Source organism: Monodelphis domestica, chromosome 2, assembly GCF_027887165.1.
Source record: "Monodelphis domestica isolate mMonDom1 chromosome 2, mMonDom1.pri, whole genome shotgun sequence".
Classification (NCBI taxonomy): Eukaryota; Metazoa; Chordata; class Mammalia; order Didelphimorphia; family Didelphidae; genus Monodelphis; species Monodelphis domestica.
The window spans coordinates 47,017,265-47,305,622 of NC_077228.1; the positions used below are offsets into that span (position 1 = coordinate 47,017,265).

The 288,358-nt window shown below is 37.5% G+C and overlaps 1 protein-coding gene and 2 long non-coding RNA genes across 15 annotated transcripts in view; 1 reads left to right on the top strand and 2 right to left on the bottom strand.

Moving 5' to 3' along the window:
• Positions 1–13,015: 13,015 nt before the first annotated feature.
• Positions 13,016–241,915, top strand: TTLL7 (tubulin tyrosine ligase like 7). 10 transcript variants are annotated; one of them, XM_056815426.1, is made up of 22 exons: positions 13,016–13,153; positions 87,875–88,076; positions 88,236–88,367; positions 92,880–93,001; positions 94,943–95,010; positions 103,004–103,162; positions 106,873–107,089; positions 111,496–111,660; positions 115,227–115,385; positions 129,655–129,749; positions 134,737–134,884; positions 134,978–135,051; positions 146,395–146,530; positions 149,771–149,857; positions 156,902–157,088; positions 159,679–159,884; positions 161,094–161,228; positions 165,531–165,611; positions 177,306–177,466; positions 190,267–190,440; positions 237,638–237,787; positions 240,254–241,915. In XM_056815426.1, exons 2-21 carry the CDS (start codon positions 88,052–88,054, stop codon positions 237,744–237,746), a joined length of 2,640 nt encoding a protein of 879 aa, XP_056671404.1. In that variant the 5' UTR covers positions 13,016–13,153; positions 87,875–88,051; the 3' UTR covers positions 237,747–237,787; positions 240,254–241,915. The 10 variants fall into 10 exon arrangements, with proteins under 10 accessions (XP_056671404.1, XP_056671403.1, XP_056671406.1 ...); XM_056815425.1 differs by having other exon boundaries at positions 237,638–237,780; XM_056815428.1 differs by lacking the exon at positions 237,638–237,787.
• On the bottom strand, positions 204,414–228,797 carry LOC103096741 (uncharacterized). Of its 4 annotated transcripts, none has more exons than XR_008916082.1 (7): positions 228,696–228,797; positions 227,749–227,821; positions 226,906–227,025; positions 225,566–225,655; positions 221,528–221,579; positions 206,047–206,107; positions 204,414–204,557 (listed from the first exon to the last, which is right to left on the bottom strand). It is a non-coding gene; the product is annotated as an uncharacterized LOC103096741 (long non-coding RNA). The 4 variants fall into 4 exon arrangements; XR_001627645.2 differs by having other exon boundaries at positions 228,203–228,783; XR_008916081.1 differs by lacking the exon at positions 226,906–227,025 and having other exon boundaries at positions 228,203–228,777.
• Positions 241,916–283,049: 41,134 nt separating the features above from the next.
• The window catches only part of LOC130456984 (uncharacterized), a 5,843-nt gene continuing 534 nt past the window's right edge, over positions 283,050–288,358 (bottom strand). Inside the window, exons 1-3 of the long non-coding RNA XR_008915932.1 lie at positions 287,901–288,358; positions 285,523–285,642; positions 283,050–283,299 (exon numbers count right to left, since the gene is read on the bottom strand). The exon at positions 287,901–288,358 is cut by the window's right edge and continues 534 nt beyond it. This is a non-coding gene — a long non-coding RNA (uncharacterized LOC130456984). The remainder of the gene's footprint in view (positions 283,300–285,522; positions 285,643–287,900) is intronic.

Consider the following 288,358-nt stretch of genomic DNA (forward strand, 5'->3'; position numbering starts at 1 on the left):
AGTCAAACTCGGTATTACAATCCTTCTCTGAAGTCCTGCCACCTGAGGTCCAGCCTAGTATAGGTCAGAATGACTCATAACTGGAAGGTTCGCCACTGAGTGATTATTTTTGCCAGTGTAACTACTGTAGCCACAGCTGCGGGATTCCTTCCTTCCCTTTCCTCATACTGTATCATTCTGTATCTCCCAAAAAAGGATTGTGGGAAACACAGAGTGGAATCTTATAGACATGGTCATGGTAGAATGGGTTCCCATGATAATGAACTAGAAACCGTGGGACATATTTCACAATTAAAATTCCCAATGGACCTTATTTTATATACTTCTTGGGCTTGAATCCTTCTCTGAAAGTAATACAAGTAAAAAACATGTCTTACTTATATCCCTTTGGGATGTCTTGTGTGACTGTGGAGTGCCAAAATTGTGGTGATAAGTCACTCTGACCTTTCCTAGGCTTGTCCTCGGGTGGCAGGACTTCAGGGGAGGATTCTGATACTTAGTTTTATTACACATAATTCTTATGTGTTCCAAAGTAACCTAGGAATTTATTTCAAGGAAATAGGGAATTCTAGTCTTACACAATTCATTTATTAAGAGCCTAGTGCATGCAGAGTGCTGTGGGCAGGTGATGAGGTGCACCAGTTGGGAATGGTTTGTACTGAGTTTCCTCCCACTATTAAGATTGCTTGGTAGAATTAAAAGCAAACATATAGTGCTACTAAGGCTTGCAAAGTGCTAGGTGTCACCTCATTTTATTTTATCTTCATAATGTCCATATGAATCGGGTGTGGTTATTATTATTATCATTTTTAAGAGAGAAAACTTGGGCAAAAAGAAGTTAAGTGACTTGGTCTGGGTAAGTATCTGAGGCAGCTAATTCTAGCCCAGGGCTTTCTGACCCCAGGTCTTGTCCTCTCTCCATTCATGGCAATAAGTTTGCAAGGTACAAGTATACTGATGTATGTTCTGTATATAATAGCATCAGTCCATGAATTAATTATAAATTCCTCTAAGGCAGATATGGTGTTGGATGTTTAGCATTTCATTAAAAAGCTTTTCATTTAATAATTTTTAATAAATATCATTAGGCTACAGGCTAGACAGTTATGTTAAAAATAGACCAAGTGCCTATAATCTAGGAGTTAGGTACAGATATTAAAATATTAATAATTTTAATTGCATGGAAACTCAATTAGAGTTAATAATTATTTGTTTATTACTTATTTACTTATGAAGAAACTAAAAACCATTACTTGGCACTGAAGAAGCACTGAAAGGGCCCTTTAGAAAGGTGTAGCTCTCTAGTAAGACTTTATAATTGTGTGCTTAATTAATTTGTGTAGGCTGGATTGCAGAACATTCAATGATCTCAATGGCTCCATGCCACCAAAATTCTCTGTTATATCACTAGGAAAATACTGATTGTGATTCTCTAAAGATCATGATATTCCATGATTTTATATAGCTGAGAATCTTGAAATACCATGATCTCTGGAAAAGCAAAACTGCAAATGAACCAAAGAGCCATGGAAAGAGGTGTGGTGGGTTTAAATAGCACATTACCAGCCATAGCCAGTGCATGAAAAATGGTAAAAACAAAAATATATCATTCCTGGTAAATAGTGCTGTAAAAGGTGCAAAAGTCATTAATGAGAGCTAGAGAGGAAACAGGAAGATAGGCAGTCAGCCAATAAATAAGCATTTATTGTTTACTCTGGACTAGGCACTGTCCTATGTACATGGGGTATAAAGAAAGGTAAAAAAATATGTTCCCTTCCCTCAAGGAGCTTGCATTCTAATGGAAGGAGACAACATGCAAACGATTATGTACACACAAGGTATATGCAAAGCAAATGGGACAACATCTCAGAGGGAAGGCATGAAGAGTAGGGTATTGGGGACTCCAGATTGAGAAAACATGGATAGTTTGAGTGTTGCACTGGTATGAAAAGAAATATCCAGAAAAACTCTCCAACCCATAGAGCATATCCCCTGTAGAGGAACACGGACAAGAATAGTGTAAAATGAGATGGCCAGGACGGGTTGCCATCTCTACCAGTGGAGGGAGTACCTAGACTGATGATATTATGGATTCATTAAGGCTTCAAAACACCAGACTTTACATTTAACATTTGCCTGGAAATTTCAGACAGGATGATTCACTTAGGGACAAAATGGATTTGTGATGTTTTCTCTTGCTCAAATAAGAGTGAGAACATTGTGTTTATTCTCTACAGATTAAAGGTAGAACCACAATAATAAGGCTGTGATTAAAATAACAGCACTGGAATGAAAGGTTCATACATCATCCTCATTCAGATGCCTGACTTTGTGACAATCCACACTTCTTAAGTTATAAACTCCAAAGATTTATAAAAGTAGCTCTGCGATGCCTTGTTATAACCTGGAATTAACTCTGGGTTCTTGAGGGTGATGTCAGCAACTAACATGGTCCAGCAGGTTGTACCAAGCCAGAAAAGCTTGGAGTACTGGCCTGGTGATTAGACCGTGCATCTCATGTCCAAGGATCAAGCCCAGCTAAGTTCCGAGAGGCTTGTCACTCACGAGGTGATGAATTTTTGGGGTCACAAAAAACTCATTAAGATAGTCTACTAAGAGATAGAAGGGCTTTGCTCTGCATCAGTGGAGAAAGCGTCAACATGGATGAGATTAGGAATCCCTGAAGTACTGAAATAAGGAAAAGTTCTCATATTGAACATTTGTAATGTTCCAAGGATCTATGGAAGATTACTATTCTCATGTGATTTATGGGTATTACTGATGACGCACGGGCATATCTATAATTTTAATCCAACAATAAAAATGTATACAAATAAGTACATGGACATATAACTCCTGAAGCATGGGGATCTGTCGTTTTGTTAGTAAGACCAACTTCTTCACTCTTGCAGAATATTATCCCTTCATACCCTCTCTCGTGCTAAGGAGAAAGGCTAAAATATGGTTCTGTCTAGGTTTTCTTCATATTAACTCATAAAATAACAAATGTATATTGTATTAAAAATTAAAATTAAAAAAATTTAAAAGTGGAGCTTGTGACATGAGTGAAATTAAAGCTATATGCAGGGTATGAATAATCTATAACATAGAATTACTGAAAAAAACTAAAAGAATAAGAGTAAAGGATGTTATAAAAAATTATACAACAGTTAGGGAAGATAAAATGGTCACCTAAGATTTAGGGATGGCAGATGGATGGCCAGAGGGCTCCAATGGTACCTCTGAGATACTGAGGGAAAGAGGAAGGTCTCTAACATGTGGAGCAGACTACTTGTGGTGACATAAAAGAACATGGACAGGATTTACAAAGGATGGGCAGGTATGGATGGGAAGTCATCTACAACACTGAAAGGAACATCCACATCAATAATATAAAAACTCCATTTCTTGATGAAGTTACTTTTGCCAATTTGCTGGAAGCATGGTTAAGCCTCAGAGCTGTTTTGATTTGGGTTTATCTCGATAGTGATTAGGAACAATTTTTTTAATGATTTTTAAAAATAGTTGGTAATTTGTTTGTATAATTTGACTTCTTACCTATTGAGAATGGCTCTTGAACATGGGTTTCTATGTTAATTCCCAATATACCTTGGCTTTCTCACCCTTATCAGAGAATTGCACACAAAGATTTCCCTCCCTTCTATAATGGAGCCTTTCCCTTCTTATCCTTGTTGCATTCAGATACATGTTAAAATAGGGACTATAGCCATTCTTCATCCATTTGGCTTTTCTAGTGTGGATAAATAGGTGATTAATTCTTCTGAATTAATGTTCACCTCTTCTAGTAATCTGCATGACCTTGGGACTTGATCCCACTGACATATTTTCATATGCGCATGTGCGTGTATATATATATATATATATGTATATATGAGAATCTGTAGGACCTTGCCATCCATAGGTTTAGCCCTTTCAAGCTGAATTCTATGCTGGATTGCCTCCAGAAGAGTTGTGAATACTTCTGTCAACCATACATCTCTCTGTTTTATGCCTTGCTTGAGGTTTTTCAAGCATTCCCCCCCCCCCACTAAGAATAGTAGAATTAGACTCCAATATCACATTCCGTGAAAAGTGGAAGTACCTTAGTGGGATCACTAACAACATACTTACTCCCTGAGGTACAGAGGAAGTAGAAATAACACTAAAGAAAACAAAGACCAAAAAAGCAGCCATATTGTATCATATATGTATAGAGATGAAAAAATATGGAAACAGTCAATAATGAAAGGTTATGACTTTTGACCCAGAGATTCCACTGCTACACAAATATCTATAAAGATGTCAAAGATGAAAAGGTGCCAAATATATAAAAATTTGCAAAGAAGCACTTTTTGTGGAAGCAAAGAACTTTAAACAAAGTAGATTCTACTCATTAGGAAGTGACTAAACAAATTGTGGTATGTGACTAAATGAAATATTATCGTACATAAGAAGTTGTGAATATGGACAATCCAAAGAAGCATGGGAAGTCTTATTTGAACTAATATAGAATGATATAAGCAGAACCAAGGAGAAATTATTAAAATGACTATAATGACATGAAAAGAAAGAACAACAGTCAAAACCAAAACTGAACATTGGGTTATAAAAAGAAAGAACAACAACAATCAAAAACAGAACTGAACATTGGGTTATAATGACCAAGGTTGGCCTGGGGGAAGAGATGAGAAAAGACATCCTTTGCAGAGGTGAATTGTGAGTACTGCATATACTGTTGGACATAAGTGATATATTGGTTGATTTTGTTGCTTTTTTCTTTCCTCTTTCTAATTCTTTGCTACAATGAATGGCTCGCTGAGTAGGGATGGGGGAAGGATGCATTTGGAAGCAAAGGTGATATAAAGTAAATGATACCAACCATCTTTTTAATGAAAGAAAAAAGCATTGTTTTGCTTGTATATTCAACATTTCTAGTGAACCAGTGTTTAGAATAAGGTCCAAGAAAGCTCTAATAAGGTTTCAGTTTAGAATTTCTAATACATGTACCTTTCTTTTATTTCTCTGTTTTCCATTGCGACCAGGCATAGGTTTGACAAAAGGGAGAAGAGTTCCTCAACCAATGTTAGTGCTTGGGACTACCAACAAAGAAGCATGGCTTTGTCTTTACAAATAAAACAAACACAATTTCTTATCCAGAGTATGCAGTGCATCTCTTATAGCAGTGGCAAAATTACTGTTTACATGTGTCTGTTCTTTATTTCAAAAAGACTTCTAATAGTGGCTATGAATGGACAGAGCAAGTCTACCACTATGTATGTATGGGAATAATGCTACAAATGATATAAAACTGCACTTTGTCTTCCCTTTCCTAGATGCAAGGAAGAAGGGGGAGAACACATTTCCAACTAGAGAGGGATCTCAGGAAGGTTAGCAGTAAAATCTAACCTGACCTGGGTAGAAAGTACTCATCTAGTTTCTGTTACTAAGTGATTGAGACAAGAAGGAGAGAGAGACCCACTACTTTAGATGAAGCTGTTACAAAGTTTTTGTCAACAGCAAGACTAATTATGTTTCTTTGCTTCTATCATTTCCTTCTATCATTTCCATATCTATTTCCTTCTATCCATCTTTCCTTGGCTCCACCTTATGGGACCAAGAAGGACAAGTCTAATCCCTCTTCCACATGATGGCGCTTGAAACACCTCAACACTGTTATTCTCTCTTGAAGACTTTCCAAGGATAACTATCCCTAGTTGCTTCAAGTCATCCTTGTATAGTATATTTTCAGGATCTTCATCATACTGGTTGCCCTCCTATGGACCTGCTCAAGCTTGTCAGTAGAATTCCTACAACGTGGCCCCCAGAAAGAAATGAATACAATCCTCCAGATGTGGTCTAAGTTGAGTACATACTTTTATTAATGCAGCCTAAGATTACATTACTTTTCTGGTTGCCATGTCAACACTATTGACTCATATTGAGCTCTCAGTTCACTAAAACCCCCAGGTCTTTTTGAACACTCACTGTTGTCTGATCATGTTTCCCCCATCCTGTACTTGTACAGTTGATTTTTTTTTTCTAGCTAGCCTAACTGTAGTACTTTACCTGTATATCTATTAAATTTAATCTTACTGGCTTTGATTATTTTTTTCTCTCCTTCCAAGATCTTCTTGGCTCCTCACTTTACCCAACATGCAGTTTTTTCTAGTTTTGTGCAATATCAGCTACACCTTCAAGTCAGACAAAAATTTGTTGAACAGAATAGAGCCAAGAAGAGAATCCTGTGGCACTCCAATAGAGATCTCTCTTATCCCTGAATCACAACTCTTTGTGTCCAGTCATCCAAACAGTTATGAATTCATCTTAACTTTTTAAGCATCCAAACCATTGGTCTCTATATCTCATTCACAAAGATAACATGAAAGACTCTTATTTGCATCAAGTGAATTCATTGTACAATATGTCTGCTTATGACCAAGTTATTATGTCCATCTATTTTTAAAGTGAAGTCCTATCTCACTTCTTTAAAAAGAAGTAAAGGGGTTTCAGGAATGTTCCTCCACTTTTAGGTTATTGGGAAAAAATGAAGTGTACATTTAAAAAGCAAAAGAGGGGATTCAAAGAAGAAAAGGGATTTGAAGGACCAAAGGGGAAACTTGATCTATGCCTAGGAGTTGGAGAAATGGAAAGGTAGAAAAGTGATGGCCATGAATATAAACCTGAGGTTCTTCCCGAAAAGGAGAGACCTAGTTTCTCTGAGGACAAAGTAACTGCTTGCATGTTCTTTGAGGAATAATACATTAGATTCACAGGTGCTGCCAGCTAAGAGAACATCCAGGATAGGTCAGAGAAGGAAACTAAGAGTAGGAATGGTTGGTATCTCCAAGCTGAGAGGCACTGAGGCATGTAACCAATAAATAGTAGAGAACTTCCCCAAGTCTTGGATTAACATGGGTACAAATGGCACTGCCCAAAGAACCTTAAAATCATGTTGCCAGAGACTGCAATGTTAGGCAAGAAACTGAAGATGATAGGAACACAGGTGGTGTTCTTTAATCATTGCTGCATAGAGAAGGAAAGTGATGCTGAAAGGAAAAGCTGATTTGGGTATCAAACAGATGGTTAAGAAGATCATGTCTGAGATTATGATTTAGATTTCTGGATGAAGGCTTAAAATATAAGTATAAAACTTTGTTCCTGGTCAGGGATAGAGTGTCCTTGATGAAGAGAAGTAAAAATGAATTTTCCTGGCATTATATAGATTTAACCAAAAAGGGCTTTAAAACTAAAAAGACTGAGAGAAGTTTAAAACTATTTTTTTTACATACACTAGCTAGATACAATGAAGAATGGCTAAAATGATTAACATAGTTCAAGATTACACTACATTGTGGCAGAACAAATTTCAGATAGTTTGAAGGACAGATTGGTAGTACCTTCCATTTGTTAATGATCTCTGAAGTATCCTGTATGTAAATTGCTTTGTGTATATTTGTTTGCATATTGTCTCCCCCATTAGATTGTTAGCTTCTTGAGGGTAGGGACTAACCTTTGCTTCTTTCTTTATTCTTAGTACTTGGCACCTAGTAGGTACTTACTAAATCTTTCTTGATTGATTGGTAAGATTCCATGGGAGACATTTATATATGGGACATTAGTCCAGGAAGGCTAAGAAACTATCACAAATGAAATCATCAAATTTAAATATATATGTATATATATTTCTGTGTGCACATATATGTATAGATAAATATAATTTTTTATACAAAATAGGTCAGGTAATAGGTAAAAAATGAATGTGTGGTCCAAACCTATAAGCATAGTATCTAAGAATGCTAAAATGCATAAGTAGCAGCATTTTAGGTGAAGAAAGTTAAGGACAACAAATAGGATTTTGGTGGTGGGTACTATATTTTATAACCTATAGAGAGAGAGGAAAGAAAAAAGAATCAAAGGTTTATGAAATCTGCATAGTGTGGAAAGGAGATGTTAACCGGTAGCAAAAAGAGAGGCTAATTCTGTTTTCTTTGAGAGCACATAAAGGGGGATATATAAATGATCTCTGTACTAGAAATAACAGAAGGAAAAAATGGCTTATAAGAAGTGCTACTAAAGATAAGTAGGAAGTTAATAAGGAACTACCAATGTTGAATTCAAAGTCACATCACCCAGAAAAAAGTCATTCTATGATATTCAAATAATGGGCAGGCATAATAGCTAAGCCACTGTTTGTGATATATGAAAGATTATGGAGAAAGAGAGATGGGGAATAGCACTGAAGATAGGCAAATAAATAAGGTACTGGTGTCCCAAACAGTAAAGAGAATAATGTATGTAAAGGATAGGCCAGTAAGCTTTGCTTTCAGTTCCTAGCAAAATTCTTCCATTGGTTCAAATGAAATTGACAAATATTTACTAAGCACCTATCATGTATGAATAAGTTACCGAACTACAGTCTGAGAAAAAAAAGTCAATAACAAAACCATCCCTGCCCTCAAGAAGCTTATTTTTTTATGAGATGATCAATGAAATGGACAGAATAAATACTAAATGTAAAGTGATACACCAAATAGTCTCAGGAGGAAGGGAGGACATTGGAAAATGGGTGGATCAGGAAAGATTCTGGTCAAAGAGAGTCATAAGCTGTGCTTTCATGCAGTTTAGAATTTTTATAGAGCAGAGGCAGAAATGCTCCAGAAGAAGAGGATTCTAGACATGGGTAAAGATAGAGACAGGAGATAGAGGGAAATGGCAGGTCAATAAAACTTGAAGAGAGAGTACGCAAAGAGGCATAATACTTAAATGGGAAATGGTGGATTGGAATCATATTATGGAAGACTTTCTGAGAATCTTGTTTTTTTCAAATATAAAACAGGGAATTAGTGAAAAAATTTTTGAGTAGGGGAGTAGTGTGGTGAGATCTATGTTTTATGAATATCAATTTGGCAGCAGTGTAGGGGATGGGTTAAAGAGGAAAGAGATTGTAAAGAAAGGCGTTACATTAGGAGGCTACTACAATAGTTCATGTTAGAGTTGATGAGAATCTGAAACATAATAGAAGATATCTAAGTGAAAAGAAAGCACCAGATACAAAAATGTTTTGGAGGTAGGTAGGATTAACAAGACTTGAAACTGATTGGATGTGAAGGAAAGAGAAGAGTCAAGCACAACTGTAAAGTTACTAGTCTTGGTATATATTTGTTTGCATGCTGTCTCCCCCATTAGAGTGCAAGATCCTTGAGGGTAGAGATTGTCTTTTGATTCTTTGTATCCCCAGCACTGAGCACTGTGCCTGATAGGAAGTAGACATTAATGCTTATTAATTGATTGTGTGACTGGAAAGGCCAGTAGTACCTTCAACAAAACCAGGAATGTTTGGAAGAATGGACTTGGGTAGAAATACAATAAACTTTGTTTTCAACTTATTGAGTGCCTTTTTGGCTTGGAAGACAGTCAGTATAAAGGTATGAGATGGAGAATAGAGTATTACCCTGTGGCTAATCCAGAATAAGCTAGTTTTACTCAACATAGAGAGGGAAATAATGCACCTTATTAATAAGGTTGGAGAAAGGTTGTAGAATTTTATAAAATAGAGAAGCTACTTGTTAGATACTAGAGGCAAAAGGAGACTTTTGGAGTTTACTTAGTACTTGACAAACATATTCAAACCTATACTTTAAGAAAATCAGTTTGGCAGCTGGGTGTAGTAGTTTGGAACTCTCCCCTTTCAAGGTAGGAAGGCCAACTAGATGGCTATTGTAGTAGTTTAGGCAAAAGATAATAAGGGCCTCAGCTAGAGTTGTAGCCATGAAAGTACGGAAAAAAAGGAAAATGGAAATGATACTTAGGAAATATAAAGGATGAGATCTGGCAACCAATAGGATGTGCAGTATGAGAGAGAGAAGTGTCAGCGTAAATGCCGAAATTTCCAACCTGGGTGATTGGAAGGATGCTGGTGGTCTCCACAGACATCTCTTGCTACCAGTTTGATAGTGCTTTAAACCTTCCAATTAAATTCCTTTAAGTGAATGTTTTTGTCTGGAACTCTGACTTTTTTGATGTGGGGAATTCCCCAGTAAGGAAAGTCCTTCTTCTAATGGAGATTGTCAACTATTCTGCAGTTTACAGGCTGAGTTATCTGGGGGCACTGAAGGATTAGGTGATGAACTAATATATACAAGGATGTGAGGGTACAGATGAGTTGGTGTCTGCATTGTTAAAGGGAGGTCCTATATCAATGAATCAAGGAGATCAGAGATTTATCTATGAGTAAGTATAAAAAAAATCAACAAGATTACCATGGAGCAAGAGGAAAGAAGAAAGAAGATATCAGAAGACTTGAAGGATAACAAGAATGATGATCCTTGAAAGAGACCAACCAAAGGAGGTTTCAGCTAAACTGGATCCCCTAACTATTCTCTGACTTTATCTTGACTCCTCATGTCTCTTTATTTTTGCCCTTATAGTTTCCCATCTCTGAAACAGATGATTTACACATCTTCTCTTATAATTCTTTCCTCTTGAAAAGGATCAGCTCAGACTTTCTTTCTGTGAGGCTTTCACTGGTACTTCAAAAAGAGAAAAGATGGCTGCTTCTCAATCCCTCATGCCTCTCTAAGTTCTTCTATCAATATTTCTCATTTTAATTTGTACCACATATATATGTATATGCTCATCTCCCCTACTAAATTTTAAATTAATTTAAGGCAGAAGTTGTCTTTGTATTCCCAGTTTCTCGTATAATGTCTTGAAAAATTGTAGGCACTGAAGAAATAGTTGCTGAATCGTTATAATCCTACATTTTTTGTATCATCTTGACCACCTCAACTTCATACAAGTTGTTGACCATCAAAAAAGTATTAACAAATAGCTGAGACTCTTGTATATCAACATATGATGAGCAAGGGTGGCTTCAGCTCATGAATATTTTAGCTTAATGCCATAGACAAAAATCATAGTAATCTAAATTGGTCATTGGTGCTTCTCCTTTTCTCTTTTTATATCTTATCTATCAGGGGCAGCCTTCACCCATAGGTACTCTCTGTTCTCATTCTCTCTTCTCTCAAAAGATGTTTCCAGAAAACAATAGGGTAAATTAATGTATATGAGGATGAGAAGTCATGGGTAGGTTGATAGCTGCTTTTTTGGAGGGAATCCCCACATCACTGAATTAATGAGATATCACAGATACATGTAAATACAAATAAGAAAGTCCAGCATTGTATCTTTTGCAGAGGTATAAAACTTATTGGGGCAGAATGATTTGGTGGCTTCAGTACCATCCTCAAAGTCTTCAAAACTTGGTTATTAAATCCTGCCTCCGACAAAGATTGGCTCTATGACCCTAAGTAAGTCACCTCTCAATGCTTTCAGGCAATTTCCAAACTGTAAACAGCAGAATAATTGTCAGTTTGCATTGGCAGAAGGGGTTTCTTCCCAGGGAAAGTATTCCCTAAACCACTGGAATCACAATGGCTGTTGAACAAAAATAATCAAAACCTCAATTCAAAGGTCCGAACCTCAAAAAGGAGAACTCAAGTTGGGGGTAATCAATCACTCAATGTTAGCTGCCTACTCTGTTTTTTTAGATGTCCTTGCCACAATTCAAGAAATATTGACTGATTACCATAGGCAAAACCCATGCTAGGGTATCGAAGGAAATAATAAAGAAAATCGAGGCATTCTCGCTTGCCGAAAATAAGCATATTGTAGTGTCTAGGGTCCACTGAGTACCGGGGCTGATCTTGAAGAAAGCTTAGTTAAAGAGAGCAGGACAAATTGTGATATAAGCTTCAACACGAATATGGGAAATGCCATTTCGATTAATTTATCCAAGCCAAAATTCAGTCTTCGATGTTACTAAGGGGAATTCTGTGGGAGGGCACACATGGTTGCCTTTCCCACCCTTCTCATTCTGCTTCTCCTCTCTCTCCTCCCAAGGCCATTAACATGGTACAATGGAAAGAGTGCTGGATTTGAAGCCTCCCTGGCTCTGTCACTTACTGTTCGATCTTCAACAGGTCTCTTAACTTCTCTGGGCCTCCCTTTCCTTAACTTTGAAGTGAGGGGGTGAGATTGACCTAACTGATATCTACCTTTCCTTTGAACTGCAGCTCCTCCACCTGAGGGGTGGGTGCAGCATCCTCAGTCCTAGACTCTGGCCTTCAAGGCTGCATGACCTCTGAATGTGTAGACTCAATGAAGGGGATGGGGAGTCCCACCTGAGAGTCTCTTGCGATGTCCAGCTGGGCTTGGATGGCCTCTCCTCTTCTTCCTCAGGGCAAATGCTGGATGAGAGACTAGAGGATGCTTTTCATCGGCTCAGCCCGGGGCTTCTGCCAAGGCTCTGGGTGGCTGGCACCCAGCGGCCGTGGCCACTCTTGGGAAGGAGCGCATCGTCCCATGCCCAGCAGTCAGGAAATCTGTCGCAGGGCCCAAGGTGAAGCGCTGTGCACTCAAGCTCTCTGTGGGCGGCTGGGCGCTTCGTCTGCAGCATCTCCAAGCGCAAGACCCCGCCCAGCGCTCTCCGTTGCTAGGTCCACTGTTTGCCGCGTTCTAGAGGAGCCGCGAGCCTGGGCCAACGTACACAGAACGCGTGGGGAGGGGTGGAAGGCGAGAAGGGGCTAAGCCAAGGCATCCTTTTCGCTCCGCCAGTGAAGAGGTGACTTTGGGTTGTGATTTTCTCCAGTGCATCCTTCTCCTAGAAGAGCTCGAACAGGAGATCCACCTTCGAATTTGGCCTCTCCTCTTTGGCCCCTTTCCCCCGAGGATTCCCTCTTCTCCTGCAGGCCTCTCCTCATGCACCCCACCCCTTTACGAACCTGGAATGGTCTGGTCCGTCGGTAGTCCCCGCCCCTTGTTCGGGCAGCAGCTGCTCCAGCTGCTGCAGGGACTGGGCTCGCGGTGGAACCCGGAGCCGTAGCCCGAAACAGTGGCTGCCGCGGGCGGCGGGACTGCCGGGCGGCGGGCTGGACGGGGAGGACCGGACGGGACGCGACGAGACCGGCGCGGGAGGGGGCGGAGCAGCGTAGCATCCTCACCAGCCAGAGGCTCAGCGTGCCCTGGGTGGGGAGTGACCCCCCGAAAACAGACGTACTCCGCCCCAGAAAGTGGGGCGAGGCCCCGCAGGCTCCCCAGGGAGGAGGCGGCCTGGCTGGTGGCATCCATTCTTCTCCCTGGGCCGGCCTCTTCGGTGAGTGATGGCCCATCTCCAAGCGAGGCGTCGCCTCTTCTGCTCCATCCTCGCGTAGCTGCCAAGCCTGGGCCCAGTGCTCGACCCCGCCCTCAACGGGGACGTCGTGGGGCGGCCCATTGCGTCTTCAGCACTGAGGCTCTGGCCACATTGTCCTGGGTGGGAGAGAGTGGCCCAGAGCCGGCCCTGTGGGGGAGAGGGGTGGGCATCTGGCAGGTGCTTCCTCCCCCCCCCCCCCCACCTGGCCTGCTTTGGTCGGGGCTGGGTTGGGCGGGGCCGAATAGGTAAGTAAGGAGGTAAGTAAGGGAAGGAGGGAGGGAGAGGGGGAGCCTGACTTTCTTTCAGCATCACTTGGCCTCTTCTTCGGCCCTCACCTTGTATCAGGGTACTTCAAGATGCTCAGCGTTCCATAAGGATCAGGTTCGTTGCTTCTTCTCTGTTGGCAGCCTCTGGCAACACAGCTCTTATTTCCTTTCTCTTCCCTCTTTCTGTGTCATGGATAGGAAATCTCCTGGTACCTTCTTTATCTTTCTTGGTCGGCCATTTCTTTTTGGCCCGAAGTATCAAATGTGCTAGCCTTGAGTTATATTCTATTCAGGGCTAAGACCCTGTTGTCCCTTGATTTAGAGGACAGTTTCTTTGCTGGAATGGACCAAATGAAGACCAGGCTTGAGGTGGGATGTCACATAATGGGAAGTGTAACAATCGACTTTGCATAAAAGAGGCAAACCATTTTCTGGACAACAACAAATCTTTAAGGACATGTATTTCAAAAGAATGATTTTTCTTTTAGAATGATCTCGAAATCTAATTTAGAGCTGGAAGGTCATCCAAGCCAGCCCCTCCTCCTCTTGCGGAAAAGGAAAGAGACTCAGATTGTGACTTGCTCAAGGTCATACAGATAGTAATCAACAGAATTGGAACACAAACCCATTTCCTCCAACACCAGAAACATTGCCTTTCCCACTACACCAGATGATCTTTTCAGATGAAAAAGTCTATTTTCTTATATTGCCTTTGCAAAAAAAAAAAAATCTACCTACCCAACTCTACCAAAGAAAACTAGGTACTGAAGTGTAGGAAAAATTACTGTAGAAGCTTAAAAAAAGAAAACCTCTAAAAATAGGCTTGGCTTTTTGAAGTTTTGAACTTAGAATATGGAGAACAGTGACCTAATTGTAAGTGGTGTTCATGGAGTTGGTGGGACTGCCTTTGGAAAACCAGCTAAACATAGGAAAAGCCATAAACAGTGTTCCATAGTTAAAAGAGGTATCTTGGATGACTCATGAAGCATCATCTTCATACCCCATGGGAGTAGGATTGATTTGTTTTGGCCATATGTCTACAGTGAAGAACTCCATTGGCCCCAACTGCTTCTATGTTACAAAGTCATGTATTTTTCTTTGCCCATTATTCTTATATTTATACATTTTCTTTTAGTTTTTCATAGTCTTAGTATTCTGCTAGAGTAACTAGAAATCCTTACTTCTGAAAAAGTGCTTACGGGTATGGAGGTGGCTGCTTCTAACTATATTGAATAAATTCTTTGTTGAAATATACTTTTAAATTGAAGGACATATTGATATGCTAAAACTCATTACTGAAATAAGGACTTATATTGTAGGACAAACTTCTTCCCTATGTTATTTGGATGGGCAGCTCTGCTTAGTTTTTTTAAATTTAGTCCATAGAACTGATGGATCATAGGTTTGATTCCCACTATACTGGTCATTTAATTTGGTTCAGTTCCATGGTCATAGAGGATAGTACCATCTGTTGTCACATTTGGCCCTGCCACGGAATGCTCTGGAGCTGATGTGTATGTTTTGTAATGATACCTTGAGGAGTGGAAATGTCCCTCCCCTTAATACAGACATACTTACACGCAGTATTACCTCTGCTATACATTCCTCATGCTCACCCCTCCTATCTCCCAAGCAAGAACTACTTCTCTTCAGGATCATGCTAATTTCTGACCTAGGAAATTAGGTTGATCATCTTAAAATATCTTTATTCTGGCTATATTCTGGCTATATTAGACCTACCTTACTTCCTTCTTGGATGATAATCCATTGAAAATCCTTTCACACTGTTGATATACTGAACAAATATTCTTTGAATAATGAATGTCAAGAGTATCTGAGCCACAATGACCTTGGGAATCAAGAGTTGTGCTTTATTATTATTGCCTCAATAAGTGCCTGAGAAGATAAGCTCCCTGAGAGTAGGAACTATATTCTTTTCATCTTTGTATCCTCAGTGTTTAGCACAGGACCTTCCTTCTTTCTTTGAACATAATCATCACTTAAATAGTTTGATATTTTTTATAACCTTGGGAAAGTTACAAGATTATTTTTAATCTTCATTTTCCTATTTGTAAAACGATATTTCATTTGGCTACGTCTTGAGGTCTTTGTGAGGATTTAGTAAGATCTTTCTTTATAGTTCTGTATACTGTTAATGGACATATAAGTTTAAGCTATTTTTAACAACAAATATTTGTTGATGAGCATTTATTGAGTATTTATTAGTTGGAAGGTAATATGTTATAAAGGAGTTAAGCATCTCTGATCTCAAGTAAATTAGTACAGTTGGGGGATAAAATGTTTAACAATCATGAAAAGTAATGAATAACTTGGGCCAAAACAGAACCAGAAGTGCCAAATGAGGGTATAAACAAGAATTGCTATAGGGGTTAAAAAGTGGAGAATTTATTATAGTGTAGAGTAGTTATGGAGCTGGGAGAAATCTACCCCATTCTTTAGTCTTCAACATGACTTAAGAGAAAATAGAAGAGTAAAACCAAGTAAGTTTGGAGGCAGGTTTTCTAAAGGTATAATATGGCAGGGGGTTGGGGGAGAATTTTCTGGAAGGCCCTGAAGATCAGGTTGAAGAATTTGCATTTGATCTAATACTGTTTTAGATTCCTAATTAGTAATAGAATCTTAAAGTAGGTAAAATTTGTTTTTTTCCTCTCTTGCCCCAAGTCTTCCCCTCCTCCAAATTGTCTTAGATCTTAGATAATTCCCAATAAGGGATGTTACAGATATCTGATCAAATAATTCTTCATTACCTCAATGTAATTGAATATTTCCTATAATACTTTTATATAAGTATATATATACATATTTACACACATATCTGTGCCCTTCCACATACACCATATATTATTATACATGAGAGTAAGCTTAGTGGAATGGATAGAGAATCAGCCTCAAGAGTAAGGAGAACTTGAGTTTAGATCTTGCTTCTGATACATATTGTCTGTGACCTGGTCAGACAAATGACTTAGCCTCTTAGTAACTCAGTTATAAAGCAGTCATCCATGTGTATCGATCAAGGGAGTTTCTTTATCAATAGTTTCCTATGCCAAAGACATTATACCCAATAAGTGCATTTTAATAGCAGACTGGGTTGAGAAATAAGATTAAAACTATCAATATGGTACAGTAGAGGGTACCAGAAGTGATTAGAGAGGTGGATTATATAAATTGGGATCTCACCATAGTTTTTTGCTCTTTGATTGTGTTCCAACTCTTGCTTCTTTGCCTAAAAATTTTCTTCCTAGTACATCCTTTTTCTCTATACGAGGTCTCTAGACTAGATCTACTGAATTCTAGCCTAGGTTCCTGCCCTCATGGCTCTAACTCCCTGGGACTTAGGCATGAATCGGACCTAATGACTCCTGAGATCAGGCATACATGGACAGCTATCCAGAAATAAACTCATAGAGGGACAAGGCATGGACACTACAAGGGGTAGAAATGGAGGGGTGTGGCCTAGAGGGGCTAGGTCTATGATTTAGCCCCGCCTTCTCCTCTACCTAACCCAGTGGAGGGGGGAGGGGAATGTCTCAGGGAGGGAGGTGGGGCCATTTTGGCTCCCAGGCAGTTAAACTGCTCTGGGGATGGTACGACAATGTTGGGAAGGGAGGACTAATATCAAAGGGCACAAAGTTACCTAAAAATGCCCCCACCGTAGTGTAATTTACCCATGGTAATGAACAGAAAAAAACCATGAAGCAGGGCAAATCGGTTTTACACATCGGACAGCTTTAACAAGATTATCCCAGATTTAGTACACTGAATATGCAGGTAGAAAAGGGATTTTAAAAGGGGTGGAAGGGAGGGGGATGGTTTAGTTATGACCCCTTATACAAAAAGATACGTTTTTTTTTTTTAATCTGCCCTTTTTATTTAAGCTGGCGTTCCATTTATTTATTGTTGGCGATCTCTTTTCCAGATAAGTTTATCCCCTACCCAACGTACGACCTTACGGTGTTTTAGTGGGGGGGGGGGGGTGATAAGTGTAGGTACTTTCCAGTGTCCCCAATTTTGCATTTGCTATTATTTTTTTGCACACGGAGCCTTGGCTTCTCCAAAACTTCTGTTTGACAAGTTGAATTTGATGAGGCACCCATGATGACTGTCTACCAGTGTTTGACTGTGCCATTGTGGGGCCGTACAGGATCACAGGATTTGAACCTTGAAATGGAAACCTTAGACATCACCTTGATCAGCTCCCTTCATTTTATAATTGGAGAAAAAAAACAAAAACAGCATAACCAGGACTTACAGAGAAAGATCCATAGGCTAGGAGCAGAATTAGGATAGGAGTCTTATCTTTCTGGCTTCAAATTCATCATTCTTTGTACTGCACCACAGAGATTGCAAAAACAACAGAGGCTCTTCTCTTGGATACTCCGTCTTATAAAGAGTGAATAAGATTATAAAGAGTGAATAAGAAGAGATACAAAACAAATGCTTGGATTTTCATTCTTGGCTCCTTAGGATTGATCCATGAATCCTTCTCTTCTCAGAGACAGATTGAAACTCCCCTTGTGTCTACTAAGATTAACCCTACTTCAAAAATTCCTGGAAGCTTTCTTCATGGAGAATTGAATAACGTTGTGTCTGTGTAGGGTGGTCTACCATGGAGAATATATTGCCTTTTCGTGCTCCTATTAGTGTCCCCTCTCACTGCTTGCACCTTTCTTCAGAGACTCTCTTCCATTTATCTTGTATATACATATATCTTATGTCTATCTGTATATACATATACCCAATTGTTTCTAACAGCCACCTGAACTGAAGTGATAAAATAGAATTATTTGACAGAGGATTATTTGAATTATTATTTAGCAACATTTTATTTAGCAACTTTTGTTTAAACTTTTAATTTTATGGCCCAACATCTATAGTTTTGTCTGAGGACTATACTATAAAAATGAATGTCTCAAAGGGGTGCACTTTTTTTGGTAACAATATCAACATTTTGTCAGAGGTCTTTAAGTAAATAAGATATTTGAAAGACAACTCGGTAGCAACAATGTTGATTTTCACTTTTTTTATCTTTTCACCTTCCTACTCCATCAGGGTGTTCTCCAGCTTGTTAGCAACTTTCCTAAAATGTGGTAACTAGAAAAGAATACATTTTTCCAGATGTGATCTGATCAGTGCAAAAGATAGCCACAATTTTATCTCCCAGTCATTGCATTTTATGTGTTATTATTATTATTATGTATATTATTATATAAAACACCTCTTTTAATGCAAGTGAAAATATTATTTGTTTTTGTTTGGGGCTATCTATTTTGGCTATCACATTAAACTGGTGATGCATTTAGCTTGCAATCCACCAAAACTTCCCAATCTTTTCCAGATGAAGGATTTTTTAGCCATACCTTTCCCATCTTATACTTCTGAAATTGTTTTTTTAGATCCATGTAGGAACTTATATTTGTCTTTATTAAATTTAATCTTATTAGATTTAGACCATAATTCCATACTTTTTGGGTAATTTGGGGCTTTGATTTTGAAAGCCAGTTTCACCAGTAAATTTGATGAGCTTCCTATACCTTTAAGTCATTAATAAATCAAGCACTGATCCCTAGGCCATCATCTAGAAACCTTATAAAAGGCATTAAATCTTTTAACAATTATTTCGAATCCAGCATAACATGGTTTTCTAAGCCACCTAAGTAAAATATTGCCCATAGACTATATCCCTATCTATTCTATTAAAAAATCAACCAATGGTTGACCGTGGTTATGTGTCATGCAGCAAGCTAGGTGCTGGAGATAACTAGGACAAAAGAACGAAGTGGCCCTTTCTTTCAGAAGATCATAATAAATGCTTTGCTTTGGATAAACTACATAGTAGAACTTGATCTACCAGTCTCATAAACTTGTCAAAAAAGGAAAAGACATTAGCTTGGCATCATCTGTTGTTGATTAAGTCAGGCTGACTGCACTCAGTACTTTGTTTTCTAGCTGTAACTTGTCCCTTTAATAAAATAGATAGGACTCTGTCAGTTATCAGAGTTAAGGGAACTCTCTCTTTTGGAAACCGATAAAACATTTGCCTTTCTCCATGCAGATCTGGAAGGGACCACCAAAGCCATCTAGTCTTGCAGCTCTTCTCTGCTATTTTCCTGAGAACCTCAGATCAGCAATATCCCATTCTTCTAATGCTTTGGGATATAACTCAGATGAGTCATTTGTGTTTTTTAAAGACAGATAGATGCTCTTTTGCTGTATCTTTGATAATTTTGGTTTTCTCTTTCCAACTTGATCCTTTTGCTGTGTTCTTTCTAGCTGGCTAGTTCTTTTCTAGAGAAAACAAATGCAAAATGGGGAGTTCTACTTTGTCTTTCTTGTCTGTTATTTTTGCCTCATCCATCTTCAGTAGCAATCCTGGCCTTCTTTGAGCCCCCTTTTCTTCTATGCAAGTACAGCTCTCCCTCTGCCTATTTTTTTTTAAATTACCCTTTCCTTTTCCCTCCAATTTCAGACCATTCTGATTATTGGTGCTTCTGAAAGAAGTCTATGCCACATTTTTGCATCCATCCTCCATTTATATATACATATATATATATATACATATATGTTTGATGGTCTTCTGCTCTTTATAATCTGGTTAGTTGTTGAGTTTTCTGGTTTTCTGTGGTGTTCCCTTTGGAAAATTCCATTTTTACCCTTCTCATGGAAATAGTTTTCTTTGTGTTTTTTGAATTTCATTATTGAGAATTATCTCATCTCTTCTGAGCCAACTTCCTACATAGTTTCCTAGTCTAGGATCTCCTATTTATCCTTCTCTGAATTGGATAAAATTTGTCCTTCTAAAACTTAGGATGGATGAAAGACTTATTTCTCACTTTTCTCTATTTTACCACAAATTTAAAGGTCTAACAGTCTCTTTCTGTTAAGGTTCCCTTTATCATTATTGGAGCTACCCATTCCTCTTTGTGAGTGAGAATCAGATTCAGAAACATTTTCTTGTTTATTTTTTTTATCTTTCGAAATATCAAATTATCATTAAAGTCAGTCGATATTCTTAGCCTTTGTGCTTTGGGCAGAGAGATATCTTATAAATATGGTTCAATAATTAAATCTTCATAGAAGCATAGATATACTGAAGCATGCTAGACTTGTGGTATTTTCTTGTACTTAGCTTTATATCTTCTTTGTATCCCAGTGTTTTGAAGAGTGCTTACATAGTATCCCTTCAATAACTCGTAGCCAAAATGATCTCCATCATGGGTTTTATTTAAATTTTTAAATTTATTTTTCTTAACCTTTTTCCTCTCCTTATTTTACATATAGGCATATGCATAAACAGTTATTATATGCTATATTTGCAGTAATATATTATATGATATATGCATATTTCATAATATGAATATGTTTTCTTAATCTATAATGCCCTTCTCCCCTCCTTCCCTTTTTTATCTACCCTGTTCATTTTAAGAAAGAGTATCTTTGTTCAGAGGCATAGAAATGCTTCCCATTGAGTCTTAAAATATATATTTCTGGGTCAGTAATTTTTTTCCTTACCTTAGAGTTCTAGTTTACCTTCCTTGTTTCCTATACTATGCACATTTAGGTATAATTTCTATATAACTTAACAAATGCTTGTTGAATAAAAAATTGAAATTGGTGTTGTCCTGGTTCCAAAGGTAACAGTAGTTTTGTGATGTGGATTTTATATGTATGTATGTGTGGACTTACATATATATATACACACATACATATATATGTATATGTGGGTTTAGAGAGATACATATATTTGGACTTGGAAAATGAAACCGATGATTTATTTGCCTCTCGAAGAAAAAGAAGTCAGTTAACAAAAAGATACTTGATGTATTGATTTATAGACAGCTCACTAGAGATGAAGAAATCCAGACTTAAGTATAATTATTGTCATTTTTATACTTTATTTCAAAATTTTGTTTTATCTTATGAAAATGAGTTGTTTCCGAAATGTATCTAATGAGCTGCTTGATATATATATATATTTATATCAAATGTTAGCATTTTAGAATGAAGTGTTTCTGTCCTTTATACCTATATACTTGGAGCACATATCCTGACTCTTCTGGAAAAATTTCCTGGACTCCCTCATCATTATGGACTCTATCCTTTGACTTATCTTCTTTGGGGACATACTTGCTGGCTTCCCATTCACTCACTGAATACTTTTTCTTGCTTCCTTTCAATTGGACAGTTTTTGACTTTCACAAATCCATGGATTGACCTTCTGAACTGTTCTCTTGAGTCTTTTTTTTTTTAAACTTTGCCCATCTAGGTCTCATAGTATATTTCATCTTTGGTACACAGCTTTTAAGATCACAATTTTTATTAACTTGAAAGTGTCCAGATAATCTTAAAATGCCATTTAACACTGACAAGGAATCAGAGCTGTTTTCATTGGAAGATGAAGTGGGAGAGGGTTGTTTGAGCCACAAACTAGCTGAGACCTGTAAAGGAAGCAGATGGGAATAGTGGGCTTGGGAAGACTTTACTAGAATGGCTAGAAGGCAAAAGCCTGGGGGAGAGCAAGTGGGAATTGCTAGAGATTGAGTAGTCAGAGTCAGAAGTACAGTGCGTTAGACCTGCTATAAGCCTCCTGAGAATGATGGTTGTATATTACTACAGAATCTCCCCAGCAACAATTTCCCACTGGATGTCTGTTTATCTTGTTATGTTTTCCCTAAAGGTTCTCTTCTCAACCTTTTCCCTGGCAAATATAGAGTTTTCTCCATATCTAGTTACTTTCTGACTGTACCTCTTTATCTTTACCCACATCAAAAAACCAATGATATTCTCTATATGGCTCACTCCTTTTTAGACTCCAGATACTATATAGATTTCGTATAGGAGAACCTAAATAGAATAAACCCCTGTACAATAAGTAGGGGTATGATAAGGTTCACATATTAGGTGAGAACAGTATTTTATAAATGCATCCTGTACAGCTTTGCTTTTATGCAACATTTGGTCATGATGTCCAGTAGCCCAAGTGACAGTTCTGTAGTGAGAGACAGCCAGGTTTGGAGTCAGGGTACCTGGATTCAGATCCTGGGTCTCATATATTAGGCTATGCAAGTCATCTTTTTGGAAATATTCCTTTGCTAAATTTCTATATGATGACTAAGGCCCAATAACCTCCAGGAAGCTCAATTTTCTGCATTTGTGAATAAGTTATGGAAAAAGTTCTTGACTAACCTTAAGAGGATACAGAGATATAACTTAGAAGCTGATGTTTTTATAGCACTTATAAAGCACTTGGTAGACTTTCTCTCACCCAAGCCTCAGGACAACCAGTTTATGGATGAGGAAATAGAAACTTAGAAAGATTAAATAACTTTTCCGTGGTTGCACAGTTAGTGTCAGAGGTAGAATTTGAACTCATGTCTCTCCAGGATTTGTATCTCATACTTGTAACCTTGATTGTTGTAGAACCGTGTTGGGGTTTGGGTCTTTTGTATAATGGCCTTTTCTGGTCTTACTCTTTAGTGAGACTTTGTAAAACAAAAATGAAGTGACACAGTAATTGTCTACGATAGGGTATAGTCAGCCTTATCTAGTCGTGGTTCCTTTGTCCTCACTCCCCCCGGGGAAGCTACATTTCTCCCTGTTTTCTTTGGGACCACAATAGGTCATTATAATTTCTCAGAATTCAAATTCATCCTGTTGTTCATTTTGTTTATTACATGGATAGTATTTTCCTGGTTCTACTTAGTTCACTCTATGTTAGGTAATGGCAGTGTATCTTTAAATTCTTCACATTGTTTCTTATGGAATAATAATATTCTATTATGTCCAAATACTATAATGTCTTCAGCCATTATTAAGTGATAGGCACCTACTTTGTTTCTAATGTTACTCTTTTTTGTTAGTAAGCATATTTTTTCATGACATTTTCATAAAGGTAGGAATGTATGCTTTTGACTACCTGGAGGTTATATGCCTCCATATATATATGGTTATATATTAAGTTGGAACAACTTAATAACTTTTCTCATATAATTGCAATTTCCCCCCAAGAATGTTGGACAAATTGACAGTTTCACTATGAGTGTATTAGTGTATGTGTCTTCATAACCCTTCAGAAACTGACTCTTTTAAGTCTTTTGTCATCTATGCCATTCTGTTGAGTGTGAGATAAAAAAGTATTATTTTAATTTGCTTTTCTCTTATTATTAGTGATTTATCCATTTTTTGGTGTTGATAATTTGGAATTTGACAATTATTTCCATCCGTGTTAATATCCTATATCTCATAGTTATCAGACACATTTTATTAGTGATATTTAGGGAAATGATTTATCTTTCCACAGTTGACAATTTCCCTTCCAATTCTAGCTACATTATTTTGTTTACATGAACAAAAATCTCTTTCCCATTTCACCATAATTCCTTGTTTGACTAAGAATTTATCCATCAGACATAGTTGTAAAAGATATCTACTTCAATTCTCTGTAATTAAAAAATATATTTATGTATGGTTTTTATATTTATTTATATGTTTTATATATATATAGTTATTTATATATATATATGAGTTCCAAAAGATTACTATATATATATATATATATATATATATATACACACACACACCATGAGTCATTGTGATCTAAACTGATTTTCTCCTAAAAATCTTTAAAGTTTTATCATCATTTTTTGTCAGATATGGAGTATTTTCTCATGTAGATTGTGTTTTTAGGTGTTAAATTTTATTGTTTCTAATACTTCCTTATCTAGAATAGTCCACTCCCAAATTTTCCATTTTTAAACCAGTACCAAATAATTTTAAAATCTGTTTTAGAGTGTAGCTAGAGGTCTTGCAGTATTATTCTCTGTTCTTCCTATATTTTTAAATTTTTTAAATGAAATTCAAGACATTTTGATCTTCCAAATAAATTTTGGACATTTATTTGTCAAGGCCTGTAAATGTAACTCTAGGTGGTTTATTTAGTATCACTAAATCTTTAAATTAATTGAGGTAATGGCATTGTAGTCTAATCATGAGTTAGAGGTTATTTGAATCTTCCTTTATTTTTTTAAATATGCTTTTAGAGTATCTTGACAGGCATCTTGATCATGTATAATGTATTTTAATAGTTATTTTAAATGGGATTTCTTATGTTTTTATTTATCTTGATTTTTACTATTGCAGTGTACAGATACTGATTTTTATGGTCTTATTTTATGTCCTAAAATATTGTCTACTTTTTTCTTTTTTTTGGTTTTCTAAGCAGAATATCATGTCATCTACAAATTGGGATTATTCTGCCTCATCAATGTTTCTACCTTTAATTTCTATTTTAATTACTAATTTTAGGCTTTCTAGAAGTATGCCAGATAATAGTGGAGAAAATTCAGTGTCCTTGCTTTACCCCTGTAACTATTGGGAAAGCTTCTAGTATTTCACTATTTGGTTTTAGGTTTATAATTTATATAAATTAAAAAGATTCCTTCAAGGCCTATATTTTAAGGGTTTATTAGCATAAAGAATACTGTATTTTAAAAGTCTTTCTGCACATCAATAATTTATGTGGGTTTTTTGTTTTTATTTTTAATGTTGTTATTATTTTGTATTATATTTTTCATCAAAATATTCATAAACATACATGGCCTGAGATAACTTTTATTAATAAGACTATCCTCATCCTCTTTCCCAAATGGAACCTTATTTATACTTGAGTATCAGTTGTCATTAATCTTGTCTCAATGTGACAAAATGAAAAGAAGCCCATGTTTGGAATTGGAGACCTGGGTTCAAATTCTTGGCTCTCCTCAGTATTAGCATTGTGGACTTGAGCAAATCTGAACTTCTTTGTACTTGACTGTACGTAATGATGGTGGAGAGGTTCAATCAGATAACTTATATGTATCTTTCAGTTCTGTGCACATTTAGCAAACATGTATTAAATGTCTACTATTTGTAGAGCTTTGTGGTAAATGTGAAAGGAAATAAAAAAAATTAGTTAAGACCAATGGCCTATCCTCATGGAGCTTATAGCACAGAAGAGAGATGAGATACAATTAAGATGAAAGGAAAATTGCAGACATTTGGTTGGTCAAAAAGGATTTTCCATTTCATTTCCATTCTAGGACTTTTGTTTTCAATATTCAGATGATGATAAACAATGTCTATATTAGGAACCTAAGTAAGTTACTCAGTCTTGTTTGACTTGATTTGCTTGTCTCCTCATTTTTTGTGGGTCTGATCCCCTATTGAAAGTACTACTTTGAGATTAAAAAAAGTGGAACAAAAAATGTCACTGGCCTTCAAGATGGTTTAACTGAAGGTTAGCTATCTAATTATGTGGGCATTAGCAGAAATCTGTTTTCTTTTGTGTATTTCAAGCCCTAAAAAATGGGTTCTCAACAAATGCTGTTGATTTAATTCTTAATTATGGAAGGAGAAATCTTTGCCTCCAGAGTGTTTCCTAAAGTTGAAGATATACCGATATAGATATACAGAGGAACCATCACAGCATGGCACATTGGATAGAGTGCTGGCCAGGAATTGGGAAGACTTGGGTTCTTGCCTTTAATGTTTATTGGCTGTGTGACTCTAGATAAGTCACTTAACCTTTGGGTCTTATCTGTAAAATGAGGAGATATGACTCAGAAGTAACTAAGGAGTCTTCTAGTTCTAAATCTCGAATTTTAAAGTCCTTTACCCCTTTGGTGTCCCCAGGCAACTTTCTTATTAGGGTCTACCTTCTATGGCAAGTACCAACCTGCCTTACTATATAGGTTTCCTTATCTAGAGTTTGTTACACTAATGAAATATCACAGGTATGGCCCAATGAATATTGGTGAAGAAACTCTTGTTCCAACTGCCATTGTGGCACCTACTTTGCCACTTGGAATCTTAGAGAATTGCCTGACCTGTCCAGGATCACACAACCAGGATGGATCAGAGATGGGTCTTCCTGAGTTTCTGCCAGACTCAGGAATGGTTTTCTGTGTTCTGTACCACATTCTGGCCTAAGAATATTCTTGTAGCTTCTAGAAGTGACTCCCCATGTAATCAGGGCTTAAAATGCAGTCTAGGAAGATGGAGAAGAAAATTCAACGGGGACTCAGGGTAATATTTATCTCCCCTCCAAAAATGCGAATTCAATTATGAAACTACAGAATTGAATCCAATGAGCACTGAAGGGTTATAAAGATTAGAGATGAGTCCTGGATATTTTTGCTGGTGTTCCAATAGCCTATGGTTATTTGTCCTTCAGATCTGAGTCTTTTAAGACAGAGACATTTTATTTTGTATTTGGGATCAATGAGTAGCTGATCCACAAATATTCAGTAAGAGGTTACTATGTTCTGTGTATCAGGAGGGCATTTTGTTAACTTGTAATCAAGTTAATTTTATGGTGTTGTGCCTAGTGCCCCTGTGGCCAGGTGTGGGGCACTTTGATTTGGGTTTACTATATATGTACATGTATTTGTGTGTATAAATAAGCACATACATTCTGATGAGCTAATGAGGCTCTACTGGGAAAGACATGTGAGTAACGGTAAGGGCTTAGGTCAGAAGCTAGAAATGAACATGAAAGGGAGGGGGGAGATGTTGGAGAAGAACCCTAGGACTTCGCCTGCTGGCTCCACAGTGACCCTGCCTGGTGCCCTTTTCCTAGATTTTCCCCTTTAACTTGATTTTATATCTCTAAAGTGAAGTAAATAGTACTTTCCAAACCTCTGAGATCCCCAATTGAAAGCAGCTATGCAAAGTAATGTTACACCTTACATAATTTATGTAATAATTTATGTATTATGTAATTATCTACCCAATATACTTGGCAGTTACTAAATACTTATGAATTGATTCCAAATATAAATTATATTTTATGTATTAATATTATGTGTATATATATATCTACATAAACATGTATAATAAAATTTTATTTTTATCTTTGCCCAGCAGCTTTCAATTTGGGATTTCAGAGGGTTACAAAATCCTATTTACTCCACTTTAGAGATGTGAAAATCAGGTTGATGGGGAAAATCTAGAAAAAAGGCACAGAGTGGGTTCACCGTGGAGTTTGTAATATTAGTGCTAGGTCTTTCTCCAATGTCTCCTTCCCTTTGATCTTAACTTCAAAGTTAGGACCTAAGTATTTGTCACATGCCTTTTACATTGGAACCTTATTAGCTCATCAGAATGTTTCTTTGGCTTTGCTTACTTTGCCAATTTGAGACCCCCTCTACCCTTAAGAAGAGATCTATTAAATGTCAAAGAAAAAAACAGGGCAAGGTAGTTATTTTTAATACATGCATAGTATCTCTCCTTTAAACAGTATTTCAACTTTATTTTTATCTAAGATGTAAATAAATTATTCCTGAAATTTTAAAGCATAATATTATAATTGGTGAAAAATGGAAGGGTTAATAATGTGTACCAGAAATTTCCATGACATAGATTACAATATAACAAAGGTGCTTTCTTGTAGTATTACATATTCTTAGTTTTGATACAGAATACAATTTATCATCACAATAGTTACCCACAACAGTGGTTCCCTTTGATGCCAAATGTAAGGATTAAAAAAATACTATTATAACTGAATTGGTATATTTCACCACATTGACCAGATATTTTGGTATTCTGTACACAAAACATGAAAAAAAGCACAAGTCAAAGTCAACCCACAAATAGTTCGACCTTATTGCAGCTTTTGAGTTATCCCAACTTTCTGGTCTCTCCAATTCAATGTATTCAGGGAATAAGCATTATTTATAATTTTTTACTATTAAATACTATTCCCTGAATAAATCACTAACCTTTTTTTAAAGATTCATTTAAAGATACTGTGCCCTTTGTCTCAGTAGCCTACGGTGCTCTCTCTTGTCAATCAGGACTCTGGGCTACGTGCGCCAGTGACTTTGACCCCATATGGCATTTGTTATATTATATATTGAAACTGCTGTTGAGGCTCTTCACACTCTTTGCTGTCAACTGAGATATCACTGTGACATTGATACTATGGAGAGTTATGGATGGAAGTTGCAGAGAGGCAGATTTGGGCTCCATGTAAGGAAAAACTTCCTAACAATTAGAGCTATCCCAAAGTGGAATGACCTGCTTAGGAGGTACTGGTTTCCCCTTCACTGGAGGTAGTCCAAGAGGAGGTTAGATGACTACTAGTCAGATATGTTGCTGAGGGGTTAGGACTTGATATAGATAGCCTTTGAGGTCCTTCCAACTCAGATCCTAGGATTCTGGTGCCAGTTGTGTGGAAATTCATTAGATTTCAGCACTCTTCCTTTGTATTTCACCAAATAAATATCTATTTTGGGAGAGGAATGCTTTTAAACAAAAGAGAAGGGCCTGATGAGTATCTTTTCATATTAAAATGTATTAACTTTTTATTTTAAAATGGCAGATTTAATTAACTGAAATGGAAATTTCAAAGATATATTGTATTTAGAACCACATTAGCATTATAGTACAGGCTATGGGCAAATCACTCAGATCTTTGGTTTTCTTTGTAAAATTTTAAGAATACTTTTCCTGTCAGTTTCATAGGGTTGTTGAGAGGATCAAATGGGAGTTGTAAACATGAATTTTGTAAATTTTAATGAACTACATGATGATAAGAGTATTACTTGAGAACTATAAATCATTGAACTTCATGTTCCAATTGAAATGATCCTTAAGTCCATGGATAGAGGGGGAAAGCTCTTATGCATTTAAAGGGCTATCATAATTCTTTGGAGTTGTTCTTAGGAAAGAGGAATTTTTTTTTTTGCAGTATCATCTCTAATTGGTTTTTAAAAAAGAGGGGGAAAAAGTTCTCCTTCAATCTTTGTTCCCTTTGTGATGGCAAAGTGATATCTGTTATTTTCAGAGACTAGAGAAATATAGTGTTCTCCATATAGGCAAGAAGCCTCATTTGTATAGAGGGAAACATACTCTTAAGATATTGATGTACCTAATGTATAGTGTCTATGTTGAAAACACGTTCTTCTGAGTTGAAGCAAATGTCCTCTATTGGGTGTCCCAAGACTGATGGAAAAACCACAAAGTGGACTCTTTGGTGTTCCTCAGAGTTGGTGATAGGCAGGGGTAGTCTTTGACTAAGCCTAAATGAGAATCATTTTCAGCAGAAAGGAATTTTAACTGCTCCCTATGTTACAATATTAGAGCTACATGATAGGAGCCTTCATTTTTTCCTCCTTTGCAAATGGAGCTTGTTTGTATAGTGTAGTGTGTTGAGAGTTATTTTCAGCCTTGACTGAGAAGCAGAAAGCTAAATATATTCTTCTTTAGTTACATTACTGCATATTTTTCTCCATTATTGTCCTTGACTTGACATTTGTAGACTTTATTTTTAAAACCTGAAAATAATCATCATAACATATGTATGGGATGCAATGAAGAACCTGGAATGTTGCTTGTGCTTCAAATTTAATACTGATCTCATATATAGAATTGATTTGGTGGTAGTGTTTTAGATCAACAAGTAAAATGGGCTAAAGTCACCAATGTTTTAAAACATTTTCTTTTCCCCAAAAGAACATATTGAATAAAGTAAAACTGTTGCCTTGCACAACTCCCTGGCTATTTTTTCCACAGGGATAGGATGTCAAACTCTTTAGGATTTCTATAATTTTTCTTCTGGTTGATTTTTTTAAAAAGTATTTCTCCAATGCAGTTATTACCCCATCATTTTATTTGTTTAAGTGTGCATTTGCTTTGTGTTAACATGACAATTGTACCAATTCCATTTCAGCTTCAACTTAATTTACAAAGACCATAAGTACGTGTAATTATAACTTATGGCATAATTATTTATTGTTTAACATGTATGTTGTGTTCTGGATTTGTCAGTGGGAGAGAGCCATTTTAACTAGCTACAAAATGTAGAGATGTGTAGAATTTTAATACCAGTGATTGTGTTTACTAAAAAGACAAGAAAAAGTTTTTCTTAATGTAAAATTTATTAATTTTAAGCCTTATTAATTTATTATTTTTTAGCTCTTAAGTATAATCATCAAAATTTTCTTTTCCCTGTGTTGGTCGGGAAAATCAAAGTAATTAGAAGTTTTTAGGGGGGGTTTCTCCTTTCAAAGGAACAGTGAAGCATGGGAAAGAAGCAGTTATTAGGCCTAAGCTAGCTTTTGTCTAATGCATTTTTATAATTGATGCCAAATGGTTTTGTTTTCCTAGTTATACAAATACTATAATTGTGTTATTTTCCATGTAACTGGAAGTGAGGTATGGACTCCTAATCACAATGAACCAAACTAATTCATATCTCTAAAAGAAAAAAAAAATCACCCATAGAAAATATGGCAGATTTTTTGGTAGGGGGTTAAAATTTTTTCCATCCTATTACATATTATTCTATATTCTATATTATAATGTATATTATCAAGACTATACTCAAAGGACCTTACAATTGATTTTATAGGTTTGTGGAGATGTAGAAACACTGGCTTCATTGTCTATTAACTAACTTGTCTCCTTCATTAGAGTATAAGCTCCTTGAAGGTAGTGACTTTGCCTGGGACATAGAAAGCACTTAATAAATGTTTGTTGACTATCTTTATTTGGTACTTGGTCTAGTCAAATTACTTCAACCAGCATTTTAAATTTAATTTATAATGTTCACATTAATCATCAATAATTATAGAATAAGGCATGAATATAACATAAGCATTGCATAAAAATAGGATATTGTTTTATGTTTCAGGATTAAAAAGACATAAAAAGGAGAATTCTATAATGAGTTTATAATTTAGTAGAAGAAATAAGGACTTTACTGAAGAAACAGTAATACAGGTCAAATTATACACATAAAGAATGAGACTAAACAAAGTGCTTTCATGGAGGAGGGTGCTATATGGACCTTTTAAAAAAAGGCATTTCACTTTGCAGTAGAGGACTTTAGGGAGGTCATTTCAGGTATGGGATGGGAGGTATGGTTGGAGGTCATATAAATGCAGATGTTGAGATGGAAGAGGGCAGAACAGAACTAGAAACTAAAGAAATATCTGGATTTGCTGCAATATAGAGCAAGTAGCAACAAGAGGTGGGAACCCTGTCCTCTGAGGATCACCCCAAAGGGCAGCATTGGGGATCTTGGCTGCTGGCTGTAACATATACACCAGCCAGGAATTCCAGAGAAGAATGGGAATCAAAGATAGTACATTATTTAAAAATTTAATGAAAGGAATAGAAGATGGGCTATTAACAAGAGAGATTAGGAAAGATGGACTGACATTAGTACTCCACTTATACTTTAAAAAAATTATTTAATTGATTAATTTAGAATATTTTTACATGGTTACATGATTCATGTTCTTTCCCTTCTCTTTTCCTACCCCCCCTCCCATAGCCAATGAGCAATTCTACTGGGTTTTACATAGGTCATTGATCAAGACCTATTTCCATATTATTAATATTTGTAGTAGATGGTCATTTAAAGAAAACATCCCCAATCATATGTACCTTTTTTTTTAAACCCTTCCCTTTTGTCTTAGAATCTATACTGAGCATTGGTTCCAAGGCAGAAGAACAGTAAGAGCTAGGCAATGGGATTAAGTAACTTGCCCAGGGTCATGTAGGTAGGAAATCTCTGAGATCAGATTTGAACTCAGGCCATTGCACCTCCAGGCATGGCCCTTTAATCAACTGAGCCATCTAGCTGCCCTTCCACTGATATACCTTTTGGATATGAGGAGAAATTGAAGAAAGCCTGTAGAATGGGATGAGGATGGACCCTATTTGGAGAATTTGGTGGGGAGTATAAGAGAGAGTTGCATAGAATTGACACATATGGAAGGGTTATAATCTATATCATTGGAAGGAACTTTGGAAGTTTTGATCATTTGGGAGTTTTTGAAAAAGGACTGTGTAAAAGGAAGTGGTATTAAGCTTAGTAGAAAAAGGTAGAAGAGTTAGTTTATGGGGAGATTTTGAATAAGGTAAAACAAGTATTCAATAAGTCAGCAAAATTTAGAAATCATTAAAAATTTAGCTAAGGTATGGCGCATGTAATAAGGTTAAAAAGAGTTAAGCTAAAATTGCATAGATTCAGACAAAATTACAATATATAGAACACAAATGCCACCTATAGTCAGATCTCTTGTCCATATAGCCCAATATTCTGTTTTTGAGGGCATACTGGGGGATATTTTATCAGACATCATAGATACCCTCTGTGATATTGACTCTTCTCAAAACGTGATAGTTATGTCTTGTGTATAACTTCCTTCAAATGATTTTTATAAAAACATTCAGCTCAGTAAGTGAGCTTTTTGTATATTACATGTAAAGCATTGCTAGGTGACAGGGCTACAGAGACAAAAGTATGGCACAGCCCTTGCCTGTATAAAGCTTATATTATATCTAGGACAAGATATATGTTGAATTATGAATAGTATAGAGTGGGATGTGAGCAAAGGAGAGAAAGTGCTTTAGTAACTTTGGAGTAGGAAGAGAACACTTATCTGGGATAAGCTGGGAAGGCTTTTTGTGATGATTAAAAGTCATGAGAGGCAGTATTTCTTAATTTAAAAATAATTTATTAATTGATTTTTAAGGACATAATAATATGATCAGTTGATTCTCTCAACAACCAAAATACCCCTTTTCTCCTCAGGTACCAATATACACTTGAGGGAGTTCATTGTTCAGCCCCTCCCTCAAATATCCCAAGATACTTTTAATTGGTAAACAGCTGCTTAGGAGGTGATCCATCAAATATCCTCATCCCCATGAGATGAAGGACATGTAGGCAGGCAGAGAATCTTTGCCTCACTTTTCTGTTAATCAAATTTCTTTTGAAGGAAGGCATTCATTGAGATTCCTAAGGACAAAGAAAATGTAGAAAGCACAGTCTCTGACCTAGAACCTAGACACTGGAATGCACAAAAATTCTCTCTAATCCATGACCCTTAAATAGAATCTAACATAGCATATAAAAATAAATTCTCACAATTCTCCCTGTTTCTTGAGAAAACTGGGCTTCAGTTTCTCCAAAGAAGCACCGCAGATATGATGACTATGCATTACATGGAGGGTCTAATTGATGCTTGGGTGTTCCTTAACATGATGTCAAAAATGATTGCTAGTTATGTTGACAGTCATTAGGGGGCATTCTCTTATAGCACTAGGGTTTTATAATGAACGAAATCCTGGTTCTTAGAGAAGGATGGACTGAAGGGGACAGGTAACAACCCCCACCTCCCCCCAGCTCCTGTTAAATTCTTTCTGCCCAAGAGTTCAGTCTTTTTATGGAGAATCTGATTTATGGTATCACCTTCTATCGCTGTTATCTTCTTAGGCTATGTGAACCCATTCTGGTCCTCAGAACTGTTTCTCTCTCTTGGTTCAGAGCATTCATAGCATCTTTCCCCAAAATTCCTTGGAAAATAGTTCCCAATACAATGACTTTCTGAGGGGTTCACCTTTTGGCTCAGTTTCTTGATTAAAATTTTTATATTTACCTAATCCTACAACTTTGTAGTAGAATATGCTCAATACTTTTGTATCCCATTCACTATTTAGTAGGTGTGACAATGGACTGAATTTTGAAGGAAGAGAGACTCTTAAAAAGGCAGAGAAATGAGAAGGAAAAGGGTACATACTAGGTGTGTGGAGTAACCTACATTAAGGCAAATGGGCAATTAGTAGATGTTAGGTGTAGGGAGTACCTCTTAGTTTAGTTTAAATGAAATTCAGAATGAGAGAAGTGCCTATAAAGCAGCGGTTCTCAACCTCTCAATTTGTAGCAATGAGAATACATAATGCATATCAGGTATTTACATTCCGAATCATAACTGTAGCAAAATTACAGTTTTGAAGTAGCCACCAAAATAATTTTTTGGGGTCACCGCAACATGAGGAACTGTATCGCGGGGTCAGGCATTAGAAAGGTCGAGAACCACTGCTATAAAGGTAGGTTGGAGTGAGATTCTGAAAGACCTTTAATGCCAAAGTGAGTAAGATGCTGTCTCATTCTGTAGTCATTTTGAAGTCACTAGACAGTGACTGACCTAATCAGAGCCCCATATCCTGTTATTTAGAAACTAGGATGAAGGGAGAGGTCAGACACAGGGAGATCAAGGAGTTAATATAATAATCCAGGTGAGAGATGAGGTGGACTTGAGTTAGAAGCTGTGGCAATCTGAGTGGAGAGAAAGATGATGGATGTGAACTATATGTTGGAAGTAGAACCAAGAGAATTTGGCTGCAGGTTATAGATGTTGAGAGGAAGAGTGAAGTCCAGAATGATTCTGAGATTTAGTGCCTTGGTGGCTCTGAAGATGGAATGACATCAACAAATAGAAGGGACATCAGAGGGAGGAATAAAGTGTAGGGTTAGATGATCCAGGGATTGGGTGTGTGGAGTTTGAGATGCAGATGGCATATCCATGTAGAGCTGGCCAGTCACCAGGTAGAGATGTGAAATAGGAGGTCAGGGAAGAGTGAAGGGCTCAGTAGATATAGAAATCTCTTAACCAGTTCTTAGAGGTGATCATTAAAACCTTGGGAGTGAATGAGATCACTAAAGAAGAGTGTGTATAGAAAAAAGGATAAACTTAAGGTCTAGGATAAGAATTCTGGGGCTACATCCACTTTTAGGGAATGAGAGAAGAGTAAAATAGTGGAGAAGTTAGTCCAGAGCAAAAAGTGTCGTGGGAGTCATGTGGAGAGAATAAGGCCAGGGATGGAGTTTGGTGACTAGTGTCATGATCTGGAAAGTTTAAAGAAAATAGGGCCTGAGAAAAGGTCATTGGAGTTGTGGATTAAGAAGTTACTGGATCACTGCATTGCCACTAATGGAGGGATCTATGAGAAAAACCACTATCCACATTCAGAGGAAAAACTGGGAGCAGAAACACAGAAGAAAAACAACTGCTTGATCACCTGGGTTGATGGGGATATGATTGGGGATGTAGACTCTCAACAATCACCCTAGTGCAAATATCAATAATATGGAAATAGGTTTTGATCAAGGACACATCTAAAACCCAATGGAATTGCATGTCGACTACAGGAAGGGGTAGGGGAGGGGAGGGAAAGAATATGATTCTTGTAACCAAGGAAAAATGTTCTAAATCAGGGGCAGCTGGGTAACTCACCAGGCCTAGAGATGGGAGGTCCTAGGTTCAAATCTGACCTCAGACACTTCCCAGCTGTGTGACCTTGGGCAAGTCACTTGATCCCCATTGCCTAACCCTTACCACTCTTCTGCCTTGGAGCCAATACATAGTATTGACTCCAAGATGGAAGGAAAGGGTTTAAAAAAAAAAAGAAAATGTTCTAAATGGACTAATCAAATAAAATTTAAAAAAGAAGTTATTGGTGGGGGCAGTTAGGTGGCTCAGTGGTGAGAGATCCAGGTCTAGAGATGGGAGGTCCTTAGTTTAAATCTGACCTCAGACACTTCCCAGCTGTGTGACCCTGGGCAAGTCACTTAACCCTCTTTGTCTAGCCCTTACCACTCTTCTGCCTTGGAACTGTTATACAGAATTGATTCTAAGATGGAACATATAAAGGTTAAAAAAAAGGCATTATTGACCTTTGAGAATGCCCTTCAGGATGGTGGGATTGAAACAAAATCAGAAGAGACTAAGATGTAAAAGGGTGTTTAAGAAATAAAAATACTGAGTGTAAAATAGTATCTGGGAGTTCAGTAGTGAAGGGAAGATGAAAGCTTCAATAACTGGCAGGGTCATAGGGAGGTTGTTGGTCTTTTTTAGGATGGGGAGACATGAGCATGCTTGTCATGTGTGAATTATTTGAATACTTGCAACACTGATATATATATATATATATATATGTATATAAAATTATTTGTGTATATAGACACATATTTTCAGCCTGTACTCTAATCTTTCTGTGTAATGCAATTCATAGGTTTGCTCTTGGCTATGTCAAGCAGTTCTTTTATTAGTCTCTTGACTCAAGGCTTCATTGGGGTCCTTGTTCGTTTTGGTCTGAGATTTAGAGAATAACACCCTTCTTGACTGTATCCATGGCCTTCATAATTAATATAGATTTTAATTGTGTCCTCTATTCCTCCATCTTTTCAAGCCTAAAGAATCTTAATTTCTTTCTTTCTTCAGATTGAAGTGCCTCCACCCCCTTCATCATTTTAATCATAGTTTTCTGGCTCTTTTTGGAAATTTATTTTTCCTTTTTATTGAGTTACTAGTAACTAGAACTGCAGGGAGCCTCCCAGGTGCTTGTACACCTGCTTTTTCATCACCATTAAGGATGTTTTAAAATTTTCGTAGTTTAGCAGATTTTCTGGGCAACTTGCAGTTTGGCAATAGGATGGTAGGAGTGGAAGAAAAGAGACTTTGGGAGGGATACTTTTCAGGATTTGAAGAGACCTTGGCTCAAAATCTCATTTTTTAAAAACTTTTCAAATTTTTTAATGTCTATGTTTGTGTCTGCTTCCAAAATTAATATTTTCAAGGGCTTTTAATTTTAAAAGAAAAAGGACCAATATATAAAATTATTTTTCTGATGTGTGCTTACAATCTCAGGTAAATTGATTGTCTTTTAAATATTGGCAATTTTAATCTGCATTACTAAAATATAGTGATTGTAACTTGTCAATGTATAGTAGAGTCTCATTAATTCAGATTGTAATAATTTGAAATGTAATAGGATTTGTATATAATCATGATTCTAATTGAATTGTAAAATCTTTACTACTCTGTTTAGCAAGCCTTGATGGGAAGACCCTATTGTATTCATTGTCTATTATTATCAAGGTGGGCTTTTTGGCTCAACATTGCCTCTCCTGGTAAGAGTAGGGAGAGTCCCATTTTGAACATTTTGAAGCAGTTGCCATTTTGCAGAATCCTTTTGTGTTTAGTTCTTTCTGTGACCTGAGTAGATGAAATCAAACCCCATCTTGCTCCTATAACCCTCCCCAGAAATGTCACCAAAGAGTTGCCTGCCTTTTTTATCCCTGTTTCTCACAACATAAATCCATAGGACATATCTTCTAGGCTCCAGGGAATTCAACCACTTAGATACAAGATGAGGAAAGAACAAAACTTTTAGACCTCTCAGGATTCTAGCCAAATGGGCAGCTCTCTCATGCCTGAGTATATTCTGAGCTCTCCTGCTTTTATGCCTTTACCTACATCTGACTCCTTCTCATGCTTTTCTTTGATTATCTGTTGAATTCCTAGCTAGCCTCTAAAGTGAGCCATGCTAGCTATCCAAATAGTCAAACCTCTTCCATGAATGGTACCTGTCCTTGGTTGTATGCATCTCCCCCAATTCCCACGATCTTCTATAGCATTACATATTGTAATTCTCTAAATGACCCTTATTGTGTATTATTCTGATATCTTAGCCCCTTTATGCCCTCTCAGTTCTAGGAGGTCAGGGACTTTGTATTATTAAATGAATGAATAATGCATCTTTTAAGCACTTATAATGTGCAAAGTCCTTTGGGTAAAAATGAAAAAAAAAATAAGCCCACAATCTAATGGGGAAGGCAGACCCTAGGGAAGGTTTCAGCTGCAAGTCAGCTGGAAAAGGCCCATGGTCCTTGGGGTCTGCTGGTGAAGCAGATGGCAATTCATCTTCGGGGTCATACCGGTTTCTGATGTGGAGCTCTGGTATTCTAGGCTTTGGAGGCAAGAACTGTCCATTCTGGGTCTCCAGGAGCTAAGGTTGCAGTCCCTGTAGGATGAGTTCCCAGACTGCATCTCCACCAGTGTTGCTTTCCAGGATGATGGTGTTGCTCGTCCCATGGTTTGGGGCTTTAGGGTCCCAGGCTGCCTTCATTAGATTCTGAAGGGAGATGGTGGTCCAGGTGGTGGTGGTTTGACTTGCCAAGCCCATTATGCTTCCTGCCTCTAGGCTTCAGCCAGACTGACTTGGCTTAGCAATTTATCTTCAAGGCACCCAGAACCACTCTCTGGATACAAGGCCTACTCAGATCAATCCATATTTGATGTATATACCATATGGAAATTTTTACTAAATGAAGTTGTCTACGTTTTTGCCTAATCTGTCCAATTAAATTGTAAATTACTTGAATTTTAGAAATTTAGAACTGTTTCTTAGTCTTTAAAAACAGTCTCTCATATAGGAGGTACTCAATAAATTCTTATCATATTAAATTACTAATGTCATCCATCTTTCATCAGAATTACTGAATTTTTTAATTATAAAAGGTTTATGTTAAAGAAAACACATTGGAAGAATACCTGGGCCCTCCTTATATAGAGTAGAAAGGAAAAAAAATGGCTTGAGCAACATAATTTTTAAGGATGGAGGATAGAATTATAATAGGACCTAGCTGGGAGGTAGGATAGGAAAAGAGGCAGACCCAGGTTTCTTTGATAGTGACAGAGATGTTGCTAAAACATTAAAGGACTAAATAAAGTACTAAAATGGAGTAAAACCCAATTGGAACAATGCCTTAAAATATAAAGTTGCCCTAAAAAAATTCAAGTTGGTAAATATCCTGAATATAGCTGGGAGTCCGCTATCTGTGGGGTGGTGGAAAGATTGCTGGGAGTTGGATTCAGGCGAGACCTGGCCATTCTCCACCTCGCCAAGCCTTAACCCTTTCCAGCTGGGGACCCCAAGCCAGGCACTTGACTCCCAAGAGATGGGTGCTTTAATTTCCTTTTTGGTAAAATTAGGGTAATTTCCCTCAAGGGGCTGCCTCTCAAGAGAGCTCTGAATTCAAACTAGGTAAGGTAATATATGTAAAATGTTTTACAAACCTTAATATTATTATTTTATATAAATTCTGAGCCTTCATTTCTGGGGTGGAGGGACATCAGAGCCCTGGTTTCTATGTCCCCTCTTATGATGAAATGAAGAGGTGATTAGGGAGTAAAAAAAATTCATCTTCTGAAGCATTTTAGCACCCCCAGGCTAGTCTGGTTCTCTGTTTTTGGGACGGTTGTGTAGATTCTAAACAAATTAAGAGTGCCCAAATCATGTTAGCATTAAAAAATACAGTGGTGGTCATTCAGTCTAAATAAAGGCTAATATGACTTAGAGGGACTTAATACCTACATGAGCTGACAGTTCCTGAATTGCACTTTAAAATATTTGGTTATTAATGATGGCTTAGCCCTTCCGACCATATTTTAAAGGAAAGTGATAGTTCAAATCCAAGGAATAACAATCAACAAGGATTTATTAATCACCTCCTATAGGCCAGACAGTGTGCTCGACACTAATTGAATATATTGTTGATCCAAGTGACAAAAAAGTATTCCAGAAAGCTTCCTCGAGAGATGACTTGAAATGCTCAGTAAAAGGGGGCCAGAGCCCCTCTGTCTCGGCGGATTGTAAATGCTTACGTTTTGAGTACTGAATTATTTTTCCTACATTAGAGCTCATAATTTTATGTTTAGCACTATCCATTTGTGCTTAGATATGTAACTGTCTAGACGACCTCCAGCACCCTCTTTGGGGAAATGTCATTTTTCGTTGATAAAAGTCTCTCTCCTGGAGGACTTGAGGGATCTTTTAGCTTCACTCAAGTCTGTAGCCGGGGAAAGTCTAACACAGCTGTCGGGCTTTGGTATGTTGCCCCTTAGTAAAAGTGGCAACTGAGAGAGGCCCTGGGATTTGATGTACTTTTACAGCTGAGCAGAGAGGGGCAAAAGTAGCCACTGGTAATTGTACAGGCATCCCAGAATGTTGGCTGGGTTCCCTGAGCTCTCTTGCAAGCTATCTAGCAGAACATTATTATATTTAGTTTGATTCTTCGATATCTTTAAATTTCTTACTAGAGTAGAATTTGCTTTCATTAATTGCTTTTCTAGAAATTTCCTTTAAAGGAACCTGTTTTTACTGCAGTGTGTTTTAATCTTTCTCTCTCAACGAACCACATTCCCTATTTAATTCCTTTTTTTTTTCCCTTTAGGAGACACAAGTTGCAGATTCAGCTGGGCAAAGTGTAGATTCACTTCTAATTTGGAGGAGGGATCATCCAAGTCCCTGAACTCAAATTCAAAACTGAATTCATTATCTTCCCTTTTAAACCTGCCCTACCTCCATACTCCCCTATTTCTTTGGAGGAGGACACCATTCATTTTTCTAGGTTGGCCATCTTGGAGATATACTTACCTCTTCCCTCTCCTTCTGTTAATTTGACAATGAAAAAAAAATTCTCCTTCTCCATCCTTTCAGGTCTCCTCTCCTTTGTACTCATCCTCCAACCACTGTTCAAGTCTTCATCACCTCTCATCTGTAATACTGCCATGGTCTTCTCATTGGCTTCTCTGTATCCAGCCTCCCACTTCTCTAATTCATCATCATCCACCCACATGTCAAATTAATATTTCTAAACACAGGTCTGACCATGTCACTCCTGTGCTCAGGAAGCCTAAGTAACTCCTTATTACCTTTAGTAGAAAATACAAAGCTCTTTGTTTGGCATTTAAAGCTGTTCAAAACTGATTTCATGTTCCTCCTCACATTCTGTGTTCTCACTTACTGTTGCTCATATACTGTGTTCTGCCTCCTGTTTCCTTCCTTTTGCATGAATAGCACCTCAATCCTGAAATCAGTCCCTCCTCACTTTTCCTGATGTCTTTTCAGTTAATTATCCCTCCTGAAATGGTTTTCATATAATACCCAGTTAGCAATTATTCCTTTATTTTGAAAAAAAATGCTTGGCATTGGTGCTGTAAAGTGCATATAATATATAATATATTAATATACAAACACATATTATATATAGATAAAAATATAATAATAATGTATCCTCCAAGGAGAAACCAAGATCCCACAAAATAAAAATGTGCTGCTTCTTCCGCCATACATATGCAAATAATTTGATAGTAATAGTAGACTTTTAAAATGTTTATTTCACAGCCTATGTATATTAGCAATAAAATGATTTAAAAACCCAAGTGGTTTCACCTTAAAATTTGGTGTACTTAAAGTCTTCTTCTAGTCCTTAAATTTTGTAAGGGCAGGGGGAGGATTCTGGGATCTTGAAAGGCTACGCTCATTAGTGGAGGATAGTACAAGTCCTGGAAGGTCCTCCTGAATTGGAAATGCCTAGAGTGTTGGATGCTTGTTGTTTGAGGATCAGCCTGTTAAATCTGGAAAGTCTCATCCTTCGTTAGTTTGGCCATGGAGTCCATATCTTAAACAATTAGCAAACCTTTTTTTTTAACTCCCTTCTCCTCATATACCACCCCTTTGGCCCCCACAAAGTGCTAGATTTTTGAGATACAAAGGCAAAAAAGTCTGAATACAGGTTGTATCTCAGTAGAATGTAAGGTCATTGAGGGCAGTCACTGTCTCTCAGAAACCAGCATGACGGGGTTGTGATCTGTGCTGATAAGCACTTTTGAAGTCATATAAATCATGAACAGCTTAGGTTTTGAAGTATGGATCAGAGGTTAGTAATTTCTGTTTTCACCACTGGCAGAAAAATATTTACTTCTAACCTAGAAACAATGACAACAGTAACAAGTAAAAGTAGACACTAACCACTGAGTAAAATTTATAAATAAAAGCAAAACTTGTACCAAACTACCTTTTCTTTTTTAGGAGAAAGCCCTATAAAAAACTTCTTAGTTGTTTCAAACATCTATTATCATAGATTAAAGATTATATGTTGTTGGTGAAAATTATGGAGTTAGTAATTTAAAAAAATCAGCCTACAGGAATTAAAAGTTTAAATTCTTAAAGCTCTTCATGCTTCTTTGAATGGCTTCAGCTTTCTTTATTGGCAGGTTTAATTTCTCAGCTCAGAAAACTGGGCTGTCAAGTGTTCTATATTTGATTTCAAGAGAGGACAGGGCTCACATATTTTCCATAATATATGATCTCTATAATGCTTGTCAAAGTGCTAGGCATCCAGCTGGGTGCCCAATAAATGTTACTTGCTCATAGTGATGATTCTGGTTTCTGGTTGCTTTGGTCAGTGACTAAAAATCATTAGTTAGATTTTGAATTTCCAAAAGGTCCAGGATAAAGGTCTCTTTGTTTGGGTGTGTCTCCCAGTTTGTGGTTTCTAGTCCATTTGTCAGGAGCCAGTTGAGTGGACTGTGAAGTAGAGAAAAATAGGGTTTCTCTGATTCATTTAGTCCCTTGGGCACATTTGTAACACAATCTCCTCTTCTGGTTGGTGTCTGCATCATTTTTATTCTTGCAGTCTACTTAAGCAGCTGCCTTGAATTCTGTAATGGATGGTCATTATTTTATCTCTGTGAAGTATAGTGATATATTTGGTTGGAAAGATAGATCCTTTAGGAAGAGCCAACCTATAAGATACTATCTGTGCAGCAAAGGAGAGGTTCATTGTGGTCACAAATAAGTAAGTGACCCTGATTCTTGATGGCCATTTACTGTGCAAAAATTAAATATGAGGATGAGATTTTGTGGGACCACCTATATGACCCTTATTATTATCAATGAATATATGAGGGAAATGTTGTATGTACTTTGCATCTAAAATGTGCCTTGTGTGGTCTAGTCTTTAATATGGGTTTTAGAACAACCACATAATTTTAAACTCCCATCTCTTGTACATAGGTGCCCTGAGTGAACTAGTTTTTTGGTCTGAAGAGAATTGTTCCTATTCAATAGATCTCACTAGTCAGCCCATCCCTAGTTTTGTCTACATTAAGTCCTCCAACCCTGTCTTGGGAAGTCTTTGGGTTTAAGGTTGGTTTCTAGCTCTGTTTAGAAATTGTCAGAGCTGTTGAAACCCTAGAAGTCTGAATTAGAGCAGTACTGTCTGCTTCTGTGTGTGTGTGTGTGTGTGTGTGTGTGTGTGTGTGTGTGTATGAGAGACAAACATCCAGACAGACACAGAGAAAGCCAGAGACAGACACTTGAGTTGTTTAGCCTGGCTATAGACACTACAACATCAAGCAAAATAAATTAAGAAGAGTTTAAAATCATTTCACTTTTAATTGGACTTTTTATATTAAAAACCACATTGTTATTTAATTCCCACACAATTTCATAAAACATATACCCTTGGAACAAATTTTGAGCACATATAATAAGATGGAATTTAGTTGTCTGGCTTTGAAGGGTTGTTGATGGGATTTTTATATTACTTCCTTAGATTGTATAGAGGAAAGAACATTACCCCAAGAGTCCCATTTCCTGCATTCTGTTCTGGTCCTGATTTGTCACACCTCTCCAAGCCTCAGCTTCTCCTAATATAAACGGAGGTAATTGACCTAGATGATTCCTGAAGCCCCATTTATTTCAGAAGAATTCTAGGGAAACGTCAGTCAACAAACATTTAAGTGCCTACTATGTGTTAAATGCTGTAACTCTGAAAACCATAGTAGAGGGGAAAGAGCTCTGGCTCTGAAGTCAGAGAACTTGGATGGATTCCATGATGTGATCTTGGGTAGGTCCTTAAATTTCCTAAACCTCAGTTTGCTCAATTAGAAAATGAAAGAGTTAGACTCATTGCTCTCTTAGTTCCCAAACTGTATGTATGATCCCATGGCTTCCACCAAAATCCTACTCTGTGAAAAGAGAAGCTTGTAAAGAAAAGGTTGGCCATCAGTTGAGCTCCCCCCTACCCCCCAGCCTTAGACATGTACAAAGTCTGCCTGCTAGGCTGCAGAATGGTTGTGACATTGTTGGAATGAATGTGTCTGCTGATGAAATCACACATCTTTGAAGTTTTAAGTGAAACAAAGAAAATGGGCAGGGAATGGATTTTGTCTTGATGTTGACAGTGATTGTGTTTCCATTGCCAAAGGGCAATGGAAAGATGCTTGGTGGGTGTGAGCAGGCATAGTAGTTGTTTTCATAATTATGTGCATTCAGGAAGTGGTATAAAAGGCATCTTCAAGCACATGTATGATGAGAAAGCCAAGGGGAGGGAGAGTAATTTATTAAGAAAAGGGGTTTAATGTAGACAGTTTGACTGCTGTAGTGCTATCCATGAAATATTAAGTCACCAGGAAGAATTCCAGAGTAGATCCTCTTCAGGGTTTTCAAAAAACCATTAGACAGAAAATCCTGGACTAGTAGTGATCTGTGTTAGTGTCAGTGAAATCACTGATTTGTCAAAGTCTATGGATGATGATAGTGGAGGAAAAAAGGTGGAGAGAGATGTGGAAGAGGATGGGAAGACTTAGGGAATTATTCAGGATAGTTATGCCAAAGATGCCCAAGCTTTAATTTACAGGCTGACATCTTTTTTAAATTCCCTTTCCATATAAAATCAAAACACAGTGTAAGTGAAGAACAGGTATGTTGGGAAAGTGGGAGGCCAGGTGGTTGAATCACATAGGCTCATAGATGGCAGGTAAACAAAAACCATCTGGCCAAACTGTTTTCAAAGTTCTTTCCCCCTCTACTATGACAGGACCCTAAGGAAAGGAAGAAAGGGTTCCCTGCACATCCATAGCCTAGTTATTTTAAGTTTAGTTGGAGGCAGCTCTCAGCTCCCTAATTTTGAAGTAGCTATAGGATCAACTAGTGTTTTTCTTTCAAGAGATTGGAGGAAGACAGGATCCTTATTTATGTTGTGTACTTTACAGTTAAATACTGGAGGCAGATTTCAATCCCATAATAACTGATTTTTTCCTCCCATTTGCCATGTCCAATAAAGATCATTATCTCTAGCCCACTTTCTCTTGATAAGACTTGGGGTTCAGATGGCTTAATTTACATGCATACTTATGGGGAAGAATGTCATTCTCTAATCATACTGAATAATGGAGAATCATCTGTACAGTGAAAGATATCAGCCCACCAAAAGTTCTTGTTCTTTCCCCAAATTATGGCTCTTTGGTTATTTCTGAGCAGGTTGCTAAGCTTGTTAAGAGGCCATTGCTTGGAGAGACTTTTTTCATGTGGCCATATTTGCATTTCAGCCCACATCTCTCTTCTCCTTTGCATTTCAGATTCTTGCGCCAGACAGACAACATGGATTTCTTTCAGTTGTCATAGTTGTTTTCATCTATAGGGATCAGGATAAGATAGAGGTGAACCTGAGAGAAGCAGACGAAGCTAAAGGTTGGGTTGTTGGAAAGAAAGGGGAAATGGTTGTTTGTGGTTACAAAATGAATTGCTTATTGAGCCTTTTTATGAATTATGGATTGACCTTGCTTGAAATGCCCCCCAAAGATACCTTGATTTGCTTTACTGAAATATTTCAGACTTGGGCTCACTGATTGATATAGGTTTGTTTGTTTGTTTAAATGAAATTTGGACCATGAATAATGTCTTGCAGGGCAAGATATCTGATCTATTTGATTAAATAGTCGTCCAGCTCATAATCACAATCTCACAGTTTGTCTTGTGGATGATGCATGGGTTTTTATATAAGTAACATTCCCCCCACAACCTTCCCCCATTCTGACATGCATTTCAGATGATCCATCCTTTACACTGAGATCTGTTGGACATAATGTTCAGAGGAACAGATCACAGAGGTAGATTTCATTTCTTTGTACTAATTAGGTTTGTAGATTTTCAGTCAGACAGCTAGATCACTGCATTGGGGAAGCAGTATATTTAACAAAAAAAACTGAAACTATTGTTTATAGTCCTTTAAGGCAGTGTTCTCAGAATGCTTTTTTTTTTAATCATTGGGAAGTTTTTCTATTTGGTTTGCCCACGATAATTTTGAAAATGTTATTTTTTGACTTAGGACAATTCATATATATAGTTTGACAGCATCCCTTTCCTCTTCTTACTAAAGTGAATATTTGGACTTTAAAAAATTATTTCCTTTTGTTTAGCTCTTAGGATTTAGTGTCGCTTCTGGACATAGTGACTAAAAATTTTCATATAGTATAGAGAAGTAGCCATAACAAATTGTGTAGAATGAGATTGATGGGGAGAGAGAGAGAGAGAGAGAGAGAGAGAGAGAGAGAGAGAGAGAGAGAGAGAGAGAGAGAGAGAGAGAGAGAGAGAGATTGCTTTGGTAAATGGAATTGCAAGTTGTGGCATCTGCTTTAAGTGCATTTTATAGTTTATCTCTCTGCATATTTTCTTTCCACCTCTTTTACCTTCCTAAGCATTTGTATGGTGTCTCTGCACCTGGATTTCATGTGGTAAAGAGATAACAAAATGTATAGGTATAGACAGAGAAAATAAACTGCTATAAATCCATGCAGTTTTCCTGAGTGGAGTTAGTTCACCTAGGTAATGTAGGCAAGAGCCTTTGGGGCTACAGTTTTCAGAACACATGTGGCTATATAAAAACAAGTTAGTATTTTAAGGTTGATTTAGATAAATTTTAAAAATGGTGGGAAGTAACATTTTGTCTTCTGAGGGCTTCTTGAAAATTCATAGGCTAGATGGAATAGTAGGAAATCACTGGATAGTAATCTATTTAGACAAGGAGCCTAATGGAGTGGAGAGAGAGTGGGAATTAAGGCAAATTCAGTTGAAGGAGAAGAGAGGAGGATCATAGACTCTTCTAGGCAATGGTTAAGCAGGCTTATGTGATCCTGTTCTTAATCTTGTGTGATGTTCACAGGGCAGACCCTTGGTAGCATGGCATTCCAAAGCACCTTCATTGAGTGTAGTCACACTGGTGACAGGGTCAGGGAGGAGTGATGGAGAGGGGAGTTAGGTTTATTCTGCATGTCATATTGGTTGTCATAGACCCAAAAGAGGACTGAGAGGAACTGACGACCACTCATACACAAACACACACTCAATGTCCCTCCAAAAAAGCCCTTGTCACTCTATTCTAGTTACAAGTCTCACTTTCTTCTTTGTTTCTAGTTCTGCCCTTCAGGGAGAAGCAGCATAAGCCTTCTATATAATGGTCCATCAGGATGCTTGTAAATAGCTGCTCTAATATCGACCCCACAGCCTCAAGTATTCCATTTTCTGGGGCAATCATTCCTATTTTGTTCAACTGATCTTTAGGTCCCTTGGTCTCCAGTTTTTTATAGTGCTGGTTGTCTTTCTTGGGATGTTTAGTGGCTTGTTATTATCCTTCATAAAATGTGATGTCCAGAACTGCATAAAATATTCCAGATTGTGGAGTCCTGGAGGGACAATCATCATCTTCTTTTGGAAACTCTTTATTCAGTAGAATATCACATTAATGATCTTGCCTGCCATGCCATGCTGTTGACTCATTCATTGAGTTTACAATTCACTACAATACTCAGATCTTTTTTACAAGACTTGTTGGTGGGCCAACTAGGTGCCTTAGTGGATAGAGACTCAGGTTCAAATGTGACCTTACAAACTTTCTACCTATGTGACCCAGGGCAAGTCAGTTAATCCCAATTGCCTATCTCTTACCCTGCTTATGCCTTGGAATTATATTTGGATACTTATATTGATAATGGATACTTATATTGATTCTAAGACAGAAGATAAGGGTTAAAAAAAGACTTTTTTTCTAGCCGTGTCTCTCACAATTTTTGTATTTGTGAATTTGAATTTTTAAATGCCAAGGGTAGTTCTTTTCATTCTTCTCTAGTCAGTATTACTTTATTAGATTAAGCCCTATGCTTTATTGTATCTTTTTGGATGCTAATTCTATCATTCAGTATTTTAGCTACCCCTACCAGCTTAGATCATCTGCAAGTTTTGGATAATTATGATATCTTTGTTTTCATCCAAGTAAAGGATAAAGATGCTGAACATTATGGGGCCAGTGTAAGATGTCTTGTCTGGAGACCCTCTTCTAAGTTGACATTGAGTCATTAGTGTTACTCTTTGAGTCACTGAACCATTTCTGAATCTTCCTAATTTTATGTCATTAAGGTTTCTGAACTTTTTTTTTTTGTTTTGGAACCCCTTTGTCAGACTTGTAAAGCCTATGGACCCTTTCTCAGAATAATATTTTTAATTGCATAAAATACATAGAATTACAAAGGAAACCGATTTTATTGAAATAAAGATGTATTTTTTCCATCTATTTTCAATTATTCCCCAAATCAAGGGGTCAGTATGCTCCAACTTAAAAACTTTTAATCTAGACCATTTATCTAGATTAGGATCTTGTTACAAGGATTACTTAAGAGAGAATTTGAAATGTTTTGATGAAATTTAGGTAATATCATGGTCCTTAAACCTATATGTACTGAATGGAGGAACTGATCAAGAGACCCCTTACCAACTGATTTCTTCCCAAGCCAAATTAAGGAAATTATAGAATGTGAAGTGGGTAGACAACAAGAGACAATGGTGTGTTAGTGTAAAGAAATATTTACAATGGAGGGCCTTCAGTCAAGCTTTATGGAATTAGAGGGCCACTAGACACTGGCTGCTGAATGATAGACCACACACCCTTGGTGACCCTTTTGTAAAACAAAATCTAGGAAATTAAGGTAGAACATAGCTCTTGGGAGCTTGAGTTCTCATAGTATGAGGAGAACTATGTTTGGTAATAGAAACCAGTCCTTCCTTGAAAGGGCATCCTTTTTCACTTCTGTGGTAAGGAAGGGATTGCTTTCTCTACTTGCCCAGTGGGAAGAAACAAGCTCAGGTTGGGGCAGACTCAGTCAATCAAGGCATGAGATAGGAGCCTGGTATCCAAGAAAGCTCTTGCTATGGGTGATTAAGTAGAGAGGACCAGGCCCAGGAGCATACCTGCCTTACCTGCTCAGCAGAGACACTGGATCTAAGCAAGAGAGTGCAGCTTGAAAACCTAACATGGGCAGAAAGACATCAAGACCCAGGAACCTGTGAATTGCCTAGTTATGGGGTCCTCCCTACTGGTATACTCCATATCTATACCCATTTTCCTCCCATTTGAGGTGGGTTTAGTGGTAGAAGGACACATTCCAAGTTTGTTGGGAATATTTTTCTACTATGGTTCCTACAATGTCATAAAGTCCTTTGCTTTGTCCCTACTAAAAGTGGGGGTGAGAGTGGGGGAGGAAAATTGGGAATGATAGCTTTAGGACTATGGACCCACACAGCACTTTGAATCTGAAATCTTAGGTAGTTGCCTTCTTGGGGACCCACTTTGCAACCTCTGAAGGGGGGATGGAAAGAAATCCCATAGAATCTACTCCATGAGGAAAGGGCCTTGTATCTTTTGATTTTTTTTTGTCCCATTAAGCTCAACTCATAAGAGTATATATTTAATAACTCGAATAAATGATTGTTTTTTAAGTTGATCCTGATAATTAAATTCATAAAAGCTCCTTATTAAGGGAAGAGGAGCCATAATTGTTTGATTCTTTACTTCACTTAGACCAACACCTGGTTAAATGAATTGACTTTTGCATTTTTTAAACATTGTTCGGTTGTAAGATGACTTTAGAGGAAAGAATAATCATAATAGAACCCAGAATAAGATTGACTGCAAGCTAAAGATAAAAGGCTAAACTTTAGATGAATGTGCAGGAGACTAAAGGGTCCTTTCAGCATAGTTGTATTCTCAAGTGATTCAAAGTGGTTGACAACTAAGACAGGAGTAACCTGCTTTGTTTGGATTATGGAATTTGTAAGCAATATCTGTATTTGTGAGCAATAGCCCAGGAATATGGACACTATGTCAGAACACCATTATTATCTGCCATGGGGCCTTATTTTTGCTTTGAATTCTCATTTTCCTCCCCTCTGACTTTTTCAAATAATTGTAAAATCAGCTTAAGCACTAGTGATAGACAGCTTAAGTCCAGAGCCTGGCATACAAGATAGGTGTTGGGGCACCATTGTCAAAGCCTGTCAGTGTGATGTTATTTTGTGCTGCCAGTGACTAAGCACATTTTATAAGAGTTAATGAAATCATACTTTCCCATGTAATTTGGGAAAAAATGCCATGGTTTGATTTTGTTGCTAAGAAGATTTAAACTAATTTTCATTCAAGAATTTTTCTCAACATTTTTTGACAATCTCTTTTTTAGAAACTGATCACATTCCATTGGTAATGTTTTTTTGTGTAGACCTAGTGGACTTGGTACCTCAGTTAATTTGAGCTCTTTAATTCCTTTTCATGGAAAGAATGGAGACCTGTGGAAAATGGTAGTGGTGAAAGATGAACCATAGACCAATTTGTCTCTGGCATGTAGCCCAGTGCTTCATGAGGTGCTGGTGTCCACAGACAAATTGTAAAGACAACAGGTGATGGTGGATCAAAGGATTAAGAGTTGGGAAGGGAACTTAGAAATCATCTAGTCTGATGCCTTCATTTATAGATGAAACCAAGACTGAGGAAAAACTAAGAGATTTGTTCAGGGCTACCTGTCTAGTAAACAACAGAATCAGAAATGATTTAAAATCTTTTAACTATAAATCTAATGTACTATCTTCCATACCATGGTTCCTTTTCATTGAAATTTAGAGAACCCAAGAAAGCCTCAAAATATAACCCTAAGAGCTCAGGGATTCACTTGAGTAATGGCCAAGGTATATCCCTCTCTTCTTCCCTGTTATAATCCTCTTTTTTTTTATCATCTTCTAGTTTACTCATTTTCTCTTTACCCATTTTTTCTAATGAATTACAACATTTTTCAGAGTTTTCTCAATGGCCATCTAGTTCAAGTCAAACTAGGAAAGAATCCTCTCAGAAACTCACTAGGAAAGTGGTCATCCAGGCTCAGCTCGGGATCTTGGAAGAAGGAGGAACCTTCCACAGCAGTCCATTTACTTTGGAACAGCTCACATTGGTGGGAAGTTTTTCCCTAAGGTCAATTCTAAATGTCTTTTCTTTGCAACTCCCCCCCCCCACACACACACCATTTGTTCTACCCTTTAAAGTCCAAATGGAGTACATTGGCATGTAGCTTAATTGGGTCAAGGTAAAAATAATTATTTTCATTGACATAACAAATCTTACAGATTTTAACAACTTAAAAAAAAGTTTGATGTGCAACATGCCCTACCTTTGCTACAGTCATTTGGCATTGAGTTCACAAAATTTTTTTTTTACATATATCCTTTAATTCTTCCATTTGAAGCCACACTTTTATTATTTGGGATAGCAAATCTTTGATAAAACAGCCAATTTTTCCAAGGTTGACCTTTATTATGTCCCATAAGTTTTCAGTGGGGTTTAAATGATTGGCAATTTTCCTAGTCTATTGAATAAATTTCGCTATGTGTGGCATGTATAAGGTCATGTTGCAGTATTCCATCTTCATTTGACAATTTCTAAAATTTTGGAACATTATGCTCATTCTGTCAATGCATTTATCAAAATTCAGCATTCCTCCCTGATTGAGACAACACTTATAGGTTGACTGGAAGTAAAACAGCTTCAGAATATTTGTGGAAGGGGGGGTTAAGATATTTTACATGTAGAGTGATGAAGATTCTCAGATCTTATGCTCATTTGGATTTCTTCTGAAAATGGATTTTGTTTGTATAGCCTTGAATTAAAAGGTGATTTTCATCTATTAAAAAAATACCTTTTCTCAGTCTTCAGTAATCCATTATTTGTAAATGTCTTGCTTATAGTGAGCTTTCCCCCTTCTTTTAAAGCTAAGGTTATTTGCTATTTAAAAAAAATTGTCTTCTCACTGTTCTTCCAACTTTAGAAGCCTATGCCACCCTACATAGAGAAATAAGTTACAGCCCTTCCAGCTTTCAAGTCCCTTTGAAAGTCTTTGCTTTTTTTTTTTTGGTCTGAGAATTTCTTTCCACTTTTTTGAAAGTAAGACAATATTCTTCCACCTCCAGTCTCTTAGAGCCTTTCTTATTTTGCATGATCTTTTAAGTCGTACGGCACTGACAAGAGCTCAGCAGTCATAGCCTACAGATTTTTTCTGTACTCACAGATGATTCTTCTGAGCCAGGTAACTTAATTTATCCAGGAGAGTTAGGTGGTACTCTTGTACTATCTCCTCATTTGTATTGGGCTATCTACTCTCTCTTAGCCTTTTAAAAATTCTGTCCTTTCCATCTAAAGGACCATTTACTTGATAGAATAAAAAGAAGTTCACTAAAAACCAAGCATTTTGCCTTCTTTTTGTTTTCCAGTATTATCATCTCATCCACTCAAGCATTCTCTTCTTTGATCCTTTCTCCTACAAATCAATTTAAACAAAAACAAAAACAGTGTTGTCTTTGACTTTTCTTTGTAATCTTAGCTGATTCTAAACTTTAGCACATTTGACACTGTTCATCCAGGAATTTTTATATTCACTGTCTTTTACTTGACTTTGCTGTCATCATCTGTGCCTAGCATTTAAAATTTTGAGTCAGTTGGCCAGTTTTTTGAGCATTCTTTTTTGGTCTCTCCAGACAATTCTAATTTTACCCTCCTTATCAGAATGTTTATCCTTTGTTTCTTTATAATTTCATTTTTAAGAGTTTCCCATACTTCCTGTGCTTGATTGTCCATTTAGTATTTTAATCTATGGAATCTTGCCTGTTTTACCTCTTAAATCTGGGGTATGTGTTAGATTATGTCCAACTTTTTACTCCCAACACAGATTTAAAGATGGTGTAGTAAGTCACTCCTCTACATTATTACCATCCTAGCAGCAACAATAACAATAAGAATTAGCATTTATATAGGGCTTTAGGATTTGCAAATGCTTTGCAAATATTATCTCATTTTTATCCTCACAACAATTCTAGAGGGAGATTTATTATACCAATTTTACAGATGAGGAAACTAAGGCAGACAGAAGCCTATTCTTTATTCTAATTGAAGGAAGAGAGTAAAAACAATTAGGAAGGTTATGAACAAGAGATGAAAATTAGAAAGTGGGAACAGATGACTAACTTCAAAAGCCTCTTCCAGTTCTCTTAGGATCTTAAGGCTGATGGACTAAAACTTACAAAATGCAACTTAATAGAGTTGAATGTAAAGTGCCACATTTAGACTTGGAGAAATGTCATCTCTAAAGTACAAGGACAAATGAGTGAGATAGGGCTTAATAGCAGTTTATGAGGCAAAGTTAGATATTTTTGTTGCTTCTATGCTCCATATGAGTCAGCAATGTGACATGGCGGTGAAAAAACATTAATGCAATCTTAGGCGGCTAGAGAAAGGAAGATTTGTCATAATTATTATGTACTCATTGATTTTAGGTAGGGAGTATTTTATTCAGTTCTGGTCTTCATATGTTAGGAAGAATACTGGAAAAGTGAGGTATTCCCAAAGGAGGAAAACTGAAGGATCTGAAAGCATGTCATATGATGAAACTGTTGGGAAAAAAAAACCCCAAAACCTCTCAACCACAAAAACAAAAGACTTTGGATGTTTAGCTGGAAGAAGAGAAAACTTAGGAAGGAAGTTCAGAATTGTCTTCAGTTTATCCAAAGCTTTGACAAATTCCTATGTGAAAGAGGAATCAGACTTCTTTTTTATATGTACCAATAAGGAGATAAATGTGAGGGCAATGCATATTGGGCTTGATATAAACTAAAACTTTCTAACACATAGCAGCAGTTTCAAAATGGAATTGAGATCCTTGTGAAGTGTTGAGCCCTTCTTTACTCATGTTAGAGGCTGGATATTCAGCCTTAGAAAGGTGATTCCTATATTAGAGAGAAGAATAGATTAATTAGTTAACCTTTAAAGCCTTCTTTCTCCTATGACATTCTGCAATTCTAAGCAAAAAAAGGGGCCAGAGAATCTACCTGCTAGTGAAAGAATAGGTTGTTTTTGTTTTGTTTTGTTTTTTGCCATGTGGTCTCTTTTCAGTTAATGCTATGACAGTGCTTCTTGACAGTATAAGGGCAGTCCCTAAAGCTACAGAAGTAGTCATATTCCCTTCCTTTTTCACTTAGAGAAAAAAAAAAAACCTGTACCCCAGGATAATTTCTCCTCCAGGTGAAAGATCTTTGATTTAATTCTAATGTAAGCTTTGTGTCTGGAGATCCTTCCTTACACTGAGGAGCCATTTGCATTATGGGGCACTTCTCTAGTCCATTGTCTTGCCAGGATGACCTGGGAACTAAAGTATCTGACACATTGCCATGAGTAGTAATCATAGATTCTCCTTTCAAGGCTCAAAATATGAATAGTTAAAAGAAAACTGTTGTGTCTAAGTACATTTATCCTTTTAAGTGAGTTGCCTTTCTTTTCGAGATCTCTGTAAACTATGACTTTTGGTACCTCCTTAGGTATAGTCCTCCAGGTTTGTGTGCTTGGTATTTGTTCTTTCCCATTGCTCCCAGCCCCTCAGTTATTGTCTGTGTCATTGATCTTGTCTTCTGAATTCAGCAAGTTTTTGCTAATTTCTGCTTCCTTTTGTTGCACTTCAAAACTCCTTTAAAGTCCTTCTTACCTTATAGCAGTGGTCATTTTGTGGCCATCCCATTGGTCTCCTGCATTTCTTGCTTTGGTGGTTCACCTTAGCTCCTTTGGCTCCCAACAGATGGTTCTTTCATTAACAGTCCCCTGAAGTTCTGCCTTCTTAATCTTAAGCAGAAGGTGATTGTTTCTTTTCTATGGTACCAATTCTCTAACGACTTGTTTGTATGGAAAAAAACTTAACAAATGAGTCTGTTTCCTGCCCTATTTAGACTCATATTTGGCTTCTTTGATCTTCCAGTAGGTGTATCCCTCATTAGCATCAATATTCTATTGAGTCCAGGGATGCCAGAGGAAGGACTTTATCTTCACTCTAATTCTCATTATCCTCTGGTGAAGCTGGACTCAGTTATTCACATTACTCTGGGCTTGTTTCCTTAAATATCAAGGAAAAGGGAATGAAGGTTAGTGTTGGATCCTTTTGGGAAAGGGAGGGCTGTTTGTAGGCTCTGCTACAGTAGTCTTGTGGAGACCTATTGTTCACCTTACCTTAGTTTCCTCATCTGTAAAATAAGTCACTTGGATTGGATGATTTAAAAAGATTTATTCCAGTTATGACTTCCTAAATAGTCTGTGTAGCAGAGTTACAACCTGATTTTGTAAGATACATACTGGATTTTATTGACAGATTCTCATTCCAGTGTGATTCATAAGGAACTAAACTGAAAATAGGATAGCTTTGCTTTTCAATAACTTTCATAGGTCTATCTGCCTCTTGCATATTATTTTATTTTCTTTAAAATATTATTTCTGTTACATTCTTTACCCATAGGGCTTTATATTTTCTTTGTCTTACATAACATTTCTAAAAATGTTAAAGCTTTTTCTTTAGTTTTGCTTCCCTTACTTAAACAGGTCCTCAGTTCTCTTCTTATATCTATAAACAGAACTTATCATGTATTCATTTTATTTACAGTTTTAAACCCAATGGATAATTATTGGGTCTTCAAGTTGGCTTTTTGCCACCTCTTATATTGCATTCATAATATTAGATTGATGACCTAAGGAAAAAACAGTGGGAAAAATCTGACTTTCTCTCCTGTTTTCAGTGTATCCCAGTGCCCAAAGAATGAGCTCTTCTCTGCTATAATCTCCACTAGGAGTGGAGTTTGAAATTAAGGGTGGAAAGTTGAGAGGCAGGCGGAACTGAAGATCAGAACTGTTCCTTCCCAGATTTACATCTTCTGTGGTTCAAAAGCATGTGTTCTTGGAAGACCTTCCTAAGGTCTACATATGGAATTCTGTGGTTGTAAGGTCCCAGGTGACTGCAGAAGGCCAACTTCCCAGCTGAATACAATATTAAGGATTGTCTACTTGCCGAATTAGCTGGATCAAAAAATGCAAGAGTAAACTTGTAAAATGTTACTCTTCAGATGTTATGGAACTTTGGCAAATTTGACAAATCAAGTTCAAATAAAGGGTGAAGGTTTGAAGGGGCTGGAAGACATTAAGTTCCATTTATAAAATTTCCCAGTTCTTCTTTTCCAACATAAATAAGCTAACTTTTGCATCATTGACCTGCAAATGAGAATGTGCAATATTTAAGGAATAGTTCTCACCTTTTCTCAGCTGATTTTTTCCACCTTCACTTTGCTTCACATTGTTAGTTGTGTGGTGTTTGCTTTCTATTTTACTGTTCAAAACTGAATTGTTTGTACATTCCATGAATGAACAGTAATGCCACCATTGCCAATGTTACTCTTGAATCTCTTAGTGCCAATTTTTATTTTTTCTTCAACCAGTGGACTTTTCTTCTTAGGTTTATGTGAGGTAATTCTTGCTGACTGGTTTAAGAATTGGCTCCTGTCTTATTTAAAAGTTGGTGTTCTGTAGATAACTTTTCACTAGGGTAATACTTAATAATCTCCAAATGCCTGCCTACTCAGTAGGAAACAAACACTTGCGCCATATTGTTTCTAGTTCTTGTGTCCACTGCATGGTGTTAATATATGATTTAACATTCTGTATAGGTATAGTAGAGTCTTATTTTATTGATGTACAGTAGAGCTCTGTTTTTATTGACAAAGATAACACCAGTAATTAGATTTAAATGTGAGATATTGTTAATATTATTAATTTTCTATGTTATATTGGGGAAGATTTGCTATCATTGTGTACCCAGAGGAATTATTTTGACCCATAGTGTTATAAAATTTGTGGTAATAGTGAGTCTTGATAAAATAGGATTTTATTGTGGTGTAAAATCTAGTAGCCATGTTTCATAATTACTTAAAGATATTTAACTGGTTTAAGTATAATAGAAGTGGAAGAAAAGCTCTATTCCAGTGCCTTATTGTATCATCCCAGCTATGTATGCTGCCTGCCTTCTGAGGATCAACCTAACAAAGTATGGAGAGACTCACCACCTATAGACTGGTTGTTTGGTAATGAATTCTTTGACCATGGCGATTCATGAAAAAAAAAACCAACAACAAACAAACCCCAAACAGTTACCAAAACAGTAATGATACCACAAATGAACTGGCGTGGTCCTTTTCCAATTCTATAGTGACATTGGAGAGGAAAGCAGAATAATAAAAAGGTTGCTGGTAGCATTTCAGTAATTATTTTTATTAATTATAGGCAGTGATGGAACATTAAGAATCATTGAACAGGAGGTGTTGAATAGGTATTAGATTTTGTTTTCATAGATTCTTCATTAAAATTATGTTTAAAACTTGTGACCAGTAGTAAACTGAATTCATGGAGTAGATTATAGTTCAGGCCATCCCCAAATAATGGGCCCTTGCCTTAAAATGATATATACCAAGCTAAGGCTAGCTGCATAGAATTGGGAATTATAATTGCAGGAGAGTCACAGAGGGCTTTTGGGGGGGGATGGATTCAGGAAGCTAATGTCCATTTGGGGGCCTTGGAAGAAGAGCAGAAGGAAATGAGAAAGGGGTACAAATGGGAAGAATGTAATGGTGCCAGGGGTAAATTTCATCTCTCATGAACTCTTCTGCCACATGGTCCCATTCTATTAAGACCCAGAACTTAGCAAGAACTGTTGGTTCTAACTTTATTATTGATTTAAGTAGTTTTCTGCAGTCTAGCCTAGGAAGCTAACCACTATTTATAAGATTGTTTCTAATAGCACACACATGTTTCCCTTCCAACAAATAATTCATGAATCATTTTTTTTTGTCAGACCATTTGTTCATTTGCTGGGGTTCATCTGGAATTGTGTGGAGTTATTGGTCTTTTGGAAGCCTTTATCAACTTGAAGTTCTTTTTGTTTCTAATTTGAAAATGCATATCGAATACTACTCACTCTTCCTGATATTTATAGAAACCTATTTATACAAGTACAATGTTTTGTTGTGGTATCATATCATCATTTGTCTGGTTTTGGCTACACTCATTTATCAGCTGGGAACAAAGAGAAAGGACCCTGGAGTATCTTTTCCCACTCCCAAGAATAGCTTTCAGGGAAAATGAAGTATGAATTTCATCCCTCAAAGTGAGAGGAAGCCGCTCTGCTCCCACACTTGTTAGGAGGGAGATCTATTGCCTCTGACCAACCATCTCTTTGTGAATTTAGCTACCCTTTGGTCATTTTTTAAAGGGCAGATTCCTTTTTTTTAATAAACCTGTTACTTATCTGATTTCCTCCCTCTACCCTTTTCTCTGATTTTGCGAGGTGGATAGCATTCACTCTAAATCTGGATATAAGCTTTTTGAATTATTTCATAGCTGTATGGCCAGCATGAGTATTTCATTTATTGCTTTAGGATTGAAGTCCTAGTCAGTATCCTAGAATCTGCCAGTTTGTATTGCAATTTGCTTTGGGATTGTTAGCTTCAAAAGTAGTATAGGAAACATTGCAAATGCCAGAAGAAATACACAGCTGATGTAATGTACAATCATAATATGAGGAGTTATAGTCTGCATTCACAAATAGAAGATTTTTTATAAAACACTTAAAGGTGTTTGTGTTCATACTATGCACAGTGATATATCAAAGAATGAGATTTATATCTATTTGGGGTTTTTCCATCCAAAGTGTAACTGAGATTTTCTCAACTTTGGGGAAGAAAAAAAATGGAATATGACAGAGCAGATATAAGGTACATAGAATAGCCCAATTAAAGTTCATTATTCTGAGTTGAGTCAGTGATAGCAGCAGTCTTGCTCAGAGCGAAAATGAGAGAATTATAGACTGTCTAATGCTTCTAGACAGATGTAAGTACTAGACACTGGATTGTTTTCTTACTGATCACTGGTCTAAGACCTGCCTTTCAAAGAGCTGAGCAGAATTTAGGAGTATTTTTATTAGTTTAATGGAAACATTCAGATCCTGGACACATTTGACAGAGGAATCTTTTTAATACAAGGTATTATATAATTTGCAAAGAAAAAATTTTGCATTTATTTTGCTGCTCTTTAACATTCATTTTTTATAAAACCTCTCTATAGTTCCAGGATAATCAGTTGGAACATTTTTGCTCCTGCTTTCCTGTGTGCTTCCCATAAAATCTAAGAGATAGCCATAGACTCCACTGTTTTAAAGGTATATCCTTATCACATTTTCTAAAACATAATGAAAAATGAATTGGAGGAACTTGCAGAGGAACCTCCAGAGGTAAAAGCTTAAATTCTAGAAACCTTCTATCTTCTTTCTTTGTTATTAGCTTCCCTGATCTTCAGAATAATATCTTGAGTTGCCCGAGGGATTTCTTTAGCTGAATATATTATCAGCATCACACACTCACCATTTCCAAAACCTCATTATCTCCTTCCAACTTCCTTACTTCAATACCTGTTGATCACAACAACTATTTTTCTCAATCACCCAGGTTCCAAACCTATTTTTTTCTACTTCTTTTTCCTTTGCTTCTATCCAGTCAGTTCTATTTTCACAGTATAGTTTGGATTATTATTCCAAAGTCCTCCTACCTGATCTCTTGCTCCATTCTTTAATCCATCTTTAACAGCACTATAAGAAATAACGATCACTATGCATGTGCCTGACCATATCAATAATCTATTAAAAATCTTCAGTAGTTTCCTACCATCAGTGAGATAAAATACAACCTCCTTGACCTGTCATTTAAGGCTTTCTACATTTGAGCTACAGTATCTCCAAACTTGTTTCATTTTCAGAGTATCGGTGGACCAATACACAATGTAATGTAGCAGAAGAAGAGGAAGATACAAACTCTATGAAAAATTATTGCACATTATTTATTCTAAAACTAGACAGGCAGAGAACATCAGTATCAACTAACCTATATGCCTACTCAACTCTCTCATATATTAAAAAAATTTATAAAGCACATATACAAGAATCAAACCCATCAACTTGATTTGTACTTGGAAAGATATTACCCGATGACTTCATGGTAGTAAGAGTCCTCATCATTATAATTCTTCAAGCAGAGTTGGTGATTGTCTGCTGGGGTTACTGGAGATGTGTTAAAACTTACATGACTCCTAAGGTCCCTTGACAGAATTACCAGGAACTGATTTAAAAGAGAGTTTGGAGCATTTTAGTCCAACACATACCTGAATGAAAAGGAACTGTGTAAAAATATTGAGCACTACAAATCACATTTGACAAATTACTACCAACCATTGTCCAAAGGCCTCTACTGAGTGTGAGCCTGCCACCTCCCAAGACAATCTGCTTCTCTTGTGCATGATGCTAATCATTAAGATACTTTCTTTAAATCAAGCCCATATTTGCCTCCCTGAAGCTTCTTCCCAGTGCTCATCCTTTTTTCTCTAGGGCTAAGCAAAAAATTCCTCTTCTATATGACAGCCTTTCAAAGACTTGGAACACAGTGATCATGGCCCATAGAAGACTTTTTCCTTCAGATTCAACAAGATTGCTCCTTTTGGTTAGACCTCATTGTTTTCTGATCTCAAAGTTTTTGTTGTTGTTGTTGTTTTGTTGTTGTTGTTGTTGTTTGCTGTTTTGGTTACTCTGGAAGATCTTCAGTTTTATAAGTACCCTTTTCTGCAAGTGGTATATATTTGAACATAAATCTGCAAACAGATTTTGTATGACAGGACAATCACCTCCCCAGTCCTCAAAACCATGATCCCCTTAATATAGCCTCAGACTGCATTTACCTCTTTCACCTACCATTTCATATTATTTACTTGTACCCAGACAATGTTTTAGACTATATGATTATTATTACATACTATATATTATATACTATATAATTAAAACTAAATGATTTGCAAATGTTGAAATGCTTTATAAAAGTTAGCTTATCATCATTATTTTGAACTTGTGACATTAATTTTTGAACCCAAATATAAGACATTCTATTTATTCCTGATAAGCTCTTTTAATAGCACTGACTGTCAATTTCTTTCTTTGTATCTCCATTGCCTGGCACCTAGTAGGTGTTTAATAAATCCTGGTTGACTGGCTAAGTTTCCTCTTAATAGATTTGGCCTTTTGGAATTTGATGCTGTCATCCAACCTATTGTGGCACATATTATCCATAAGGCGTTTCTTTCTTCTTCAGTGTTTTTAAATGCCTTTTGATTATATTTGTGAGACTTTAGCTCAATACATTTTAAATAGCCAAAGGATAATTCATCCTTGGCTAAGAATTTATCATTCCTGTATTTTAAACTGTGTTTTGGAAATCTATAATCTGAAGGTCTTTTAGTAGTTATCATCTTAATCTAATCTTCCAAAATTTCTTGTTTATATGTATGTGAAGCCCTTGCTTTTTGATAAATAGTGATGAAAGCACCACCTGTGTCTCTAAGACCTTCAGTTATCAAATATTCTTTAATGATGACTCATATCTATATACCTGTAACTGACCTGAGAAATTAGCAAACAAGAGGCACAGAAGGTTGAATGAGTCTTCAGTATCACTTCGATTGTTAGTGGCTAAATTGGAATTTGAACTCTGGAACTCTGATTTTACTACTCTTTCTGAGTTTAGTGATAGCTTTCTAAACTTCTCCTTTGGCACTTTTTTCTTTCTCAAATGGGCAGGAAAGGACTTCCTTGCTCACATTTTTTCCCTTCCAGTTGAACTTCTCTTCAGAAGGTACTTTCTTCTGCTGGCAATGAGGAACTACTATTTAAAAGTCTTTTTCTCACTCCTTATTAAAGAGTTGGGAAGTCCTTTTAACCTCATGTCAGGATAGGCTAGACTAATTGCAAGAGAAAGAATACATTGCAATTTGTCTCTTTAGAATTTTCCCCTCTTGATCCAATTTTCACTTTGTAGTTTTTTTATATTTTTGCATATTTGTCTTGAGCTAGAAATTGTACCTTTAATTTTATTTAATTATTTAGGGTTAATTAAAATAAATTTAATTTAATTTTAAATGACTAATTATCTCTGTCTCTGTTTCTCTGTCTCTCTGTTTCTCTGTCTCTCTCTCTCTGTCTCTCTCTCTCTGTCTCTCTCTCTCTGTCTCTCTCTCTCTCTCTCTCTCTCTCTCTCTCTCTCTCTCTCTCTCTCCTTCTCTGTCTCCCTCCCCATGTGTCTCACTCTCCATTTCTCTGTTTGTCTACCTGTCTCTGATTCTGTCTCTCTTTCATTTATATTCTAGAATTCAGCCCTTCAGACATTCTACTGGTTATTGCCCAAGAATCCTGAGATTTTAATAAATAAATAAATTAGTTAATTAATTTAGGGTGTAGCAATTTGGTTAATACAAAAAGTGGATAATAGTTATCAGTTTTGATAATTCCTAGGAGGTTCTCCCCTCCAGACTTGGACCTTGAGAAACAGGAGACCTCTCTTTTTGATGTCAGGTTGGCATTCAAATGCCTCAATGTCATTTGTCCGGGAGTCACTTTCTCTCACCTGATGGACCCTGCGTGTCTGGATTATCATTTTCTTGGAAGGGGAAAATAGTTGCTTTTTTACTTAGGGAGTTTGGCTCTTTCATCAAGAAAAGATTTATATCTGTTTTTTAGCAAATATTATAGTGGTCCTTTTTATGGGTCACATTTTGTTTCTCTTTAGCCTTCTCATATAGGTCAGGCTTTTAAAACTCTGCCTTTTCATATCCTTTTTCATTTCTGTTTTTTTACTTAGAAGCTTGTCTTCTTTTTAAGAAACAATTAATTTCCCCTGATATCATGTGCAGTCGAGACATATTCCTCAAACATTTTTTTTACCATCTGTCATAAGAGAGAGACCAGTTTGCACTTTGGACTTAGATAAGCCACTTGTCCATTTAAGAGCGATCAATATTATCCAATTCACACAAAGCTGTCAAAGAATCCTTTCTGCTCTTCATATTTTCTAGAAGTGAGATCCTCACTTATTTGTCATTCTTGTTAGTTTTTCTTGTGGCTAACTCCTCTGAATTGAACCTAAAATTTGGATTTTATGATCCTGTGACTAGGAAGGAAAACAGAATTCTATAACACGGAAACAACTTTTAAAGGTAGAAGTGATTTTCTAGCAAGAAGTAGTCAAACTGATCATCAAGTTTTTTCGTTTCATGTCAAACCAGGGATACTTGTTTAAGTCACTGTAAAATGAATGACTTGCAGTTTAAACTTATTACTGTTTGTGGTTGTTTGCATATTTGTCTATTTAGAACAGGTATTTAATAATGTTCATTAAAAACTTGTTATTAATGTGAAAGTGTATACTCTTAAGCCAAAGTCTTGTTGAGATTAATGTTTTGTGTAGTATTAAATTTTATAAATAAAATGCTAAATCATATTGTTTTTCTAATTAGTATACTATTGAGTGGCTAGTACATAGAAAGCATTCAATAAATATTTTTATTATTGAATTAAGTTGAAGAGGCAATTTGAGCTTAGTAAGTAGAACTTTGGACTGAGGGCCATTGTCCTCTTCAGTTTGAACAAATAAGAGAGCTCGAGAAGGGGGCTTCTGGTTAATCAGATACTCTGCAACAAGTTACCTTATCACATGTGGAATTACAGTTTTCAGAGAATTACAATACAGACCAATACACATGTAATAAAAATCAAATGAGATAATGTGCTTAAAGCGTTTGGCAAAATATTAAAGTGCTATATGAAGTCAGCTATTATATCATAATTCATTTTTGAATGATTAAGAATGTACTTAAGGATTTTGGTGCCTTGGGTCATTGTTAATAGAAGTTGTCATTCAATTTCAGGGACAAAGGAGTACCATTTAATAGAAGATTCTGGTTATTAGGCCATTGAATAACAGGCACTCAGTTCATGTTTATGTTTTGTGTTAAATGTGGATGCTTACCTTTGAAAAAATATCAATAGCAGGGAAATAATGACAGAGAGAGAGAGAGAGAGAGAGAGAGAGAGAGAGAGAGAGAGAGAGAGAGAGAGAGAGAGAGAGAGAGAGAGAGAGAGAGAGAGAGAGAGAAGGGAATAGTAGCTAGAGAGTTGGTATTGAAGTCCTGACTCCAACTAACAAAGACTTTGGGTCCTTGACTGAGCAAGTGACTTAACCAAGTCTTACTTCTCAAGGCAGCTAAGATGACTATTTGCAGAAAAAGTGTCAAATATTTTTGTGAGAGGGGTTTCCTCACATGGGAATTCCTTATGCCAGTGAAATAGGGCAGGTCTTATTTGCATCCCTTTCCTTTATAACAGCTGATTTATATGCCCAGCACATAGTAAGTACTTAATAAATGTGGTTGTTTATTAAATTATTTGTTTGCGTTTTGCAAAGTACTCTGCATACATTTTATCACTTGGTCCTTAGAAGAGTCCTAGGAGAGAAAGATACTGCTTGTTAGTATTATCTCCATATTTCAGATGAGGGAATGGAGGCTTAGAGAGGTCAGTGTCCCCAGAGATGGTGGTGAAAGCTGGCCTGAATACAGGTATCTCCTGCCTTCCACTTCCAGGCCCAGTAATCCCACACAGCCAAGCATAGAGTATCAAGCATCCCTCCTCCCCAAGATGGAAGCATTTCTGAATTGGTTACATATTTCCCAAGTAGTTATCTGTTTCACATCCTATATAGACAGCCTTAAGGCAATGAAACAGAGATTCACAAGTGGTTTTTTTAAAAATTGAAACAAAGTTTTTATTTATAATTTCATTATGTTACTCATTTGTGTTAAATAGAAAGTAAAAATACAAAAATGAAAGAAAAAAAGCTCAAATTATAATGCAACTTTTTTTCCCTCCTGGCTCTTCTCATTAAGTAGGACCCTCTAACATAGAGCTAAGATGACACAAAATATGTAATGAATCCTGGTGTACTGGCAGCCAATTCAGATAATTCAGGCCCCAAACAGTCATTTATTCTTTCCCTTGTGAACCCATCATCCCTAAGAGCAGGACATTGAGATTTATTCAGTCAAGTGAAAGCCATCTGGGTAGATAATAGCTGTAAGGCAGAGCTTGTGCTGCTCAGTGGCACCAAGGCAGAGTGGCAGAGTGTTTTAAAAGCTGCCATTACAGGGATGAGACAGGGAGATACCTGCTTCATTGGGGCTAGGGACAGAGCTCTTTCATGCAGGTGGCAGAGTGCTTTGGACTCCCCTGGAAAAGCTTCAGAGTGAATATAAACATCATTACAACACAATGTATGTATGTTTTCTGAATTTTAAATCATTGCTCCACAACTGGTACCATAATCCAGAATGATTTGTCTCTATGCCAGCCTTACTAAACAAGCAAGATTTTGTTCAAAGAATAAAGAGCTACATTTTTGCCATTTGTGTTCATGTGTAATTTCTGTTAATTTTCCTGGATAATCAATGACTATCAATTCTTGGATATATTGACATATTGATTTGTATATTATATTTTTCTTCCTCTTCCCCCCTTCCCCTTCTATAAATGTTTCATGTTTATAAAAGTTGTATGGGCATCTCTGAAAAGAGCTCATTTCCTAATTTGGGGATCTAGTTTTATATGGTACAGTGATGTGAAAAGACATTTATATCTTCACTTACTAATCAACAACCATTTTTAATGGCCTGCTATGTGTCAGGTGCTGTATTAGGTGGTAGGTGGCATAGCATTGGATGTAATAGATGGAAAGCCAGCTTTAGAATCTAGATGACCACGATTCAAGTAGCCTTTCTTGACTGAGGCAAATCACTTAACCTTTAAGTTCCTGAGACAGTTTTGAACTATAAAAGTTACTAAACAGGTACTAATACAGTTGCTTGGTAGAGGAAGTTGCTTATTAGGGAGCCTCCTACAGTGATCAAAGCAGAAATAAACAGATCATTCCTTATCCTTACCCCCTTTCTACCTTCCTTCTCCCCAAAAGTCATCTTTAATCAAATAGAGGAATAGGATCTGTACCATATAAATAAATGCAATTCACAGAAGGCTGGATGAGGACATAAGAAAAGCACAAACACCTTGAACTTTTAGAGGATAAGAAAAGAAAGAAAAAGCATTTTTAAACTATTATATGCCAGTCACTATGCTAAGCACTGATGACAAATACCAAAAGCTAGAGGTACTTTCCTGTTCTTGAGAGGGGATCAGAGAGGGCTTTTATGAAAGAATATTTGAAGCTAGGCTTTAGATTTTGTAGAATTTTTAACTTGCAGAAATGATGGAAAAGGAAGAAATTGTGGATTTTGTGAGCAAATGGGGAAGAACTAAGGTAAGGAAGCCTGGAATGTAGCTGGGAAGTGATAAGAAGTAGACTAGTTTAGTTAGAATTTGGAGGGCCTAAGGAGAATTAGAGTGATAAGGCTGGAAAGACTAGTTGAAGCCAGATTGTCCCCTCTCTCTCCTATTAGGTTAGAGGTTCCTTGAGGGTACAGACATGTCTTATTTAAATTCCAGCTTCCTTCTCTGGCTGCCCTCATTCCCAAGGGGGGGAAAAGCATATTGAATATAAGGTTTATGGAGCTTGTAAGAAATGGGAAATAGTTGATATGTGTGAGACAATTTTTTTAAAATTTAAATTTAGTTTCATTAAAATTCTCAGGTAACTCCCTTCTTCCCCTCCTTTCATTAAGGAAGGCATCATTTGACAAAAAAAGTTGCTTTTTTTCTAATTATTTGTTAAGGTCATTCTTCAAATAGTATTTCTGTTGTATATAATGTTCATTTGGTTCTGCTCATTTCATTCTTTGTTATTTCATGGAGATCTTTCTGGTTTTTTTCCAAAATGTTTGTCATTTCTTATGGGACAATAGTATTCCATAACAATCATCTGCTTCAACTTGTTTAGTCATTCCCTGATTGAAGGGCTTCTCTTCAATTCCAAGTTCCTTGCCTCCACAAAGAGAATTGCTATAAAAATTTTAGAAAATATAGATTCTTTTTATTTTTCCATGATCACCGTAGGAAATAAACTTAATATTGGTATCACTGGATCCCAAGGCATGAATAATTTTATAATTGGGCATAATTCTAGATTGTTACTATAATTTTCTAACTGTTGTATGTCTATTCTGTTTTGCTCATGTACTTTTCTATTTCTTAGCCATTGCCAGATAGTTTTGGTAATTACTGCTTTATAATATAGTGTAAAATACTAGAACTCTGTCCTTTACTTTTACTTTTAAACAGTCCCCCTTGTTCTCACCCTTATTTTTACTTCCCTTTCTACCCACCTCCCTTCTTTGTCCTTAACTTTTAAAAATTAATTCCTTTTATATATTCTTGACCTTTTGCTTTTTTCAAATGAATTTAATATTTTTTTTTGTATTTTAATAAAATGATTTTCTGATAATTTAATTGATATCATGTTAAATAAGTAGATTAATATAGGCAGGATTGTTATTTTAATTAGATTGGCTCTGCCTATCCAAGAACAATTAATATTTCTCCAGTTATTTAAATCTGACTTTATTGTATAAAAAGTATTTTGGAATTATATTCATGTTGTTGCTGTATTTGTTTTGGCAGGCACACTACTTGGTATTTTATTCTATGATTACTTTAAATGGATTCTCTCACTATCTCCTTGCAGAACTTCATTAATATATAGAAATGCTGATGATTTATGTGAGTTTTTTTCATATCCTACTTTGCTACAATTATTGACAATTTCAACTAACTTTTTAGTTGAATCTCTAAGATTTTCCATATATGCCATCATATCATCTGGGAAAAGAGATAGATTTATTATCTCTTTGCCCATTTTTATTCCTTCAATTTCTTTTTTCCTCTTATTATTATTACCATAATTTCTAATACAATATTAAAAAAATGTTGGTGATAATAGGCATCCTGGTTTCACTCCAGATGTTATTGGGAAGGCTTCTATCTTTTCCTCATCAAAGATAATATTTGATGATGGTTTAAAGTACATATTTATTATTCTAAGGAAAAATCCATTTGTATCTGTACTTTCAAATGTTTTTAATAGAAATGAATGTTGTATTTTATAAAAATCTTTTTGTATCTTGATTTAATCATTACTTTTGTTCCTTTTTTATTAATGTAATCAATAATAATTTTCCTTATAGTAAACCATCCCAGCATACCTGGAATAAATCCAGTTTGGTCATCATGTAGATTCTTTGTGATATATAGTTGTAGTCTCCTAGTTATTATCTTACCTAGAGTTTTTGCATCCATATTCATTACTGAAATTGGTCTAAAATTTTTCTTCTCTGTTTTTGCTCTATCTAGTTTAGGTATTAACACTGTATTTGTTTCATAAAAATAATTTGTCAGTACTCTTTCTTTTCTAATTATTGAAATAATTTATTTAATATTGGTATTAGATGATTAAAAAAAAAAACTCTTACCTTCCATCTTGGAATCAATACTGGGTATTGGTTCCGAGGTGGAAGAATGGTAAGGGCTAGGCAATGGTTGTTAAGTGATTTGCCCAAGGTCACACAGCTAAGGGGTGTATGAGGCCAGATTTGAACCCAGGACCTCCCATCTCTGGGCCTGGCTCTCAATTCACTGAGCCACCCAGCTGTGCCCCCTAGTTGATCTTTAAAATTCACTTGTAAATACATCATGCCCTAATGCTTTCTTAGGAAGTTCTTTTATGACCTGTTTAATTTCTTTTCTAAAACAGGTTTATTTAGGTATTCTGTTTCTCTGTTAGCCTAGGAACTTTATATTTTTGTACATATTGCTCCATTTCACTTAAATTGTAAATTTGTTGCCATAGAAGAAGGCAAAATAAATACACCCTTTTCGTTTTTTATTTTTAGTGATTTTTTCTCTCTCATTTGATTTTTTTGAGCAATTCAATAATGCAATAATTAAGGAAACTGAATTCAACATCACTGTATAGACTGTACTGGAAGGGGGTGATTTTGAAAGCAAGAAGAATAATTATCAGACTCCTGGGGTAGTACACGTCAAGCCTTGAACTGAGGGAATAACTTAGTCTGAAGGAAGGAATGTGAAGAAATTGTGGTGATAGATCCAAGTGGATGTTGATTGTGAAGAGATGTGAGGAATAAGGAAAGAGAGAGCTGGCAGTGATGACTGAAGTTTTTGCCATGGGTAGATGGTTAGTAGTGCAGTTGACAGAAATGGGAGCAAAATTTTAAGGAAATTTGAATCTGGAATTTGGGAGAGAATTCAGGGGTAGAGAAGTACAGATTTGGGGGGGGAGGAGGGTTGCCATTGTGAAAGAAAATGATAAAATCACCAAGGGAGAGGGACAAAAAGAAGTAAGAAAAGCAAAGGATGGAGTCTTGGAGAGCAGGAGTCAATTAAGGGAGAAGAGGAACAGATCGAGAAATAAGGGAAGAAAACAGGAGATTGTCACAGAAGCTAAGAGAATAGAATGTATCTAGAAGGGCGAGCCAGGTGAGGCATAATATCATGTTACAGCAAGCAAGGATTATGAATACTGAGAAAAAGCCATTAATTTTGGTGTTTTGAAGGTCATTTTAATAATGTCTAACCCTCCTCTTAATTCTGGTATTGTAGAAGAGGACTAACACTTTTCTTAAAGGCTAGCTATTTTTATTAGACTTTTATTGTATTTGGTTATATTCCATTGGGTAGGATTTAATCTGAAGTGTAAATGTACCCACATGATAATAAGCTTTTGATGGGTTTCTATTGTATATAAGTGGGAGAAGTGGATTGCCACAGAACATCATCACCTATGTGCGTATTTTAACACTGAATTGAAAGATTAGATAACCAGATATTTTAATAAAGTCTCTTGAGTACAGTCTGTACCTGGAACTCAGCTGTGCTGACTGGGCAAGTAGAGAATGGTTTGATTAGGAGACCAAATTTATTCAATAGATTAATTTAATTATTATATAATCATGGCCACGAAGAAGTAAGGGATGGTCCCCACTATACATTGTACTACCCATACTCATCTGGAAAACTGAGTTCTATTCAGAACAACATTTTAGGAGGGGCATTTTATACTGAAGTTTATAAAGAGGAGAATTGACAAGGATAGTGAAAAGATATGAAACTTAGCCATATACCAATCAATTGAAGGACCTATCTAGAAAAGAGAAGAACTGAGGAGAGGTTATTGCTGTCCTAAAATATTTGAAGCTTCCGACTCCAGGGATTAGAACTAGGTGAAAATTAAAGGGAGGAAGATTTTGGCAAAATGAATTCAGAACTTACTAATAACTGAAACTTTAAGAAAATAGGCAAAAGTTGCATGACCCTTTCACAGAGATATTGTGTAGCGGATTTGTGTATTAGGATATAGTGACTACATTAGATAAATCATCTTTCCAACTTTGAGAAATCTATAAGATATCTGTTGAATGGCAAATGTTTACACAGATTTGGGTTAGCTTTTATGGTGGGTTTAAGGAAGTATATCCATAATTCCTTGACTCCAAGGGACTTACAGTAGACTTGAAGGAGATATGGCATGAATAGGAAAACTTTATAATGGTAATATCAACAAGGTAACCAAAGTGCTTTCTATCTAACTCCATGAAGATAGATTGTGTTAGTTTTCTCATCTGTAAAATGGGACCAATGCAGCATAGAAAAGTTAGATTTTATGCCAATATTTCCATAGCTAATAAATGTTAGACCCAGAATTCAAATCCATTTCTCATGACCCAAAGTCCACTATTATTTGAAGTAGGTTATGCCTCTAAGTAATAATTGCTTTAATTAAATAACTTCTTTGGTGGATCCATGATTTAATCAACCTCACTATTTTCCACAATGGTGCAAAATGTAATGCTTCTGTATCTTCTCCTCCTATTAGACTCTTGAGCAGTTCCTGCTATAATTCTCTGTAGAATATATTTGAGGCCCACTCCTTAGTCTTTTAACATTATGGCAACTTGCTTGCTCTTGCTCTGTGGCTCTTCTCCCTGTTTTTCTGGTAATTAACCTAAATAATGCCTTTTATGCTCAAGTTGTTATTGCCAAAATATTATGGCCCACTTAAATATGCCACATATCTTTCCACATTCTTTCATATCACCCATAATTTTAATTCCTTGGAGACTATGGGTGGTCCATGATTTTCAGCCATATTGTATCATCCAAAGAATGTTTGTGTTACAAAGATGGCTTTTTGTGTCACAGTATCTTGGGATCCTTGAAGATCCTGTTCAGTTTTCCAAATGCTATTCCCTCTCTTGGCATCCTCTTCTCCAAATCTGGACTCAGCCCATGTACTGAAAGCTTGATGGGACATCCTTCCAACCATGTTATAATATTATGTATAACCGGTATTCTTTATCCATTTGGTCTTTCCTGTATAAATGAGACTAAACTCTCTGAATCTTATTTTGTAGACTTCATCTCATTCTACGGTTTGGTACAATGAGCACCCTCATATCTCTAGACCAGAGGATCTGGACACTTTATACTTGTCTAAAAGAAAGATTTTCCACAGGACACTGTGTACCATGTTCCCCACCCCCCCGTTTCTTTTTAAGAGTGGCAAAAAGAGGGCATGAAGGGCTGATAATCCTACAACTCATAAATAATAATACAATACAAAAGAAAAATATTTCCTAGAACGGTATGAGAAGTGCTGCAGAACATTGTAGGATGCATTGCCAAATGAGTAGTAAATACAAACAGTGCTAAGAGGAGCTCAGAATAATTGTGTTCACCTGAATAGTTCTTTGAAAATGTAGCCTATATTTTTCATGTATATATCTTAAATTTAAAATGAGATCTGGGACTGAAATGTTTATTCCAGCCATGTTTCCTAATGCAGTCATTAACTTAAAGTGGTTACTTAATAAATATTGACTCTCAAATAGGGAAGGAAACATGGTTGAAGATCCAATAAAAGGTATTTGTATAAATGGATCCCCAAACCTTACATCTATAAGAATATATCAACATCCCCAAGATAGAATACATGAAGAATATAGAGGATAGAATATAGGTGGAGGTGGGGAAGGAAATTATACCTTTTAAATTTTGTATTGTTTAATGGTGTACTTGAAAATCTCACTATTATTTAAGATCCTCCTTACCCTTTTTAATTCCATAATTAAATTGGAGTAAAGAAAGAGAAGATTTAATTCAAGTCTCCAAAAGATAACTACTTTTTATGTCTGTAATAAAAGGAGGAGCCACATTAGATGATCTCATGTCTTATCATAGGATTGTTGATTTAGACTAGAAGGTACCTTAGAGGTCATTCATTGAATCCAACCTCTTCATTTTATCGGTGAGAGGTTAAGTGACTTGTCTACAGTTGTACCAGGACTGTGATTCCATGAAAAAATGAGACATTCTTTATGTGTTTTTTTAATAAAAGGATTTCTTTGAAATCCCTATTTCATGTTAGAAACATGCTATAAAAAAGGAACAACATGGGGGGTAGTAAAGATGCTAGGACCTGAGGTTAGGAGACTTGGTCTCAGTCTGCCAATAACAATTTATGTGATCTTAAGTAACTCACTTAAATTTGTAGACTCAAGGCATTCTGGAACTAGGAGAGACCTTAGAGGTTTCCCAGGCTAATACTGTCACTAGATAGGGGAGGGAACTGAGAGAGAAGTCTGCTTGCTTGCCCATGTTTGCACAGATAGTAAATGGTAAAACTGGGAATCCATAATTCACTATGCTTTGATTAAATATTAGGCATCAGGCTGGGGTATATTCTGCAGATTTAGAGACAAAAATGAAACAAGTCTTGTCTCCATGGAACTTATGTTCTTTGAGGGAACAACATGCCACCTGTAAGTGGGAATCATGCCTTTCCATCCCACTGAACTTCCACTTGTTCTTGGGCCTCACTTGGCTGCTCTGCCTACTGACAGTGCTATACTTCATTACCATGAAGAGCCCTTCCAGTCTTCACATTTTGTGACTATGAAAAACGACACAGTGATTTTTTTAAAATGTGAAATAAATTTTATGATGCTATGCATAGCATTCTTATAGAATGAGCTCAGTCTGTAAGAAATTAGGTCAGTTTTGGCACTAAGAGTGGGTTTTCTTTGGACAATAGATCTAGCTATTAGACAATAAAAGGTTTCAGTAATTCTTTGCAAAGATGACCTTGTGAAGTCTCTCTTTCCCCTAAGTTAATGAGCTATAATGACCTGGAAAAACACAGCAGACAGATCATTTATTCCTCCTCATGACCTTACTTTGATGTCTGCAGTCTATGGGTGCCAGTGTACTGTATAATGTGACAACTGGGCTTGGGGCTTTTTATTCCCTTTTTCTTACAACTTCTTAAGTTGAGTTTTGGTTCCTGAGCCATATTTTAATTTTATGGCTTTTCACTTGGGGTGGTTCATTGCATTTTCTTGTGACAGAATTCTCTAATCCTAGCAGTTAACAAGATTTTTATTTTTTTATTTTGACCTCCTCGGAAGAATCAAAACTTCATGTAAGACCATAGGTCAATGAAAAAGTGAATGCATAGGGCCAAGGATAAATAAGTTGTTGTAGCAAAGTGAAAAAAAGAACTAGAGTTGGAGTCAGATGAATTGGGTTCAAAAATCCTACCTCTGGCATTGCTGAGCTGATGTTGGGCAAGCCACTTAGCTTATTTCTTTATATATCAAACAAGAGGGTTCAGACGATTGCTGTGGCCCCTTATGGCATTAGGATCCTACGAACAGGGAAGATTGTTAAAGAAATACCCTAAAAAGCATTATCAAAGCCAGGGGTAAAGGATCTGATCAGGTATGTGTTACTCTGATGTGTTACCCTTTTCTGGGAAGTATTAAAAGATTGAGAGAGGGGCCTCCAGTGCATTGGGTCCATTCTTCATGAAGATTTATGGAATGGCATGGGCACGAATTAGACAGGATGAAAAGGCATAGATGAGCTTCAGTCTGTACTGATGAAGGGTGTATCTACACCTATGAGATCATGACTTCATTGAAGTGGAAGTGTTTGGAAATACAGAAGCAAGCCTCTGAGAGAATGGCAAGCTCTTCCTATCCCGGTGAAATGCATCTTTCTTTTGTTCTAGAGCCAAGAGATTTTATATATACATACATACATACATACATACATATATATATATATATATCTATATATATACACACATTTAAAAATAATTGTCTTCCAAAAAACAAAATACACCTCCCAAATGAATCCCACCAGTTAGTTGGCCATTTAGACTGTTAAACCAACTCTTTCAGGGAAAACTGAAGTAGTGTTTTGCATTGGAATAATAGTCCTCTAGTGTTTTGGATTAGCACTGGTGGGCAAGTTTGATCACCAACCCAATGAATTATGTATCTTAGAAAAAAGTGCTCCCTGTAACACTGCTGCTTGTCGTTAATCCAAATATATGAGGAGTGTATACTAAGGAAGAGGCATGGATAGGATGTCAATTAGAGTCTCATCTACTGATTTTTCTTTCCCTATCCTACTAACGGCAATACTAACTACTTAGTTATCTGGTTTAAAATAGTCTCCTAATTGGTTTGTCTTTTAAAAATTCTCCCTTTTCCAATCTAGAATTCTATGTAGGAACCAAAATAATCTTCCTATAAATCATTAGTGATTAGGCAATTTAGGACAAAATTCCAAACTCCTCACCTGGGTATTTGAAATAGGGCTGCACCCTACCTTTTTAGACTTACTTCTCCTTATTTACCTTTATACATATTGTGTCCCTCCCAAACTGGTCTACTTGCTCTTTTCTGAACCCTGCATTCCATCTTTCATCTTGATGCCTTTGTACTTCCCACTCTTTAGTTTCCTTAAGCCAGAAAGTTCTTGACCTTTTTTGTGTGACAGACCTGTTGGGCAGGATGGAGAAACCCATGGAGCTTGTGACCTCTCTTTCATTTTGTCTTTTTTCCCCCACTAGTGCCGGTTGACTATTGCCTTGCACATAGCTGACCTTTAACAAATGTCCGATCACATTACCCAGTCTCTTCTTCAGTGCCATGGTAATCACAACCTTTTGAAGTAGAACGTTCTCTTTTTGTATGAATCTGATTGTTAGCAATTTTTCCTTATGTTGAGCTGAAATCATCTCTCCTTTTCTAGATTCTACCTTCTTGTCCTAGTTCTATCTTTTGGAGCAAGAAGAATGCATCTTTGTTTTTCCTGGACATGTTGGCCTGTCAGATATTTAATGAGAGATGTTGTTCTCCATACATCTTCTCATCAAGAATTTTATACCCCCTTCAATTGCTTCTTATTTGATTTAATTTCAAGTGCCCTCACAATTCTGGTTACCTTGTAGATGTGCTTCAGCTCATCAGTGGCCCTCCTATGGTATGATCCCTAGGATCAGATATAGTACTTTATTTTGACCAGTGCACACTGGAGAAGGGGAAATTACTTTTCATATTCTGGAAAGTATATGTCTATTAATTATAGGATAGGAATAAAATTAACCTTCTTTTGGTGGCTAAGTTACTCTTATTGACTCACTAAGCTTAAAGTCAGCTGAAATCACCAAAAGGACACGTCCTCAGTCCCCCAATGAACTGTCTCCTTATGTTTTCCCTCCCTTGTACTTAGAGAATTCCTATCCTTTAGCCCAAGTATAAAATTTGAAATTAAATAGGCATAAATGTAATCAATAGATTTGACCCAGGGTTCCAGCCTGTCATCCTTTTACATCTTGATTCTGTCATCCAGTGTATTAGCTCCCACCATAGAATTCATAAGCATTCTGTATTCATCGAAGACTTTGATTAAAAATGTTGAACAGATTGGGACCATGGACAGAGCCCTGCAGCAGAATAAAATTGATTGATTAATCAATACTTGTTGGGTAAGGTTGTTCAACCTGTTCTGAATTCACCTAACAGTATTCACCTGCAGCTAACAGGTTTCCACATTGTCCATAGGGATGTAGGGAAAGATTTTTGTCAGATGTTTTAACACTCATCAGACCTGTCAGGAAGTGAGCCATGGTGATTCAGTTATTGCATTCTTTATTGGGCTGTTGATTCCTCAAGGCAGCATGATGTAGTATGGTCAAAGGACCTAGGTGAGTATTTCATCTCTGTTCCTTCTCTGAGGCTTGGTTTCTTCATCTGTAAAATGAGAGGGGTTAGACTCAATGATCATTAAGGACTTTTCATCTCTCAATCCTGTGACCTTTCTGTCCCCTTCTAAGTGCTTACTTTTTGGATCCCTTAGTGGTATAGAGCTTGTTGGGTTTTAGTTTGTGGGATTTGCCTTTTTCTTTAAAAAATAAATAGAACATTCCCCAATTTCTAGGTTTGTTAGCTGTGTTCTCCAAAGTTCCTTGAAAATTATCAACAGTTGCTCAGGGATCATACTTGTGAAGTTTTTTATTGACATTCTAGCATGTACTTTACCTCTTAGTGGGGGATTTGAACTCATTTAGAGGCTTTATTTCTTAATACGTCTTAACTTATCTTTGATTCCAGTTTCCTCTTAATTATATTGGTTTTATTCTTCCCAATATGAAGACTATTCTTGATACAATGGAAAGAAACCTGCTTTAGAAATTGGACAAGATGAGGTTCAAAGCCTGGCTCTAATATTCACTATCTCTGTGATAATTGGCAGTCAGTTTTCTTCTCTGGGCCTCAGTTGTTTATTTTGTCTAACCAGGTGTTGGAATATATGACCTTTAAGATCTCTTCAAACTCTGAATCTATGATAAGCTGATAATCCTCTTTGACAGAGGAAAATAGAATTAAAAACAAAACAAAACAAAACACATTTGCGTAGCTCTGCTTTCTCTTGGTCATCCTTTACAATTAGACCATCTGCCTCAAGCAGATCATCTTTCATCATCCTCCATCACCTAATATTTATGTACATGTTGTCTTACTAGGTGATAATGGAAAACAGGGTCCTACATGGATGATGATGCAATTGCTTTTTGGACTTTGCATTATGAATATAAGCTTTTAATAAAAGCTAAGCAATTCACAAGGCTTTGAGAAAATAACTATTTTGTGAAACCTAGCATTCAGAGATATTAACCCCTTCTTTTCTTTGGCAAAATTAATGATCTCTTGTTTATAATTAGATAATCTCCTCCTAGGCCACTAGCAGGAATTTAGAAGTGGACATTTAGATATTTCTGTTAGACCCAGAACATTATTTTGATTAGTGAGAGTTTGGGAATATCACAGGCCAGAGATATGGAGAGAAAAGTCATTGTATTTCTAAGCAACTCTTCTAACAACCCATTTGATTTGAACCCACAATGAGTGGTGCCAGTGTGTTATTGTAATCCCAATTGTTCTGGATGATGTCAGCTATTCAATATCTAAGCAGCTGTGCGTTTTGAAATCTGTTGTGGATTGCTTGGCAGAGACTACAGAAAAAAGGGCAATTTTGCTTTTGGAGAAGGCTGTTAGGAGATAACTAAAGTGATGCTATTCATCTGAATAAAGTTCTCCCTTGCCCCCATGTCTAGTCAATCACACAGTCATTTCGTGTTACAGTCATTTGAGTATATATGTTGGTATTTTTTTTATTAGACTGTGAGCTCCCTGAGGGTAGAGAACTTGTTTTATTTAATCAATTTCCACCATTATCTACCTCAATCTTTTGAAGACATTCAACATTGAGTAGATTTTTATTAAGCTTCAACAAGCTTCCCTTATTGAAGTTGGATATTCCTTCTTAATATATTTTAAAAAAATATCTAACCCTTCTTTTCTATGACCCCTCTTGTCACCATAGTCCTGACCCTTATCTCTTAACTACCTGGGAATTGAAGCAGTAGTCTCCTCACTGGTCTCCCTTTGTCTAGTCTATTTCCGCCAACCCAATAGATCTTATTAAACCACTGCTTTCATCCCACCACTACTGTGCTCAGAAACCTTCCTGGTTTTCAATCCACTATCTAAATTCTAAGAGAAGCTTATCATGTGGGCATTGGCCACTAGGGAGGAAATTCTTTGAGATCATAATAACTCATGAGCAAAGAACTGACTGGGCATGGGGATTGGTATCTGATTTGGTGGAGAGAATAAAAACTACTTTGATGAAATCATAATGCATTAAACAAGTTAGCTGTCATTAGTCAGTCTTACTTGGAATTAAAGAATTTTAGAAGGAGAGAGCATCTTAGAGATTATCTAGTCTAAATCACATTGTTTCATAGAGAAGAAAATCATGACTCCATGAGGGTAAGTGATTAGCTTCCAGTTAACAGAGGTGAAGTTAGTGTAGAGTTTGCCCTACAATCTATCTCATCACCTCCCAAGTCAGTACAGTTTCCATGACAACATGCTGCTACCCAGATAAAATTATGGCAGCAGTGGAATTCAAACTCACCCCTTCCCTCAAATTATTATCCTTCATTGCAGATCCATATAAACTCTGACCCTAGCTATTAAATGCTAATAGTGTTTTTCTTCCTGTTTTCCAACACAGCCTGTATTTGTTCTTGTTCTGTTTTTTCTCTATATTCACCATTGGACTGAGTTTATCAAAATCAGTGGCCTCTCAGGGGTGGCTCTAGTGATGGGAGCAATAATATAATTTGTGAAGTGAATTAATAATTTTCTGGCCACTCCAGTACCATTTGGAAAATTCCTTTTCCAATTTGTGAAATGGCATTTATCCCTCCCTTATTGTTCTGAGTCATCTCTGATGGCTGAATTTTCAACATTTCATCAAAAATTAGTATCTTGAAGATATCAACTCTTTTATTGTGGTACATTTCTAACTTACTGCTTATCACTTAGAAATCATTTTAGGAATATATACACACACACAAAAACTACATGAAAAAAATTTCTCAGGTTTCTACTGCGTGCCTTTATAATGCCACTATGCTTAATCACTGATAATCAGAGACAAAATCAAGTAGTCCCTGGCCTCAAAGAGCTTATACTCCATTTATGATCTTGTGACCTAAATACAGAGAAATAAATAAAAAATCCAAAAGTAAGCTCAGTGCATGGAGAACAGCATCATTGGAAGAATTAACAAGAAGGAAAGGTCATTCAGTAATTAAATATTTTGCCAAGGGCTTATTCTGTGCCAAGGACTGTATGAAGCCTTGGGGATACAAAGACAGGCAAAAACACAACCCCTACCCTCAAGCTACTCACATTCTAAGGGGTGACACAATGTGTAAACAGCTACAAACAGACTTCACAGCTGAAGTGTGAAGTAATTTCAGAGGGAAATTATTAGAAGAGGGGCACTGGGAATGCCCTAATGTAGTAAATGGGATTTGAGCTGAGCTCGAAGGAAGCTGGGAGGGACAGAGGAGATGACAGTGAAGTTACGGAATTGGAGTGTCTCATGGGAGGAAGGAGCAGCAGTTCCTCCAGTGTCACTGCCCAGAGTCATGGGCCAGTGTCACTGGACTTTGCAGTATATGGAGGTGAGCAAAGTGTAAGAAGACAGAAAAGATCGGAAAAGACTGGGTTGTGAAGAGAGAAGATGGAAATCTATAGTTGATTCTGGAGGCAATGGGGAAACCATTGGAATTTGAGGAGTCTGACGAGGACACGGTCAGGTGATGCCTCCTAAGCTGAATGATGGAAATGGGAGAGAGGCTTGGGACAGAGGGACAAAGGAGAAGGAAATTACAATAAAGGTGGTAACTGTGAGGGGAAAGAAGGGGCATATAGGAAAGGTATTGTAAAAGTATAATTGGTAGGATTTGGCATAGATTGGATATGTGGTATGAATATGAGTAAGGACTTGAGGATGACACCTAGGTTGTGAAGTCTGAATAATTTGGGACAGTGGTGGTATGAGACATAAAGGAATATTCTCACAATAACAAAATTCAGTGGAATAGACATTTATTAAGCAGGTACTGGGTTCTAGGCATTAAAGATACACAGACAACATTGAAGTAGCCCTTGCTTTTAAGAAAATTCTGTTAGTAAGTATGGGATACAATAGGAATAGAGATAAGTTAGATGTAAGGTAATTTAATGAGAGGGCAGTCAGTTGGGGATAAAGTGTTGGGCATAAATTCAGGAAGATCTGAGTTCAAGTTTGACTGTAGACATTTATTGGCTGTGTAACATTGGGCAAATCACCCTGTTTGCCTTGTTTTCCTCATCTTAAAAAGAGCCAGAGAAGGAAATGGCATATCATTCTAGGATCTTTGCCAAGAATAGGGTCATGAAGACTCAGACATGGCTTTAAAATGATCGAACAACAACCACCACAACAAAATTTGATGAACTAGGGAGCTCTCCCTATTGAGGGGATTGGGAAAGGCTTTGTAAGAAATAGAACTTAATTTGAATCTTGAGAGAAATTACCAATATTAAGAGGTTGAAGTGAGTATATGAGGAGGCATCCCAGGCAAGGGGAACGTCCTATGTGAAGGTGTGGATGGAATGCCAAGGTTAGACTACTGAGTGAATGAAAAAGAGATCAATAAGAAGTAAGTTTGGAAAAGTAGGTCAGAACCTGAATGTTTTGACTTTCACTGTCTATATCTTGAAGAGCTTTAGTTTTACCTTAGAGGTAGTAGGGAATCATCGAAACCTTGAATGCAGGGGCAGGCCATGTCCTCATGGCAGCTATACAATAAGTGTTTGGAGAAGGGGAGAGGGGAGAAACTAATTAGGGAGTGGGGAAGCTAAATAGGAGGTTCTTAGAATAGTCCAGGCATGAAGAACTGATGGACTTAATTAGGGTGAAAGCTATAGAAGTAGAGATTACACTAGTGTGAGTTATAATGTAGAGTTGGACTTATAGAAAGGATATGAGTGTGAGCTTTGATGTAGAGTTGGACTTGTCAAGATTTGGATAGGAAGGAGACTCTGATTTCAGCCTAGATGACCAGGCAGATGGTGGAAACCCCATAGACCTTCATTGCTATAATGGTACATGCAGTATTTGAGGTAAAAAAAATGGGTAAGATTCATAACAGGATGCAGTTTCCTAGAGACCATTCAACCCACTCACCTCATGTTGAATTCATTTTCAGTGCTTGTCTTAAGATGCTGCTGCTATTGATGTTATCTTAACAATGTCAACATAGCATTTTAAAGTTTGCAAAGTATTTGATCAAATGCTCTTGGGTGGCCTTTCTAGGTTATTTATTCAACTGTATGTAATAGTTGGGACAATAGGAATTTTTCATCCAATTTTATCTAATTTTCCAGAGTGGGTCCTTAGGCCAATTTCTTTTGAGTGGGTCTGGCTTTGATACAGGAGATTCTGTGCAACATGTTCTATATCAAAAGTCAGAGCTGCTGTCCTGAGACTAGAGCATTATGGTTCTAGGTATGCTAGAGTAGGTAGAATAGTGGTCCAGAACATAACAAAGATGGGGAAAGTAGCCAGACTAGGTCAAGTGTATCCTGAGGCCACTCAGTTGTGAGGTTGTTTGAGGGATTGATTCCTAGGTTATATGAGGGAAGGGAAGATAGCAAGGGAGTGGGGGAAAAGTCTTCAACTTTTCACGAAAGAAAAAAATGACCAAGAGAATATCAATTAATTATTATTCTACTTGCCTACTTTCCCCAAAATATTTATGAGAATGCACAATACATATACCCACTTAATGTTATTTATCAACATTGAGGGCAGTCTTTGGTAATTATGCTATAACTGACCTGGATGAAAATAACCTACTTCATATCACTTCTCTTCATGCATTATGCAAATTATCCTACCAAGTGTCCTTACACCAATTTGACATTGGTCTCTGGTCTTTGCCTTTGCACAGGCTCCCCTTGTTACTTGGGATGCACTTCCTCGCTTCGGGTTCAGCATTCAAAATCCACCCATTTTTTCAGGCTTCTGATGGAGTGCCATTACTGATGGATGGTCTTTGCTGACAACCTGTCCTCTCAGTTGTTAGTGTTTTTTCTCTCTCTTGAAATTACTTTGTATTTATTCATCTATGTGCATCCTCTGATAGAATGGAAGCTTTTAAAGGCAGGAACTCTTTTCCTTTTTGCCTTTTAATCCCTACCATTTGGCATCGTATCTTTTATTAGGTGTCAAAATAGATAAAGTGTCACATTGGAATTGGAAAGACCTGAGTTCAATTATGAGACACTTACTAGCTTTGTGACAATGGACAGATCTCTCTGAACATCTCTGAGCCTCGGTTTCCCCATCTGTAAAATGAGGATAATACCAGCACCCACCTCCCAAGATTATCATGAGGAATGAACTGAGGGATGTAAACCACTGGACAAACTTTTGAGTCCTCTTAAGTGCCAGCCCTTATGTTATCAGGAAGCACTTAGTATGTGTGTTGAACTGAAGGGACAGAAATGGAATGCTTATCAGTGTGGGGATGACAGGAACTTTGGAGGGACACTCTTTAAGATTTATAAAGTGCTTTTCTCACAGTAACCCTGTGAGGTAGGGAATGCTGATTTGATCCCCATTTTACTGGTTTAGTGAGGCCAAATGATTTGTCCGTGATCCCACCACGGTCAGTTAAATGTAGAAGCTGCCCTTCTAATACATTTCTTGATTCAGCATCTAGCACTCTTTCTGCTACATCAAACCCTTTAATAAGCAGGAATGATGGACCAAAGCTTAATCCTTTCCCTTAAATTAAAACACACACAAGATATAGGAATGTGACTTGAAAACTCATAGGAAAATGACCCAGAAGTTTGAGTGAACTGCAGAATTCATGTGATATGGCAGCCAAATGTATTAATGAGGTCTTAGATTGCATTAATCAAGTGTCCAGAAGGAGTCCCTGGTCTCACTGGAGTGTGTCCTAATTAGATGCCTGGAATCTTGTGTTCTGTTCTGAGAACCTTGGTTCAGCAAGGATATTAGACTCAAGTGGGTCTGGAAATGCAAAAGCAGGATGGCGAATGTCAAGGAACCACGTCAAAGGGAAAGGAAAGGCACTGGGTTGGGCAGGGATGGAGGTATGATAGCTGACTTTAGAACTTTATAGGTGTGCATATAGGTTTACACCTATACACACACACGAAAGATTGACTTGCAGAAAGTCCGTTTGTCTCTCTTCTGAGGGTAGAACCAGTGGGATGGGAAGGAAGCCTATGTTGACTTAGGAAAGAAGAATGCCCAAAGAACTTAGAAGCCCTAAAGAAACTAGTTCTCTGCCACTCTATGCCTTTGTTGAGGTACGTGTGGCTCTGATTCTAGAGAGATTTTATGTTTTGGGTAGGGGTAGGACGAGATGACCTTTAAAGGTCCCCTTTCTACCCTGATAGAGTCTATTTGTAATCTATTGGTTGGACGTTAGGAGCGTGAAGGGCCAAGGCATATGGCGTCCAGCTGCCTCCTGGTGTGAACAGGTGGGATGGATGCCCTACAGGGGCCCCTCTCCGCTACCAGGGCTAAATCCCTAGTTGAGTTACAGTCTGGCAGCATTTACCCTCCCAGCTCTCTAATGTTGGACATTTCCCCCAGAGGCCTTGGGTTGCCAGTAGACACATGATTCCATTAGTGGCCTAGCCTGAATATTGACAGTTATATCACTTCTCAGGAATCCCCCAAGGTTCTCACTTTCAGAGTCAGAGGTGGCCACCATTAAGGTAAAGACATGGCTCTGTTAGAAGGCAGAGAAGGTGCTCTTTATTCCCTAGGCTCCTCTATCTTCCTAGGTGACGTCTGGGGAAAGCTGGCTTCCTTTGGAGCTTTTCACAAGCATTCTATACTTAATAATAATAATAACATTAATAATAATAACCGACACAAACAAATGTAAGAAAGGGAAGAGTTTATGTTTAGTAGTCAAAGGAAGAATTGAAAAAAAATTAGGGTTTCCTTTAAATCACCGAGGAAGAGATGAGGCATATATTATGGTTGTAAAACTCTATTACTTTTCAAAATAAGAATTCTTGAATAATTTTAGTTTCTTCTCCAGATAAAATATCTGAGTTTTAGTCTACAAAATTGGACTGGGCAAACAGAAGAAGGCAGGGATTGGCAGAGGAGGAAGTGGTTGATTTCTGGTTTCTTGCAGCTATTGTTGATGCCTTACAATTACAAGCATTCTTTAGCACCAACCTGGCATTTGATAATTTTTTTTTAAAGATTGTGGGATTTGGTTTTAAATAAAATTTATTTTCCTTTGGGAGAAAACACACACAGCACACGTCCTTACTACACCCCTCTTTCCTACACACAACATTTGCCACCCTGACTCAAAATTCTAAAATAAGAAATCAAATTTCTTCAAAACCAAATACTCAGAAGGCAGAATTTTTTCAACTGGACAAGGTGTGAGAGTTCTTCAGAGGCCATTCCTCTCTTCTAGTTTTACCTGATTGGCCTATTTTCTGATGAAGGGAGAAATGTTGTCTCTTCCTTTTAGAAACTGAACATTGTAGAAAGCCACCTTGCTGAATAGTGGATGAGCCTGGGATTCTGGAGCACAGTCATGGTTTGCTGCTGGGTTACAGAGGAGACTGAGATTTCCTTCCTTCTCTTGGAAACTGGGTGGTTTGGTCATCTCAAATATCTTGCTTGCCTAGAACCCAGTGAAAAGAAATCAGAGATAATATAATAGTAGGTGTTTGTAGTTTTTGAAAATCTGTGCAGTTATATATGGAAATTTACTATGTAGTCATTAGAATATTAGAATATTCTTTCTGGGATCAGAGAAATATGAGAGCTTTGAAATGACAGAAAAATTAGATGTAGAATTCCTGCCTAGATTTTTAAGCCATAATTCCCCTTGCCCTACCCTCCCACCCCCAAGTCCTGAATATGATACAGAATAAAACCTTTTTCTTGTTGTTTTTGCCATCTTTTGAAAGAGTAACCTTAAAATTTAATTGATTGGAGTTCTTATAGAGAAAAACACTTTTCATTGTAGAATTACATGGGCAAATACTGCTTTCAAATACTTATTGACATCGTCACCTACTTTTACTGAATTAAGTACTTTGTTGTAATAAACAGGATCTTTGTTTTATTGCTGCCTAACTGGAGCTAGTAGAGGAGGAATACTTTCACATTAAAACAGTTATCTCCCTTGGGGAAGCTAGCAAGCTGGCTCAAAGAAACTCATCCTTTAGAGTAATGCTTTTAAAAAAAATCAGCCTATTTCCAGGGTGGAGAGACCCCAGCATAGCTACCTTAACATTATGATGTTTTGCTTTGATTTGACATATGAATGCACAGGACATTAGACATACCCCATTTTATAATGAGGTACTAAAAACCTTCTCCCCAGCAAAGTCTAACTGATTTGGGGGATTATGTGTCTGTTTGATTATCTGTGCCACTGATTTATTAAAAGTACGACTGAAAAATCATAAAGCTTTAGGATTTTGATAAATGCTGACTCTAGGGGGGTACTTTATGAGCTAGGTTGTCTCAAATTATATTTATGTGTTTGCATTGGTTAAGGGGGTGGATCTGAGCTCATGCATTTTTACAATATGCACTGCAGTGTGATTGAAAGCTCCTTAAGGGTAAGAAATGTTTTTTATTTGTTATTCCCCAGAGCAGGTAGCATATTCTGGAGGTAGAGCTCAACACATGCTTTAATTGATTTCAGAATTATGAATTTTCATAAGAACAGATTTCAGTTCATTTTATCAGTTTATTTTATTAATCTGATCTTGAAGTTTTCTGGAGAACTATACAAAAAAATGTCCTCAGACAATCCTACTCAAAAACAAATGGAGCTCTTAAGTGTCTTCAGTAATGAATCTCATCAGGGATAAAGTGCTGGAGATGTTAGGTTACATTTTAGGAGACTGCGTTTTCATTAGCATTACCATTCTGGTTTTGCAATTTGTTGGCTGTATGACCTTGGACAAGTTGCACATGTACTCTGGACCCCACTTTCCTTATCTGAAAAATGAGGGGATTGGAACAGATGATCTCCAAGTCCCATTTCAGCCGTACATCTTATTATCCTATGAACAACAAATATTGATCTGGTCACCACTAAGTACACTGCATAGTACTGGGTATGATTTGTCATTTTCAGAATGCAGCAAGAGCCTTTAATTAGATTCAACAATTTGGTTCAACAGCTAAGGAGTTCTTGCTAGTTCAAAATATTGCCTTTAGGTAGTTTCTTAAGATACTTTTAGTAAGTGAGGGAAATGTGGTCATAAATGCAAATAAAAAGTAAATACATGCATGCTGAAAGCTTCCACCTAGAACCTCAGGGGTGGGAGGTAAGTTGAAGGTCATTTTGTTCCAAACTGAACTCCTGTTAATAGTATCCTTAGCACATGGTCGTCCAACTTCTGCCTAAACTTTTCCAGTGACAAAGAGCTTGCTACCTTATGAGACTTGATTCCATTTTTGAAAGGGACCAACTGTTAGGAATATCTTCCTTAGACGGAGCCAAAAGCCACCTTCGTGTGATTTCCACCTGTTGGTTTTAGTTCGCCTCCCTGGAGCCAAGGATAATAAATCTAATTTGTCTTTCACATGACAGCCCTTCAAATATTTGAAGACCGATATCAAATCTCCCCTAAAGTCTCCGGTTCCTTCAACTGATCCTCATATGACATAGTTTCAAGGCCCTTTACCATACCCATCACCTTCTCCTGGATGGGATCCAATTTGTCAGTGATACTTTGGATTCCTGACTTTACTCATGGTGTATAGTCTCCATCTTAGCAGATAGCAACTCTTTCACAATCTCTTAGGAGATTTTAATTTTTTGTCCTTGTTTTTCTGTATCTAAAGGATCAGCTGGAATCATTTCTCCTATTTTCTGAATATCTTGTATGCACGTACCACTTGGGGCTCTCCATCTGCCATCATTCATTCTTACTGCATTTGGTCAATGGATAGATCTTTCTAATTAAAGACAATCTTGATAATATCCTGTATACCACTTCTTATGTGCATGTTGTTGTTTGTAAGCATTCCTTCCCTTCCTTGTTGCTTCCATGTATCTTTTACATGTTCTTTTGGATTGCATTTAGATTACACATTTAAAAAGTCCTTGATGTGGGCAGGATCTGTGTTAGGCATACTTAATACAAGGATGAAAAACAGCATAGTCTCAAGCTTCAGATAGTTTACATTAAGCAACTGGCTGTGGTGGGGGAGTTGCTATAATATGTATTGAAATATATATTTAAAAAAAAGTATAGTCCGTGATATGACCATAGACTAGATTCAGATGAAAAGCATTCTGGAAATAATTGAGGAGAGAATATTTGAAATATCTTTGACTATGCCATACTAATCAGTGTAGTGTAGTAGATAAGAGTTCAAGTCCTACCTCATCTAAACTCTATAAAGCAAATCACTTAACCTCCCAATGCTCTGGGTGACCAGAAGTTGCCATTACATTATCAGTTGTACAAAAGGTTCTGGCTTATTTTGATGGAGGGAGCTTCTGCACCCAGACATACAACTTAAAGACATGAAAATATAAGGACAAGTTATTTTCTTGAGTGACAGCATGGCAGAGTAGATAAAGGGACTTATGAGTACTCCCTCAGGTGATGAAGATCTTAACTCATCCATGCCTGGCCATTCTGTAAGTTTTGTTGTCTAAATGTCCTTATAAGTTCAGGTTTAGCCTGCTCCATTCTGTTCCCCATCCCACCCCCAAAATACAAAAAAAAAGGACACACACACAGCCAGGTGAGATTGGAATGATTAAGGAAATGGAGTCAGTGATGGCCAGGAGCCATTTACTGTTCATTCTGGGCAGGTGTACTAACTAGATGAGGTGAGCTTTAAGAGGTACTTCATGGTCAGTCTATGGTTGGCAGCTAGCATCTATTGAATATCTCTTGTGTCCATAACCCTTTGCCAGAATCTTGAAAGAATGAAAGGTAGAAAGAAGGTTTTGGCAGACAGGATTAGTAATTCTATTCCAGGAAAGTGAGTGACTTTTGTGAAAGGTAAGAGAAAGAGGGATGTAGTTAGTGGACTATGGGTCATCACTCTCTTTGGATCCAGCCATTTGCCTGGGTGTTGGTGAAGGATGAAGACTTGGGACAGGTAATGCAGAGTCTGGGAGCCTGATTGCAGGAGCTTGATATTATTCCTCTGGGTGACCAAAAAAAAATCAAATTTGAGCTGAAGAAAATGTTTGGCATCATTGAAGGGTTTTATGTAACTCTAGTGTTTGTCAAAATATATTTGTAGATGCTGAATTTGGAAATTATCTTCTCTTTTCTGTACAGATACCTTCCTATTCCAATATATAAGCTCTCTGGAATCTAAGGATTTTTCCACTGAGATGGTATGATAGGAGCTTTCGGTGATTTTAGGCCATATCAAAATTGGGCTGATGCAGACCATACTGTTTTCTTAAGAGCTTGGGACAACATTCACTCTACTTCTAAATCATCAGAGGCATAATGCCATCCTTGCCTCAGGAAGGAGGTAAGTTCCTTGATTGAAACCCACTATAAAGTACAGCCCTCAATATGAAATTATCCTCAAACCTTAGAGTTGGAGAAGAAATTGAGGACTACTGGTTGAATTCCCTGGGCATGACTTGATCTGTTTTTATGATGTTGGGTTATTTTCTTTCTTTCATAGACAGTCAAGGACCCTCTCAACTAGGTCTGGACTCAGAATTGTCTTTTGAAAACAAAATGAAAAGAAAAGTCAGAAAGAAGAAGAAGAATGGATCCATCACAGCAAATGTTTCTGGTACAAAATTTGAAATTGGTAGGTATATATTTTTGATTAAAAAGACTTTCATAGTTGCCATTGAGCTGAACTAAGTTGACTAATGTGGGATGTAAAGGTTAAATGAGATTAGGAAGAAAAAAAGGAATAGCTATTATTTCTAGAATGTATTTTTGTTCCCCTTTTTAAAATTTGTTGTTTTGTGAGGTATTTAATACATCAGTAAACAATTAGGCAATCAATGTAAAACTAAAAGCCTTCATTATTACTGAGTAAGGAATAAATGGCACCTGTGATTTTGTTTTTCCCTATTTAAGTTCTTATTTCTGTACAAAGTAATAACACTAAAGCTTTGTAGATATGCTTCTAATTATGAAACAAAGGGAAACTAGCATGCCCATGCATTTCTTATCTCATTTAGGACTAGAATTATTTTGAAATTTAGTTTCTCTAAAACAAAAGATCTCTCTCATCATGTATAGTGGATCCTGGGCTGATGTTAGAGTCAAGAAGACCTGGGTTTTAATCTTGCCCCTGAAACATCCTGATCATGTGACTCTAGACAAATTATTCAACATCTCCATGCCCCAGGCCACTGGCTAAGACTGAAAGTTACAGATGAAAGGCTGGATCTGCAGAGGTAGAAGAAATGTCTACAGTGGGAGTTCCTCATGCTAATAGAACAATAGGACTAGATGTTTCCAAATGGATGAACTAATGGATGATGCCAGTTCTTCGAGCAAAGTTTTTTTTTGGGGGGGGGTGTATCTGTGGCATGAAAGAGAGGTGCCCTCTGAGCTGGAAAGACTTGGGCTCTAGTCTCACCTCTGCCAATATTGACTGTATGGCCCTGACCAAGTCATTTAATTTTTCAGTGTTCAAGGCAACTTTTCTGAGACTAGTTACAGAAAAAGTTATGACCTTCATGGATAGAGTTTCCTCAGCCTGGAGTTTCTGTAGCAATGAAATCCCATAGGCAACTATCCCTAATGAGAGTTTTTATAAGGCTTAAAATGGTGTGAGTGACTTTAAAGGCTTCTCTGCTGATCCTTTATCACAGGAAAATGTGAACGTGAAAATGCTTCATCAGCTAGTTGACAACCACCTGAAGGGAAGATCTTGTACTAATGCCATTTTTCTTTTCAAGGTTTTGGGGACTTCTGGGGTGACCTGATTCTTCTTAAAGTCAGATCCTAATTTTTTTGAATGAGTGAAGAACTCCTAGGATATAGAGTTGGAAAGGGACCTGAGAAATTATTGAAATGAACCTGATCATTTGACAAAAAATGAAACAGAGATCTGCTTGGTTGCCTGGCTAGTCTGGAGCAGAGATAAAATTCAGACAGAAGCCCATTGACTAGCCAGAGCTTTGCCCACCACTAGGAGCTTCCCAATTTTTTTTCAGTCTCTAGAGCTGTGGGCTTTCAATAAACCTTCTCGTACCTTCCTATATAATATTAAAATGCAAAAAAAATCTAGAATTTACCAAGCACATAAGAAATAAAATTAAAGAGTGAATTGCATTAGCCACATACCTATATAACTCCATGTTCTAAATATTCTCTGTACCACCTAAAACATTTCTCTTAATGCCTGGGGTTACATGTACCCCTGGTCAGGAATGCCTGCGCTCATATAACACCATGCTGCCTCTTAGAGTTAGTTCCTTTAAAGTGAAATAATTTTCACTGGATCATCAGTGAGCCCTGGGGAGGAACGGTTGGCATGTATGCCTCTCATTTTTTCCAAGAATCAGAGGACATCAATACTCCAAGGGTCTAATTTCACTGCTGTGGGTACTTTCCCCATGGACAGGCATTGCAATCTCTTCATGCCTTACAAGGTGGTCTTCTGGAGTTGCTGTGGCCAAAAAATTTATCACCTTGCAGCCAACTCGGTGATGAGCCTCTCCAAACTTAGCTAGGCTGGTCTTCAAAGGATAGACAGAGAGTCTGGGTCCATTCTTTCCAGCCAGGGGTCACCTTCACACCATAATGTGGGTCTCAGAGGAGGACTTGGGTAGAGAAATGATCACAAAACTCTTTACGATTGCCATACTTATTCAAAGCACTCCTCTTTCCCCAAACTTTTCATTCCAAAACGGGTATAGAGGAGGAAAGGGAGAAGGGAGAGAGGAGAGGGTATAGTACATTATTCTAGCACCAGGGTCCTTGTTTGCCCTTACCCTCTGCACACTTCATTAATCTTTAAGATTCTTTTCCCATTTACTAGAAAACAGTGACTCATCCATACTTAATCAGCAGCCAGTGGCAAAGTTAATTGGAATTGAGGTCCCCTAATAGTTCTCAACTGTCCCAGTTGCAATCTGAAAATTGTTTCATAGAATGGAAGAGCTTTAAGAAAGACACTAGCACGTTGACTGTGGTGCTGTGTCCAAAATACTTTGTAGAACCTTCAAATGCTGTATGAATGTGAGCTGTTGTTCTAGAAAAGATGTATCAAGACATATGATTGGAGAGAAGAAAGAGATGACTTCAAAGTGATGGGAAAATAGTGTTGGTCTTTATGATTTCCTTTCCTTTCAAGTTTCAGGCTTAATCCCCTCTGTACTAGGGGAAGACAGTTAAGCAGAGTCTGAGCGCTGGTTCCAGGTCCCCATATTTCCTGGCTTTGGGGGGCTGCACTAACAGTCCTTGTGTTTCCTTGCAGAGTGAATAGCCCCAGTTACCACTGTTCATTGCTTACCCCAACCCAAGGCAGGGAGGAAGAAATAGAAAGGGAGGGAAAGGGGTTACTATTTATATGTTAAGGAGATATCTCTTGTTTATTTCTCATTTTCCTTTCCATAGCCTTAAGCAAACAACCCACTTTTGCTTCTGCTTAATTCTTTATCTGCCTTGATTAGGCAGAAGGAGCTTTTGGATTGGCTGGTGTGTTAGCTCTGCTCTAACCTTGGTCCTGTCATTAATTGGCTGAAGATTCCTCTAGGTTAAGCCCAGGTTCCCCATAGGTAAAGAGGTACAGCTGGGATTCATTGTGATCTTTCCAGAGAGAGTATGGATCTTTCAGGCAGGCCAGTCCTCTACTTTGGGATGCCAAGGTTGTTTCTATTTTTTTTTTTTTTGCTGTTACAGCTAATGCAGCTCTAAGTGTTTTTCAAACAGATAGCTCTTTTTAATGACACCCTTAGGGTATATATTAACAGTGGGGTTATTGGGTAAAAGTTTGTGATTATTTTTATAACTCGTGTATGTATACTCTTAGCCCTGACTCATAGGCAAGTCATTTAACCCCTTTCCATCTGTTTTCTCAACTGTAAAATGAGGGGGTTGAACTTGATAATCTCCGAAGTCCCTTCCAGCTCTAAAATATGAGGAGCCATTGATTCTATCACGATCCTTTTATTTAGAAGTCAGAGGTCAGAAAGAGGTTTTTTGCATTGGATGGTGGTCATCTTAATTCAGATGTCAATGTATTTCCAAACTTCTATTAAGTAGCAATTAGGTTCAAATTGCATAGTAATTATGAAGTTCTAATCCACTAACATCTTTTTTTAAAAGAAGCATCAGTTTTAAAACCATGATGTTAATGCATGAGGCTTTAATAAAGACTTGGGAAGCCTACCCTCTTTTACATGGCTGTCCTGACAACTTTGTTTTGAGACATTATAATGAGGGAAAGATTGCTAGAATCTGTCTGCCATCTTTTATTAGTCAGAAATTTACCTTTTTCTTCTAATTGAAACTCTTGGAAATTTCATCAGGAAAATGAATTCTCTTCTAATTACTGATTAGGTGTAGTACACCTACAAAAGTGAATTTAAAAAATTGCTATGTTACTATGCAAACTTGAGAATTGAAGCAAAACAAAACAAAACAAAAAAAGAAACCTAAAACTTTTAGCTTTGGTCTTCACCATTATTCTCAACTCAAACATCCAGGGAAATATAAGTGTGATATTGGGATCAGTCACTAATACACAGATAAACAGGCTTCCCCTAATACATGGGAATTTGGGCCAGAATGGTGGTTAACAGAGACGAGTGTCAGGTCAGGGGCTCCCCATTGGGACCCTTCTTCATCACTGACATGCCCTACTAGCCCAGCACAGCTGCCGTGGTGCTGAAGACTAAAAATAATCCTTAGTAGGGAGGGCAGTAGACTATGGAGTGCAAGGGTTATTTTTACCTTGGCCCTTTTGGAGCTAGCCCAAGGTCAGGGATAAGCCATAAAAGTACAGTTCCCCTAACAGAAGTGGTATATCTGGAGTCTATGGTGTTCATCAGTGATATAAATGATTTCTATGCCCTTTGGCACTTTGGTAAACGAGTTAAGTCTAAAAAGATAAGGTTTCGAGTCTATCTGGAAAGAGCTTTTGTTTCCTGCCATCCATTACTGATTAAACTTTCTCCAGAGCTGCCCACTCTTCAGACACTAAAAATATAGGCTTTTTTTCTGGACATTTTCCATTAAATAGTATCTAGGTGAAGGCCAAGTACTCAGTGATCACATAGTAAATATTTTCATGATGACTTTGTTTCTGAAATGTTTGTGTTACACTATTTGGTGTCAATTTAAACATTGTTTGTAGTTCGTTTAGTAATAGATGAGTTGGGATTTGTGAAAACTCGAGATGAAGATGAAACAAGTAATCTTATTTGGTGTGATGCTGCCGTACAGCAGGAAAAGATTGCAGAGCTACAGAACTACCAGGTGAGAAGTAAACATTGTGTGAGCTTTCAACTGGGAGCTCCTTGAGGGCAGGCAGTGTCTTATCTAAACTTTGGATCCAACTTAAGATTTGGTGCAATGCTCAGCGCATAATGAGCACTAAATCAGTGTTGATTGAATGATGAAAGAACTGCATCTTAATTTACTTTCAAGCTAGCGTAATCATATTTATGCCTATCTCTAACTGTCTCTATATAGATGTGTATAAGCATGTGTGTATCTGTCTATTTATATGTGTATATAGACTTCTGTATGTATACATGTATCTTTTTTAATATACATATTTATTTATGTGACTCTAGGCAAGCCCCTTCCCTTCTGGGGAACTCAGTTTCCTTATTTATAAAATGTGAAAGTTAGAATACATAACTCCTGATGTGCCTCCAACTTAAAATTTATAATACCTTTGATTTACTTCAAGAACACAAGGTTACTTCTAAAATATGATTTGTCATTGGAAGGGGACTTAAAAGAAGGCTTAGCAGAAATAGTAATGAGACAGTTATTTAGTATTTTAAGGTTTATGAGATTCTTTTACATACTGATCTTCAGAATACCATTATTAGTGACCATAGATGGTATTATCCCCATTTTGCAGGCAAGGAAGTTGAGGTTTAGATAGTAAAGTCATTTGCCAGTGAGCACATAGCTGAAGTATTAGAGGCAATTTATAATCCCATTTCTTTATGATTCCAAGTTTCACACTCATTCCCTTAGATGACTCTGCCTTGACAAACCTCTTTTAAGCATTTTATTTTGTTGCTATCATTTCTACCTATGGATTCTACTCAGCTGAATGACTCACTCTGTTAGGTTCTTGCTGTTTTCCCTCTTATTTTGCACACAATCCTTATGATTACAGATTGAAAATTTTTTGTAACTTTTAGGGAAGGCTTAAGAAAATAAATTTAAAAAATGTTATGCTTGAACTTTCCCTCTGTCTGAGAGATCATAAGTTTGGAGCCAGAAGCTCCAAGAATTACAGTTCTTCATGGACTAATTGTGAGACCTTTGATAGGTCATTTCTATCTTGTCTGAGCATCATATTCCTTGTCTTTAAGAAGGATAATCATGCTCTTCCAGCCTGCCGTGGCTGGATGATCAGAGACTTTAAAGTAGGTGCTTTAGAAGCTAGCAAGACTTGCACGAGTCTATCATCATTACTCAGGTGGAAGAGACCTTGCAGAGTTGTTGAACAAGGACTAGGATCTGGAAACTATAGACATTTTTTCAGATCCTCGTGAGTCATCCATTGAAATTCTGGTATAATCATTTTGTTTATAGGACATCATACCTATGCTGAAAATGACAAAAAGACATAAAAATGTATACGTGAATGATGGTCTAAAATGTTGACCTGTTGAATAATGCTTTTCATGTAGTATAGACAATTCATGGTTGACTGTAGAGACAAGTCACTGTTGGCTCTGTAACAAAATTGGCTTTCCCCATCCATGGTTCTTTAATGACTATTAGTAGTAACAGTAGTCATAGATGGGCTTTACAGTTTCAGGGATTTTAGTATTTAAATCTGGAAGGAGCCTTTAAGAGCATGAAATTCAAATCCATTTCCATTTTCCTATTTTACAAACCATGAGGAGACAGAGACCCAGAAAGGACAAGTAGCACAATAGTTAGCAGTTAGCCTGATAAGAATTTGAATCCAGACCCTAGGCTACAAATCTAGTGTTCTTTACCTTATTGATAAATTAAGATAGAGAACTAGAACTTCATCAATTGTGCAAACTCCCTGCTTTTGATTTTTTTAAATTACATTTTTTCTTTCTGCCCTGTGTGTGTTTATAAGATTCTTTACTCACATAAATATTAAAAGCTTATTTATGAAGGATATATAAGTGAACAAATAAATATATGACTGTAAACCATGAAAACACTAATGCCTCCTTATGTTTTGTTTTTCAGAGAATCAACCATTTTCCAGGAATGGGTGAGATCTGCAGGAAGGATTTCTTAGCAAGAAATATGACCAAGTAATTCTATTTTTGTTGTAATAGAGAAAAGCTATTTGGAATCTTTATTGTGAACATGATAGTACTAAATTACACCAAATCACATCAACTCTAAAAAATAATGTTTTGCTGGCAAGAAACATTTAAATTTTTTTCTTTTCCATATGTCAAACAGTGTCTGCACATTTGGTAAATACTTGTTTGAATGCCAGTCTAAAACTTCCAATGACTATGATTTGTTGGGTTATTTCAAGTACCATTCAGGACCTTGCCCATTTCCTACGAATTGCTTTTGCATGGCAGGAAAACATGGTAGAGGCTAATGATATTCATTTCTCATATTGAACTAATGTCAATGTTTCTGTAGGATCCTTGTACAGGGTATACACCAACCATTTTCACTTGCATTCTTCTAAGGTGCTTAGTCCTACATAAAGTGAAGGAATCCATTGCCAACCCCCTAAACAGAAACATTGAGTAGTTCCCTATAACCAAAAGAATAAAATGCAAGCCAGTTATTCTTTTAAGGCCTCTGCCCACTGGCTCTGCCCTGTGGGGGCATCCCCTCACCCCCAGCCTTAATTCACATTATTATTCCTTTACATCCCCTTCATTCTAGGTAAACTGGACTAGGAGCTCTTCTCAGAATTCAGCATGCATCTTCTTCACCTTTGTGCATTCCTGGAGGCTCTCTTCAGTTCCTTCCTTTTACTCTCTCTTTTTCTCCACCTGCCATTCCTTCTCTTCCTTCAAGAATCACCTCTGGGAAGCCTTTCCTGATGTTCTCCAGTTGAAAGTGTGCTCTTTGCCCTCGGGCTCTTCTAGAGCAGAGGTGTATAAAACACCACCCAGCAACATTCCTGAGTGGATCCAGAACCACATTTAAATGCAATTGGGAAATTATTTTAACAAAATAAATAAAAATGCAACAAAACAGATATCACATTTAAAAACTACATCAATATGCAGCCCCCATGGATGTTATGGACACATCAGTGGCTCCCATTTTCATTTTCACTTGAAACAACTGTTCTAGAACCAATAGTCTGGATTCCCTTTTTGCCGCATCACCTTTGCTTTACAATTAGTGTACAATTTGTGTCTCCTTAATAGATTGCAGGCTCATTGAGGGCAAAGACTGTGCTGTTTTTCATCTTTATTTCTTCAGTGACTTACAGTGGGTACCTAATAAAATTATTGAACTGAATTGAATCTCAGACTTTTTAGAATCAAAATCCAAGAAATTTCTGAATACTTAAAACATATATTTAAATAGCATTTCCTAACTTAAAAATTTTACTTAATTGTCCATTTGTTTATAATTGGGTTTTTAGACAGATAATTAGTTAGAACTGCTTAAACTTTTCAAATATTTTTGTAAAGTTTTAGTTTTAAAAGCTTGATATTTGAAAAACACTAAAATTAGCTAAACCCACAAAACTCTCAAATTTAGCATCTTTTATCTTCATCTAGGTCTAATAGAACAGTTCACTGGGATGCCTTGTGAGGAAGGTAATGAAGGCTGACCAGAAGTTAGAGGATCCCCCTTGTTGGGGGTTATCCTGAGGACTTCGTGCTTTGAGGGGAAGGTTTGGTATAGAAAACTACTAAGATCTTTTCCAACTCTAAAGTGATGTGATTCTTCTTAGTCTCATTTTCTTAGCTACTTCATACCTTGAAGAAGTAACTGTTTCCTGAGAAAACTTAAACGGGCATTCCCCCCCTCAATGAATGTAGAATGAATGTAGTAACATATTGAAATGCCTTTTTTTGGGGGGGTATGGTGAGAAAATGTTCAAGAGAACAACCTGAATAGAATATTTTACAATGTATGTTGAAACTTAAACCATTGTCTCCATTAGCTCCTTCCTTGTAGATACTTGTCCCTACCCCTTCTCTCCCACCATCCTCATGTAAGTTAATAGATCCTGAGATAAAGTGGTGACGGTCCAGTGACTCTCATAAGCAAGGAGTCTGATACCCCAGTCGTCTGGGTGCTGGGGTGGACCATGTTCCAAAGCACTGGGGAATTGTTTCTAGTATTACAGAAGGCTGATTGAAACAAGACCCAACAGTGATAGAACTAAGGGAACATATTTGAAGAACTAGGGACCATTTCCCCACAGGATGGCGAATCTGATGACTGATGAGAGGAAACAACCCGATGGTTGTGAGAGAGAGTAAAAGTGAGAGGACAGCATTCAGAGGTGATTCTTCAGAGAATCAATCAATGGGGAGACATTTATTTGTCATACACCTACTGGTACAGTGCTAAGACTTGGGGATTCAAAGACCATGAAATAGTCGCTATCATTAAGAACTTTGCATGCAATTAGGAGAGAAAAGGTGAACATGTCTATGTATGCAGAGAAGAGCTGGAAAATTAATGCCAGGTTGTTAGGTGGCGAGGGTGGTGGCAGTTATCTTTGAGAAAAGATAACAGCTTAAGAAAACAATTTTCATACGTTTCTTCAGGTTTTAGGATAAATCTCAGTTCCCTTATCTATAAAATGTGGAGGTTGGACTCTATGACCTCAAACATACCTTCGAACTTAAAACTGATAAGACCTTTGATTTACCTCTAAACTATTATGTGCCAATCGAGTCTTATCATCATGAGACATGAGAGGACAGTCCACTAAAAATCATATTGGGTTAGGTGGACTCTATTTAAATAAATAGCTTGACTTAAAGAAAAATCTGTCATTGGGACCCATGATTCACTTGGACTCTTCAACCCTCTCTTCCCCCTTGCTGTTCCTTTTTGACTCCCTAATTAATCCTTTCCTATTATACTTCTTCAACCAGCTTCTAAGAAGCATACCTTCTTTTCTCGGACATGGATCCAGAAGAACTTGATTGTAGGCACTGATACGCCATGCTAGGATCAGCGAGGCACATAAGCTCTCTAGGTCTCAGCATTCTTATCTCTAAAATGGAGAAAATACAATCTACTGTACCATAGACCATGCAGTAGTATCAGATGAGAGAATAGCATGTCAAACCCTACAATGTTAGATTATCGGTTATCTTTTCACAGTCTTCCCTGAGAACTAGTAAGACAATAGTGTAAGGTTAAAATTAATATTCAGTAACTTCAAATATTATATTTTATAAGATTTATTAATAATCATTTGAAGTAGAAAAAAGAGAAATAACCTGAGAAAAGAGCAGTTTTCCCCATCTGTGTTTGGGAGAAGAGAAGTCCTGGGATACAAAATTCTAATTACACAATAGCAAAGCTGAGAAGTAACCTTCAGGGCATGTCATTCAGAGGCTGGGCAGAGGTGAACTAGCCTGATTCTATTAATGCATTTTTTTTATACTTTCACCTCCTATCTTAGAATCAATATTGTGGTAAAGGCTAGCCAGTTGAGGTTAAGTGATTTGCCCAGAGTCACACAGCTAGGAAGTGTGTGAAGCAATATTCAAACCCAGGACCCAGTGGTCTCCAGGCCTGGCTCTCTAGCTACTTAGCCACCCAGCTGCCTCTGTTGTTACTTTTAAAAATTGTAATTCAGTACACATTTATTATGTAAAGCACTGCTTAGGTGCTAAGTATACAAAAATGAAAGGAGCTTGCCCTCAAGAGACTTAAACTTTAGTATATACCCAAATTAGTATTATATAAGGCAAAATGTGATAAACATCAAAGCAAATGTCATGATAAATTTAAGCAGGGAGAGATCACTTTACCCCAGAGAGTTCAGAAAGGAGTCTGTGAAGAAGGTAGCATTTGAGCTGGGTCTCAAAAAAGAACAAAAAAGAGGTTGAACTTCATGAGCTCCTAGATTTGAGATGGAAGCCTATGTTTAGTGATGTCTTAGAGGTGTCTTAGAGATCATCCAATAAATAGAGCCCCCTACCAGCCCACCTCTCATTATACCAATGAGGAAAATGAAACCCACTGATGTAAAGTCACTTGCTCACACTCATGTAGGTGGTAGGAGGAAGAATTTGGATTTGTATCTAGGCTTTCTGACTTCAAACCCAGCTTGATTTCCATGTACCCTTTGTGTTTCAAATACCTAATAGGACAAAATGCTAGTTTATCTGATAATTGAAGAAAATGACAATTCATCCCCTTATTTTCTATAATATCTTCTGAAAATAGATGAGGAAGATAATTCTACAGTTCTGTAATTGCTACTGAACTTCCCAAACTTTGAAAATGCACGGGAAGGGGATAGTTATAGTGGGAGACTCATTTTCCACATGATGCCTTTGAGAGCAAGTGCTTAAAAAAATCAAGTCACTCCTTGAGGGAGAGGATATCCTTCCCATTTCCTAGCAACTCATAGGTAGAAAATCCCTGAATCTCAAATTTGGAGGGGTCTTTGGAAGGTCAGGTGCCCTGATCCGTACCTTGCCTCTGAATCTCTTTTGCCATCTGCCCTGACAGAATCACCCAGCTTTGGCTTGAAGATCTTGAGGGGCAGGTGGATGGGGGAAGCTGCCACTCCATTCCATTTTGGGGCTTTGCAGAAAGTTAGGGAATTTTTCATGACCTCAAGCCTAAATCTGCCTCTTTGCAATTACCACCTGTAGTGAGGCCTCTTCAGGGCAAATAGAACAAGTCTAATCCCTTTTCCATGTGACTGCCCTTTAAATACTTTAAAGTAGCTAAGGCAGCTATCATGTCACCCTCTCCCCCTCCCCCAAGTCTATCCTCCAGGTCCTTCAACCAATCCTCATATGGCATAAGCTGGAGGCCCTTCGGTGCCATGTGGGGTAGGGGGAGAGGTCAGTGCTAGAAATAACGGTTTGAGAGTCATCTGCATCGAGGTGATACTTGAGGCTTGTCCAGCCAGGCTTCCAGGCACCCTGCATGTGGGCTTTGGAGAAGGAAAGAATGGGTTTGATATTTGAAGCTCTTCTTTGGCTTGGAGCCCACATAGAGTCTAGCTTCCATTCTACAGAGAGTCCATAGACTAGAAATGTCATAATAATAGCTTTAGGCTAGACTTACATCTCAAGCCAGGGTTTCTTCTTAGAGTTGTGCTATAAAACTACTACTACATTGCCTCTGAATTAATTTTTTAGTTTTAAACTTAATTCAAGAATTCAGCATCATAAAATGAGGCTGTGCATTTAATGTGTGCAATATCAGTCTCCCCTTACATCTTTAGTGTGTGGTGGTCTGTAAATGCATTCTCATTTAGAAGCCAGGATGAAATATTTTTATATTTAAAGCTCCTCCTGTTCACCCAGGAATATCGAACATTTAAATACTAGTCAGTCTCTCATTCAACATGACTCCATGGAATTTTCTTTGAGGATAAAATAATTCTATGTTAGACAAGCAAATAATGACCTTGTGCTACTGAAATAGAGGCAACTAAATTACTTGTTTAAGGTCACCTTCTAAATCTGTGGTGGGACTAGGGGAAAAAACAAAAACAGCAACCTTCCTCTCTGATTCGGAAATTCTCAAGTCTCATTAGGGACTGGACTGCATGCCTCCCTGAAACACTTTATGAGTCTGATTCTTGCCAGATTACCTAAATAGACCAAAGCTCTGCTATCTTTTGGGGGGTATGCATTTTTGCTTTATTATATTGAACTTGGCATTTTTAAAAATTGACACTGTACCATTCACGGTATCACCTCATGTATTTCAAAATATACTGACTTAATTATACTTTTAGGCTGATCTAATTTCAGAGTCTATATATCTTGTGAAATATGTGATGATTCATTAAAAAAATGTTTTGAGAACAGAAAGAAACCTGACGGTTGACATGACTTTAGTGCCGTCAGATGATTTTTATATAGTTGTCAGAAGAAATGTCAGTATCAGCCTATTGTACTGAATTTTTTAGCTTCTTGGCTTAGGTCTGAGTCAGAAAGATGGAGTTGGTAATTATCTTACTTCTCATAGTGGAAGCATAACCCTCGTGAGGTTCGCTCAAAGGAACACTTGGAACAACACAAAGGTACTACAAATCTCCAGTAAAGAAAGGAATAGGATTAAGCCCAGGCACAGGGATTCATGTCCTTCTTCTAGTCCCCACATTGATGCCCTTGATCACAGTATGCCTTGCTTTCCTTTCAGGTTTTTTTTTACTACTTTTCTCCATATTTAATAATAAAATAATAAATAATAAAATATGCATATAATTAATAATAAAGTTGTTTTGTTATCTTTGGATGAAAGATTCCTCGGGGATTCAGGTCAAGTCAGCAGACATTTATTAAGTTGTTACCATGTGTCATGTGGGCTGGGTAATATCTTTAACCAATAGCATTATTATTATTTTACAATTCCAATTAATAATAATGTTAATATACAATAATACCATGTTGCCTTGGCCATGGTTTAAACAGAGGGCTCAAACACTAGCAGCCTTCAAAACTCCTCTGAGTGCTCCCTACCAACCAGAGTAAAATGGAATTGGGAAATATTTAACAAAATAAAACCACACAGAGGAAATGAAAAAGTAGCCTTAGGTGGGGATGGTGTGGGGAGGTGAACTGGGAAAAATGTCTTGCAGAAGATAGCATTTGACTGAATCTTGAAAGAAGCCAGGTATTCTAAAAGGCAGAGATAAAGAGGGAGTAAATTTCAGGCATGGATGGCAATCAATGCCAGGTGTAGTGGGGGAAGGTGAAGTGTTCTAAGTAAGGAGAGCACTTTGAAGTACTTTGCAGAGAGAATTGCAATGTAAATGGAAGGGTTTACCAGGTAAGAAGAAAGGGAAGGGACAAGTTGTGAAGGGCGTTAAGTGCCAGAGGACTTTATGTTTGATTGTGGAGGTAACGGAGCTATTGGAGCTTATTTAGTAGACTGATAACCTGATCAGACTTGACTTACACTTAAGGGAAATCAAATGTTTTTTTTTTTTTTTGCAGCTGTCTGGAGGATGGATTAGAGTAGGAAGAGATTCAAGACACAGAGATCAGTTAGAAGAATATAATAATCTTGACAAGAGGTGCTGGGGTCCTAAAGTTTGCATAGTGGTCCTGGGAGTAGAGAGAAAGGGAAATATATAAGAGCTGTTAAAAATATAGAAAAAAAAGATTTAACAGTGAATTGGGTCTATGCTGTGAGTGCAAGTCAATTGAGAATGACAACAAAATCGAGTGTGTGGGTGGCCAGGAGAATCGTGATTCTCGTAAAAGTAGTAGGGAAGTTGGGAAGATCTGGTAAGAAAGAAAATGAGTTCTATTTTGCATACATTGAGTTGAAGAAGCCTACTGGACATATCTACTAGAAAAATATAATAGGTGGTAGTTGTCTGGAACTCAGTAGGGACCAGGATTGGAATAGAGGCTTTGAGAATCATCAGCATAATTTTAATGAGTATATCCATGTTTGTTGATTATACTTTTGTGAAGTTTGCAATGTTGACAAAGCACTTTTATACATTTGTTCCTTATGGAAGCACTATAAGATAGGTATTACAGGTAATATTATCCCCATTTTATAGATGGGGAATTGAGGCTCAGAGTAATTAAATGACTCCTATGATTCCACTGCTAGGAGGTATCCAAAGCAAGATTTAAACAACTTTCTCATGACTCCCAAGTCCAGGGATCTTTCCTCTATTGCCATAATAATAGCTCACATTTAAAGGGGCTAGAGATTATTGAACTCTCTCCTAATATCAGTACTGTGTAGTTATTAATACCTGGGTTAAAGTCCTGCTTTGGAACCGGACTCTTGTGCTGGTCATTTACTATCTCATTTTCTTCAGTGTCTAAAGGGAAGTTGCCTTTAATGGCCTCTGAAGTCCGTTCTAGCTCTAAATCTATGATCCTCTAATTTCCTGTTTTCATTTAAAGAAACCTAAACTCAGAGATGTTTTAAGACTTGGGTCTAGGTATACATAGCTGCTCCGTGTCTGAGCCTAGAATAAAATCCAAAGCTCTTGTAACTCTTGTTAGAATCATCTTCCCATTATACATGCCTCATCTCTTTTTTATTTCTAAGCGGTACAGCATAACCCCATAAGGAAAAGACTTTTTAAAAGTTTGTAGAAACTTTTAAGATGCTGTTTTTTTGTATTTGCAGAATGATCAAATGTAATCCTCAGGAATATACTTTTGTACCCCGAACATGGATCTTCCCATCAGAGTATACCCAGTTCCAGAACTATGTAAAAGAATTGAAGAAAAGAAGGAAACAGAAAACTTTCATTGTAAAACCAGCAAATGGTGCAATGGGTCATGGGTAGGTAAACTTGAGCCTTGACACTGAAATGACACAGCTAAACAGACATTTGGGAAAAAAAACCCAACTCTGTAAATGGTAAATTGCTCACAGTTGTAGATAGATGGAAAAAACTATTTTTAACTACTGTTATAAAGCTTTAATGTGCCATGTTTTCCATAACATTCTAATATTTTTTGTGTGTCAGTTAAAAAATTAAGTAGAATTCAGTTGAGTTCTGTACCAGAGAAAGAATTGCCTTCAGAAAATTGTTTGTTCCTCAGATACCAAAAAAAACCAAACCAGATCAAAACCTCAAAACAAAAAACAAAACAACCCCCAATAATAATAACTCAGTTTAATTTAATCTTTAAAATTAACTAAAATCATACAATTATATTATTAGATGCAGAAAAAGACTTTGCTAAATACAATGTTCATTCCTATTAAAAACACAGGAAAGCATAGGTAGACTTGGAATTTTTCTTAAAATGATACAAAGCATCTACCTACATCAGCAAGTATTATTTGTGACAAGGATAAGCTAGACACCTTCCGAATCAGAACAGAAGTGATATATAACCCATAATATTTAACATGGTATTGAAATGCTAGCAAGAGCAATTAGAAAAGAAAAAAATTGGAGGAATCAGAATGAGAAGAGGTAATACAACTATCTCTTTTGCAGATGATATGATGGTATATGTGGAAAACCCTAGAAATTCAACTAAATAGTCAAAACTATCAATTTTAGTAAAACAGCAATATGTAAAATAAACTCACATAAATCATCAGCATTTTTATATATTACTAATAAAGTCCTGCAAGAAGAGATAGAAAGAAATACTTCATTTAAAAGAACCACAGATAGAATGAAATACCTGGGAGTACACCTACCAAAACAAATCCATAAACTACATGAACATAATCATAAAATACTTTTTCCACAAAATAAAGTTAGATCTAAATAACTGGAGAAATATTAATTGCTCATGGATGGTCAGAATCGGTATAATTAAAATGATATTTCTGCCTAAACTAAACTACTTTTTCAATGCCATCCTAAACAGATTACCAAAAATTATCTTATTGAGTTAGAAAAAAATAATAATAAAAATCATTTAGAAGAATAAAAGATCAACAATACAAAAGAATTAATGAAAAATGTAAAGGATGGAGGGATAGCAGTGTCAGATTTTTAAATTGTATTATAAAGCAGTAATTATCAAATTATCTGATACTGGGAAGAAATAAGAAGATAGTTCAGTGGAACAGAATAGACATAAAACAAATAGTAGTAAAAGATTATAGTAGCCTTGTATTTGATAAAAATATAAATCCCAACTATTGGGATAAGAATTTACTATTTGGTAGAAATTATTGTGACAACTGGAAAATAGGCAGAAACAAGCTAGAGACACAGTGTCATACACCGTTCACTGAGAGCTCAAAATGCATATAGGATCTAGACATAAAAGGAGATATCATACGTAAACTGGAAGAATAGGGAAGATATTACCCATTAGATTTATGGATAAGAGAGGAATTTATTGAGTAAGTGATATATAAAATGGATAATCTTGAGTTCATTAAATTGACAAGTTCTTGTACAAATAAAACAAATGTTGCCAAGATTTGAAGGAAAGTAGAAAATGGAGAAAAAAACTTATATTGACTCAAATAAAGGTCTCATATTTAACATAGATGAGAACTTTGTCAAATTTATGGGAATAAGAACTGTCCCCCAATTGATAAATGGGCAAAAGATATGAACAGTTTTCAGATGGAGAAATCAAAACCATATATAGGTATATAAAAGAATACTCTGAATTACTACTGATTAGGGAAATGCAAACCAAGACAATTCTGAAGAATCTCACACTGTTGGTATAACTATGAATTGATCCAACCATTTTGGAGAGCTATAAAAATTGTGTATACCTTTAGATATTTCTGGGTCTCTTTCCAAAGGAGATCAAGAGAAAAAGGGAAAAAACCCTATATGTCCAAAATATTTATAGTAGCTTTCTTTGTGCTAGCAAAGAACCGTTAAATTGAGGGGATGTCCATCAGTTGAGGAATGGCTAAACAAATTGTATTATATGATTTTGATGGAATGCTACTGCTTCATAAGAAATGAAGAGCAGACTCATTTTTTAAACACCTTGAGAACTACATGAGATGACGAGTGAAACAAGTAGAACCAAGAGAACAGTATATACAACTACAGAGTTAATATTTGAAGAATAGCCTCTGAATGTTCTCTTCTAGAGAATGAACTTAAAAATGAAAACACAAGGCATAATCTTTACATACACATATCCATTTGCCAGACGATGCCTTCTATGATGTGGGGAGGGGAGGGAGGTGCTGAGATACCTGGAAATAAATTCTATTAATAAAAAAAAAACAATTCCAACTCAGAAATGAATGGAGATGTCTTATAGGTAAACAGGAGTGAGGATTCTGAAATTTGAGAAGGGGCAGAGTGCCAGTTTTTTTTTAAGCTTAGGAAGGGTAGTAGTGCAGTCTTGTTTGGAATATTTCATTCTTCATATGTTCAGCATCGTGAAGACTTAGAAGCACATGGGGAAAAAATGTTAAAGTTTCTGAAACTGGAAAAGTGATCCGAGAACTCAAAATGCAGTCAGATTTTAAAAAGCCAATTTCTTAGTTCATTCTTATTAATTTTTTAGCAATGAACTTTTAACTCATCTTTTACTTGCACAAACACACACACACACACACACACACACACACACACACACACAAGATAAGCCTTTAAAATCCTAGTCTTTTTGCCCTGTGTTGAAGTTCCATGGAAATTTTCTGCAGATCCGTGATTTAATCAATGTAGCTCCTTCCTTGAGGGAGCTAGATTGTCACTGTTAGTTGCAGGGCTGTCCTCATCTGCCCACTCAGTTTCATGCATTATCACTGGCCTTCTGAGACTGTAAGCCTTTCTGCACTTGGCTCTGTCTCCTCTGAAGAGGATAGACCCTTCCAGATGCCCAGGCCTTTCTAAGGCTTATTCTTTGCTTCTATGGCCTCCTAACGAAAGTGGCATCACTTCCACACTATGACAAGGCCTTGGAGCCTGTAGGACTTTGAAGGGGAATGTTTCGCTTATCAGTTCATAATGCCATGAAAAGAGATAATTCACAGTGTGGCTGTCATATAACCTGGAGTTCATGGTCTTTCCTTTGATTCATTTATAAAATCATCTAAGGCTTTTCATCTGAAATATTCAACTGTAGCAAATAAATAAAGAGTCCATGACACTATTACCGCTCAGAGTTTTAAGGAAATAATCATGTTCATTAGAAATGTCATAGATAGAAATATCATCCAAAGTTTTAATTCCATTGACTGCGCAGAACTGACTTCTTGTGTTGTCAGAACCAGAGGAAATATACCCTTTCTAGCAAATGGAAAGGCTCTAAGATGTTCTTGTTTTTCATGATTAGAAAATACGAGTTGATTTTAATAATGCAGAACTGCTGTCATAACCCTTTCGGGTTTTTTTTTGGGGAACAAGCAGTGATCATCTTCAAATCAGTTTTGATGATAGAGGGTGCCAAGAGAACCATAGAGAGCCTTCTGGTGCTGGTGGGCATGCAGTTTCTTTATAGATGAAGGAGACTTCTCAGCTTTTGAACATATGTGACACTTTATTTGTGAACCGCATGGGCTTTATTTCATATTATCCTATTTTTTTTTTCCAAATCCAGGATCTCTTTGGTAAGAAATGCTGAAAAACTGTCAGCCCAGGACCACTTGATTGTCCAAGAATACATTGATAAGCCTTTCCTTATGGAAGGCTACAAGTTTGATTTACGAATTTACATTCTGATAACATCCTGTGATCCATTAAAAATATTTTTATATCACGATGGGCTTGTGAGAATGGGGACCGAGAAGTATAGTCCACCTAATGATACAAATTTGGTAAGTGGCGCTGGGTGAATATATATCCTTAAGAACAAAATGTAATACTGTGTGTTCCTAAGTGGAGATGAGGCAATCATTTTCAACTGTACTTAAAGCAATTTTGGTCTGAGACAAAAAAGCATATATGTCAAAAAATCTCTCAAGTGGTACTTTATCTTGTTATGATTGTATATTGGAACTTTTAGTAACACTTATGCAAGTTGCCAATGGTAACTTACTGCTCATCTTGGAAGCAGATGGAGTTTGATTTTCAGAGAAGCCTTGCAAGAAAAGATCTCATAATCTTTTCCATTATTACGACAGCATGCCAAAAATACAGATCCTTCCCCCAAATTAATAATGTAATGATAATTAATTAGAAAAATGATTTCTATTTTTTGAGGTATTGTGGGTTCATGGAAAGAAGGCTAGAATGGAAACCAGGAAGATGTGGATTCAAAATGCCACCTCTCTCACTTTTAGCCATACACTTATATTCTCTGAGTTTTAGTTTTCCTTTATGTAAAATCAGAATAATAGGACACACCACCAAATGACCAGCTGACTGAAGGCTAGTATAGCTTGACTTTATAGCTATTTCTACTACTCCTCAAAGCCCTCCTAGATATTAAAATTATAATGTGGGACCCCATTATCCTTAATGATGAAAAGAGTGTTATAACAAGATTGGCATCCTCTTCCCCTATTTCATTTCTTGGTTTTAGTCCTTCTAGTTGTATCTTTAGATTCAGTCAGAATAGTTTTGCTTAGTTTTGTCTCTTGCCAGACTTTCTTTAAACTTATTTTCCTTCCATTACCTCTTTGCCTTATGATGTGATTCTGTTCACAACTTTCTACCATCCTTTTCCATAAGATTTTACAAATGAATTTATATCCCAAACTGATGTTGCCTTTTCTGCTGTTATTTTGCTTGGCAAGGGGATCAAGTTTTTATTTTTTATTTATATTTTAGTTTCCTCTTCTTGAGGCAGTTTTAGTTTTATTGGACTTCCTCATTATGGTCATTTAGAGTGGGGATTTGGCTCTCCTGAATCAAAATGTAATACTTTTCAACTATGCCTCACTGCCTTTCAGGGATTGTATTGGTATTTTAAATTTTGATAGTCATAACTTCATTGGCAAAGAAAATGAGCCATTATTTATCCATCCACCAAATATTTATTGACTACCTACTGTGGCCAACTCACTGTACTTATTCCTATAAAAATAGAAGATGAGTTTCCTGCCCTTCAGGGGTTTATAATTGAAGTAGAGAGTTAAAGCAAATAACTAGCATATGAAGTAGAATGTTAATATAAAAGAGGTGCAAAAAAGATTAAGAGAATTTAGAGCAGGGAAAAGTAACTTTTTTCCTGGTGGGAACAGCGAAGACTTCATGAAAGTAGAAGTAGCATTTTGAATGGAGTCTTGAAAGAAGGATAAAATTTCATTGGGCAGAAATGACTGGACAGCTTCCTAAAGTCAGATGGTGGCATGTGCAAAATTGGGTAGGCAGGGAAACATAAAGTAAGTTTTGAAGGAATTTTGAAGACTATATTTTGCTGTGAATCTAGAGACCTTGTTTGATAAAGGTGGCCAAGTTATTTAAGGGATTCTGAGCATGGGAATAACATGATTGTAGTTATATGTTAGGCACATGACTCTAGAATGAGTAGATAGGATGAATTTTATGTAGGGAGAGAGGGCCTTGATCCTTGATGGGAAGACTGGTTAAGGGATTACTACACTGCAATAGAAGAGATGTAAAAGCCTTAGGTCAGGTGATAGTAGAAGAAATGGAAGGAATATCCAGTATTATGGAGATAAGAATTAGCTCTCAAGCTCTCACTGGGGAGAAGGATGGAAGATTAGAGTTAAGATTTAGATCCTTTAATGAGGTGTTCCATAAAGAAAGAAATGTAAGTGACCATTCTAAGCTTTCAAGCTTAGCTAAGTGGGATAATGTTGTCATATTCAGAGGTTAGAAAGTCATAAAGAAGGTAAGCTTTTTTGGAATAGAATAGGATGTGAAGACTTTGTGATGCCAGTGGGAGATTCAGATGGAGATGTCTATCAGGGATTTAGAAATGTGGAACTTGAATTTGGGAAAGTGAGCAAGACTATGTATGAACTTTTTACTCTGCTTCAAGGGCTCCATGGTCCTTCTGAGTCTCATTCTTTTATCCTCTAACCCCAATGAGGGAATTGGTTTTCCTCAATTGTATATATTTATTAAAATAATTTTGTTTTTCCTTTTTTCCCCTTCCCAATGGAGTGGGGTTAGGAGGGAGAGAAATTAGATTTATTCTGATTAAAAATAAAATGTAATTTTAAAAATTGTCAGTGAAACCAAGAAGGGACAGTTTCAGAACACATCATATGATAATGGGAAATTAAAAAGAATGAAGAATAAGGAAATCATGCCTTTGGATAGAAGGGAGGTCTTGGGCGATCTATGAGAGTGAAGTTTTAGGATTATATTAGGTCAAGGATCAAATTATTAGCAATTAAGGGAAGACTAGGACATACAAAAATGTAAACTCCTTGAGAGGCAGTTTCATTTTTACCTTTGTATTCTTATATATACTACCCATAGGCACATCTAGATCAACCACAAAAAATAGACACTTAAATTTCCTTTACCTGAATTGACTACTCACTGGAGAATTTAGAAATTGAAAAGGAGAGAATTAAATAAAATATGTTAGCTGGAATGAACAGAAGAGTCAAGTAATTGTGGAGTTTCTTCTCCAAATATTGAAAGAAGATTGTACATATTTCATGGTGGAAGGAACCAGGTAGAGGGCAAGATAAAGGGACAGGCTAGAGATCGAGAGCCCTCTGGAGGCATGAAATGTTGGCTCCATAGCACAGATAGAACTCCCATTGGAGATGACTAAATCACTCTCCCTCTGTCTCTCTCTCTGACTCTCTCTGTCTCTCTCTCTCCCTCTTCCTTCCCCCCTTCTTTCCCCCCCTCTTTCCCTCTTTCCTTCTCTCCTTTCCTCCCTCCCTCCCTCCCCCTCTTCCTCTCTCTCTGACATTGTTGGGGAGAAGACCAGAATAGATAAAGAGAAAATGGTCTTGGGTTTTCCATGGAGGTGTTATAGAATTCAGAATTAATGGTGAGATCCTTGGATATGACCTAATCCAGCTTGCTGTAAGATTTCCATTAGAACTTGCTGTGTTTTTAATCAGTTCCAAGATATGTGTCTTGTTTCCACAATTAGACTATAAACTCCTTATGGATAGGAATAAGATCTTATCCTTTTTCAAATCCATGGCACCTAGCACAATGCCAGGCATATATATTTTCAATACAGATTATATATATTTTTTCCTTGAATCTGACTTAAATATTAATTTATTGATTTACTATATGACAAGTTAGTAGGATTTAAAACAATTGACATAATATCATGTCTCAATTGTAAAAACCCAGAGCTCTTATTTTAATACTCCTACCTCCCATCTTAGAATCAATACTGTGGATTGATTCCAAAGCAGAAGAGTGATAAGGGCTAATTAAGTGACTTGCTAAGGATGGCACAGCTAGGAAGTGTCTGAGGCCATGTTTGAACCCAAGACCTTCTGTCTCTAGGCTTGGTTCTCATTCCACTGAACCACCTTGCTGCCCCTGTGTCCAAGGTTTTTTTTTTTTTAATGTTGGTCTTTGTTTATACTGCTCTGATATGTGAATACCTTTGAGTTTTTAATAGCACCTTTCCTTCCAGTGCCAACAGTACTTCATGTACCTACCCTTGGTTACATGCAATCAACTGACTAAGCCTGGCTGGTCAGTTGGAAAGCCCATTGTGGAACTCAGATGGCTTCTCTTTTCAGCCTCTGTTGTTTGCATGAGACCATTGCTACAGCTCTAATTTAATTCTCATTTCTTGGAAAAAGGTTCACACAAATAATACCTTTCACAAAAGAAACCATGGTGAAGATGGGAAGACTATGTATTTCAAATGTCACCGATGGCAAAAACAAGCAAACAATCTGCAACCCCCCCCAACCCTGCAGCATCAGCAGCAACAAAACCCTTAAAACATTTTCCTGGTATAGAAATATTAACTTGGGGCATTTGTACTCAGAGTTCTGGGCAAAAGTCTCTCCTTTATAGTTAAATATATAACTCTTGGCAATACAGGTAATTGGTTTCACTGTAAAGTAGCTGCTTTCTGCAGAGCATTATATTAAGTCCCTGGAAGGTGAGCCCATCATTCTATTTATCTTGTAAATTAAGTAAATAGCTACTTGTTTGCCAGCAAAGATAATGCAAAAATTTTTAATGAATTCATTCCATCTCTTTGGATAGGCTTTTTTTGTATGTAGGGAGGGGGGCTGTTGTTTTTGCTGTGAGGCACCACAGGACAGGGCTCTATGGACATTGTGACCACTTTGATTTTCATGTGTTCCAGAGCCAACTCTTTATGCATCTGACAAACTACTCCGTGAACAAACATAATGAGCGCTTTGAACGGGATGAAACTGAAGATAAAGGCAGCAAGCGGTCCATCAAATGGTTTACCGAATTCCTACAAACAAATAAATACGATGTTGCTAAGTTTTGGAATGATATCTCAGTAAGATTATACTGTTGCATGATTACCGTTATTTCTCTGCTTTAAAAACAATACATTCTGTAAAAGCCAGGCTGCTTAATACAATGTTTCTCAGGCCCAGTTAATTAGATCAGTATCACATAGTAGTCTTACCATTTGTGCCAAGAGCATAAGTTTAAAAAGCAATTCCTGACTAGGGTAACACTTAGACTAAACTAAACTTTTCCATCAAGGTATTAGCTTGTCTCAGTGCATAGGATACAGATACTTAGTAGTGAAGTCATTTTAGTAAGATTTGGAAGAGAGTAGAACAAGTTCTAGCAGAATGGCAAACTTATATGAGACAAGGCTAATAATCATATTATTAAGCTTACTAAGGGGATTAAAACTGTCCTCAAAGTCAGGAAGCATGCTTATTGAAGATTCACAGTGACACAGAGACTGTGTAATTTGATTTAGAAGCTCTCCTTTTGGGAGGATAGGAGGTAATAAAAATATATGTCATGGGTAATGACCATCAAAGATCAGCAAATTTGTAGATTGTGCCTGCATTGACATTTGTCTCAACCTAATGGTTTGTTAAATTGATGGCTTCCATCCTGAGTAGAGACTAAACATATCCAAACTGGATTTGAGCTTGGCAGGATGATAAATGTTTGTTTGTTGAATTGAAATAAGGTCTTTATTGTTACCAAGGCTAATTGTTGTAGTTATTTTTTAAACACCCATGATATGCTAAAAAGCTCTGACAATCCTAGCATGACAGTGGTAAGAGGACTGGATTTAGAGTTATAGCATATAGGTTCAAATCTCAGATCTTTTCTTCACTACCTCTGTAACTTTAGCCAAGTCACCTGTACTTTCTGGGGCTCAGCTTCCTCATCTATTAAATGAGAGATTAAGACTAGATGATTTCTGAGGCTTCTTCCAGGTCTAAATCCTAGGAGGCATCATTAGATTGAGAACAGAGGATCAACAGGAGTACAATTGATTTAATTTGAAAAGGGACATTTTGGACATCAGCTTTTGTTGATGGACAGTAATCATGACACACACAACCCAGTAGGCTTATTGTGGCTTAATGAATAGGTGACTGGGACTAAGCAATAGTTCATCTTAATTTTCTCTGGGACTTGACAGGGGTACCTGTTCTTATCAGATTAAGCTGTTTCTCCTTCATAGTTCTCACTTCCAACCAGACTTTGCTCTTAGGGAAATTTCCTTATGGAGAGAGAAAGTAGCTACTAGACTGTCTCACCGAAAGGTGTTTGAAATGGAACTTGCTGTACAAAAAAAAAATTGTTTATTAAGCCCTCTCAAATAGCTAGTGTCATTTCTCCTATGTAAGTTTAAGAATTTAATTGGGATAAGGAATATCTATAGAATTGAGAACCAGTAGAATCAGTAATAGGGGAATTTGCTTATTTATTTAGCCAAAAGTATAGCTCCGAATGTGACTATTCTTTCAGTTATAATGTAGAGGATGCTCAGATCAAAAGATTTGTTCTGATAGATACTGATATTTTTTTAAACTCTTCTGAAAATGTATTGGGAAAATGTTTGTTGTTTGCAAATCTATAAATGCATTTAGAAAATCTGAATCTTACAAATAATATTTTATAGAATATTCTATTATAAATTTACCAAGTGGAATTATTTGCATTTTTCATAGTAATTGAACATTTCTTCTGGTATAGAGATTTTGCTGTAAATTTTCCATAAAACAATTTTAAGGGTGCACCATAGGGTATTGTTTTAAAAAAAATATTACATATCATTAAGTTGGAACTGAACATTTTCTTAATGTATCAGTTCAGAAATGCTATCCAATTTGTAAAGGATTGTCTCAGTGCCTTTTTGGGGGATCACATTCCTCTAAAATATACCCATTTTCACTGGAGACCAAGTCATAAATAACTTCTAGTAAAAACATGGCAAGGTGAAGCTGAAAAAGCTGAAAAAATTAATAAATATATCTAAATTCAGGCATTTAGGAACAGTGATTTTAGTCATTCAAAAATGTCCTGATTGAATCCTTTTTTACCTATTTAACATTTAGAATTTCATGGAACAAAGTTCAAAATCTAAAATTTGACATGTAATAGGTAAAGCCTATGAGAAAATTTTGTAACTATTATAATTTTTCCATGTATCAATAACAGCCTTGTAAGTAAAGTAAGATCCAGATCATACTAGGGCTTTTTTTTTTCTCCCTATCCTTACCTTTCATGTCCTTTCATGGATGGGCTTGCTGGGAAATTTGATTAATTTTGATTGGCAGAATACATACTAAATGACAATGAAATTGCATTTAGTGGTACATCAGTGGCTCAAAGATGCCCTAATCTATTTTAGAACCTTGAAATATGTTTACCCATAACTCAAAAAGCTGGAAATATGACTGTGTTGTTCCCGAGAGAGACATGGATAGCTAGTTGAATGAAATCAGTAGTCTCTTCTCCCTGTTCTGTGGTATAAATTGTTAGTCATTCCAGGCCCACTGCCACAGTAATATACTGGAAGATACATATAACCAGACTTTTTGTTTCTACTTGACATTTTCTGTTGTTACCATGTGGTCTTGTCATTTCTAACCCAATTGTCTGAAAACTCCATCATCGTATTTCTTCCACTCACACCGAGCTCTGTACCGAGGGGTCGGCATGCTGCAGAAATTGAAAAGGGTTAAATTCTTATGCTTTCCTCTTTTATTCTACTTTGTGGTAGTGTTTATGCTCCCTGGTGGTGGGAGATAGGGGAAGTGTGTTCAACTAGCTATAGAAAATAGTAAGCTCAAGAAAATAACACCCTTTCTATGGAAAATGAAAAACCGAAACAACCTCAATGTGATAATATTAAAAAACTCAACTGTTAAGTAATACAGATTAGTATTGCAAGAGATAACATATACAGAGCAAAAAATTGTCCAAATACAAATAATGTGATAGGCAACGATTGTAATCCTTGATCTCACTTATGTAGTCTTACCTTCTAGCTTACAGGCTCTGAAAATATTTTTGTGTCTTGGACCTCTGGAAAGATTCTGGTGAAGCCTGTGCACCCCTTCTCAGAATCACATCTTTAATTTCACAAGATGAATTATGTAGGATGGCAAAGGAAAATAAGATAAAACAAAACTGTGTGGAAATAATTACTTAAACATAAAGCAACAAGATTCCTAGACCACCCCAGGTTAAGTAACTCTGCTTTATCTAGACCTTGCTTGGTAAATTGGTCTTTTAAAAAACAAATTCTAATAACTTGCCCTCAAATTGGTTTTCTCTTGTAGAAAATCCTGAAAGCTAGTTTCTTTTCAGTTTCTGTCCTCCAAGCCCTTTCCATTTAACAGCTTTTCCCCAGTCTAGTATGAATGAATAAAGACCCTCAGGTGCCTTCTACTAGCCTTTATGTTGTATCTTTTTTTTTTTAAAGACAAGCGAGGGGGAGAATGGCAGTGTGAAGCCTTGCTTTGCCGTTAGCTGGTAGCTCATAAAAACACCGTTTATTAACTCTTTACTTTTTCAAAGCAGAGAAATCAGATGCAATCTAATATGCATTTTTCATCTGTCTTGTCATATTTAACCTAGGAACTGGTGGTAAAAACTCTGATTGTAGCAGAACCGCATGTCTTGCATGCATATCGAATGTGTAGACCTGGACAACCTCCGGGAAGTGAAAGTGTCTGCTTTGAAGTTCTGGGATTTGATATTTTGTTGGACAGAAAGCTGAAACCGTGGCTTCTGGAGGTAATGTATTCTTTGTGAAGAACGAGAAATGCCAAATCTACCTTGCGTTTTAAAATGTCTCTCTTCATACAGTGTTAATAGCCCCCTTCCACAGCTGAGTGACTTTCCTAGTTAGATCGGCAAACCATTTGAATTGGAAATAGCTAGCAAGAGCCCTGGACAGTAGCAGGCTTTATCCGTGAGGCAGTGGGCAAGGCTTCTCCGGAGCTCGGAGCTTGCATCGGGCAAATGGCATGGCTAACATGAGGGAGGGCTTGGAGTATTTAAGGACCTATATATGAGTCAACCCTGCTTTTCTCTGCAATTTTGCTGGTTTTCTCATTGCAGACAATGCAAAACTAAGTGACAGTTAGGATACAATAATATATGGGGAAGATTTCATTTCAGAGGGTAGGAAACAAGGAGGTGGGATTGAAAAGACAGAAGGAAGGAAAGAATGGAGGTAATTATCCAGATAATTTAAATAGAGTTTTCTTATGAAGGGAGAAAGTAGTGTATCTTTGGGGAGGTAAAGTGCCTGGGGAAAATAAAAGGTCCAGAGGTTAAATAAGACCAAGAAGACTTTCTATCTGTCGGCATAGGGCTTTTGAATTCCAAGTGTTTTCTTGTAGGTTTTTCTCATTTATCTGTCTTAGTCCATACAGCCCATTTTTACCAGATAATTGCTCCCTGCCTCTAGGGTGGTAAGCCCTTGAACACTGGAATGCTTTATCAATCATTTTTATTATTTGGAGGTAGAATGGAAGAAAACTGTTGAAGGGGGGAGAAGAGAAGGAGAGAAGAAAGATAATTTCAGCTTCCTTATTGGACAGCTGCCTTGGGTATCATTTTTGGGGAATATCTGATTGTCAGTATCAGAAAACAAAACTCAAAGCAAGACAGCTTTAATTTGCTTCTTGTCAGCATAAATAGGAGACTGATTTATCCACCGTCGTGCCTGGTTCACAGACAACCCATGACACAGGGAGCTTCTTCTGCATTTATAAATATATACACATGCAGACATGGCTGGCTCTCTACTGATGAGTGAACTGACATAAACCCCCTTCCCCAGGCCCCCAGCCCTAAACCCAGCACCAGGGTTTTCAGTGTTTCCCAGAGCAAAGCAGCTAATAAGTCACTGTCTTCGGGTGAGGGATCTTACTGCATTGTTACAGTGGAGAATGTTTGCATTTTAGAAAAGAACCATTGCCTTGGAGGAAAGAGCTCAAGGAATGACTCCTTGATGTTGTGGTACCAAGACAGGGGAGCTGTTTTTGGTCAGGCTCATCTTCCCTGGTATCCCTGCAGCCATCTCTCCTCGTAGAAGCCGTCCTGATTGACGGTGAAGTTTGGGGTTTCAGAGCTGAAATACACACTCAAGGGGGGCTCATTGTAAGTTTACCGGTTTTGCTGACAAATTGGTTATGGCCTCTTAGCAACAGCTACATCTAGGCTGTACTGCTTGACCAAAGCCTTAAGCTCAGTTGCCTGTGAGTGAGAAAAAGATGATGTTGATGTTGACCATTGACATGAAGCAAAATGAGTCTTTTTCAGTTAACTAAAGTCTTCCTGAGTTCAGGGCAACTGATTGATGGCAGTTGTCAATTCAATTTAGCTCAATTCAGCAGGCATTTGTACAAACCTGGGCTAGTGTGTGTGTGTGTGTGTGTGTGTGTGTGTGTGTGTGTGTGTGTGTGTGTGTGTTGGAATTGGAACAGCAAAAAGAGAGACCCTGAAAGAGTGAGATCCATAGTTTGGGGCCAGCAGCAGACATTTCTATGGGCTAGTTGTGGGAGAAGAGAGGTTAGGCTTGTATTGGTCAGTGACTTATAATTTTTCCTATAAGCGATTGCAAGGTTTTGGAGCAGAGAATTGAGGTAATAAAAGCAGCATCGAGAGAGGTTTTTTGAGCAGTTGGTATCCAGCTAGACTGGCAGGGTAGGAGAATGAAGACAAGACTTGGTGGTGAAGAGGCAGCTATTGCAGTAATCCAGCAGTTGGATGTAACACAACTGGAGATTAAGAGAGCAGTTCTTGATCACAATAATGCATTCATTAGTGACTGTTTACCAAAGGCAGATGGACACCACAAATATGTTTGATCACCTCCTTTCCTCAAGACAGCTGCCTTTTATTGCTCATTCAGGATTGGAAAGCAAGAGGGGGGAAAAAGGCAACACATTCCAAATAGAATATAAGTTATTTCGGTGCCTGCTCTACAATATAAGTACTTGACATAGCAGTCATTTACTATATTAAGAAAAATGACAAGGCAAAGAGGCTACAGCCCCCAAATTTAGGCTCTTTTTGTTGTTGCATTGTTGTTTTGCAGGAACTTTTTCTGTGGAAAATATTATTTGATTCACTTCTTCAAGCTTTATTAAATTCCTACTCTGCACTGTGTTGGCAATGCAAAGGCAAGAAAACCAAACACTAAAAATAGTCCCTGGCCTCAAGAAGCTTTTAGTCTAACTGAAGATTATAAACGGATCTATAAACAATCAATAAATATAAGATTCTTTCAGGAAAGAAAGAGCAGTGGGAGTTTTAGGGCTCTCAGTAGACTATTGGTGAGGGGGGGGTGTTGCAGCTGAGGCTTGAAGGAACCTAAAATTTATAAGAGGTGGCATTAAGGAATGAGGGAGAGGGCATTATAGCTACTTGGGTAAAGCTTTTCAAAGGGTTGCATGGAGGGAATCCCTATTTATGGGAAGGAAAGTGATCTGTCATAAAATAAGATTGTGTTTTTATTTTTTAAATTTTCAGTGTCAAATTCTCTCTCCCTTCTTCCCCCTTTCTCCCACTCATTGAGAAAACAAGAAATACAGTGCCCATGAAACAGGTGAAATCATGCAAAATATACTTCCATATTAGTCATATTGAGGGGAAAAAGAGTAAAAAAAATAAAGTGAAAAATATGCTTTATTCTGTTCTCAGAGGCGATCAGTTCTATCCTCTCATAAAATAAATTTTAAAAGGCAGACCGGAGGTCAGATTTGGAAAGGCTTTAAATGCCAAACAAAGGAGTTTGGATTTGATTCTTGAGGCACTGGGGAGCTGCTGCAGGCTTTGGTCAATTCCATGCTTGGGAAGATTAGTTGGATCTTTGAAAGGAGAGAAACTGGAAACCAAGAGTGCAATTAGGAGGCTATCCCAGTAGCCCAGGCAAGAGGCAATGAGGACTTGAATAAAGGTGGTAGCAGCTTTGCTAGTGGGAAATAGGGGACAAATACAAGGATATTGCAGAAGAAGAATAATAAAACTTGGCAACTGATTGGATTTGGCAGGGGAGGGCTAGGGAAAAGGGGTGAGGCTCAATCCTGTAACAAGCATTTATTAAGCACCTAATGTGTGCCAGACACTGTGCTAGTTGCTGGGGTGGTGGAATAATTTTTTTTATGGTAAGGTTATAAACTAGCATGCAAAGGGTTTAGATGTGAATGGGAGGTGAACTGTAGGCAGTAGCTTAGGGGTAGGGGGTAGATAGCAAGAAGGGTCATGAATACATACATCCAAATACAGGCATACATTTTTGAGGATGGAGGTGATCTGAGCATATGGGCAGGAGACAGTAGATAAGGAGAGATTGAATATAAAAGATAGATAGGGAAAGAGTTGAAATTGTAGTGGATGGGATCTGCTGCACAAGTACTTGGACTGGTCAAGGAAAAGAAGGGCCATCTGTATGTAGCAAGGGAGAAGAAAGTGATCACCACTTAACATATAATTAGCCACATCCCTTTTTTGGTAATGATACAGAAATAATAGCATCTGTCACCCTCTCCCTAGAACACCCGTCTTCTACCCCATCCCCAGCTCACAGTTTTAGACTACATAAAATTCCAGCTTGCACTTGAATGGGGGAAGGAATGAGAACATGAGATGCCAGGACATATTTATATGCCTGAAAGGTCATGCTGGAATGGAAAGACCACTGGCTTTGGAGTCTGAGCACCTGGGTGTGAATTCTGCCTTCCTTGGTGATTCTGACCACCTCCTTGGCTTTGGGCGAATGAGTGACTGATTTCTCTGTAAAAAAGAGTGACTTGGGTAGGTGTTCTCCAAGACCACTTCCATCTCTCTGATTTATTTTTTCATGAAGCCTTCCCCAGGATAAGCCATCCTTGCCATCCCATCACATGTCAGCTCCTCCTCCCCCTCCCCTGTTTGCATTTATCAGAAACACTTGACTCCTCAGGACTTCTAATCTCCCCCCTTCTCTGGTTCCAGAAACCAGGCTCATTTTGGGGCTTGCCCTTTGCGCCACTTGTGTGGGGCCCCAGCCCCTGCCTAGCATGCGACACCTTACGTCCCCTCCTGCCTCTGCTTGACATTCTCCAGTTTCACCTTTTTGCATGGAGCCCCTCCCGCGCACACCTGTCCCTGCTCTTCCCTTCTCTGCCCTAGCTGGCTTAGCTGTCCTCTCCCCAGAAGAGGTGGGCGAGGGCCTGGGGCCCTGCTTGGGGACTGGCTTTGGGAGAAGCTTCCCAGCCAGCCTCCAGGGAAAGGACTTTAGAAACCAGTTAACCAAACAAACGTGTGTGTGTGTGTGTGTGTGTGTGTGTGTGTGTGTGTGTAAGCATCCTCCCCACAGACCTCTCCATTAGCAACATAATTGAAAGTTAACTGAACCTTTTAAAGGCTCTTTAGCACTGAAATCCTGAAAATAGACCCCCCCACCCTTAGCCCCCATTAAGATTCATGACACCAAAGTTTGGAAAGATAGTGAGAGAAAGAATCTTCATTTTCTAGTCACTCTTTCTTCAGCCTTGATTAATTAAAATAACCACAAAAATATAGCCACAGCAGCTCCTAGCTCTGGCCAAATCAACATTGCTTGGATCAGTGAGAAAACTGGAGGAAAGTGGTTTTTTCCAGCAATTGCTAGCTGTGCCCTATTCAAAGACCTTTGGCGCCACCAAGTGGAAGAAAGCAGAGATTGTGGCTTCATTTCTCATTCCATTCCTTTCACCGATGGAAGTACTGAAAATACTGGAGATAACATTTCTGGAAATTTCAAAGCCCAGGGGAAAGGCCAGTCCCTTTCATGTCCTTCCCTGCCCCCTTGCAACTCCAGCAAAATGTTGGGAAAGTAGAGATAGACATAATGTTTTGCCTTGATGAAATGTTTTTAAGGCACTCAATTAATTTAGCTATCAGGTGGAATAGTAATGTTGAGACGGCCTTGATCCCAAGACAATCATATTTCATACACTGCATTTAATAGTATGGTTTATTCAAATGAAATTTGCCAATACCTTCATAAAGGCATTACGTTTTGTTACAAATGGAGCTTCAAGCTATTGGAATACAAGGATCGAAGGAAACCCTTTAGTTTTGCCAGGTTGGGAATCAGAGAAGAAAAAAAAATGAGAAGAAAAGAAACAAGAAATGATTTTGAAAAGCTGTTATCTTTCCTCAGCACAGTGTCCTTCAGTGTCAGGCAAGTAGAAGAATCTGTCCTTGGGAGGGTGAGCAAGGCTCTGGGCTGCAGAGAAAATCTCCTGAGCCCCGTCCTCTGCTCTTGGGCTCATTTCCCAAAGCCTTCCTTTGCAGGAGCTTCAACTCAGTTCTGATGTTTTCTTTTTGATCATCTCAGTAAGCTCTTCTGCAGACAGATGGTGGGCCAGGACAAACACTGGTACCTTTGAGAGTGTCCAGTGATTTCCTTGCCCACATACTGGTACTTTGGAGAGTGCAGACCCCAAAGATGTGTCAGGCTTTTGGGGGTGGGTGGGGGGAGGTGAAGTGAAGAAACCAGGGGCCAGAGAATCTCTAGTGCAGCAGCTTGCCAGAACACTTGCTTACAGACCCATCCCAGAGCCACCTCTGGCCATATTTTGGTGTGATTAAAATCAATCAAAAAGCACTTATTAAGCACCTTCTATGCTAATGGGGCAGTGAGGTGACGCCATAGTGCAAAGGGTACTGGACCTCAAGCCAGGAAGACTCACCTTCTTGAGTTCAAATCTGGCTTAGGCAAGTCACTTAACCCTGTTTGCCTCAGTTTCCACATCTGTAAAATGAACTAGAGAAAGAAAAGGCAAATTTCTCCATTGTCCTTGCCAAGAAATAACATTCTGCAAGTGCTACTTGTTTTGTGAGACAGGTATTGGATTAAAAACTAGAGGATATGGGATATGGGGTCAATTCTGACTGCCATTTTCTGTGTGATTACAGAAAAATCATTTCACATCTCTGGGTCTCATGAATACTCATCTGTAAAATGGGAGGGTGGGGTGGACTTTTCTAGTCCAAGAGCTATGATCCTAAATACTAGGAAAGTTTTCATTATTTTCATTTATCTTCTGCTTTAGATTCTTGGGTCCAAGAAATTTATACTGTCTGAACTGGCTAACAGCAAAATTCTTTCCGTTTCCTTATTAAAGTCTTGTGTTTGGAGTATTAAATGCCTATGTCTCCTATTTCTTCCAATTTGTCACTGCCTCAACTTCAAGTAGATAGTAACAAACTTTGGATTGAGGCAAATGCTGCAGAAAGCTGTCTGACCCTAAACAGCTAACCCTGTCTCAAGAATTCTATTTTCTATAGAAGGAAAAGAGCTAACCATTAATTCTTGAGGGCACAGACATTTCTGGAAATCCTTGCCAGGCTTGCTGAGAGCCTCTGGGAGAGGGTGCAGTGGGTGGGGGGGGGGGGAAGAGTGCTCTCTTTTAGTGATCTTCTATTTCTTATATACCAGGTAAATTATGGGGCTTTTAAAAAATATCTCCTTGAATGTTTGGCTACCACCATGAATATACTGATAAACTTTTTCTATGTTTGCTTTGTGGAGTAGAAAAAGCAAGAACCCTAGTTAGAGTCAAGGGAAGAAAAGATTGGTAGCTATTGAGGGATTGGAATGAAATTGGCTTGCTCCTTCCTCTAGGAATAATTTTGGAAGCCAAAGTGTAACTGGGCACTCGGAGCCAGTTTTTTCCGTCTGTGTAAGTTGATTCTCCTACTAGTATATTAAACTCCAAAAGAAGATCCATATTCCCCATTCCATTCAGTCCTGATAAACTCTATTTTTACAGAGCCTAAAATTATCAGTGTAGCCTTTGCAATTTAACTCTTAGTGACCAGTTCCCTGATGTGTCTGGGGGAAGAATTGAGAGATCGTGAGCCTAAGGAAGGTTCGAACTTATGGAGAGAAAATTGGTCACTTGTGTCTGTTAATGCAGGGGCAAGCTCTGGTAGTCGGAGCAGATGGAAAGGAGGAAATAAGTCAGTGGGAGTCTTGGAAAAGCTATGAAGCTGTGATATGAGGGTTACCTTTTAATCCAGGCTACCCCAACACTCAGCCCCAGCAGAAGGGGAAGATGGGCAAGTCGTGATGCCTTTCAATCATTGCTTTTTCACTTAACTCCCATATACAATCTTGTGGAAACTGAAATACAGTTCTGGGTGTCACAGAAGGACACTGGCAAAGTGGAGCAGGCTCAGAGGGGCCGTGAGCAGAATGCTGACAGGCATGAAAGCCATGTCACATGAGGAATGATGGGAGGATCAAGGGATCATAGATTTGGCCTGCTAAGAGACATTGGAGACCGTCTAGTCTAACCCCCCACATTTGACAAATGAAAAACCTGAGGCCCCAAGAGGGGAGGTCGCTTGTCCAAGGTCAGGAGAGGAAGGGTGAACTAATGTGAGCATTTAAATAGAGTGTTTTAAGGTCTGCAATGCATTTTACATATGTTAACTAGTAACAAAATAGGAATAGAGCGTATTTAGACTGGAGAAAGATGGGACAAAACTGGTTGTCTTCAGCTGATTAAAGGACAGTCCATCCTGTAGGGAAGAGATTGCCTAATCTGGTCCTGGCCCTTCCCTGTCTTGGGGGCTCCAGCAGGAATAAGTAGAACAGCCAGATAAAAGGGAAATTTTGGTCAAGCATAAAAACCACAAACAAGTCAAAGAAAGAAAATAAACTTCAGCTTTCTAAAGATTATCCCTGGAATCAGCTACCTTTGGAGGCAGTGAGACCTCCATCACTCTTAAGCATTCATGTAGAAGCTAGATGAATGGACATATGTCTTGAGAGGTGATAGAAGGGACCGTTCCAGGTGGCAGGTTGGAATAGATGACCACCGAGGTTCCTCCTTACCCTAAATTTTATGATTCTGTTACTTCTGCACATATGAGATGATGTGGTAGAAAAGCTAGCTTCTCGTTAGTCTCTTTCTTTGGTTACCAGGCATAACCCTTGTTGGGCTCACCCTGATATTTGTACTGCAGAAAGACCAATAATATCAACCTTCCTCCAAGACAGATAATTTCTCCTACATTCATGGCTCTTTTCATTCCTGACTCCAGGAGACATGAGCCCTATTTTTGAGGTTCAGAAAGTTTCTCTTTAAGTTCCAACTTGCTAATTAGACAAAGCCCAAATGCAAACATGTATAAGCATACCTATAACCATTCTAATTCCCTGAAAAAAGGTTGCCTCCCCCCAGTCCAGATACACACTCTCTTTATCAAACCTGCCCATTCTCCTCCTCCTCCTCCTCCTCCTCCTCCTCCCCCCCCACCACTAACCTTTTAGACAAAATTGCAATGTAAGTGTAGTTTATGTTCTTGTTCCTGCCTTCTCTTTGGTGGACCTCTTTCTCCTTGCCACAACCATAAAATCCTGAATGGCCCCAAGATCTTACGCCATGCCTCCCAAATCCCAAAGTTCATCACTTCCTCATTGGCACTTGGTCACTGTCCCAAGTTAACTAGTATAATAATTTAGTGGGGTGCTAATTCTTTAGAGTGACAGCGTGGCACAGTGACGAGAGGGCTGGACTCGGGAGTCAGGAATCTGGGAGTTCCCATCCTGCCTTTGGCACATACTGACTGAGTGAACCAGTCAGTCACCCTCTCACCTGGAGGGTAGCTTCCAGGTACCTCTGGCTGAGCAAGGACTGTAGACAGGAGAGGGAGTTTTCTATTATTGTGAATTAGAGTGAAATTACAAGTCCACTCCAAAAAACCCTAAACAAAACAAAATTAGGAGTAATAATTACTCTGGTAACTTTATTATAGAGTGATGGTCAGGATCAAATGAGATAATATATGGAAAGCATATTTTGAAATATGTAAACTTCATAAAATTTAAAACTTGAAAATGGAAGTAATAATTGTTGTTTATAGGTCTTGCTATTGATCATACTTTTCTTCCTACAGCTCCCTAACCCTGTCTGAATTCGACTTTATAAAGCCCAAGTATACTTTGTGTATCTAGGATCATTTATTTTTCAGTCTCTACATACATAGAGACTTACAAGGTGCCTTCAAAGTCTTAGTGCAGTTTTAAACTTAAAACTTGGAGGGCATCTTCGATATACACCCAGATAACACGCATTTTTTTTTCCCTTTCAAAGACATGTCGCTGAAGGGGTGGGGTCTATAAACATTCATAGGATCACCAGATCATAGATTTAAAACTCAGAAGGATTTTAGAGGTCATGTTATCCCCACCAGTCACTTTACAAATGAGGAAAATAACTCAAGAGAGTTGACGTGATCTTCTAAAGGTACCCGTTGGTAGAGGCAGATTTGAGTCCAATTTCCTCATATACAAGTACAGAATATCTTCTTCTATACTACCCTAATATATGTTCTAGAGGCAAAAGTAGTAGTATGAAATGAACTTGGACTGAAAGCGAGGAGCCTGGTTGTTTTGTCTTGGGTAAGTCATTAGTTTCTTGGGGGCTCCATTTCACAATTTTTGAAATAAGAGAATTAGAATAGATGATCTCCAGTGTTCCTTTCCCATTTCTGAAATTCACCTATAACAAAGCAGTTCTTAAGAGTAGCATCATATAAATCCACAGTATAATTTTACTCATTGCTGTTCAGGCCATCCCAAATCCCTTGCTTGTCTTTGTGCCACAGTAGGATAGTTGAGGCGTGATAACCCCTGCTGAGGTTGGAGGCTCACAGAGTTGCCTCAGTGAGCCTTGGTGAATGTCATTAGCATTCTATTGATGCTTTTCCCAGAGAAAAAACTTTTCATTCACCAGCCATTTGCAATTTTCCTCTACTTATTTCAAAATGAGAAAAGGTTACTTTAAGAAAAGGAAGAGGGACCAACTATCCTGGGATGTTGGGGCAGCATGACAGACACACTTAAGGTGCGATACTGTTTTCAGAAGGATATTCCCTTTTGGTGCATGGTAACTGGATCACTTAAATATACTTAGCCTGTCTTATAATGGCTGGATGGTACCATTTTACAGTCTTCTCTTCCCTCCTCCCACATTAAACTAATACATTTAAATTGCATTAAGATCCCAGAAGGATAGCAGAATTTTTATCTAGATTTTAAATTTTTGAGCTTAAGAAAAAAACCCTTCTGAATTTAAAATCTTGCCCTCAAGTCCTGGGAACTTAGTTCAGTAGTTCCTGTGCACAGAGACATGACCTATTAAGATGGAAAAAAAGGGAGAAACTTGAGTTTTTTTCTCCATTTGCCATTGACTAAGTATTTTAACTTTAAGAATTTCAGTTTCCCCAGTTCATGGTCAAGTTTTGCATATGGCATTTGGTTTGAGTTTGTTATTAATTTGTTGGCATCAGATAATGAATCAAGGGAAGCATGGGACCCTGGGAATAAGGAGATCTGAGGGCCAGTCTAAACTTAAAGATTTATTAGGATTCAATTCAACTTGACAGACATTTACAAAATGAAGTTAGCTATCTTTGCTGGGGAGTAGACTGAAAGATGGAACAGTACCTGACCTCAAAGTGCTTATGTTTTACTGAACAAAATCAACTGGGAGCAAATGAGATGAGTGTAAAATGCTGTGTAAACCTTAGGGGGTACACAAATATCAACTAGATATTTCTTACTCTTGTGAAAGGCAGAGTAAAACAGTAGATTGCTGCTCAGGAAGACCCAGATTCAGGTCCTATTTCTGAAACATACTGGCTATGACTTTGGGAAGTGCTCTTGGACTTTCAGGAGCAGAGAAGATGCCTACCTGTATGGATAAGATTCTACTCATATGGAGTACATATACGCTGAAATTCCCCTATCTGCTCATGGACTGTTGTGATTGTATCTATTCCCCACGTTGCAACCCCAGCCCCTCTCTTTCATCCTCTTTGTGACCTCTGACATGTCAGCTCCTCAAAACTATTAGTTCTTCCTCAGACCATATCACTCTTGCACTGACTATTTTTCTCCCCTCTCCAGTTTGACCCTCTTTAGTGAACCAGTCCAACTCCACACTGCCCTTTTCTCTTGAGTTCTTTGACCCCTTGTCTTATCTCTGATCTTGCCCTGTTAATCTTTAGCGCTGAGCTTCCTACTATTTACTGCCTGAGCTCCTGTTCTTGTATTGGGGAGATCATGAAACTGGGCTGACTGGGTCGAGGACAAATTTATGTCATGTAATCTCAACTTGGTCCTCACTGCTGCAAGGCAATCCTTTTATACTCTCCTATTTAACTCACTATCTCCCAATGGTATTACCAAAACCATTTCATTCTTCCTCAGACTTCCCTTGGCTCATCATCCCCCTATCCCATCCTCTTAGCTGAAAACTTTGCCTCATAATTCACTGAAAAAAAAATTGAGAAAACATTTTTCCCCTTCTCATCTTAACATTACCAGATACTGAACCCATCAGAACCTTCACCTCTGTCCACATAAAAAGGCAAACTCCTTCTTCTGCTGAAGTAAACTCCTCTCCCATTACAAGATCCCATTCTACCTGGCCTCATCCTGAAAAATTCCTCTTTTCTTTTTTTACTCTCATTTGTCTTCAGTTTCTCCCTTCTGTTCTGCCTAAAAATGCGTACATGCCTCCCTCATTCTCAAAACAACTTTCATTGGATCCACCTTCTCTAGTTATCAACCCATGCTTCGTCTCTTTTATGTGACTAAACTCCTTAAGAAGGCCTCTACAATTGATGATGCTTCTTGATTTCCTTTTACTCTCCCAACTCCCTCCATGCTGTCTTCTAACATCATCATTTAGCTCTCTCCAAAATTATCAATGTATTAATGCCAAACCCAATGACCCTTTCTCAGTCCTTGTATTTATCATCCTCTCTGCAGCCTTTGATACTGTCAATCACCACTTTCTCCTGAATGCTCTCTTCTCTCCAGGTGACATTATCTTTTCCTGATTCTTCTCTTAGCTTTTTGACCACTCAGTCTTCTTTGTTGGATATTTGTCCATGTTATGCCCACTGACTGAGTATCCCCTAGGTCCTTGTCCTGAGGAGTTCTCTTCTCCATCTTTATTATTTCATCTGGTGATTTCATTAGCACCAGTGGGTTCAATGATCACCTCAATGCTGATGATTCTTGCTATCTAATTTCCAGTCCTGTATCTCCAGCAGTCTATTGCACATCTTAGACTGGATGACTCTAGAGGTCTTAAATTCAGCTTGCCCCAAACTGAACTCATTATCTTTTCTCCTCTCCCTAACTTTTCCATTACTATGATTCCACTATCCTTCCAGTCACTAAGGTCCAATGCTCAACTCCTTATTCTTTCTCACTTCATATAGATCCAAGTCCTGTCACTTTAAATTTGGTGGCATCTCTTGTCTTCACCTCCTCTATCTCCTCTGATACTGCCACTGTCCCTCTATAGACCCTTTCTGCCTTAAGCTTAGAGATTTACAATAGCCTCCCTACCTCAAGTCTTTGCTGAGGTCCAGCCTTCACTCAGGTTAAATGACTATGTCCAAAGCAGAGGTCTGAGCATGTTAGCCCCTCTGCCCAATTTCATAAATTCTAGTGGCTCCTTATCAACACTAGCATTAAGTGCAGAATCTGACTTTCAAAGTTCTTCATTTCCAGTCTTCCAGTGCCTTACCCACTGCCACACACTCTGAGATCTTGTGATCCTGGCTTCCTTGTTATACCTCATTCAAGAGCAACATCCAACCAACTGTGTGTATTTTCACTGACTGTTCCCCATGCCTAGAATGCTCTTTGCCCTCATCTCCATCTCCTGGTTCCTCAGGCTTCATCCAAATCCCCCCAAACCCCACCTTCTTCTACAGGAAGCCTTTCTCATTCTCCCTTAATTCTAGAGTGTTCTCTCTGTTGATACTCTCTAATATCTCGAAGACATCTTATTTGTGGGTAGTATCTGCCAGTTTGTTATTTCTCCCATTAGGCTGTGAGTACCTGGAGAGCATAGACTGTGTATGTTGCCTTTGTTTCTAACCTTAGGACAGAGCCTGAGACCTTCTAGGTACTTATTAAATGCTTGTTGACTGACTTGAAGTCTGTTTCCTCTGCACAATCACAAGTCTCTTGTATTTTGAATTGGTTTAGCTCACCTTGCTCTTCTGAGTCTCATTCTTTTCATATGCAAAATGGAGTCAGCAACTGCCTGTGTCCTAGAAGGTTCATTCTAGCTCAAACATTTCTGTGATTGTATTACTTGGGGCAAATGACTTGACCCCTGTGTTTCTCATCTGTAAAAATGGGGAGTTGGACTTGATACTTTCGAGGGGAAGGATCCACCCGAACCAGTTTCCGTAATATCAGAAAATCAGATTGAAAGCAAAATGGCAAAAACTTATTTTAGTTTCCCACCAAGCACTTAAAAGAACTTTTGCAGGTTATCATACAATTTTCCTTTTCACCACCAGATGGTGCTCTCATATCATCATCAGGCAAATTGCTGAAAATCCAATTTTTTTGTTTTCTGAAATCTTCAAGAAATTGGAGAAAGAAAGATCTGTTTAAGGGAAAAGTGAAATCAAGAAATTTAATATTAAAGACAGCATCAAGTTAGCAGGATAACAAAAAGAGGGGATACCCTGTATGTATAATAATTAATGGTGTAGTGGGAAAAGTGTTGAAGTTGTATTCAGAAAATGGGTTGAGATTCTGTTTCTGTTATTTGGAAGCTAAGCTGTAGAATCTTGGATACATCACTTAACCTCCCCTCCCACTCAGTTACCCTCCAATCTCAGTTTCCTCTTTTAATAAAATGAGGGAGTGTAGATTAAATGTTCTTTTAAGATCCTTTCCAAATCTAAATACTCCATCTGTGAATTTTCACAATACTATATTAGTAGTTGTGGCTCCTTTCATTTAACCAAAGGTTATGTGTGTTATGAGTAAACTCTTCCACATTGTTATGAAACCCTATTCTCTGATATAATGACATTTATAGCTGTGTTCCTTTGGATTAGCTGTTCCTTGTGATGTTTCACCTAAAGTGTTTTGAAAGAACCAATTCGTTGTTGATGCTTATGCATACATATATATATATATATTCATTGATACTTAACATACAACTTCTTTCCCCTTTGCCATTTTCAGATTAATCGAGCCCCTAGCTTTGGAACTGATCAGAAAATAGATTTTGATGTGAAAAAAGGAGTGTTGCTCAATGCTCTGAAGTTACTCAACATCAGGTAAAAAGATCTCTTTCACACCAAAACTTTATTTCTTTTTCTTCATGGCACAAAAGAACATATTCACAATTGAATTCGATTTGGAGTAGCTCTTCACTTTCCTAAATCTACAATCCTTAGATTGTGGTTGTAAACTGTTTATTCCATCTCATTACCAACTTACCCTCACCTATTGCATTGTCACAGTATTTTTTCCCCACGGGATTTCAGTGCCTGTTATTGAGTGACTGATTATGTTCATACATAGAGTTATATAAAGAGAGGAGAAGAAAGTACGGATAGGGAAAAATAACTTTCTCACTTAAGTAAAACATAGAAGAATGAAGGGGACGTATGACTAATGAAGAGAACACTTGAGATGGTGGCGCATGATTGTTGTGCCTTCAAATGCTTGAAGATGTAGTGTGCAATGCTACTTTATACTGTATATGGCTTGTTTACACATATTTGCTTGTTGTCTCCCCCATTAGGCTGGTAGGAGTTTGAGGGCAGGGACTGTCATTTTCCTTTTCATCTATCCTCAGCACTTAGCACAGTGCTCATAGTAGATGCAGAATAAGTATTAATTGACAGACTTCTTCAGGTTCCCATTTTTAAAATAAGAGGCAATAATAATAATAATCCCAATGGTGGTTATCAGGATCAGTTGAGATTTATTTGTAAAGGACTTTGCAGACCTTAAAAGCCTATGAAAATGCTAGCTATTATTGTTAATGAACTTATATGACAGGATATGGCATGTAGTGATCATGAGAGGCAAATAGGTAGATATCAAGGTTGCAAATGTGAAACAGACATAGAAGAGAGTAAAGACCTCTTGGACCCAGCATAGATTCTCTATGGAGGATTTATGAAGGGGCCAAAACTGTACACGGTGAGTTAGCCCGGTGGGCAGAGGTGAAGTGAGAATGAGGTCACAAATCCCCAAAGTATCCATATAACAGTTTAGAAGATTCAGAGCATCTTTTTTTTCCTCTCAGAAAATACTTTGTTTTGTTCCATGTTTTGGTTCCTAGGCTAAAGAAGTTTTTTTTTCCTCCTTAAATGTTTACCAAAATGTCCTTTATCCTGTTAATAATTATTAAAGGGAAATCTTAGTCCAGAAAGATTGTTTCCAAACTGGTAGCTTTGTGTCTTAGGTAGATCCCTTGTGTGCTGTAAGCTTCATGAGGGGACATATCAGATATGCAGTACAAACTGATCCATTTGGATAATACAACAATGGTAGAATCATCCTGAATCTCATCTTGCCTTCTCCTGGCTCTGTACAGTTTCACAGACCAAGTCCCATTCCATTCCTGGAATAAAATTTTCCCATATTCCTTAGTATTGACATTTTCCTTCTAAGATCAGCTCAGACTCTGCCCTACCTCCCCATTCTTCCTTCCCTTCTTACCCTTCCCTCTTTGATTGACATATACTTCTCTCTTTGACTCCTTGACCTTCTGCATTTGTATTATCCTAACTTGTATTGATGCTATTCGCTCTTATCACCTTACTAGATTGCAGACTCCTTGATGTACTTTAAAAAAATCTTTGTGGATGTGTCCCCAGTATCTGGCATTTTACTATATACACAGTAGGTGCTTAATAAATATTTTGTTGAAGGAGGGAAAAAAGAATATATAAAAGGCATGTTGATCTCCTGAAGCAATGATGTAATAAGATGTTTATTCTTTTTGGTTTTGAAAGACCCATTATTGAAACATGGACTCAAATAATAAGGTCTGAGTCCTTTATTGTAATTAAGAGCAGATTGTTCCACAGTAAATATCCCATCAGCATATAGAAGAGAAGAATAGCATCTGAGATCAGAAGAGTCATTAACAAAGATCCTAACACAGGATAGGGTGGAGTAGGACATGCCTGCTAAATTAGAGAGGAAGAGGGAGAAGACCAGGAGGGTAGCTCACAAGGGAGAAGGGCAAGATGATGGATGTTGTGGACCAGAGTTAGAGAGCCCAGGAGAAGTGGTGGGAGTAGGAAGAGCATGGTGATAAATTAAAGATGTATAGAGAAGGAATTGGGAAAGACTGGGAAAGAAGATCTGGCTGAGATGATGTAGACAGAAAGCCGCTTTGGCTTACATGTAGATGTTTCTATAAACATTATGCCTACTTAATTTTCTCACTAATTGTGTGCTAGATTTGAACACTCAATGCCTGTCTGTTTTGTTTCTGCTGAGGGACTAGGAAAGGGAAAACCAGGTGTTCCCAACTTGGGAGAATTATTTCTAGGAAAATAATTCTTGGTAGAAACTTTGAGTGGTGAGAATTCACCATTGATTTAGACATTTGGGAACATAAGGAGCTGCATCTATGTCCTATATCCTGCCATACCTTACTACATAAAAATATGTGTTATTTAGGACAGTGTTGAGAAACAACCCATTTAATTTCATTTTGCTTTGTGAGCCAAATCTCAAGAGATGGTAATTATATTTGTGTCTAGAATTGCAAAAACACAACATGCTTTAAAAAGTCATTATTGACATTATTCCAGAAGCCTTTGTAGTGGGAATATTATTCTGCAGAAATTGTCCCCAGTTGTGTTCCTATATATTTCTCTTCTCTTTGCATCTCTCAGATGTCTCTCTTTCAGCATTCATATAATTTTTTTTCCCTGAGGATGCCTTTCTTTTAAAATGATGTGCTTCCACGAGTATTATCTGTGTGTATCTGATGCTCTCTGTTTGTTTTATTCTGTGGGTATGTTCTCTGTCCTGCCCCTTCCTTGCTCCCTTATGCTTCTGTGTTCCTTACCTGTCCATAAGGTGAACGAGTATTGGACTCTTGGATTCTTTAATTCTGACCTGCCCATCTTCCTACTTTAGAAGACAAATGAGTTGAACTTTTAAAATTTCTTCCTCTTTCAGGAAAAAAAAGGCATTTTTGTTTCTATGTTTTTGTTTTTGCTCATACATGGCCCTTAAATGATTTTTCCCTTTTTTTGTGAATTGGCATCTGATTAGAAAACAAATCCTGTCCTTCCACTTTAAACTTTTTAGATAAAGAAAATATATCAGGCCAAGTGGAAGTCCTGATTCAGGGGTTTAAACTGGATGGTTTTTCATTCACTCAGAGCCATCTCAACTTGATAGCACAATATGCTCACATTTTCCTTTCTGTCTGAATAACTGACCTTGATCCCCCCTCCCTCAGAGAGTTCTGCCTCTTGGTCAGCTGTTTGTAGTCCTTTGGGATGCAGGATGGGAGTGAGGCGGTCTCTATGCTCTATCCTTGCTTCATGACTAGTCCAGCATTTCTTTGCATGATAAACTGCCCTAGGTACTCTCTGCTAGCTCTGGACTGCTGCAGAATTCTTCCTTTGTCATATAATTACACAAGCAAATTCTGCACATCATCCTTACAAAGTTGTCGTGGTCAAGGAGAACCTGCCCCAGCAACATGCCCTGGGCCTCCTTTACTGCGCATCTTGGCTCTTATGTATGCTGCAGCTTTTCTTGGAGCTCAGACACAACATGGACAAACAAAGCAAAACTACTCACCACAAGGTCTCCTCACAGAACGCCATTGTGGATGTTCATTGAACACTATTCTGGGGTTCGCTTGTTTTTTTCCCCTACATCTGGGTTTTCTCTCTTTAGGGTTGTTGACACACAGAATCCCCCACACCATCCCCTTCTGTGGAGAGCATTCCCTTTCACCCTCATTTCCCATTAAATAAACACTTGTTGAGGGCCAGCTTTGTGGGGAGCACTGTGCAAGGTTCCAGATAGAGTCTGCAAAGTTCTGATGAGAAAGACATGCCGCTGGCCCTTCGTGGAGTCTACAGCAAAATAAAGGGCGATGGCAGCAGCAACAAGGAGGAACAGACAGAAAACAGATGTCAAGACTGAGTGGGAATCCCAGCTCAGATACATACTAGCTTTGCAACCCTGGGCAAGTCAGTGAACCTTTTTAGTGTCTTGGCCAATCTCTTAGACTTTAAGTTGCAGGATCTGTCCTGGGAGTGGGCTTTACCAGAACTGATTAGGTTGCAGGTGTAGATTCCCATCAATACACACACTCAGCAGCCTTTGTACAGCCCTCCAGGGTCACAAAAGGATTTTTCCTATTTGATTCTCACAACCCACAACAACCTTGTTTTGTAGGTGAGAAAGCAGAGATTCAGAGAGATTCACTTGTGTGACTAGCAAATATCTGACTCAGGATGTGAACTGGGGTCTTATCCTGCTATGATACCATAACTGTAATACAAATTAACACATAATAAATGAATGCATGAGAGAGATGTAAACAAGATGCTGAGGAGTCATTTTCCTAATAGAGAAGGCTTTCCTAGAAGAGGTTCCATTTAATGTGGGCTTTATAAAGAACTTAGAAGGACAGCTAAGTGGCTCAGTGGCTGGAGAGCCAATTCCCGAATTCAAATCTGGCCTCAGACACTTCCTAGCAGTGTGGCCCTGGGCAAGTCACTTAACTCCAGCTGCCCAGTCCTTGCCACTCTTCTGACTTGGAATCTATACACAGTATTGATTCTAAGACAGAAGGTAAGGGTTGGTTTTTTTTAAGTACTTAGAAATTAAATTAAAGGGATGGTAGAAATGAGTAGGAGAGTGACGGGCCCCTCAAGGTATAAAGGGGCAGGAAGATGGGATGCTTGACCAGAGTGTCATAGATTTGAAGCCAAAGTGAACAACAAAGTTCATTTCAGAGCTGAGGAATCCTGTCCGTACAGAGGAAAAGTGTCATGTCCAAGTTCATTCAAGCACATAGAAATCATAATATTCTTTGGCTTTTCCTTGAATATGGAGAGCATCATGATACAAAATGGTTAAAATTGGTGTTAGTGTGTATTATCCAAAAGGAGACTTTTGGAGATGATGTTCAACCAACACACTATGAAAATCAAACCACACGTTCTATTTATGCAACTCCCATTCCTTGGCAAATTCTGTATTAAGATGAAAAGACTCACACCTTCTTGAATTCTTCTAACTTGTCCACATAATTTCTTTTTTTAGGACTAGTGACAAAAGGAGAAACTTGGCTAAACAGAAAGCAGAAGCTCAGAAGAGACTTTATGGTCAAGGTTCAGTGAAAAGGCTGTCGCCAGGCTCCTCAGACTGGGAGAAACAACGGCACCGAATCGAGAGAAGGAAAGAGGAGTTGGTATGCTCAGTTTTCACAAATGCCCACCTCCCCTTAAGCTTCCTTTTGAGCCTACCATGCCAGCTTTCATTTGTGACATTTCTTAATTTCTAGAAAGAGAGACTTGCCCAGGTTCGTAGGCAGGTATCCAAAGAAGAACATGAAAATCGACACATGGGGAACTACAGGTAACATCTACCTTCTTCTTCCTTGTTTGATCCAAAAGACTCTCCAAGCTAGTCATCAGGCATTTACAAAGTGCCTGCTCTGTGCCTGGCCCTGCACACGAGGGACTTGTAGACCTTTTTGGTGGGTGTCTGCTTTTTTTTTTTCAAATTCTTATTTTGCATGGTTAATTCCAAAGTACCTATTTTTAAAATCTTATTTCTTTCAAGTGACAGGGGGACCTGAAAATATTCTTGAAGACATTTGGTGGATCTCCGGGTAGCAGTGGTTCCTGGGTTAACTTCCCCTCTGACTTACTCTTCATTTGATTAGAGTCTGTTGCATTTGGCAAGAGGCAGTATTTTCTTTAATTTGGGAAATTTTATTTAATTAATTAATTTAGAATATTTTTCCATGGTTACAAGATTCATGTTCTTTCCCTCCCCTCTCTTGGCCCCCCTCCCGTAGCCAACGCACAATTCCACTGGGTTTTACATGGGTCAAGATCTATTTCCATATTATTGATATTTGCACTAGGGTGATCATTTAAAGTCTACATCCCCAATCATATCCCCATCGACCCATGTGATCAAGCAGTTGTTTTTCTTCCGTGTTTCCACTCCCACAGTTCTTCCTCTAAATGTGGATAGCTTTCTTTCTCATAAGTCCCTCAGAATTGTCCTGGATCATTGCAATGCTGCTAGTAGAGAAGTCCATTATGTTCGATTATACCACAGTGTATCCATCTCTGTATATAATGTTCTCTTGGTTCTGCTCCTTTCACTCTGCATCAATTCCTGGACGTCATTCCAGTTCCCCTGGAATCCCTCCAGTTCATTATTCCTTTGAGCATAATAGTATTCCATCACCAACGATACCACAATTTGTTCAACTATTCCCCAAAGGGCATCCCCTCATTTTCCATTTTTTTTTACCACCACAAAGAGCACAGTTATAAATATTTTTTGTACAAGTCTTTTTCCCTATGATCTCTTTGGGGTATAAACCCCGCAATGGTATGGCTGGATCAAAGGGGAGACAGTCTTTTATCACTCTTTGGGCATAGTTCCAAATTGCCTTCCAGAATAATTGGATCAATTCACAACTCCACCAGCAATGTATTAATGTCCCAATTTTGCCACATCCCCTCCAACATTCATTACTTTCCTTTGCTGTCATGTTAGCCATGTTTTGATTTCCATTTCTCTAATTATAAGAGATTTAGAACACTTTTTCATGTGCTTATTGATTGTTTTGATTTCTTTATCTGAAAATTGCCCATTCATGTGCAAAGGGCAATATTTGAAGGGGTGGAATTCAGTCTGGTGGCCATCTACCCCAACCCCCTCATTTTTAGATGGGGAAAGTGAGACCCCAAAATGTGAAGTGCCTTACCTCTGACCCTCTCTTCGCCCACTCAGCAGTGCTGTAACTAGAATGAACAAGCATTAATGTGACCATGGGCATACATCAACTCTTGCCCTTCTTTTTTGGTTGAGGCATTTGTTTTGTAGGATGATTTTAAGCAACTATCTTCTGATTCTAAGGCCTTAGTTGTTTACTTCAGAGGACCTTTGATTATAATCACTGTACATATGGCTTCCACCTGTACTTCCCTGCCTTGCTCTTTGAGATGTTCTCTGTGTTCTCCCAAAAATCCTTCATACAGGTGGGACACCCCCAAGGCATGAGAGATCTCCCTCTAGGTTTTATCTGAATCACCTTAGAATAAGAGATGGAAAATGAAAGGAATTGCATGCCTCAAATGTCATGGCTGGGAGAATGTGTGTTACCATAGCTGACTAGCTAGGGCACCTTCCAGATCTCTACTCAGTAATTGACTTTTAGATACAAACTGTGCTTTGCCTGGGTCTTGTCCTTCCCTTTTCTGGCTTACAGAGTAGCTTAGACATTTATGGGTGCTTTTGAGAAGGACAGAAAGAATTTCTCTTTCTACTTCTTTCCCTCTCTTCCTGCAGAGACCCACCCTCTTTGAATTAGTGATATGGAAAAGTCTGCTGATCCTCAAACAGCAGATATAAATAAATAAATAAATAAAATAGAGGCATTTACCAAGGACCTTCTCTGTGGTTGGGTACTGTGCCTAGACCCTGAGGACACAAAGTTAAAAATGAAGTAGTCTTTGCCTTCATGGAGGTTACATTCCTTCATAGGATAGAAATGCCATTTAAGGGACTGTCTTCTGATTTCTAAAGCCTTGATTATTTTATTATTTCGGTTGTGTATGACATTCTGTTAGAGAAAACCACACAGATGCATAAATGTAGAAAGGAGACCTTAGATGCTGTGAAAATCCCAGAAGGCTCTAGGGTAGAACATGGTGCTTGGGTTGCGCATTGAAGGAACCTAGGGATTATAAGAGGTTGAGATGAAGAGGAAGTGCTTTCCAGACATGGGGGTCAGTGGAATATTGCCTGAGAGGAACCATAAAAAAAATAAGACTTACGATAGATAGGATGGATAATAATAAGCAACAGATTTGGAAAGGTTAGCTGGAGTCAGATTGTGAAAGGCTTCCAATGCCAGAAACAGAAACAATTGCATTGATCCAAGAGGTGATAAGGAGCCATTGAAGCCTCTTGAGCAGGGCTAGAAACATGCTCAACCCTGTGCTTTAGATATATCACAATATGGAGTGGAGAAGGAAGAACCTGGAGGCAGGAGATTGAGAGACAAATTAGAAGACAGTTGTGAGAGACAGTGAGGGCAGCCATATGAGACATGATGGTGATGGATGGGGAAAAAAAGATGTAGAAGAGATGTCCTTGACAACACTTAGCACCTGCTGGGTGAGGGGGACTGAAGGATCAAGAATGGCTCCAAAGGGAAGGTGTTTAAGTAGGATGATGGGAGAGGAGAAAGATTAGCGCGACTCCTGCAGTGATGGAAACTCTGGGAGTTTGGAATTCTTCAGCAGGACCATTTTGCACATAATTGCTGATGGTACCTACGACCATCATTTATACATGCAGGTCCTGGCAGGAATCTGCTTATTGTTGAACCTGATTTTAAAAGTGTTAAATGCGTAGGGACCAGAGCTTAGATCACCCTAGTAACAGAGTCTGTTGACAAAACAAACAGATGTCAGCTGGAAGAACAGCATCAGAAAGAACACATCCATACGTACTCTTTCAGCAGAGGGGATGGGCAGAAGGGGTGCTGGAAAATCAAGTAAATGAGGATGAAGACAAAATTGTACAAGCATTGTTAGGAAGATAAAAACCCAGAGTGAGTCATGGTTTCCAGACAATACAAAGGCAAAAAATGGGGATTTTTAACAAACATAGAATGCAATCAAGAGGTGGCATAATAAAGGGATGGGACCACTGCTTAGACATCCTGGGGCAGGAGGGAGGGGAAAGAGAAGGAGATTATGATCACAAAAAATGAAGAGTTTGGGGCTTTCCTTTTCTAAACCATGGACAGTGATTTTCAGGCTAAGATGGCTGGGTTCATGGAACTATCCTTGACTTCTTCATTCTGCCTCCAAAACCATCTGCCTTCTTGTTCTCCCAAGGCCATCACCCTCCCTCAGGCATTCACTAGTTCCCCAAGCCAGACCGTGGCAGTAGCCTTTTCATTGATCTTCCTACTTCCATTACCTTCCCTAACCAATCCATCCTTCACAAAGATGAGTCTAACAATGCCGAAGGTTCTCTGTTGATTAAAAGAAGGAAACCTCCCAGGTTGTGGCAGTCCACTTTTCCCAGCCTCTCCTCTGTCAGGCATTGTTTCAATTAAATTGGACCCTGACTATGAAATGCCATTTCCTGCCTCCATATATTCAAAAAGCTTATTAGGAATCTTATGTACCTTTCCTCACCTCAATTCTGAGAAGCTTTTGCTTCTTATAAGCATCGGTGCAAGGGCCCTTGCCTTTTCTGATCCTGCTAATTGGGAATTTTCCATTCATTTGAACAGACTGTTCTCATGGACCTACCATGTAAAGAGCACTGGGTTCTAGGAAGGATACAGAGCTTTATAATGGTCTAGGGGGCATCAAGGTGGCTCAGTGGATTGAGAGCCAAACCTAGGTACTGGGTTCAAATGTGACCTCAAACACTTCCTATCTCTGTGACTCTGGGCAAGTCACTTGATCCCCATTGCTTAGCCCTTTCCACTATTCTGCCTTAGATCCAACACACAGTATTAATTATAAGATGGAAGGTAAGAGTTTATTAAAAGAAATATGGTCTAGTGCCCACCCTTGGGGAACTGGAGGAGAAGAGATAAGATAAATATTACACAAAGTAGAGAATGATTGGACCAAGAATGGATCTAGAATAACTCTTAGGAAATTTTGAGGAGGACTTGGTGACTTCTAAATTCATGGTGAATGAAGGAAGACAGCAAGGGAGTCTTTGAGCTGAGCTTTGAAAAGAGAGGAGTAACTATAATGAGGCAGCAGTAAGGAAAGACCTACTCAAGGACATGGAGGTCTAAGAGTTTGGAATGTGAGTGGGGAACAGCAGAGTCATCTTTCTCTGTACCTGTAGATATCATTCTCTTTGAGGCTCAGCCCCGGTGACACCTCCTACACCTGGACCTTCCTTATCCTACAGCTAAAAAAAATCAATTCTCCATTTCAGGTTTCCTGAAATTGTTTGGTCTGGGACTCTTTTTTTATCCCATCACACTAGGGGTGGTCAGATGGGAGAAATCAGATTTGTTCTGCTTGGCTTCAGAGGGCAGACTTTGGACCAAAAGATATCAGGACCAAAGGATGTCAAGAGCTGTCCTGTGTAAAGTGAGCTGATGGAGGGGAGAAGAGGAGGTGGACAGTCTTTGCTTTCTTTGGAGGTCTTCAGGCAGGAGTCACGCAGGAGGAACAAATATTTACTAAGCACCTAGGATGACTCCTAGGCACTATGTGCTTTATCAATATGATCTCATTTGATCATCACAACAGCCCTGGGAATGTTTATTATTATTAATTTATTTTAATTAATGCTATTATTAACCCCACCTAGCCAAAGAGGAAACAGAGGCAGAATTGCTTAACTGAGACAAGTTAAGGAGTTGGGTCACAGCTAATAAGCATGCCTGAGGTTGGATTTGAACCAAGGTCTTCCTCACTCCACTGCGCCATTCCCCTAGAGGGAAGTCCACCCTCAGGTTACTTACCCCCAAGATCTTGGCCAACTCTGATATTCTAAGATTCCAGTCGGTAGTCTGGGTTAACTCACAAAGGTGGTTTCTATTCTCTTTTGCATAGTTTCCAGCATATAGCAGGAGGCTTGCTTGAGGACTTTTGAAGTTATTTACGGTCTGTGTTGAGTTAAAAGTTTTTTTTTCCCCTAGGTAACCATAAATATAAAAGAGCACCAGCTTCTTTTTGTCCTTGAGCATGTCTGCTGAAAATATAATGAATAAAACTGGTCTTATTATCCCTCATTCAGATGCTGGTGCTGCCACTTAATTACCCGGGTAGCCTTGGAGGGCACCTTGGTCTTGGCCTCAGTTCACTCCTTTCTAAAATGAGAGAGTTGTTGGCCTCGCTGACTCTTCCAGGTCCCTTTCTTGTTTGGAGTTTCTGATGGGGAGCCGGTTAGAGCCTGAGTGTCATAGTGGGAGAGGAGCTCCGATGGTGTGCATCTGCCATTGGGTCCTAGCATCTCTTGAGCCCTCTTTTACTCTTCAGGATGGCTAAGAGTGCCTGCATGTGTGTGTCTGCCTCACAGGGCTGTTGGGAGACACAAGCAGGATGATGGTCTGCTCAAAATACTGCATCCACATCAGCCATTCTTGTCCCCAGGCATCATCTGCCCATACCAACTCTGAGAGCCAGAGCATGTGAAGAGTCCTTAGGAGTCTCTATGGGCCATTGGACCGGCTTTGTCGCTGCCTTCCACAGCCTGGTTTGTGAACCCCGTGGAAGGCTGATCAAAGCCGCGGCAGCCTTTGTGTTGTTGCTAGGATGCCTTCTATAATTGCCATGTACCCAGTATCACACCGTGCCCTAAAGCAATTCTGGATGTGTTCAGTAAGTAGTGCTGTGCATTTACTGGCCCAGAAAGACTTCACCGAAGTCTTTGCTGCAGGTAAATCGGGGGCCCCACGTTTCTACTGAGGGCACACTTAACGAGATGCATCATGAGTCTGTGATTCTGTATCAGAAAGATCCCATTGGCTTATCGCTTTTCTTTGTTGATCTCTATTGCTTTTTTAAATTTTTGTTTACTTCTCTACTTACTCTTCTCTATTTTTTCCTTAAAACAATCAAAAACCATTTTAAATAATAATGTACTTCAATGTATATGAAAATAATACCTTCCATACTAACACATTTTTTAAAAAAAGTGACCAGTTATTCATTAAATTCAGTGTAGATTTAGTCAAGCTAGGTAATATGAATCAAACACTCTACTTTTTAAAATAATTATTGTTTATTTATCATCTAGATCCACACCTTCTTGCTCCCTGGTCTTGTTAAATTCCCTATTCATTACAGATAAACTTTTTTATCCTCAACCATTTTTTCACCTTTTTATTCCATCTCCTTCCACCTCTTTCAGTCTCTGCTTGAGATTTCCAGGGTTTTGGGGGTGGGGGCAATCCTGCTCTTCCCCAAAGCAGTCTAGTCTTCATTTCTAGAATTCTAACTATTTAGGAAGTTTTTCTTTTTCCTCCCAGCCACCATTATTATATACCTCTGTAATTTCTATCTATCACTCTTGAGTTTTACTTTCTGTTGCCACAGTAGACCTTCACATAGCTTGAAGACAGCCATCTTTTAAGGGAAGAACATAAAATCTTTAAAATAATCTTATTGTCCTTTGTGCCTTATTTCATCTTTCTCCTCAGGGCCCAGAGGCAGTGCCTTTCTTTTATAGAACTGGAGCTTCATGTTTGCTTGAATTGAATTGAATCACTAATTCATTTTTTCCCCTTTCCAATTATATTCAAACTCTTTGCAAATATGGTGTCATTTTTTGGAGGGAGGGTACCAGCAGCTTGGGAAGAATAAGGAAAGATAACATTTTAAATAACTTTTGAACGAAAGGCATTCTAAGAGGTAGAGGTAATGGAAAATGAGAAACTGACAAAGACACAGAGAAAGAGACATATCTGAGTGCCTAGAAGGATGTGAAATCCTTGATAGAGGAGGAAAAGGGAGGTAAAGATAAGGAGTTGTATCTTGGGCATGTTGAGGTTCAGGTGTCTATAGGACATTGAGTTTGAAATGTCTTTTAAGTAGAAGTGTGCCATTGGGGCCCAGGATAAAGATGAGGGTTTGCTGTATAGATCTGAGAATCATTTGCATAGAAAAATAAGGAATGGGGATAAAAGAAGACCCAGGTCAAAGCCTTGTGATATTAGGGAAGTTGAAATGGTTGCAGAACCAGCAAAGAAGGACAAGAAATAGCAGCCCACAAGATAGGAAAAGATCTGAGAGAGGGAAGTATCATAAAAACCAACTAAGAGGAGAGAATCCAGCAGGAGATTGGGGTTGGGAATCAACAGTGTCATAAGCCACACAATGGTTAAGAAGGAGGACCTTGAAGTCAAAGCTCTAAGACTTGATGATTAGGAAAATCATTGATAAATTCTGGAGAGGACAGTTTCTGTTGGATGAGATTATAATCCAGATGGCAGAAGGTTGAAAAATGAGTGAGAGGAAAGTCAAGGAAGCCATTGATGACAGCTTTTCTTTCTTTTCTTTTCTTTTCTCTTTTCTTTTCTTTTCTTTTCTTTTCTTTTCTTTTCTTTTCTTTTCTTTTCTTTTCTTTTCTTTTCTTTTCTTTTCTTTTCTTTTCTTTTCTCTTTTCTTTTCTTTTCTTTTCTTTTCTTTTCTTTTCCTTTCTTTCCTTTTCTCTTCTTGTCTTTTCTTTTCTTTTCTTTTCTTTTTTCTTTTCTCTTCTTTCCCTGAATATTGGTCATGGAAAGGGGAGATAAAGGATTATAGCTTGAAGGGATGTTAGAAACTAGTTAGGGTTTTTAGGGAGGGGGAGAGGGAGAGAGAGAGAGAGAGAGAGAGAGAGAGAGAGAGAGAGAGAGAGAGAGAGAGAGAGAGAGAGAGGGAGAGAGAGAGAGAGAGAGAGAGGGAGAGAGAGAGAGAGAGAGAGAGAGAGAGAGAGAGAGAGAGAGAGAGAGAGAGAGAGAGAGAGAGAGAGAGAGAGAGAGAGAGAGAGAGAGAGAGAGAGAGAGAGAGAGAGAGAGAGAAGGCTCATAGAATGAGTAGTGGTGTCATGGGTTCTGAAATGTAGAAGAGTTTCATCTCCTTTATTACTGCTCTAGTTATCTGTCTCCATCTCTACCTTTACACTAGACTGATTTTGGAAATTAAATGCCCTTTTTCTTAGTCTTCATTTTCTTTGATCTCTTTTTTACATATAATAGAATTGACCACCAAGCTCTTCATTCTTGAAATTATTTCCCTATTCTCCACCTCTCTAATTAATCTTTCTCTTTCCACTTTGAGCTCATCCCTAAAAAATTCATTCCTTGACATTCAAATAAACCTTCTTTGGTTTACAAATTTCTAATTCATTTACTGGTGATTTCTGTCCCTCCATAGCCTTCTCTTAGAGACCTCATCTATCCTTGTGCTTTATCTAATGATTCTGTGCTCAGAAAGTCTCGTCATTTTCTCTAATTCTGATCTCATACTTGATCTGAAATTCTGTATTTGCAGCTCCTTGTGTTGCATCTCCAACTACCTGCTTGTGAATTACCATTTTAAACAGTACTATTTGAACTGAACTTTTCATCCTCTTTCACAAATTTACACCAATTTCTGCTGTTAATTATAAATAAATAAATAAATAACTTATATGTGGAACTTGAGGGATAGCAGAGATTTAGAAGCATCATATTTTTCTCAGTTAGGAATTATTATTATCCTAATTTTGATGGAGCCAGAGGAGCCTACAGTCTAATAAGGGAAATAACATGCAGAGAAATATGTGGAAACAAACTCTATCTAGGATAAATAGGAAATAATTCAGAGTGTGAGGGCAGTAGAATTAAGAGTGGTTGGGAAAGGCTTCCTGTAAAATATGGGACATTTAGTTGAGACTTAAAGGAAGCTCAGCAGATCAGTTATCACGATAGAGAAAGGAGAGGGTTCGAGGCATAAGGGGAACAGTCAGGGAAAATACTCAAGGCCAAGAACTAGAATGTCTTGTTCTTGGAACAGCCAGAATATCAGTGGGAAAGAGTTCATACATGCTAAGTAGGAAGGCGCTAGGTTAAGAAGAATTTTGAATGGCAAATAGATCATTGTATATTTCCTCATGAGGAAACCACTGGAGTTTATTGAAAGGGAGATAGTGGGGTTGGATGTGTGTATGTGTGTGTGAGAGAGACACACACACAGATTTGCACAGCTAGAACATGTCTCAGGTTGAATTTGAACTAAGGTCTTCTTGATTCCAAGTCTCAGGGCTCTTGCCCACTGTGGTACTGATCTGACTGTGATAAAATCAAGGATGCTGTTATTTTTCTCCTTTGAACCCAATAACATGATAGCCATCTCTGACTTCTCCATGACCTCCATCACCAATAATTTGGCCATTAGTCAAACTTGAACTTTTCTGTCATAGGATCTCTTGTATTTATCTCTTCCTCTCCAATTCTCCCACTCCTGCATTAGTACAAGACCTAATCACTTCATAGTAGGATCATTGCAATAATCTGCTAATTGGTCTTTCTCCATCTAGTCTGTCACCTTCAGTCCACTTTGCATATTTCTGAGGTTAATCTCTTTCTTGTCAGGATCTCTTCTACATATTTTCTAGAACAAAAGTAACTTGGTATTACCTAGTTGGTCAAGTCAAGGACCCTAGATTTACATCTGCAATGGTCCTTACAGGTCATCCAGATCAACCATATTTATATTATGAATGAAGGTTTTGGGCACAGAGAGGTGAGTTGTCTTGCTCAGAGACAACATAGCTAGTAAGTGTTGGGGACTGGGTTTGGGAACCAGCTCTTTGGAACTCTTAAATCCAGTTCTCTATTTTTCCATGCTGCGTCCACATTCAAGGCTTTCTTTCACCAGGCTCCAGTTTGCCCAAAGAGTCTGTTTTATATTTTCCAACACAAATTATCTTACTGAAGCAAATATTTTTACTTTCCTATAATAATGTTGTGCTAGTCTTCACTTCTGTGGCTTTTCTTATGCTAATCTACTTCCTTTCTAACTCTTTTCCTTGACTCTAAATCTTGTGTCCCCTTTGAGGTCAATTTCAGGTTCCACTTTCATGTCAAAGTTTCTCTACTTAATTAGCCCATATTGGATTCGTTTGTCTCTAGATCACCTGGAATTGGATCTGGAACGTGTAGCCTGGCACAGAGAAGGAACTCACTAAATGCCTACTGGCTTGACTGTGTGATTTTGTGCTTAACCATTTACTTTCAAATTACTCTTATGTCATTTTATGTGTCTGGATTCTCTCCATTTTTTCCCCATTCCTGTCGTCATCACCCCATTGTAGACATTGCATAATTGTAGTTTCGCTCTTAATTCCCTGCCTCTAGTAGACCTTCCTCTTCTTCCTGCATGGCTAATTCTTTGGCATACTCCTAACATGGACCCCAGTTAATTGATCCCTCTTAGCACCCATTTATACAGACTGTACTGAGTGCCAGAATATCCAGGCTGCTGCAACAAGAATTATGAGCTTGGTTATAACAGAATAAAGAAGTCTTAGATGGAGCTTGCTATCTATTTTAAAAGCATGGGCTGATAGAGAGAATGAGTTATGACTCATTCTCAATGAAGCCTCCTAAAGGAGGTTGTTTTTTATTTTTTTCTGAAATTATCTGTATTTTTATCTTGAATCTCCAGTCATCTTGTCTGTGAAGAAGATCCAGGCTCAGTTTATTATTGTTATCAAGAGCTCACATCATGATATTGTGGAAAGTAATGGTGAGGACAGTGTAAAGTTACCTAAAAGAGATAGTCTCTCTTCCCTAATTGTTTAAAATGGCTTATTTCGCCCAGTTGACTCATAAACATTCATTGCCTTTGAAAGGAATGATGAACAAATCTTTTTTTTCAAAGCTCTTATTTACAGCAAAGCCAGAAAATTACAATAACAAATAGGTATCTGTATTACTTTGCTGTCATATTTTCCCCTAAACTGATACAGTCCTCATAACAGTCTGATTTTTCCTTCGTGTCTTTTGTAAATGCTTTATGATTCTCTTACATCATAAGTTGAACCAGTTGTTGAACATTTCAAACAGGTTGGGCATTTTAGTAGATCCTTTGCTAGTTAAAAATGTATTCCATTTTCCATTGAATCACAATGTTTGGTAGTAATTCTCTAGGTACTATTTCAATTGCTACATAAGAGAAGGAGGCTTCTTTTTAGCATGTCTGTCTGCTATTATTGCAGGCGAATTTATCCTCCTGAAGACAAATCATTACTTGAAAAATATGAGCATTTATTGGCCACTGCCTTTCAGACATTTCTTTCCGGAAGAGCAACTTTATTTCAACGAGAACTGAATAATCCTTTAAAAAGAATGAAGGTAAGAATGTGTCTTATTTAAATATGACTGATAAATGAAACCAAGTAAATCCCGATAAGGTAATATTATTCCGGTATATTTCTCATCTAACAAGACATCTCTCAAAACTCCTGCATTAAAAGGAAATACCTCAGAACTTTGCTTGACAACAAATTGGGGCCACATAATATTATTGCCAAAATGAAGGAATTCATACATTGCAGTCAGAACACCAAAATTATACCATGGTCTTTATTATGCTTATTAGAAGAGGTCACTGCTCATGTCATTTCCGGATCCAAACACATATACATGCATGCATAGAAATGCCAAAATGAAAACCTTGATATACTTTGATGGGACTTCATCAAGAATGCCTGCCCCCCTACCCCCCTTAGCACTAGCATCATGGAAGATGGGGCTTCCTTTTGTAACTTAGGAAGTAGTTTTTGGTATATTGCTTTCAAAGTTTTTCCTATAATCTCAACTTTAATTTTTCTCTTTTGAATGAAGAAAAGCAGAAAATGAATTTCTGTACTTATGGTGAAATTCTTATGCTTACTTGTTTTGCTTGGGATTTTTAAACTTTTTTCTACCCTCTCACCTGACCACAATGCTCTTGATTTAGGGAAACCCTCACATTTTGTTGGTAAAGCCACATTTATGTGAAAACTGGGTAATTGGCAATTATCTAGTTAAATTGTGCCCTGTAGATTGTCAGTACTTGACAAGTCAAGTCAGGATGAATACAGTGGGATAGGGAAAATTCCCTGCCCTTCAATTGGGACTACCTGGCTTTGTTTCCTGACTACTTTTATTCCTCAGAGACCTGGCCTAAGTGATCTCATTCAGAATTTTACGGCTGGAAAAGCTCCAGAGTCTACCTTCCTCTGAGGCACAGCCTGCTTATGCTTTTGAAATTCTATGAGTGTGGGCAATCTATGGTTCTCAGAAAGTTTTAATTATTTATCTTTACTCCTCAAATTTTGCCCTGAAGAATTTGTTCCATGACCCCATTTGAGGTAAAATGATTACAAAAAATGAATGAAATCACTAGATCTTAGAAATATCCAATTACTGTAATATTGGCATTTGCATCTTTGTAAGCATAAACAATGCATGCACATACACCTACCCCTCATGTTTTAATTTAAAAAGAAATTCTTAGCCTAAACTTGGCATAAATTTATTAGATTGTGAAACCTTTAAAAACAAGACTTGAGGCGCTCACAATTTGAATAAGGACAATAAATGTTATTTTTCCTTTTCAGTTTTCAGTTCATATTCTGAGTAGATCACATATACCTTAATTTTTTTATTCAGTCAGTAAAAAAATAAGACTGCATCACAAAATTCACAGAAGTACTTCTCATTTCAAAAAATTTTCAGTAGATTGAATTATGTGAAGTTGTAAAAATATTTATAAAATGAAAGAACATTTCTCCTCTACTGCTATCTGTGTGATACTGGGCAAGTCATTTAACTCACACTAGGACCCAATTTCTTTACCTATTGAATGAGAGTGCCCTTTGATGGTCTACTTCCCCTTTTGTATCTTTGATCTTATGATTTCCATTTTGCTGACCTCTAAAGAGATAGCATGGCAAACCCCTCTAAGCACTTAGATCTTTATTTTTTTTTTATCTTTTTTAAAGTGAGAGTTGTAGACTAGCGATGAGCCTGCTTCCCCTTTTCTTGGCTCATTCTTTTATAAGCAATAATTGTTACACAAGTGGCACAAGTTCAAGATAAAATAGGATGCCTTGATTGGAATTTTTCTCCATGCTAAATTCCTCTCTTGTAGAAGTTTAACATGGTCTCATCATGTTGATAATTAAAAAAAAGGAAAGTGCATTTTAAAACTGATCATCACATTGTCTTACTAAAAAATACACAATAGGGTTGATTTGGGTATGGCTAAAGGAGATGTATAACTGGTATTCATATTTGAAAATAGAGAAATAAGAGGTTATTTCAAATTTTCACCCCCATCATTGCTATCAAAGCTATTTATTTGTTTTCATATCCATCCTCCACAACTTTTTTTCTTAAATCTGGAGTAGCCAACATACACTTTGTTTTGAAACAAGAATGTCCCTTTGAGAAGAAAGTAATAAGTGAGAGAGAAAGTAGGAGATTAGTAGTACCCTTACCCATAGCCCTCTGCTGACATCTAAAGTTCATGTGTTCCCTATTTGAGAATTTGCACTAGGAAATAAAAGTTCATTTTAAAACATTTTCTCAAAAGTATTCTAGAGCCTCTTTGTATTACTATTCTTAGAATTTACCATTGGGATACTCTCATGCATGAAATTTTCTAGCAAAGTCCCCTGCACATTTCAAAAATCCAAATTTTCCTGAATGGGGTACCAAGACTCCATTGTTCTACACCAAAGCAGCTCTCTCCATTGCAAATCACTTTTTTTCCCCAATAGTGAGGTTTATTGTAATTAGTGTGGGTTAAAGAAATAACTCTCAGAACGATCAGCCTGTCTTGGTGTAGATAATTCAAAAACTATTACTGTTGCTCTGCTATGCCCAGCCTGCACCTGGTTGTATGTTCTGATAATTTTTCCTCCTGTCTTCAGAGAATATCACGTTGGAGAGCATTACAGAAGCTGGAGTATTGGACCACAGTGCGGAAGACTCTCAATCCACTTGTGGACTGGTCTTACTATCACTAAAAATGAAAATGAAGTTTCTAAAGATGCTATTGTAAAATAAAAAAAAATAAATATATATATGTAGTTCAGGTGTTCTAGTTAGTCCAGGATCCAAGGTTAGTGTGGCGTGAAGAGAAGCCAATAGACCAGCAAGAATCTGCAGGATGTTGAGGCTTATTGCCATCTGATGGGATTTCTAATGTAAAGTAGTTTATAAAAAATGTTAATTGGAAAATCGGAGTTGGACTGCCCCAGCATTTGTTTTGTGAGTTTTTTCCCCTAAAAGTTAATAATAAAATAAAAATCTATTGAGCTCATTTAATTGAAGTAAATGTATGTTTTAAAGTAGACTGTCATTTAGAATATGATATTTTTTGACTTCTTAATCCATTGCATAATGTATTTCAGGTATGTGCTGTCTCTGGGTCGAAATTTTAGCAAAAATGTTCTTCACCTGTAGGCATCCTTGGCTGTTCTGTGCCTTTTTCTTTAACATAAGTCATCAGGTTCAATAAATAATTTCAGAAATCCTTGCAGTACCCTGAATGAGGTGAGCTTCACTAATGAATTAATTAATGGATTCAATTCACCTATTCAGGAGGAAGATATTTTGGACCTTCTGGAACAGTGTGAAATAGATGATGAGAAGTTAATGGGAAAAACTGTCAGAACTCGAGGACCCAAGGTACCCTCTCTTATGTTGTGGTTAAAAGTAGATGTTGCTAAATAGTGTTACTTCTATCATGTTTGTCACAGCATGACACCATTGGACTGTGCCACAGAATGGGAAATATTGAATTGGTGGCCAATACAGAGGACAGTGACAGCTGCCAGGAATGTTGTCTTGGCCCCATGAATATGGGATGACATAAGATTTGTAGGCTTTTCCCTCCAGTTCCTGGGTTTTGCTTTAACCTCTTGTCAGGCTTAACTAGGTCAGTCAGCAGCAATGTATAAGTGGGAATCTTGGAATAAGCATTTTCTCCCTGCCATTTTTCTTTCCCATCTCAGGCCATAAGATCACCAAAATGGCATGTGGTCTAGTCAGCCTTGCACGTTGTAGGTATGACCATTCCTTTCCAGGACTCCATCAGTGCCTTCCCCACTAGGACTTTCTTGTCAGAGTTGCATTGGTAAAGTCCAGTAGAGGGATATTAATGGTAAATTGCTGTCTTCTATAGGGTAAGACTCCTTATTGTCTCTAAGGATGGAAATAGATGAACAGCAACATGTTGCTTGTAAGTAATTACCTCTTTAGATTTGAAGCAGTGTCATGAAGTTAGAGAATGTAGAAAATACAGAAAAGGAGAAGTTATTTAACCCAGAAACAGAAAGCGATTCATCACAGCACAGGCTCTCCTCTCTCTTTATACACTTATATATATGTGTGTGTGTGTGCAACAATATTGTAATATGTGTAGAGCTTTTAACATTTATTTTAAGTGCTATTCCATGGTTGTATGATTTATGTTTTCTCCTTCCCCTCTTCCCTCCCCCTCCCAGAGCTGACAAGCAATTCCACTGGGTTATATGTTTATTATCAATACGTATTTCCATATTATTCATTTTTGTAACAGAGCAATCTTTTAAAATCAAATACCCATACAAACAGGTAATAAATCATGTTTTTCTTCTGGGTTTCTATTCCCACAGTTTTTTCTCTAGATGTGGATAGCATTCTTTCACATAAGTCCTCGGGATTGTCCTAGATCATTGCATTGTTATTAGTAACAGAGTCAATCACATTTGAATGTCCCAAAATATCAGTTACTGTGTACAATGTTATCCCGGTTCTGCTCATTTCACTCCTCATCAGTTCATGGAGGTCTTCTCAGTTTTTATAGAAATCGAGCAGTTCATCATTCTTTATAGCACAATAGTATTCCATCACCAAAATATACCACAATCTGTAACCATTCCCCAATCAAGGCACAACCCCTCATTTTCCAATTTTTGCCACCACAAAAAATGCAGCTATAGATATTTTTGTATAAACAGGGCTATCTCTATTTTTTCTTATCTCTTTGGGGCAGAAACCTAGAAGTATCAAAGGACAGCTGTTCTTTTAAAGCCCTTTGGGCATAATTCCAAATTGCCTTCCAATATGGTTGGATCAATTCACAATTCTGCCAGGAATATATTAGTGTCTCAATTTGGCCACATCTCCTCCAACATTTATTATTTTCCTTTACTGTCATATCGGCCAATCTGCTAGAGGTGAGGTGGTACCTTAGGAGTTGTTTTGATTTGCATTTCTCTAATCAGGAGGAATTTAGAACACTTTTTATGTGATTATTGATAGTTTTGAGTTCATCTGAAAACTGCCTATTCATATCCGTTGACCATTTGTCAATTGGGGAATGGCTTGATTTCTTGTAAATTTGACTTAGTTCCTTATATATTTGAGTAATTAGCCTTCTGTGAGAGAATTTTGTTAAACATTTTTTACCAGTTTGTTGCTTCCCTTCTAATTTTGGTTGCCTTGGTTTTGTTTGTACAAAACCATTTTTGATTTAATATAATCAAAATTTTTCATTTTACATCTTGTAATGTTCCCTATCTCTTGCTTCATCTTAAATTCTTCCCTTTCCCATAGATCTGACAGCTATACTATTCTATGTTCACCTAATTCACTTAAAATTACATTCTTTATATTTAAGTCATTTACCCATTCTTAATTTATCTTGGTATAGGGTGTGAGATGTTGATCTAAACCTATTTTTCCCATACTGTTTTCCGATTTTTCTAGCTATAGAGCTTATTAATGGTTAAAATGCCACTAAAGATTACATTTCACAGGAGTAAATACATTATTCACTTGTTGATTTTGGAATAGAAATTCGGTTGTATAATAATCCATAGTGATCAAAATCTACCAATTCTTTAAGATTTTTTTCAAGTTTCATATTTTGTTACTGATAAATCTACTATAACATCTTCCCTTCTTCACCACTAAAGCTCTGGTTGCAATCAGTTATATTACTTTATCTTTCTACTACTTCATGTTGATATATCTTATGTCTTTGAATAAAAAGATGCAAGACAAGCAATGTATCTCCTTTCTTAACACAGTGGTAGGCAAATTCTGAGTATAAAATCCTGGGCAAAAAAAAAAAAACCAAACTTCTGAATTTGAAGTGATTTCAAAAGACATGTAAGTCAAGCCATATTAACTTCTGAGTAATTCCTGCAACTCCTAATGTGTTCATTCATCCTTCTCTTTTTTCTTAAGATTTATTTTCCATTTTCAGTTATCAAGTTTTAGCTTTCTTCTACCTTCCTCACATGTGGGGTAGAAAATCCATGTTAATAAATGGGTATTATCACATTTATAATGGCTCTCTTATGGTAGCAAAGAATTGGAAACTAAGGGAGTCCCTCTATCAGCTGGGGAATAGATGAACATTATTGTGGAAAATAAAATGAAATATTATTGTGTTTCTACACAATATTATTGTGTTTTCTCTGGAAAGGCTTTTTGATATTGATGCCAAGTGAAGTGATCAGAACCAGGAGAACAATTTATACATATATTTTTTCTCTCAAAGATATCTGGTGAGAGGAAATCTGCTGCCAAATGAAACATCCTATTCCACAGCTCTAACTCATGGGAAGCTTTTTCTTACATCCTGAAAAGGTCTCTCTGAAATTTCTATATGGTTCCTGTTTTGAACTTCCAGCTTCCCTCTGTCACATGACAGTTTTTCAAATACTTGAAGGCAACTTTCCTGCCCCTCAACTCCCTTCATGCCTAAGTCTCCTCTCTTCCTGGTTAAATATACTTTTTACTTTTAATTGATCCTCACATGGCATGATTTCTAATTCTCAAACCATTCTGATTACTTGACTGGAAATTTTCCAACTGATCAATATCATTTGTAAAATGCTATACACAAGATTAAACCCAGTTCTCTGGCATTTTTGTAACCAGGGTAGAATATAACATGAGATCATTTCTTTCTTTGGTTCAGGGTAAGACCACATTAATTATTCTGGGCAGCTCTTTCTCTTCAAGTTGGCATATACTAAGAACGTCCAGAGCGTAGCAATACCAATTTTCGTATAATGGTGAATTTTATTTACAACTAAATGATTAGGATTATTTTACTTTGATTCCTGACTCTGTCATATGATTTCCTATTACAGCTTTGTGTCATCCTCACATTTGTAAACGATATCATTTAGGTCTTTATTCAAGCCCTTGCTAATAAAAAATCTTAAATAATATAAGGTCAAACACAAAGCCCAAAGAACTCAACTGTAGGTTCCTCCCATGCTGACATGTCTATCAGAGATAGCTTTTGGGGTTCAGTCATTTACCAGTTCTGAAACTACTTCTATATAACGCAGTCATCTTCTTGCCCACTTTTCTCTCTCACTTTTTTCTATAACACCTCCATGAGTGACTTAACTGCTTTGCTAAAATTTAGTTAACTAAATCTATAGCAATCCTTTGATCTACCAGTCTAGGAACCCTGCCAGAAAAGAAAATGAGGTTCATCTGTAATGACTTGCTCTTGATGAAGCCGTGTTGGTTCTTCGTGATCACCATTCCTTTTCTAAATGTTAACTAATTGTTCCTTTACTAACTTAATGCACTTGTTAAATTAAAATGGGACAATTATTTTTGTTAATGGAAGATAGCATTTCAAGTGATTGAAATTGGTATTTCAGAAGTTTACACTTAAAGTATATTTTCAAAGTAGTTTGGTGCTCCTTATCTGTATCATTACCCATAGGCCTTGAGAGGAAGAGAGTCACAAAGCATCTTTCCTTTTGAGAGTGACTGCCATATACACCATTGAACTGTTTCTGTAGTGCTTTGAAAAGGGAAATGATCTCCTTAGGTACTTGAACTAATTTTATCAATTCAAGGTTAAATAGAGCTTTTACTAGGAGAGAGTATTTGATCAATTTCTTTGTGTTAAGAAAACTGAAAAATATCCAATAGCCAGATAGAAAATGATGTGTATGTGTGTAGTCTGGTGCATTTATTTGTTACACTGTATGTAGTTTGCGCCATTGGGATTCATTACTCAATCATTACAGTTTGAGCAATGTATTGACTATTGTCTCACTTGAATATATGGTTGGTTCATTGGGACAGATTATGCAAATGTGATCAAGGCTTAACCATCATTTTACCTTTATTTATTAAGTGTGCCATTTAACTCCATAGAGAACCTTGACATTGGTATCATATTCCAAAGACCAAGTGAAGTTTAGTTTCATTAGTAAGCCTGTCTAAAGTCTCTAGTTTTCTGGAAGAATGCTGTCAAAAAATGACTTCTCAGTAAAGTTTCCTTTCCTACTTATATTTCTTTATAGTGTCAAAATGCTTGACAAATGTTGGTATTCTTTCAGAGTCTCTTGGAATGCCTACTATGTATAAGACACATACTAGGTGCCAAGTATTAGAATTAAAATAGATTTGGGGTTAAATTTGGGGTTTACTCTAAATAGATTCATTTTTATAAATCTTCTAGTATAGGTTTACTCTAAATAGATTTGGGGTCAAATTTGGGGTTTACTCTAAATAAATTCATTTTTATGAATCTTCTAGTATAGGTTCACTCTAAATAGATTTGGGGTTAAATTTGGGGTTTTAACCCCAAATCTATTTTAATTCTAATATGATCTTCACTCTTTCATTAACCACCAAACCCCAATATTAACCTCAAATCCATTTTAATTCTAATACACGGAAGATGGCAAGACTAGATAAGAAATGACTTTTGTCCCCAAGAAGCTTACAATCTACTAAGGGAGGTAAGACACATACACCGAAATAATTCAAAGGATTATGTGATAAATGTTACAACTAAAGTATGAGAGGCTGAAGGAGACCTCCCTGCAGGTGGGGAAGGCACCAGAGAAGGCTTCATTAAGGAACCATCTTTGAGTTAACCTTGGAAAGATGTTGGATGTCGAGTAGAGGTGGTAAAAAGTTATAGAGAGTAGAAAGAACACTGAGGTATAGGAAAGCATAGTACATCTCCAAGGAATGGTGAATTCATCTGAATTGATTTGTTGTTGTTTTTTTAAAGAGAAAAGTTTTATATTGTTGGTGCTTAGTAAAATTTAAACATTTCTTATAAAAAGAATTTGATATCTCAACGTATTAGGACAATTTCCTTTTCCTTTATCCTTTTTGATAAAACTGCAGAAAGACCAGCCTTCAGATTAGCTTGTTTCCAAGTGCTTTCTTTAGATGGCATCCATATCCTAATTAGGCACAGTGCACAATCCTTATTTCAGCAGACCCTCATAATACCCAGTAATTTTTTCTAGATTATGTTATCGAGTCTTACTTTTCACTTAATATAGAATGACGACTGTTAGTATATATAGCTGTAGTAATCATTCCCATTGGTAACAGGAGACATGTGGTAGGTGTCTAGTAAACAATCCTGGAAATATTCAAGTTGCAAATGCAACTTATGGTAGGCTGGGCATGTTTTTCTGAAGTGAGGTTTTTCCCAAACCTCATTCCTCTCTTCCTTAACCTGGAACTTTGGGAAATGAGCCTTGTTGGAGGATTGGAAGCAGGTGGCCCTCAACAAAGACCTAATATGGCATGAGAGCATGGCATTTGGAGTTTGTACTAATATATCCTTCAACGCAATTCCTCCTTGCAAAAAGAATGACCAAAACCCCACAGCATGTTAACTCACACATTATATGCTTCATTTATTCTGTAGCATAAGGAAAGGGAAATAGGATTGCTTCATTATGGTAAGAGCAACTGTCTTGGAATTAGGCATCATCTGACAAGAGACCCATGAAAGATTGGATAATAATTTCTGAAGTTGTAGGTTTAGCTTTTTAAAAATAATAATAAAGCATATCAGGGATACTTGCTTGACATACATATTCTGAGAGAGAGGGATCTTGATTTTGGTCTGCCTTTTAGATATAAAACTGAGAAAATTATATTTGAGACCAAAGCCTGAGACTGCAGTTTTCTGCGCAGTTTTCTCAGCTGATTCTTTCTTAAATTCAAGGATGCATGTGTGTATGTATGTGGATGTGTTTATATATGTGTGCGTGTGTGTGTGTGTTATTGCTTAACTATTTCTAATTAATAATGTAACAGGAATGCATTTCTTGGAGCCTATAATTGAGAATTCTTTGTGTATCATGCTGAGCAGAGCTGGTCCTGTGCTTCAGACTTCTACTTTTAATCTTTTAGGCTTTTCCTTTGCCTTGGCTCTTCTCACCAAGGCTTTGGTTATTATTTGTAGATTCCATTTCATCTAAAATCTCAAACACAAAGTGATTAAAAATAACCACTTCAGCAGGGCTATCAGGTGTGAGAAGGAGGGAAAATGTGAAAGCAGTATGAACTGTTGGAACAACTGCTGACTTGGCAGTCAGAGGTTTAGAGTTCAAAACCTACTTAGATATTTATTAACTTTGATCATGCAAATTTTATTCTCTTTGCTGGCCCTCAGTTGCTTGCATCTATAAAATGAGGTAATTAGACCAGAATGATTTCTGAAGATCTACCACTTCTAGTTCTTCACAATCAGTTCCACAGCTCTAAGAACACATTTTGGAGTAAAGTTACTAGACTTTTTTTTTTTGCCAGATGATTTTTGGCCCTTGGACATCCCAAACTACTATCATTTTCAAAGAAAATGGAAAATTTAGATGGCTAGCTTGTCATGTCACAAAGCATTTGTTCTAACTTTTAATCGGTTAACACTATTATTTTCTTTTATTTTAGCCTCTACATTCCATGCCTGAAAGTGCACAAGTGAAAAAACAAAAGAACTATAGTAGTGAGAGCAGTTATGAAAGCAGTGATGAGTCCTACGAGTCTGATGAAATGGACCGAGAAGAATTCGCAGGTTCACTTGTCGATAAGAAAGTCACCTATGATTTTGAAACCTGCAAGTGGAAATATCCTCCTAGTAAGTTAATTGATTTTAACTTGAGAAAGAGCCAATGAGTTGGCACTTTTAAAGAAAGCCTCTCTTCTCCCTGTCCCAGCAAAGAACATTGGCAGATGGAAGGAGATGTGCATGCACTTGGCTTCCTTCTTTGTCAGTGAAGTTGGGGGCTCTCTAAGGTTTCTTCCTCAGGTGATGAGTTTTTTAGGTTTAAAAGTCTAACTCTTATGAGTGAGTCATTGATGCTGATAAGCCCCACTGTTTGAGACCGTTTTTGATCATGTCTGACTGATGCTCATTTCTGGCAGTTGCTTTGCTACTACTACTCATCACACTCACCACCACCCATGCATTCTCTCTGATCCCATCAGCACCTCTTCTTCCCTCTACCGCATCACTCATCTACCTTCTCTCACGTGCCAATATACATTCTCCCATTGATTCTAGATGTGTTGATCTGTGTATCCATAATGAATGCTAGCCCTCAAGAATTGAAAGATGGTAGGCAATTTGGAGTTCCTGAATCCTCTGTTTTATAACCCTTTCTTCCTTTTAGAGCCCCTTCATTGCTTGCTTTGCAACCTTGCTGCCTGTGACTTCCCTTGGATAGTTTTCCCATGTTTAGGATTTATTTCTGATCTCTTCTCTCATATCAAAAGTTGTCTACCCTGTTTCAGGGCTTGCTCATTTGAACCTCCAGAATCTATCTGCATGGCCAGTTGCACTTAGATGTAGTGCTTCTTTAAGATAATATTTTCATTAATCCAAAGGGTTGAGTAATGTGAGGATATTAAGCATCATGGCAGGATAAGTGGGGGGAATATCATGGTGAGAGATCTTTTTTGTTGGCCTTCAGATTAGTCCCAGACTACGTGAATTATTTCCTCTTCTTTCTCTGGTTAAAGCTAACTTTGTTTATGAGGTTGGGTGAGCGTATGAGCAAGGGTTGTGTGCGTTCCACTTAAGCAATTTTTTCATTCAGTAATTACTTGTGGTTTGGAGGTCATTTTAATCCTTTGATTCTTAGAGTGATCCTGGATACTTTGAATATGTCCCTATATGAGTTGTCTTTTCCAGGAAGTTTGCTTCATGCTGTTTCTTCTGTTATGTTTTGGGAGCTAAGGCTCCTCTTCCCATAACTAATCAATCTCTCCTTCCTCTGCCCCAGATATAACATTGACTGATGGGGGGAGAATGTGGATGAAGGAAGATCAGGGCAAAATTTACTGGTTCAGGAACAATCTCAGAGATAATGTGATGTTATCTCAGAATTTGTTCTCAGACCAAGGAGCTTCTAAGCTGTAGTCAGACAAATAAGTATATTAAAATATAATATGGGTATTGTTTTTCACATCTCAGTATAATTTTTCTTTTTTGAAGACTTTCCAAATATATGATTGTCTCTTCTGCTAATCATATTTTCTTTTTATGTTCCTTGGAAAATAGAGTGATGGATGGCTCCTTATTTGGTGCGTTATCTTTAATCTATCTAACCTGAAAAATACTGTAAACATGCTCTTTACTTTCTCTCAAGAATGAATGCAAATGGCTGATAAGAAGCCACCTGATTTATAGGTAACTGTATATGCCTAATGTAGCCCAGTTGAAGGAGTTTAGACCAACTATATTTACATCCTCTCTACCCCTGTGGGAATATACTGTGCATTGATATAAGAGCATCATATAAAAGAACTATTTAAGTAGTTTTTCCTTATTTTTCAATTTGCATGTACATATTCCACCTCTGGTGAGATGATTTGACCAAATATTTCTATATCTACTTAGTACAAATATGTGTGCATCTACATAAGGCATGTCTATTTCCTCTCCCCACTCCCACTTCCTCTGGCACAGGCAAATGCTGAGGTGCTGTGCCCAATGAATTTATCTAAAGAAAAACAATTGACCTTGTAGGATACATCCACAGGGTAACCGGGAGAATGTAAGGTGATTGAGAGCCAGGATTTTTTTCCCCTTTATTTTCCCAGTGCCTAGCAGTACCTTGTAGGTCGTGGATATTTAGTGATGTATTAGATGGAAGCCTCCAGGCAATTTGTCTTGAATGAAGTCTTGTTGGCAATAGCTGGTGTCACATATGAATGGAGGGTCTCTCAGTTGTAGAGCAGCCATTGTTATGCCTCTTCCCTTGCCCCTCCCCACCTTAGGTCTTCTTCTTTGCCATTGAAATGTTATTATAGATTATTAAAGTTGAAAGGGGCATCAGAAGCCATCAAGTCCACCCAAAGCTAGAATGGAATTGACACTACAGTTCACCCAAGCACCAATTACAGTCTTCCCTTGAAGACTTTGGATGTGAAATCTACTCCTTTCCAAGGCAGTCTATTCCACCATCCACTTTGGCTTTACCTTGTTTGTTAAGTTTTTCCCAACATCTGACCTAACTTTGCTTCTCAGGAGGCCTTTCATTTCAGAATGAGACTTCAATTAACACAGTTCAGTATGAGGCATGCCATCACATTGGTCGTTCATGTCATCTCTACCATTGGCTCTTTGGCCATCCCTAGTTTTCTGCCTTCTAGTTTGTCTAAGAGAAACTTCCCTTGGATATTTCTGGTGGGCTGCAGAGTTCTAAGCATGTCCTTCTCCCCAGGTTCCATCAGACGTTCTCTCAGCTGTCCTCGATCCGTCTCAGCAAATCCGTCCATGACTGACCACCGCCCTCTTTCTGCCAGACAAATGCTCTCATTCTCACGTCCAGCTTCTGGGGCCAGGTCTCAGTCTCTCAACCGTGCCTCCACTTCCTCAAGGAGTTTACCACAACCTAATAATAACATAGAGCATCATGAAACTCCAGTGGTAACTAACGACTTTATCCTTTTTAATATCATAAGAAACATAATTCTATAATCTGAATTTGTGCAGTAAAAAGGATCAATTGGAGGCAGTGCTGATCCTGAGATACTCTAGTAATAGAATGGAGCCTCCATATAACATAACCCATGACAGCTCAGAATTGGGTCTGATGCTGCTCAGTCTTGGACTTCACCCAAGTAGCCTTAGTTACTGGAAGAGCTGAAAGAACCTTCTAAAATAGTCTTGAGTCAGAGAGCCTGAGGCTTACATTGTAGTCAGGCCCTTCTTTGGTGTGTGTTGTGCTTTTCAATTGATGCTCATGCAGTAATCTTATTGTATTGAAAATTACTTGAGTTTAATGTTTTAATTTTAATAATTTCTCTGTCTCTCATAAGATTGGGAAAACACAATCCATCTCTTGCATACAGATATTACAAGATGGAATTAATTATTTAAGTCTTGAAAGATTTATCACCTGTTACTAAGCTCCTTAGAGAAATAATACGACATATAAACTGATTTGTTTTTGTTGTGCACCCTTGTATATTGAAACAGCATTTATTCTGATCCACTGCTTGGTCTCTGAATTATTGTGGAAAAGTTTCACAGAATTTATTTTGCTCACAGGCATACATTTTCCTTTGAGTTTTTCCAAATACCCTGCAATAAGCATGGTGTACCTTTGCCTCCCTGGGATTATCCTCTTCTAGAAGTGGGATCTGTCGGTTTGGGTTTTTTCTCAAAAGAAAGGCATTTTTATTGAAGGAAGAGCCAAGATATAGCAGTAATTGAATTTGGCCAGTTATCAATGAATAATCTTTTTTCAATCCAAGAAGAAATACATGCCTGAAGCTCACGTACAGAATGAAGTTGGTGAGGTAAAAATATCTGAAAGCTTTTTATTTTTTCCTTCTGGTGAGTAAGTTCAGAAAAGTTTCACTTCCTTGGTGTAGGGAATTCACTCTAACATCCTTTTTAATGTCAGGCTTGCCTTGAGTACAGACAGTATAGTACATCACCTGAGAATGTGATGTTTATAGGCTATTACTGCTAAATTCCATTTTTCCCCCACCAGGGTAAATAATTTCTCTTCCTTTTTTATTTACTTGCTGTAGGTTTTTTTCATTAAAAGTAAATCTTTTTTGCCCAGAAACATCTTTCCCATCAAAGCAAAATACAATTTCCAAATATCTGTCTTTCTTTGAATTTAAGGCTGATCCTTTTCAGCACCTGAGAACGAAAGAACAAGAGGAAGAATTTACAAGGCAGACCTTGTTAATCCTCCGAGACATGAAGATCAGGTTCCCTGGGAAAACAGATGAAGAATCAGAACGCATCATAGAAGATGTAAGTCTGTGAAATAGCAGAAGCATCCTTAGCCTCATTCCCTTTATCATTGTTCTTAGGGTTACTAATGCCCCCCACCTGCTACAGTGGGGTTCCGGTTCACAGACACAGCAACCAGAAGCAGCTGTTACCCTGTGGGCTTTGGTTCTGTGTTCCAGAGTCTTAAAGTATAAGGAACACTATTTTCTTTAAGTTCTATTCACAAAGAATTGCTAACTAGTAAAATTTTCTCCTGCATTGTGTTTATGAAAGAAAATATAAATTGGGACTTGGTGAAATAATCTCAATAAGTATGCCATGAAGATTTCCTTGACTTTTCAATCAGGTTATCAACAGGCATTTTATTAAGCTAATGCCCTGTGCCAATCACTATGTCTGTGCTGGGGATAAAAAGATAGAAAGAAAAATTAAATTCTGTTCTCAGCAAGCTTCCAGTCTGAACATCACATGCATCTATAAGCATGTATTGTACACATAAGAAATTAACAGAAGATAGGATTTTTAGTAGGGAGAACTTCAGGATCTGGTGGGGTCAAATAAAGTATTTTTGAGCTGGATCTTAAAAGTAGACAAAGGAGAAATAGCTAGGCAGCTCAGTAGCTAAGAGAGCCAGGCTGGGGATGAGAGGTTCTGGGTTCAAATCTGCATCAGATGCTTTGTAGTTGTGTGACCCTGGGCAAGTCACTTAGCCTAGCCCTTGCTGCTCTTCTGCTTTGGAATCTATACTTTGTATCAGTCCTAAGACAGAAGGTATTGAGTTTTTAAAAAGAAAGAAAGGGAAGGGACAGAGACTCCTAAGGTCCCAAAGATGCATCACTCAAGAAGTTCTGATGGTTGTATTTTGGAACATGCCGTACAGGGGAGGGAAAAGGGTGGAATTGTTCAGAATAGTGCAGGATCGGGTTTTAAAGGACTTTAAAAGCCAAACGGGAGTGAATATTGTACCAGTAAAGATAATGAAATCGGAAGGGGATGTCCTATTGAGGTCAAACTTAGCCTAGCCTTTCACTTTATACATGAGGCCCAAAGAGGTTAGTTGATAAGTTGTCCAAAGTCCCAAGAAAGTAAGTGGCAGTGGCAGGATTCAAGCCCACCATCTCTAACTTGAAATTTTTTTTTTTCACTAAACCTTACTGGGTGACTATTTTGAAGACAGAATAAGGTGTGTTTTTTTAATAGACTTAAAAATCCATGTAAAGAAACAAACTGAAAAAGAAAAAAATTCAGAATTTTTATGGGCAGGAACAAAGGGGGTGTTTGGGGCTGGGAAAGAGAGTAGTAAGGGTCAAGGGGAAAAAAAAAACAACCCTTAATGTGTAACTAATGTAGTGATTGTTGACTAAGAACTGAAAATTCCCCTTCTGTAAATACCCACATTGATTTCTGTTGATTCTAATGCCTCTCTGTCCCTTTAGTGATTGCACTCGTCTTTTGGGGAAAGTTATTAAGGCACTTTGAACACATTGAACAAAGAGTTTTATGTGAATTCTGAATTCCAAGCATTTTCTTTACACTTAATGTTGTAAAAGGAACCATCTTTAAAGCTTGCCTAATGAAACTGAAGAGTGAGTTTGAAGAATTTATTGTAAATCAAGTGCCTGTGGTTAGAAACAGAATCAGAGAAACACTCGTGTTTTTTCACTCACCCCAAGTACCCGCTTTTGCAAATACTTGATGCCCTTAAATGCCAGTAGTATCTTGGGTGATCTATACCTCGGACTGTAAGCCGAGGGACACGTTGATCTCTGAAGAATAAAACTATAAGTAATCCAAAGGATAATGATCAGTCAGTAAACACTTATTAAGCCCCTACTCTCTGCCTGGCAAGATGCTAAGCCTTGGGGATAAGAAGGCAAAAGATAAAGCTCACAGCCTCATGGGGCACATACCAGGAAAATAGCCGTATACAAACCAGATATAGAAAGGCAGGCAGTCAACAAAGAAAAGGCACTTGAATTTCAGGAGATCTCAAGTCCTATGGTTGGAAGGAGAGGGCACCAGGCATGGAACCTGAGCAAGAGACCATAGATGGGACAGCCGAAGAGGATCTAGCCATCCTCATGATATTAAGAGCATTAAGTCCTGTGGAGGATTCATGGGAAAAGATGAGAAGAAATTCTATCCCATGATTCAGGGAGTGAGTGTTAGCAATATAAAGAAAGAACCAGGTTTAATCAAGTAAAGCAGGAAGGACTTACTTAACTTCGAGGTGTTTATCTTGTTGTAAAAATAGCTGTGCTGCCAGGTAGCAGGTTTTTAAATGACACAGAACACCTGGAGGAAAACTAGCCCTCGGGATGCTTTTTTTCTTGCCCTTTCTAGAACATTGAGTCCATCAGCAGGGCTCCTGCTCCCTTTGAAAGCCAACTCGCTGCCTGCTAATAATAAAGCCAGAAGGGAGAGGGGAGCCAGAAGGTTTTAGTGAGAAATCATTTTCCCTCATCAGAGTAGTACCACTTACTGTGTAAATAAGGTACCAAAGTGTTCTTTTCAAGCCTGTACTTTTATTAACTTACTTAAGTTGTTTACTGGTAAAAAATATTTTTCCTATTTGCCTTGGAAAGATGTTCTTTTGTGGAGTAAGGGCACCACCCAGTGGTCCATATTAACCTAACAACTGCAGCAGTGTGTTGTGGATTTGGTTTTGGTTTTTGCAGTTTGTATCATTAATTCCAGCCTCTTCCCTTGAACTATCTTGTTTTTTTGAAAAGGGGGGAAAGAAAAGCTTCTGGGCTTAATTTTTCATAATAGATGCTGACATTTTAGGAACAGATGAACTTAATCTCTAATGTTTTATTCATTAAGAGCCTAATCTTTATCATTAAGTTATTAAAAAGTATTTATGAAAAATTGTAATAATTAAGATCCTAATCTTTATCAGGACAGCTAGGTGGATAGAGCACCACACCTGAAAGTCAGGAAGACCTAAATTCAGATCCAACCTCATATACTTATTAACTAAGTCACTTAATCCTGTTGGCTCAGTTTCTTCCTCTGTAAAATGACCTAGAGAAGAAAATGGCAAGCCATTCCAAGAAAACCCCAAACGGGATCACAGAGTCACATATGACCAAAATTAGTGAACAACAACAATTTCTATCATATCTAAAATTGTACTTGATTTATTAGATGAACTTTAAATTGTAATGCTAAATTTAAAACAGTGAAAATGAATCTGTTTATGAGCTCTTATTGTTACCTAAATATGGAAATATCTTTTGTAAGTGAAAGCAAGGATTCTATATGTAGATAATTAATTGCATGTATTTCTTAGGCAAATCTGCTTTCCTTGTCTAGGAAAACTGTTTTTTTGGAAGAGTGATAACTTGAAAAAAATGAAGGGATACAGTTTTGGTTTGTGGGTAAATCCGACTGTAATATATGTGCCATAAACCATAGTAACATTATTGTGCCACAGAATTATGTGCTTGTATATTGGTGTCTACATGTCTGTGTCCACATGTACTCATCTTTATCTACTTGACTTTTATTTCCATGTAGGTGTTTTAGTTCTGGACCGTGTGTTCAGAAATCAAATGTAATGATATTTTTGTCCTTAGTGGACACTGGGAAACATTCATACCTAGTTAGTTATTTACAAAATGCCTCCCTGTTTGCATTGGGAAAGCATAATGCAATTTCTAAGACAATCTGTCTCATTACTGAATAGCTTATAGCTGATATTTATATACTACTTTGAGTTTGCAAAGGGTTTTATGTAGATTGTCTTGATCTTTTCAGCACTTCTATGAAGTAGGTGGTTATTATCATTCCAGTTTTTCAGATGAAGAAAGTGAGTTTGACAGGTTAAGTGACTTTCCATGGCTAGCAAGTTAACAGGAGCCCCAGAGGTCAGATCTGAATTCAAGTCTTCCTTGACTGCAAAGTCAGCATTTTGATTTTAAAAGGTGGTGAGTCCTTCTTCTGACTGCCTTTGACAACAGCCCATGTGATGTTAGGCAAATGGCCTGACCTCTCTGGACCTTAGAGACCAGGTGATTTTTCTAAAATCCCTCCTAGCTCCAGAAAAAATCTTTTTCACTGACTCTTTTACCACATCGTCCTGTGATTTGTGATATTTTCCAGTTGCTGAAAAGAAGTTTGTGCTGTGTTACTGCTTTGTGAAGCAATAGAGATTGGGGATTCTTAATATTACAAATAGAGGGATAGACCTTCATTACTCCATGATAATACTGAGTTTTCAACTAAAAAAATAGTGTTGATCTCAGAATATACTTTTGGGGATTGTTTGTGGGTGGAATGACAGAGTGTACTTGATTTTGTTTTTCCTCCCAAATACAGATCATGGAAAACTGGAAGTATCATAAACCCAAAGTGGCTTCATATTGGCTCATAAAATTGGATTCTGCAAAACAACGGAAGGTGAGTAATGTACAGTATGTTCTTCTCCTTCAGATTTTTCTTGACAAAGAAGAAATGAGAACCCTTCAGCTAGCATCTCCAATTTGCCATGTCCATGACCAATGCATGCGTTGCAGCCTCTACGTTTTGTCCTGTGATGGCTTTCTGATGGGATCTGTGCTGTGCACCATCCAGACAGGCCATTTCCTCTTCTTCAATTCCTCTTAATACATTGGATTTTGACACGGCTCCTGTAATAAGGTGTAGCTCAGGTTCTGAGGTACCACTTGAGTCTTAGTGGGGCCCGAGTACTCATGATGCACCTAGAGGGAAAAGGTGGTACAAAGCAGTTGATAGCACCATTTCAGTACCAAAGACCTGGCAGGTGCTCATTAAATGTTGACAACCAATTTACCCATTCATTGACAAACATAAGGTGTATCTAGAGGGACAGTCATTCCTTTGTGATCATCTCTTGAATGTGATTGTTGGAACCTGAAAGATGGGTGAAGAGATAGAGCTAGACCAGTAGGATTCGAGTAGTCAGGGATGTGGATGAAGTCAGCCTCATCTGAAAGAGGTCCTTGAGGATGCAGAAGAAGAGGAAGGAGGGGGCAGTTTAGGTCAGATCAGGGAACAGAACGTGATCAGATTTGGCCAGGAAGAGTTTGTTAAGTGTGACATAGTAGAGTAGAAAAGCTGGTCTGGAACTTTGAACAGAGTTGATGCCCAGTCATTGTTGGTTAATTTGAATTTTGGCATGTCCCAATTTTTTAAAAAAGAGACAATAAAGTGGATTTCTCAAATAATATAATGGGGAGTTTGGCTGATGAGTGGGAAAGTTTTAGAATGTTTTAGGGTTGAGCAGTAGATACCAGGTTTTATAATTCAGTTACAAAGAAGGCATACAAGGCACAGTTTATTTTGATAGAATGATTAGTCTGATGAAGGACATATCATAAACTTAGTATAACTGGATTTTGCCAAGGAATTTCACCACATCTCTCTGGAACAAAGTGGGGATATTCAATCACATGGCTTCAGAACTAGATGAATAATTAGATCCCAGGCATGGTGACCTTGATCTAGAAACCCAAGGACATGAGCATTGCTGACATGAACCGGTTGAGAAGCACCTACTGACCAAATTGAAGCTGTGGAAGGACATGCCTTATGCAGAAGGAGCAGAGTAGATCAAGGGGATACCTAAGTAATATTGTCTACAAAGAATAATCGTGTGTTTTTGTATATTTATGAAAAAATTTAGGAACCACAGAGGAGAACCGTGATGGAGAATATTTGAATAAAGATCGGTGGAGAAAAAATGAGTAATGATGTACAGAAAACTTTTAGAGAAGAACTAGACTATGAATTGTGGAAACACTACTCAAGCTTGGCATGGAATCCATCATTAATGTTAGTTAGTGATGAGGAAACATTAACTGTCTGGGCAAAAGAAATACTCTCTTTGTTGGAATTATCCATTTCCTTAGTTATTTATTCTTCTAAAGGTGAAGGAAGGAACTATGGGAGCTAACATTCTTGACCTGGCTAACCAATTCCTGAAGTACAACTGCTAGGAACCTTGGGAGAAGCAACCATTCTGTTGTTAACTTTTTGAAGGAGAAAAACTGGGTATAGTCTAATGTACTCTGGATTTTGAAAGAGTGAGCTGAACTCCTTCTCCACTCTTAGATTGCTTCTGTGTTCATTGCCAAGGAGAATAATAATTTGGATTCTAAGAGGATTAGAATAAAAATGAATAATAGAAAGGTAACACAAGCTAAGTAGGCTAATAGTAAGCGAGCACAGAACTATTACTTGAATCTGAATTGTCACCAGACCTGTACAATCTGTTTCCCAGGCAACTAAGAGAACCTACAGATATAGATTTTTCAATTTTCTGAGCAATTATTGATGGTCTTTAGGGGACAATGGATTATAGGAGAGGTACCCCAAAAGAGGAAAAGGGTAGATATTTTCCCCATTAAAATATTGATTGTCAAGTTTAGAAAATTGGGCTTAGAATCCTGGCAAAATGACTCCAAAAGACAGAACTAGGAACAAGAAGGGATAGAGGATGAAGAGAGAAGTTAAATGATTGCCCAAGCTCACATAGGCAGGAGATGATAAAGCTGCAACCTGGATCATGGGCTTCCTGCTTCTGAAGTCTGTCATGCTGCCTCTCAAGGATATGAGATGAAGTACGAGATAATGAACCTCTGCTTTATGCCACCGGGAAGACTTGGCTCAGTTCCTTTGATGTTAGAGTTACTAGACTCCATACCACACTGCTCCTGTATGTGGGCTTAGCATGCTAACTACCTGTGTGAGGAACATATGTTTGGACCATAGTTTATATGAATACAAATAGGAAATTTTAATGGAGTTCAAGTTCTATATGTGTCAGTAGTATGACAGCATCTAAGAAAACCAGTAGGATCACAGACTACCTTAAGAAAAGATGCATGCATGCCCATATAAAATGATGGTACCTTTGTCTTCAGCTCTAACCAGAATGCATCAGGAATTTTGTTCTTAGTACAAAATATGAACCATGAACCTGTCTTTAGGAAGGGAGGTGACCAGTGGAAGAGCACACCATGTGGGGTACCATGGATAATGAAAATACTATCATCAGACCAAACTAAAATCAGGAGACGGAACTGAGAAAGTTAACTTAGCAAAGAGGGAGAGACCTAGGAAAAGGAGCATCTATAGTTGCTACCATCAAATATATGAAGAGTAATGATAAAAGAAAGGCTAGACCAAGGGTCATAGAACTGGAAGAAACGTCAAAGGTCATAGTGACTAATCCTCCTATTTTACAGATGTAGAAACTGAGGCCCAGAGAAATGAAGCAACCCATGTAGTAAATGGACTTGACTCTGGATTGGACCCCAGGTCTTCTGACTCCAAATGGAACACTTTCCACTCTCCCGTCTTGTCTGTAACATGCTTTATTCTGTATTCCACATGACTCCAGAGGATAGTACGAGGAAGATGACTGGGCAGAAGATGGAGAGAGATGGATTTAGACTCAATGTGAGGAAAGACTAACTAGCAGTGAGGTTTGTCCCAAACACATATGGGTGGGCTACCTCAGGAGGGAACAAGTTCCCTCTTGATGGTGGCCTTTTTGCAGAGTCTAGATAACCAGTTATCAAGGATCCTTGTTTAACTAGGGACTAGACTAAATGGTTTCAGAAATCCATCTCAATCCTAAAACACTGGTATCCTCTCATCAGGGATCATAAGCAACCTGGAGGGAGGAAGTGTCTGTGCAGCTATGCTCTTGGTGACTTATTGGGCAATAAGCAAAGAAGTTGTAGCACAGAGGCAGTTCATCTGCTGAGGGAGGAAGTAGTAACCTTACTTCTTTGCATGGGATTTATATGGAATTTGTATGGGATTGTTTTACAAGCCAGAGTGGGATCAAATCTAATGAGGAGATGGGGCCTGAAATTTCAGTAGTATTGGGATGGTATGTAGAATGGTAATGGTAAGTAGAAGAAGAAACTCCCTGTACTGATGTGAAGCTGTACCTTTGATAGCTCAGAGCCACAGAGTAATCTAGGATTCCAAGAAGTTAAGTGACTGGCTCTGCATCAAAGAGACCGTGGAGGTTTTAGTGTGCTTCCAGTTCTCTTACCTTGCCCCCAAAATCCCTAAGAATAATGGGGACTTTCCATTGTCCCTGTATCAAAATGATCATGTATACTTTACCTCCATTGGATATCAGCCCCTTGAAATCGGGGACTTTTCTGCTTTTCTATGAGTATCCCTAACATCTGACCCAGTGCTTGGTAATAAGAATAATAAATATAATAAATAATAATAATATAATAGATGTTTGTTCATTCACTCTTTCAGGAAAAGTGCATGAGGTACACAGTAGCCAAAAAAAAGCAAGTGTGATCTTAGGCTGCATTAATAGGATAGTGTCCAAAATGTTCTCCATAGTCCTTTGTCAGACCAGTCTGATCACCACCTTTTAGGGAGGTATGGATCAGCCAATTGATAGCTGGATCAATGTAATGAAGCCATAGGAATTTTGGTTAAAGGAATCTGGGCTATTTGCCTGGTAAAGAGAGAATTTACTATAGCCACACAGTAACACTCAAGGATGTCAATACTGGGAATCCAAAGAGTGCAGAAGATAGTTGAATGGAGTTAGATAACATAAAAACAACCACGTACAAATAAGATATATATGGATAGCTAGAAAGCACAGTGGATAGAGAACCAAGCCTGGAGTTGGGAAGACCTGAATTTAAATCAGACCAAGAAACTGATGTTGCCTTTTACAGTAACGGGGAAGTTAGAAAGAGGGAAGAGTTGAGGGGAAAAGATAATGACTTCGATTTGGGACAGGTTGATTTTAAGATTTCTACAAGATACCAGTTCAAGATATCTAATAGGCAGTTGTAGACACTAGATTGGAGAGGTTAGATATGGATATAAAGGTTTGAGAATCATCTACCTAACCATGATAGTTGAATCCTTGGGAACTGATGAAATTGCCAAGTGAAATAGTATAGAAAGAGAAAGAAAAGATCCCAAAACAGATCCCTGTGGGACCCCATGGTTAGCAAGCATGAGGGACTTGAAGGACCTGGTATGGTTTGGTCGATAGTGTCAAGAAGAGTTGGGCATGACTGAACAAGAACAGAAAATGGTGATGGACTGGCTTCAAAGATAATGAATTAGTTTGCCATCAGTGAAAGTCATCCAGGAGAGATGAGGATCATATGTCATGTGTATGGGAAAAGACTTTCATTCTCAACTATGGGCCAAATTGGATTGTCTTCCAAATCTTTGGCAAAATAGATTGGAAACAGACAGGACCTTGAACATCTGGCGAAAGAGCTGGTATTTTCTTATCCTATTGACATGAGGACGGTCCTGAGGTTTGGAGGACACAGGAATAAAACAGCATCTGACTTGTGCCTTAGAAAGATTACTTTGCAGGGGGTATGTAGAGTAGGTTGGAGATCGAAGGGACAGGAGACAGCGTGATGAGTTAACAAGCTATTAGATGTAGCTAAAGAAAGAGCTGGACTAGATGACCTCTGAGATCTTAACCTATAGTCTGTGGAAAAGGGTATAAACTGAGCTACTGAAACAATAAAAAGCCTGGGAAGAAGGGAAAAGATAGGAAGAAACTGTGAGGTAGTTGTTGATATGACTTGGCACTCGATTGGGTATCAAGATGGAGGGAAAAGGAAGAATCACAACATTACGATTTAGGGTAAGATAGATCAGAATTGGCTATTAAGGGATTTGCTATGATAGTAATAACTCCTGGGAACAGGGCAAAGACTGTGCTGAAGTTAACTCAAACATATTTGTGTATTTAGAAATTCAGAAATAATGACAAGTCCTGATACAGAGATTTACCGGTCAGCACTTATACCAAGCAGTGTAACCGTTTGACCCCCAAACCTAAAATCTTGGCTTAATAGTAGTACCCTCTCTCAAAGCAAAGGTCACTCTACCCACTCACTCCAGCCTGGGGCTTCATATCTTACGTGAGATATTTTCACTAAAATTTTTCTTCCACTTCCCAGGTATGGCATAACAATTCCAGCTATTAGTGATGCATCATGGATATATATTTTTAAATTTTTTTGGAAATGGAAGTACTGAGGAAAAGGAGCAAGCCCTTTGGCTTTTTTAATTGCCTCTCCATCAGGACTGGGATAATGCACACTGAATTACTACAAAATTTTTCTGATGTCTTTAAAAGGAAGGGACACAGTTATATAGAGCTTGTTGCTACTGCAAAGCAGACTAAGTAAGCCCAGGGAAGCCAGGCAACTCTGCAAGTAACTTGGGGAGTGAAACATATTTTAACTTTACCTACAACAGTAGAGAATTGCCATCTTTGCTAGATCAGGTCCCAACTTGCGTCCTCATTATCTACTGGACCCAGCAGGATAAATTTAGACCAGTCCAATCACATCTTGCTGAGGGTTTCTCACATTTAGAGAGGAAGAAAGACAAGGTTTGGAAGGAAGTTTGATTTCCCTTCTGGGGATAGTGAAGGGGGGAAGGGACTTCTTGCTTCTGCCTATGCAAACTTGGCCAAGCAGTTTGTCTTACTATTGCCTTGATTGGTGCTGTCTATGGTGTTTCTTGCTATTTTACTCGATTCTTTTGCTGCTTTTAGAGGCATTTCCCTAGACTTGGTATTCAGAATCTAATTTCCTAGCTATATGGGGAGACTGCTCCTGGGGAAAACAACAGAAGGGAAGTTTTCACCAGGGTTTGTTCTGTGATAACATCCTTCTGCTGATCTTTGCCTGTGGGGATAGATTAAGAACTTTGAGCCATGCAGAGTTGTTGGAAAATTAGGCACCATCAGCGCAATTAGCACAGTGTACCATTTTTATAAAATTAAAATCTCTACTTTGCAGAGATATTTTTCTCCACCCAATAGAATGAAAGGTAAAATAAACACCTACGCCAGACGTAGGCAACCAAATGTCCTGGTGCAGAAGATGATAGATTAGAAGAGAAAATTGTGCATGGTGAGACTTTGTTATATTTGCCGCTATTAAAGAGCATTAAGTTTCAGATGTAAAATCCTTATAATTTACAGAGGTAGGCATGACAATTTCATGGAAATGTTGGAAAAAAGATAACTTACTGGCAAACTTGGCTAATATGTTTTTCTTATGTTTATTTAGTTGTTGAATTTTTCTGGCCCAATATTTTTGGGAAAAAGTCACCTAAGTTTTGTATTAAAGTCAGAGGTAAATGAACCACTTCAGTCAAATTACCTTTGTCATCCAGTGGATAGAAAGCCAGGCCTGGAGATGGGAGGCCCTGACCTCAGATACTTCCTACTTTGTGACCCTGGGCAAGTCACTTAACCCCAGTTGCCTAGCTCTTTACCATGCTTCTGCCTTGGAACTAACTGATGCTTAGTATTGATTCTAGGACAAAAGGTAAGGGTTTAAAGAAAATATTCTGGCAAAAGATTTGGAATTATGTGATGAAAGTCACCAAACTGTTTATATCCTTTATTACATACTAATAATTATATAATTTTATATATTATATGTCATATAATTATAATAATTCTATAATTATAATATTATGATACAAAATAAAATACCTTTTAAAATGAAATGGATGACTATTCCAAGAAGGTCATACACAAGGAGTAAAGTTGCACTCATTCCAAAAGGTCTGTCAACACCAGCCTGGCTGTGCCTCCTACAAAGGTCCAAAGAAATTTTGCAGCAGCCAAACCAATCTACATTAGCTGACCATCAGGTGGAAAGTGATTGGGTGGCAAAAACTGAGGCATAGGAATGTAATGAAAAATATTATGCCATAGCTACGTAAGAAAGCCATAAGCTCTGAGCCAGAGAAAGGGAAGAAAAATGAGGGGAAACAATAAAAATAGGAACTACACTATTAATAAATGTAAACACCACTAAACATCTGCCAGATTCTCATTGATTATAATGACCAGTTTCAGTCCAAGATAGCAGATGGTGCAATACATTTCGCACCTCCCTTTAGAGTGGCAGAGGAGCCCAGTTACAGAATGTTGCCTGCAGGGTCAAGTGCTAATTGGTATGTCCTTTGGTTTTGCCTTACTATTGTTCATTGTTAGAAGGAAGGCTTCCAAGGGGTGGGAGCCTATAGGGAAACTATTTTGGTATAAAAATAAAAAAAAACATAGAGGTGAGAGAAGCTTGAACTGGAAGGAACAATATCTCAGTCAGGAGGCTAATTAATCATAGTGAAAACCCAGTGAAAACTATATCCGCGCCTCTATGCAAATATAAAAATTTAAGATTCTGAATTGTATTTCGTATGTCATTGTCTGTTTATGAGATTAGGTATTATAAAGAAAAACTGTCCGCTATGATGTGGTAGAAATGTAATTGGCCATTTGTTCAGAAGGTCATATATCAGACTTGTCCCAGAATGCTTTATGAAACTAGGAAGAAGAGGTCACCAAGAGGAGGACAAAGCAAGAAACCCAACAATGGGGGTCATCTGTAACCATGACCTTAATTAAGGTGTTCTGAAAGCTTTCAGAAATAAGCAATATAAATCCCCTTCTCAATGGCCTCTTTGATACAAACTCCACATAGCTAAAAGAGCTGGCTTTATTTTTTCCCTTCTCAAACTTGGCCAGATAATGTCAGTTACGTTATGGATGATATTGATGTTACCAACCAATATTTTCTGGATTTGGATAATGATTTTTTTCTTTCTGTACTTTGACTGACTTTGCAAGAATAAGAACTAGAAGACTCTCTAAGTTTCCTCTTTAGGAGCCCATGCCTTACTAACTCATGTCCAACTTGACTGTCCCCTAATCCTTCAGTACCTTTGGCAACTTAAAATTCTCAGCAGTTGAACTGGGAGTAAACAGAACCCTATCTCCAGAGGTTCCATAGTCCCTATGGAATTTTGGTGATTTTTTTTGGACATTCCACAACAGAAAGATCTAGAAATTGGATGGTTACCCTTGATATGGCAGTGATTTATCGAGGTTTATATTCCACAAGCCCAAAGATCTCTAGACCCAGTCATACATGCATGCCCTTGCATTCCCCTCTCTTATGATTCCTATCTCTTTTCTCTTTTCCTTGAAAGAAATTCTTTCCCCTCTTTCATATTTTTATTAGTCATTTTGAAACTCCATTGAAATAGGCATATGAACTAAAAGCAGAACAGATACTTTGCTGGGAGAAAATGGAAACAGATCTTATTTAATGCCATAATGTTCAAACTCGACCCTTGTCACAATTCTGCCCCTACTAGGAACCATGATTGCTTTATATATGGTTGGGCAGAAGTCTATATGAAGAAGAAAAATACTGCAGTATTATTATTGGGCAAGGGAGAATATGGAATTTGCTAAAAAGCCTGTTCATAAATTGGAGTACATAAACTAAGAAAAAGGAAAGAATCAAGTAATTCCAGTTGGACTGCATGGGATTTCAGATCTTGTTTTCCATACATCTTTGACTCATTCATTGTTTTTTTTTTCTCCAAAGAACAAAAGTGGCTTCTTATTAGCTACTGTGGTTGTTTCTACACTTGCCATGAATTATCATCTCCCTCCTTTCTTTCTCAATTGAGTTGCCCCAGATGTGCCAAGACACTATCAATGGTACATCAGCAAGGTTGCTGCCATTGACATTCTATGGCTGGGCTTGCTTCATGTGTGGAGTGGCTTTAATATGATTTCAAAATCATCTTTACCTCATGCCATTATTTTCACTGAAGATCAACTTGTTCATCATACAGAGCAGTTTGCCATTCATACCTTTAAATAAGAGCGAATATTTCTTGAGTATATAGATTTGCCTGTATGCCTTGTGCCCTCAATTTTGCAGACATTCAAATACAAAAAAACAAAACAGACAAACCTTTCCACTTCTCACTTTTTTAATACTGTCTCTAGCTAAATTGCCTATCTGTTCTTTCGGAAATATCAGTGTGGTTTGGGAAAAGGGTACTTTTAAAGCAATCACAAGAAAATCAAGACTTGTATTATACTGAGCTTCATTTGGCTCCAAGAGCAAACCCTAGCCATTTATGTGCTTTTCACAAATTGTCCACCCCCTTTGATCTGTGCTGTCAGACCAAATCTTATGCTTTTTTCAAAGTCTAAAGACTCACTCTCCTTCAGAAAGCTTTCTTGATTAAGTCCATTCTGGGCTGCTATAATCCTGAGTTTATATTTCATCATTACTTAGAGGTAATGCCACATAATTTTGCATGAGTATGCCATTTCTCATATGTACCACAAACAAAGCATCGCCTGACATAAATATGTCAAGAGATTTTAGTATTATTTATAGTATTATTTATCAATAAATTATAATTTAATAATTATTTTGTTAGATAACAGTATTATAAGTTAGGTTCATGTTGCCACCATATCACCTTTGCCAATTTATTCCCTTCTTTTTATTCCTACTACCAACACCTTGGTCTTTACTACAGTAATTTTAATGTCTTTCAATCTATACCCTCTCCAGTTCATTTTTCATACTGCTACCACAAAAATCTTCCTTATATAGTAATCTGTTCATATCCCACTTCTAACCAGAAATGTTCAGTGGGTTCCCTACTGTTTCTGAAGTGAATTTCAGATTCCTTTGCCAGGCATTCAAGGCCCTTAACTGGCCTGTATTAAACTACCCCTTCCAGCTCTTTCCAAAGGCAGACTCTCATATTAGTCCCTGCATCCTCTATACATCTACCATAGTTGGTTGTTTTCTGTTCCCCAAATACATTCTATGGTCTTCTGCCTCCTTACCTTTGTTCACAGTTAAGCATTGTTATCTCTTGCCTCATTTGGCCATTAAATTCCTAACTGTTCTTTAAAGGCCAGCTTGATTGCCCATTTCTCCATGCACACTTTCTTCTTCCTGGTTGGTAATAATGTCCCTGTTATTTTACTTAACGATGTATGATTTACTTATCATGCAGTTATTGTCTGCATTAGTCATCTGTGCAATGCCTTAACTAGACAGCAAGTTCTAAAAGGGAAGCAACCATTTCTTACCCAGTATCTTCCCAGCAGCTCCCACAGTGCTGTCCACACCAGGGAAACTAAATAGGCAAATGCTTTACCTATTCCTGAACCAGAATTCTAACTTTTGTTCCTTTTATGAACTCCATGTTGTGTTGTCCAGTGTTTTCTGCCAGGAGATCAAGCAAGAACCTACTCTGAGGGATGCTCCCATCTTTTTATTTCTTAAAAAGGCTGGAATCATAGTAAGAACTGAGTTTAAATCCTGATTCAGATATTTACTACTTATCTGTCCTTAAGGAAGCCAACTAATCTTCCATAGCCTCAGTTTCCTTATCTGTATTATCTGTAAAATGGGGATAATCATATTTGGACCATTTCACAGAATCAATAAGGCTTGAATGAAATAATAAATAATGTATGATATGCAAAGTGTTCTGCAAACCTTAAAGAGCTATACAAATATCAGCCATTAATGTTATTAATATTGTTTTCTTTTACTTAAAAATGTTTGGTTCTTTGGTTCATTGTAATAAAAATAATGCTTCATATTTCATCTAAATTTTTTCTCCTGTAAAAATTTTATAGCTTAACTCATAAATACAGTAAAAAAATAATCTTCTCAGATGTTTATTTTTTTAAAAAAATGTTACTCCAGTTTCTTCTTCATGCCAGGATGGGCCAGAGATAGCCAAAATTAATTCTTTAAAAATTAGTGATATTCTAGACCAAAGAACCAAACTTAAAACTATGTATTTCTCTTCTACTTCTAATTCCCACATTATTTGTGCCAGGTGAGATAACTACATATATATATATATATGAGAGACAGAGACAGAGTGTCTCTGTGTCTCTGTGTGTCTGTCCATGTTCATCCCACTTTGTCTCCAGGCAGTTCTCTTAACTAGATAATGTTAGGAAGAGTGAAAAAAATTAACTCTGGTGAGTTGGAAAAGAGCAACTTTATTTATCTGGGTTTGTTTTGGCAAAATGGTTTTGATTGAAAACACATGTTACAGCATCCATAATGAATACATGGAAACTAGGTGAAGTAGCCTGTTGCAATTTACAAGAGATGTTAAATGACTATTTCTTGCCATCTTTTTTCTTCCTGGCTGGTGAAAATAAGGCCAGATGTTTGGCATGAGGTTTTTCGAAATATGCCAAGCATTTGAAAATGCTTTTGTGTTCCCTTCTAGGTTTTGGACATTGTGAAAACAAGCATTCGCTCAGTTCTCCCACGTATCTGGAAGATTCCTGACATGGAAGGTTTACAATTGTTTCGAATTTTTAATCGGGTATTTAATCGCCTCCTCTGGAGCCATGGCCAAGGGTTGTGGAACTGCTTCTGTAATTCAGGGTATGTGGTGATGATTTTTGTTTTTTCACAATAATTTTATTTTCCATTCAGTTATAGAGATAGCAGAACAAAATAGTATTTCCTCAGTGGTTTGCCACCTAGAGCATATAGCTTTTTATTAGGCATAATTTTAAAGAGTTAGCAACACTTTAACGGTAATTAACTTGATGGATCTGACTGGAATGTGAATAGAGTTAAAACTCAATGATTGGAACCAATTCAAAAGAAAACCAATTTGAATTGGGAACAAGTGTGTGGAAAGAAGGCTGGAGACATCTTGGCTGTTGACTAAATTATTTAAATTGCTTGGACCTCAGACCCCCATCTGTAAAATTAAGTTGGGCCAGGTGGTCTCTAAAGTCCCTTCCAGCTTTAAATCACTGATCATGTGAGCATATGAATTAGTGAAAGGAATAGATTATGAACAAGTTTTCCTGGAGATATCATCCAGTCCCATGGCTTCAACTATAACGTCCAGGCTGACTCATAAAATTTGAGACCTGATCTTTCTCCTAGTATATCTTAGAAATATATATTCCATCAGTGGGAAGAATAAACATACCTGGGAAATGATTGGTCAGGACCATCCTTAGGGAATGCATGTATTTCCAGTACCTATATGAAAGGCAACTTTCACCTCCAATAGTACAGAGCTCTTCATGTCATTGCATTGCATTGCTTGTGCTTAGTCCTCCTTCCTAATGGGTTTGTGGATCTTAAAAACCCTGCTGAGTAGTTCTCCATTGCTCTTATGGTTGAAGTTAGCTACTGGTCTAGTAATCACTGCTAAGCAATGCTATAATGGATATGTTGTTGTAAATCTCAGTGAGAATCTTTAGGTTCTAATTCATCCTCAGAAGAGCAAAAATAGGTTCTACCATTTTTCATTTAACTTAGAAACACCAAAGATATTTTGCTCTTCTCAGAAAGCTGGACCTTCACATGCTCATTGTCAAACAAGAGCATGAAAACCTTTAGCAACCTTCACTGCCCCCCCTAACCCCTATAAATGGATGATCTTGGCCAGAATCTTAGTTGTGTTTTGCCTTTTCATTCCAAAAGGAAAGTCTTTTCCTCTAGGGCAAAGTTGGATTTTTTCTTTTTAAACTTAGAATTATTAGCTAGGTAAATAAAGCCCAAAGTCATTTAAGCTGCCTTTGAACCTCTCCCTCTTGAACAAAGGGAAAGTCCTTTATCCAAGCTTTTTTCTCATTTAGGATTAGAAAATTCTTCTGGTTCCTAATTTAATTTAATTTCCTAATGGGGAACCTATGCCCCAAAACTCACTTTGGGAAGGGTTGTGACAAAAAAATTCCCATAAGGAACTACATTTTCTCTTTCTGAAATTATTTGAGTCTCATGCAAAGGAAAAAGGAAAGAAGGAAGAAAACCTCTTACCGTGACCCCTTTCTGTTTCACTTTCTTGTCTTCATTATGCACATAAGGCTGGTTATAAACTCACTTTGGCTTTGATATGCCCTACAACAAGTATTTTAACATCTCTTTCATGAAATCATACTTTTTTGTCAGCATCATACTAGGTCATGTATTTTTAGTGGAAAGAAGGTTGACATAGGCCCAGTTGCTAGTACCTTGGGTTTTGGAAATTTAAAGACATTTAAAGGTCATCTAGACCAATAAAAAGAAGAAACTGAGGTCCAGAGAACTGACTTACCTCAGATCACGGAGGAAGCAGGCATGGGATTCAAATTCATTTCCTCTGATTCTAATTTCAACACTCTTTTCCTTATTCCATACTGTTTGGTTCCAGACTCTGCCCATTACTAGCCATGCTACTTTGAATAAATTATTTAATTTTGCTTAGGGCCAGTTTCCTCATCTCTAAAATGGGGATAATAATACTTGCATTATTCACTTCAATCAAGTCTCAAGTTGCTTTGAGGAAAATGCTTTCCATAAGCACCAAATGCAACGTTAAGATTAGCTATTATTATTTTTTGCCTTGTAGTGAGGAGGAAGATGAGACTCTTAAGTTCCCAAAGTCTTTATCAAGGGAGCTAAAGCACCATCATGTCCTTCAAAGAAAGAAAGGATTAGTGGGCATTTGGAGGATAGCTATTAACAACTTAAGGGCTTATTGAAAGAACATACATACGTAGGAATAAAAATGATTCCAGTCATAGTTAGATACCCTGTAATAGAACATGAACACTATGTTGTTCCCGGACAAATATCAATTAAATCAAGTCAGTCAAAGCATTTATTATGTGCCAGGCATTGTACTGACTGCTAGAATTTCAAATAAAGGTAAAAAACATGATTCATTCCCTTAAGAAGCTCACATTCTGACAGAGGAGATGGCATGTAAACAATTGTATACTTATAAGATCTGTTCAGTGTAAATAGAAGAGGGGAGAGGCACTAACAGAGAAAGGACCAGAAAAGACCTGGAGGAAGGGAGGATTTGAACAAATCTGGAATGAATTCAAGGAAGCCAATAAATGGACTTGAGAAGATGACAATAATAAATAACATTTATGTTGATTTATGTTATGTAGTGCATACATTATGCCAGGTGCTGTTGCCTAAGCTTTATAAATATGATCTCATTTAATCTTCACCTCAACCCTGTGATATTGGTGCTATCATTTGCATTTTAGAGTTGAGGAAATTTAGGCAAACAAAGGTTAAATGATTTGCTCAGGGTTATACAGTCAGTAAGAGTCTGGGCTATATTTGAACCCTTGTCTTCCAGACATCAGGCTCACTACCCTTGTCTTCCAGACATCAGGCTCACCTAGGCACAAAGGACAGCCATGAAAAAATATATAGTTAGGAGGCAAAATATGGTGTGCTAAAGGAGAGAACAAGAAAGTTGATCTTGCTAAGTCATAAAGTATGTGAAGGAATATAAAATTTAAGAAGACTGGAAAGGTAGGAAAGGGGTAGATTGTGAAGGATTTTAAATGTCAGAACTTTTATATTTGGAGGTAATAAGGAACTACTGGAATGTTTTTTAAAATAAGTTTGTTTGAAATTTTTCCAGTATCCTTCTTCCTCTGAGAGAGAGGTGTCTCCTAAACCAAAGAGTAATTTTAAAGACAAAAAGGGGAAAAATTGGTATAATTGATCAATACATTGAAGAAGTCTGAAAATATATATAATGTATGATATTGATGATCTTCCTACCTCTACAAAGGAATGTGATCTCATATCTCTTTTGAGTCATGCTTGTCATTCAATAATTTTTTTCACTTTTTTGTATGTCATTCTTTTTACTTACATTGTTGTATCATTTGTTACATTCTTTTCTTGACTCTGCTTGTTTCACATCAGTTCATGTAGGTCTTTCCATGTTTCTTTGTATCATTTCTTACAGTACAATGATCATCTGTTACACGAATGTTCCTTTAGCATAATGTAGTTATCTTGTTTATCCATTTTTATATTATGAATGTTTGTTTTGTTTCATCAGATGACATGATTACAGTTTTTTTGTTTTTTTGGACAAACCACAGGCATGGTAAATGTTTGTTTTCTAGACCCTTATTTTTAACTTGGATATTTTTGTTTTTAAGGCCTATTTTTTGTAAGCAATATATTATAGAGTTTTGCTTTCTTTTCCAATCTGTCGTCCTTTTTCATTTTATTGGATCATTTGATCCATTTATATTTAAAGTTATGAGTTCTGTTTCTATTTTTGTCCATTTGCTATGTTGGTATATAAATATATATATGTATATACATACACATATGTGTATAGCCTAATTTGAAATATATATATATATATATATGTGTGTGTGTGTATATATATACACACAGATACTATACACACACTATGCATAGTGTAAAAATATAGACATATACATATAAATATATATATATGCGTATTATATAAATATATTACAAATTAGGTTCTTCCTCTTCCTTTGTAAACCCAATACTTTGTTTCCGTTCTTTTAACTTATTCTACTTTAAGACAAATTCTATTTCTACTGGTGCTGTTTCTTTGACCTTAACCTCTATCCCTTATACTTTTGACTTCATTATTACCTCTTTCTTCTTTTTTATTTATCTTTTTCATCTACTTATTTAACTTTTCTCTCTTTTTTTTGTCTTAAGTAGTCAAGTAAAATTCTCTTACTCTCCTCTACTTCAACTTGTTTTGTTAGTTTTAAATGTTTATTTTCTATGTCATTTTCTAAAAAAAATGTTTCTCTGGTCATCATCATTTATATTTCCTTTCTAGACTTTTATTCCTTGATTCATTAGATTCTCCATATTCTTCAAGGAATTAAAGCTTTCAAGGTTTCTATTTTGGGTTCCCTCTTCAAAAAAATTTCTGTGTTATGTAGCTGTGTAAATCTAGTCTTAGGCCTCCTTTTTTCTGTTATGCCTCATTCTTAGAAATACCAGTACCTGGGAGGCAGCTGAGTAGCTCAATGGATTGAGAGCCAGGCCTAGAGATGGGAGGTCCTAGGCTCAAGTCTGGCCTCAGACACTTCCCAGCTGTGTGACCCTGGGCAAGTCACTTAGCCCCCCATTGCCTAGCCCTTACCACTCTTCTGCCTTGGAAACAATACACAGTATTGATTCCAAGACAGAAGGTAAGGGTTTAAAAAAAAGAAATAACAATACCTGTAGGTGTTAAAGAAGCAATTGCCCCATGGTAGGAACTTTTCTATTTCCCTTATTGTGCAGTTCATTCTTAATCTTTGTCCTTCCCTTGAGGGTTACTTTTCCAGATTTGTCATAACATCACCCCTCCCTGAGTTCCATGCCTTTCTACTCTTTTGTGTATAAGTTGCTCCCAGGAATTCTGATTCCCCTTTTCCTAAGGCAGAATAAATAGTCTCTAAGCACCAAATTCCTGCAAATTATATCCATTGTAAGGTCCTCATATCTTTATGGGAACATTCATCAGCAATATCTCTCTACTGCCATTAAACAAGACTTCCTCCTTTTTTTCCCCATTTCTGTCCCTTCCTTTGTCCCATTTCCCATTCTCTTGAAGGCTTTCTTCTTTGCAGGAAACTACAGGGATCAACTTCTCTTCATTGTTAGCTTTTGATGTGTTTTAGGGCACATCATGTATTCCTCTCTATCTCCTTAAAAGGAGTTTCCTCCTTTTATTTCCCCCTTTTCTATAATGTAGTCCTTAAAAAAAGAGAAAACACCTTGATTTACCTGTAGGTAGGGTATTGTGAAATTTAATTCTTGATCTTTCAGACCTGTTTTCCTACTATCACTTTCATTTGCCTTATGCTTCCACTTGTAGCTCCTTTTGTAATTTTTAAAAGAAATCTCTTTTTAAAATATTCATTTTTTATTCAAAGATATTTTTTATTTTCCCAATTACATGTAATAGCAATGTTAACACACCCTTTAGATCTGAATTGTTTCCCTCTCTTCCATTCCCTCTTTTCTCTTGTAGATGGTAAACAATTTGATCTGGATTATTACATGTATTATCATGAAAACATACTTCCATATTGGTCATTACTGTAAGAGAATACTCATATAAAACCAAGCCCCCAAATAAAACCATAAATAAATTAATGTGGAACATATTATACTTTGATCTGCCTCTGACTCCAACAGTTTAGGAAGAAATCTCTTAATGGTCTCTCTTTTGTTGTTGTTCTTGTTTTCTGAATTTGTTTACTTTTTAATTCTGTTGTTTAGAAGAAGTACTGGAATTTCTTTGAGTACAGGATGGCATCATTAGACCTGTGTTTTAGCAAATTTACTTTGGTAGCTGAGTGAAGGATGGATAGGAGTGGGGTGAGACTTGAGCCAGGAAAAACAACCAGAAAGCTGTTATAATAGTCCAAGAATGATGATTTTGCTCTAATAGTTGGTAACGTTATCTGTCATAGATTTCTGTCGACATCCTATAATTTAAAGGTCCATTTCACACATTCTGTATTATAAGTGAAAGGTGGTTTTTTGGGGTCCATTTGTTCTCTAATCATTTCTAAGTGGTTTGGTCTTGCCTTCCCATTAATATAGTGAGACCCTTGAGGAAAGGGACCATATCTTAAATTTTTTACATTTCGGAAAGCATACACCCAAATCCTGCACATCTGATATTTAATAAATTTGTGACCTATAGAATCCAACAACTGACACTCGTGCAAATTTTTATTTTTAATATTTTAGGCAGTCATTTAATTAATCAACAACCTTTTTTAAAGCATTTATGTTAGGCACTGTTGATACAAAGAAAAAACTGAAACAATTCCTTATCTCAAAGAGCCCACATTCTATAGTTATATACAAAAAATATTCAAGATAATATTAGGGAGGAAGGTGTTAGTAGCTCAGCTGACTGGATTGGGCCTCATGCAGAAGGTATGCTTGAGCCAAGTACTGAAGGAAAGGAGGCATTTCCAAGAGACAAGAGGTGTGGAGGGGAAGGGCATTCCAGGAAAGATGGACAGCTAGAGCTAAGAAGATTCAGAAAAAGGAAGTGCAGCGTCATATCTAATGAACAGCCGGAGGGCCCATTTGAACTACAGGCCATGTGGAGAAAAGTAGAGTTTAATAAAGGAGCCAGGTTGTGAAAAAACTTTGCATGCCACCCAGAGGAGTCTGTATTTGATTCCAGAGGTAATAGGGAGACATAATTTTAATGAGTTGAGGGGAAAGGAAAATGGGGGATGGCACAGTCAAATGTGAATTCAATAAAAAGTCATTTAATAAGAGGTTATTTTGTATCAGCCACTTTGCTAAGAACCGAGGATACAAAAAATAAAAGGTAACAATGGTCCTTGCCCTCTCTGATCTTACATTTTAATCCATACAGTATTGAGAGGGAGTAGAAGGGAGGTAATCTTAGAAGGAAGTGTTTAAATAGTTGAGAAGGAATTAGGAAAGACTTCTTGAAGAAGGTCTGGAGATTAGGGAAACTGAGTCTTTTAAAGGAACCAGGGTAGCAAGCGGTGTAGTTACATAGCATTTGCTTTCTAGCCAGAGCCTGAAAATGGAATTTATATGCAAAGGAATAGCAAGTAGGCTAGAATCACTGAACTGTAGAAATGGAGACAGATTCCCTGTGTATGCCCAAAAGTATGCTCCCTAGGACCTCCATGCCCCTTGCTTAGCCCACAGAGTTGTGTCATTAGTAGACAGGTCCCTTTCAAGGTGTTCCCATTTCACAAACAGTTTGGTATGTGGCCCATTAAATATGGATCAGCACTGCACGAGGAAGTACAAACAGCATTTAGGGAGCAACATGCCCCAAATTTTCATAAAACACTGCCTCACAATGATTTCTTAAAGTGAAGGGAACTGGGAAAGATGACAAGAATAACCAGTGGTGATTATTCCACTCATAAGGCTGCACAGTTCAGGTGGTGATCTGATATAAAATTAGGAGAAGTATGAGAGGAATCTTGTCCCTTTATCCTGGCTATGCTAAACCCTTTTAAGTTACCACAAGGGTACTGACATCAATAGGCCAGCCAGTTAAGAGAGCAAAAGTTCCAGGATTCTCCAGTATTCCCAAAGGAGTGAAAGTTGGGAGCTAGCCCCAGAGACTCAGGGGTAGGGGGAGAAGGGAAGGAGAGGAACAAAAACCTAAGCTGGCAAGAAGAGATGCACAGGAACAGTACCGTCAGCTCTTGACTATTCCCAAGCAGGTTTGCTATGGTTCTTTTAGCTTTGCTGTTAGTTAGTAGTGTTAATGAATAGTTTGCTAGCAAAGAATAGTAGAATTTTATAACAGCATGAGAATTTGAAATTAGGTATGGCCCTTTTTGGGTTTTTCCTTTCTGTCAGTGAAAGTTATCTGGAGAATCCAAGACACTGCTTAGGGAGAAGATGAATTCAAATATGCAAGAATGTTGTTCAATAAAGTGTCATGAATCCATTATAATTTTTTGTTCATTTACAAATTCCATGTTAATCAAAATGATCACTCTAGTGCAAATATCAATACATGTAAAATCCAGTGGAATTTCTCATTGGCTAAGGGAGAGGGGGGTAGGAGGAGGGGAGATAAAGAATAAGAATCATTTAAGCATGGGAAATTTTTCTTAATTAATCAATTAAATAATTTTTTAAAAAAGGAAGAATAAGAAAAATACTGCTACTCCAAATGAATAAAAAATTCCATATTCAGTGAGTCATTGGGTTCACTGTCTTAGCTTATAATTAGCAGTAGTTTTAATTTTGATTTGGACTATTCACAGCAGCCCTATCTTTGTGTATAGACAGTACAGGAACTCAATATAGAGAATTTAGAAGATGCCTTCATGTAGATTTTAAATCAACCCTGCCTCTCTACCTTTTCCCACAACCAGTTCTTCTTAACTAATAATATTTGCTTTGACCCTATCTACCATTTATTATCACCAACTTCTTTTCTACTTAACCATTTTTGTACGTTTTATTTCTCATATCTTTCATTTTTGTGCCTTGTTTCTTGTTGCCCATAAACACAGTTACTCCCAACTATAACTCTATTTGGAGAGCTACATAGTTATTTTCATAGCTGTTAGAGACATTAACTCTAGAATATGCAGAATAAGTCAGATCTTTACCAGTTGAAAATTGAATGTTTTACTTTGCCTTTCTAAGTCTTGGAATCAAAAGTTCTCAAATACTTCATTTTTAAATGAGTAGTTTCTCTTAGGTTTATTGGTTTACTTCCTTTTTTTAGTTTGAGTAACTGGACATTTGTTTTTATTATTAGAAAGCATTTTGTTCAGTTTCAAGGGGCCCAGAATTATACTCTGAACTTTAAAAAAAAGGCTCACTTAGCTGTTTTAAGGTAGATACATGTATACTTACATTTTTGCAGATCAGATTACAGAAACAAATGAAAAGAAAAAAAATGAACTAGAGTAAATTAGTTTGGGGAATGCTGATTTTCTTTTTACTGATTGCCAGTTTCTATTTAAAAGGATTTGATTTAAGAGGAGGGAGGTGAGAGAGGTATGGGTTCTGTAATGTAGTATTATTTTTGTGGATGCACAGAGATGTTCCCCTATTTCTTTCATTTGCATTTGTTTTTTTTTCTTTTCCTTATAGAATTTATATAATTTAAAGTTATGGCATCCGTCTTGACTTGAAATTTCCATTTTTTCTTTACTTTGTTGCAAAAAATGTAAATTTTATTTTTCTTGTTGAATTGGACAATACATTTCCATTTCTTACATTAATATCTTCTAGTATAATGACCTGTTAAGTGATATGAACTTTTTGTTTCAAGAAAAAAGCATCGTGGGGTTCTTTTTTCATAACAAATATTTAATTTCACAAAGAAGCCTTGTTTTCTCTTCAGGCAACACATTAAATGCTTTATTTCTTGAAGAAAATGTCATACACTGTTGACACACCATGTTTTTAGGAGCTATTTGCCTCTGCATGAATAAGTAAGTCTATTTTTAAAGAAAAATTCTGAGCTTAGAGGGTCTGAAATATTTTTATTATTTTTTAAGTTTATTTAATTAATTAATTTAGGATATTTTTCCATAGTTCCATGATTCATGTTTTTTCTCTCCCCTCCTCCCAAACCCCTCCCATAGCCAATAAGCAATTCCACTGGATTTTCCATGTGTCATTGATCAAGACTTATTTCCATATTATTGATATTTGCACTAGGGTGATCACTTAAAGTCTACATCCCCAATCACATAACCATTGACCCATGTGGTCAAGCAGTTGTTTTTCTTCTGTGTTTCTACTCCCACAGTTCTTTCTCTGGATGTGGATAGCATTCTCTCTCACAAGTTGCTCAGAATTATCCTTGATCATTGCATTGCTGCTAGTAGAGAAGTCCATTATATTTGATTGTACCACAGTGTATCTGTCTCTGTGTACAATGTTCTCCTTGTTCTGCTCCTTTCGCTCTGCATCACTTCCTGGAAGTTGTTCCAGTTCACATGGAAATCCTCCAGTTCATTATTCCTTTGAGCACAAGAGTATTCCTTCACCAAGAGATAGAGGGTCTGAAATCTTTAAAATACCAACAAATATCAAATTACCACTAAGTACTGACAATTAAATCCTTTGAATTTCCTTCAGGGAAGGGTATATATGTAGGACAGTCTACCATTTTTTTTTCCTATGAGGGTTGTAAAATGGGGATTGAATTATTACCAAAATTTAAATAAAATGAAACTTAGCCCTTGAGGCTTGAAATAAGTCAGACATCCTTATGAGAAATGGTTTATACCTCTTATTTGGATGCTGATGGTATAAGCATAGCAATGTAAAATGATCCTATGTGCCAAAGAATTTTGATCAACTGTGATCCTAAAAATCAGAAGAACACATCAACTCCTTCAGATCACTAGGGTGCAGCTCAGAAGGTGATGCTTTAAGAAGGCTCAAAGGCCTTATAGCATTAATGCCCTTGGCAGCATCCAGTATTTATACCCTGTAGTTATCATGGAGATAACTTCGTATGCCAGTGTCTAGAATGAGTTGTCCCATATATAGCATTGTGAAGAGCCAGTCTCCAAGTACTCAGTAGAAGTAATACTGGCTTATTGACACCCATGGATGGTCTTTGTTAGGCCCAAGTTCAGATGATCATAGAGAGCTCGAAGGGACCACAGAGGCCATCATGACCAATCCCCACATTTTATGAGTAAGGAAACTAAGGCCCTGATGAAATGGAGTGATTTCCCCAAATCACGCAAATAACTAAGCATCAGAGAAAGGATTGGAACCCAGGACCTTTGACTCCAAAGCGGTTACTCTTTCCATAGTGTCATATTGCTTCAGTAGCTTATATACTTTGGAAGATCTGTGATTTCATTATTGTGGACACTTAGTTCCACCACCTTAGATCCCCGGTTCTCTGTGTCTTAGTAGAGAGTTTTTGAGTTGCATAAAAAAGATGGAGATAGTGGGGACAAATCACTAGGTGGTGGTCATGAGACTCTGAACCTTCCTAGTTCAGTCCTCTGAAAGATCCCTGGCTTGGACTACATTCAGAGCTTTCCAGCTAGTTCTGCAATTAACAGCATTCTGCTTTAAGAAACCACTGGTACTTTCGTACCATAACAAAACAACCAAGTTAAATTTAGTGGGCATTCATGCACATGGCCCCAAGTCCCCAGGCTCAGGACTTATGTGTAAAAGGTTCAACTTCACAGACTCCCACCCTCAGATCATTAATAGATTTAGTATGTACCTACACAGAAACCTATACACATATAGATACATACATGTATGTCAGTATATATATATATAGATTTATGTGTGAATCTATAAATCTATGTATATATACATATACAAACAGAGGGAGAGAGAGAGAATGAACATCTAGTGTCTTAGATCTCCATAGATATACATAAAGGGTCCCTGAGATCCTGTACAAGCACACAAACAACAAATGGATTTATTGGTATATGGAGGTCTTTATTCAACCTGACAGAAGAGGCAGAAAATGCAGAGAGGACTTCTCATAATCCATAAATAATCAGCACAACTCTATCCCTCTCCTGTCAGTCCTACTTTCCACAGAGTATGAAAGTTACCCAAATTCACAGTGTCAGCCAGTTGTTTGGACTTCTTTGAAGAGGGAAGCATATTGGGGCTAGAATACAGGCCACCCACATTCCCAGTGGATGCACATCATCTGAGTAACCCATGGTGATTGTAGGGCACCAAAATAGAGGTCCCTTGTCCCTTCTTCATTGCAGTTCCTTCTTGTACCCAAGGGGCCACAGAAATGATCTTGTGCAGTTCTCTTGACAAGAGAATGCTCAAGAAAGAGGAGGCTGGATCCTTGACCTGTTGATCTCAAGGTTAATTAAATCAATCAGCAAACATTTATTAAGCACATACTATGTGCTAGGTATTTGCTCATCACTGAGGACACAAAGACAAAAATGAAATGACCCCTGTCCTCAAGGAGCTTATATTTTATAAGGAGGAGGCAACATGTAAATATAAAATATGTAGACATCATCAGGTAATTTGAGAGTAGTTACCATTATTTCATGTAGAAGCTAGTTGCTTAAGGTCACCTTTCTTCCCTAATGCTGGCACTGCCCAGAAGATTCCCACCTCTTTATCTAGAATGCTGAATTTCAGGTTGTCTGCTCTGGGGGGATGGTAGAGAACCTTCAGAAACATGTACCACTTGGCCTCTTGGCTCCCCTCTCCATACCACCATTTGGCTCTGAGATGAGACTGCTGCCTCTTGTCTGAGAATCTCTGCTGGGTCATAGGGGCAAGAGTATATACTTGAGGCAGCTGCTAATTTTTTTTGGAGGAGGTGCTCCCCCACCCCTACATATACTTTCCCACCAGGTCACTCCAGAATTAAAAAAGGGCAAAGGATCTGTGAGTTTCCTTTAAGATTGGGGCAAAGGATTAGAAGCAAATTGGTAAATCAATAAGCATTAAGTGCCTATCATGCCCCAGGCTCTGTGCTATGAGCTGCAGATAGGAAAACAAAAAGGGGCCTGTGTTCTCTCGGAACATCCCATGACAGAGAACCAGCTAATTCATTTTGCAGCCATTTCCCACTTGAGTAAAAACTCATCCATCAGTACATCCCAGGGGGACTCCCTATACCCTCTGTAGGAAGATACCCAGGAAGCTCATCAGGTCCTTCAGGGAGTTCTCATCTATTGTGTTTGTTTTTATATATGAAAATTCATTTTCTAGTGTGTGAGTATTTGTGGTTTTAAAAAATATCTTCTGGTCAGTTGTTGGGTCAACCATATAGGCTAGCCTCTTCCTTTTTTTTAAAGAGCCTCTTCTATCCAGGTGCTTATAGGCCACGTTTCCCCCAGCCCTGTTGCTAGTTCTTTTACAGGCTGCCATACTTTTTATTTTGCTACATGAGGTCATGTCTGTTTCCATGCCAACAGCAGCTCTTGGGAGACAATATTCAGCAAAAGTACAGAAGTGATCACTCCTCAGCAGCTCCAGTGCTGCCAGCAGCTGGTACAGCTTTGTAAACACTGCCTCCTAGTGGTTTACAAGTATGCAAGTGATTCCAGATTGGCAATGTCCTCTATGTGTCCAGACTGGGAAAATACCAGGTACGTTCTCCTCTCCGGGGCCCTAAGAACTTCCTTAACTAATGACCAATTGTTCCGTCGAGGTGGGATTCTCCTTCTTGGAAATGAGGTGAGCAAAAGTCTCCGGGCTGAGTTCATGCAGATTATGAACTCGAAAAGACTTTAAAGCACAGAATTGGATGCTAATAAACTCCTCAAGGGATCCTGTATCCCAAACATCAAAAATGGTGTCCCCATCACAGAGGTGAAAATCGTGGTTAGCAGATAGACTATTTGCTTGTGAAAGTTGTATTAGGAAACTTAGCCAGTCTGTAAGTACATAGTTAATTTAGCCAAGGTTACCCTAATCTTCAAAGGTAATATATAGTCTTTGACTCCTTTTGCAAGTTATGGAGCAGTGCTCACTTTAGTGTTGATGTCATAGCCAAAGCTTAAAATTCCAAGAAGCCAGGCTGTGCTCTGGGAAATACTGGGGTTCATTCGCAGTGTGGGGGGGGGGGAGGAAGGAGGGAGAAAAAGAAAAAAAAAAGTCCAATAAACTAAAGTGAATGCGATTTTTCCAAATTAACAAATGAATCTGTCAAACTCCCTCAAATTGTTTTAACAAAAGATGTTGGTAGCCCTGAAAGTAGGAAAATAATTTTGCTTTTTAGTTGCAAAAATCAGTAAATAAGTAGCACCCCTTACCAGACTTTTCTCTGAATTGGCTATAGATTCTACTAAGATTTAAAGGCATTTTGTGTGCTTATTTCTGTACATGCCTAGCCATCATTGAAGGAGGCTTTGAAGGTACTTGAGAATTTTAATATGAGGTACTAGGAAACAAAACGACTAATACTAAAGGAAATAAGGATCCTCTCCTCTGGAAACGAAATGAAGTTTTTTATTTAAAGCTTTCATGTAGTTGTATACTCTAAAACTTATTCCCTCGGGAAAAATAAAGGCCTGCCATAGTTAGAGAATGCAACAGCAAAATTACTCAAAAATACTTTGTATGAAAGAAAACGACTAATACTAAAGGAAATAAGGATCTTCTCCTCTGGAAACGAAATGAAGTTTTTTTATTTAAAGCTTTCATGTAGTTATATACTCTAAAACTTATTCCCTCAAGAAAAATAAAGGCCTGCCATAGTTAGAGAATGCAACAGCAAAATTACTCAAAAATACTTTGTATGAAAAACTATGGTGAGCTTTATTTGTAAGCTTTGTTCATTTCCGATGAATTTGTAGGTGAACGAAACTTATCAGATCTTGTCACGTGACTGTTGCAGGGCCTCTAACATAGTTTAACTCCTACTGGAAACAGACGTTGATTGATCTCAGCAATGGTAGAGGTAAATTTAGCTGACAAATATACTGTCTATGTAAACAAAGTAATCTGGATATTTTCAGTTGACCAAAACAAAAGATGGAAAATAAAGCCTAAAGTACTTTCCTACTAATAAAGAGAAGTAAAAAAAAGATTTTCAAGTTACTGAATGCATGAATGGGTCCCTTGATGCCTTTGGAGAATATAAGCCATAATTGAGGTGGCCTTGGACTCTGATCAAGTAATCCTACTTTGTGAAAGTCTTTAATGCGTAAGACACCAACTTCTACTCGAGGGCCATTGAACCTCTCACGGTATGGGAAGTCAGACGATGCTACCTTTGTTCATACCTTTCTATTTGCTAATAATACCCTAGAAATTTGGGATTCAGGAATGGAAAGAGGAGACCTTAAGATTGCTGAATGATGTAGGAGCACCGAAAATTCTTCTGAAGTGGAGAAATGCCCCCATGCAACCCTATTCCATGAGCCTGAGTCAGGGACACTTTACCCCCAGCCAAATGAGCAGCTCTAATTAGGGATACAATAATCTGAGGAAACGGAAGCTGCAGCAGCTTGGTAGCCTTATCTTCAACTCTGATAGATGTTCGAGAAAATATCAAATCCTTATTATCCATTATGAAGGCCAAGTGAACCTACCTTTCTAGTGCCTAGCTTAGAGCCTTGCCCATTAGGCACTCAATGCTATACTTATTAATAAATAATGTAGAGAGAGATAAAGCCTAATAGATGTAGAAGCAGACTAGGTAGGATTGACTAATTTTTATCCTGGCAAAATATAAAGCATAGTATTTTTATTATGTAGAAAATACTCCTCTACCTAAAATATTTTGCCTTGTTCATTTCTGTGAGTTTCTCTTCTCTTGTTCCTTTCTTCCTATTTGTCCAAATCACAAAGCTGCCAAAATGACTTATTTTAAAATGCCAAAAGCATACATGAATTCACTCTAGCACCTTTTACCCCACCTTCATTTCTTCTATATGAATAAAGCTTTGGCTCACTAAGCTCTCACCTCCCTTTAAGAAGGGACTGCTGGGTTTTTCATTAGAAACTTTTTTTTTAGTATGCCAATTTCATAGTTAATGAACAGTTCTTGGGACGCATTTTGTATATATCCAAATGCCAGCTCTTTGCCATAAAAAAGAAAAAAGAGAAGCCAAGATGTTGTCTTTATATTATGAACCTTATTTTCAAATAATGTGATTTCCATCTGCAATGTTACTAAAAATGAGAGAATAAAGTCCTGCAAATGTAAAATATGTGCTTAAATGTTAACATAGGGAAAAGCCACTGGCCAGTGTTCTAATAAATTTCAAACTGTCAACCCCACACTTGGAGCTGAGTTGACTTGAAAGATGTTTGAGTTCACTGTCAGTGAGAACCAGAAGTTTTGATTTGACTAAATTTGACTGAGACCAAAAGCATCAAAATTGACCCAGATTCAAGGGTCCTCTCCTAAACTAAAAAGAACTTGGTTTATGGAAGACCTCATTGAAGTTCATGTCAGAGGAAAACGGAATAACGGATAAGGAAATAAGGAAAACGGAATAAACCCTGAGAGAAGCCAGAATAAACGCTGAGAGAAGTCAAATGTGAGGGGATGAGGATTTTCAGGGAAATAATTTCCCCATTGGCATTTGGCATGATGTTAGCATCAATATTCTGAAAATATGGGCATCTTTGCAACTTGAGTGTGTTTTTCCTTTTCTAAGTAAGACAGGAAATCTCCTGATTGAATAGCCTTTGTTTTTTGAGCTGAAACTATTCTTTTGGGGATCCATCTATCAATTGAATCTGCCTTCCAAGTATGTCATCAAGTTTGCTATTTTTGTATATAAAGAGTCAAGTAAGATGAAAGCAAAGCCACAGACTTTCCCCATTTTTAGTATTGTATGCACATTCTGCAGAGAGACTATAAACCCTCTTCTCAGAGATACTGCTCCTGCTAAAAAATCAAATCACATTATTTTAACTTCATTGCAGAGATCATACTTTAAAAGTAATTTTTGGTGTTCAGCAAGGAACTTCCCAGGAGACATTAAGGAATATTAAAGAAAATAATCCATTGTATGACCCCATCATATTTTAAAACACCCCATAGCACTCTCTTAAAAAAAAGAAAAAAAGCTTTTTCTAGTGTGATTTCAGATACTTTTTAAAGCCCACACAAGACCTGCTGGTCATTTTAAGACTTGAAAAATTGAAAAAAGTTTCCTTTTTGGCTTTTACTGCTTTTATCAAAAGTTTAGGTTAGTGGAAGAGATATTTTCTCATTTTCAAAGCTAGTCCACTCTAAATTTCTGTTAAAAGTGAAATGGAACAGCTGGGTTTTCATTGATTTTAAAGTTGAGCTAACTATGGAGTCCTGATACAGCAGACTTTGCCCACCCCACTTCTCTACCCATGGTATACCCACATCATAAATTGAATCTCTTTCTTTCTTCTGTTTCTTCCATGCTAATGGAGAACTTCTTATCAGGCAGGATGGATATGTGAACTTGACCCTCATCCCTGTGGTCCGGATACAAAAAATGACTTGCATTTTGAAAGAAAGTAATTTAGAAAGTGTTTATTTATTAGAGCATTCCGGAATATTATCAGAATGCAATTCTCTTTGGAAGGTAGAAAACCTTTCCAACACTTTTGTTTAAGTATATACCTTTATAGTAGACACCAAAGTGATAGGAGGTTTCCTTAGCCAGCTGATATCAGACTAGCTTTCTCTGCCTGGGTAATGTCCATTAACAATTGAATGCCATTAAGGAAATGAATATAATCTTGATGTGAGAAATAGTTTTGTTATTCAGTCAGTCAACAAGCATTTATTAAATTCATACATGGGCAGCTAGGTGTCACAGGTGTGGAGTCCAGTCTTTCTCAGTTCAATTCTGTCCTCGGACACTTATTAGCTTTATGACCCTGGACAAATCACTTTAATTCTATTTGCCTCATTTGCTGGAGAAGGAAATGACAAACTACTCCCATATCTTTGCCAAGAAAATTCCAAATGGGGTCACAAAGAGTTGTGCATTCAAATGAAAACAACCAAACATGTGTGACACACTATGCTAGAATTTGTCTTGGCCCTCTTGGAGCTTACATTTGATTTGTTATTCATGCAATGTTACTTAATTTGGAATGCTATTGCAGTGTTGATTTGATTCAGAATGTTAAGTGTTCTCTTATCAATATTAACTTAATGGTTTTAGCTATTATGATTTGTTATTCAGAAATAAATTTAAATGTTATTAGATAATAGTAAATTATATAATAATGCTGAAAGGTGTCATTAGGAAATTACTGTAGGTAACAGAGCCATTGCCAGTATTTTTGGGAATGACATGATCATGGATGCCTAGAAAACTTGGAATGTTGTGGTAGAAGTTGGACAGTTCCTGAGCCAATAACATATTCTATGGCACTCCAGATTCTGTTCCAAGACAGCTGTTAACTAGGGATTCCCTCTTCTTGCTACTTCCCCTGCTTTTTGAAATCTCTTGCCTTTGCCTCCATGTGGACATTGGTTTCACACGTGTTCCCAGTATCCTCATAATCATCATCCTAGCTCATAGGATGTCAGTGGCTTCCCATGGAGTGTTCTCACCACTTCTTTGTATAGTTCATGATTGAATTGAATAAAATTCTGTTGCTGATGGGTTTTTTTCATCATCCTAATAGTAGATAGGTGGGTTGTACACACACACACACACACACACACACTCACACTCCCTACAATGCCATAAACAAAAATAAAGCCAAGAATATTAGTATTGCTTTTACTAATGTGTAGTCATGAGCATTTCATGAGGTGTGAAACTTGGACCAATTCTGATACTTTGCTTGACTCACCAATTCCATCATGACCTCAATTTCTCCATGTATAATAATGTAATACAACACAGAGCATTATTAAATCATAACCAAGGGTTTTGATGTCCTAGGAGATTATTTTCTGTAGCCTGAATTTCTCTCATACTAATTGTTGCAAACTTTTACTGTACTTCATACTTTGTGTTTAGGATATATACATGAAGCAATGAAATAGGTAAATATATTATGCATGTATTATCTCCTTTTTATATGGATTTATAGTGAGGGCCATATTGACAGGTACTATATATTAGTAATCTGATAGCATTTGGTCAGAGTGATTCTTATGATGGGATTTCTGGCTTGGGAGAGAGTATTCCTTTATTTTTCCCTTGGGTACTACCTTTTGGGTCGGGTGTTTTGTTTTGTTTTGCTTTTCTTTTGAGATGGCATCTTTCTATAAGCCTTACATAGATCTTCTCTTTAGGAATAGGTAAGTGGGGCGGAGAAGGAAATTCCTTCAGTGAGGAGGGAGAAAAAGGCAGACAGGATTGGGAGAGAATATAGATCTGCCAGACTTCTTTTGACCTAGAATCTCCCCTTCTCAAAGACTGGCCCTAAAGAACTGAATAACCTGTTAGCAACCCAAAGACACTTTATAAATCAAAGATTCAATCCCTTGGTCTTCATTTAGCAATTTCATTGAAACAAGAGTGACCACATTAATTTTTTTTTGCAATTTCAGAAATGTAATAAGTGAATGTAAAAATATTTTAATCCCCTCTGAATCAGATGCCCAGCCTTGGAAGTGGTATTCTGATTTCTTCTTGATTGCTTTTGTTGTATGGATGTCATGGCCAGTGTGGGGTCATTTCACATGGTATGATCCATAATCAGCTGACAATTTGGTGGAAATATGTTGCCTTGCTTGTTAAAATCTGATCTTTTAACCATCGTTTTTAGGTATTTACTGCCAGGAACTACACAGGTCATCCTGAAAACACCGTCCTACAGCTTTTTCAACCCTCCTGCAGTGAAACATCCCAATGTTTTGTTTACATCCAGATATACCCATTTGTGAAACCAAAGGAAAATTTGCCATGGGCTATACATAATGGCAGTTTATTTTCCCCTATTCAAATCAGAAATGAAAAGAAAGTGAACAATAAGCGCTGTTTTATGTATATATAATACATACAGGAAGATCATATATATATACACATGCCCTCAAACAATATATATATGCACATAAACATATATATATGCATTTACTACTATATATAAAAGAAAGTAACCAAAAAGAATTACGCTAAAAGCCTAACCCTTCTGGAAATGTAATAAACCATGTTAAAAACTGTTTACACAACTATGTGAATGTTTAGATCTTGCTAGTTTGATAATTAATTCCTTCCTACTAGAAATGTTATTTTTGCTGCAGAATCTATAAAATAGAATTGATCTTGGAAATCCCATTACAGTGTTAAATTATTTTCTAGCTACAGTACCTTTTCACTTGAAATGGTGTATAATACCTTATTAATTCTCATAGATTCATTGACTGTTAGAAAAATGGTAAATGATAAGCCTGACATTACTTAATATGATGATTCAACATAAAATAGATTTATCATTCCAATATAACACATTGAAAAGGACTGTAAAAAGCCAGACCTAATTTTTCCAGCTTCCTTTTTCCCTCTTTATGTAAACTTGAGCTCTATGTACTAATGTAATTTTCCAGTAAGGGCCTAGTGATGTAACATTTTGGTCTAATAAATAAGGACAATCCAGTGGATAAAAAACAAAGCATGGTGAAACAAAGTCATTCTGATGTGTACTTTTGAGCTGGATTCAACTTAATAAAAGAGAAGGTAATGGTGACCATCATACCTTTCTATGTGTCTTTTGTGACATGTGTCAATATTTTGGGGGGGATTTTATGGCAATCAACCAGCACACATTTTATTAAGCATCTTCTGTAGGCCAAGCACCATGGTAGGCACTGAAGATACAAAGTCAAAAATGTAGACATATGGACAATACATGCAAAACAAATGTAAGATAATTGGAGGGGGTGGAACCACTGAAACAGAGTATGAAGACATTCTTCAGCTGAGCCTTGAAGGGAGTTGGGGACATCTCTTCTAGGAATGGGGCATAGCCAAGGAGAAAGCATGGATGCAAGAAGAGGAGAAGAGTAAGAAGGCCATTTAGGTTAACCTGTAGTGTTTGTGAAGGAGTGTCTGAATTAAGGTTTCATTATCAACACTGGGTATATCAAGTATAGATAAAGGATTAATTTCTTAAAATTCTCATTATTACATTAATTATATGTAAAAACAGCATGGGGAGAAGCAGGGCCAAGATGGCAGAGTAGAGGAAAAACTCAGCCAAGCTCTCCCAAATCCTCCACCCCAAACAACCCTAAAATAATGGCTCATATTAAATTCTGGAGTGGCAGTACCAACAAAAAGTTTGGATGAAACAATTTTCTGTCCCAAGATAACTTAGGAGGGTCAGCAAGAAAGGTCTGTCTCATAATGCAGATTGCATAATGTATCCTGCAATGAAGGTACCTACAGCTGGTCTTGGAGGCAACTGTATTAGTGGCAGCAGCAGCAGCTTCAGGAGATCTCAGCACACAGATGCTGACAGATAGGGTATCCAAACAATAGTTTGGAAGGAGATTACAGGGAAGCCTTTGCTGGTTCTGGGTTCCAGACCCTGTTGCATTGCTCATTCATAGTTCCAGATACCCAGGGCCTAAAGGAACAATATCAAAAGGGAAGCAGGGGTCCTGGTTGTGGTTCCAGGGTCAAGAGGAATGCTTATGGTTACTGATGGGAGAGGACAGACTCTGATCTCAATTCCAAGTTAGAGAGGAGCACTAGCAACTATGATGACAGAAGAGTGGGACTCTTGGTCACAGTCCCAGGACCAAGAGGAATAATAGTGCTGTTGGCCACAAGGGAAAAAAGGGCACTCCCTGTGTAAAGACTGGAGCACAGGCCAGGAGAGCAGTGACCACACTTCTCCTCAGATCCTACCTCTTTGGAAGCACAAAAAAACCTATAGAACCCCAAAGCTAATTCTAAAAAAACAATAGTAATAAAAATGTCCTGAAGTTTAGGACAGTTCCCCTTCCACCCTAGTACAAAGCACAACATTAAAATGAAGTTAAAATTTAAGAAATAGCCTGGAAAAATAGTAAACAACAGAAAAGAATCTGAGTATATGTTACTATGGTGATAGGAAAGATCAAGACACAAACCTAGAAGAAGAGAATGATGTCAAAAAAGCTACAAGCAAAGCCTCAAAGAAAAATAAGAATTTAATAGAAACCAAACAAGAATTTCTGGTAAGAGCCCCAAAAGAGTTTTTAAAATAAGTGGGGGATTGGGAAAAGAGTGCTGCATGAAAATTATGGAAATCAACAGCTTGGCAAAAGAGACTTAAAATGTTGAAGAAAATAATACTTCAAAAACAGAATTGGCCAAATGGAAAAAAAAAATTTACATTCCCTGGAAAAAAAGAACTCCGTAAGAAGCAGAATTGACCAAATGGAAAAAAGGCACAAAAGCTTATTGAAGAAAATAATTTCTTAAAAATTAGAATTGGGTAACTAGAAGCTGAATCCATGAGGCATCAAAAAATAACCAAAAGAATGAAATAGAAGAAAATATGTGGTATTCTTTAATTGGAGATACAATTGACCTAGAAAATAAAAATGATAATTTAAGAATTTTTGTACTTGAAAGCCATCATCAAAAAAAGAGCCTGCATCATAGCATATTGCAAAATATTATTGAGGAAAACTGCCCTGATATTCTACAATAAGGTGGTAAAATAGAAGTTGGAAGACTCCTCCAATTTCATCCTGAGAGAGATTCTCAAATGAAAACTTCCAGGAATATTATAGTCAAATCTGAGAGCTCCCAGCTCAGATGTGGCCATGAAACAATCAAAATATTGTGGATCCCTAGATATCATACAGGATTTAGCAGCTTCCACATTAAAGGATAAGTGGGCTTGGAGTATGATATTTGGAAAGCAAAGGAGCTAGGATAACAACCAAGAATAACCTCTCCAGCAAAACTGAATATAAGCCTTCAGGAGAAATTATATGTGTGTATACACATATATGTATACAAATGTGCATGCATTTATGTATAATGAAATAGAGGACTTTTCAAGCATTCCTTATGAAAAGACAAAAGCTGTAGAAAAAAAATTTGACTTTCAAATACAAGACTCAAGAGAAGTATAAAAAGGCAATTGTGAAAAATAAGGGAAGCAAGAAGTTCAAAATAATTTCATTCCTATACAGGGAAATGATCACTGTATTTCCTAAGAACTTTTCATTATTAGGATAGAAGTAATCATAGACAGCAAGGGGTATGACATGATTATGATGAAATCATTTTTTTAAATCTAAGAGGTGAGAAAGAAAGATGCACTGGGAGAAGAGAAAAGGAAAAGTAACAACATGGGAAATTATCTCATAAAAGAGGCATAAAAGTAAAAACTTTTACCATATAGGGTGAAATAGGAGGGTTGATGCTTGAACGTTGGTTTCCTTTGAAATAGATCAAAGAGGGAATAATATATGTACTCAGCCGGGTAATAGAAATAGATATATTTCTATTATATAAAAGGAGTTTCTATTATATAATAGAAATAGAAATAGGGTAATAAAATAGAAATCTATTTTAGCTTCTAAGGAAGTAGGAGGGGAAGGGGGATAAAAGAAGAAGGGAAATGGATTGGGGGAAGTAGTGGTGAGAAGCCAAATAAATTTTAGTGGAGGGAAAGGGTAAAGATACAGAAGGTACAAAGCTGAAATCAAAAGCAATCTAATACTGACTAAAATAGAAATAGTGGATCAGTGAATAGATTAGATACACAGTACACAGTAGTAAATGACCAGAGTGATCTAGTGTTTGACAAATCCCCAAATCCAAGATTTGGGGACAAGAAATCACTATTTGAAAAAAAATTTCTGAAAAAACTGAAAATAGCTCGGCAAAAACTAGGTACAGACCAACGCCTCACACAATATAGCAAGATATGGCTAAAATGGGTATGTGATTTAGATGTATAGTGTGATGTCCATCAATTGGGGGATGGCTGAACAAATTATGACATGATTATAGTGGAATATTATAATAATATAAAATGCTGAAAAGCATACTTTCAGAAAACTTGAGAAGACTTACATGAACTGATACCAAGTGAAATGAGCAGAACCATGAGAACATTGTACACAGTAACAGAAATATGCAATGATCAACTAAGAATGACTTATTCTCAGCAATATATTAAAGACAATTCTGAAGGATTTATGATGAACTTTCTACCTTTAGAGGAAAAACTGTTGAAGCTGGAATAAACTATTTTTTTGCTTTTTTCTTTTTGTCTGTGTTTTTCTTTTTCAACATAGCTAATGTGAAAATATGTATATGAACATATATAATCCCCATCAAACTGCTTGCCTTCTCAAAGAAGGAGAGGAAGAAGAAGTAATGAATTTGGAACTCAAAAATTTTAAAACCTGTATTAAAATGTTTCTTTACATGTAATTGAGAGAAAAAAGAGCCCTGGACCTGAAGATGAAGGAACTAAATTCAAATCTCAGCCATGTTCTTGCTAAAACCAAGTCACTTTTCCTGACTTGGCCTCTTGTTTCCTCATCTTGAAGGGAAAAGAGGATAGAGAACTAGGGCCTCTTTTCTCTCTAAACCTGTGATCCTAGAATGCCCTAACAACTGAATACTAAGGATTATGAGTCCTGGATGAATGACTATGTGGAATGTTATAGGAAATTCTAAAGAATGAAGATCTAATCTCTTCACTGATCCTGCCTCACATCACCAAAGCATCAGATACAAATACTGCACCTATGGCTTCATTTAAGAGTGATCACCTCAGTTATTATGTAGAGAAATTTCTTGTTATGGACCAACCAAGAGCCTTAGGTTCTTTTAGGTACTTTTCCTTTATGAGTTCTCCTTGTTTCAGTTTCAGAAATGTACATAACCAGCCCCTTGGTTTTACATGAATAACATTTATAAATGAGATCGTGATGGATTAAGATACACAGAAAATTCATCAGCCTCATTGTTAGTAATTAAGCTAGCTTTGATTTTCTTCCTAAGTTTTGTCAAAGGTAATTTATGAATTGTAACAGTAACATAGATCTTTTTAGAGTGGGTGGGGTTAATTTTATTATATGGATAGGCATTTAGAGGGAAAAAGGAGAAGCAGAGAGCCTAATTCATAAGTTGAGAAATTAGCCTCCATCCCAATTGAAAAGTTGGGACTCAGTTGTTTTCAATTCAAAAGTGTCACTTTATTATGTGAGATAATGCTCTAAGAATGTTCTTTTTCAACTACTTTATTTAATGCCCTTACTGCTGTCTTATGAACTACAGTAAAGTATCACCCCTATCCTTGAGGTATGGAGGATTACACCTAAATTGTTAATGAGTGACTGGAATGAAAACTGTAGACTTGACAGTAATTGGGCAGATAAGAAGAGGAGAAAGTTTTTGGGAAAAGATAATTAGCTCAGTTTTGGACATGTTGATTCTAAGATTTTTATAGGACATCAAGTTCAAAATGTCTAATTGACAGTTGGAAATGTGAGACTGAAGGTTAGGAGAGAGGTTAAGGATGGATAAATAGATCAAAAATCATCTGCATAAAATAATTGAATACATGGAAGTTGATGGGATTATCAGGCAAAATAGTATGGACTGAGAACAGGAAAGGGTCCAGAGAAAGAGCCAGGGGTGCACTTAGGGTTAACATTGCTTCTGTGGCCTGGATAAAGATTCAGCAAAGGAACAAAGACAGTCCAACAGGTAGAAGAGATAAATGTCCTGAAAACTTTGAGAGTGGAGAGTATCAAGGAGAAAGGGGTGATTGACCATTCCAAAGGCTGGAGAAAGTTTAAAAAGGCTAAAGACTAAGGAGGATCTTTAATTAGATTTGGTGATTAAGAGATCATTAGGTGACAGACAAGGAAAACGATGACTATTGGAGGGAATATAGGAAAAGTGGGGCACTAATGCTCATTTGGTGGAGTTGTGATCTGATCCTATCATTCTGAAGAGTAATTTGAAACTATGTCCAACAGGTTCCAAAACTGTGTATGTCCTTTGATTTAATTTAGCAATACCATTACTAGGTCTGTATCCTAAAGAGAATTTTTTTAAAAGAGGAAAGTACCTCTTTCAAGGAAAATATTTATTGCAGCTCTTTTTATGGTAGCAAAGAATTGAAAATTGATGGGTTATTTATCAATAGGAGCATGGCTGAACAAGTTGTGGTATATGATTGTAATGGAATACTACTGTGCTATTCAAAATGACAAGCATGATAATTTTGGAAAAATCTGGAAACTTACAAGAACTGATGCAAAATGAAATGAGCAGAACCAGAACGTTGTACATAGTAACAGCAATAATTTTTGATGAACAACTGAATGACCTAGATGTTCTCAGCAAACAAGTGATCCAAGACAAAGACTTATGATGAAAAATGCCATCCATTTCCAGAGAAAGAAGTGATCAAGTCTGAATGCAGAGTAAAACAAAATATTTCACTTGTTTTCTTCTTCCTTTTTGTGTTTGAGATCTCATCTACAGAATTACTAATATAGAAAATATTTTACATGATTACACATGCAAAATCTATATCAGATTTTTTATTGTCTTGGGGAGGGAGGATGGGGAAGGAAAGAAGGAGGGAGAAAATTTACAACTAAAAATTTGAGAAAATGAATGTGAAGAATTGTCTTACATGTAATTGGGGAAAATAAAAAAAATCATTGGTAATTTGGGAGAGAAAATTCAGCTGAATAAGGAGGTCAAAAGTCAAATTGTAAAATTACTTTGAGAGGAAAGGATTGTAGGCATTTATTGCTGATGTTCTCAAGCTCAGCCACAAAAGATAAGAGAGATGAGGGAAGATACATTGAACTGATGGATCGAACAAATAAGGAGGTTTTTTTGAGGGAGGGAAGACAGTAGTTTGAAGGTTAGAAGGAAAGCAGCTAGTAGATGGAACAATTTAAGATAAATAAGATTAGGAATGACAGAGGGGGCATTCAGCTGAAGATAGGATAGAATAGGAGGATTGTGTTTTATTTTTTATTGAAAATGGGAAGTGGGGCTATATAACTTGACAGATCAGCAGTGCAATTGAAATAAAACTGCACTGATAGACAAATTTCATGTCCCTGAGAGACAAATTTTCCATCCCCAGTTGCTTCGTCCGGCTTTGGTTTGACTTTCTGAAATTTAATTGCTGATATGTGCCTATTCTGATCTATTTTGGAATGATGAAGCTGTGTATATTAGCCACGTCTTTATTATTTAGACATACTACCTAGTGAGACATGGAATGCATCTTTTTTCATTCTATTCCCAAAGGGGGCACCAAGAAAAGAGATACCATTTTAACAAACTGGGAGAAATCTCCAGGTGCTATAGGAATGTTTTGAAAGCATAAAATACTTCTTTTTTGCATACATTTCTTATTTATAGTCAAGTATAATAGTCCTAAAAGATGGACCAAATGCAAATCCATCTGTCCTGGGGAGAGGTGAGAGAAGGTAGTTTCATTCATTGGAAAACCTCAGAAAGCTTCCCACATTTAACACCTGATTTCTAATGAAGTCTCTCCATTTCTTTCCTCCTCCTCCCTCTTATCTATCCCTCTCTTTTTTTCACATTTATATCCAGTGACCAGTTCTATTTGATATCAATCATAATAGAAGTAATAATAAACAGCTGTCCATATTTTCTCCCTTCAGGGTTTGCCAAACACTTTTATCAAAAAGACCCCAAAATAGAAAATGAACCTAATGTTTTTTAATCTCCAGTCTATAAGGAAAAGTCAAGTGATTTCTTTATTGGAGGTCATAGGTCAAAGGCAAGACCTTGGAGTTTAAGGCTGCTGCTTTCTTCACCTTGTTTTGCACACTACTTACTGTCTTCAGAATTTTTTTTTAGAATTTCAAAGGGAAACAAAAAACACAAATAAGTGAGTTTTATCAATACCAAAATTTCTAGTTTTCTTAGAAAAGATGTACTAAGCATTTATATTCTTTAGAAAATAATAGCAAAGGAAGGAAGAAGACAAGATAAATGCTTCACACATCATACTCTCCTGCAACTCTATTTTAAAATTGAATTATTTTGCTACATTTTGGGAGCCACTTTGTTTTAATGGTTAAAAATAAACAGTTTGAGGTAAGTGTAACTTTAACTTAATCACAGCTTCAGGAGTCACCTGTTTTGTTTTTCAACCCATTTGGAAAACACGTTTTTTAAAAATGAATAACAATTTACACAAATTTAAATTTCAGTTAAATTTTTTACTTCTAATTGAATGAAAACTAGAAAAAATATTAAAATTTGTATGGTCGTAAGGCAGTTTTGCCTTCATTTTTTACAATAAAGTTTTCTTTGGAGTCCAAAGCTATTCTGTGCATTAAGTTAAAAGAAAAAGAACCCTCCCCCTAAACTTTTATTTCTTTTCTGGTTTCCCCATTTTCCAGTTCATTTTGTTGCTTCTCTGCAAAAGATTTAGAATTTAAATTTTGAAAGAAAATTTAATATGATTAGGGATATAGACTCTAAGCGATCATCCTAATGCAAATATTAATAATAAGAAAATAGGTCTTGATCAATGACCTATGTAAAACCCAGTAGAACTACTCATTTGCTATGGGGTGGGGGAAGAACATGAATCATATAACTATGGAAAAAATTCTAAATCAATTAAATAAAAAATTTCAATTTAAGAAAAAAGAAAATGTAGAAAAATTCCAAGCTTAGTTTAGTCAGACTGATAATTACTTCCATTGCTGCTGAGAAAATCTGAGATCCAGACCCAGGCTATCTATTTTTCATGTGAACTTTTCAGGGGCAGCATAATGGTCAAGTCAGAAAGACTTCAATTATATGATTTATAATTACATAATTATATGATGTATAATAACTGCTTGACCTGGCCAAGTCATGTAACCTCCAGGGACGTTAGAAAAAGAAGGCTATAAGTTGCAGAACATTAGCAATGGGAGTTTCTACATAGATAAGTCTGGACCAAAACAACAATAAAAATGTTTTCACTTGAAATGCATTTGTCTGGATGCTGACACTGCCATTTTGGTAAACAAATCAATTTCTGATTGCTCACCTTGGAAAAGTGTCCCCTCGCCCCTTTTTTTGCATTGTACTATATCTTGTTCATCTCTATAATCTATAGAAGGGAAATTCAGATAGTGACACACTTGACACCAACAAGAGTGTGTGTGTGTGTGTGTGTGTGTGCATGTGTGTGCGTGTCTAAAGAAAATGAGGTAAATCTTTCTTCCTCCCCTCTTCCCCCATCTCCATCCAAGCAACTGCATTTATGGGATTTTCCCTGGTAATGATGAATTTCAGAAGAGTCAAGATTTCTCCATTATATAGACTTACCTTAAAGGTTATCAGATAAGGCTGATGTTCTCTGGCACGTGAGCACTGACAGATCTTGATCCTAAGCCCAGAGAGAGGATACAAACAGTAGGAACCTGTGCCAGGTCTACCTTTTCTATATTAATGGGCTAGTCATATATTCCAGATAAGCTCAGAAGTGATGCATTTGCCAACATGAATCCAGACTTGGGAAAAACACATGGGGACAGTCTATCTGTATAAGAATTCAAATATTGTGACAGAAAATGCAATGGAAATGTCAACACAATATGTGATTAACATGGTTCTAGGATAGGATCTATGTAAAGTGGGATGATTTCAATTGCTTGAATATGTTACAATAATAAAAAATGTTGAACGTAGGGAAGCTAAAGCATGTGATCAGATTCTTATTTATGTTTTACAAATATTACGTATTGATTTTTGTTTTGAGTTTAATTCATGGTGGTGGTGCTTTATCAATGGAAGAAGGAGAATCCCAATGAAGCTTTCCAGGCAATGTGTGGAAAAGTCCTATAGTGATTTTTTTCCTGCTGTATTGATGGCAACAGCACTATAGAAATACCTTTGCCTGCTTTTTAAGTCAAGTAAAGTAAATAAAATCAGTGGCCATCCCCTTGTTTGCTTGTTGGGAGGCAGCCTAGCCTCATTTCCCAAAATGACGCTGTTATTATAGTATCGTGGCTTATAACTACACTTAGTACCACTAACCATGGTTAAAATGAAGTCAGTGTTTTGGATGGAAAACCCATTTTTAGGAGCATGGCATTGATCCTTGTTGAAATTTAATATACTGTCTCAGTAGGAATTATATTTTTGTAGCATTGCTATTTACAATATTATTCTACAGAACAATTAAGATCAGCGATTTTACAGGGTTCTCTTCCCAACCAATGGAAATAATTCTTTTTATTTATTATCTCATTTGCTCCTTCCTCACAACAAAGTATTTGGGTTTCTAGCTATTTAAAATACAAGAAGCTACTAGATTATCATTGGGGTTATATATGACATTAAAGAAATAACTCATTTAAGCCAGGTACATAAGATATGAAGAAAAATGAAACCATTTTGCCTTCTAGGAAATTATATTCTATCAATCATATTACTTATGAAATGGGTGTATTTAGGGATTGACAAATAAGACACAGGACACAAAGTACCTATGCTGACCTTTTCTATCCTCATTTAATATACCTTTGAAAACTACTTTGAAGAGGTTTTAGAAATGGATTTTTAGGTAGGTTTAGTTTAAAATATTTCTCTTCTTAGGGGCAGATAGCTTAAAAATGAAATGTGCCCATGTAGCAGAGTCAAGTGCCCAAACAGACACGCTTTCCATTTTCTTTCTTTAAATACAAAGGAAGGACACTTGGAGATTACAAAATTTCAAAGGTGGAAGAGACTCCAGAGTCCACAAGAAGAAAAAATTTTATAATAACATAAAGGTGAATGATTATCATTTCCAGGGAGGGATATGTTTTTATATCTCCAGTTCTTAGTATAATGAGACACACATGTTGCCATTCAGTTATTTCTTGGCAAAGGTGCTGGAGTGCTTTGCCGTCCCTTTCTCCAAATTATTTGTCAGATGAGGAAACTGAGGGAAACAGGCAAAGTGACTTGCCCAGAGTCATACACCTAGGATCTGAGGCCGGATTTTAATTGGAAAGAGGTATCTTCCTGACTCCAAGCCCAGTACTCTATTCACTACACCACCTAGCTGTTCAACCATGCACAAAGCAAATAATAAATGCTTGTTGAATGGCTAATTGACTATAGTTGCTTTACCTCTTAAGGATTTAGCCTTGCTCAGGAGAATTTGGCTGACACTAACAGAAAGTATTAATTAAAGTAAATAATCAGGACAAACAAAGTTTTTAGGCAGTGGAGAGGGACGTAGAATTTGAGTAACTGGTAAATATATTAAATAATGAAATACTAGCAACCATACCAGACATGTGGGAACCCACCTTGGAATAGTAAATGATATACAGCCCACAAGAGCCCAGAGGCTACCCAGTCTGACCAGTGACCTGATAACAATTCCTTCTGTAACATATCCAGAAAGTATTAAGCTTCACTTCAAGATCTCTAAAGGGGACAACCTGCTACCTCCATAGGCAGCACATTCCATATTTAGTGACAGTTATCCAAGTCTTTCCTATCATCAAATTGAAAAAAAAAACAATTCTTAGGTTAATATTGATTCAAATATTAATTTATTTTACCTTGAAGGTCTAATTAGGATATCTTTTATACTAAGAGATATACAATCATTGAACTCCTGAACAATGGAGCTGAGCTCCTGCAAAGCTGAACTGACATAGCCAGTTCCTTATTTTGTGGTAGTCCAATTTTCCTTTTGTATCAATCTAAATTAACACTCTCAAACACATTTATTGCAAGTGCCTCACCTTTCAGCTAGCTCAACAACTCCAAGATAGCAATTGTAATTGATGCGTAATGTTATAACCAATCAGATAGACAACTTGATGATCACTATGCCCCCAGAAATGCCCCCCTATGCTCCTCAGATGTCCCATTGCATCATCAATGATCAACTTATTTCCCTGTTCTTGTGTTTTTTTCTTCCTATAAATGATTCTATTCTTGGTCAATCTCCAGCCAATAAGAAATTGATCAAAATAAATTTCTCAAGATTCTGTAATTTTTCTGTTTCTTTTTTTATAACTATAAAATCAACCTCTATAAATGCCTAGTTTGTCTTTGGTTCTTGAGAGGCCATTGACCCATTTCTTGGTAATTGCTAGCATTACTAGTAAATAAGATTTTGCTTGGAATCTCATTTCTTATCATTACAAATGTGACATCTGGTGACCCAGATGAGACTGAAGGGATAGACTCTAGCCTTCCACTATTACCCTTTGCAAGGCATCTCCCTGAATAATGGAGATTTTACTTGAAGGGGCTTCTTTTCAAAGACAACTACCTTGGATGGGCAGATTTACTTCAACTGCAATTGAGGGGCTCATTTTTCACATATGCTATGCCTATCACCTCATAAAAAAACCCTCTTCTACCTCCTCCTACCTATTCCAATTCCAAAAGGGAGGAACTCACTACTGGTGTCTTTCCCCTCTGGGAAAAACTGGTGTGTAATGATGTGACATGAAGTCTGGTGAAAGAGAGACACTCTCAAATTGGATAAGGATCCTGCAACTGTTATCATTCAATTTCAAGCTCTTTTTAGAGATTATATTCCTACTGGAGGAGATGTTGCTGATTTAATGGCAACTATTCTCTCCATTGGAGAAAAGACGCTATTATAGAAGCAGCCAATAGATAATACTGAATTGGAGAAGCACTTGCTGTGAGTCCAGGAGTTCTACTCAATTGGCCATTAACAAATCTTTAATGGAACCCCAACCTTCCAGTGGACTCTAGCAGATTGTTAGAGGTTATAGATGCATTAATTAGAGGAATGGAAGCCTGCACCATGTAAATTCCAAGAGGCTATGCAGAATGAAACCCTTTTATGACAGGTTATGCTGGAATGCTAAGTACTATGCTAAACTTGACCATATTCACCTGAGAGATGCTAGAATTTTTAACACAGACTTTGTCATTACTTCCATAAAAGTTTGTCTTAGCTGGCATGAAAAGAGCATCAGTGAACTTAAAAGCATTGTCTTGTATATTTATAAGGGATGATGTGGGTTGGGGGAAGGGGAATAAAAGAGGTTAAGCCCAAGACAGAAGCCCAGACTATTTTTAATGTGAATCTGAGAGCACCATTCTTTACCAAACCAAGTCCAAAGGAATTGAGAGCCTAATTAGAATGTCTTTACTGTCACAGGGGTCACCTGGCTAGACAGAGCAGAAAGAAACAGTGAGACTTACAGAATAAGGGAAGGAGTAACCCAAAGCAGGTAATGAGAAGTTTATGACGTGAAGGTATGGGATACAGGAGAAAATAGAGTCCAATGAGGATCCTTTTGTGTTTCCTGATCCTGATATCCTAGCTTCTTTTGCTCAATCTATGCCTTCCTCCACTCAGATGAACCCTTTGTTATTGTTAAAATTGATGATATATTTTATGATTGTTTATTAAACTTTGGATTTACTTGGTTTGTTCCAGATGAACTACCACACTCTTATTGTTCCTCTGTTGGATCTCAAACTATTATGGGAGTTACAGAAAAACTCTAGCCTTTTCTTATCTTATCTCCTCAAAAAGTCATCCTGGGTCCACTCTATAAAAACACCCTTTCCTTTTTATTCCTCAGACTACAGTTAATATTTGAGGTACAGCAAGTTATGAGCTATAACCTCATGCTCTCCTAATGGTTCTCTGTCCCCTTCATCTCCCTGTCTAGATTTCCTGTACTAATATATTTTTATCAGAAAACACCAAGGGCCCAATGTGAAAGAATTCCTTTCTTGTTTCTGTTTTGAATGCCCAAGAAAATCCAGACATCCTACCAGATACCTCTGACTCTCAGTTGTCTGCACCATCTGCAATGTCAATTACTAAAATTTGCCATCTCTGTTACTATTGAACCTAAAGGAGGGCTGCCACTATCTAAACTCCAATATCCCCTGCCCAGGGAGGCTATTGAGGGGATCGTACCCTTTATTCTCTCAGGATCCAAGGCATTAATAAATATCCTTTAATATTCATATTTTACCTTTAAAGAAACCAAACCCAAGACCCAGTGGGAAACCTGGAATATCACTTTATTCAGGATTTGCACATATAAAATGCTTATGTTTTTCTCAGACACTCCATCATATCTAATCCTGACGCTACTGTCTATTCTAATTCCAATGAGGTTACTTCCTTTAATGTGATAGCTTTCTGCTCAGCCATCTTTATTATTCCCTTCCCATTTATACAGATTCTCACTACCTGTTTGCCTTTAACTGGAAAAAAGATGCAGAGGATATGTAGAGAGTCCCACCTTGTTCTCTCAAATTATACAGCAAGGGAAAACTGGAAAACAGTATAGCAGCAATTAGGCATAGACAAACATGTTATGCTATATATCAAGGTAAAATAAGAATGAATACAGAATTTGGAAATAACGAGTGATGCTGTAAACAGATTTGGGGAGTATGGAATAATTTACCTGTCAGATCTCTGGATAACGGCAGAATTTATGTCCAAACAAGATACAGAGAACATTGATATATAAAATATACAACTTTGATTATATTAAATTAAAAAGGCTTTGCATAAACAAAAGCAATGTTACCAAGATTAGAAAGGAAACAAAAAAAAACTTAGGGGGAAAAAACAGTTTCATTTTTCAAATATAGAGATAACTTATTCAAATTTATAGGAATACAAAGCATTCTTCAATTGTCAAATGGTCACAGGTTATGAATAAACCATTCTCAGTTGAAGAAATTAAAACTATCTTTAATCATATTAAAAATACTCTGAGCCACTATTAATTAAATGGAAATTGGACAACATTGAGGTACCACCTTACACCTATCAGACTGGCTATATGACAAGAAAAGAAAATGACAAATGTTGGAGGGGATGTGTTAAAATTGGGACACTAATACACTGTTGGTGAGCTGTGAATTGATGCAAGTTTTCTGGAGAGCAATCTGGAACCATGTCTAAAGGGCCATAAAACTATGTATACCCTTTGACCCAGTAATACCATTACTAGATTTATATCTCAAAGAGATGAAAGGTAGGAGAAAAGGACCTACTTGTACAAAAAATGCTTATATCTCTTTTTGTGGTGGTGAAAACTGGAAACCAGAGAGATTCCATCAATTGGGAATGAATGAACAAGTTATAATATATAATTATAATGGAATACTGTTGTAACATAAGAAATGAGGAACAAGAGAATGACCAAAAAAACCTAGAAAGATTTCTATGAAGTGATGCAAAGTGATGTGAGCAGAATCAGAAGAATGATGTATACAATAAAAGCAATGATGTATGATGATCAACTGTGAATGAATTAATTATCAGCAATGGAAGGGTCCAGGACAATTTAAAAAAACTTACAACTTTAAAAACGCCTATCTACCACCATAGAAGGCAGATTGAAGTATACCATTCTTCACTTTATTTCCTCCATGATTTTTTCTCTAGTGTAAGTGATATGATTTCTTTTACTATATGATATTCATGGAAATATGTTTTGTATGATAACACCCACACAACCTAAAAAACATCCACAGCAGGGCTTAGTTTCCTTCACTTCTCAAGGTTCCACCTTGATTCAGTATATTGATGATCTCCTACTGGCTGCACCCAGTGTTGAGATTTGTCAGAAGAACAGCCATCACCTCCAGCTCTACAAGAAAGGCCACAAAGTCTCCAAATCAAAAGTACAGTGGTGCCTTCCTCAGGTTGAGTATCTTGCATTTATTTTATCTGCTGGTGTTCACTCTTTTTCTCCAATATGATGCATGCCATTCAGTAGCAATCACTTCCTAAGACCAAGAAACAAATTCATTCCATCCTAGAAATAGCTGGAGATTGCCAACAGTAGATTCCATCTTTTGATGAGATCACTAAAACTAACTGCTCTAGCCAGACTTTGTTCAAGAAACTTTACAACTTGAACACAAATATCTAACTGGTCTTGCCACTTTCAAGAAGGTGTTGCTCCCAATTCCAGCACTTGAACTACCAGATTATAGTAAGTCCTTTTCTCTTTTTTGCATGAACAAAAATGGCATCTGGAGTCCTTGCCCAGCCCTAAGACCTTCTCTTCACCCACATGCATATTCATCTATTCAGTAACTCCAGTTCCTTGGGTAAAAAAAGGCATGTGATTTGGTTTTAGAAACCTCATTCAAAAAATAGCATCCTCGGGAAGTTGAGGCTATTTTGTTGAGACACTGCACAGAAGCATTTCTGATGAGAGGCTGGCAAAGTATGAAGTGACTTTGTTGGACAAGGAAAATATGACTTTAAAGCCTTGTTCTATCCTAAATCAAGTCACTTTACTCCCTGATCTACCTACTTCAGGTGAGCCACTCCATGACTGTGTCATTGTTGTGGACATATCTCCGAGGAACCCCATAATGACTTTTCTGACACCCCCTTAAGGATCCTGACCAATTCTATACACTGACAGCTCCTTTTTCATGAGGGACGGCATCTAGCATAGAGGTTCCACTGTGGTTTCCAACAGTGAATGATGTGGTCAGCCTCTTTGCTATCTAATGTCAACACTCAAGCAACTGAACAAAGCATTCTCACAAGTCTACTGACTTTCTGAGGGATAAAGCATTAGTAGCAACACTGACTCGCAATACACCATTAGAGTCTGTCATGACACCAGAAAGCTGTAGCTACAGTAAGCATTTCTAACTTCCTCTGTTAAGGTCATTGCTAATGCCGATTTCATCAAAGATCTTTCTCTTCTCTGACTACACAAGACCTTAGCCACTGTCCATTGCTTTACTCACGTGAATGGCACCAATCCTATCTTAAGAAAGAATGACTAAATAGATGTTGTCCAGGACTTTTACCTCTCTATGCCAAGTAGTAAGGATTTCTTTCTTCACTTTGATGGCATCAGTCAACTTGGATGTGGAAGTGGAGAAATGGAAATTGTGCTACAAGGCAAAACAGGTCTTTGGAGTCTGGTGGACTACAGAAGATAAACTCCTTCTCCCTAAGGTCTTCTTTCACCAGATATATCTCTTTGATCATAAGGGGAACCACTTTGGCACTCAGGGAATAATAGACACAATAAAACAGTCCTGGGTCACTCCTGATATCTCCTTTGTTTCAACTCATGTTTGCGTTGTTTGTCCTCCTTATAAGTCATTTAACCAACAATCCTGCCAGAGAATAGCTTTTGGTGGTTTCCCCATAGCTTATGCCCCATTTGACTAGTCAGTTGACTTCATTCGTATGTCTAAATCTGGTCATTAAGAAGTTTACCTTGTTATTGTTGATCAGATTACATGATCAGTCGAGCCTTTGCCTAACTATAGAGATCCATGGTGATTTTTGTTACAAAACTCCTGAAGGAAATCGTTCCCTGATTTGACCCCCCCCTGCTTGCATTGACTCTGAAATGAGGAACTTTACAAATTTGGTCTTGTTCCAGGCTTATTCCCATCTAGGAGTATCCCCCAAATTTCCTATCCCCTATCACCCTCAAAGCTCGGGTCAGGACAAGCATTTGAACAAGGAACTAACACCATTATTAGCAAACTGTCCTGAAGTCCACCTTAAGTGGCCTGATGTTCTCCCTCTTACAAAGGCAAACCTTTCTCCCCAGGATATACATTATTCCTGAGTGGAGACATCTCTCTTTCTTTCTCCATATGAAAACTGCACAAGAAATCTGAACAACTTCCTGAAGTAGAACCAACCATACATGTCAGACCTTTAAAGTTTCTGCTGTGTAATTTTTGTCCTGGTGATGAAGTCTACATCAAGGACTTCCAAGAGACAGGTAGAACTCACTCAGTCTGGGAAAGTTCATTCCTGGTGCTGTTAATGAGGAAAAGACTCCTAGATACATCATCCACACGTAAAACCTGCTTCGGTTTGGGATAGGAACACTCAAGCTTATTTTACTCTGTTTAATAATAGGTTTCATGCTATAATACATAATAATGTTTGCTTTAATTTCTCTTCTAGTGTTAGTTATCTCATTCTTCTACTTCATTGAAAAGTTAGTTAGGTTAACTCCTCTGATGAAGAAGGTAGAAACCAAACACCCATAGGAGAATGGATAATTTTTGCTGCACCATTTGCATTAGGTCTTGTACTTTGGGGCATTAAAGTGTGTAGGATAAGCAAAACAGAAATGGTACCCCAAACAACTCTCTTGTGTTCTCCTTCTAGTTCTGCTTTTACTACTTATTGTTTCTCCAGACTGTCAGCCAATACTTGGTATGTATTATTATGGCAGAGGCAGAGACTTTTTGCAGAAGACAAATTGTTGCCTTTGTAGAAATTGGCCAAAGCAGTAGTTATATGGTTCCAGCAAGTATTGAAATCCAGGTTCAAGTACAATGTAAATATAGTGTTTGCTGTAAACCACAAGATGGCTATGTAGAGCTAATGCGTATACCTATGTTGTTCTCCCCAAATAAAGCATCATCATCATCATCATAACATAACGAGCAGCTCAAATGTGGGGGAGGAATGGTTTGATAGCTAATTCCACTAATATGACAGTGATCTTCAATTAGAGCAACTATACAACCCAGTGGTGGTTTAACAGCATTTGGGAGAACAAAACTGTCCCTCAAAGAGTGACTTCTAGGTCATCACTAATGTCACCCCTCTTACATATGTTGCTGAGACCATCTATCCTTTTTGGAGAAGCTGATCAAAGGCTGGATAGTTGGATAATTATACTCACTATGTTACTAATAATATTATGCTGTATTGGCATGCTTGTTGTATAATAATATTGTTGTATAATAATTGTTGTATATAATTGTATATAATAATAATAATAATTGTTGTATAATAATAGCATTAACAGTGCTGCCCATAGCTCTGTCCTTTCCAGCTCAGACTTCTTTTGATAGGTGTCAAAGTTACAGTTCTATCATTAATTCTCATGATTAGGTGGGATGAGCTTTATATAATGTGAAAATCTTTGAATCCTATGGATGTTGAGCATGTCAATGGTTCCACCAATCCTAATTTGATTGATTGGAAGTCATTCTTGGTCAACCATAGGAAACCATACCAAAGATTCAAAGGAGACAATAGATTTGATATACTCAATTTTGCATGAATTTTTGCACCCTTTGTCTTTGCCATCTGCAAGGTTAATGCTGCTATTAGAGTCCCACTAAGTGAATAATACCAATATCAATAACAATCTGGCCTCTTCTAGATTTAAGCCCTCAGTCCACAAAGCCATGAAACATAGAGGGACTGAATACCAACTCTCCTAATCAGATAGCCCTGGCATGTATTTTCTCTCTGTGTTAAAGGAAGTAAGACTGAAAATGGATATATTTATGGAACTGATATGACTTTTAACCTTATTCTTCCTATTCCTGAGATTAACAAAGCAGATTCATTTGTTTGTTCTAAAGCCTGCCTTTGTATTTCTAGGAATGATTCTCATCCTAGAAACCTTTTCTTTTATTTTCTTTACTTAATAATAATAGGACTGCTTTTAGTAATAGTAATATAGAAATTTCAGAGTTACCATGAGGATCAGTGACCCCAACTCAGTTTTTTTACTTCTGCTGGTTTAGCTTTTTCTTCCTTTTGCCTTGGGTGGTATGGGACATGCAGAATAACCTATCTAGTTCCACCAGTTTCAAGCTGTAACCATTCTGTAGGTCTAATGAATGATACCAGAAACCTTAGGAGACTGGTGGCACAGGTATCTGAAAAGATCAATCATCACAAACCCTATAGCTGAATCTACTCTTGAACAAAGAGTTCTCTGGGTTCTGTTCCTAAATATTAGGATGGGGTATGTCATCAAATCTCTTAGAAACAAACAAAACAAGTGCAAGCAAAATTAGAAGGGAAGCACAATGTTGGGAAAAATCTTTATAACAAAAACCTCTGACAAAGGTCTAATTTCTCAAATTTATAAGGAGCTACATCAATTGTACAAAAAATCAAGCCATTACCCAATTGACAAATGGGCAAGGAACATGAATAGGCAGTTTTCAGACAAAGAAATAAAAACTGTCAATCAGTACTTGAAAAATGTTCTAAATCTCACATAATTAGAGAAATGCAAGTCAAAACAATTCAGAGGTACCATCTTACACCTAGCAGATTGGACAATATGACAGCAAAGGAAAGTAATAGATGTTGGAGGGGTTGTGGCAAAATTGGGACACTAATACATTGCTGTTGAAATTGTGAAGGCAATTTGGAACTATGCCCAAAGGACTTTAAAAGACTGCCTTTCCTTTAATTCAGTCATAACACTTCTGGGTTTGTACTCCAAAGAGATAATAAGGAAAATATGTGAACAAAAATATTTATAGCTGCATTCTTTGTTGTGTCAAAAACTGGAAAATGAAAGGGTGTCCATTGATTGAATAAATTGTGGTATCTGATGGTGATGGAATACTATTGTACTGAAAGGAATAATGAACTGGAGGATTTCCATGTGAACTGGAAAGACCTTCAGAAATTGATGCAGAGTGAAAGGAGCAGAACGAGGAGAACGTTGTACACAGAGTGATACATTATGGAACAATCGAATGTAATGGACTTCTCTACTAGCAGCACTCCAATTATCCAGGACAATTCTGAGGGACTTATGAGAAAGAACACTATCCACATGCAGGGAAAGAATGGTGGGAGCAGAAACACAGAAGAAAAACATCTGATTGATCACCTGGTTCAATGGGGATATGATTGGGGTTGTTGACTTTAAATGATCACTCTATTGCAAATATTAATAATATGAAAATAGGTTTTGAACAATGATACATGTAAAACCCAGCTGAATTGCTCATTGGCTTTGAGAGGTAGGAGGGAAAGAACATGAATCATGTAACCATGGGAAAATATTCTTAATAAATTAATTAAATGAATTAGAAAAAATTATCCATTAAAATATAAAAGATCTCTTAGAAACATTTCTACATAAATTGAACTACTTGCCCATCTATTTGTTTTTGCTATGACTAAAGCTATTGGGGCAACATCCAGTGGATTCTTCTTCCTTCAAATAGAGGTTAACTTATTAGCAAAAGTGGTTTTCCAAAAATGATTAGTACTAGATCTTTTCACTGCTGCACAAAGAAGAACCTGTGCTTTATTGGACAATCTAAATAATTATGTTCTTCCTACATTAATTGATTAGGTGAGATTATCTCAAATATTTATAACTTAAAAATAAGTATAATTGATTTTCAACATATTACAAATGATACTTGTGTATCAGCATCTAATTGGTGGGATCCCTTTTCTTGGTTTTCTTGGGTAGGGTCTTGATTTTCTAGAGAAGACATTTTTAGCATGCTGATAAAATGGGCTTCTCTTGCTCTGGTTTGTATGCCCCTAACCAGGATCTGTATGCTTTGTTGTTATAGCCTTTGTAATACATTCTTTACTAAAATGACTCCTATAAAAATTATACAACTTCATGATGTTTAACCTATATGGATGTGCATCTTCCCCTGAATTGAACCATGTCTGATGTTTTAGGATAATAGTAATTCTGCACTTAAAAATTTTAGAATTATAAATCTCATTTTTGCCAGATATTGCTATAATAACCATTAATCATGATCAGGTAATTTGAGTTAACTATTTGAGTCTCCCCACTCTCCTAGAAGGTCCAGGAAAGTATTTCACTGATGAAACTTCCAGGAACTTCTAGTCATTTATGCACTCTCCAGCCTATGTGCTCTTCAACCCCAATTGGACCTCTTCATCCTGTCCAGTAGAGAACCCACCTCCTGAAACTCATGAGAATCCTGAGACTCCATCTTCAAACTATCAACCATCTAAACCTCAGTTCATAATGAAACACTTCAGTTTGTGGGGATGTCACTTTTGGCTTTCATTATGGAGTTGTTACACTAACATCTGTCAAGTTTTTTTAAAAAGATAAAAAGCTCATACTTTCATGTTCAAATAATAATCATTGTAGAATTAATAGAGTCGGTAGGAAAGCTTGTTTGATTTGTCACCTTAAGAAAAGTTTACAGGATTATATGTATATAAGTAAGACAATGAGACTGGGAATACTACTGAATACTTTAGACTAAGACCAATCCCCAACCTTAGAAAGCTAAAGTTTTGGGGACCTTCACTACCTTATCACAAGAGTCTAAAAATGTGTTAGTAGAAATTAGACAACTGACTCTAGTAATACAGAATCAAAACACAATCATTTAGGAAATTGGTCAAGAAACTTTAGATCAATTGAAGGAATTTGATAGTTTGATTAAGTGATCCATGAGGAATTGATTTCCTAAGGATCAAAGGGGGGAGTTGAAAGAAACAATACTCAATAAAGTTAGTATTGATCAATCTGTTCATTCATTTTATCTTGTAAGGCCTAATTCAGATATCTTTTAGATTAAGAGATATATTCATTATAGTAAGTGATTGTTTCTCATTTCTGCAGAGCAGAAGTCTTTAGCAATTGAACTGATCTCCTGCAGAGTTAAGCTAGAATGAATAGTTTATTCATTTTGTGATAAACTTTTATTTTGTGGTAGTGTAAGTTAATAATTTCAACCACACTTACTGCAGGTGCCTAACCTTTCACATAGCCCAATAAATCCATGTTATCAGGTGTAACTGATATGTTATCGCCAATCAGATAGTTTGATGATCACTGTACCCCTCAAAATGTCTTCTTGTACCTGTCAACAGACCCAGTAGTTCAATATTGCAAATTGAGCTGTTTTTCTGTTCTTGTATTTCCATATTCCTATAAGTCATTCCATTCTTGGTCAATCTCCAGCCACTCAGAAATCAACCGAAACAAATTTCTCAAGATCTTGTAATTTCTCTGTTCCTCTTTTATGATTATAAAAATAAGATGCTAATTTGCCACTTTGTCTTTGGTTCTTGAGAAGCCATTGACTCATTTATTGGTAATTGTTATTATTACTAATAAGTTGTTTTTTTTCTCAGAATCCAGAATCTCAAAATTTCAAATACTATAAAACCTAAAGTTGTCATTTTCCTATTTATACCCATTTCTAAAATGTTTATTATTCCCTTATTCTTCCCCTAAAAGTCATAAAGAAATTTCCCAAGACTTAATAGGCTCAGGGGTCTATGGTCCTAGACTGTTGATGTTTGTTTCTTTTTCATTGCCTGAATACTAAGCAGCCATGAGTTGCTATGTTTTACATGATTGGCTGGTGGATTATGATGGGAGCTTCTCTCATCTGAATCACTTTAATGGTTCTCAGTGTCTATCCTTAATAAATATCCTTATCCTGCAGTGGGTAAGCTAATTTTCTATTAATTGTTTAATGACCAATGGTTGTCTCATTTTGTCCCAATATCAAACTTAAACTACCAGGGGAATGGACTGAGTCAGGCCCAGGACAAATGGCATTCATTTTTTTAGCTGCTGGGTTACATTCTTGATTCATATAGAGTTTGCAGACCACTTAAACCTCTAGCAGCTCTTTTGCAGATGAACTTTTAGCTGACATTTCCTCTCCCACCATACACTTATGAACTTATTAACCAAGTAGAAAACTTTGTCTTATTCAATTCAGCCTAACATTCTAGCCTGTCAAGATCTTTTTAGAGATGGTTAAACAGTCTATTAGCAATCCCTCCAGCTATGTATCATCTGAAAAGGGATAGAAGTATCACCTTAAATTGTTAAGTAGTGCAGAGCAAAGCACAAATCCTTTTTGCATACCACAGAAGCCCTCCTTCCAAGTTAATATTGGACCATTATTAACTATTCTTTGCGAGAGTAGTCATTGAACTGGCTTCAAATCTACCAAATAAATGAGGTAGCCACAAAAGTATGTATTAATTATTAATATCATGAGAAACTTTGTCCAATGTTTTGCTAAAATCTAGGTAAACTATATATTTCTGTTCTATTATTCCTTTAGTGCTCTTAGTCTATTAAATATGTCTTTTAAAAAGAAAGAAAAAGAAGTTATTCCTCTGGTAGTAATCTCTAAATTATCTTGTATTATCTTGTTTATACAGGGTTCTTTGCATTTTGTCTCCTATAGATGAACGGCAAGTCCCGTTTTTTGTCTTTCGATCCCTAAGAGCTTTAAGTATAGTGTCTGGCATATAGTGGGTAGATGCTTAATAAATGTTTATTGACAAACTTGCCTAAATAAAGCCCAATTATTCTTTAATTTCCCAAATATTTCCTAATCATCTATTTAAATAAAACATTTTATAATCCACACACTGGAGGTATGTACTTTCCTACACCCTCCACCCTTCTCCTTAGTTGGAGGGCTCCTTCTAGAATTTCTATTTTAGGAGAATGCCCAGGCCAAACATGTCTTGTTTTTCTCTGGATTGGTCTCCAAACTTTCTCTACCATGTTCCTAAACTAGGTACTTTCACTCTTATCGCTTTCAGCTTTCTTTTATGTATTGCCTTCCCTTATTAGAATGTAAACTCCATAAGAGAACAGGAACTTTTCCAATCTCTCTCTCTCTCTCTCTCTCTCTCTCTCTCTCTCTCTCTCTCTCTCTCTCTCTCTCTCTCTCTCTCTCTCTCTCTCTCTCTCTCTCTTTCTCCCTCCTCCCCTTGTATTTGAATTCTCAGTACTTAGCATATTGCATTAGCACAATTTAATAATTGATTGACTACTGAGAATTTTGCTCAGAATAGGAATTGAGATGACTATCCTATAGTTTTCAGACTCCATTTTCTTTCCTTTTTAGAAAATGTTAATATCCTACATTTGCTAATCCTGTGAGATCACTATCATTCTTGATGATCTATCTACCAGTCACTGAAGTGGCTCAGCAGCAATGGTTCCTGCCTGTTCTTTCAGGACTCATTTCATAATAGCCTTCTTACTTGAACTCATTGAGGGCAACTAAGTGCTCTCTTACTTACCTTGTGAATCAACTCCCTGTTAGCTCATTTTCTTCTTTCCTTGTCATTTGTTCTGCTTGACAGAAAAAAAGAGACAGAAAGTAAGCACTGAACACTTTTTCCTTCTATCATTTGTGAGTTCTTCCAGCTCTATCCTCCCCAAGCCCATGTCTTCTCTTCTCTTTTCCCCAATTCACCTTAGAAAAGAAAAACAGTAACAAAAACAAAATCAGTCCTTTGTGATGCCATGAGCATTCCTTGTCTGCCTCAACTCATAAGGTCTCAGACTCCTGCCTGACACCATTCTTAATGGACAATGTCTCATGCTTACATGCACCCTTCATCACCTGTCTTTGATTCCATTTTCTATATATGTCTTTTAAAAGTTACGTTCTTTGACAAGTTCTTTTTTGAATCTACACTTATCTCAAAACATCTCTGCCTTTTCCTTCTTATGAGAATTATTCCTCCTCAGAATCATCATTTGTTTTAGGCTATTAGGAGGTATAGTAAATACTTATGGGCTGGCTTTGGGTACTGGAAGACCTGAAACCAAATTCTACCTTAATCAATCAACAAATAAAGCATTTATTAAATGCTTACTATGTGCCAGGCACTGGCATAAGTGCTTTGGATACAAAAGAGGCAAAAGACAGTCTCAAGGAACTTCCTGTCTAATGGTAGGGAGACCTCACATGTAAACAAATATATACAAAGCTAACTATAGACAATATAAATAGGAAATTATTAACAGAAGGAACTTACTCAAAGTAAGAGGTTTGAGTGAGTTCCTATAGAAAGTGGAATTTTACTTGGGACTTAACAAAACACCAGGAGATCAGGTGTTGAAGTGGAAGAGATAGAGCGTTCTGTGTCTGAGGGATAGCCAGAGAGAAAGTCTCAAGCCTCAATCACTCACTAGTTGAATGGTCCAGAGAAAGTCACTTCTCTATGTCTCAGTTTTCTCATATGCAGAATGGAGATAACCATAGTACCTACCTTATGAGGTTGTTGTGAAGACCAAATGAGAGGACATATACAAAATACTTTGTTAAGTCTTAAAGCAATAGTTATTTCACATTTATTAAGAGCCTACTGTATACCAGATAGTATGCTAAGCATACAAAGACAGAATTTGAAAAAAAAACAATTATTTCTCTCAAGCAATTCATAGTCTAATAGGGAAGAAAATATGCAAACATACAAGATATATACAGGATAAATTGAGGGTAGTATCAGAGAGAAGCCCTGAAATTAAGAAGGATTCAAAGAGTCTTCTTGAAAAAACTGGGGCTTCAGCTGATTGTTAAAGGAAGTCAGAGAAGTCAGGAGGCAAGGGTGAGAATTCCAGGCATGGGAAATAGCCAGTGAAAATCTCTTTAGTTGGGAGATAGAATGTTTTGTGTGAGAAAGAGCCAGGAGTCCAGTGACACTGGACCATAAAGTATGTAGAAGGGAGGGAGGTATAAAAAGGCTAGAAAAGTGGAAAGGGGTCAAATTTAGAGGATTATGTATTCCTACCTAGTGAGCCACTAGAAATTCTAGAATAGGAAAATGACCGGGTCCTACTTGTACTTAAGGAAATCACTCTTACAATAGAGTGGAAGATGGATTGGACTTTCACGAGATAAAGTGGGGAGACCAACTAGTGGACTCTTGTAGTAGGTTAGGGGTATGAGGATGAGGGCACTAGAGTGGTAGCAGCATCAGCATAGAGAGGGGACATATTTGAAAGATAGAAATTAGGTTGAAACAGAACTACTTGACTACCCATTGATGGGATAATATGGGTGAGAGTGAGAAGCCAAGGATGACACCTAGATTATGAATCTGAGTGACTAGGATAATGGTTCAACACCAAAAGGAAGAGGGCCAGAGTTTTGGGGAAAAGATATTAAATTCAGTTTTAGATACATTGAGTTTAAGATGTCTACAGGACATCCAGTTAATGAGATTATCTATAATTAAAATGTCAGCTTTAAACCTTTTGAAATCTGTTCTCACAAAATCAAGAATATGCTTCAGATTATGTTTTTAACTCTTCTTTCTCAGTCTCTAAATTAGAATGATCACTTTTCTCTGAAGGTTCCGATCTTTTTTCCCCATTTTCACATACTTCCACTTCCTCCCTACAGAAGAAGAATCTCAGGATCAGAGTAGGAAAGGAAAAGAGGAGAGGCAGGATTTGAACTCTGAGTTTTGAATTACAAATTCAGAGCTCTTTCAGCCATGATATACTATCTTAATATATAGGCTGTAGGACTGATGGGAAATTTCCCAGTGCTACTGTTGATTCCTGTGACTCCATGATCTCAATTTTTTGACTCTAAGAAGGAAAAGTACTCCCAAAGGTTGTTAGCTCTGCCTTTGTCTGGTAGATTTCCAAACCAATTGATGCTGCCACACTCTGTGTCTATGTTTTGCTTTTTAGAGAAAAGAGAGATCCCCATTCTCTTCTAGCCTTTTATTGATATTGAGGTTGTAAAGAAATAAAAGCAAAACAGGCACTCCATGGAACTGGGGTTAGTAGATCAAGAAATGAAAAAAAGAAACTTTTAAAAGTAAACCTTGGAGATACAAAGAAGAAAGAGAAACTGTCCGTGCTCTCAGGGAATTTGGATTCAAATAGAGACAGAAGTAGATGTGTACAGGCATCAAAAAAGAAAATAATGACTACCCATCCAGTTGTTTTTGTCCCCAAATTGGAAAGGATGCCAAGATATGAACTAAGAAGTTAGGAGGCTTGGATTCAGACCTTACGTTTGCTCTGTTTTGATTAGATGAAGACAGTGATGCAATGGAAAGAACATTGGCTCTCAGGTTAGAGGACCAAAGTTCAAATTACATGTATCCTAGGGAAAATCCCTTTTTCTTCCAGGGCCCTAGTGTCCTCAGTTGCAAAATAAAGGGCTTGAGCCCAATGTCATTTATTCTGGCTCCAGTTCTTTATTTGGGAGTAAGAACTCTGTCAGTCTCTTTAAGGCTTAAGATCTCAAAACCCTATGGTCAATCCTGATTTAGGGAAATCTGGGTTCAAATTCTGCCCTTGAGCTTTGCTAGCTTAGTGATCCTGGGCAATAACCATTCTGAACTTCATTTTTCTCAATCCATAAAAAGGAAACAATTAGACTTAGGAGATCTAGTTATCGTATTGTCATGCTCAAATGAGATAAAACATATGGGACATTTGTCCAACTTTAAAACCTTCATAAGCTGTTATTATTTTTTTAATCATTGTTGCATGAAAGACCTGTGACTTCTTCACTTGATGTCTAAGAAACTGAGGATGGTGACTCCTTTCCCCAAGACAGATTAAAACCCACCAAAGAGTTAAAAGACAAATTGTTTAAGGCACAAAGAGACAATAAAAGACTTGCTCCAGAGTCATATAGACAGTGTCAGAGTTAGGAATAAGACCCAAATCTTTCTGACTCCACATCCCAAATTCTACTCCTTATACACGGTTGCCTCATTCTCTGTGGTATGCTAGTAAAAACTTTAACAACGAGTGTTCAGGACACACTTTTAAGTTTAGTCTCATTATTAGCATTTTCTCCATCACCTTATTAAGTCTAGACAATCAATAAACAATATGTCAAGTCCTGATCTTTATGAATGTGATCTGTGTAATAAATTCTCATAATGAAAATTTAACCATAGGCTGGCTAGTTGGAGCTGGCTCCAGTGTACCTCTGCCTCATTTTTATTATTGTTGTTGTTTTTATTTTCTCCTGGAAGAAATAAAATAGCTCACTGGGTTATGATAAAATAGTGCTAAGCATTTAAACATCATTAGTTCACTTCATCCTTCTTGCACCCCAGTGAGGTAAGTGCTGTTATTCCCATTTTATAGATAAGGAAACTGAGGCAAACAGGAATTAAATGATTTGCCCAGGGCATACAACCAGCAAGTGTCTAAAACTAGAAGTGAATTAAGATCTTCATGCCTTCAGGCCTGGTGATCTAACCACTATACAACCCAGCTGCCCTTAAATCAACTAGGTTTGGCATCTAAAACAGAGAACTTTCAAACTTTCCTGTACACTTCTTAACTCATACCTGGACTGTGTGTTGAAGCAGGCCTCCTCCTTGAGTGATTTGACTCTTTGTTCCTTCTCACTTAAACTCTGTCTACCTCCGTTTCCTTAACTGTAAGAAGGAGGTAATAGCACTTTACAGGGTTGTTGTAAGGATCAAATATGATCATATTTGTTAAAGAGTTTAACCCATAGCCTTGCACATAGTAGGCACTTAATACATGATTGCTTGCTCCATTCCTTTCCCCTTTATTTGCTTGGCATCGTTTTGGAGCAAGGAAACATTATTACTGTTGGGGACCCAAGATGATGCTCTCCCTACTGGGTGTATTTCCAGAAGGTAGAATTGGGTGGGTAGTAAAACATATCCTATGCTTGGGAAATGCCAACCCTACTTAATTCTTGTATTTGTCAAATTCTCTCAACAATGTGGAGGCAAGGAGGAAAAGTTGCTCAATTTTTCATTGGTGCTTGTTTAAGGAGCAAAACTAGATAAATTAAAAAAAAAAACCTAGAAACTTGATACCAGTAGAGTGAAACCCATTAGCAAATCTAATAAAAACTGTACGTAATGCTAAAAGGGATTTAATATAGTATGCACGGTTAACACTTGATGGCATCCCCTTCCCATTCTTTCTTAATTCAGGTGGATCAGTTCCCTTCAATAACAGATACTGTAGATGTCCATTGTTAGAGCATGACTTGTAATTATTTCATGCAATCCTTAGAAAGCTTCTATTTGCCATTCTCTACCATCAGAAAATGCACCGCTACAAAAAATGTATTCAATTTTCTGGAACCATTCAAAGCACCTGTGGTTATGGTGCCCTATAGAGTATAGGCTAGAATTACATGCTTGGGATAGTCTTCGGTAATTAGGAGCAAATCCAAAATAAAGACCTCAAATGAATGTTTCTTCTCTAATAAGGATTCTTGGGTCCTACCCAGCAGGTTTTCAGACTAGAGATTGCCATTTTCTTAAGGTGAACAATTAGAGGAGAAGACCTCACCCTACATGTTCAATTGTGTGGACAAGAGGCCATAGAGCCTCCATTTTGCTGCATAGACTGCCTGGTTCTCACTACAAAGTCTCCATTAATGAGACTCAGCATCTCAAATTGAATGATCCAGAGATCCTCTTTAGTTAGGATGGCTCAGTCCCACTAAATAAACACACAATTGTGTTTTAGGGAAAGACATGATGGAAAAAAGAAAGCTCATAAATTATTGGGGAACTTTCTATCTTGACACAAGTATAGAAACCATCAAAATAACTCCAATATAATGAAAACAGAGACCTTAAAAATAAGTTTAAACATATGAGACACAGTTCTTCCTGAAAGTCATGTGACAACGTATTACCTCTCCTGGGTCAGTGGGTCTATGTTGACATAGCCATTGATTTTTCAACTCATAGCAGAGAGGTAGTAAGGTGGTGGAGGACAGTGAGATAAAAAAAATCTTGTCTTCTCATCACTCCTTCTGACAGGAGAAAAAGATGAAAACGAGAAAGTCAGACAGAGAGAGAATATGAAATGGAGACGCAGAGAGACAGAAATTGAGTGACAGAGGGAGAGGGAGAGGAAATTCAGAAAAGGGGAGTGATGAGGCTGGAGGGAGAGGAGAGGGAGAGAAAGGAAGAGGAAGGTGGAACCAAAAAAGCCTCTTGTCCCCGGACAAGAAAAATGATGCCAAGAGTGAGGGACTGTTCCAGTACCTTACAGAAAGAAGGGAGGGAGGACAAGACCTCAGACTGTCTCTGTTTTTAAATGACAGCTCCTGGTATTGATCAAATCAGGTCATGTGCTTTGGCCCCCAGCTCTGCTCATCTTCTCTGCCATGAAGAATGAAGGCTATATTGTAAGTTGTACCTTCTGTATTCTTAGGTCAGAAGGCCAGTGGAGATGATAACACCACTTTTTCAAGGTCTGAGTCAGTTTTGAATCCTAGATTGTTGTCCTTCTATACAGGACAACTGAAAGTCTTGTCCTAACGTCAGTCAATATGATTCTATGAAGCCCACCTATTGTTCTGCCTGAACATGATGTCATTATGACTCCTGTTCCAAAGAGACAACAGGTTGCTTGGTGACAGCTGCCCAGCAAAGCAGGTAGGCAGGCTCTTAGCCTGAAGATCTCTAGCAGTGATTGTGGGAGGGAACCCAACAGTCATCCAAAAAACATTTATTAAGCATTACTTACGTACCAGGTCCTGTGCTAAGTGCCGGGGATCCCAGGAGAAGCAAAAACATAGTCCCTGCCCTTAAGGAACTCACATACTAATGGGAGAAGACAAGACACACATAATTATGGGCATAGAAGTTATAAATAATGTATATAGAAAGTAATCTTATAGGGAAGGCATCGAGGGAAGGATACAGAAAGGGCCTCTTGTAGAAGGTGATATTTGAGCTGAGTCTTGAAGGACATAAGGAGGAAAGGCAGATCAAGCACAGAGCCAGGAGGCAGTGTTGTTTGTTTGGAACACTACGTCCTCCCAAGGTGGCCCATTCCAACTTTGGGAGAGTTCTCATCTTAGGGAGGTTTTCCTTAAATCCAACCTAGATTGACTTTTTTGCAACTTCTGCCCCACTTCAAGGAGAACACAGGTATCTCATATTCATAACATTCCTTTTACTACTTAAAGCCAGATAATGTACCCTTCTTATGTTTCCTCTTCACCAAGCAAAACAATCCCCGTTCCTTCTTCTAGAATGTTCTTTAGTGTCCTCAGTGGATCTCCTTTAGATAAACCTGAACTGAATATGCTTCCTCAAATGTAGTATATTGGACTGAACACAATTAACATCAACAGGTCTAATCAGAGCAGGCTATGGGGAATTGAGGCAGGATACCACCATGGAGGGTTACGGCTTTTGTTAGGGACACTATGTTGCTTCAAACTGTTGCACTGTTCTTGAATTTTTAAATTGTTATTTTGAAATCAACTTTTTGCTTGGTGATACATACAGATATAACCACTAGATGTCACAATAGGCTTGTGTTGTAATAGAACAGCTTGAAGTTCTTAGTGATTCTGCCCTTGAAATCGTGCTTATGAAACATGAATGGATTGTGATGATGCCCTCAGTACTGTGTGGCTCCCGTAAATGTCCTTTGGTGGTGGCCTATACTTACATATCATGTACTTACAAAATGACAGCAAAAAAGCAAGGGACAAGGTCAGCCACAGGTAAAAGATGAGGAGAAATAAGAAGAGATGAGTCAGAAGTTGTCTTTAACTAAATAAAAGGGCACAATCAGGAACAGGTGCCCAGTAAAGTCATGTGTGTGTGTGCATGTTCATGTGCGTGTGCATGTGTGTGTGCATGTGTGCATGTGTTTTGGTGGGGAGGAGAAGGTAGCTAAGGACCCCATCTCCCAGTTCATCCATGTCTGGACATTTCAAGAAATATTAAGTTTTTACTATTTGTCTACTATATTCCAAGTTCTAGGGATACCAAGAAAGGCAGCTCTTAGGAAACTCATAGGCTATTATATAATATATGTAATATATAATATATATATATATATATGATAAACTATTGATAATTTCAGTAGGAAGGCACCAGAATTATGGGGAGCTGGTAAACACTTCTTGAAAAAAGTACAACTTTAATAGTTGAAGGAAGCCAGAAAAGGCAGAAGGCAGAGATGAGGAGAGACAACCAGGCATGGGGAAACAGAGAGTGAAAATGCCAGCATTTGGGAGAGGGAATGTGTCATGTGAGGAACCGCCATGAAGCCAGTGCCATTGGATCACAGAGTGATGGAGGCAGTAATGTATAAAAAGACTGTAGGTATAAAAAAGACAGGAAAGGTAGGAAGAAGTCAAGCTAAATCAAAGAGAAGATCCAGAAAGTGAGAGAGATCCACTGGAATTGACTGAATTAGGTGGTAATATGGTCAAATCTTTACTCCATGAAGATCATTTTGACAGCCAAGTGGAGGATGGCCTGGAATGGGGAGAGTCTTGTGAGAAGCAAACCCACCAGAAGGTTGTAGCAAAAGTGGCCATCTTTTCCTCAGCATTCCATTCACTTGAGTTAGAACCTGGTATAGAAAGCAAAGTTTTATATAGCTCCAGTTGTCCCTTTAGTACATTTCAGGCCCTGAAGGTTTGATCTGAGTACATAGACTGCAGCTGCTGTCACCAGTAACAATGGCCAGGATGCTATCACCTTGTGTGCAGTAGAGGGAAAGGTGTATGAGGTAGGGATGTGGTGAGCAGAAAGCCTTCCACCTCTCCTTATTATCTTCCAGTCCATTCTTCTCTCTATGAGAGATACTCTTCGACTCTAACTATAAGGAAAATGCTGCCCTCTAGCCCAACCTCAAAAATCTAGCAAATTGGGTCACATTGCTGGTAGCTGGCTTAATCCTTGCCAGTATTGTTGTACATTTAAAGATAGTCTTGAGAAGAAAGAGATTACAACTAATTCCTAGATCTGTGTTGGTGAACCTATGGAGCTGCTCCCTTCCCAACTTCTCCAAATGTGCCTGGGGACATTTCTTGTGTCATTTGCCACTCTTCCAGCAGCCCAATGGGAGTGCTTCCTCTCCTCCCTGTCTAGGGTAAGGCAGGAGGCTGACATTTGGTATGAGGGTTGCGGTTTGGGCACTTGGTCTTTAAAAGTTTTGCCATCACTGCCCTTGTGTAAATCTAATAGCCATTTTCCAATCTACATCTGAGGTTCTACCTTGATGGTTCCTAAGGATTTTTTTTCTCCCTTCTCTGAAAAGGTGGACAGGGACCTAGGTTATCTCATTACTGATGCTGCCAATAATATTGAGTATGAATGCATCATCACTGAGATGAATGATACATAGAGCATAGATATTGGCTTGGATGGTACCCCATAAAGCATGTAATCTAACTCCTATTTTACAGATGAGGAAATTGAGATTCTGAGACTAATAAATTAAAAAGTGTATTGTTTATTTATAGTTCCTCCTATGTGTAAGACATTGGGATATTAATCTATTCCTACAGTTTTCTTACTCTGAAATATCTCTCTGCCAAACCTTCCCTCTTCCCCCATTGCAGAGTTTCTCCTAGGGCTTCTATTTTGTGGAAGGGGTCAAGCTGGCCTTTCTTCCTTCACTTCTTGGCTCTGCTCCTCACTGTGGTCTCAAGATCATGCCTCAGCTGGTGTCTTATCCTGAAACTTCCCTTGGTGCCTGAGACCTCAGCTTCCTTTGCCTAGAGCATTCAACCATCCTTCCACAGAACATACCTCTACCATGTTAGCCCCTTTCTTCTATGAGTGAACTCCTTTTTTGGTTCTGCATCTAATAGAATATTCCAGGTGGGCTAGCCTTCCTCCCCTACCCTAGCTGTGTTCTTGATTCCCGGATTTCAAAATTATGCACTGGGTACCTTCATCTTTGCCCTCCCTTTCCCTTAGTCCCCAGCCATATTTTAGTCCCTCCTAGTGTGTTATCTTCCCTCATTCTAATATAAGGTCCTTGAGGGCAAGAATTGTCTTTCTTTTTGCTTGTGTATAGGGTTTTTTTTTTTTGCATTACCCAATACTCAGCACTGTATCTTAGTTATTGATACATAGCAAGAACTTAATAAAATCTTGTTTCTAACTTTCCTTCTTGTTCTAAGTCCTCAGGATACAAAACCAAAAGCAAAGCTGCCTTTGGCTTCAAGGAGGCTATATTCTAATAAGGGAGGCAACATGTAAATAAAATTGATAAATGGGAGAGCTTGACAATCATTGAAGTAGCTCCTAAAGCCATATGAGTCCAAAAGATCCAGAGGGTCCCTTGACATCCCAATGTAATGGATTTTGAGTTAGCAGTTAGCAAAGAATTAGTACCCCTAGGTAGGAATCATCTATCATCCTCCTGGAATTTCATAATTCAGTGTTCCATGGAGCAAGGCAACATTGAGGACTTGATGCAGGCTCATCTGGTAGTCATGGTGCCTACAACATGATGAACTCAGTGAGAAATAGCATTTAGAAACTGAGTTAAATTTAGAGCCTAATCTCCCTCATCCTAGACCAAGATGGGATGGGAGGGAATGCTTACATGTTTATTTTTGCTATATATTTGAAGTAAATAATCCTTTGTAAAAGCTACCCAGTGATAAGTGGTTAAATGATAGGGCACCAAAGCTGGAGGCAGGAAGATCTAAATTCAACTCTGTCCCCAGACACTTAACTAGCTTTGTGATGCTGGGCAAGTCACTTAACCTATGTCTAGTTTCATTTCTCCAAATGTAAAATGGGATAATAATAGCACCTACCTCCTAGGGTTGTTATGAGGATAAAATGAGATGATATTTGTAAAGAACTCAGGAAACTTTGAGGTGTGATGATGATGATGATGATGATGATGATGATGAAGATGATAATGATAGCAATAGAGGTGAGTTGTTAACTACTTTCCCCCTCACAAATGATGGGAACATAAGCAGTAGGGACTTAAGCTGATAATAGTAAAAAAAAAGCCATCCACAAAATTCTCAGAGTACCCTGGACCCTGAGGGAGGATGTACCCTCCTTTTTACACTTTACTCCCTTTCACGTAAATAGTGTTTCTGGTATTCCATCTCCTAAATTGGAAAAAATTCCATTGCCTATCTCCCATGTATGGAATTTTCTCTCTTCATACCCTGTGCCTTACCTCTGGTGATTATCTCTAGTTTATCTTGTATATAGCTTATTTGTATACAGTTGTTTACATGCTCTCTCCCACATTAAATTTGGAGTTCTTTGAGAACAGGGATTATCTTTAGCCTTTTCTTTGTATTTCCAGAACTTGGTATAGGGTTTGGCACATAGTAAGGACTTAATAATTGATTGACTGACTGACTAACCAACTTTGACTCTTAAACTTTCCTGCTTTCTTGACTTCCTTCAAGTCTCAGCTAGTCATATCTTTTTCAAGGTCAATTAATTAGACAATTAAAACAAATCAGACAATTAAAAATAGTATTTGCCTCTAAAAAAAAGAGTCTTTCTTGATATTCTTTGATTTTAGTGCTTTCCTTCTGAGATTATTTCCAATTCATCCTGTATGTAGATTGCCCCCCCAAAGACTGTGAGCATCTTTCCCCCCTTTTTTGTCCCCCCCAGAACTTAGTGCATTCATTGTCTAGCACATAGTAGGCACTTAATAAAACCTAGCTAACTCATTGGTGCTGTCAGAGAGTACTTTAAAAAATGGCAGCCATTATACCCTGATTTTATCCTTGTGAAGTCAAGAGAAATGGAAGAAGGTTCCTAGTATGGTGGGTGAATACCTTATAAGGAACCTATAGGAGACCATGGGCAAGAATCATGCAGGCTAGGTTGGGTATGCATAGAAAATGGGTAGGATTCAAATCTGCATGTCTGGAGGTTCTGCCCACATAGATCAGAGTCCCATTAAAGTTCTTGACTATTTTATTGTTGCATCAACTTAAGAAGGCAGAAGATGCAGGAGGTCCCTAATCTCTGATCATAATTCTGCATATGTTTCTAAAGGTATGAATGAAAGGCAATCATTGCAATTCCTCATGAAACAAATTCAGAGCCCGTGTCCAAAAGAGCAAGTTTTTATTTCATTAAATGAATACTTACCTTATTGATTTGATGAATTTAAAAGAAAGTTATTTCTATTTTGAAGTATTGCAATAGCCTCCGATTATATGTTATATTTAAAACTGTTTCTCATATATCTTTGACTTAATGACTTGTAACACAGAAAATTGCATTCGCATTGATTGTTCTTGGCAGGGTGATAATTCTCCCCTTCTGTGTTACTGATATGATGATCTTTCTTCTTCTCTGTCAATAACATTAGAACCTTAATCTTCTTACATCACTATTTAAAAAAAAGCATTCTGCGGTTATAATGATATACAGACAACTCCAGCTGTTTCCATGATTATATCTTATCTAACATCTTTTCATCTAAAATATGTTCTGCTTATTGGTTTCTTTCATTGTAAGGAAATACATGGAGCAATTAATTTAAAAGGCTGTATTTCTGCCCCCAGTGTCTAGTCCTGTTCATCAATGGCCCAGCTAAGCTGTCACTGTTTGTGACATGGGTGAGGGCCATTTCTCTGAACTATCGCTCAAGTAGCCTCCCTCTCTCCATTATTTATATGTAACCATTAATTAATTAATTTTATATTCTCTTCACTGGAATAGTCACCTTGAGGTATAGCATCTTCTAGCAGGTCCTGGGGGCACAGACAGAGTTGGAATAATAATTCATCACACCTTCCTTCGACAGTCCTCCTGATGCTCTGAGCTGTACCTAATGCAAACTCCAACTACTGGACCGTGCATTACAAGTTCATTTAAATGCCTTTGAGATATATAGGGCACAGCAGGCTGTGCCTCTCTCTGTCTCTCTGTCTCTCTTATCTCTGGCTTAATCTCTTTTTATCACTAGGTCTTTTTCCATCTCTCTTTTTTCCTTTAAGATTTAAGTTTTTATGTTTTTTGTTGTTGTTTTTTTGCCTGTTGGGCTGGATATGTAGGCCAATTTTAATTATTGTTTTAGTTGTTGTTTGTTGTTAAACCATGGATTTAATTGGACAAGCTTTTAATAAGATCTATTGTCGGTGCCTTTGATGAAAAAAGTAGCCCCTCTTACAACCTAGGTGTCATCCTTAATGCTTCACCCCCTTTCACTGCTCATAACTAATCTATTGCCAAATCCTGGTGATTCTACTCTGGCAACACTTCTTGTATATGCCTCCTTTTCCCCTTAGACACTAATGTCACCTTGGTTCAGGTCCTCATCATCTCATTCCTGGACTGCTGCAATAGCCTCAAGTCTCTTCACCACTCCAGTCTTTCACTTAGACATGAAGCTTGTTGACTTGACTGTAACACTACCTTCCTCTCTCCTCAGTTCATTAAACTCCAATAATTACCTATAACCTCTAGGATCAAATATAATATCCTCTGGATTTTAAAATCCTTTATAACCTGGTACCATATTTGTTCTGAGATGCCAGAGAGGGCTCTGAAGACCTATGTTCTTCATCTCAAAGATCCAAAAAAGGCAGGGGCTATACCTGGGAGGTGGAGATCAAAACAATTTAGGAGACCCAGGAAAATGACCAAAGAGGGCATAGCAGTCCCACCCAAAAGTTCAGCGAGGGGGTGGTGCTTGGTCCTGTTACAAATCTGAATTTAAGACCTAAAGCAGGAGAGATGACTAAATCAAAGAAAACACTTTCAGAGACTGATAGGAAAAAATGGATTTTCCATGATGGCTATGTGAATACTATGAAGAAATGAAACAAAAAAAAATGACAGCTCTGGAAGAAAGCAAAAATTGGAAGGAGGATAAATAGCTTATAATAGAAAGTTTCCTTATGAAATAGAATCCATGAAAACTAGAATAGACCAAATTAAAAGTTAATGAACCTTATGAAACAGCAAGAAAATATTAGAGCAAAGTTAAAAGACAGAAATAAAATAGAAGAAAATGCAGCATATATGTATATAAAGCAACTGATCTTAAAAAAAAAGTCAAGGAGAGATAATTTATGGATCCCCCTGAATACCATAATTAAAAACAAACAAATAAAAAATCCTGCACAATATGTTTCAAGAAAACATAAATAAAGATTTCCTGGGTTTATTAGAACCAGATAGCAAAGCAAAAATAGAAAAAAAATCTATAGGTCATCTACTGAAAAGAATACCAGAGGAAAAGTTTCAGAAATGTAACAACTAAAATAAAAAACTCATATATCAAAGAAAAAAAAAACATCCAGAAACAAGCAATTTAAATACCATAGAATCTCAGTCAGAATCATGCAAGATCTGGCAGCTTCTACTAAAAATGAGAGGAGATCTTGGAATACATTATTTCAAAAGGAAACAGACATAGGCTGCAAGTAAGGATAGCTTACTCTACAAAATTCAGTAAAAAATGGATGTTTGATGGAATAGTTAGGTCCTGATTAATGAGAATAATAAATACCCCTGAAGTGATCACATATTTTTGAAATATAAAATTTGAAGTTATAATTATTTAAAATATGGTAATTGCTTCCAGTCCACCCAATGGAAATGTGTGATATGAATTATAATAACATCACTACTTCAGAGAGCTCATTATTTGCATTAATTGGGACCTTGATGTAGAGGACTTTCAAGAAGGTCTATTGAAAAGACTAGAGGTGAGTAGGAAATATGAAATACAAACATTTAGAAAGATTAATGTAGTTTATCAACTGTGAAGTACAATATCATTATGCAATGTAATGCTAACATTCTAATAGGAAGAGTTTTTAAAAAGTATTCCTTCAGATCCTTGATGTCTTCAAAGGGTATATGGAAAGTTAGATAAGAAAAGCAGAGATCCTGAGGTACATTCATTCTATTCTGATGGGGATAACAAAAAGAATATCATAGTGTAAAAAGGATGAAGAAAGGGGGAGAATATCCTATTAAAGAAAGAAAAAAAGATAGAAAGAGGATAAGAAGGAGGGGGGAGAGAAAGAAAGAAATTGTGAAATAATAAAAGAAGAAAGGAGAGAAGGGGAAAGGGAAGAGAGAAAAAAGAAAGGAAGAAATAAAAGGAGGATAGGGGAGAAGAAAAAAGAAAAGGGAAGAAAGGAATGAAAAGCAGGGAGGGAGGGAAAAAGAGAAGAAATGAAGAAAGAAGGGAGTGAAGAATGAAAAGAAAAAGAAAAAAGAGAGGAAGAAAGAAAAAAGAAAGTAAGTATATAAAAAGAAAGTATATATATACTCTGTACCTCAAAGATCCAAAAAGGCAGGGGCTCTACCTGGGAGGTGGAGATCAAAACAATTTAGGAGACCTAGGGAAATGACCAAGGAGGGCATACCAGTCCCACCCAAAAGTTCATATATATATATATATATATATATATATATATATATATATATATATATATATATATATAGAGAGAGAGAGAGAGAGAGAGAGAGAGAGAGAGAGAGAAGGAAAGGAGAAAGAAAGAAAGAAAGAAAGAAAGAAAGAAAGAAAGAAAGAAAGAAAGAAAGAAAGAAAGAAAGAAAGAAAGAAAGAAAGAACAAGGAAGGAAGGAAAGAGGGAAGAAGGAAGGAAGAGAAAAGAAAGAAAGAAAGAAGAAAGAAAGGGAAGAAGGGAGGAGGGAAGGAATGAAAGAAGAAAGCAAGAAAAAAGGGAGGGAAGAAACAGGAGGAAGAAATAAAAAGAAGGGAGGGAGAGAATGAAAGAAGGAAGAAAAGAAAAGAGGGAGATAAGAAAGGAGTGAAAGAAGGAAGAAAGAAAGAGAAAAAGATATAAAGAAAGGGAGTGAAAAAAGAAAGTCTATTACTGTTAGCTCAGCAGGGTTATAATTCACTTTTTGCAGACTTGTAAATGTGAGTTAGAAAACAAAAACAAAAAAAAAATCCCCTTAAACCCAAGAATTAAACTCTTGAGTAAAGGATTTTCTCAGTGAATGCAGAACAGCCTGAGATTTCCCCATCTATTTGCCTATTGCCTGACATTGTTTAGAAATATTTGGGCCAGACCATTTTTGCTAAAGTCCTGTGAAAGCCAGTTGGGTGGAGACAACTTGGTGTTTGGACTGCAGCTTCTCACTTAGCCAAAACTTTAAAGCCTCTCAGTCACTCATTGTATTTTTAATCACAGACTCATATAGACTTGGGCTGGGATGATGACCCCAAAGGCTGTCTAATTTAGTAACTTTACAGATAAGGAATCTGAGGCTTAGAGAAACTAATTGACTTGCCCAAGGTCACACACACAAAATGAACTTTAGGGACTAGATCTGAACTCAAGTTCTCTGACTCTAAAGCCTCTCCTCTTCCTCTGTACAATGATATAAGGAACTTAATTTGCTCATAGAGGTGAGGTTAAGGATATTTGCACCTGAGGGAATGAATGAAGGAGATGTACAAATGCCTTTTGAAGAATGAATGTTTATTCTCTTTAACAAGTGAATATTGATGCTTGATATGCCTCCTTCGGATGCTTTCTCTGATACTGACTCAATTCTACTTTTGCTCTAGCCAGAGAACATTGGAGAACTGCCTGACCCTGGTCATTATATTTTCATTCCAGATTCTCATTCAGTACAATTAGAATAATTTGCTTATTTACTCTCCTCTTCACAGACACATAGCTGGGAGAAACAAAAAAGCTGGACCTGTTCTCGGGAAACTTACTGGGCCTCAACCAAAGTCATCTAATCCAAGACTCTCATTTTACAGAGGAGGAAAGTGAGGCCCAGAGAAGACCCATCCAACATAACTAGCAAGTAAATGGTAGAGTTGGAATTTGATCTCAGGTCTCCCATGCCTTCACATTCAGCCTTTCCCTTCAAGCTACATTGTCTCTCAGCTGTCAATGGCTACAGAACATTTCCTTCCCAGTTTTTAATCATCAGCTTCAAACTCAGGGCTCTAACAGGATTTTTAATTTTAATTTTATTCCAGTAACAAATTTACATGTAAATTCTTCAATGTTACATCATTCATGTTGTCTCCCTTCCCCCTCCCAGAGCTGACAAGCAATTCCACTGGGTTATACATGTCTAATATGACTTAAACATTTTAAATTTTATTTTATTCCAATAACAACTTTACACAGAAGTTTTCCAAAGTTATATGATTCGTGTTGTCTCCTTCCCCTTCTTTCCTCCCCCCCTCCCGTAATTGACAAGCAATTCCACTGGATTATACAAGTCTAATAAGATTTTTAATTTTTATCTTTATTTATTCTAATAATCAATTTACAGGGAAGTTTTCCAAAGTTACATCATTCATTCATATTTTCTCCCTCCCTTCTTCCTTCCCCCCTTCCTGGAATTGACAAGCAATTCCACTGGGTAATACCAAATCTATGTGATTTTTAATTTTTTATCTTTATTTTATTCCAATAACAACTTTACACAGAATTTTTCCAAAGTTACATGATCTGTGTGTCTCCTTCCCCTTCTTCCCTCTCCCCTCCTGGAATTGACAAGCAATTCCACTGGATTATACAAGTCTAATATGATTTTTAACTTTTTATCTTTATTTTATTCTAGTAACAAATTTACACATAAGTTTTCCAAAGTTACACGGTTCATAATTGCTGCGTCCCTTCTTCCTTCTCCCTCCTGGAGTTGACAAGCAATTCCACTGGGTTATACAAGTCTAATACAATTTTAAATTTTTATCTTTGTTTATTCCAATAACCAATTTACAGGGAAGTTTTCCAAAGTTCCACGATTCATTCATATTTTCTCTTTCCCTTCCTCTCCCCCCCCCCCCTGGAGTTGACAAGCAATTCCACTGGGTTATAGGCGTCTCATACGATTTTTAAAGAGCTTTCCAACTTGCATGAGCCTTTTGTGCCTTCTCAGGTTGTGCTTACTTTTTCCACAGAGAAGATAACCTCATTCCCTGAACCATTTAGATTGTTAGAGGAGCGAGGAGGCATCAGGCAGAATTTCCCCTTCTTTTCATGGCTAGGCTTTCAGAGAGCTAGATTTCCCTTACAGCCAGTGAATCCCCTCCCTCCCCCTCCCCCAACACTTTATATATTAAAAAACCAAATTTTCTGAGAGTCCATAAATGAAAACATTTGGGCGTGCTCCAACTGGCTCTTAATTCACTTCAATTTAGAGAGCTAAGAATTATTTAAAGCAGCTCCAAGGTTTGCAATTAGCACTTTAATTTGTGTAAATGGCACTGAAAATGCTGTATCAAAACAGACTGTTTCTTTTTAAAAAGAAAAAAAAGAACCCTTTTAACTTAAAATAAAAATCAGAGCTCTCTAGAATCCAGTGGGTGCAGTCCCCACGCTTGACCACGAGAGGGCAGCCGAAGCACGCTTTCCGGAGGTCCCTGGGAAGTGGCCAATTCCTACAGTAAGCTGCTAGTCGGCTTTATTTAGAATCTATTACTTTTCCAGCCTCAGAACGTGATGGATGAGGTGCAGTTATTAGTCAGGGTTATGGCTGTTGATGCATGCTATATAGATCAAATACGTTTATTTTCCTATATCTGTATTTATTTTATATGCATATGTATAGAAACATGTATATGTGTAACATAGAAACACACATGTGTGACTACACACATGTATGTACATATATGTGCATGTGTTTCACGTAGTTTCCAGACATGATGTTTCTTCGTTATGAGTTCGCATTGGGAATATATTTCTGTGTTTGCTGAAACATTGCCAGTCTATTTGCTGTCAGGAGTGTCTTTCAACATGAGACTTTGCATTAATGGGTTTTTTTCCTCCAGCTGGTGTAATGAAGTTGAAAACATTTTCAGGAATCTCTAATCTATTTTCCCCCTGGTTTGGGGGGAAGATAAGAGATACACTTGGAGTGAGCTGATGTGGCCAGGGGAGAATGCTTCTACGGGGCTCTACTCAACTTTGATGGATGCCTGAACGTAAACTTTAAAGATTTCTCCAATAAAGTTTGGCCTCTTTAGGGGGCTGATTTCAGATATTTATTTTGGGCTCCACTTAGTTAAGCTGTTGTCTGTAATTCTTCTAAAGATACTACTTTCTCTAGGGGGTTTGTGCACTGCTTTAAAATCTCAGTCCATTTGGATGGAGGAGCTAAGTTGTATATATGTGTATGTGTATATAAGCACACATATATGGATATATATACACACACACACACACAATATTACATACTACATTTAGATCAGCTATATAGAATACTTAACGATGTTTAGCTTTCTATTTATTTTTATATATGTATGTATGTTATGTTGTTCTAGAGGACAGTTGGACCAGATAAAAAGAAAATAAAGGAAGGAAAGAGAAAGAAAGAGAAGAATGAAAACATGGAAAGAAGGAGAAAAGAAAGAAAGAAGAAATAAAGGCAACAGATACAAAAGAGAAAAGATGAAAGGATGGAAGAAAAGAGGAGAAAGAAGAAAGACAGAATGGAAGAAAGAAGGGGAAAAGAATAAATGAAAGATATAAGGAAAGAAGGAAGAGAAGAAAAGAAAGAAGGGAAAAATGAGAAGGAAAGGAAGGATAAGATGAAAGTAAGAAGAGAAAGACAGGAGAAAATGAGAAATGGAATTAAAGAAGAAAAGAGAGACAAAGAAAAAAGAAAGGAGGAAGGGAAGAGAGGAAGAAAGAAAAGAAGGCAAGAAAGAAAAATGAGAAAAAGGAATGGTGGAAGGCGAGAAAGAAGGAAAGGAAACAAAGAAGATCAAAAATAGGAAAAGAGAAAAAGAAAGGAGGCATTGAAGACAAAATGAAGGAAAGAAAAAAGAATAGAGACAGAAAGAGGGGGGAGACAAAAAGACAGAAAAAAAGACAGAGAGAGAAGGAGACAGAGAGATACACACACACACACACACAAAGACAGAGAGAGGGACAAAGAGAGAAAGAGACAGACACACAGAGATGAGAGAGAAATAGAGACAAGACAGAGACAAAGACAGAGAGAGATAGAAAGAAAGAGACAGAGAGAGACAAAGACAGCCAGACAGAAAGACAGAAAGAGAGACAGAGAGGCAGAGGGGGAGACAGACAGACAGACAGAGAGAAGAAGACAAAGAAAGAGAGATTCCCCCCACAAAGATAGAGAAAAAGACACACAAAAGCAGAGAGATAGAGACAGAGACACAAAGAGAGAGACAATAAGATACAAAGACAGATGGAGACAGAGATAGAGAGAGAAGAGATTGTCTCTCTGTATATCTCTGAAGAGAGACACAAAGAGAGAGATAGAGAGAGAGACAGAGACAGAAAAACGGAGACAGAGACAGAGAAGGAATACAAAGAGAAGAATATATACAAAGACAGACAAAAACAGAGACACAAAGATAGAGACAAAGACAGTCAGAAAGAGAGACAAAGACAGACAGAGACAGAGAGGAAGAGGCAGAGGTTGTCAAACAAGCAGATGGAGAGAGAGAGAGAGAGAGAGAGAGAGAGAGAGAGAGAGAGAGAGAGAGAGAGAGAGAGAGAGAGAGAGAGAGAGACAAAGAGAAAGAAAGATATATGTACAAAGAAAGTCAGAGAGACAAAGACAGAGACAGACAGAGGCAGGAAGAGGAGGAGGCAGACAGAGACAGAGAGAGGGAGACAAAGAGAAAGAGATACACACACAAAGACAGACAGAGAGATAAAGAGATACAGAGAGAAAGACAATCAGACAGAAAGACAAAGACAGAGACAGAGATAGAAAGAGAGAGAAGAGAGACATAAAGAGAGATATGGAGATACTGATGTTGATACTGATGGTCAGAAAATCCACACAGTAGGCATTATTTGACTAAGATTTAGTATCTTAAAGTTTAGTTTTAAGCTGTCATAATAGATGTTAATTTTTGCTTTTTGTGATAATTTTTGAAATTGTATGCTGAAAGCCTAGCACTTGGCTCAGCACATAGTAGGCACTTAATAAATACCTGATTGAGTGATTTATTGATCATTGTTATTCAGTTATTTCAGTCATATCCAACTCTTTGTGACCCTATTTGGGGTTTTCTTGCCAAACATACTGGAATGGTTGGCCATTTCCTTCTCCAGCTCATTTTACAGATGAGGGAACTGAGGCAAACAGGATTAAGTAACTTGTCCAGGGTCACATAGCTAGAAAGTATCTGAAGATATATTTGGACTCAGGAATATGAGTCTTTTTGACTCCAGACCTGCCAACTCTATCTACTGTGCCACCTACCACCTGAGTGCTCAAGGGGAATTAGCATCTCTAGTGTGAGGGCTTGCTGAGCCCTTTCCAGGGCTGCTCATCTGCCTTTGGCACCCACCTTTTGCCCAGCTCTCACCTGTGGCTCCCAGAAGCTCTAGTATGCACAGTGGCCACATCCTAGTAAACCATGTTGGTTTCTATCCACGTGAAGACTTCCCTCAGGGGAAAAGACAGATAAGAATAATTTGTTTCAGTGTCTGTGTAGGTGGTTGAAGTAGGTGCTGCAGTGTGCTCACAGCTTGGTCAGACAACAAAGAGATCAAGGTCACCCACTGCATCCTGGGCCATCACCAGTCATCCTGACTTTTGTCTTGCCACCAACCTTGGTTGCCTCTGGAAGAGGGAGGGAGACTGATGTCTTTGTGCAACTGCTATCCAATTCATACACAAGTCAAGACGTCACCTCTTGAGGTCATGATCCTCTTCCAAACAAAGGACAAAAACCAATAGCCTCATTGATTACATTCTTTTATGTATAGGCAAAAATTTTATTAGCCTAATTTATTAGGCAGAGCCTGTGTCACTCTCCTGTTACTATAATCAGCCCCCCTTCCTAATAAAGTCCATTATGCACAGTAGAGGCAGGCATAGTCAGAATTACCTGGAGTTCATGTATGACTCATATATACTGGCTGAGTAATGTAGGGAACCCTCTCTGTGCCACCTCCCATTCCTGTTCCCACAAAGACTAAATTCCACAGCAAGCATTTATCTGCATTGTTAGAAAGAGTTTCTTCACCTAGATTTCTCAAAATCAATGAAATCACAAGCCTTATTGAAAACCAACTATCCATTATATAAATCTACTACTTTCTATAAATCTTTGTACACACACAAACACACACACAGATATGTAGCATACCCATCTTTCCAAAATGCATCTCATTTTAGCACAAGCATGTGATAGTGGTACGGAATTATATTCTGTCTTATTTGTTTATTCAACAGGATTTTTGGAAGTTCTATGATTTTTTAAATTCTGACTTTAATGAATCTTGAAAAATAATTCTTATTCAAATTAGAGCAGAGAAAAATGATTATATGTGAAACAACTTGATTAAAAATGCTAAACATGTTACTTTCAAAGACTTACTACATTAAACAAGGAATTAAAGGCCTACTATGTGCCAGACTCTGCATTAGTCATTGGTGATGTGCTTAGGTATACTTTCCCATTTCATGAAGGGGAAATAAAGCTTTCTAATAAAGGAAAATATTTGGCTCTACTTATGGGGAGTTCAGAAAAGCCTTTCTTTCATCTGATATGTCAAAAGTGATAAAAGATGATGAGTTCCAAGTTCCAGGTACCTAAGAATTTATTCCTCTTGCCCCAGGTTTTTTCCCTTTTATCTAGAACAACTCTCTCTTTAGAAGTTTATGAAAAAATAAGCTATTTCCTGAGGAAGTTCTTTGTTTGGAGGAGCCAGATCTGGGATATCAAAATGTGAACAACTGGCCTAAGATTCTACCTCACCTCTTGCTTCCAGCAAAAGCAAAGATGGCTTTTCCTTGGTCCTTTCTGGTGCTATTTGAAGGGGGGGAAGGGGGAGTTAAGTATACTGCCAAAGGAGCCAGTTTTTACCAAATTATATTAGGATTTTGTTGTTGTTGAGTTGTTTCAGTCAATTTGATTCTTTGCGACCCCATTTGGAGTTTTCTTGGTAAAGATACTGGAGTGGTTGGCAATTTCCTTCTCTAGCTCATTTTTACAGATGAGGAAACTGAGACAAATGGGGTTAAGTGATTTGAGTAAAGTCATATAGGCTAGATTTGAACCCAGGAAGATGAATCTTCCTGATTCCAAATCCATTGTTTTAGCCACTGCACCATCTAACTGTCCAGATTATAGCTTTACTAATCTAATGATGGGTAGCTGGATGGTTCAGAAGTGACCATCTTATCTGGATGGTTCAGAAGTGACCGTCTATGGTTATGGGGAAAGGGTCCTGGTTTTTATTTAATTTATGACAACCTGGCTCAGATGAGCAAAAATTTATTTTAGGTTTTTTTAAACTTTTAACAAATGACTACTTATTAACATCCTCTATCTGAGATTTAGATTAATTTATTCAACATACATTCACTCGTTAGTTCATTTGTCAGAGATTTCAATCTATCAATAATCTTAAATTCCTACTATCTGTTAGTCATTGTGCAATGTCTGAGGATAAAGAAAAGGGAAATGGAAATAATTCTTGCCCTCAAGGAGCTTACATTTAGAGTGGGGCATCACATGAGGGAAACCTAATGGTATTCAGAACCTCTTTTCAGCTGGATGTATACAGTCAATGGCTTCAGCATTGGTTGCTGATGGTCTATTGAGAACACCATGGATGTGTTCAGCCCAATTCTCCAGGATCATGTGCGGCTCCATCAGCACTGAGTAGTTTAGATGCATCATAGATATTTGGCCCACAAAGAGCCTTCAGGGCATCATAGAAGCTCTTTGAGTATTACTATAGTGTAAAAGTTTTTCATCTGCCTTCTTACTGAATCCATAATCCTGTATCTCTCTCAGCTTCACTTGTATTTACTTGACTTCTGATAGAAATTCTACCTTCTTAGAGACAGACAAACTAACCTGCTGGCAAACCCTGTGGAGTTCTTATTTTTCATTTAGTAACTTAATTTCCTCATCATAGTCATCAAATGTTTACAAGTATTCTGGTCCAGATGAGTAAACATGGTCCTTCATACCAAATCTCTGAAAGCTTCCCATTCTTTTTTTATTCCAGTGTTACCACCTGTGTTTTGGCTTAGCTGTCCCTCCAAGCCAACTAAACACTGTTCATTCATGAAGAAATACACTAATCTGTTGACATTATGTCTTGCCTTGGGGTCACAACTTCTGTTGAATGCAAATGTTTGGCTTGGAGAGGATAAGTCTATAATTGGTCCAGCACTCTGTACCACAATGCACATATTGCCTTCATCACTGGCACATCCTGTGTGTCTCCTCTCCAAAATGGCATAGTTTATAAAATATCAGCATTTACTGAGAGAATGCATCTATGAAATTTTATTATATTTAGGTAAACAGAAGGCAGTGAAGATGATGAGAATGTCACAAGATGCCCAAGTATTCAGTAATAAGTGATCATTATTATTGCTCTTTCCAAATCCATCCCTCTCAAGGACTCCTGCCAGATTTGTTGGTCTTCTTCTACTGTGGCATTAAACTCATCAAGAATTACAAGCTTGCCCTCTTTTGGCACATTGTTGATGAGGGTCTCCAGGTCTTCTTAAATGTTTTCTTTGATATTATTAAGATTCTTGATGGTGGGAACATTTGTATTGATAATGGTGGCATGGCACCTTCATGCAAGTAGCAATCACATTATCATGAACCTATCATTCATTCTTTTTTGGGAGGGTTACAAACTTGGTGACAAAGCCTACATAAGCTTCCTGGTGTTTCTTGTCTTGGTGACCACTCCAGAAAAAACATATATCCAGCTCCAACTTCAGTAAGCTGGACTTAATTTGCCAGCTTTGTTTCACTCAGATCTGCTAATTGAATGCAATACTTGTTGAATTCTCTTATAAAAAGAGTTATTAGTCTTTTAGATCTACCGGGTTTTGTATTGTCCACAATTGCACACATTCTATATTCCAGGGGTGAGTGGGATAATTTTTGTACACGTTTTTGTGTTTTGACCACAGGGTAGGATCCCCATCTGCTGTGGTAATCAGTCCAGGGTTTTCTTGGGTGAAACAAACAGTTTTAGGGCACCTTTTCTGGTCTCTTCTTCATGCCAGGAGATGAGCAATTTATTTCTTTAAAAAGGCTGCTCAAACCCTCAGGGCTGCCATATTTCACTTCTGCTTCAGTCCAGGGAGAAGACAACTCTATGCATGGACAGCCTGAATGCCAGGTTGTGACTACAGCTCCCGGTGCATCTGAGCCTACTGCTTCATCACTGGCCCATCACCACAGGGCTTCAAGGTAGGAGTAAAATAATAAAATAACGATTTAGTAAAATATAAAATGGTAGAATGGTATGGGTGATGGCTTTTGACTCATTAGTAAAATGGATTTAAGTGAGGCAAGGTTGTACAAAGTCATTGCCCTTACTCTTGATGTGTCATCATCAAAGTCAAAATGACTGCAGATGGCTCAGAATACAGTGGATGACCTTGGCTTCTTCCATGTCTCACTAAGCCTTAAGCACTCCACAGTACCTGCTTCTGCTTCATGTTTCATGTTGAAACAAATTTTTCCCATCTGCCTCTTCCTCTAGGAGAATTCTTTCACAAGTAGGGGCTAAACACCTCCCTAACTCATCAATGGGTTTGAGACCTAGTGGTTACCCTCAACCAACGTTAGCCCATCCATCAAGGCAGTTTTCTGGAGTGTGGCCACGTGGTATGCTACCGCTTCTTGGAACCACAAATGAGAGCTGTAGAGCAGGTGGACATCAAAGAGCCCTGAAAAGGGCTAAGCAAGCTCTTAGACCAGAGGCACTAGTCTTCCTGGAATATCTTATACACCCCTCTCCACCTTCCTATATATATGGAGGCAGCTAACCTGCTGAGAGGATAGAACACTGGATTTGGAGTCAGGAAGCCCCAAGTTCTAATCTGGATTCAGACACTAGCTGTGCAACCCTGAGCAATTTACTCAACCCCTATTTTCCTTAACCCACTAGAGAAGGAAACGGCAAATCATTCCAATATCTTTGCCAAGAAAATTCTATGGACAGTCTGGTCCATACAGTCATAAAGACTGAACAACAACAAAAGTATTTATACAACTTGTTTGGATTTGAAAAGACATTTCTATATATTATATCTGTATGTATATATATATATACATATATATTCTGTATATCATTTGATTCTCACAACTATTCTGTGAGATAAGATCTGCTTTCTCTAATTTGCTGATGAGGAAACTGAGGCTGAGAGAGGTTAAGTGATTTTCCCAGTGTCACATGGCTAGTAGGAGCCTGAGGCAGTATTTGAACACAGGGCTTTTTGATTTCAAATTCAGTACTCGATCTATGATGCCACTAAGATGCCTTCAGGCGTTTATACAGTCCCAGAATTTGGATCTCTGGAGGGCAGACCTTAAACAGGCAAAGGTCATTTTCCCAATAATCATCAAATAGCTCTGATATTGGAAGTTCCCTTGGTTTTCAACTCTCCATTTTTTTACTCACCTAAGTAAGTTAATGAATGTATAATATAGAAAATCTTTTAAAAGTTCTCTAAATGGGTAGACGGAAAAGCATGCCTAAGCAATTTACACCCAGCAAGTTTTACCATACTTCTTTGCTAACTTCTCAGCAAATTCCTGGCCTTTTCATGTGTAAATGTAATCTCTCCAAGTCTGCAAGGGGCAATGCCCTCACTCTCAAGCAAGGTTTAGATAGAAACTGAATGATATTCTTTTATTACATATCTTATACATTATATATTTTATATCTTATATATATACATATATATCTTATATATTTTATGGGGGTAGAGAGTGAATAACCAAGTAATCTTCAGAGTCATTTTTAAAAATTTCACTAGGCTTGACAAGTAAAGATGACTTTCTATTTAAATACATAGAGGTAACTCTTTTTTTTTTAAAGAAAAAGGAAAGAAGAGTATAACTTAAACACCTAGTAGGTGCCAGATACAGTGCTAAGCATTTAAAAAAAATCTCTCATTAAAAAAAAGCAACCCTAGGAGATTGATACTATTATTCTTCCCATTTTCTGGATGGAGAGATCAAGACTGATAAGAGTTATGTGATTCAGAGGCAAGATTTGAACTGAGGTCTTTCTGACTCCAAGCCTAGTGTTCCATTCACTGCTCTATCTAATTGCCCCCTGGAAAATCCCTCTGGAGTGTGTGAAACAGTAGAAAGGCTCTGAACTGAGTCACAAGACCTGAATTCACACCTGCTATGGATAGGAGTTTGAGGAAGTCATATTGTTTCTTTCTACCTTAGTTTCCTGCTCTGTAAAATGAGGATGTTGGGCTAGTGGACCTCTGAGATTGCTTCCGGCTCTGAAGCTAGGAGTCTATGATCATTCACTAATTTATCTGTTTGTAATTCCAGCTTTTGGTTCCTTGGGGTTTTATGAAGTGGTGTATGCTTATGTATATAAAATTCCTGGTGGCAGTGGTTAGGAGCTAGTATAAAATTCTTTTGCAAGTCAAAACATTTATTCCAGGGAGTAAAATAACAAATACTAAAATGCTGGCTGAGTCAAGTCTGCTGGCTACGTTTTCTATCTATAAGAGACTTTTTCTTTCTTCTTGCCCCAAATCTGTCCATCTCCTGATCTCTTTTAAGAATATTTCCCATTGCTCCCACATTAAACAAGCTCTGAAAATAAATCCTGGCCCACATACCATAGACATTTGAGAAATCAGGGTAAACCTAATGAAAATTGGGCAGAAATGAGAAATGGTACTTATTATCTGGATCTCCTTTCCCTTTCATTGTCTTTTTTATGCGAATCTGTTTTACCACAAATTCTTAAATGTATCAGTGCCAAATAAGTTGCCAATCTCAGCTTCAGAGCAAGGAGCCATTTCCAGCTCTGCCACTTGTCACTTGTGTCACATTGGGCAAGTCACTTAATCTCTCAGGGTCTCAGATTCCTCAGCTGTAAAATGAGGAGTTTGGGCTCTCTGAACTCCAAGGTACCTTCTAGCTCTAAATCAATGTCTTTCTTAAGGTCCAATCATCTAGAAAGAAAGAGACACTTAAGGACCACAGAGGTAAAAATTATTATTAAGAAAAATTCTACTAATTTGATTATTTAAAATGAAGACACAAGAGGGAAAAACTATTTAATAAATAAGACAACTACAAATATATGTTAGTTCTTCACTTAGTAAGGAAAGGAGAGACAGATTGAAAAGTGAGGGGAGAAAGAGAAGATATAGATGATCTCCTACATAGAAACATAGATATAAAAAAATTTCACACATACAAAGACATATGCAGGGAGAAAAAGGCACATACAATTCCATTAAATCACACCTTGACATTTAAAATGTTGCCATTAAAGACTTTTAGAATCATGTTGTCTTCTTGCAACTATAGACAGAAAGGGGATATCACCTACTGGCACTTGCCCAAGGGAAAGAATGAAATTCATTAAGGAAATTAAGCTGAACCTCTGCCTTAGTATTATTAAAATGGTCCAGTCAAACTAGAATTTGCAACCATCATCTTGATTGTCTAGACCTGTATATGCCACTTATAAGCAAAATTAAAACAAATTGTCTTTTAATTGTTCAGGGGTTGTAATAAGTGTGTAATTGTAAAAAAAAATAGAGATTATTTGCTATTCTTCTTCCCTCCACCTCTTATCTTTATGGTTTTGTATAGGCAATTTGCCATGCCTGGAATTCACTCCCTCTTCCCTTACACCTCTTAGAATCCCTAGTTTTCTTCAAATCTCAGCTCAGATATTCTCTCTATGTGAAGAATTTCTGGATCTCCATATCTGTTCCACACTTATCCCATTACCATCTACTGATTTTCTACATATTTCTACAAGTGCATGTCTCCTCTTACAAAATGTAAGCTCCTTGGGGGCAGGAGCTATTTCATTTATATATTTATGTCACAGTCCTTGGTGCAGAGTAGGTATTTAATAAATGTGTATTGATTGATTAGAAGGAGAAGCAAATGACTGAGTGGTATGGGATAGCATTGATAAGTTTATATTTGGCCAATTTAAATAAAATTTTCTTTGGTCTATTGCCCTTGCAAAAAGTCTCTTACCCAGGTACATTGAGAAAGTCCCCATTTCTATTAATGACATTACAAAAGAAACAGGTTTATTGAGAATAATTACAGTGACAAATATTGTTGGTATTATTATTCTCGGGTAGCTAGGTAGTGTAGTAGGTAGACTGGTGGCCTTGGAATCAGGAAGACTCATCTTTGTGAGTTCAGATCTGGCCATAGATACTTAGTTATGTGACCCTAGGAAAGTTCTTTAAACCTCTTTGCCTCAGTTTCCTCATCTGTAACATGAGTTGGAGAAGGAAGTGGCAAACCACTCCAGTACCTTTGCCAAGAAAACCCCCAATGGGGTCACAAAAAGTCAGACATGACTAAAACAAATGGTCAGCTACAGAATTATTATTCTCATTTGATGCATCTTTTTCTATAGAGTTCTGTTTGGGACAGTGCTGTGACGAAACACTCCCTTGCTCTTATTCTTTTACATTTGATGCTCTATGGACTATTGAACAGATAGATGTTTTTTGTAATGAGTTAAAGTATTGAAATGGAAACTCTTATTTAGACTCACTGAAAGCATCTTGTGGGCAAACAGGATGATAAGGTTTATGTGTGCACCTCATTCTGTTTCCATCTCATTTTGATTTTTACTGCTAGGTCTAACCCTAAACCCTAACCCTAACCCAAACCCATATTGCAAAAGTTTCCCCTCTCACTTAAGAAGGAAGGAAACAAGGATTCACTATGCATCCAAGGGCACACAATTTGTAAGTGCTTAAGGTTTAGATTTGATCTCTATGCCAGCCCAGTTCTTTCTACTATGCTAACCAGCTGCCTCTATACACCCAAGAGAGAGGATGAATATTTGGCATGGCTGCATCTATCAAAATCTTTCTTCTTAGAGTTTTGTGTTTTGGTCTAATATATGGGTAACTACGGTTAACATCAGGATCCATGATAATGCTCTAATTCAAGTAGAATTTTTTTTATTAAATTATCAAGGATATTTTGTGGTTTAATGATTGTTTTTTGAGCATTTGTCTTTCTTTGTATCCTGCGTTCTCAGCATGGTGCTGGGAACCCAGTAGGTGTTTAAGGAATGTTTACTATTGGACTGCCTGGTCATCTGTTTTTTATGAAAGATGGCAAGCTTCTAATGTATAGTTCTAGCTACCATATAGTGCCTTGCTAGTTATTTGATGGCACTGAATGGCTACCGTGTAGCCTATAGTAATATGTTGCTCAGTTTTGACTATTCCTTTGTATCATCTGCATTGATTAGGAAGGCCGGACCCCTAAAGCATAACATTCCTGTAATTTCTGGCAGTGGACTTGACTGAATTTACATGATAAATCTCTTCTTTTCTACAAACAGATCTCCATTTGTTTGCTGCTTCTTTGATGACATATTGCCAATTGAGCTCATATGAATGTTATCCATGGATGGCTTTGTTAATCTGAGCTATTTCATTGATTCTACTTAAAGGAAACTGTTTCCATTCATATTCGAGCTTTACTATTGTCTGATGCAATGATGTCTTCTTTTTCCATAAGCATTTCTGAACGTTTTAACCTGTTTACCATGTTCTACCAGAATGTCTATTAATACTCTTACTCCTTTTAGACAAGGAGATGTTAAGCTTTCCAAATCTACCTTAGAGCGGTGGTCCTTGTTAATATCGTCCAAGTTTTTGTTGGGATGCTTTCCAAGTTCGTGATGGTTCACTTTAGAGTTATGAAAGTATACATGAAGACTAATATTGGATAGAGAGTCATTGTTTTAAATCTGTTCTACCTATAAAGCTTTAATTTCAGAGTGCCCAGTAAGTCAGTTGGCATACATAGTCATAGCTTTCTTCTTGATAGTTATGCTGAGTATTTCTTGCCTAGAGGGGACCAAATTTATTTTTCAATATCACCATTATCTGTTGGTTTGATTTGACCCTTGGATTTAAGCTTTAAGCCTTAAGTATCACTATCAGTGTGTAATGTATATTGTTGTTTGACTTAGAGATGTTGGTATTAGTGATAAATAGCAGTATGAAACCCTTTGAATAGCCAGAGGAGCCAAGCCTGGCTTCTATTATACCTTGTTGGTTTGCTTGAGGCTCAACTGCATCCAGCTCTAGAAATAGCTGCTGAAATCCTCCCACAAGGTAGCCAATACAGCACAGCTATAATTCCACTTTTCTCATTCAGAGTAGGTTTTCTGGTTAATCTTTAGAGAACCATATCTCCCCCCCACCCCCGCTGCCTTTTTTTCCTTTACTGGTTCTTGAACCCTTTTGCTCCATTGGTAAGAAATGGAATAAATGTGACAACACATTACTTTAAACTCAGAGACACTGGCAGAAAGTTGGTATTGAAAGATGGGCCTTTGTTTCTAGAAGGTTTGATGACCTTAAAGAAGTCTTAGATTTTGGTGAAGGCAGTTTTATCAGTTCTTTTCCAACCCTTTGGTTCTAAAGCCAACTCATTGTTCACTGGTGCTATCCATCCCCATTATATCTGTCATCCTCTTGATCTGCCCTGTGTGAATGGTCAGGTTGAGCTCTTTAATATGAATCTCTTGCACTGGATATGATCAGTTCCATAACATTCACAGACAGGAACATCTAGAGGCCATCACCATCCAAAGGGAACCTTTCTCCAACTTGGATTTTCTTCTTCAGAGTGGGAATTTCCTTCGTCAAAGAGTTTTTTGCTAGTGCTTGTGACAGAGAGCCTTTGAAAAAGGGATATTTTACTGATTATAATCCACAATGACATTTTGCTTTATAGTTTACCAAATGGTTTCATCCCAACAACTCATTGTGAGGGAGAAAGTACATGTATTATCTCCATTTTAGGGATGAGCAAACTGAGACTCAGAGAGATCAACTGGCTGGCTTACCCGGGGTCACATAATGAGTAGGTTTATACAAAATTCATGGTTCTATCTGTGAAGTTAGTATTTGGCAAAATGTGGGCTTGAGTTCACTTCTAACTCCAACTCCAGTGGTTTTGTTTATTTGTATTCTTTATTTTTGAAATCTTTTATTTCCTTGTTCAGTTACCTGTCTATATATGGAGAGAGGCTGTGTGGGGAAATAGAAACAATTTTTGGTGGTCTGATGCATTTTTTTGGCTAAATCTCACAGGTAATTAATAATAACCTTATTGACCTAAATCCTCCATTCCTATTGCTGCTTGGTTATACCATTGTTGTTCCTCCATGTGACCCAGACTCTCTTCATGATTTCTACTCAATGTGAAAGCATGCTTAGAGATAGTACTTCCCATCATGTACCAAAGAACATTTGACTATAAGGACAGTTTCCCAGGTAGTCTTTCCTATTTTTTAACCCTTGCTGCCTATCTTAGAATCTATAATAAGTATCAATTCTAAAATGGAAGAACAGTAAAGACTAGGCAATTGCTGGTAAGTGACTTGGCCAGGCTCACATAGCTAGGAAATTACCTGTGGCTAGATTTGAATCCAGGTTCTCCTTACTCCAGAACTGGTCCTTTCTCTGCACATGCAGTCTTTTCTTAGAGGGACTCAGAAGAAGATAATGATGGAAGGAAGTGAATGATTATTATCCATTCAGCAAATATTTTATTAGAATCCTACTATATATCAGGCATGTAGGTCCTGAAGCTGTAGGGATAGAAGTGAAACAATCTTTGCCTTCAAGGAGTTTGAAATCTGTTCACAAAAAAAAGTAAACACAATGTGATTTTTGGGAAGAAAGGTTCCATGCATTTTGGGATCAGTGTAAAACTTATCCAGGAGGACCCTTGAAGGAAGCTCAATTTTCTAAGAAGTGAAGTTAAGAAGGGAATTCTTTCTAGGCATTGAGAGTGGAGATGGAATATTATATAGCAAAAGAGCTAGTTGGCCAGTCCAGCTAGAACACGGAAGGTGTTAGAAGTCAGTCTGGAAAAAGAGATTGGATCCAGATTGAAATGACTCTATGTACCAAACAGTCAAGTTTGTATTTTATTCTTGAGGTGATAGGAAGATAGTGGCATGTCTTGAATATGAAGGTGTTATAGTTGGATCTTCGATTTACAAATATTAATTTAGCATCTGAGAGGATAATGTAGTAGAGAGGAGAAACACTAGAGACAAGTAGACCAATTAATTAAGTGGCTTTTACAATGTTTAGGAGAGAAGAGATAGGAACCAGAGGTAGAGTGGGGCTCCTCTAATTGGCAAGAATGGGATTTATGTGAAACATATTATGGAGGTTAAATGGACAAGGTAAGGGACAAGTTAGGGATGTGGCTAGCCTTCAGTAAGTATTAAAAATCACTTTTCCTTCTTCCATTAGTACCCAACGTTTTGGGTTGTTTCTTTTTTCCACCTTAGCGCCCTATGAAGAACTATACAAATTTAATATATAACATTAAAAAGTTTTTACATATGCAAATACAGTGCAGCAAAGATTACATGGAAAATAATTCATTCGGAAAAATCTTCAGAGCAATTTTCTATGACAAGGTCTTATTTCAAAACTCTGTAAGGAATTGATTCATATTTATAAAAATAAGAGCCGTTCTCCAGTTGACAAATGGTCAAAAGATATGAAGAAGTTCTTGAAGGAAGAAATGCAAAATATCCATAATTATATTAAAAAAGTAATTAGAGAAATTTAAATTAGTGAAACTCTGAGGTTCTACTTGTTCCCACCACATTAGCAATGCTGATAAAAAAAAGGAAAATGATAAATAGTGGAAAGACTTTGAAAAAAAAACCCAATACATTAATAGCTTGTTGGTGGTACAATGGACTGGTCTAGTCATTCAGGAAACAAAAGATGGAAATACGCCTACCATGTTACCAAACCACATAACTTTTGTTCTAATGATATACTATTAAGTTTATGCCACAAAGAAATCAAATAAAGAGGAAAGGCTTTTATATGTACAAAAATATTTATACACTTTTTTTTCATTTTTGGCAAAGAGGAACTAAGGAGGTACCCACCACTTAGGGAATGACTGAACAAATTATGCTATATGAATATAATGGAGTACTTTTGTACCATAACGAGACAATGAAGGGGATGATTTTGGAGAAAACTGAGAAGTCAAATCTTTGCAAAGTGAAGTGGGTAGAATCAGGAGAATAATTTGTAATATAATGACAATATTGTAAAATCAAACAGCTTTGATAGACTTAACAACTCAGATCAACTTAATAATCAACCATTATTCCAGAGGAAAGATGATGAAGAATGCTATTTATCTCCTGACAGAAGGGAAATGTGCTAAATATTAAGGATGAGATACAGGTTTTTGGACATGGCTGATATGGGAATTTATTTTGCTTAATTTAATATATTTTCTACAAGGGTAATCCTATGAATTTGCAGGGGTGGAAAGATTATGAAAATTACATGTATCTGCTCCCCTTTCCAGCTTTGAGCCCTTGATCATTTTCCTGATTCTACAGTTTTAGTGAGAATCTGCTTTCTGTTGAATTGGCTAGAGTTGAGTGGGGACTTTGATAGGAAACAGTGAAGAGCAGGGATGAGAGGGACAGGGACCTCAGCATGTTTATTGATTTCATCTCACTGAGGCCAAAAGTTGGGATTAGGAAAACTCTTCCAGTCTTGAAAGCAAATAGAGGTGAAATATCAAAGTGAATTCCTGAGGTGTGGGAGTCTCTCTCTCTCTCTCTTTTTTTAATACAGTAAAATCTCGTTATAATCCTTTTCTTTTGTTACATTTCTAATGTAAATGATTGACAGTAGAAATGAGAACTCAAAAAAGATAAGCTGATGTGAGTTATGGTGTAACTCTAGGGACAGCTAGAAGGACTTTTAAAAAATGTCTATATAATGTACGTGATTTTTTATTAAGTTCCCTTAAAGCTCTAGGGAGCTGGTCTCTGGATGAAAAGTCATATTTCTGGGGGCATATGAATGATAATTTAGAAGGAATTGAAAATGAGTATTACCCAGAGGACAATGGAGAGTCATACCACATTATAAACAAAGAGTTAGAAATGAGAAGTGGGGTAATGGATGTCATCAGAGAAGGAGTGAATAGGAAGAGGAACTGATCATGTAATAAAAGCAAGAAATAATGGAAGATCCATGTCCTCTATTGGTACCCTGTTATAGGAGCAGGAGCAGGAGATCCTGCAAAGGCAGAAGTAAGAAGATTCCAGAACTCTGGAGAAGGGACAGGGCTGTAGCTTCTTCTAAGAGACAGTTAAGCAGGCAGGAGGTTGAGTTTCTGTCTAGTCTTCTAGGGTGGACGTAGTGAACTAGATATTCTCTCCCCTGTGGCTTCCTTGTGATCCATCTACCAACTGTCTGTTCCTTCTCCAGGGTTATGGAACCTTCTTCCTTCTGCCTTTGCAGGATCTCCTGTTCCTGTTCATTTTTCCATAACTCTCAAGATTTGAAGAAAATGAAAGTAAGGTTATAGCAGATTGGTTGATACCTCCCTCCTAATGAACTTAGGAGAAAGCATGAATGGGTTGCCATCTGTGCCAATAGGGGGAATAGCCAAATAGATGAAATCACACATTTGTGGGAGTTTTTGATGAAAGAATCTAAAGGGGGGGGGGAAGTTGAGTAGACGGAAGTAGAGTGACTATTTCTCATTCTTGAGTCTTTAAAGTTGCATTTCTTTGAAACAAACTATTTTGATTTGGATCTTTATGACTAGTAAGGATTTCTAAGGCTTATTTTAGCTCCAAAATGGAATGTTCTTAACTTCCTTTGTGATGCAGTTTGCTATGACACATAAAGGATACTAGGGAGCTCCTTCCTGGAGAGAATCATGATGACTGGAGCATGGGTGTGAACATTCTATAACTGGTTGTGGTTAATCCACCATGCAGTTGAGAGGGGCCATTTTCCATTGGCTTCATAGCCAGACCCATCAGAGTGAGGCTAGACAGCCCCTGTGGACTCAGAGTTAATGTGATTGCCTAATTCATAAGGAGAACCAACACCTTCCTAAAAATGACAGCTGAAGACTGGGGTTTGCAGAATACACACATGGAGTTAGGATTAGGAAGTAAGAGACAGGAAGTTTAGATACATTTGGTTTGAAGTCAGAGCACCTAGAATCAAATCTCAGCTTAGCAGTTTACTACCTGTGTGATGTTTCTCCTTTCTTCTCTCCTTTCTTTTTTTTCTCCTCTCATTCCTTCTTTCCTCCCTTCCTCCCTCTCCTCCCTTCCTCCCTCTTCTCCCTTCCTCCCTCCCTTCCTTCCTTCCTCCCTCCCTTCCTTCCTTCCTTCCTTCCTCCCTCCCTTCCTTCCTTCCTTCCTTCCTTCCTTCCTTCCTTCCTTCCTTCCTTCTTTCCTTCCTTCCTTCCTTCCTTCCTTCCTTCCTTCCTTCTTTCCTTCCTTCCTTCCTTCCTTCCTTCCTTCCTTCCTTCCTTCCTTCCTTCCTTCCTTCCTTCCTTCCTTCCTTCCTTCCTTCCTTCCTTCCTTCCTTCCTTCCTTCCTTCCTTCCTTCGTTCCTTCTTAAACTCTACAGAGTAAATATTGGCTTCAAGGCAGAAAACTAGTAAATAGTGGTTAAATGACTTGTTACACAGCAAGGAGGGATCTGAAGTCATATCTAAACCCAGGACCTCCCATCTCCAGGCTTGGCTCTCCATCTACTAAGCCACCTAACTATCTTTCTTCTTGATCTTTTTTTTAGCCTTTGACAATATTGATCACTCTTTTTTTCCAGGCTACTTCCTTCCACCCAACTAGATTTTTGTGACCTTGCTCTCTTCTGGTTCTCTTCCTACCTCTGTGATTGTTTCCTCCCAGTCTTCTTGACTGTATTCTCATCCAGGTCATACCCAGTATTCATGGGTATTCTTTGGCAATACCAACCTAACTCATGGATAACTCTAGAGTTTAGAGTTTGGGGATCTGGTCTTCAGATAAAAGGGAAGCTTGCCTTCAATAGGGTGCATCCAGAAGACAAAATGAGTTTGCCCATGTGGCTCCCTATAATTGGAAGCTCAGTGAGGGAGAAGACAGTAGTGGGGAGAAATAAGACCTATACTTTGTTCTCTGTTTTCACCATGAATCATTAATAACACTGTCCTACTGTACAGTACAGATCCAGAAAGAAGGGTTTTCCCATTTAGTGGTCTAGAAGGGTGGCAATTAGAACCATGAGGTGGCATGGCAAAACTTAGTGACTTAGTGAAGGCTTCCCCTTGTGGAAGGTACAGAGAGAAACAATTTGTTTCACCATGGAGGGAGCAGAAGCTGGTACTGTGGAATGCTTAGAGCTTGGTTAAACATGGAAGAAACCAAGATCATCCAATGTACATTGAGCCATCAGTGGCCATCTTGACTTTTGTCTTGCCACTGGACTCTCTGGAAGATAGTTAGAGCAATGACTTTGTGCAACTCCATCTCAATTAAATACAGTTTATATGTGAATCAAAAGATATCACCAGTGACATAATTCTGTTCATCTTTGAGGATGAAGGACAGCAATCAACCCATGAATCTCTTATGTTTTCTACATTTTCTGTGAGGTCAATTGAAAGCTGTCCTCTACCCAATAACTGCTGGGAGCCATCAAAGACCACACTGTTTGACACGGTCACATGTGGAAACTGGGGACTGCAAAGCAGCCCCCAGGAAAGATGAGACACCCATTCAACCCCCTGAATGACTTTCCTTATTAATATCTCATTATTTGAATTGCTATCATTATTGTTCTTACTTAGTCCCAGGAAAAATAGATGAGAGCAACATGCTTGCAGGATTAATACAGTTACCCCACCCTGTCCCCCCCAGAATATAGGAGATCCCACTTACAAAATTAAAACTAAGGATTCTTATGTACCCACATAGATAGGACCCTCTTTTTTAGGCATGAAACTTCTGGCAAATCTGTGCTCAGAATTCCCCAACCTAAAACTGGGCCATGTTGATCCTACCCTCTAACCCTGCACTTAGCAACAGTGTTTTTGTTGACTGTCTCCTTAGGCTTCTATGAGTGTTGTTGTTTATAATTTTAGTAGTGTCTGACTCTTTGTGACCCCATTTGGGATTTTATTCTTTGAAGGATACTAGAGTAGTTTTGCCATTTCCTTCCCTATTTCATTTTACAGATGAGGAAACTGATGTGAGCAAGGCTAAGTGACTTGCCCTAGGTCACACAGCTAGTGTCTAAAATTGGCTTTTGACTCATTTCTTTCTGACTCCAGGACCAGAAATCTCTCTACTTCACCATCTAGCTGTCCTTTAGGAGTATTATCCACAAAACAGTCAAAAGCATACATTTGTATTCCAAAAAGGAGGTGAGATCTTGTCTGCCAGATTCCCATATCAAGACTATGGGGCACCAGAACCAAAACTCATTTCCACAGAGAGCTAATGGAGAGTTATTCATCTCCCAGGCCACATCTCTTGATGAGGGATGCTTGCTAAGCACTTCTTTAGGAGTTACATGAATGTTAAATGACTGTTGTATTAGATGGAAATTGAATGTGGAGGAACACATGAAGTTTCCATTGAGCTCTATGCTGTAGAAAGATGGATGATGTTTTGTAAATTATGGCGATGGCAGCCCATTCAATAAGTGCTCAGATATGAATATACTCTCAGGGTGGTATCAGATGCAAACTGGGTTAGACATTGGGGAAAATGGGTATTAGGTCCCAGCTCCCCATCTATTGCAGGATTGTGGAAAACTATTTAATTTGCAAATGAATCTGGGCTCTTGTTGATTTAGATATATCCTTCAATGAAATGCTCTTGAAAACACTAACATAACACTACTTTTAGTAAAAGTTTTAAGTTGAGAGAGATTTTAGAGATCAGTCAGTTTAATCTTCTTATGTTATAGAAGAGAAAACTTAGGCTCAAAGAATGGAGAATCATTTTTGTCATGGATCTCTTGTGATAGTCATAGGAACTCTATGGACTTCTCAGAATATTTTTTAAAGGCACAAAATAAAACATGTAGCATTACTATGGAAAATAGTTATATTGAAATATAGTTTTTAAAATATTTTAATGGTTTTTATAAACTCCAGATGAAGAACCCATGTAACTAGAAGCAAATAGCATCAACCAGGATTTCAACCTAGATCTCCAAATCCCATGTTCTTTCCACTGTTCTAAGTAATCTAAAGTTTATCAAAACTTCATTCTGGCTTTAGGTAGAAAAGGAGCAAGGATCTGACTTATGGGTAGAATTAAGTATGATAAGTGGATATTGTAGGGAAGCATATATGGACTTGATGAGAGGGGAAATTTCCCAATAGTCAGTGCTATCCATAAGCCAAATGATCAGCCTGGGGACCAAGTGGGATATCCCTCGCTCAAGAAAGATCATGAATTCCATTTATTGGATAAATTGCAGATATGACTCTTTTTCCAACATGAATTGGATTATATGGCCAATAATGTGCCTTTTAAAAAGAAAATTCTGTATGTATGCACATGCTAATGTACAAGAATAAGTGTGTGTTTTAAGGGTGTAAAAAGGGTAATTTCAGAAGGCTCTAGACTCCCATCAGAACTCCCTGGGTGACTGACTAAGCTACATGATTTTCCTCTATTTTGATTTCTTCATGAATAGAGAGTCTTAATATGGATTACAGGTGTGTGTGTGTGTGTGTGTGTGTTGAAACACAAGTAAAATTGATTATAAATTACCCTAAAATCTAAAGGACTATAGAAATGCTTAATGATGATAATGTACAGTAGGGCATCATCTCTGGGAAACAGCAGGACAGTTTTCTTCCATAATGACCTGACAGATGGGTTATGGTATCTAATCCCCTTAAACCCCAAAGCTCTTTGATAGGACATGTTGTAAAAGGACAGATTAGACAGCATGCTGCTCTTTTTATGAAGCCTTTCCCTTCTGTGGCTGGGCTGTGTTCAATGGCTTTGCTCATTCAGTACATGGCAGGTTAACCTACCACCTGCAGAAACCACAAGGAGCAGAAATAGCCACCAAAGGGCTTTGGTGGGAAGAAGCCGGCAACTTTGTTGTTTGCAATGTTTCAAGGATCTTTACATGGAGCTTTTTGAGAGGGTTCTGCCCTCCTAATTCCTGTGATGGCTTTCAAGCGGCATGCATTAGACTGCACATATGGACAGCCTTTTTAATGGCTTGGTCCCCTCCTTTGGGGAGAGCTAGGATTTAGGGATGCTGATCCCAAACCTGCTGAGATTTGGGAAGTTCAGTTTTAGTTTGGGAATTCTTCCACATTTCTAAAAGAGTTAGATTCTTCTAACTCTTATATTATACCATAAGCAAAGATTTATTTTAACATTTAATGGTCAGCCTTCAAACCCATCAGTGAGTTAGGGAGGTATCTACCCTAAGCACATGAAAACATTCCCCAGGTGAAGGGGTGGATGAGAACAATTTGTTCCAATGGCCAAAAAGGTGGCTGAAGCAGGCTCTGTGAAGTATGAGAGCCTGGTTAGACATTGAAGAAGCCAAGGTCATCCATTGCATCCTGAGCCATTAGCGGTTATTTTTATGTATTTTAAACCCTTACCTTCTGCCTTAGAATCAATACTGTTTATTGGTTCCAAGGTGGAAGAACAGTAAGGGCTAAAAATGAGGGTTAAGTGACTTGCTCAAGGTCACACAGCTAGGAAGTGTCTACCCAACTTCCCCCAATCAGCAGATATTTTGACTTTTCTCTTGCCACTTCAATGACTCTGGAAGGAAGAGTGAGCCCAATGACTTTGTGCAACTCTGCCTCACTTAAATCCAATTTATGCACGAGTCAAAATTCTATCAGTGATGTAATTTTGTTCCTCTTTGAGTACAAATGACAACATCCAACCAACCAACCTACCTTTTAAAAACTGTCACTGCCCTGGGAATCTGATCACTTATTATTATTAATCACCTAATAAGCATTTATTAAGTATCCACTAACTGCCAGTTATCATACTGATGATACAAAAATGAAAACACAATAGTCCTTGTTCTGATCAAACTTCTGTTATTCTTTCATTCACTCACTCATTCATTCATTTATTCATTCATTCATTCACGGAAGCATTTATTAAGCATCTCTTATATGCCAGGAACTGCTGGACACTAGAAACAAAGGCTAAAATGCAATAATCTCCGCCATCGATCTCCCATCTCTGGAAAGAGAAGACATGCTCAGCTAGGTATACACAAAGTAATTTGGGTAAATGTAGTCACTAGAGATATTAGAAGAGGCCTCATGTAGGCGATGTCTCTTGAGCTGAACTTATGGGGATGTTGGGATTCTAAGAGTCAGAGGAGGGAACATTTTCCAGGCATGGGGATATATCACTGAGCCAGGAGGTAGAATACCATGATGAAGAACATCAAGGAGGCCAGTCTGACTGGAAATAGAGTTCATGGAAGCTATAATGTATAGAAAAATATACAGTAGCCAGATTTTAAAGGGTATTAAATGGTGAACAGAGGAATTCATTTTTTATATTGAAGTGGGAGTTCTTAATTTTTTTTTGTTTGTCACCCTTTGGCAGTTTGGGGAAACCTATGGATCTCTTTTGAGAATAAATTTTAAAAATTAAATAAAATATATTTGATTACAAAAGAAATCAATTCTATCAAAATAAATAAAAATAGTTCATAAAATCCAGGTTAAAAATTCCTGTTTTTTCTCCTCTAAGAGGGAAAAAGAAGTAACTGGAGCTTTTTGAATGAGGAAGTGATGACCACATCACTTTAGGAATATCAAAAAGGCAAGTGTGTGTGCCAAGCAGATTGGAATGGGGAAGAGAATGGAGATAGGGACAGTTTTCATAGTTATGCTGAACATAAAATCTTTGGGGGAATTTCCCTGATCTGGAGAGAATAGGGCAACTCAACACTATATCCCTGAAGACACAAGCTTATGCCCTTTGCTTAGAGCATCAAGTTCGTCTATTCCTTTTAAAATTGGTCCAAAATAAGGATTTCTTGAGCTTTCCAGTTGAGGTGATTCCCTAGTAACAATACTATTTCCTTTTTTCCATGCCTACAGCTTGACTTTTCTAACTTTTTTCAGGTAATACAATCAATTATTCCTAATGTTTTCAGTGCTTATGATCATGACAAGACCTTAGGCTTACAACTGAGTCTGTCACCAATATAAGTAGTGCTTTCTTTTAGGAATATTCAACCCAAAATTTACTAAATGTCCTCAGAATACACCCCATTCTCTATGCCACTTCTATCTATATAGCACTAAAGCAGGGAATGTTTAAATAACCAGCCAAGAATTATGCAAGAAAAATGGTAGAAATAATATCATAAGAAAGTATATGCCTTAAAGACAAGTCAATGATGTGTTAAGAATAAGGAATAATCACTGGACATCTTGGATACTCATAGCCACATAATATTGAGAAGACATCATGAAGACCCCTGTGGAAGAAACATCAGAGGACATGGATGAGATTCTCACAGGATAGGCATGGCTAGATTTCAATTTGCATAGCTGGAACCAAGCACATGGTTTCATAAAGACCTGAGTTCATATCCTACCTCAGACACTAACTCTGTGGCCCTAAGAAAATAATTTTTCTCCTTGACTCAATTTCTTCATATGTCTCAAAGGAAGAAATGATAGTACATACCTTCTAAGGTTGTTGCAAAAATTAAATAACATGTAAAATGCCTCGTTTATAAATGCTATTATTTTTTTGGAGAAAGAGTCCACATGGACAAGGTTCCAAGTCCACTGAAACATCAAAGTGTGTTGCGGTTGGATTTTTATTCTGAATTATGCTTGGCCCTAGATCCGATGAGATGGAATATCCATTTCTGCCAGACTGAGCTGAGCCAGGTTTCACTGGTATTTATTTCTTAAGGTGTTTGTCTGGAAAGCTAAACAGGCTAGATCTTGTTTCATTTATGACTTGAGTTCTCCATTACCTAATTGGCATGTAAATGGGCTGCTGATTATTAGGGGAGGTACAGTATGAAACAGCCTCCAGATGTATCTATTTACAGGACAATCTTCATATGTGTGGACTATGGGCCCCTTCCCATAAATTCCATGGGCCAGCTCAAGAATGACATTTTCTTAGATAACCAGAGAAATGTGGAGAGGTTAAGTTACAGATGGCCACTCATGAATCTAGTCAAGCACATCTCCTTTCTCTGGGTCAGTGTCAGAAACATCTTTTATCTGGAATGCTAAGAAGCTAAGATTCTGTTCTGAGCAATATAACTTCCTCAGGTATACTAAATGGGCATTTATAAATTAATCACTAAATGAATTAGGGCCAATTCAACTAACAAGCATATACTTATATGCACAAGGTAAATAGAAATATATACTGAAGAATGCCAAGAGGGGAAAAGTGTTAATTGGCTTAAGAAAAGGTCTCCAGGGGTTGGTCCTTGAACTATGCATTGAAGGAATCGAGGGATTCCAAAAGCTAAGGAAAGAGACACTGTATCCCAACATGGAGGACCATGCAAATATACAGAGGTTGGAAACAAAATATTTTTTAAGGAAAAATAGAAGTCAGAAATAGAGACAATGTAAAGAAGAACAATGTAAAATGATAACAAATGTATGTGGAAATCAGATTATGTTAAATTCTAAATACTAGGATGAGGATATTGCATTTTATCCTTGAGGTCATAGGCAGCCATTGGGGATTGGGCACTGGGGAGAGGCAGGATCAGAGCTATGCTTTAGGAATATTGATTTGGTAAGAGATATTCATTCAATAGATGAAGCATGAAACTGAAATGCTTGCTACCAAAAAAAGTTTTTCTCTTATACTGAGGGAGGAAAAGTATAAAGAATCATTAACATGTTTAAGAAAATTTCAAATCAATTAGGGGCAGATCACCATTGATGAGTTCTATTTTATTAACATGGCAAAATATTAGTCTTTAATATACTTATTCCTTGTAGAAATGATGGTGGCCACAGATGATTGTTTTAGCATCCATTCAGATTATCTCTTAACTCTAATGAATAGCTGCAGATGTGTTAGAAAGAAGGGAAAAGCTAAAGCAAAACCTAAAAAAAACAAAAAGAAAAAACAGATGGAGGAGTGAATGGAGGCTTATTTAAGAGGGTTTATTTTTAATTTCTGGAGATCTTTCATGATCCCTCTGAGTTGTTAGTTCTTCCCTTCTCCAATAGAATAATAGGATTTTAAATTTATAGCTGGAATAGACCTTAGAATTCATCCAGGTCAACCTCCTCATTTTACCGGTGAGGAAGTTGAAGCTTAGAATGGGAATATTGCGCAATATCACACTGATAGTAAGTAGACGTTTGCATTTCCTTGCTTTATTTTCATATTTGTCCCTCCTTTCTGATTCTGTAGCACAATGGTGGTAAAGTAGAGAATACCAATAATCCTACTCTTTTTAAATCATCTGTAAACTTTAATCTGACTACTGTTACTCTAAATGCAAGATATTTGTTCAATGACCAAAGCAGCTGGACATATTGCAAGAAGAATTGATATTAAATATTTCAATATTTACATTCTTAATATAAATGATATCAGAGGAAAGAAGGAAGTGGAAGCTAAACAGAAGGAAGGCTCGTATGTACTCCTTGGGAACACTGGTTTTTATCAAACACTCAGAAGCAATAAAAGTATTGTTTTATGGGATATTTGGTCTTCCATTAGATAATTAATGATTAGTATTTTCAAAAATACCATCATGAAAATAACTGCATCTTACTACCAACATTAGTTGCTAAGGAATATATGGTAGAGAAAATTGGCATTGAACTTCATAAGATTTTACAAATCAACAAGTACACAAATAATTAGTGATGTCAGTATAAAAAGAGGAAAAGATGAGAATGGAGAGAAATCCAAGATGTGGAAAGTTAACAATAATCTGTACCCTTCTTTTGTCCCTCCCCCCTAAATAACTTTTTTTAATTTTAAAGCAAAAAAAGTTTATGTCTGAAGCTCTGAACTATCTTTCTCTGAGGCCATGGATGGCGTCCTCCCTCTTGTCTACTGTGCCAAGAGACACTGTGTGAGCATTCAGAGTACTACCACATGGTTACTCCTGGTATCTGGAAGACCTGCCTCTTGCCTAGGCTGAAGATGGAGTTCTCAAATTAGAAGGGATATCATAAAGAGCATACATTGGAATAGGGGGCAGGTAGTAGCTCTATTCTTTTGGAACCATGGACTGAAGAAGCCAATGGTCTGGCTCAGAGATGATGCAGCCTGCTTAGGAAGGACACTGCTTAGAAAGCTAGCAAGCTACACACAGCTCTGCTTTTTCTCTGTATCTGGCCCATTTTTTATTATTGAATAAATAGTTATAAAATTAAGATACAGTCTCCAGAGAATTTTAATCATAAGAAAGGAAAAGCATGGTTCAAAAAAATCAATGAGAGAGATAAAGAGATCTGTAGATTTGAAATGATCAGTATTGATTCTGGATCTTTTTTTCTTTAAATCCTATTTACAGTTATTGATTTTGCCTTGTAACTGCTTAAATCATGGTTCTCTGTCTCTGGGCTTAGTTCAGAATTTAGCTGGCCTGTAATGGGTTAAGTTTAGAAATCCAGTTCTCTGGCTAATCACTCATATATTCTTGGAATTAGCTGACTTTGGGGGATGTGTATAAACACAAAGGAATTGGGTCTACTAGCTTGACACCACTAAACTATTCTTCAAGGATATCTGGTTTGTTATCCAAAAGTTTGGGCAACTGTCTTGCACCTGAACTCAGAAAATGAATACTTCTTGATCTCAGGAAAGAAGGAGAGTCATTGCTTAGCACCCATCAACAAACAAGTTATGTTGTTCCCTGATTCTCAGCTCTGTAACCAATCATATTGTTCCCCCTGACTCCATTTTACCATGATGTCACATGTTTTTTGTTCTGTACTTCCCAAAACCATATAAAAGAAAACTCTTACCCCTCATTCAGGGTCCCAGTTAACTTAGAAAGCTGAAGTCATATTTATTGGGAGATTTGTGCTACAGAAATAAATTGATTGTGCTTGGAACTTTGGTGCCTCAGTTTGCCTTATTTCAGCTGTTACAGGTTACAAAGAAGCCTTGCATTCTTACACTATGGACATTTTCTTGGAAAAAAAAAGTGGTAGTCACTTGAGTTGGTAAACATCAAATAATGTCATGAAGAATGAAATCAATTCTATTTGAACAGAGAATAAAACAAATGCCACGGATGTGGGAGTTGTCATTGTATAAGATATTTATGTACAATCAGAATTAGGGAAAAAGAAAAATAATGAGAAAAAAGGGATGAAGTACAATTGTGAAAACTTGAACTATTTAAACAAATAATTGAAAAAAAATTTAAAAGGGAAATGGATGACAGAAATGACATTGATATTGACTATAAAATTATATCCAGAAATTTACTCAATGTAAATCAATTGCCACAAAAAAGACCTCAGAAAATACCTTAATTAGCAAACATCAGACTTTTTAAAAAGTAGAGAGATGGCGGCTAGAAGAAATAGATGCTTAAAGAAAGGCTCATTTGTAAAATCTTACCAAAAAGTATGATGAATGCCTGAAAATATATTTAATAATTTGTACATAGAACTTCTTGTGTGCCAGTCACTATTCTAAGCACTGTACATTTGAAACCCATAACAACCTTGAGAAGTTCACGCTAGTATCAAACATTTACTATGTGCTAAGGAAGTAAGCACCTGCTCAGAAGGAGAAAGCAATATTCCCTAGATGACACAAATTGTAAATAGCAAAGACCAGATTTGAATGACTCAGGTCCTCTGATTTTATCCCACACTATGCTGGCTTGAAATGTCATGTCCCCCACAATAATGTTTTTTCTTTCTACTACCATCAATGCTGTGCTCCCCTTTCCCTAAAGAACTCTCATTTATTTTTTCCTGGAAAATTATTGTGTATAATTTTATTATTTTATAATGTAATTATACTTTTATTTTTGAATATAATTTTTCCTGGAATATTATTGAATATTCCCAGTTTTCAAAACCTAAGCATGAAAAAACTAAGAAGAATGTTAAAATTGTATTAAGAATATAGTTCAGTCAGTATCAATCAGGATATGGGATGTGGGATATCAGCCTTGTGCTGATGAGAGTGATTACCATGAAGCTTTGGTTAGTCACATTTGTGGCAACAGGAACTAACTCTCTCTCTCTCTTTAAATTTAAATTTATAAAATGTTAATTAATTAATTAATTTAGAATATTTTTCCATGGTTACAAGAATCATACTCTTTTCCTCCCGTCCTCCTACCCCCTCCCATAACCAACACTCAATTCCATTGGGTTTTATATATGTCATTGATCAAGATCTAAAGACCTATTTACATATTATTGATATTTACACTAGGATGATTGTTTGGAATCTACATCCCCAATTATATCCCCATTGACCCATGTGATCAAGCAAATGGATAGGCAGCCAACCCTAGAGATGGGAGGTCATGGTTCAAATCTGACCTGAGATGCTTCCTAGCTGTGTGACCCTGAGCAAATCATTTATCCTCAATTGCCTAGCTCTTAGTTCTCTTCTGCCTCAGAACCCATACTTAGTACTGATTCTGAAAAAAGGTAAGGGTTTAAAAAAAGAGGCTGTTACAATATTCTAGAAGATAAGTGATGAGGGTCTGGGATGATAACCAAGGAAATGGAGAGAAATGAGGAAAATTGAGAGATGTTTGTAGAGTTCGAATGAACCAAAATTAGTAATTGATTGGATGCTGGGAATATATTGTATTTTCATTTAAAAAAATCCAATATTTAAAATTTTGTTTGAGAAAATTTTCAGGGAAAGAAGCTTGCTATCTCCTTGAACCCTGAGAGTGAACTGTTTGGAGAAAGATGTCTGCAGATACCTACACTGAATCAAAAAGATCCAGAATGAACTTTGGGGTACAATTGATTGAACTGAAGTGGGTTTGAATGTATACTCTTATGCCAAAGGGGACTGCCCCCTAATTGGCTTTCGGTCAATGCGCCTAGCAAAACATTTGTTTTGCTTTATCTTTCTTCTATTTTCCACTTATCTCTAACTATTGTAGTTTTCCTCCTAGAAGGTGTAATATTGTATGTACCTGTAGTTAGAAAATTTTTAGGGGTACAAGATGTTTATGTCAAATGATCAATTGGGGAGACTAGTCTCCCAAATGATCACAGGGAGAACTGTGAAGATGGGATTAATTCTCCCCTGCCCATTTTTAGATTTTTAGATTTAATCACCAGAAGCATATACACCTCACTTGCACTTGAGTGGGGAAGGTCTGTCACCCATGTGTGCAATACTAGATGACAAATCAGAATCAACTGACTGCTCCTGGACAATCCTAAGCAAAGCTTTAGCTGTAATTGGTACACATAAAAGGGAAGTAAGTCACAGGAAGTGACGAAAAGGAATGGTCTTTAAAAATACCAAGAACTTCCTGTGAAGAGGTCTTTCACCTTGAACTTGATCTTGAAGGAGCTCAAGGACTGCTCTTGGACTTTTCCCTTAGAACTACCATGTGGGGTGAATGAAAAAGGCTGACTCCTTTCCTGGATTTTCTGAGGAACTAGTCTCTGGAGAAGCCTACCCTATTGAGAGAGGCTTTGTGCATTCCCGTGTCCTCAGCTCAAGGCTGAGGCCCCTCTGGTTAAGAACTAATTAGCCCTGCCTGGGTTAAGCCAGGTCAGAGAAAAATACTTAGTGTGTATGTTAGATATCTTACCATATCCACTCTCTGTTTTTCTTACTTTCACTATATCTACATTTTAGCAATTTCTATCTATCTATCTATCTATCTATCTATCTATCTATCTATCTATCCATTTATCTATCTATCTATCCATTTATCTATCCATCGATCTATCCCTCTATCTATCTATCTCTATCTCTCTATCTCTCTATCTCCCTGTCTATCTATCTATCTATCTATCTATCTATCTATCTATCTATCTATCTATCTATCTACCTATCTATCCATCTATCTATCTATCTATCTATCTATCTATCTATCTATCTATCTATCTATCTATCTATCTATCCATTTATCTATTTATCTATCTATCCATCAATCTATCCCTCTATCTATCTATCTATCTATCTATCTATCTATCTATCTATCTATCTATCTATCTATCTCTCTATCTCCCTGTCTATCTATCTATCTATCTATCTATCCATCGATCTATCCCTCTATCTATCTATCTATCTATCTATCTATCTATCTATCTCTCTATCTCCCTGTCTATCTATCTATCTATCTATCTATCTATCTATCTATCTATCTATCTATCTATCTATCTATCTATCTATCTATCTATCCACCTATCTATCTATCTATCTATCTATCTATCTATCTATCTATCTATCTATCCACCTATCTATCTATCTATCTATCTATCTATCTATTTATCTATCTAAATTGCTAAAAAAATCATTTGGGAATTGATTAAATCCTGGTGACCCTATTCTTAAATAATCTAGTCCAACCTTTTACATTAACCCCTTACATTCTGGCCCTTACAGGATTGATGATGAAAAGTCAAAGGTTTTATTTTAATTGAGGTGACCAGAAGGATGATATTATTCATGTCAGAAATAGGCAAGTTAGGAGGAGGGCATGTGTAGGGGGAAAAGATGAGTTTTGCTTCAGACAAGAAGAATTTAAGATACCTAAGAGAGCTAATGAGGTCATCAAAGTATATAGAGAGAAAGTCCAAGTCGCTGGCTTGCAATCTCCCTTTACTGAAACAGTTTTAACTCCTCCACACCTTTCATAGTCAGGTTAGATGATTAGATGTTGTGATCACACACACACACGCCTCCAAGGTAACTGACCTTCTGGTGATGAGTCCATAGTTAGTGGGTACGCCATAGATGTTGATGCAGCAAAAGATCCCAAGAAAGAACAGAACGGTGTCATAAAATCCTTTAGAGGAGACCGCATACAGGAGTCTTGTTAACAATATGGGGCCAAACACATTTTCTAGAATTGCCATTGGAGTTGTTTGGAAAGGATCTACTCTTTTTATTAAAAATAAAAAATTAGGTGCTTTCCCTAATTTGAGGAATTGCCAACATTCATATAGTTTCTCTCATAATTTCTCTGACTCTCATCATTTTCACAACCTATTCCCAAGATTACTGTTATTCCTTTTGGGCAATTTAATTAAGGAATGTAGTGGTGCCTTTCAGTATGACTGTGACTATCTGTCTAGACCTGATGATTATTGGCTCTGGAAATATGTAGCCTACCTTGGGATCCTTTCTATTCTCTCCTTTTGTGATTCTTCCTTCCTAGAACTTCTAAAGGATAGGACTTTTGTGAAGCTTCCTACATTCCCATTTTGATAGCTAAAGGGTTCTAATTCTCTGTAAGCCTTAACCAAAACCAAGATAGCTCATAGAATAACTATTTTTAGACCCTTAATGGGATGTCAATTATATGATACTGTCATCATATAACACAATGTAATATAATAACACTATAATATCTGACATGCAATATGGTCAGCCTCACAAACAGAAAGAGATGGGTTCAAGTCTTGACTGGCTGTGAGACCTTGGGAAAATCACTTAACTTATGAATGCTATAAGCATTAATGAAAGGGGTTTCCTCCCTCCATGTGTTGTGGTGATGATTGTGTGATATTTGTAAAGCTCTTAACATAATTCCTGGCACATAATGGGTATGTAATAAATGCTTCTTCCATCCAACTATGGAAGTTCCTTACATTGATGTAACCATGAGTCCACAGATCTAGACTTGACTATTATTAATAACAATAGCTAACACGTAGGTAGAGCCTTTAAGTTTAGAAAACCCTTTATATATATATATATATATAATATATATATATCCATTGAGACTCATAATGAAACTGTGAGGTAAGTACTATTTCCATTCTAGAGAATATGAAACTGAGGTACAAGAAGATAAATGACTTTCCCTGAGTCATATAACTATTCAGTGCCTGAGACTTCATTTGAACCCAGAACTTCTTATCTCTGGGTTTGGCATTCTATCACCTTGGATTTGTACTTCCCATATATGTTTATTCTCTTAGCTATGAATTAGCCACTGTAAGAGTTTGTTGATCTTAAGCTCTGAAAATTCCTCTATTTTTGTAATTATTCCATTCCACTAGCCACACTATGACATTTATAAAACTTAATGAATGATTGTCAAAAGACAATGAAAATAGTTAAGAGAGGGAGTAGTAGTGAATGTTAGGCACCTGTGGGATATCATCCTTCTTGACTCCAGTTCAAGATTAATGAATGAAAAATCAGTGAAGTGTATGAAGGGAAATAAGTGCAAGCTGCCTCATCAGTGGTCAGGAACCTAACAATGAAGTGGAATGGTAACTATCAATCCAGCAAGGATCAAGTTTTAATTGAGTGTCAGATCCCAGGCTAGGCAATAGAGACAGAAAGGCAAAAAAAAGTCCCCAAGGACCTTACATCTGTTAGGGAAAACAACATGTAAAGTCTTGTAAACTTCAACTCTTTTACTTGGGTACAATAAAATCAATTTCATAAGTACAAGATGGCAGAGCATTGGGCAGAAGTTGTTTTGAAAATGATCTGGCAAGAACAGTATGAAATGGCAGCGGGATGCAAATGCCACTTACCTCATTGTTTATCCTCTCTTCCTGTCCCCTGTTTCCCTCTAGGTTTTCATGGTACTATTATAATAACATTAAAAATAATGAACATTTATATAGCACTTACTACATACTTGACACTGTTAAGTGCTTTACAATTATTATCTCATTTGATCCTCACAACAACTGTGGGTGATAGGAGCTATTATTATTCCATTTTACAGGTGAGGAAACTGAGGCAAACAGAGGTTAAATGATTTTCCCAAGGTCATGCAGCTAGAATGTCCATGAGTCCAGATTTGAACTCAGATCTTCCTAGACCCAGACTTGGCATTCTGTTTACTACATCATCTAGCTACCCCTATCCTTGTTCTCTTCCTATCTGTCTTATTGTTCCTTCCTAATTTCTTCATTTCTTTCATGCCCACTGTCTGTAAGCATTCTCTCTCTTCTCCAGTTATGTTCTGAGCTGTCTTTTCTTTTCCCCACTTACTATCTTGATTGATATTCTCTCTTGAGCTAAAGTTCTGCATCACAAGGAGTCTTTTAAACATCATGTCCTGTAGGCATCTCAAACCCAACATGGCCAAAATAAAGCTCATTATCTTTTCCTGCCTTCTCTTCCCCATTCCTGAGGAGGGCACTGCCATGCTTTTCACCACCCAAACTTGCAACTTGGCACATCTTTACTGCTCATTCTCACCTCATGTTTCCAATCTTCTGCAAAATCTTCTCATTTCTACTCTGGAATTCGCACATCTGTCTCCTTCTCCTTCCTCACATAGCCACCACCATCACCTCTCATCAGCATTCCCTGAAGGCATTTACATAATATGATAGAGTGATAGGCTTGGAGTCAGGAAGACCCGAGTTCAAATGTGACCTTAGATGTTTACTAGCTGTGTGACCCTGAAGAAGTCACTTAAACATCTTTCTTTGCCTTGGTTGCCTCATCTCTAAAAGGGGATAATAATAGTAGCCAACTCCCAATGGTGAATGTGAGGATCAAATGAGATAATATTTATAAAGTGCTTTAGTAGTGGTAGTCTCTCAGTGACCGAGAATGACAATTGTCTTTGTGTGCTTTATAAATGTTAAAATACTAAATAAATGTTAGCCATTATTATATTATTTTTGCTTTGTTAGAATGCCAAAGAAGTGGATCCCCAATCTGAAAAAAGTAAGAATCATTGACTAGATAGTTACTGAAGTCCCTTCTGAATCTCAGATTCTGGGATTCTGTGATGTACATATATGATATATCAAAAATGACTGCAGAGTAATTTTTTGAAGGAGGGGATCAGGAAAGGCTTCTTTGGAGAAGATATAACTTCAGCTAATCCTTTTTGAAAGGCAGCTAGAAATTCTAAGATTCAAGGGAAATGAGGGAATATATTCCAATAGTCTATGCAAAGATGTAGATGGATGACACGGAGTATCCTGGTGTATGAGGAACACTATGTAAAAGGGTCCAACTAGCATCACTGGTTACAATTTTTTTCAATATTTAGAATTTAACAACATCTATCCCTCTACCCACCACCTCTTTCACCTATGTCTATACTCATCCCAATTCTATCATGAACTATTGTGCTTCCATTTCAAATTCCTACCAGGGCCACTTAATGAAAAAGGCCAAAGGTAAGTATTAATGCCACTGTTTGAAAAGCAAGACCCTTTACAACCAGAGAGGGAAAAACTGTTCTAGTTGTGCTGGCAGCTATCATGGGATCGGGGAGGGGCGGGATGGAGAGTACAATGTGGAGAACAGTTTTCAACGCAGGGGAGTATTTTTCAAGACCTAGTGCAGATGGAGCCTGAGGCCAAGCAAGACAATTTTGAGGTCTGAAATTGAAATTTTTCCCCCTAATAAACTCTGTACCCTGTGACAAAGGAGAAACCAGATTGAGGGAGTTCTCTAACCTCTGTGCAGTTGTTCAGATGTTCATGGTAAACTCAATCTTCTCTTTCCTGGTTTGGGAAAAACCCAGACTAGAGTCCCTCTTTATTTGAGCCTGTGGATGCTAGCTATTGTCTGTACCTTCCCTCAACCTCCCCATGTAAGGGAATCACCTGGAGCCTTGTGAGAAAGAAGGGACCCTAACATGGATTCTTTGAGCTGAAACAAGGAATAGACCTGATCAAACAGTTGCTATTTTCACAAATGAAATACTCTGATGCAAGCAGCATCCTTATAAACAGTTTTTGCACTAGAGTGAAAGCAAAGATGCCAGATGTATCTTTGCCTCTGCACTGACTGAGGATTTCTTTCTCTTTTTCCTTCTTACTCTCTTTCTTTCTCTCTCTCTCTCTTCCTTCCTTCCTTCTTTCCTCTTTCTTTCTTTCTTTCTTTCTTTCTTTCTTTCTTTCTTTCTTTCTTTCTTTCTTTCTTTCTTTCTTTCTTTCTTTCTTTCTTTCTTTCTTTCTTTCTTTCTTTCTTTCTTTCTTTCTTTCCTTCTTTCTTTCTTTCTTTCTCTCTCTCTCTCTTTCTCTCTCTCTTTCTCTCTCTCTCTTCCTTCCTTCCTTCCTTCCTTCCTTCCCTCCTTCCTTCCTTCCTTCCTTCCTCCCTTCCTTTCTTTTTTTCCTTTGTTTCCTAGAAAACTATAAAGACTGTTAATAAACCACATTAGATACTCATGAGTGACACACAGGGCATCTGAATTGAGCATTTCAGCCTGGGCACACAGTTTATAATCTCTGACTTTTCCCTCATAGTTCTTGAGCAAAAGTAGATGAACAAGTATGGATCTGGGTGGAAGTTTGCTATTCATTTGGTTGGCTGGTTTTTATTTCCTAGACAGTGAGAATGAGGGAGTGCCTTTTGCTGTCCCTGCCCACCCCTGTGGCTCCCCAGCTGGGCTTCTTGCCCACATAGTTTCACCAAGCAGGTTTGCTTAGTAACAGCACATAGCAGAAAATACACAGGATATTGATTGGCAGTGGGATATTATGGACCAACAGCCCATGCCAGCAGGGAGTCCGTGGTGGTGGGTGGCTTGAAGTCATAATGAGCTATAATTGTTAGCAGTCAAGAATGAGGGGAAAGAGAAGGAATTTGAACTGGACCTCAACTCCTACTCAAGGGAATGCACAGCCAGAGCCCTTGTTTTCCTTGTATTAAAGCAGAAAAAGAAAATGTAAAATGAAATCAGTCGCCTTGATAACAATAGATATACTCTCCAAGGTCAAGAAATGGAAGATCAGGATGGTCAAAACAGAAGTCTCTGTCCTTCAATCCATCTATTTCTGATAGAGAACTAGACAGACAGATGGACAGAGACACAGAAACAAGAGGAATATGATAAGGAGATAAATGGAAATGGATGATAGAGATAGATGGATATAGATAAGAATAAACAGACAGATAGATGATAGGATAGATTCATAGATGAAAGGCAGGTAGAAGTAAACAGATGACACATGTACATATGAGTATGTGTATAAGTATAGATATATAGGGAGCAGCTAGCTGGCACAGTGGATAGAGTACAAGGCCTGGGATCAAGAAGACTCATCTTCCTGAGTTCAAATTTGGCCTCAATACTTAAATACTTAAATAGCTGTGTGACCCTGGGAAAGTCACTTTACTCTGTTTGCCTCAGTTTCCTCATCTATAAAATGAGCTGAAGAAGGAAATGGTAAGCCATTTTAGTATCTTTGCCAAGAAAACCCCAAGTGGGGTCACAAAGAGTGAACAACTGAAACAACTGAACATCATTATATGTGTGTGTGTGTGTATAATATTTGTGTGTGTATAAAATCTCTATATAAAAACAAACAATAATATATAATTTATATATAAAAACATACAATAATATATAATCTATATAAAAATACAGAGACTGAGAGAAAGAGAGATACAGAGAGATTGAGAATGGGTCAGTGCACACACTGTATTCAGTGAGGGTATTTTGCCAGGTTCTAATCTCTAAGGATGAAAAGGTAAGTGAACAAGATAGTCACTGCCCTCAATTCTTATGCCCTTACATTCTAATGGGGGTAGACAACAAATGAAAGGGCAAGGAAGCACTTTAAAAAAGAAACAAAGAAAGCATCCAGAGAGACAATTCATGAATAAGTGACGTTAAACAATGCTAGAATCCTTCATATAATGGTGGTCTTGGGATGGGAGTCAACCATTAGAAGGGAATATCTTGTGTATGTTTCTTCAGGGAGTCAAAGCAGTAGGTGAGAAAAGAGTAGGGAAGAAGCACACACAGGCACACACAGAGACTGACTGACTGACAGACAGACAGACAGACAGAGAGAAAGAGATGAGAGAGAGAGAGACAGAGAGATGGAGAGAGACCAGAGTCCTGGTTTAGTGCAGCTAGAATCTATCCTAAAACGAAAGTTAGTGGTAGTCTCTTGGTGTTGAGTATGACTATGGTCTTTGTGCAGTTTCATCTACGGTGTACCCTCATGTGGCTTTAAAGACCAAAGGCTGAGGCGCACAGTTTGTGGCACATGGGGCCTGGGACGCCAGTTGTTACGGGAGGTGTGGCTGTGGCCTGGTGTCGGCGTTCACGCGCAGCGGCAAGACGTCGACGTCGCTCATCTTCAAAGATGGTGGCGGCATGGTGAATGTGGGTTCGCCAGCTGCTTCTGTCAGAGGCAGCGAGTTCTACTTGCTTTGGTGTGATGCCAGCCCACTTCAAGTTGGACTTTAGCTGATCCTTGAACCTTTTCTTTGGTCTGCCTTGTTTCCTGAGTCCAGCTGACAGTTCACCATAGAATACCTGTCTTGGTATTCGCTGTGGGTCCAGGCGGATGATGTGTCCAGACCATCGTAGCTGGGTTTGGAGGACCAGGACTTCGATGCTGGTGGAGTTGGCTCTGTCGAGGACTTCCTGGTTGGTGATTCGGTCCTGCCATAGCTTCTACCTGCCATAGCTTCTACCACGAGGCAGGATATAGGATAAATGGCTCAGATGTGCACAATGTACACAAAAGAAATAGCATTACAACATTTACATAACACTTTAGGGTTTGCAAAGAGTTTACTCATTGATTATTTGGACATGGTAGTTTGGTCTATGTTGCAGTTGAGGAAAGCTGCAGAAAGAACTGGGCATTGAAGAAGAGTTTAGATTTAGGTAAGTGAAAGTAGGGCAGGAATAGAAATTTTATGAGCCAAAGCATGGGTGTAAGAATGCACAGGATAGATTCAGGAAATTGTCTAGACCTGATGGGCTAGACCAGAAAGTTCATTTTGGAGAACTCTGGGAGATGAGTTGAAGAGGAGAACTAGTGTCCAGGTTGTGGAGGACCTTCAATGCCATCGTTAGAATAAATTTGGGCCATGCCTTATTAATAATGTGGAGCTTCTGAACGGCTCTGGGAAATGCTGTTGATACAGAAAACTGAGAGTAGTGAAAAGAGGCTGGAACATGGAATCAGAAGACCTGAACTTTATTCCTACTTCTGCCATTTACCTGCCTTTTGACCTCAAACAAGTCAAATTGCCTATCCAAGCTGCAGTTCTTTCATCTGATTTATGAAGAAGATTGACAAGGTGATCTGTCAGGTTCCTTTGTATGGTTTGGTGGATCTAGTGCTGTTCAGGATGGACTGGAGTATGAAAAAAGACTGGAAGCCACTCAGCCTGCTATTATTCAGGGACAGCCATGAGCAGAGTTAAAGTAGTGAAAATAGAAAGGGGGGAGTGATTGTGAGGAGTATGACAAGAAAAACAAAAAAGAAAAATTAGGTATCTTCTAGCTTAGCTTGGCATGTGGATGTTTCTGGTTTCCCATCAGGGATGGGGTGGTAGATGTGACTGTATTTTGTCAAATACCAGATAGACACCCCCACTCTAAGTCCAGCGGCTCATTTGGCCACCTGTACTTTTTTTTTCTTTCCAGGAGATTGCATGCAAACAAATGTTGGGCATATAAAAGTCAGTTTCTTGATTACTCAAGCTGATCTCCAAGGACAGTTTTGTCCTATGTTTTCGCGATGGAAACATCATTATATTTTGAACACTAGTCTCTGGCCTCCTTATAAGCAGTAGTCAGGTCAGCTTCAGTATGTAATGGCTCCCTCTCAGGTTGTAAAAACTTCAATGTACTTAAACTAGTCTTTCACCAAAAGTTAGCAGTAAACAATTGGGTCATAAAGCTTTTTTGAGAGACAAAAAAACACCAATTCAGAGGCTGTAATTATTATTTCTCTCATAGTGATGACTCTTTAGGAACATAATTAAACAAACAAACTAACAATCAAGGCATCACATTCCGCTTTTCTATGGGTTTATTTTCTATATCATCAATGGCTATCAGACAGACATAAAGAGTAAAACATTCTTATTTTCTTGGCGGTAAATCCTAGAAGTGTGGCAAAGCGTGCACCCAATAATTTCTGCGTAATCAAGTATCTGATTCCCATAAACGATCTACATTTCATCTCTCTCACGTGGCTATTTGTGTTTGGAGCAATTTCAAGTCGTTGGAGAATGTGCTTGTGTCGGCAAGACCCACTGTTTTATTCCTCTATATCTGAATGGCCAAGAAATGGAAATTATAGGGAAGTTAATGAAAAACTTACCTGAGATAGACTTGTTCAACAGCTCTGGGACTCCATGATTTTATGTTAGTGTTAATTGGACAATATATTCCTTACAGGAGCCATGGTTGTCTTTAAATGGTGATGTACTTTGTTGTACTTTGGTACATTTGATATCTGCTTCTTTGGTGGAAAATAGATTAAAGCATCATAATATCACAAATTGAAGCTGGAACTGATCTGAGGAATCAACTAGTCCATTTTGCAGATGAAGAAACTGAGTCTCAAAAAAGTTATATGATTTTTCCCAAGGTCACATTGGTAGTAAATGATAGTCAAGATTTGAACTTCTGACTCCAAACCCAGCCACCCAGTATAGTATCATATTACCTCCCAAATGGGTCTTTTTTCTCAGTTATTTGTGGGTGGGCTGCAGTACCAATTAAACACACACACACACACATTCTGAAATGTATGTGATAGCATACAGTGCTTCCTTGGGAGAAAGACTTTTTTTCCATAGAAATAACAGTTTAATCTTTTCTGCTTATAAAAGTCAAAACTGTATTGTTAGATGATCAAAAATATTTTTCATAGACATGGTGTACGACTCCTACAGTAATAGAGAAACCCTACCTGGGTGGTAGTTCAAGTGATTTTTTTGACTGTTTAATAAAACTATGGGAAGACATCTTAATATAATAGTATTTTCTCATCTGGAGAATGAGGGGGTGAGGTGGGAACAGACTAGAGGAGTTCTAAAGTCTTTCCTCCTCTAAAATTCTTTAAGTTGAGATCATTCATTTTACAAAGTCCTAATGAATTTTTAAAAAACGCTCAACTGTTATTTCACAGAGCCTATTCAAGAGCACTAGGGTGTATGGATTTTCAAGGAGAACTAGCACCTCTGCTAGGCCAGCTTGGCAAGTCCTTTTCAGGGATGCTTTTTGACTTTTAGTGTCCAACTGACACTCAACTCTCACCTGTGACTCCAAGAAACTGTAGCATGCACAGTGGCTACAACCTGGCAAACCATCTCAGCAGATGGGCTAAACCAGGTTGAGGATAACTAATGGGTCAAAAACCCATCAGTGACTTAGAGAGGTGTCTACCCCCAGGCAGGTGAGGACTTCAAGCAGAATGGGAGGGAGAATGGGGACAATTTGTTTCAATAACTATGAAGGTGGCCGAAAGGAGGTACTATGGAGTTTTTAGAAGTTGGTTAGACATGGAAGATGCCAAGGTCATCCAATGCGCCCTGGACCATTACCAGTTGCCTGACTTTTTTTCTGGCCTGGACTTTGTTGACTTTGGAAGAGAGAAAGAGGCTAACAACTTTGCACAGCTCTGCCTCAATTAAATCTAGTTCATAAAAAAGTCAAGACATTGCCATGGGATACCACTGATTCTCTTCAAAAAATGAAGGACAAACAACAAGAGCACCATAGGAGGTGCAAGATCTTATTGCTAAGTTCTAGAATTCAGGTATCAACTCTCATTACACAGTGAGAAAACTGTCATATAGAAGCAAAAGCACCAGTCCAAGGATAGCTAGCAAATGCATGGCAGAACTCAGTGGTGAAACTGGGTACCTAGAATTCCTTTATTTTTTAAAAATCCTTCCCTATTGTCTCAGAATCAATATTAATCATCAGTTCCAAGGCAGAAGAATGATAAAGGGTAGGCAATTGGGGTTAAGTGACTTAACAAGGGTCACACAGCTAGGAAGTATCTGAGGTCAAATTTGAACCCAAGACCTTCTGTCTTCAGGCCTGACTATCCATTGAGCCATATCATTGCTCTGGTTCCTAGAATTCTACCAAGCATATTAATGCTTTGTCATTTTTGTTTCTAGCTATCTTAATCATCTATTGGACTTGAGATTTTCATTTTAAGTTTTTCGATGGTTTTTTCCAAAATAATCTTCCTAAAGTTCAACTCTGAACATCTGTCCCCTGCTCAAGAAACATCAATATCTCTCAATTGCTTCTAGGATAAAATATAAGCCTCTCAGCTTGGCATTTAAAACCTTTATCTATCTGTCTCCCCTTGCAGGTTTATGGCATTTTACTTCACTTTGTGAACATGATGTTCCAGACTAGCTTAGCAAATTTGTTATTCCCTGAACTTGGCATTTTATCTTCTGCTTCTACAACCTTATATAAATGGTGGCCCTCCCCAACTATAATGCATTTCCTTCTGACTTCTGCCTCCTAAAATCTGTAGCTTCTTTTAGAATTGTCTCAGATGCCATTTCCTGCAGGAAGATAGTTCTTACCATCATCATCATTATCATCATCATCGTCGTCATCATCATCATTGCTAGTATTTAAATATCACTTTAAGGTTTATGAAGCACCTTACCAATATAATCTCATTTATCCTCACAACAACCTTTGGAGAAATATAATAATAATATTATCCTAATTTTGTGGATGAAGGAAACCGAGGTAGACAGAGATTGTGACTTGTCCAGGATCACACAACCAGAAACTACCTGAAGCTTAATTTAAACTGGAGTCTTCCTAATTCCAAACTCAGGGCTCCTTCTGCTTGTTCTACTGTAGCTCCCTCATCCCATTAAAGGCTAGTTGTTTTCCTCTCCTTATATTGTCAGGTATATACCTGTCTTTTTTACATGGTGTAGCAGAATGAAAGCCTCTTGAGGGCAGACACTATTCCTTCCTTTGCCTAGTATACAGTAGGAATCATTTTATTGCATTAGATCTCTCCAAACCTGGTAGCAACAAGAGAATTAAAAGGTAATGCTGCTATAATATATACAGAAGAAAAAAAGAGAGAAAAGAATGAAAATGTCCCTTGAAAAAGACAAGCAGGAGCTTTTTTTTTCGAGGAAACATGCCAGAAGGGCAAGGGGATTAAAGCTCAGTCCAGAGCAGGATTAGTTGAAAGACATGAGTGTTTTTAACCTGAAGGAGACATGATAACTATTGAGCATTTTAAGGATTGTCAGATGGAAGAAGGATTAGACTTGTTCTTTTTTGTCCCAGAGGACTGAAGAGGGACTAATGGGTGGAAGTTATAGGGGGTGAGGTTTTAGTTTGATATTAGGAAAAACCTTCCCAGAGCCAGTTTCACTGGGGAAATTCCTCCAGATTTTCTAGGATCTATTAATGGTTACTTTCTTCTTCTGTTCATGCAACTAGTTCTAAATTCATCTAACTGGACTGACATCCAGCCCATGTCTTGATCTAATCCATAAGGATATAGTGAAAAATATGGTGACATGTCTTCCTGGAGTCTAGGTCTATTATCCTCATTGCATTCCACTGATCCACTAGTCTAATAACCCTGTCAGAAAAAGGAAAAACAAAGAAAGATTACTCTTATAGGACATAGTATTGATGAAGTTCATGCTAACTCTTATTGATCACTGCTTCTCTTTCAGTCAGTCCATCCGTCAATAGAATGTATTAAGTGCCTACCATGTGCCAGGCACTGTGCTAAGTGCTGGAGATAGAAAGAAAAGCCCCAAACAGTCCATGCTCTCAAGAAGTTCATCATTTCATAGAGGGGACTAGCTGAAAACAACCATGCACAAACAGTATCTGGACAGGAGAAACTGATGGTAATCACTAGAGGAAAGGCATCACTATTGAGGGGAATCAGGAAAGGCTTCTTTCAGAAGGCAGAAGCTAGCTGAGACTTGAAAGAAGCTAGGGAAGCCAGGAGGTAAAGATGAGGAGGGAGAGCATTGCAGGAATGGGGGACAGCCAGTGAAAATGCCTAGAGTCTGGGGACAGTGTTATGTTCAAGGAACTCAGAGTTACAGGATTACAGAGCATGAGAGTTGGCAAGTAAAACTGTAAGGAAACTGGAAAGGTAGGAGGAAACCTGGTTGTTAAAGGCTTTGAATGCTTTGAATAAGCCATTTCTTTAATTACATATTCTTATTATATATTAGATTTGTTCTTTTTGGTCGCAGAGAACTGGAGGGACTAATGGATGAAAGTTATAGGGGGCGAAGTTATAGTTTGATATTAGGAGAAACCTTCCCAGGAGCAATTTTACTAGATTAATTCCTCTACGTTATCTGGGATTATATATATATATATATATAATAGAAGTTAAATACATTAGCTTGTAATTGGAAGGATACATTTTACTGCTATTTTGGATGTTTGTGATAGTCCCCCTCTTCTTCTGTTAATGAATCGTCACCTCTTATGGATTTTGTTTTCAAAGAAAATATCTGAGGACAGCATCCTTTATTGTCCTGGAATACATTCTGGAATTGATGATTTGAACTCATGGAGGGAAGCTAGGTAGATCATTACCATCTCATTCATCCTGAGTTTCAATTCCTTGACACTCTTTCACTTCTGTATTCCACTTCTGCAGTCCATTTTCTATGATGGAAAAAATGGAAACCAAACAAGAATGTTTATTTTCTCCTTTATCCATCATCCATTAACAACATTGCATCTACTTTAGCAGTACTCCTTTCTTTTCTCAGATTTTTCCCATCCTTCAGCTGAAATTGTTCTGTCCAAAGTTACCAACAATCTCTTCACTGACAAATCTAATGGTCTTTTCTTAAGCCTCATCCTTCCTGACATCTCTTCTAGCTTTTGACACTATCAATCACTCTCTTCTCCTGGACACTTTCTTCTTTCTTGCTTTTCATGAATGTTTTACTACTGGTTCCCCTCCTACCCATCTGACTGCTCCTTTGCTGGACCTTCATTGAGCTTGCTTACAGAAACTTCTGGTGTCTCCCAAGAGAGCTAAATGGTTCAATGGATAGAGTGTTGGTCCTGGAGTAAAGAAGATGAGTTCAAATCTGTCCTCAGACAGTAGGTTTGTGACTGACCAAGTCATTTAACCTGTTTGTCTTTTGTTTTTTTTTTAATCTAAAATAGGAATAATGATAGCATTTGCTTCATAAGTTTGTTGTAAAGCTCAAATGAGAGAATATTTGTAAAACACTTAGCCCAGTGCCTGGCATATAGAAGGCTCTTCTCTTCTTACTTCCCATCTCCTCTTCCTCTATATTGTTTTGCTTTATGATCTCATTAGCTACTATGGATTCAGGGATTTCTATGCAGATGATTCTTAGATCTATTTATCAAGCCCTAACCTCTATCTTGACCTCTAATTTCACATCTTTAACTGCCTCTTAGACATCTAGACCCACATGTCCTATAGACATCTTAAATTCAACAAGTCCAAAACTGAACTTATCTTTTCTCCAAAATCTTACCCTCCCATTTACCCAGATTGGCAGCCTAGGTATTATCCTCAACTTCTAACTCCCACTCACTCCCATAACTAATTTGTTGATAAGATCTGCTGATTCTATTTTTGTGATATCTCTGATTTATGTCTCCTTTTCTCCTGATACTTCCAATACTCTGGTGCTGGTTTTCTTTACCCCATTCTTGGGCTACTATAATAGCCTTTCTGATTGATTCCCCTCTCTCAAGTGTCCCCTCAACTCTAGTCTATCCCTACTCACCTCTCAAAGAAATCTTCCTAAAGTGGAAATCTGATTATGTTACTTCCTATTTAGTAAATACCAGTGGTTCACTGTTGTCCCTGTAACCTCCAGTTTCAAATAATTAAGACTTTGGTTTTGCTTTTAAAACACTTTATAGGCCCTTTCCTAGATTTCCAGTATTCTTATATTTTATTGTTGTTTTGTTCAGTTATTTCAGTTGTGTTTGATTCTTCCTGACCCCATTTGGGGTTTTATTGGCAGAGATAATTGAAGTGATTTGTCATTTACTTCTCCAGCTCATTTTACAGATGAGGAAACTGAGGCAAACAATGTTAAGTGACTTTCCCAGGGTCACTTACTATTAACTACAGTTAGTAAGTGTATGAGGCCATATTTGAACTCAGGTCTTCCTATCTTTCAGATACTTCCTGACACTTTGTCTACTACACCACCTACCTGCTCTTTTTCTTATATTTTGCTTCTCTCAAAACAACCTATGATCCATTAACAGTGGTTCTTACATCAGATATTCATCTCCCAATTCTTGTCCTTATCTTACGGCTTCCCTGCCTTCTTCAAGGCTCAGTTAAATTTTTCTAATTTTCACCTTAATGCTAATGCCTTCCCTCTGAGATTAGTTTCAGTTTATGCTTTGCATATTTCTCCCCTATTAGATTTAAATATCTTGGGAAAAAGAACTGTTTTTACCTTTTCTTTGTATCCTCAATGCTTAGCCCAGTGCCTAGAATATAGTAAATACAATAAAATCCTTATTTAATTGACTTAATCATGATGATTTGGAGTTCATTTAATTGGGACCAAGAAGATTTGAATTCAAATCCTTTTCAAGCATTAGTTATGTGAACCCAAAGGGTATTAATTAATTCAATTATTTAAATTAGTTTAATTAAAGGTATCTAGTCTTTCTCAGACTTGATTTCTTTATCTGTAAAATAAGAAGCCTGGAAATGATGACCTTTAAGATCCATTTCACTTCTAAAACTATAGTCTATGATCTATGATCTGCCTCAATAGTATGAATTGAAGAGACAAACCAACCCAATTCCCTCAGGTACCAATCTTACTATGTTTATTTTTAAGTTCTTTTACTAATTTTTTCAGCTTCTCTTACTTGTTTTTTAAATTGCGTTTTGAGTTCTTCCAAAGCCTGTGTGTCCAATTCGCTGGAATTTCTGTGTTTTTGCTTGTGTTCCTTGGTCCTCCTCTGTTCCATTTGCTCTTTATTCATTACCTGGATAGAAGATGATGATTGTAATTTCTTTTTTTCTTTTTCTGCTGTTTACTGTTATAATTATAATGGTTGAGGTCTTAAACTGTAGTGATTAAAATAGTGGAAGATGTAAATTGTGATAGATATGAGAGGGTGAGTAAATTGTGACCGCAGAAAATATGTTTCACTACAGTGTTTTGGTTTTTAAATCAAATATAAGGTGGTCGCCAGGGAAATATTCCCAATTATTCAATATGCCCAAGTCAACTGGGTTTTATAGAGAATTTAATTAATAATACAATGAGTAATCAAAGAAAGAGAGAGAGAGAGAAAAAGGAAATAAGTATGAAGGGCCTTAAGCCAACATGGCCTAGACCTGAGTCTTAAGAGAGAGATCAGTCAGTTAGTTTTTTACCACTCAACACAAGGTCTGTCTAAGCAAGGATTCTAGGGACACTAGGCCAGCTCCAACTCAGCTGATTTCACCAGAGAGAGATCCAGCCAGAGACTGTTTTAAAGGGCCTCTCTCCAGAGCCTCCAGAGGGACAGAGTCCCCTCGGAGGAGCTCCAGTGAGACCTCCTTAGAGATTGTCCTCCAAGAGCTTCCCTTCTCCAGAGCCTCTCTCAAGAGATTCTTCCCAAGTCATCCTCATAAGAGCTTTCTCCAAAAGGATTGTTTTTTCAAGAGATTCTGCTTTTTCTTATATAGGGGTTTTTCTCCTATGTCACCTCCCCTAAGCCCTTACATCTACCAATCACTGTAGACGGTTTCCAAAGGACTGCCCATCTGAATTCCTGCTAAGTCAACTAATCCCCTCAGTAAATCTGAACCAGAGAAAACACAGCTGAGTTGACTAATCTCATTAAGAGAAAACTTGCCCAACCCTTTTTAGGTACCTAGCATCCCATTGTATCAATTCTAAAAAACAGGCATGGCTCAAAGAACTCCTTGCCTTATTATAAGCATGGGTCCAAGTACTTTCATTGTTTAGCAAGGAGTTTTCTCCCCTAAAGCAGTCTTAAGTGGGTGGAGTAGAGGTCCTCCCATTTCTGATCCTGGCGAGTTCTCACATCAAAATGGGGAATGTTTTCCAGTAGGGAATTTGTTCCAATGGAGGATTCCTCAATATGGAAATTTTTTAACATTCACAAGTCTGAGAGATTTCAAGATTTACATTACTCATATTTTTTCTTCTCCCTCACCCCCATGGCTGTATTCTTGCTCCTCTGTTTACTGAGCTATTTTGTCCTGAAGGGGCTTCTTCTCTCCTCTGCTGATTAACTGGATTAGGCTTATAGAGCTGACCTGTTGTATTAATAAGCCCTGAGGCCAGATCTTCCCCATCTGCCAGAAGAAGCTGAAGGTAAAGGTGGTGTGGAATCTGAAGAAAGTTACCCTTGTCCTTCTCTCTTCCTTTCTGCCAGCCACCTCCCTGCCAGCTGCCAGGTCAGAGCCCTGAGCATCCCATGGTGGTACCAAGATACTCTATCACAGATGCAGCCTTCACTCTGGGATCCCAGTCAGCAGGATTCTTACTGTGGGTCTCAGCACAGGAGGTGGGGGAGGTGTCCTGGGACCTTCCTTCTTTCTTTTCCTTAAACGGGAGAATTCAACTTTCTCAATGTACCTTTTAAGTTGAATCAAACAGGTGCTCCCCCCAGCTCTGTCCTGTTGTTGTATTTGATTTTCTGACCCTCTCAAAGTATTTTGTTTTTGATTGGTATAGAAGGGTTTTCACAGAGGACTCCACTTTTGCTACTTCTAAGCCACCATTTTGACTCTGCCCCTCTATGTTTATTAATTATTAAATAGTAATTTGAGGTGTCTTTCATTGGATCTTTTAAGAATTAATTTTTTTGACAATCCTTCCAATGAATGCCAATGCTTCTAGAAAGGGTTATACTCTCAGTATTAGCAGATGAACATCCTAGGATAGATCATTATTGCTATAGGATAAATAACAATTCCCTCTTCTTCCAGATATTTAAAGCCTTCGACCATCTGACTCCCATATAACATTTCCAGTTCAATTTCCTATTACTCTCAAAATTAGCCCTAAGAGGCCTCCAGTTCTGGATTTAGCAAAGTATGGAGACTTTCAGACACAGGAGTGCTAATTTTGCCTTTACTGAGAATTAACAAAGGACATAGAAATCAGGTATATCTGATGCAAAGTTGGACCCAAGAGCAGCTGCAATCAGTGGATGGCCTCTCTGTGCCTATCTCTAGCTCTTACAGTGAGTCTTATTCCCCAAACCTGCCTGGGGCAAGGTCTCACCAGGTCAGAAGAGCCTTGACTGTCCTCATAAAGATTGCTTCTCTTCATAGATACTGGATGCTGAGCCAGATGGGATATCACTTGGGCAAATACATTATATCTTCCTTCTCTTTTTTGCTTGTGGTTTTTCTGGATAGTTCTCCCAAAATCTAATATCACTTTCCTGCCCTCACCTAATTAAATTCTTCTTATGACTACTGCCCTAGGGATACCTTCTAGATCCAGAGATAATAATTAGGTCTTAGTTGAGTTGATCTGTGTAATAGAAAAGATAATCTGCGTGACTATTTCTTGTTGTAACTGATGTACTCTGGCTTGAGACTAGAGAGAGCTGCTGGTAGGGGACATCCTGAGGATTTCTTAGTTACAATCGGGATAGAAGTACTTTGAGAAACACTGAAAGCTGCTGCTAGAGATAGAGGGATGCTGCCACAGGGGAATGCACTGGGGTTTGCCTA

Excerpts from the sequence above, each read along its gene's own strand:
- TTLL7 (XM_056815423.1), top strand. The coding sequence starts at position 88,052 with ATGCCATCCTTGCCTCAGGAAGGAG. Across the intron at positions 107,090-111,495 it reads CACCTAATGATACAAATTTG|AGCCAACTCTTTATGCATCT; the intron begins GTAAGTGGCGCT and ends CATGTGTTCCAG. Across the intron at positions 190,441-196,522 it reads CCAGACTGGGAAAATACCAG|GTATTTACTGCCAGGAACTA; the intron begins GTACGTTCTCCT and ends CATCGTTTTTAG.